The 288,358-nt window shown below is 38.6% G+C and overlaps 1 protein-coding gene across 8 annotated transcripts; it reads left to right on the forward strand.

Moving 5' to 3' along the window:
- Positions 1–10,720: 10,720 nt before the first annotated feature.
- On the forward strand, positions 10,721–207,108 carry CCSER2 (coiled-coil serine rich protein 2). 8 transcript variants are annotated; one of them, XM_047825698.1, is made up of 11 exons: positions 10,721–10,954; positions 66,549–67,998; positions 69,149–69,345; positions 106,839–106,929; positions 114,794–114,956; positions 131,083–131,278; positions 153,173–153,256; positions 164,680–164,766; positions 176,942–177,031; positions 193,355–193,439; positions 206,152–206,392. In XM_047825698.1, exons 2-11 carry the CDS (start codon positions 66,588–66,590, stop codon positions 206,244–206,246), a joined length of 2,499 nt encoding a protein of 832 aa, XP_047681654.1. In that variant the 5' UTR covers positions 10,721–10,954; positions 66,549–66,587; the 3' UTR covers positions 206,247–206,392. The 8 variants fall into 8 exon arrangements, with proteins under 8 accessions (XP_047681654.1, XP_047681650.1, XP_047681652.1 ...); XM_047825694.1 differs by lacking the exon at positions 193,355–193,439 and having other exon boundaries at positions 10,726–10,954; positions 206,152–207,108; XM_047825696.1 differs by lacking the exon at positions 193,355–193,439 and having other exon boundaries at positions 10,813–10,827; positions 206,152–207,108.
- Positions 207,109–288,358: the final 81,250 nt, after the last annotated feature.

Below are 288,358 nucleotides of genomic sequence, written 5' to 3' on the forward strand. Positions count from 1 at the left end.
CTACTCCTTGATCATGCATGTTTTTTGCATCGTCACTTCCTAAAAAGTGAGCCTTTCCCTCCCTAATTCAACTAATATTTCTGAATGCTTACTGCATTCATTACAAGCTGTATTCTAGGCACCAAGAATAAAATTATACAGGAAAGCGTGGTCCCGGTCCTCAGTCTAGCTTATGGTTTTACCTTCTCTAATCTTTCTTCCTATATGCTCTAAAACCTGCCTTGTATAATGTTTCCATTGGAGAGAAACTTGATCGTTAAGATGGGAAAGTGTTCAATTTTCCTGCTTGCTTTTGGTTCCTGTTCCTTCCACTAGTGATTTCCATAGAGCAGGGGGAAACAGAGTCTCCCCTGACTTTGTGCCCTCGTGCTCAAGATAATGCAAAGGAGGAAAATGAGGGGGAAAGGAACCAGACACTGGACTGAAGTCATCTGTAGCAGAAACTGTCCCCAGTACACATTCCTTTCCTTCAGTAGCTGTAGATTTTGTATCTGAGCACAGAGCTGCAGAGAAGAAAGAACACGTTTGCCAGCCTCCCTATAACTAGTTGTGATTATGATCTAAAGTTTGGCTGAGGAAAAAGGAAGTGTCCCTTGGCCACCTTCAGGAACCCTCCTTAAGAGCCTGCTGGACTATGCTTTGTGCCCTTTCTTCATTTCTTTCTTCATCCTGCTCTCCAGAACAGAGGTGCTGACTTAGATCTTGGCGATGAAGGCCATACCCTAGGGATGTAGGGATGGTAGAGAGACTTCTAAGAGACCTGATGGAGCCACACACCCACCCCATCCCCATATACCTGCAACTACATACACCTGGGACTTTTCCATGAGGAAGGAATATGTTTTAGTCTACTTGTAACCTCTGTCAGGTTGGATTTTGCGGACATCTATTTTTTTCATCTCTACCCTCACTAATAAACTACCATCCTCTCAGCATCGTCAAGAGGGGGCACTGGGAGGCTCAGTTGTTTAAGCATCTGACTCTTGATTTCAGCTCAGGTCGTGATCTCACGGTTTGTGAGTTAGAGCCCTGCATCTGGCTCTGTGCTGAGGCTGACAGCCAGAGACTGCTTGGGATTCTCCCTCTCCCTCTCTTTCTACCCCTCCCTTACTTGTGCTCGCTCACTCTCTCTCAAAAAAATTAAAAAAAAAAAGAATTTTCAAGAAATAGATTTCAATGTTTGTTTTTAAATTTTTGCTGCTCATAATGGCAATGGTTAATTTGTGGATGTTGATTTAAAAGCTATCAGCCATTCTTAGCCCCTGACTTTCCTGCCTATATAGTAAATCCTAGCTTGAAATCTCAGCCGTAGTCGGTGGGTAAGCCAACTACGCTCATGTAGTGTGTATGTGGAGCAGGGCAGAGGGTTACAGAGCAGCTTCAAATTATTCTTTGGGAGGTTGGATTCCAACATGCCTGCTTTTACTGAGGTGACACCCTGGACACCTACCTACCCATGGACCATCAGCTCAACACCTGCCTGACCCATAGTGTCAGAAACAGACTTCTTGCCTCTCTGACATGAGTGGGTCACTTTCTTCTCAAGGGCACACATCCTTTGTCAGAAGAACTGGCTACTGGTCAATGGTCTGGGATGGATATCCTCTCCCTAACTGATCTCGAGAGCCAGGGAAACTGGAAGCAAAGATTTGGCATGGGAGCCAGTTGGGAAGAAGTGAGAAAAGCATCCTGTGGGTCATTAAGCAGGTGGTTTCCTATCACTGACACCACCGTTGGCTGGTGGTGCATGGACATATTTATCCAGCTTAGAAGTCTAGGGCAACGTGCGTAGTTTCTGAGAGAAGCCTCTCTGGGTTGCTGATGCCTGGCTGCCTGCACCTCACCCATCTCTCAATTGGATGGGTCACTTGGAAGTGCTCAGCTGCTGCCAACTGACTTGGAGTGTCCATATTGCCTGGAGAAGCTGCTCCTGGGCTCCATCCACCACACCAGACTAAAGTGCAAGCCTACTCATTATGTAACTCATATTTGCTATGTGCTCTGTATGCTAATTTAGAATCCTTGCCTCTTCTATTAGAAGTCCTCTCTACAATGTCTTCAGTGACACGAATCACCCACCATCCTTTTTTTCCCTGGCCCATTGTTTAACCAACTGCCCAGGATCACAGACAGACTTCAGAGGGTCTATTGTGTTTGCAGGAGCTAAAGTGAGGCTAAGTCATTCAGAGAGAACTAGGGAGCCCTATATAAGTCAAGAGAACATTCTATCCTGCTACCTCCCCTAGAGTCTTCTGTGGGGAAGAATAGACAGGGGGCAGAATAGGCAGGAGACATGTTTGAGGACTCCAACTCTCCCCTACCACCAAGAAGTCTTGAAAGCTATAGCCCTCTCCCTGCTCCCCATACCTTCTAAGGTATCTTCTTAGAGAGACAAGCAAGGAATGGAGAAAGCGATTGAGAGATATTAGGACTTTTTACCCAGAAATTATCAGACTTCTTCAAAGGTATTGTTTAAGAGATCAGCCTTGTCTATGTTTTAAACAGATTGATATTTTAGCACTCCACCCCCCCCCCCCCCCACAATCATCAGGTAAGGACTCAGGAAAAAAAGACAGTGTAGTTATAGTCAAATAAAGGAATTTAAATTTCTCTTCTATTATGGGCCAAATTGTGTCCCCTTAAAATTCATATGTCGAATTCCTAACCCTCAAGACCTCAGAACGTGACTGTATTTGGAGACGGGGTATTTCAAGTGGTGATTAAGTTAACATGGAACCATTACTGTGGGCCCTAATCCAATATAATGTGTGTGCTTATAAAAAGAGGAAATTAGGACACAGACACAGAGGATGACCATGTGGAGACACAGGGAGAAGACCGCCCTGTACAAGCCAAGGAGAGAGGTTTCGGAAGAAACCAACACTGCCGACACCTTGATGTTGGGCTTTCGGCCCCCAGAACTGGGAAAACACATTCTGTTGTATAAGCTACACAGTCTGTGGTGCTTATGGCAGCCATAGCAAACTAATATATCTGCATACCTGAATAATGGTTTAAATAAATTTACAACTTCATTACTCCTTCTTGTTTTTCTTCTTGTTCTTCTTGTCCTTCTTCCTCTCCTCTTCTTCCTCTCCCTTTCCTCTTCTCTTTCATCTTCATTTCCATCTTCTTCTACATACATTGGAGCATGTTATTATTATAACATCTAGATATTATTATAGTATCTAGTTATTTAACACTTCCTATATGCCAGGCATTGTTCTTAGGGCTTACATGTGTCAACTCATTTTATTTTTATAACAACCTCATTTAATCCCCACTTACCGGTATGAACACTGAGGGACAGAGAAAGTAACTCGCCCAAAGCCTCACAAAGCATAAATGACAAGTGACAAAGTCAGAATTCAGAGCCAGGTGTTCAGGCTCTGGAGACACACACTCCATCAGCACAGGGAAACTTGGTTTTTCACTTAAACTTATTTCCCAGTAGTTTTCCGTATCAGTACATATATACTTACCTCATTTGTTTTCAGAGCCCTGTGGATTTCTGTGTTTTATTCCAGTGTATAAAAATTAAACCTGTATTGTGATCTTTGGTACTTAAGCATAGGTAGCTTTGTACCCACTGTCTGGAACAATGATTCATCCAGAAAGAATTAAGTCATTTCCTCTCCCCACTGCAGGAGCAGAGGGACCATTGTGTTTCTAAGGCTTGATAGGCTTTCCTTAATTTAGCAGACACTTCTGCATTGCTAACAGAACTCCTTTTTGAGAAGCTTTGCCTGAAAGGACTTTAAGCCATGTTGTGACAGAAGAAGCAAAATGAGTGTTTTTTAGGAGAGATGGATTTGGAGCCAGCACCCTAAGAAATGGCTGAGGGTAGGACACAGGAAGAAGGCCTTTGGGTCCTGGGGTCCAGTGCCTGGCGCATCTGTGAATGATCCCACCTGTGGTGTATAGACTGGAAAGGGTCTATAGTGTGAATGGGGGGCAGAGGTCCATAGGGGGTTCTGTTGGAGTGCCCAGGAAGGATACCAGACCAGAGAAGTGCTGTCCTGATCCCAGAGGCAAATAGCCAGGGCAAGCTGTACAGTGGGGAAAGGAACTACAGGCAGGCACTTGCCCTGTCTGCCCAGCCTCAGAGAGAGCCTATCAAGCCCTTATCCCACAGTGAACCATCTGCAGTGAGGAGCTTCCTCTTAGTATCTGAGGACATTGGAAAATTTTCAGGAGATCTAATTAAACCATTTTATGTCTTATTCTCAATATATTTTTCTGTTTGTGTCAGTTTCTGGGAGATTTTTTCAATTTTATTTTCAATCCCTTGAGTTTTCATTGCTGCTGTATCTTTTTCATTTTCAAGAGCTCTTTTGTGTTTTCAGAACATTTCTTTTTTATAACACCTATTGTTGCGTCATGGATGTAATATGGACTTCTTATTTCTCTGAACATATTATTTATAGTTTTTGGGAGGGGAGAGTATGGAGGCAGTTTCTTCTTCCTGCAGTGTTTCTGGTTCCTTTTAGGTCTATTTGTTTGGGTCTCTGGCTTCTATGTTAAAGGTTGTCCTCCAATGTCTTACAATTTTTGTTTTCTGTCTATTGTTAAGTGAGAAAGGGGAACTAATATATCCTATAAAACTATACTGTATTCTGTACCTATAAAAAGAAAATATATTTTATTTTTGAAAGTGCATGTGGAACATTCATGAAAATTGAGCAAATATTAGGCCACCAAGAAAATCTCAAGAAATTCCAAAGAACAGGAATATATGAATAACATTCTCTGATCATAATGTAAGAAAACTTTTAGAAATTAATGACAGAATTTCTTAAAATGTTTTAATTTTCCTTTTCCTGTTAAGTTAAAACACTTTCTTAAACAACTACTGGGATAAAGGGAAAAATAAAAAATAAAATAGCAGAATTTCTCAAAGATAGTAATGAAAACATGACACAGAATCTCTGTGATACTGCTAAAGCAGTTATCACAGGAAAACTTATAGCTTTAAATACCAGGGCAATTAAGATGAAAAAATAAATATAAATGAATTTAATATCCAAAATGGAAAGCTAGAATAAAATAAAGTAAATTGAAAGAAAGAAGAAAGGAATTAATAAAGATAAACTTACCAATAATAATTTGGAAAACAGAAAAGAGTAGAATAAATGCAAAACTTGGTTATTTGAAAAACACAATAAAATACAGAAACCACTAGCTAATATAAGCTTTAAAAAAGGGAGAGAGCACAAATATACAAAAATAGAAGTGAGAATGGGGAAACAGCATAAAAACAGAAATAACAATTTTTAAGAAGAAAATATTTCATATAACTCTGTGCAGATAAATTTAAAAACTTGGGAGAAATAGGTATACTTTTAGGCAAACACAACTTACCAAAATTTATCCTAATAGAGAGATAGAAAGTCTAAAAAACTAGTTAGTGTAAAAGAAATCAAAAGGCTTATGGGTTATTCTACAGAAAGAAATACACAAAGAATCATAAAGAATATACAAAGGAATTTCACAAAGGAATTCTATATAATCTTTAAGGATCAGATAATGCCATTGTTACTTAAATTATTTTAGAGTATTTCATTTTAGGAAGCACATATAATATTAATCACAAACCTGACAAAGATTGCCAGATTTTTATTCCAATAAACTTCAAATTTATTTGGAATAAGTTCCAAAGGTTTTTATTCTACTAAAAGGAAACCATAGACCATTTAAAAATGTCAATGCAAAAAACTTAATATAGACTCTAACAGCAAATTTAAAAGATACATTGTGATCCAGTGTGGTTTATTTCAAGAATGCAAAAGAAAGCAATATTAGAAAATCTACTAATATGTAAGCATTTCTAGAGATATAGTAAAGGCATTTGACAGGATCCCACATCCATTTGTATTTTTTTTTAAGTCAAAACACTCAGTAAACTAAAAATTGATCTATATATCATATATATACACATATATATGCCATACCTCAAAAGTTAGCACCTTACTAGCTTTTCTGCTAAAGTAATGAACAAAATAATAATGTCATTATGTCCTCTATTATATAGAATTGGAGGCATTAACCAGGGTTATTTACAGAGAACAAATTATATATGAGGAAAGTCCCAAAGAATTAATGAGAAAAGTAGTACAAACAAGATAATTTAGTAAAGTAACAAAGTCATCAAATTAACATATGAAACCCAAAGACCCTCATACATGCAAACAAGAAATGGAAGACATAATAGAAAAGAAATCCTCATTTATTACAGTACATAAAATACCAAGGCATAAATATAACACATAATACCCAAAGAAGGAAAGCTATGAAATAATTAAGAAATTATAAAATTGAATGCAAAAAAATGGAAAGACATTAAGTTACTGGATAGGAAGATACAATCTCATAAAAATGTCAATTCTCCCTTATTTGTAAATGCAGACAAATTCCAATAAAAATATTATGGTTTTTTTTTTCCTGAAACCACATAAGTGGATTGTAAAATTTGAGGAACAGAGGAGCAAAATTAGTCAGAAAACCTCTGAAAACAAGGGAGCAGTGGAAAGAGTTGGAGCTAGGTTTTATATTTAAAACATTTTGGTAATGGTCCATTAGTATGAAGAAAGATCAATAAAACAGAATTTAAAAATCCAGAAATAGACTCAATTGCATTTGAAAAGGTAATATGTGACAAAGGCAGCATTTTAAATTGAGAAGATAACAAAAGGTAAGCTGAGTGCAAAAGGCAGACTGACACTCCAATACCTACCCTCCCCCAAGGTGAGAGTGGGATATGTGTGACATTCCCCAGGCACTTATGACTGCCCGAGAACAAAGAAAGGAAAAGCAAATGGTCAACTGATAAAGATCACAGTCATGCAGGACACGAAACTCCATCAGTCTGTTACTGTCTTAATGATTTACAAGAAAAACACAGTAATAGTCAGACCTCCAGGAATCTACAGACTCAATTTCCAGGAGCCCTAATGTCACCTTCCCCCTCCATAAGATAAAACACCCCATATAATTAGTCACTCCTCACCTTTATAATGCAGCTTTTTCTGCATGGGTCCAGTCCCAGTGTTTTCATAAAACAAACATTTTGCACCAAAAACATTTCAAGAATTCCTTTTTGACCTTTTGCTCTCGTACCCAAACATCAAATCGCATCATTTTGCTTTCCAACGTGGGGCTCAAGTCTACTCATCTGGACTCTGAGCCTCGGTGCAAACTTGGTGAGTACTTCTCTTCCTTTACTTTCATTTCAGGGGCTTTTCAAGGAGTACGGTGTTATTGGAACACTTTCATGTTGATTGCTCAGGTTCAATCTGCCACCTGTGCCTTTTGGCTGGAAGTTAGTACCCTGGCTAGAAGTTAGTTACCTTACTCAACTGGGGACCGTTTCCTAAGGAAGTCAGTGATAAGAACTACATGTATTAGAAGGTTACTTAGATTATGGTAGATTTCTGTCTTTACTGTTTTTTCTTCAATGTCCCCTACTAACTACTTAAATTACAAAATTGGGTAATTGTCCCTTGTAATACTTTTTTTGTGCATTTACCATGAGTTAAACATGAGTTCTTCATGGCACGGCGTGGCATTTTGGCCCATTCACTGGCACCCATTTGTAGCCTAGGATGCAATGGGGAAGTGGGGAATGATGCCTTTCTACAAGGCAGGGTGTTGATCATAGTGATTTCGTTGGAGAGATCACTTGGGTCTCTTTGAAACCAGGAACCTCTGACATATCCTGCATGGGACACCACTGGGAGTCAGGGAGGATTATTTCTTGGTAATGGAGCTTCTTTGCTTTTTTAGGACCATGGAATTACCAAGAAGATAGACAGGGAAGGGAAAAGATGAGACCATAAGATAACATGTTTAATAGAAAGAATGAAAAAAAGATTCGCTAAACCTGTAAACTTTGATAAAATTCATGAACTTACTCAAGGAGCTGATGAGAGAATCCAGCTCTATTTCAAAGTCGTTTGAGAGAAGCCATCTGTAAATATACAAATCTGGACCCAATCTCACCTGAGGGAACAACTATACTAAACATACATTTTATAAGTCAGTTGGCACCTGACATCTTTAAAAACTAAAATGGTTTTAGGTCCTCAACCCCCCACCCAGTGCCTACTAGAGGTAGCTACTGGAGTCTATCAATAGATATGGCCTTTAGGTAGGAAAAGGACTGGAGAGTTAAATTGCAGGGTAAAGTATAGGCTCAAACATTGACTGCTGCTATTACAGATTCCCCACAATACCAGACTAACCAGGGGCCAAAGAAAAAGCCAGTATCAGACAAAAGAACATGGTATGGTGTGGCCAAATCAGACATTGAAGCAAAGAATGTCCAAACATATGCTCTTCACCAGGGCCATGTCCTGTCTGTAAGAAAAAAGGACATTGGAATAGAGACTATCCTCATCTCCAGAGAGAGAGAGAGGAAGACAGGAACTCACTTTCCTGCCAGAGTGCAGGAACCAGAGCAGAGGATCTGGCATGACGGGCCTGGTCTGGCTTCCTTTGACATCAAGATAAGGGAGCCCTGGGTTACCCTGGATGTGGAAGTTTCATTTATCAATTTTGTTATTGGTACAGGAGCCACTTACTCTGTTCTTATTCAGCCCTCTGGCCCTACTTGTCTAACCATAAAATTGTTGGCATAGAAGGAGAAATTAAAACAAGCCACCAGACAATGCCTTTAACTTGTAAACATAGAAGTCAGTTACTCATGTTTTTCTAGTCCTTCCATCTTGTCCCACTTCATTACTTGGACAAGACTTGATGTATAAACTTACTTCTTACTAAAAAAGAGGATGGCCTGTTCTCTTTAACACATGGAGAATTAAAAAAATTAGAGAATTAAGTCCTCACTTTTGTAATGCAGCTTTTTCTGCCCCCAGTTCCTGTCCCAGTGCTTTAATAAAGCCACCCTTTTGCACTGAAAACGTCTCAGGATTACTTTCTTATCCAATTACTCTCAGACCCAAACATCAAATCACATCAAAATCAGCAAGGAAACGATGGAATTTAAAAATTACCCCCCCCTTTCCGCCAGAAATGATAGACTTCAATTTATAGTTTCAGGAAGCACATTAAACACTGCACAATATAAATAATAAATGTTTTTTTTTTTTACTTTCATTTATTTATTTTTGAGAGAGAGAGAGCACGAGTGGGGAAGAGAAGAGAGAGGGAGAGAGAATCTCAAGCAGGCTCTGCACTGTCAGCACAGGGCCTGATGTGAGGCTCGATCTCACCAAGTGTGAGATCATGACCTGAGCTGAAATCAAGAGTTGGATGCTTAACTGACTGAGCCACTCAGGCGACCCTGCACAATATAGATAAAATGAAATCCATTGTAAGCCACATAATAATACAACTACAGAATGTTAAAATCAAAGTTATCTTAAAACATCCAGAGTGTATACTTTACCCAAAATAACAAGAAATCAATACAAAAATTATCAGCAGCAACAGCAAAAGCTAGAATACAGAACATCAAACATTTAAGGGAGAAGGGGATTCTCATACTAAATTTTACCCCTAGCTTCATGTTAATTCAAGAATAAAATGCAATGTTTCATACTAAAAAAATTAATAGAATTTACCATTAGCAGACTTCACTAAAATAGCTTCTAAAGGATGTACCTCCAGAAAATGGAGTATAATCCCCAAGCAAATATGAAATGCAATAAATAATAAGAAAGAAAAATGGTAAACATGTAATTATAAAAAAATGTTTACTGTATAAAACTAATGATAATGTCTAAGTCTGGAGGAAAAAAAATCCAGAGCTAATTAAAATGTTGGACAGTTCTGACCATGAGAAAAAGTAGAGATGAAAGGAGTTACAGAACTTTAAGATACTTAAGGGATATATATTTATAGTTTTTCCCTAACTATGTATATTGTATTTTAAAAGCAATCAATAAACATTAGAATTCTCCTTAAATGTTATTTATTGCAGTCGAGCTGTTGGTAAGTGTTGGCCCACAAGGATTTCAGTGAGCTGCTAGTCTATTTGTCACATATGTGCAGCTTGCAGGACTTTAACACTTAGCCAGACCTCGGAGACCTCCAGGATATTCAAGGCAGGCCCAGCTGCTGAGAAAGAAAGGAAAGGAACAGGCCTGTGGGTGATGGGAATTCTAAGGCGGTTCCTGGCAAAAGGAACCCAGATTGCGCCATGGAGGTGCCGCAAATCTCAGCACTTGGGGGTTGCCCCTTCCTTCCGCTCAGCCTCAGCAAGATCCCCTGTTTTGGTGTGGTAGGTTGGGTGTATGGTTCAGGCATGCGCCAGAGCATGGGAGGGCAGGGAATCGGGATGGACACAAATGCTGGAAGCGTCCACACCGCTGAAAGGTGGGAGCGGAGCCCATGTCAGCCCCAAAGCTCAGACTACTAACTTCTCATGGTCAGGAGGTGGAGTTGACAGGTCTGACCGCGGTCAAGCAGCAAATGTTAGTCCGAGGCCCCGGCTAAAGCGGTCAGCTGCAGGGCTGGCATCACGGGTTCAGTCTAGCGGACACCTGAGTCAGGGTGCAGAGAAGCAAGGTCAGTGGAGAGGGGCGGTCCCGAAGTGAAGGCGGAGCCTGGGGATTTCTGGCGCGGGGTGGAGGCGGGGCTAGGGGTGGGCTGAGGCCGGAGTCGGGCGGCGGGGGCGGATCTGAAGGCGGGGCCTGGCCCCGTGAGGCTCGCGCCTGCGCACGCGGGTCCCGGGGGGCGGGGCTGCGCGCGCGCGGTGCGCGGGCCCTGGAGGGCGGAGTCCAGGCGGGTGCCGGCCAAGGGAGGGGGCGCGGTGTCTCTCGAGTCAGGCGCTACCTCAGGCCGCGGACGCGATGCTGGCTGCTGCAGGTTTGGCTGCGGGGCCGGCGGGGATGTGACGGGCGGTCCCTCGCCTCACCTGCGGTCCTTGGGCCCGTAGGTCACTGGGCGACCCGCAGCCGGGCCGCGGCCGGGGAGGCAGCGTGACCTCCGCACGGTGAGAGTCGGGGTCGGGCGGGAGCCGGGACCGGAGTCGGGGCGGGGCGGGCGTCCGCGACAGCCCTGGGCGGGGGGCGCGGCGAGTCTCGGGCCCAGGCACCTAGGGTGAGGCTGTGACACTCTCAGGCCTCCCGCCCTCCCGGCATCGTCTCGAGTTCCCCGCAAGCCGCCTGAGGAGGGGCGAGCGTGGAGGGTAGAGGCCGGACGCTCCCCACCCCGCGGGCTGTGACAGGCGGGCACGGGGCCTCAGGCGCTGGGGGTGCGCCTTTCTCTTAGGAGAAATCAGGGCGAGGCCAAGTTACCCAGTGATTTCAGAGCCAGGATGCTCGCGAGGGTTGACAGGGGGAAAGTACCCGGGTGCCCCGAATGACTGTTGGGGTTTTTTTTGTTGTTGTTGTTTGTTTTTTTAATTGCTGGGCCAAAACAAAGACACACCTTAAAACACATCCTTAGATCAAACTTTGATGGACCACACCATTGCCATGGGTTCAGATGCTGCTTCTCTCTCCTTTTGACATCTGCTGTTTTTATACATACATACGTACATATACATATATATATGTATATGTTTTTTATGTACCTATTTTTTTTTTTATCAAAGTAAAAGGAAGAATGACTCCTTTGAGGTAGTCGTTAGTGGCTAAGCTTGAGTTTGAATTTCAATAATTGCAAATTCATCTTTGTAGGCTACCCAGCCAATTAGGCTTGCTGTTCCAACACTAGGCCTTAGCCGTGTGGCAATTACTGATGCAGGGACTCTTCGTGGTCACAGATTGAAATGTGGATATTTCACTCTCATTGGTGAGCTGAATTGAGCTTCAGACCTTTCAGAATAGCCATTTGAAAAAGCATTCCTTTTTTCTTTTTCTCCTGAGAATTAAAATATAATGGAACTAATTTTGCCAGTCACACACACAAAAAAATCCTCTTGTAGACTAAAGATTTTGGTGGGGACAGCTCTTTAACCAAAAGGAATTTAAGATACCCTCCTCCTGCACAAAACTTGGTTTTATCTGCAATCAGTATAAGGTAAAGATTTAAACATTCTTGAATGTTTTGCCTGTACTTAGTCTTCTCAGACATTATTACGGTTTGCCTCTTGAGATTTATTAAAGCTCTTTAGTGTTATTTGGTTATTTTCTTTAGTATTCTCTTTAGGCAAAACACACACACTTTCTTAAGAACCTTTTAGCCACAATTCATATTCTTTTACTTCCGTGTAAAGAAACTTCATGGTAAGAAACTGCTAGAAGCCATCCTGAGAGCAGGCACTCTTCATTTAAAACAACAGCCATTTATTCTATATTTCCATATCGAGACCTGCATTTTTTTGTTTGTTGCCAACTCAACTCCTTTGTATGCTAAATAGAAGGGGACTTTGATTCCCTGTGTAAAAGTCCGTCAGTGACTGTACATAATCTGTATTTGATAAAAGTCAAAGTCCTTTGAGATTTCTGATAACTTGTGAACGTTTCTAATTTCATTTCTGCCATTTTGCTCTCCTCTGCATACAGACACTACTTAAGAGTTCTCTGAAGATGACATCTTCCTTTGTGGTTTTACACTGTTCTCTCTATTGAGACTTCTTCTCTGCTTAGTAAACAATTTGCTCTTCAAGATCTACCGAAAACATCACCTCTGAAAATGGTCCAGAAATCTTATCCCCCTGTCTTGACCGATCCAGTACTACATCATGCATTCTTCGTTTCGCATCTGTCAGTTAGTAATAATTTGTTTTTATGTCTGTCTCCGTCAGACCTTTGGGTTCCTTCAATGCTAACATTTACTGTTATGTGGCACAGGTACTCAAAAACTATTTATTGATTACATTTTTGAGGAATGCTCTTGATCTTAAATGTAAGTTTAAGATAGGCAGACTTTGTGAACGATCTCTTTCAATATCGGAAAACATGGAAAAGATGAATGCATAAGATACCTTTAAATTTCCATGAAGACAGTCAAAATTGTTGCTGATTGGGAATGAAATCCTAGTGATGACAGCAAAAAACCAATACATTTTATAATGCAAGACTAAAAAAGGCATGGCCAGTAAGGATTCCTGCTTCTTTGATTTTAAGAGTTTATTTTGAGGCAAAGTGATTTGCCCCAGGTCTTGCAGGTAGAAAAGGACAGAGCTGGGATACAATTCGAGCCTTTTGACTATTTGTGTATTTTACCTTTGCTCTCAGTTTCCTAATTATAAGTCTTAATAATTGTTCTACAATTTTGAGTGGAAGGTTTTGAGAGGCATAGACATGTATTAGTAAAGGGGGTCTATTAATAGAATGTTGAACTTGAAAGAATTAAAGAATTATTCGCTTCAGCTTAAAAAATTTTACCCATTAAACAACTGATGCTCGAAAGGGCAAGTGTCTTATTTAGGTTGTTTAGAGTCACTGGGACCCCACATCCTCAGACCTCATGCTTGTGTATTTTTCATTCCTTCATGGTGCTTTAGGGGGAAAATGAGGAAGCTGCCAATTTTTCAGAAGGAGAACAAATCGGCTTATATTTTCTCCCTCCTTGAATGCTTAGCTGCCACTCTTAGAAACTTAGAGCCCTTGAGTGGTGAGAAACATGATAATTCATTTGGGGATAGAGGAGAAACCTAACCTTCACTACTCTGCTTGGCTGGATAGTTTTTAACCTCAGTGCTTGGGGCTCTCTCTCCAGATGCCCCATAACAAGCGGCTTCTGCTCACCATATGGAGATTCCTCATACAGTTACGTTTTGATGGTAAAATGAGATTTTAATATAATAAGGTTACAGATGGCTAATAGCATGGCTAAAATTACATGTGTGGCTAGTCTGTATGTGAGAAGAGCCTATCTGATTACTCGTCTATGTGATAGGTTTTTTGGGAAAAAAATTGATGCTTGTGGTTTTAGGCTTCTGAAATGTGTACTTACTGTAGTGGGCCTGATCAATTCCAATAGGATTTTTATTTTACAAACAACTTAATGATGAAAGAAATAAAAAAAATAAACGTTTATTTTTTATTTTTCACCATATATATGTGATTTTATACTATAATCAAAGCGTAATGTTTAATATTGCTTTCATATTTAATGTTTTATTTTTGCTATAATTTTTGCACATTTAAATTTTACAATGTTGCAGTGAATTGAGTTACTTATTTATACTAGTTGCACATCCAAGTTATTTCTTGCTTTGCAAGTAAAACAGTTATCATATAGCTGTGCTATGTTTTGCTTCTTTCCTTTAGGCTAAAGACCCAGGAGGGTGAATTACAAGGTCAGAGGGTCTGAAAGTTTTTGTCACTTTTGGAAAATATTGCCGAATTTATTTCTGAAAGATTTATTTATTTATTATTTTTACTTTTTAAAAGTTTATTTATTTTGAGAGAGAAAGAAAGAAAGAGAGAAGATGGGGGAGAGGCAGAGAGAGAGGGAGAGAGAGAATCCCAAGCAGGCCCTACACTGTCAGCATGAAGCACTATCAGCATGGAGCCCAACATGGGACTCGAACTCACAAACCCTGAGATAATGACCTGAGCTGAAGTCAGATGCTTAAGAGACTGAGCCACCCAAGTGCCATGAAAGGTTTTTTTTTTTTTTTTAATTGATTTACATTGCCTCTTGCTGTTTAGTTGACCAGTTTTGTCATACTTTTATAGGTTTTTGTTTTAAAAGTTTTTTTTTTTTTTAAATAGGTGTAAGACTACCTACTGCTTAACATCTGTCTACTGCCTAACATAACTATTCACAATAGAAAAGCAAATGCAGTATTTTTCTGGTTTTACTTTCTCCTTTGTATGAATTGTTTGAATTGCTTCTCGGCCTTTTGGCTAAGATCAAGTGTATGAATTGTTTGTCCTTTGCCCATAAGTTTATTGGAATCTTTTTACCGATTTTCATTACCACTTAACATCATAAATATGAGTCTCCTAAAATGTTTCTGATCTGTTTTGTTATTATTGTGAATTTGGCAGTTTTTAAAATTATTATTATTTAAAAAAATTTTTTTTAACATTTATTTATTATAGAGAGACAGAGCAAGAGCATGGGAGGGGCAGAGAGAGGGAGAGACACAGAATCCAAAGCAGGCTCCAGGCTCTGAGCTGTCAGCACAGAGCCCGATGTGGGGCTCAAACTCACAAATCGCGAGATCATGACCTGAGCCGAAATCGTATGCCCAACTGACTGAGCCACCCAGGCGTCCCAGCAGTTTTGAAAATTATTAAAAATCACTGACTTACAAAAAATTTTCGTGATTTCATCTTTTGATTGTGAAGTCTGAGAATGAATGTCACTCCATCATCTGATGCACACTTGTATTTTCTTAAGCTTCTTGAGTTTGTTTTGTTACATGTGTATATCTTTAGAAAATTATACATGCAGTTGAGATTGAATTTAGTTTATGTGGTTTAATACTATAGAGAATCACATTCTTAAAAATCTCTAAGTGAGTTTCTATTGGTAAGTTGCAGCTTTTTTTTTCTTCCTGAACTTGAATAGGAAACAAAACAAAGCTAGTTTTTTATTTTGTTTTGTTTTTTGTAAATGGGTACTTGTTTCTAAATAAGTTATAGTAAATTTTGACAAAGCAAAAATTTTAGGAAAGTGTATTTTGGTTAAATGAAGTTTCTGTTAGGTCATGGTTAACCAGAAGGTCATTTCTGATTTAACTCTTACTGTTTGTTAATCATTGTAAAATATATGAGAGTAAAACTTTGGTTATCTGCATCCTTTGGGGAGTGAGACATGCTAGATAGATGAGATATCCCAGGGTAATAGTTAACATTGGTTGAATGCTGGCTACTGTTGTGGTACTTGGCTTGGAGTTGCTTTCTTGATTCCGGTAACAACTGTAAGAGGTAGGTTCTTCATATCCTCACTTTGCAAATGAGGAAGCTTAGAGAGGTAAAGTGACCTGCCAAAGGTAACACAGCTAGTAAGCAGTGGAACTGGAGCTTAGTCTGTCTACCTTTAAAAGGGTGTGTTTGAGAAGTGTATTATCTTATTTTTTGTGCTAAGGATTCGAACTTTATCTCATAGGCATTGGAATGATATTAGATGTTTCAAAGTAAGGGGATGATAGGGTTTGTCTTTTAGGGAGTTGGCTGATGTGGCGGTGTGGAAATATATTGAATTGTGTTTCTGATAGGAAGTGGTTGCAATAGGTCATAGGAGAAATAAAGCCTGAACTGCAAAGTGGATTTGGAGATCAGGAGATTTTATGGAAAGATTCAGGACTTAGTAACTGATTTACAAGAGAGTAGGAAGCTGGAGTGTTGATTTGGAAGATATGCAGTAGGGTAATGACAGATGAATATGTGCTTCAAACACTTTGTCATATTTCTTTTATGGCATTGACTGTGATGTATTTGCATCTAATCTAGTGACGCATCTACCTCCGCCACTGGATTGTGTACTTTTCAAGGACAGGGACTGAGTAGAAGGCATGAACTAATACAGGATGAACTAATACAGGAAGAGGGCAGGAGACTGAAGTGGGGGTGGGAAACACCAAATCACCTAAATCAAAGAATGGATGGAGGAAGAGGAGCTCTAGAAAGTGACAACTGCCAGGGAGGAGCAGGGAGACCCATCAGTGCCAGATGGGGGAGGAGTGTTACGGAGAGGGAAGTATTAGCACAAAAGTAAATACAAAGTGCCACTTCAGGCTACAAACAATTCTGGTTGTTGTGTCCCACTGTGATATGCTGATGACCAGCGGTTATATAGAGCTAAGTTGTCTTTACTTTGCTACCCACTTTTTCCTTCCACACTTTCTCAGAGTATCCTATGGTCTCCTGCTTCTTTTAGCTTCTAACATCTGCCTGCTACTGGTGCTGATGCTGGGACATGACTCAGCCTATTGAGAGCAACCAATCCGAACCCTCCTTTCTTTTTAAGTCGATTGACAAATCAGTATGTTAGGTATAATACGTGACATTTCATTTCTTCTCTGCTGAGTTGATTGCTTTTTTTGCATGCCCCCAGAGTTACTCCTCTGACTTTCAAGACTTCTGATTGGTTGTTTTGAGATTTGAAACCATTGAGAAGCCAGAGGATTTTCTTTTCTTTTCTTTTCTTTTCTTTTCTTTTCTTTTCTTTTCTTTTCTTTTCTTTTCTTTTCTCTTCTTTCTTTCTTTCTTTCCTTCTTTCTTGATAAATTGGTTTCCATACAACACCCAGTGCTCACCCTAACAAGTGCCCTCCTCAATACCCATTGCCTACTTTCCCCTCGAGAAGCCAGAGGATTATTACTATTTTTATTTTTATTAAAACATTTTTTTTAACATTTGTATGTTATTGATAGACACAGAGCATGAGCAGGGGTAGAGAGAGGGGGAGACACAGAATCTGAAGTAGGCTCCAGGCTCTGAGCTGTCAGCACAGAGCTGACACGGGGCTCAACTCACTGCGAGATCATGACCTGAGCCAAAGTCGATCGCCCAACCAACTGAGCCACCCAGGTGCCCCAGAGAAGCCAGAGGATTCTTAAAGACTGGATTCATGAAAGCTGAAGTTTTTCACCTGTTTACTTTTCCATGTTGATCAGTTTGATTGTTGGACCATCTTTGAGGATTGTTGATCTTAAAAATGCTCCAGGATCATCATTCCAAATAATTAATAATCTTTGTTCTCTTTGTACTGTTTTATAGTTATCTAAGGTGTGGGGGCTTGTTTTAAATTTCCTTGGTCATTTCCTAACATTTCATATGATTGGTTTTCAAAGAGCCACTTAGGAAAGGAATTTGTACTTGATTTCTTCTGCTATTATTTGCTTCAAAGCATCCTTATTCTTAACTTGCTGCTTTTTTCTTCCCAGTTTTCATCTGGCTGGTTTTTATACTTGGTAAGTATGATGGGAAGGGGAAAAGAGAAAAAAAAAATGGCTAATTACTTTTCTCTTCCCTGCCTTACTTTAGTTGTTACTGCCCTCCTCTCCACAATCACTGTTCCCAACTGTCCAATTTGGCATGGCCTCCTGCCCTATATCTTCAGTTCTGTGTGTGGGGATGGGAAATGCAAGACAGCTCTTTAGCTAAGGAATGCTGGATGTCTCAGGGTTTTGGTCCTTCTGTAATGGTGATACCTTTGTAGCTTAGTAGATGCTTTTTATTCCCTGGCAATCTACATCTCTGTAAAATACAAAAAATAAATGTAGGTCATGTTTCTTTGAATTAATTCTCATTCATTCCCTCTCTCTCTCTCCCTCTCCTCCTTTTCTCTCTGTTTCTTTCTCTCCCTTCCCCCCTTCCTTCCTCCCCCATACCCTTCTCCCCACCATATCAAGATAACACAGTCTTTGATGACTGACCCCCTAGTGAATACACTAGGGACAACTAAGATAGGCAGACACCAGAAGGTACTTTGAATTGTTGTTGTCATCATATTAATGATATTTGGTTGCAGCCTGAGTGCTTTGGGGAAATTTGAGAGCTTTCGCTGACCATTATGTCTTGGCAGACAGTGTTATGGTTGGCAGTTACACTTTTCTCTGACAACCATAGTTTAGAAAAGCAGGAACTATTCGTAACAGCTGTTTAAGTGTAGGATGGGTCTGGTGATACTTTGATCTGAGTTGATAGGCCAGGTTATAGGAAACATAGCCTGGTAATATTTCTTTACAGAGAGTGGGGAGGCAGAGATGGCCATTTTTTTTTTCCTTACTCTTCCTTTTATTCTTATTTTACATTTTTTTCTAGGGTTTATTTTCTTCATTTCATAGTCACTTTTGCAGTCAACATTTTTCCAAGACTTGAGAAGTTCCACAGTGTAAATTTGCTCAACCCAATCTTTGAGACCAGTCTAGATTTTCCTGATTCATGCCATCCATCCATTCAAGAAATACCCACTGAGCACTTGCTAATAATAGTGCAGTGAAGAAAATGCCTTTTCTGCCCTTGTGCAACTTTCATTCTAATGACAAGATACAGAAAATAAACAAGTGTATATGTAATATGTCAGCTATTATACTACTGTGGAGAAAAGCAAAGCAGAATAAGGCAGAGAGACCGTGTAAGGAGGATGCTGCTGTTTTTTTTTTTATTAAAATTTTTTTTAATGTTTATTTATTTATTTGAGGGGGAGGTGAGCAGGGGAGATGGGGAGAGAGAATCCCAAGCAAGCTCCATACTGTTAGCACAGAGCCTGACATGGGGCTCGATCTCACAAACTGAGATCATGACCTAAGCTGAAATCAAGAGTGGGAGGCTTAACCGACTGAGCCATCAAGGCGCCCCAGGATGCTGCTATTTTATGTAAGATGGTTAGAGAAGGCTGCGGTGATGAATGGTATTTGAGCAGAAACATGGAAGAAGTGAGATTGTGATGATCTAACTGTGCAGCTATTAGGGGAGAGAGTAGTTGAGGAAGATGAAGCAAGTGCAGATGTCTCGTGTCTGAAGCATGCTTGTCTTGTTTGAGGAGTGGCAAGTAGATCAGCGGAGGCATTGGGGGGGAATGATTGGTGAAAGATGAGGTGGGGGGCCATAGAGGGTGCTGGGAGAGGTGTGCATGGTAGATGATATATGGCCTTGTAGGCCAGTAGGACTTTGGCTTTTACTCTGAAGGTGGGAAGCATTTAAAGAGTTTTGACTTGTTTTAAATAGACCTCTCAACAGTTATGTAGAGAATGTCTGAGGGTGGGTATAATGAGATCATTCAGCACGCTCCAGCAGCAATCCAGAGTGGGAGATGATAGCGATTTTAGACAGGAATTGAGAGAAGTGCTTACAGTCTGTATACATTTTGAAATCAAAGCCAACAGAATTTGATGGTGGATTGGATGTGTCTGTTCATTGTTTTTTTCCTGACTAACTGGAAAAAATGGAGCTGCCATTTGCCAAGATGGTGAAGACTTCAGGAGAAGCAAATGGGAAATAGTTTAACTTTGGTTATGTTAAGTTAGCAATCCAAGTGGAGATACTGTCCAGACAAGGTATACATGAGTCTGCAGTTCAGGGCAGAGGTCTGGGCTGGAGATAAAAAATATTTATTTATTTATTTATTTATTTATTTATTTATTTATTTAGAGAGGGAGGGAGGGAGGGAGGGAGGGAGGGAAGAAGGGAAGAAGGGTGGGAGGCAGAGAGGGGCAGAGAGAGAGGGAGAAAGAGAATCCCAAGCAGGCCCCACACTGTCAATGCAGAGCCCGATGTGGGGCTTGAACCTGTGAACCACGAGACCATGACCTGAGCCAAAATCAAGAGTCGGACTCTTAACCGACTGAGCCACCCAGGAGCCCCTGGAGATAAAAATTTTAAGTCATGGACATGGAGATAGTATTTAATACCCTGAGAACTGATTAAGATAATCTAGGGAGAGAGTGTGGCTGTAGAAGAAACCCAAAGATTTTGCTTTAGGGTCCTGTAAAGTTGACTCGGAAAGAGAGAGAGAGAGGGAAGGACAGCCAGAGCTAGCAAAGGAAAGTAAGAAGCATTCCATGAGGAAGGAGGGGAATTAAGAGTGAATGGTATTCCTGAAGCCAAGTAAATGTTTTAAGGAGGGAGTAAGTGAACAGCTATGGTAGATCTTATTAGATTCAGGACAAGGATGTCACTGTTAGATTTAGCAATATGAAAATCATTGGTGACTGTAACAAGTTCTTGGTGGTCATGAAAACTTTATTGGAGTGAGTTTAAGAGAGAACTGTAGGAAGGGAGTTGGTTTCAAGGAGTTTGCTGTAAATTGAAGATGAGGAAAAAACAGGGTGATAACTACAGGGGATGTGGAGTCAAGGAATTGTTATTTCCTTAAAAGATGAGTGCTTTTCTAGTATATTTGTATAAATACAAAAATATTTATAGCTTATGGAATGACCTAATAGAGAAGAATTAAAGGAGCGATTTCTTTGAAAAATAAATTAATTCAATCCTAATCTGTGAACCCAGAGTCTATCATTATCATATATATGTCCTTATGTATTAACCTATTTCTTTCAAATTAAGACAGTGGCTAGTGGGGAGAGGTGTTAAAGAACATCCCCATACCTCCAATTTGTTGAATTTTTTATCAGTTCAAAACTGTAGTTTTTATATGTAACAAAATTTTTAATGGATTATTAGGAAATGGGTTAAATGGTCTTTTTTTATTTTTTATTATTTTTTTTTGCTAACCTTCTTTTGTTTGGTAACTTCTTCCTGTTTATTGTCCTCAGCAGTTTTGCACAGTGCTTGCCCTGTGGTTCTAAATCTCTGTTATAGTAGTTTTACTGTGAAATACCTTTTTAAAAAAGGGAAAAAATTAATTAAAAAAAATTTCTTAAGTACTTTTAAGGGAAAGATTTGATGGCCATTCTTTTTCCTTTTTTTCTAATGTACCTGACTGCACTTTTACTGTAATTGCTTCTGATTATTGAGTTGATGTTTGAGATGAGTTTAGAAACTTAGGTTGGAAGCCCATATTACAGTTACATTATTTTATGTGCCTCTTTTTGTGGTTCATTTATGTTTGAGTAAGTAGTTGTCAATATTTAGTGCTGAAGCATTACTGCAGTTGCTTTTAAATCTTCTTCATTGGTCTTCCTCCAGATTTTCTTCCATTAGCCGCTTATCTATACTACTGACTTTTGAGTTTCTGAAACACAGATCTGATCATGTTTTATTGTTGCTTTAAAAATCTTCTGTGGCTTTCTGTTGTCTATGTAAGTTAGACACCTTTTTTTTTTTTTTTTTTTTTTCTTCTTCTTTTGCTTCTTGCCCACCTCCTGCCTGTACCTGCATTCTGCTTTAGGGGATTTGGAGTGCTCCTTGCTAGGTTCTAATGCACATCTGATGTTTCTTACCACAGGATAATGGTCAAATTTGCTGTCAGTGTACAGAAGAAAGTCCTCCATGTGTTGTGGTCTTCATCTTTTATCATGGTTCCATGAATATGAGAAACTCTTTGACATCTCTGTGCTTTTGCACATAATATTCCTCCCCCCCTCCCCCCCACCCCCCGAATGCCATGTAACTACTTAGCTACCTTGTTAAATCACTTCATCTTTTTAGAAACCCAAATAAAAGTCTCCTCTTCTAGGAAAACGTCTAGGCATATTTTCATCATGTCTCTTCTAACCCACCTTCATTATATTCTCTGTTACCTGTGTTCCTGTAACATTTTGCAGTTATTTTGTTTTAGTATTTGCTGTATTTTCCTCTATTTGCTTTCATGGCTGGTCTCCCTTGCCTCACCATTAAACTTACAGTCACTCAAGAAATTTTTGTTGAATGAATGTTTGAGTAAAGCAAACGATTATTCAACATTGACCCACCTTTTTTTTTAAGTTTATTTATGTATTTTTGAGAGAGAGGGCATGTGCGTGCACAAGTGGGGGAGGGGCAGAGAGAGGGAGAGAGAGAGAGACTCCAAAGCAGGGTCTGCACTGCTAGCACAGAGCCCAATGTGGGGCTTGAACCCACAAACTGTGAGATCATGACCTGAGGCAAAGTTGGGCACTTAACTAACTCAGCCACACAGGCATACACTTTTTAAACCATTGACCTACTTTTAAAAAAAAATTTTAACTAAAAATTTTAATATTTATTTATTTTGAGAGAGAGAGAGAGAGAAAGAACAAGTAGAGGAGGGGCAGAGAGAAGGAGAGACCCAATCCCAAGCAGGCTCCGCACGATCAGTGCAGAGCCCAATGAGGGGTGAACCCATAAACTGAGATCATGACCTGAGCTGAAATCAAGAGGTGGATGCTTAGCTAACTGAACCACCCAGGTGCCCCTACCCTAAATGTATCTTAAACTCATTCTCTAGCCAGATTTTGACTTCTATGTTAGTATTTTCTGTAGCACCATCTTTGGTTTCTCTATAGTATCCTTAAGTCTCACTTTTGTATCTTATCATTACTGAGTTTTATTATAATTCAACAAACATTTTTTTGGTCACTTCCCATGTACCTGATTTGTTAGTACTAGTGATGAGAGGCTGAATAAGGTAAGGCCTCAGTCCACGAATTATTGTGATATATGATGAGTATAGTAATAGTGGAATATCTAGGACACCTTGGGAGTTCTGTCTTTCATGTACTCCTTAATTCTTACTTTGGCTACTACTAACCTCTTTCAGGCCCTAGATAATTTTAGACTATTTAGTAGCTGTCTTGCCTTAACTGTCTTGTCATTCCAGTTCATCATGAATACTGCCAGCAGATTCGATTCGTTGTCTTTGAAAGAAGAAAAAAAGTACCAGTCTTTCTTTTTCCTGTTCATGGAATAAAATCCAAAATAGAATGCAATCTGGAATGCCAAGCGTTTGGACCAGACTTCCTTTCTTCTCTTGTGCTACATGAACTGTTCATTATAGCAAAACTCTCTACATTCTGTTCCAAACACAGTTCATACTTTTCCTTTTTTGCCTTGCTTGTTTGAGCCATTCCACCACTGTAAAAACAGTGTTTTTACTCTTGGTTCCTCTACTTACTGAGATTGTATCTGTTCTTGGATGTGGTTCCCACTTGTTAAGTCTAGTGTGAACCTTTTTGATGATCATGCCCATATTTATAACACCCTCTCATCCTTTGCCTTCATGACACCACTCTTTTCTGTTTTTCTTAACCTATTCTTTCTCAGCTGTCTCTCCTGACTCCTATCCCTAAATGTTCATTTCCCAGGGTTTCAATCTGACCTCTTTTTTCTTTATTCTGTTGTGCTTTCTTGGAACACGTGTCATTTTTCATTATCTCTTTTGTGTTCATTCCCCCAGCCCTGTTTTTCTCTTGAACACTCCAGTCCTTAGGTTTGCTACTGAAAATGTCCACCTGATTGTCTACAGAAAACCTGAAAGTTACAACATCAAAAATTAAGTACATGTTTTTCTCCAGAACCTGTGTTCACCTCATTTTCCTATCTTGGTTAATGATGCTGTCAGTCACTCAGTTACTCATATTATAAACCTGCGAATCATCCTGACTTTTGTTCTTCCATCCCTTATTTTCCATTAGCTGGCAAGTCCTGCTGTTGGAGCTTTTCCCTCTCCATTCCCTTTACTGTTTCCTTGGGCCAGGTTCTGATATCCTTGGTAACCACCGTAAAAGCCCCTTTAAAGTAAGTCTTCTGCTCAATCCTGAACATTGTATAGGAAATTCATGTTGGTTGTATCCTGTAGGAATGCCAATGGCAAAATAGTTTTAGGTCTGCCACTCTAGAATAGCACCCGAACCATGGACTAATCTTTGTGTATCCATTAAAGGTCAATTTCCTAAGTATTTCTATAAGATGATATTGTTAAGATATAATTTATGCTTTGTAAAATAAATTTTCTTAAGGATTAAGAATGTTATTTCTAAAGATAAAAGGGAAAGCAAGAAAAGATAGAGGGAAGCAGAGGTCTTGCTGCTGGGATAAGTGCCAGAAATGATCTTTTAGGATATTTTCTTAATGAACTAGAAGAGATTATAAATTTGAAAGTAACACTAGGTGCTTTGTGTCCAAATGCCAGTTAAAGAGCAGATAACTACAGAAGGAGCTTCAGACTATGAGTAGACAAAACTGAGAGCTTTAGTGTGGGAATTGTAAGCTAATAGATTTGAATAGTACTTTGAAGAGATGTTTTTAACCATCAGTTCATAATCAGGTGAGACTCCTGATAGCATTATTGCATGTTCTGGCAGATACTGGCCTAATGTATTGATGCTACAGAGGTGGTACCATGGTCACCACCTCTGTATCATCTAATATGTTTCATAAGCACAAGTCCTTTTGTATTGAAGCATTATTTTCTGAATTCAGGTATAGTCAAAGAAGAGCTCTTCAGTTTTTTGATTTTTTCTTGGTTTTCTTTCTTTGATTTTAGATACAATTTGTCTTGCTTGTAACATTTTAAAAAGTCAAATTAACAGAAGAAATTACTTTAAAACTTGAGTGGCTTATATACTGAATTAGTTAGCATATATTTCAGAATAATTGAATATGTACATATTGTGAATATTTTGCAAGATTATTGTGTACATTTTTTTGGCTTTTGCTGTTGCTCTATTGTTGATTTTTGTTAATTTTCCATAAATTTAAGGTTTATGAGGCTGGTACTAGATTCTCACTTGGAAATTACCTTGGAAAATGTATTTGAGCATTCTGTATTGTAGCGTTTTGAAGTTGAACATGGGGTGTGTATCATTTTGGCTTATAATGTTCTGCCTAGGAGTTCCTCTCTGGAGGAAAAAAGGAAAAAGACTTCATAGAGAGTCCCCAAAGTAGACCAGAGTGGTATTTTGAGCTGAGGGAGTAGTGTGTACTCTGGTAAGGAGTCCTGAAAGATCATAGTATGGGAATGGATCCTTGGGTGGTTTGGTGTGAGTGGAAGGCAGGGTTTGTTGGGTAGTGGTAGGAGAGAGCAGCTGCAAAGAAACACTTGCTTACTATCTGTGTATCTATGGACAGATTATGTGATTTCTCCAAGTTGGTTTTTGTTGTTGTTGTTTGTTTTTTAATGCTGGTTGTGGAGTCCAACACAAGGTTCAATCCCAAGACCGTGATGATTACCGGAGCCGAAATGAAGAGTCGGATGCTTCACCAGCTGAGCCACCCAGGTGCCCCTCTCCAAGTTTCAATCTCCTTAAATATGCATAATGAGAATAATAAAGATATCTGGGGCACCTCGGTGGCTCAGTCGGTTGAGTGTCCAACTTTGGCTCAGGTCATGATCTCCCAGTTTGTGAGTTCGTGCCCCACGTCAGGCTCTGTGCTGGCAGCTCGGAGCCTGGAGCCTGCTTCAGAGTCTGTGTCTTCCTCTCTTTCTGCCCCTCCCACCCGTGTTCTGTCTTTCTTAAAAAATAAACAAATAAATAAACATTAGAAAAAGAATAAAAGATATCTAATTTAGGATTGTTGTAGGATTTAAATGAGGTAATGCAAATAAATACCTGGTACACAAGTTCTCAGTAGGTACCAGCTACTGTTGTTAGTACTGTTTTATGGCATTTGTTCTTTGGAGAGCCATTGAAAGATTTTATTTTTTTAAATTCTTTTAAGTTTATTTAAGTAAACTCTATACCCAACATGGGGCTTGAACCCATGACTCTCCAAGATCAGGAGTCACATTCTCCTTTGACTGAGGCAGGCAGGTGCCCTTGAAGGATTTTAAACTGAAGAGTGACATAATCAGATTTATAATTTTGAATATTAAGTCTGGGAAAAGTATAAAGGATGCATTAAAGGGAAAAAGCTGAAGGTAGGGAATTAAGGAAACTTATGCTAGTAGAATACTGACTAGCGATGGTAAGAATCTAGATTAAGAAATGTGGTGTTGGAGAAGACAGGATGGATTTGAGAATTATCAAAAATTGATGTGCATTATATTCTATGAGTTGGGAAAATCTAAAGGGAACTAGGAAAATAGCAAGGATGTAGACAGAGTACTCAGCTGAGTAGGATATATTGTATTCTCTCATTCGTTAATGGGAGAGGGCAGAAGAGGATGGTTAGAGGCACATATTCACCATTGCCAAGGGTCTAATGGCTGAGCTGGGCTGCTACCATTCTTCACATTGGACTGGAGCATTTGGGCATCTCTAGGTGAGTCCAGAGCAGTGACTTTGGGCAGCACATAGGGATAATGTGCCAAGTATCAGGAAGCTCTCATGAGTGCAGGAGAGACATGACACAACCACAAGTAGACCTAAACGGTACCAGGCTTGAAACAGAGGAAGAGCTAATTCCTAAGGGACTAGAAAGACAAACTGACAGTTTTATTTTTTTTATTTTTTATTTTTCCAATATATGTTTATTGTCAAATTGGTTTCCATACAACACCCAGTGTTCATCCCAAAAGGTGCCTTCCTCAATACCCATTACCCACCCTCCCCTCCCTCCCACCCCTCCCCCCCAAACTGACAGTTTAAATTGTATTTGGATTTGAATCTCTGAGTTCTTCTCTAAGTGCTAAAAGATCAAGCCCTCCAGGACTCACCTAAGTTTTGTTGATTTTACAAGCTCAGAAGTATTTTTTTTTTTAATGTTTGTTTATTTTTGAGAGGGAGCACAAGCAAGGGAGGGGCAGAGAGAAAGGAGCTATCAGCGCAGAGCCTGACATGGGGCTTGAACTCAAAAGCTGAGTTCATAATGGTATTTTAGCATTTGATAATTGGGACATTTTGAAATGTTAACATACAGTCTGGGTGCCTGGGTGGCTCAGTGGGTTAAGCGTCCAATTTCAGCTCAGGTCATGATCTCACAGTTTGTGAGTTTGAGCCCCACATTGGGCTGTCTGCTGTCAACATGGAACCTGATTCGGATCCTCTGTCCCTCTGTCTCTCTGCCCCTCCTCTGCTGGTTCTCCTTTCTGTGTCTCTCAAAAAAGTAAACTGGAAAGAAAAAAAAGAGAAATGTTAACATACAGTCATTTTGCTAAAAGATGCATATCTGCTCTACGATTTTGTTTTTGGAACACTTTATGTATATTATCATTTAATCATATATTCTTTGGCAAGTTTAATTGTAGCATGTGAAAAACTGCCTTTTACAGTAAAATGATTAGTTTTCAATTTGTTTATTAAGTTGAATATTCTTACCTTACATAATTTTACTTAAAGATTATGATAATAGAGAACAAAGTTCTGTCTAGAATATTATGACGTGTATTTAGTTGTCAGTGAAGTGTTCCTGCATCAATTGACCAGTAGCGAGTATAGCTAAAATATAAATGTACTTTGATTTTAAGGTGTGGTTGATACTTAGGCCTCAGCCTACAATACTTTTTTCCTTTTGTTAATCATATTTTATGAAATTATAATTGTGTTATTGAAGTAGACAAGATTTGGGGATTGTGTGTACTGTTATTGGCATTTTCAGTTCTTTTTTTTTTTAAGTGTGATGCTAATTTTATTTTTTTATTTTTATTTCTTTTATAAATTTATTTTTTTTTAATTCAAGTTAGTTAACATACAGTGTAGTATTGGTTTCAGGAGTAGGCATTTTCAGTTTTTTATCAGCAATACCCAGATATTATGTCTCCTTTGCTGTGGAATTAGAGTAAGACTCTCTCTACATGCTGCTGTGTCCAAGGCAAAGAAAGAAAATACCTTCTAGTAAAACTGCAGTTATACATATTTAGATTTTTCAGTAACTTTCATTTCTTCACTTAGTAGCTTTCATTGAGTGTTTTTTCTGCACATTAAAGTAGAATACGTGGATATGGTGTTAAAAATGATGTGATAATTGCTATACCCAGAGATGTATGGGAGCATACAGGAGGAGCACTTAACCAAGGCAGGTGTCACATGAACATGCTGATTCTATGGTGAGCTTTATTGCTATATATTACATGAGAATAGAAATACAAAACTAAAGAGTTGTCATCTAGCAGCCTGATACAGATCAGGTCATAGGAACTAGTACATTCCAGAGAGATATAGACATTGTAGGTCATGGGAGATGGCAAATTGCAGTAAGCCTGTTGTTATAGCCCTCACTGTTGTTATAGCCCTCACTTCTTGTCATACTCTCTCCTTGTGGAGCTGTTGTGTATGCTTCTTGTCTCCCTGATGGGGACACTATTCTTGGTAATGGAAAAGTCTAGATGGCTGGTTTTGGGGGAAATATATATAAAATAGGTTGAAAAGAACTAGAATTCTTTAGCATGAAAAAGCATAGTATTGAGTGCTTACATTTTTTTAAATTTGGAAATACTTTCATACTCACAGGAAGTTTGCAAGAATGAGAATAGTACAAAGAATATCCAAATAATCTTTATCCAGATTCACCTATTATCAAAATTTTGTGCTATTTATTATTTCTTCTCTTGCATATATACATATGTACATATACCTCTGTGTACATATATATGGTCTCTTGTACACACACACACTGCACACACCAAGCATTTGAGAATAAGTTGCATATGTCATGACACTTTCCCCTGAGTACATCCACATGTATTTCCTAAGAATAGGGCTTAAAAAACAAAACAAAACAAAACAAAACAAAACAAAACAACTAACCACTGTACAATTATGGACTTCACTAAATTTAACATTGATAAATAATCTTCCATTTGTATTCCAATTTTTTTTTCATTGGCCAAGTCTCCTTTATAGTATTTCTCCCCTTACACAAACTGCTTTTTAAAGAGCAGAGAATGGAGAATGAGTGATTTTTGGTAGAAATTTTTTTCTTTAAGGATCTAAAGAAAATCATAGAAACTTAAAGTTTAATTTCCCTTTTACTCCAAATCCGTCTCTCCCCCAGGTTTTCCATTTCAGAAAATGGTGGCACCATTTGATTAGTTGTTCAGGCTAGAAAACTGAGAGTCATCCTTGATTTCTCTCTTTCCCTTTTTCCTCATTCCTTGCATTTAATCTGTCACCCAAGTGCTATAGCTCCTGTTTCCCCCTGCCTACATCTTGAACTCTTCTCCTTCTTTCTATCCATCTACTTCACCCTGCCCAGTGTGTCATCATTTCTCAACGGGGCTCCTTCCTACCTACCGTCTTAACTAATTTCCCTGGTTTTGTGTTTTCTCCCTTCCAATTCATTCTCCACAAAGCAGCCAGAATGATTTTTTAGGAATGAAAATCAGATCATGTCATTTTCCTCATAACCTTCCGTGGCTTTCCATTGTGCCAGAGCACTTTTTGTCTAAATAGCTCTTCTTTCTTTAGGTTATAACTTAAATATTCTTCCTCTGAGATGCTTACCTTGATGCCCAGTCTTCTGTTTTTGTTGTTTTCCTTCACAGGACTTTGATTTGTAGTTACTTGTTTGCCTGTTTTGTTGTTTGTTGTTACTAGACTGTAATTGCAGAAACCATAGGGGCCATGTCTGTTTTGTCAACTTTTGTATACTTAGCACCTAGTGCATTTCTGGGAACATGGCAAGAGATTAAATATTTAAACGTGCTTAGTGAAAGGAAACAAAGAGGTTATGTACTCCTATTGCTCATCCAGTGTAAGAGTCTGCACTCTCTGGCAAGTATTATTCAACTTGTTTTTGAATGATTTCAGATGCACTGCTTAGTGTTTTATGTGGTAGTCCATTACCTTGTTCAGTAATTCTGATAGTTTGAAAGATGTTCTTCACTTTGAGCTGAAAACTGTCTTTCTGTTATTTTTGCCCTTTGATCCTCGTTCTGCCCCTCTCTGACACCTTAAACTATTTGACAGTAATAATCATATATTCTGCTGGTTAGGCTAAAACATTTGTAAATGCTTTACTTTTCATTATGTAATATGGTTCTTCACCCTTACCCTCTCTGTAAAAATCTATTTTGTCAGGGTAACTCTTAAAGTGGTATATTGAAGAATAAAGATGTTCATGATCTTTGGTCTCGTAATTTGTGGTTAAATGATTTAAGCGTATTAACTCAATGTAATATATTGTAGCCATCAAAATAATAAATGTAACATTTCTATAGAAATGTGGGAAATGCTTGTAAAATAATTAACAAAGTAGAATGTTAAATTGTATCTAGTTATTATAGCCAACTGAGTAGCTTATAGCTAGTTTGATAAGGGGTAAATGTAATGCTTACGACTGTTATCATTCCAGTGAGAGGTAAGGGAGACTTTAATAGTCTGCATTAATTCTTCTTGACTTAGATACTGTCTTTCTTTTATTGTAGTCTAGAATTACTTGTTTTGTGGCCTTACCTCACTGTTAACCCATTTGAACTCATCAACTAAAATTGCTCAAGCTAAATCATGGAGCAAAATTTGTTTCCTTGAGATGTAAACACATTTGAATTTTTCACGATGACATATCAAATTGGGTTAGAGACTGAGATGTACTGAATGACTGAGGGATTGTTCAGGGCGTTCTTTGCTATCTAAATTATTTCTTGAAGGTACTGTGGACTGCTGGTATATTTGAATATTCTGTCCCAATACTATAATGTTATTGTCCTGAAATAGGCTAATATTTTAATAGTATTTTTAATCAAAACTAATAATTAAGTTGTAATTATAACTACCACTTAGACAGTTAGTTTTGAGAAAAAGCTTACTTAATATGTGATGGTAGCATATTTAAAAGCAAACTTAAAAATTCATACTTTATTTTTACAGAAAAATGTCTTTAGAACTGAATTATTTAATAATGTCCGAATTTACAGATGTTTATTTAGTATTTGGAAGGCTTTTTTTTCTTGTAAAAACATCATTTTTTGTTAACCTAAAAGAATTGAAAACAACACCATTGGATATTAGTAAGTAAATCTAGAAAAAAATTGATGAAAATTATTGTTCTAATTGATATGTGAAGAAAATCAGGTTTTATTAGATGAACATTAAGGAGATAGGAGGACACTTAGAATGAGAGTAGGTTTCTTTCTTGTTGTTTGTGTCTAGTTATTTGTTGTAAGTGGTTGTTGAGTGAATTCTGAAAGAATTGCTGGGCCCATCCTGTGACAGAAGAGTTGGCTTTGTAGCCAGCAAACTCTGTGAATGGCAATTGTCTTAACTTCTCTGGACTCAGTTTCCTATATGAGCTGTGATTTCCCAATTCTAAAACTCTGGTTTATTGAAGTATACTGTATGGCAGAGTGGCATTTTCAAGGGTATAGAAGTTATTAGCACTTTTATTTATTCCACCTAATTTCACTTCAAAGTATTTTTTTGCTAAGAAGTTATTTTTATCTCATTTTTTTTATGTCCCTTTTGTATTTTCCATGTGGAGAGAGTATCTAATAAGTTTGTGTGGAAAGGTTTCAGTTTTTTAAAAGGTGTAAGAGGAGACTCTGTTTGTTGTTCTAATGAGCTGGGTCATTTTTAGCCAACACTCCTAATAATAAATAACCATGACAGGCAAAATTTATTTATTTGTTTATTTATTATCTTTTTTTTTTACGTTTTTATTTTTTTAACTTTATAAGGTTTTTATTTTAATTCCAGTTAACATACAGTGTTATATTAATTTCAGGTGTACAGTGTAGTGATTCACCACTTACATACATCACCACCTACTCATCAGGACAAGGGCACTCTTTAATCTCCATCACCTATTTAACCCATCCCCCCCACCTACCTCCCCTCTGGTAACCATCAGTTCTCTATAATTAAGAGTCAGTTTCTCTCTTTTTTTCTTTTTAATTTAAATTTTAATTAGTTAATATGTCGTGCAATATGGGTTTCAGAAGTAGAATTCAGTGAGTCAGCACTTACATGCACGTGTGCTCATCGCAAGTATCCTCTTTAATACCCATCACCCATCTAGCCCATCTCCCACCCACAGGCCTCCATCAACTCTTAGTTTGTTCTCTATTAAGTGTCTCTTGTGGTTTGTTTCCCTTTCTCCTCTTCCCCCATGCCTTCCCTTATGCTCATCTGTTTTGTTTCTCAAATTCCACATATGAGTGAAATCATATGATATTTGTCTTTCTCTAATTGACTTATTTTGCTTAGCATAATACATTCTGGCAGAATGTTGTTGCAAATGGCAGAATTTCACTCTTTTTGATGGCTGAGTAATATTCCATTGTATATGTCTTCTTTATCCATTCATCAGTTGATGGACATTTGGGCTCTCTCCATAGTTTGGCTATTGTTGATAATGCTGCTATAAACATTGAGGTGCATGTGCCCCTTTGAATCTGTATTTTTGTATTCTTTGGGTAAATACCTAGTAGTGCAATTGGTGGGTTGTAGGGTAGTTCTATTTTTAGTTTTTTGAGGAACCTCCGTATTATTCCTCCAGAGTGGCCGTACCACTTTGCATTCCCACCACCAGTGCTTGCCGAAGGGATTCACCTTTCTTCATATCCTCACCAACACCTGTTGTTTCTTGTGTTGTTAATTGTAGCCATTTCAGTTGGTGTAAGGTGGTATTTCATCATGTTTTTTTCTTTAATGTATTTTATTTTATTTTTAAATATTTATTTTTGAGAGAGAGAGTGAGGAGGGGATGTGCAGAGAGAGAGGGGGACAGAGGATCTGAAGTGGGCTATGCAGCTGACAGCAGAGAGCGTGATGCAGGGCTCAAACTCATGAACCGTGAGATCATGACCTGAGCTGAAGTCAGACACTCAACTAACTGAGCCACCCAGGCACCCCTCATCATGGTTTTGATTTGTATTTCCCTGATGATGAGTTGTTGAGCATCTTTTCATGTGTCTGTTAGCCATCTGGATGTCTTTGGATGTCTATTCATGTCTTTTGCCCATTTCTTAATTGGGTTGTTTGCATTTTTTTTGAGTGTTGAATTTGTAAGTTCTTTACGGATTTTGGATACTAACCCTTTATCAGATTTGTCATTTGCAAATATCTTCTCCCATTCTGTAGGCTACCCTTTAATTTTTTTGATTGTTTCCTTTTCTGTGCAGAAGCTTTTTATCTTGATGAAGTCCCAATAGTTCACGTTTGCTTTCATTTTCCCTTGCCTTCAGCAATGTGTTTAGTAAGAAGTTGCTCTGGCCGAGGTCAAAGAGGTTGCTGCTTGTGTTCTCTACTAGGATTTTGATGGTTTCCTGTTTCATGTTTAGGTCTTCAATCCATTTTGAATTGATTTTTGTATATGGTATTCGAAAGTGGTCTAGTCATTTTTCTGCATGTCAGTGTCCAGTTTTCCCAACACCATTTGTTGAAGAGACTTTTTTCTATTGGATATTCTTTCCTGTATGTTGAAGATGAGTTGCCCATATAGTTGTGGGTCTATTTCTGAGTTTTCTGTTCTGTTTCATTGATCTATATGTCTGTTTTTGTGCCAGTACCATACTGTCTTAATGACTACAGCTTTGTAATATAGCTTGAAATCTGGAATTGTGAGGCCTCCAGTTTTGTTTTTCTCTTTTGGTATTGCTTTGGCGATTGGGGTCTTTTGTGGTTCCGTACAAATTTTAGGATTGTTTGAGGTAGCTCTGTAAAAAATGCTGGTGGTATTTTCATGGGAATTGCATTAAATCTGTAGATTACTTTGGGTAGTATAGACATTTTAACAATGTTTGTTCTTCCAATCCATGGGTGTAGAATGCTTTTCCATTTCTTTGTGTCCTCTTCAGTTTCTTTTATAACTCTTCTATAGTTTTCAGAGTACACATCTTTTACCTCATTAGTTAGCTTTATTCCTAGGTATCTTAATTGTGTTGGGTGCAATTGTACATGGGATTGATTCCTTGATTTCTTTTTCTGCTTCTTTGTTATCAGTGTATAGAAATGCAACAGATTTCTTTGCATTTATTTTATATGCTCCAACTTTGCTGAATTCACGTATTAATTATGAATTTTTTGGTAGAAACTTTTGGGTTTTCTACATATAGTATCAGGTCATTTGCAAATGATGAAAGTTTGACTTCTTCCTTGCTGATTTGTATGCCCTTTATTTATTTTTTAATGTTTATTTTTGAAAGAGAGAGAGCATGAGTGTGGGAGGGGCAGATAGAGAGGGAGACACAGAATTGGAAGCAGGCTCCAGCCTCCGAGCTATCAGCATAGAGCCTGATGTGGGGCTTGAACCCATGAACTGCAAGATCATTACCTGAGCCGAAGTCGGATGTTTAACCCACTGAGCCTACCCTTTATTTCTTTTTCTTGTCTGATTGCTGAGCCTAAAATTTCCAGTACTATGTTAAATAGTAATGGTGAGAGTGGGCATCCTTTGTCTTGTTCCTGACCATAGGGAAAGGCTCTCAGTTTTTCCCCATTGAAGATGATATTAGCTGTGGGTCTTTTGTATATGGCCTTTATGATGTTGATGTATTTTCCATCTGACCCTACTTTATTGAGGGTTTTAATCAAGAACGGATGCTATATTTTGTCAAGTGCTTTTTCTGCATCTATTGACAGGATCATATGGTTCTTACCATTCTGTTAATGTGGTGAATCATATTTTTGATTTCCAAATATTGCAGTCAAATGCTCTACCACTGAGCTATACCCCCTTGATTTGCAAGTATTGAACCAGCCCTGTGGTCCAGGAATAAATCCCACTTGATCATGGTGAATAATTCTTTTAATGTACTGTTGAGAGACAGAGTGAGAGCGGGGGAGGGGCAGAGAGAGACACACAGAATCAGAAGCAGGATCCAGGCTCTGGGCTGTCAGCTCAGAGCCTGACATAGGGCTCAAACCCACAAACTGTCAGATCATGACCTGAGCCGAAGTCGGACGCTTAACCGACTGAGCCACCCAGGTGCCCCGGTATTAACTCTTCTTTAAATGTCTTGTAGAATTCCCCTGGGAAGCCAGTCATCTGGCCTAAGATTCTTGTTTGTTGAGAGATTTTTGATGACTGATTCAGTTTCTTTGCTGGTTATGGGTCTGTTCAAATTTTCTTTCTTCCTGTTTCAGTTTTGGTAGTTTGTGAGTTTCTAGGAATTTGTCCATTTCTTCCAGGTTACCCAGTTTGTTGGCATATAATTTTTCATAGTATCTTTTAACAGTGTTTGTATTTCTATGATATTGATTGTGATCTCTCCTCTTTTATTCCTGATTTTATCTACTTGGGTCCTTTCTTTTTTCTTTTTGATAACTCTGGCTAGGAGTTTATCAATTTTGTTTATTCTTGCAAAGAACCAGCTCTTAGTTTCATTGATCTGCTCTACTCTGTTTTGTTTGTTTTTGTTTGTTTCTATAAAGTTAATTTCTGTTTTAATCTTTATTATTTCTCTTCTTCTGCTGGCTTTAGGCTTTATTTGATGTTCCTTTTCTAGCTCCTTTAGGTGTAAGGTTAGACTGTGTATTTGGGACCTTTCTTTCTTCTTGAGATAGGCCTGAATTGCAATATACTTTTCTCTTAGGACTGTCTTTGCTGCACCCCAAAGAGTTTGGACTGTCGTGTTTTCATTTTCATTTGCTTCCATGTATTTTTTTATTTCTTTAATTTCCTGGTTAACCCATTCTTTAGTAGGATGTTTTTTAACCTCCATGTATTTGAGGGCTTTACAATTTTTTTCTTTTGCTTGACCTCAAGTTTAATAGTGTGTTGATCTCAAAATATGCATGGTATGATCTTGATCTTTTTGTACCTGTTGAGGGCTGAATTGTGGACCAGTATGTGATCTGTTCTGGAGAATGTTCCATGTGCACTCGGAAAGAATGTGTATTCTGCTGTGTTAGGATAGAATGTTCTGAATATATCTGTTAAGTCCATTTGGTCCAGTGTGTCATTCAAAGCCATTGTTTCCTTGTGAATTTTCTGTTTAGATGATCTGTCCATTGTTGTAAATGGGGTATTAAAGTCTCCTACTATTAATGTATTATTATCAATGAGTTTATGTTTGTTATTAATTGATTTATATATTTGGATGCTTCCAAGGTGGGGGCATAAATATTTACAATTGGTATATCTTCTGGGTGGATAACCCCGTAATTATGATGTAGTGCCCTTCTTCATCTCTCGTTATAGTCTTTGTTTTAAAGTCTAGTTTGTCTGACAAATATGGCTACTCTGGCTTTCTTTTGATGTCTATTAGTATGATAGATGGTTCTCCATCCCTTCATTTTCAATTTGCAGGTGTCTTTAGGTCTAAAGTGACTCTCTTGTAGGCAGCATACAGATGGATCTTGTTTTTCAATCCATTCTGATACCCTATGCCTTTTAATTGGAGCATTTAGTCCATTTACATTCAGAGTGTTTATTGAAAGATATGAATTTAGTGCCATTGTGTTACCTGTAGAGTTGGTGTTTCTGATGATGTTCTCTGGTCCTTTATAGTCTTTGTTACTTTTTTTTTCTCCACTCATGGAGCCCCCTTCCCCCCCCCCCCATTTCTAACAGGGCTGGTTTATTAGTGGTCATGAACTCCTTTATTTTTTGTTTTCAGGGAAATTCTTTGTCTCTCCTATTCCTTTTTTTTTTTTTTTTTAATTTTTTTTTCAACGTTTTTTATTTATTTTTGGGACAGAGAGAGACAGAGCATGAACGGGGGAGGGTCAGAGAGAGAGGGAAACACAGAATCAGAAACAGGCTCCAGGCTCCAAGCCATCAGCCCAGAGCCCGACGCGGGGCTCGAACTCACGGACCGCGAGATCGTGACCTGGCTGAAGTCGGACGCTTAACCGACTGCGCCACCCAGGCACCCCTGTCTCTCCTATTCTTTATGACAGCCTTGCTGGATAAAGAATTCTTGGCTGTGTATTTTTCCCATTCACGGTGTTGAGTATTTCCTGCCACTCCCTCTGGCCTGCCAAGTTTCAGTGAATAGGTCTGCTGCTAATCTTATGTGTCTATCCTTGTGGGGTAAGGACCTTTTGACCCTGGCTACTTTCAGAATTCTCTCTTTATCTTTTTGTATTTTTCAAGTTTCACTGTGTGTCATGGTGTTGACCTGTTTTTGTTGATTTTGAGGGGAGGTCTCTGTGCCTCTTGGACTTGATGCCTGTTTCCTTCCCCAGATTAGGGAAGTTCTCAGCTATAATTTGTTGAAATAAACCTTTTATACCCTTTCCCTGCTCTTCTTCTGGGACTCTTATGATGCAGACATGTTTTGGTTTATGGAATCACTAGGTTCCCTAAATTTTCCCTCCTGATCTCATAGTTTTCTTTCCCTCTTCTTTTCAGCTTCATTATTTTCCATAATTTTATCTTCTGCATCACCTATTCTCTCCTCTGCTGCTTTGGTCCTCATTGTGATTGTTTCCAGTCAGTTTTGCATCTTGGTTATAGCATTTTTTTTTCAACATTTATTTATTTTTGGGACAGAGAGAGACAGAGCATGAACGAGGGAGGGGCAGAGAGAGAGGGAGACACAGAATTGGAAACAGGCTCCAGGCTCTGAGCCATCAGCCCAGAGCCTGACGCGGGGCTCGAACTCACGGACCGCGAGATTGTGACCTGAGCTGAAGTCAGACGCTTAACCGACTGCGCCACCCAGGCGCCCCGGTTATAGCATTTTTAATTTCATCCTGACTAGTTTTTTGGTCTTTAATCTCTGCAGCAAGAGTTTCTCTGGTGTCTTCTGTGCTTTTTTCAAGCCCAGCTGGTAGTCTTATAACTAACTTGTTCTAAATTCTTATTCCAGTATACTGTTTGTATCTGTTTTGAGCAAGTCCCTGGCTGTGATTTCTTCTTGACCCTTTTTTGGGGGGAGAATTACCCCATCTTGTAATTTTGGCTAAGTTTCCATCATTTGTATGTTTTGAAAGTTTGTTATGTTTCCTGCCCCCAAGAATACTGCTATATTAAAAAGGAGTCATACACTGTCCAAGGCCTGGCACTAAAGAAAGTGTTTCTGGTATTTGCTGTGTGCACTCTGCTGTTGCATTTTGGCTGCTCTTTCCCAATGGTCAGTCCTCTGCAGAGCTTCTTGGCTGCAGTGTGGAGTCTTTGGACCTTTAACTAGGTGTGCATTGATTTGTTTGTTAAAATAAGTCTGGAAAAAAAAGGGTGGGGGTGAAAAGCCTGATTTGAAAGAAAGAGAAAATGAAAGGGAACAATAAAAACCAAGCAATCAAAAAACTGTAAGACTTATTCCAAAGAAAAAGAAAGGAAAAAAAGAAAAAAAAAAGAAAATAAATAAAGAAGCCTCATACAATTAAAAAGAGAAAAGGAAATGAAACAAACAAACAAAATACTATGCACCTGGTTCCAAAAGAAAAAAAAAAAAAAAAGTAAGCCTGCTCCTCTTTCCACCAGAACTGCAGGTGTCATTTTGAAGCACTCTGTAATCAGTACATTTGGTGCATGTGGGATCCTGGCTGTGCTGGTCCTTTGGAGAAGAAGCCTGCTCTGCTGGCTCAGAGTCAGTCTTGCCCTGGTAAATAAGCAGTTGCCAGTCTCAACCTGGCAGGGTTTGGTGTATGCGAGTCCCTCTTCCACTGGGGGCCTCTGTGTTGCTCTCTGAAGTCCCACGTGGTGGTTTTGGGGGTAAATAGCGCCATCCCACTCTCTTGTCCCAAACAGGGGATCTCACTCCCCCGCCCGCCCCCCCCCCCCCCCCCCGCTGTTCATGCAGCCCTTACAGAATAGTGAGAGCGGTCAGCTCGCCCGCCACAGCTTTACTACATTTTCTCTTTGGCATGCAGCTTGGATTCACATCTCGAAGTCTTAGAGGATACAGCACCCTGCAGACCTGGCCTCCTCCTCTGGAGCAGAGCCCCTCCATGCTGTGTCTGATGTCCTTTGTCCCAGAAAAACAGTCCCACACCTGTGCAGTGCATGGAATCTATGGTGTAGCACTGCTAAAAGCAGCAATAAGGTTATATACCCTCTGGGCATGCCTCTGTCCCCTGCTGGTGAAAGGCCTTTTGCTGGCACCTACAGGGTCTTTTGTCCTTGGAGAGGCAATATACCCTCTTCCAGAAGTACTCCAGGAAGGGGAATGTTCTCTCCCAGTGCACCCTGGAGATCCCTACACCACACTATGTACTCTGGGGCCAGCTCCATGCTTTTCCCCAGAGGAGCATGCCATAGCTCTCCTCTGGAGAAAGTTGTGCACTTCCAAAACCTCTGAGTTTGAGCTCCACATGCTGTCTGCAAAAAACCTGTGACACTCAGTACTTCTCACTACCCAATCTGTGGTCCAGAGATGTTTTCCTCTTGTGGGAACCCAATGCCACCCTCTTTCAACCCCTTTTTCTCTACCTGTTGTCTCTCAGCAGAAAGTGTACCCTCCCTTCCACGGCACTGCCATTTTTCTCTTCCCCAGTTCACTTCCATATACCTTCCACTTGCCACGCTGTCTCGCTCCAACCATGGAGATCCAACCATGGAGATTGATTTTCTGGGTATTCCAAGTGTTCTGACCTCAATACAGCCATGTTTGAGGGATGCAGAAAGACCAGGGTTTCTCTGCTTCTCCGCCATCTTAACTCTTCCTAAGAGTCTGTTTCTTGATTTGTTTCTCTGTCTCTTATTTTTTCCTTTTGTTTGTTTTGTTTGTTCCTTTTCCTTTTCTTCCTTCCTTCCTTCCTTCCTTCCTTCCTTCCTTCCTTCCTTCCTCTTTTTGTTTAGAGAGAGAAAGCCTAAGCAGGAGAGAGGGTCAGAGGGAGGGAGAGAAAATCCCTCTTCACCGTCTCACAGCAGGCTTCACTGTCAGTGCAGAGCCTGACACAGGACTCCATCCTACAACCCCAGGACCATGACCTTAGTCAAAATTGAGAGTTGGGTGCTCAACCAGCTGAGCCACCCAGGCATCCTATTGTTTGTTTTGTTTCTTTAATTTTACATGAGTGAAATCATATGGTAATTGTCTTTCTCAGACCGATCTATTTTGCTTAGCATTATATTCTAGCTTCATTTATGTTTTTGCAAATGGCAAGATGTTATTTTTTTATGGCTGAATAATACTCCATTGTATATGTATGCTACATCCTCTTTATCCATTCATGTATCAGTGGACACTTAGGCTGCTTCCATATTTTCGCTATTGGAAATAATGCTGTTCTAAACATAGGGGTGACTGTATCCCTTTGAATTAGTGTTCCTATATTCTTTGCGTAAATAACCCAGTAGTGCATTTGCTGGATCATAAGGTAGTTCTATTTTTAACTTTTTGAGGAACTTCCATACTGTTTTCCACAGTGGCTGCACCCAATTTGCACCCCAATATAAGAGGGTCTCTTTTTCTCCACATCCTCAATAACACCTGTTGTTTCTTGTGTTGTTGATTTTAGCCATTTTGACAGGTGTGATTTATCTATTTTTCAAGCTTTGTCTCCCACACGTACATTTTGTGATTCATAAGTGGAATAAAAATAAATAAGAGGTTTTTTCTTCTGACATGATAACTGGGCAAGAATTTGAAATGACAGTAGAGAAGGATAAATAATACTTGTTTTTATGTTTGTGTATAATACTAGGCTTTACATTATGGTAGCCACTAGTCACATATAGCTATTTAAGGTTAAATGAGGTAAAATTAAATAAAAATAAAAATTCATTTCCTTAGTCATTGTAGCCACACTCCAAGTGCTCAGTAGCCACATGTGGCTAGTGTCTACATTATTGGACAGGGCAGATACGGAATATTTCCATTATCACAGAAAGTTCTATAGACAGTGCCAGAATAAGAAATCTTATGGGATAGGATTACTTATAAGAGTAAAGACAGACAAAATGATGACTTATCTTCACAATCCTTTAAAGGCAAAGAAGTCTTAATCTTGAAGGTACAATGTGGGAAAGGAGGGATATGAGCAAGGCCCCAAGACATACATTTCTTTGCACTGGCCATCAGATGGCAGTGTCCACTCAGGTCAGCTGATTATAGGAGAAGCACTGGGGAAGGAGGAAGAGGAAGGAAGCAGTCTTCTGGATGAATAGTGGCCAATGTGCAAGATTTCTGTATATGTAAAAGTTTGTTGATAGGGTCTTTATATTTTAAGGAATACCAATGCAGAAAAAATTTCTTATACATTACATAAAATACATCGTATTTTACATTGTGTGATGTTTGGAACATTTTATGTGCTATACACACATATGCACACATAACAAACTGAAGTGCCATGGAACACTATGCATGATGGCTTTTGATATTTTTTATTGCTCTGTTCTTGTATGTATAGCAGGAATATTGATTCATTACAAATAGGAAAAGTCTGCTTTAAGATATTACTACAATAAATCTAATTTCCAGTATATAAAATTACTCTGTGAAATGTTGCAAAATTAATTTTGAAAATATAACTGATCATTATAGAAACTGCCAAAGCTATAACCATTTTAGGTTCTGTATTGGTTTTCCTTATAAGAGACACTTACAAAAAAGCAAAGGTGTTTACATAAAATAATTTTATAGTACTTTTTCAGGTTTTAAGGAACACTGCAGGCAAGTTTCTTACTCTAAGTCCACTGAATGTGACATACCTTGGTTTTTTGATCTGACAATAAGAACAGTACTACACACAAATAGAATCACTCCATGTAAAGAAACTGAGTCTGTCACCACTTTTATCTACTTTAATCTTTCATTGACAGTTTGATTATAGAATTCAGATAAAGCCTTTTAAGGCAATCCAGAACTTCTGTTCTCCTTTGCTAGTATTTTCCCTCATGGTGGCTCATTCCAGTATTATTTTGTAATTCACCTCAAATAAGATAATGAATTATTTTTTATCTTCAGACAGTTTTGATTTTGATTTTTCAGTTATATCAATCAGAGTTTCCATTTAAGGTTTTTCTCTTTCAAACAATCAATGCCTACATCTATTTGTATACTCTTCTTACATCTCTTTGCCTTCTTTTTGTTCTTTAATCAGAAGTTTTAGATTACTCTGAACTTCACCTGTTTTCTCTTTTCAAAAATAAGTCTTCCTTCCTCTGTCTTGTCTTACTGAAAATTTTCCAGTTGTCATTTTATAGCTACATTTTCCCTTATTTGTTCCTTAACTTCCTTAAAATGATGAAGCTGACTAGCTTCCAGTTCAGTATTGCTCCTTTTACTTAAGATTTCTTTCTCAAACTGCTTTTCAAAACTTCTCTCTGGATCATCTGGATCACCCAGTTCTGCTTCCAGTGCTCTTTTTGTCATCTTCCTATTTATTATTTTTTAATATTATTTTTATTTTAATGCCAGTATAATTAACATACAGTGTTATGTTAGTTTCAGGTGTACAATATAGTGATTCAACAATATATCACTCTATATATTACTCCGTGCTCATCAAGATCCCCTCTTAATCCCCTTCACCTATTTCATCCATCTTCTCCCCCCGCCCCCTTCTGGTAGCCATCAGTTTGTTCTCCATAGTTAAAAGTCTGTTTTTGGTTTCTCTCTCTCTCTTTTCCCTTTGTTCATTTGTTTTGTTTCTTAAATTCCACATATGAGTGAAATTATACAGTATTTGTATTTCTCTGGTTGACTTATTTTTCTTAGCATTTATACTCTTTACCTCCATTTGTGTTGTTGGAAATGGCAAGATTTTATTCTTTTTTATGGCTGAATAATATGCCATTGTGTATATATACCACATCTTCTTTATCCATTCATCTAATGATGGACACTTGGGCTGCTTCCATAATTTGGTTATGTTGCTGCAGTAAACATAGGGGTGCATATGTCCTTTCGAATTAGTGTTTTTGTATTCTTTTGGGGTCATCTTCCTATTTAGAATATTGCTTTTCATTTTCCTCTGCTGACTTCTTAGCCATCTCTAATTTCTTTAGGTGATGAGAGTATCTTCTTTGGCTTAATGTAGAAGAAACTTTAATTCTTTTTTTGTTTGTAGTATTTGTCTGACTTATAATTCACATTTCATTTTTTTAGCTGTAGCTATATGGAGTTATTTTAAGATACATAGAGTGCCTGGCTGGCTCAGTTGGAAGAGCATATGACTCGATCTCAGAGTTGTGAATTTGAGCTCCACATTGGGTATAGAGATTACTAAAAAAACAAGTAAGTAAACTTGAAAAAAAAGTTATTATAAGATACAGTTCTTACTCATGTTACAATTCATTGTTAAAAAATGATTTTTTTCATACTCTGATATTCTTGAAAAAAATTGCAGTTTGTGTATTGTTTTCAGTTCTTCAGGAGACTTTGGTAACTGGTTCTTTTTTTTCTTTCTTTTCTTTCTTTCTTTCTTTTTTTTTTCTTTCTTTACATACTTGTGTTCAGTGGCTACTTTTTTTTTTCTTATTAGAGTTAAATTGAACATCTTTAACTTTATGTTTTCAGTTCCGCACCCTTTTGCTCATATTCTTCTAGAAGTTTCCCTGAAGTGTTGATATTTTAGAAAGAGGTTATTTTTTGTATTTTTTACAGTTACTTTGAATAATCCTTCAATATTTTCTCTTACCTATTCTACAAGGCTTTTACACTTACAGAAGAAGAAACAGATTTTCCGATTTCTGCTCCATGAATAAATTCTTGAATGCTTTTTGACTGTTAAAACTTCCTTCCCCAGCTGTTATGGAACTAAACACATCAATTACTTATGCTTTTCCTGTAGTTTGCCACCTCCAGGATCTCAGCCACCTTGTCTGGCACTAGAGAACGCACTGGGAAAAGAATGGGGGAGTCCATTCTATTGTAGTCCTTTCATTTACAACAAAACTTGCTTGTCATAAACCAATAAATTTATGTCATGATCAGCAGTTTGGAAAACGCAGGTATATTGAGTGTTAGGTTAAGAAAATGAATTGGAGAGAAGCTATATAGGGTAATTAAATTTGAATCCTAGCCCCACTACTAACTAGCTTTGTGACCTTGAGAAGACTGCTTAACCCCTCTCCGTTTAATTTCCTTGTTGTAAAGTAGAGATCATATTTACTTTGTAAAGTGGAGATTAAATAGGTTAATATATGTGAAATCCTTAGAACATTGCCTAACACATAGTAAGAGCTATAAAAGTGTTAGAGATGCTATTACTGTTGCTACTCCTCCTACCACTACACTCCATATTGAGTGCCACTGACTTGGGTTCAGTGGTCTTTGTATCTTATCTGTATGAACTTGGACAAGTTATTTAATGTCTGCAAACTTCAGTTTCTCCAGCTCTCAGATGAGAATAAATGTACTTCTGTTTTATTACAGTGTGGTTAAGATACAGTAGTTCTTATAAACTGCTTAAAACAGTGCCATGCATATACCATTCTTGATAACAATTAGCTATAATCATTAAGGCCCCTCACAGTCATGTTGTCCTCTCTTGTCTTCAGCAGGGACAGTTAGGTCTTTCCACCCTCTTGGTCCCATAGAAAGAAGAGTTTTTTGTTCCAAGTTATAGAGACACTGCAGAGTCTACCTTCTACAGAATTTCCTGTCTCTTGGGAAAGACAGATACCATATGTTTTCACTCTTATGTGGATCCTGAGAAAGTTAACAGAACCCCATGGGGGAGGGGAAGGAAGAAAAAAAAAAAAAGAGGTTAGAGTGGGAGAGAGCCAAAGCATAAGAGACTCTTAAAAACTGAGAACAAACTGAGGGTTGATGGGGGGTGGGAGGGTGGGGAGGGTTGGTGATGGGTATTGAAGAGGGCATCTTTTGGGATGAGCACTGGGTGTTGTATGGAAACCAGTTTGACAATAAATTTCATATAAAAAAAATTTAGACCAGATATCAGCAAACTATTGCACAACCAAATCCAACAATGATGCTCTTAGGTCAACTGGTGCAAATAAAGTTAAACATTTGTAACTAAAGGAAAAAAAAAAAAAAGAATTTCCTGTCTCTTGGGATTTAGGCCTGAGTTAGCCCCAGAACATCATTCATTTGTATGCACTGGTATCTTTTATGTGTCTGACTCTGCTGAATGCTGAGAATCTTATTTTTATTTTTATTTTAAATATTTATTTATTTTTGAGAGGGAGAGAGAGAGCATGAGCAGGGGAGCAACAGAGAGAGAGGGAGACACAGAATCCAAAGCAGGCTCCAGGCTCTGAGCTGTCAGCACAGAGCCTGATGCAGGGCTCAAACTCACGAACTGTGTGATCATGACCTGAGCTGAAGTCAGATGCTTAACTAACTGAGCCACCCAGGCGCCCCTGGATGCTGAGAATTTTAAAAATGAGTCTTTTCTTTCTTTCTTCTTTGTTTTTGTTGTTTTTTTTTAATTTTTTTTTTTAACGTTTATTTATTTTTTTGAGACAGAGAGAGACAGAGCATGAATGAGGGAGGAGCAGAGAGAGAGGGAGGCACAGAATCGGAAGCAGGCTCCAGGCTCTGGGCCATCAGCCCAGATCCCGACGCGGGGCTCGAACTCACAGACCGTGAGATCGTGACCTGAGCTGAAGTCGGACACTCAACGACTGAGCCACCCAGGTGCCCCTGTTTTTTTGTTTTTGAGAGACAGTGAACAGGGGAAGGGCAGAGAGAGAGGAAGATAGAGAATCCCAAGTAGGCTCTGTGCTGTCAGCGCAGACCCGATGTGGGGCTCAAACTCACAAACTGTGAAATCATGACCTGAGCAGAAATCAAGACTTGGCCGCCTGACCAACTGAGCCACCTAGGTGCTCCTAAAAAGGAGTCTTTTAATTAAATTACTAAGTATATGTTGTATGCACTTTCATTATGCTTTTTAAAAAATTTTTTTTAATTAAAAAATTTTAGAGAGAGAGAGTATGCAAGCAGGGGTGGGGGCAAAGAGAGAATGAGAGAGAGAGAGCAAGCAAGAACCAGCAGGGAAGGGGCAGAGAGAGAGAGAGAGAGAGAGAGAGAGAGAGCAAGAACCAGCAGGGAAGGGGCAGAGAGAGAGAGAGAGAGAGAGAGAGAGAGAGAGAGAGCAAGAACCAGCAGGGAAGGGGCAGAGAGAGAGAGAGAGAGAGAGAGAGCGAGTGAGCAAGAACCAGCAGGGAAGGGGCAGAGAGAGAGAGAGAGAGAGAGAGCGAGTGAGCAAGAACCAGCAGGGAAGGGGCAGAGAGAGAGAGAGAGAGAGCAAGAACCAGCAGGAAAGGGGCAGAGAGAGAGAGAGAGAGAGAGAGAGCAAGAACCAGCAGGGAAGGGGCAGAGAGAGAGAGAGAGAGCAAGAACCAGCAGGGAAGGGGCAGAGAGAGAGAGAGAGAGAGAGAGAGAGCAAGAACCAGCAGGGAAGGGGCAGAGAGAGAGAGAGAGAGAGAGAGCAAGAACCAGCAGGGAAGGGGCAGAGAGAGAGAGAGAGAGAGAGAGAGCGAGTGAGCAAGAACCAGCAGGGAAGGGGCAGAGAGAGAGAGAGAGAGAGAGAGAGAGAGAGAGAGCAAGAACCAGAGAGAGAGAGAGAGAGAGAGAGAGAGAGAGAGAGAGAACCAGCAGGGAAGGGGCAGAGAGAGAGAGAGAGAGAGAGAGAGAGAGAGCGAGCAAGAACCAGCAGGGAAGGGGCAGAGAGAGAGAGAGAGAGAGAGAGCAAGAACCAGCAGGGAAGGGGCAGAGAGAGAGAGAGAGAGAGAGAGAGAGAGAGAGCAAGAACCAGCAGGGAAGGGGCAGAGAGAGAGAGAGAGAGAGAGAGAGCAAGAACCAGCAGGGAAGGGGCAGAGAGAGAGAGAGAGAGAGAGAGAGAGAGAGAGAGCAAGAACCAGCAGGGAAGGGGCAGAGAGAGAGAGAGAGAGAGAGAGAGAGCAAGAACCAGCAGGGAAGGGGCAGAGAGAGAGAGAGAGAGAGAGAGAGCAAGAACCAGCAGGGAAGGGGCAGAGAGAGAGAGAGAGAGAGAGAGAGAGAGAGAGAGCAAGAACCAGCAGGGAAGGGGCAGAGAGAGAGAGAGAGAGAGAGAGAGAGAGAGAGAGAGAGAGAGCAAGAACCAGCAGGGAAGGGGCAGAGAGAAAGGGTGACAGAGGATCTGAAACGGGCTCTGTGCTGATAGCAGAGAGCCCGATGCAGGGCTCAAACTCACAAACTGTGAGATTGTGACCTGAGCTGAAGTCAGATGCTTAACTGACTGAGCCACCCAGGTGCCCTGAGAGAGAGAGAGAGAGAGAGAGAGAGAGAGAGAGAGAGAGAGAGAATCTTAAGCAGGCTCCACACTCAGTGCAGAGCCCCATGTGGGGCTCCATCCCATGAATTTGGGATCATGATCTGAGCTGAAATCAAGAGTCAGACCCAGGTGCCCCTTGAAATTATTTGTATTGTACAATTTTCCTATGTGCTCACAACCATTTAGTAAGACCTAGTCCCTACCTTTTGTAGCCCCATTCAGCTGCAAGCCCAATTCCCATACTCTGCAGGTTGAGCCACTCCTGACTAAGGTGGACTAATGGGGCCCACAATTAGTGTGGCTACTATAGTTGCAGTGTTCAGTGTTCCTGGGGCTAGAGCCCTGGACAAGCTGCCACCTTTTTCACAACTTAGCTATAAATTAGAACCTCTGCCTTATTTTCTTGTCTAATCTCATAATGGGAGTAGAAGCCCATCTTGAACTTGTATCCTATGGGTGCTTGCTCTAGGTACTGTTCCCAGTGTTTTAAAATTTTAACTTTCTCTTTTAGCTCTTTCCCTGCATCTTAGAGCCACCCAGGTGCCCAGAAAAGAGGGCACAAAATTAGAAAAAAATGAAACCATTGCATTTATATTGTCTTAAGTTACTGGCTTTTTCTTTCTTGTCTTTAAAAGACTGTTTCCTGACTCCATTTCTTTATTTTTTTACTCTTGAACTCACCAGAGTAATTTTTCTGTGCCTCATCTTGTCTCCTGAAACTGCTTTGGCAAAAGTGACCAAATTTGTAAACTACTAAGTCAAATCATTCTTTTTAGTTTTCTTTCCTTATCTGTGGAATTTGACACTACTATTACCATTTAAAAATTCTCTTCCAGTTCTTTTCTTCCCTCTTGTATCATACATTCTTGGCCTTCTTTGTTACTTTTTTTTTTCTTTTGATTATCCCTTAAATGTTGGTGATCCCCTGGACAGTGCCCATCGCCTTTTCCTCCTTGTTCTACATCTTCTCTAGGTGGCCTCTCCTGATTTTGGTGGAATATTTGACCATTATCTCTATCTAATGATTCCCAAATCATCATCTCCATTCAGATGTTGTCCTTGCATTTCAGACTCTCTTACATGACAGTAAACACCCCCACCTGTACCTCCTATAAGTACTTCAAAGTCAGGTTGACATGCTAAGTTCATGATCTCTTTCTCTAGACATAATGTTTGCCCTTAGTTAAAGATACTATCCTCTGTCAGGTCAGACAGCCTGAAATCTGGAAGTTCATTTTTTCTTTCATCTCTTACATTTAATCAGTCAATTACTGATCTATTTACTTATTAAATATTGTGTTCTCATTTTGTGTTTACTATTGTGATAAAATTCTTTTTTTAAAAAAAATTTTAATGTTTATTTCTGAGAGAGAGAGAGAGAGAGGGAGAGGAGGAGGGGCAGAGAGATAGAGACACACACAGAATTATAAGCAGGCTTCAGGCTGAGCTGTCAGCACAGAACCCAATGTGGGCCTTGAACCCATAAACTGAGATCATGACCTGAACTGAAGTTGGACACTTAACCAACTGAACCACTCAGGCACCCCAAAATTCTTTTTTTTTTTTTTAATTTTAAATTTATTTATTTTGAGAGAGGGAGGGAGAGAGAGAGAGAGAGAGAGCAAGCACAAACAGGGGAGGGGCAGAGAGAGAGAGAAAATCCAAGCAGTCTCCACACTGCCAGCACAGAGCTCAATGGGGGGCTCAAACTCATGAACTCATGAGATCATGACCCTAACCGAAATCAAGAGTTAGACACTCATACCTGACTGAGCCACCTAGGCGCCCTGTGATAAAATTCCTAAGATTCAATATTGCTAATACCTTTTGTATTTGAACCTTTTCTCTAACTTTTTTGTACAATTCTTGCCATCTTTCTCTAGTTATAATCCAGTCTATCTCCCATTCTTCCTCTAGTCCATCCTCCATACTGAAATCATGTCAAAATTTCAAAATTTCAGACATTTCAGCATTGAGGTCGGATTATTGTTTTTTCTGGCTTAAAACCCTTGACTTCCTTACTGCCCATAGTAAAGTCCACAATTCTTAGTATGGCACGTGAGGCCTTCCACAGGCTGTGTTTTCTTTCCAGTGTTCTCTTTTCCTGTTCCATTTGTTTGAACCCTATTATCTGCTCTTGTTTAATAACAGTTAATAACTGTTTGCTGAATATGCCATGCTGGTTCTGTGCTTCTGTTTAGGCTCTTAGGCTGTGTTGCTCCTCACATGCAGTGTCTTTATTATTGTTTGCTATTTATCATTTGAGACCCAGCTTGAACATTGCCTCCTTTATGAAGCTTTTTATGATATCCTCTTCTCCCAATTAAGGACTCTTCGAGTGTGTGTCCCCATGTACTACTTTATACACTTCTCCTGTAGCCATTATAGCACTTCATTGCCCTTTTCTTGTCTATATGTCTTTTTCTGTGTGTGGAATATCTTATTGTATCCACACCCTCAGGCACAGAGCCTGACCTGTAGTAGGCTTGCAGTAAATATTGGATGACTGAATGAATGTAAGTTGTTACTGTAATGAGATATTCCTTCCTTAGGTAGGAGTTCCTTTGCCAGATCTTAAGCTTCTCCTAAAAGGTATTATATCTTACCTTGTTTATTTTTCAGGATCTTGTCTCATAGGTGCTTAATAAAAAAGTGTTGCAGTAATCTGAGGTAGAGAGGTATGCAGTGGCTTAAACTGGGCTTCCCTACAGAGGAGGAAGTTGAATTGTGTTGGTCTTAAGCACAGTAAGAATGTTCTTATATTTAATGGTCCTTATGTTTTATCCATACTTCACAATTAATTTGTAGATGGAAACATTGTTCCTAACTTTTGATACTTGCCAAGTCAAGAAGATTCTCAGTGTCAGAACTCTGGAGATTGATTAAATGCTGTTAACTAGTTTGAGAAGTTTTACTTTTTAAAAATGTTAAAGTGTGGGTGTCCTTGTTGCTGTTAAACGTTGTGGGGTAATTACCTAAAATAGTTTGTAATTCAATGACACAAGGAGTCAGCATATAAAGAGCACAGACTGAGACTGAGTGGGTCATGTCCCATTTCTTTTGTAATTTCTTTTTTTTTTAATGATGTTTTATGCCAGAAGTTTTAATTTCTTCTTCAAAAAGACTAAAGAGTTTGATATCATGGATATGCATAGGGATTGAGATTCTAAATTAGAATAAATTATTAAGTAAGAAGGAAGCTGTCAGGGAAGAGATTTATTTGCTTGTTGGGTTTCATAACCCAGTATAGTTTGTGGAGGGGTGAGAAAAAACCAATATCATGAATTTGAGTACTTGTTTTGCCTAGGAAAAGAGATTATACAGAACTTTATAAACTAGTTTTGTAGGACCTCAGGTATTAGTTGAAATATACTGCCTATTTTGTGTCAAGCTGTGTTACGATTTTTATACAGAAATGTTGATACTGTGGATTTGAGGCAATACTGACAGTTCTCAGCAAGACACTGTTAAGGGATATGCTCTTCATTTATAAATCACCTACGTTTATGAAACACCAGTTTTGTGCCAGGCTATGTCTGAGGACCAGAGTGAGGAAACAGATGAGTGAAAGGATAGTCTGGGTTCTCAAAGAACTTGGCCTCCAGTGGGGAGAACATAAACCTGAAGTGGTCTGAGGAGCACTTCTTGGTTTGTTGACAAAAAATAGGAGCCCACAACTTACCCTGGTATGCTGGGGTCTGTAAAGGTTGCTTGATATTATATAGAACACGTGAAGGATGAGGGATTGTGCCTGCCAGGCAGAAGAAACTCTATGTGCAAACATATGTTAGTGGTAGACCATGGTATGTTGTGCGAGCTGTGAATCCTGAAACACCTTAATAAATCAACCATGAGCCTTTATAAGTAATTAGTGGAATAATCCTGGGCTGATGACTACGTATACTATCATAGAAACCTTGGAAATAGAACTTGGTCCCCAGTGTATGTCCTGATACCATCTTTTATAAGACTGATTATATTTTTGTGCATGTTTTACTGTTTTTACACGCATGTCCAGTGTTTGCTGTGTGAATGCAAGGTTTGATATCTGTTTTAGTCACAACTAAATCCCTGGGAACTTGTCCAGTGACTGGCTTATAATGAATGCTCAGTAAATATTTAGTCAACAAATAAATGGTATTAAAGATGACATTGTAGACCTCAGTGACCTAAGGTCAACCTAGTTCTTTCTTGCAGATTTGCCTGAGCATTAGTTCAGGTAGTTGGCTTATGCAAGAAAAATCTACCTTCAGATAGATACTTCAGATAGTATCACATTCTTGGTAACATGCTCATGCTGATAGGCATGTACAAACTGAGACCTATTGAGGAAAAAAGAGATTCCTATCTTCTCTCATATGTTTACTTGCTTCCTTTACAAGTACAAAAGCTTATGAGTTGGAAGTGAGTAGAGGAACCTTTGTATGTAGGATATATGAACCTCCAGCATTTATTTTTTCCTCATGGTCCCAGGACCCTGATTGGTTTTGTGAAGTTTGCTCCTCAAAAGGACTCCTGCAATCTTCTCCTACTATTATTGACTCAAGTGATGGAAACTTCTAACTCTCAGCTATAGGTAGACCTTTTTTTTTTTTTTTTAACAGCCGTATTCCCAAAGGTTTAGTTGATTCGGTTATTACTAATAATATTGTATATAATTCAAGAACTGACTGGAAACTTGGTTTGTCTGCTTTATGGGCACTTGCACCTTGAAGGAACTAGATAGAAAACATTGAATGTCCATTCTTTGAAATTCTGTAAGAATGGAGGGCTGCAATCCAGCTATTCTTTCAGCTAGAAATCTCTAATCCATGAAATCTCTATTTTAATGAAATAACTGAGTTGTTATGATAACTCTGGGACAGATCCTGTGGTCTTGAGGTGCCTCTTGAATTATCAGAGAAAGCTTATATTAGGTGTCCCAATCGGTCTTGCACCAAGTGTATACTATTGAATTCTGTGTATTACTCAGTATTTGGTTGTCAGAATGATTTGTTACCTAATTTTATCAGGTTGGTTTATTATTTAAATATTAGTTGTTCGGTTGTATTTGAGATATATTAAAATGAGTTTTGTGATTTAATATAGTCTCTTGTATTAAATACTGTGTTTTTAAAGTTTAAATATGGGAAGGGAGCTGGGAGTATTAGAGAGGTCTGTGCCATGCTGATAATGAAATTTGATTCCTATGCTGATAATGAAAAAATATGTGTATATTAATAAATTGAAAATGGATGTATTTGCATTGTGACTTGTTTGGGTACAATGCATTGTGACTTGGACATTTTGGTGGAAACATTTTGTTTTACTTAAAAAGTAAATTATTAAGTATCTCACTTAGGTAAACCATAAAGTAATGTGGGACATAGCGATTTTTGCATCATTTCTGAGCTTTGTATTATGGTAGCATTCTGGTGTGGTAGGGGTCAAGGATGCCTGTTGTTCTTATTACTTGATAGTGTTTTCATGAAAAATCCCTTTGCAAATGTTAAAACAGGTCCAGATTAGCTTCATCAGATTAGATTGTCATAGTAATCTGCAAACAGCATGGCCTATAAGATCAAAGCCATGATTAGGTACTATTACTTATCCATTATTTACATATGAAAAACTGTTTTAATGAGAGACCTAGGAAGTGGTGAGTATAACATTCTAATCTGGGCAGCTTTACAACCCTCTTAACCATTAATTACCCTTTACCATTTTCCAAGGTAGTTTTTCTCTTGAAACTTCTCAAGCCTTGATTAGAGCAGTTTATGCCTTATGGTACTGTTAAATCAAGAGACTTCTGTGGGAGGAGTTAAATGTAGAGATCTAGACATTGGGAGTTCTCTGAATGGAAGTATAAGCTGAGACCTATTGAGGGCAAAAGAGAAGTACTCCTGAAGGGACTGGGGAGGAAGGGAGGAAGAAAGAGGGGGAGAGAGAGAAGGAGAGAAAGAGAATGAATGCTAAGAGGAAGGGGGGAGCATGTCAAATGTGCTGTACTTTATTACACCTCTCTTCCTCTTATGGAAATGTCCTTATTTGAGGTTTACTTTTTTAAGGGAAAAAGTATATAGAGATCTTAAACATACTTCTCTACAGTATGGTGAGTTATCACCCCCACCCTGCCTGTGAGTTATCACTCAGCTTTTAGCAGTTATAAGTATTGTTTTATGTAGAACACTTATTTTAAAAGTATGAGCATTATACTCTTAACACTCCCAACAACAAAAAAATAACATCTGTTATATGATTCGGTACCCATTTCATGATCAATTTTCCTGAATTGTCTCAAAAACAATTTTTATTACTGGGGGTTGATTACATTAGAATCCATGTGAAGGATTAATTAATTAACATATCTCTTAAACTTGTAGCATTCTCTTTCTATTTGCTGAGGAAAGAAACTGAATCCTTCCTCTTGTAGCCTTTTCACACTCCAGATTTGGCTGATTATGTCTTTATGTTTTTAACATTTATCTGTTCCTTGTCTTGTAAATTTGTAGATCTAGAGGCTTGAATAGATTCAAATTGAGTTTGTTTGGGCAAGAATATTTCATGGATGGTCCTGTGTATGTATGTCCTCTTGTTTCATAATAGGACATTAAGATTGATTCAGATTCAGGTGTCTTTTTCAATTAATGGATTTAACAGTTATTAATGATTGCTACCTGGATATATTAATTCATTAGGGGCTGCTTGCTAACCAACACCAAGTATATCTGATTTTCTTATTTTGTGATTCCATGTTCGTTTTCTGCATTCATTAGTTATGATTCTACTATGAAGAAAATTTTCATCAGCAGTTATTTGATTGCCTTGAAATATAGGAAGTATTAGTGTGAAGACTTTTAAATCTTAGAGAAACTTTTTTTACATTGAGTTATAACATACAAACAAGTGCATAAATCTTAAATGATGTACCTCTTGGTGAATTTTTACATAATTGTTCACCTGAGAAACACCATCCAGATTAAGTTATAGACTGTTACCAACACCTCAGTCAGTCTCTTCTCATAGAGGTAATCTTTGTTCCAAGATGTAACATGTAGAAATACATGTTTTAAGGCCTATTTTAGACATGTTGACTTGGAAATTCTGGGGTGGCAGTGGGGCAGTAATCTTGTTTTAATAAGCCCTTCCAGGTGATTCTGATGCATACCAACATTGGTGAACCACTGCTTTGTTCTCATCTTTTTTACCATCATTGGTTTGGCTTGTTGGTTAACTGAGCATTTTTTATGTTCCATTCTATTTCCCCAGGTGCAATGGATCTTTCTCTGTGTCCTAGAGGTGAGAGGGTTTGCTGCCCCTTCCCCAGCTATTTAAGGTTTTGCTTCATAAGATAGAAGGATGCATAGAAGCCAGTGGGGCTTTGTCCTTATTCAAGCTTAGCCTCTTATCTCCTGTATGCTTGTGCCATTGAGAGGAGGCTCTCTAATGCCTTGAACAGTAGGTTGAAGCCCTTGAAAGAGAGCTTGCTATTCCAAACTGACATTTTACTCCACATTTGGCTTTTAAGTATCCATGAAAATGTTAGCTTATTACTCCTTATGGTGATCACCTCCTTCTCATATGCTCTGCTAAAAGTGAAACTGTTAAAATGTCTTGTCTCTTCTTGGAGGATCTTAGCCCCCTTTGGAATTTGGGATTATTCCAAATTATTTGGTTGCCTTCTGATGTTGGCTCTCTGATTGGCTCAAGAAAAGTTAGGATTTTGAAGATTATCTGGCTGTTCCAGGTTGTTAGGTAGTAGTGACATTCGTTGCAGCTTTCTACAGCCCAAGTGGAAGTGACATTCTGATCTTTCTATAAATGGAACCACACTATATGTACTCTTAAGTATCTGGATTCTTTTGTTTAAAGAATCTTCCTAGATTCATCTGTATTGTTGCATGTAACCAATAGTTAGCTCTTTTAAAAAATTACCATGTTATATTCTATTAGGTCAAAGTTACTACTAAAATTTATTTTTCTACAATATTATTCTTTCAGTACAGCTAAATCTTAACAAAATATTTCATTTTGGGATTTCATTTATTGTCTGCTGTATACTGAACAAGCTTAGGGTTGGGTAATGTGTTCAGGTGTATCAAATTTAGTCTGTACCATATATGAATTTATAGCCTAGCAATCTGTGTTCATGTTACACCTGTCACTCTTCTCCCTGATACTTGATCGTCTATAGCCCTGTCCTCATTGCCTATTTAATTTAGGAAATTTGCTTGAGCAGGTCCAAAATACTGAAGGATTGCATGCCATGATTTTTCTATACCCAGTGTTTTATAAAATGTCTATGGTTAATTGTTATGCCTACATACTATTTTAAAAGGCAGTGCAACCACTCAGGTGTTAGGCTTGGCCATTATTCAAGCAGCTTGACATCTGTCATCTTAGCCCTCAGCACCTTAATGTCATTTGCATGCCCCACACAGTTGAGTTTTACCGGAACTAAATGATAAAATTTGGAGGGAGAGTTTTGTGGTTTGGCCAAGGGCAACTTCTGGTTTCTCTTTATCTGCCAGTATTCTCCTTGTTCCTTAAATTAAAATTTCACAAAGTGATATGCCTTGAATCTACATTTAATAACATTATTTAATGTTCCTAAGCCACAGACTAATTTAAAGCCTCTCTTTCACAAATTGTTTTGATACCTATCTGCCTGAGTAAAAAGTTGTAACCGGAGGACAGAAAGGTCAGCTTGATACAATAATGGGGCTTTGTGTTGAGCTTGATGTGCTCTTTTTAAAACTATGAACACTCTGGAATAAAGTACTGTTTTAAACCTTTACTTTTGGCTGAAGATGTCAATTTTGTTTATTTAATTGTTGTAATCAAGCCTTGAATCAGTTTATGCCACAGGTGAAAGCTAAGAGAAACAGGGTGGAAGGGATTTGGGGGAAGTGGTTGAGTAACAAAAGGTAAAAAAAGAAATTAAGATATAGTTATTTGAATGTGAAAGCACATATTAAGAAGTGACTGGTGGGGCACCTGGGTGCTCAGTCGGTAAAGCATCTGACTCTTGATTTTGACTGAGGTCATGATCTCACAGTTTTTGAGTTGGAGCCCTGAATTTGGCTTTGTGCTGAGAGTGTGGAGCATGGTTGGGATTCTGTCTCCCTCTCTCTCTCTGCCCCTCCCCCACTCATGCTGTCTCTGTCTCTCTCAAAATAAATAAATGAACGTAAAAATTAAAAAAAAAGTGGTTATTGGTATGCAGTCATCAGTATTGCTGTTCAGTTCATTGCTCTTGGTCTCGTTGGTGAATTTATGCCTATGTACATCCCCCAAATGCAGGCAGTTCATACCTTCTAACAAGCTATTTGAAAAACTAAAAAAAGAATGTGAGGGGGTGTTTCCTCAGATGATAAGGTAATGGATATGAAAGGAATTTGAAAAAGTGAAAGCTTCTAGTGCTCTGCAAAACTTCTCATTTAATTATACAAAGGTTCTTTGTAGTATTTATGCTTCCCTAACCTTAGTATCCAGTCCTTTCCTTCACTCGTGTCCCTAACTCTCAGTAAGCCTCTCAGAATATTTCATTCCTTTCCCAGGAAGGCAGTGTATGTGGACTCTGTAATCAGGTGGACTTGAACCTGATCCTTTTTAGTAGTTTATGAATTTTTAGACAAGTATTTTATTTTAGCTTTTCTGAATCTTGGTTTATCTATTTAAAATGGGAGGAAATCCACAAGTAATGTGAATATTAAATAAGGATAGAGTGGTAAGCAGGACACATACATACATACATACATACATACATACATAATCATATGTAAAAATAAAGTTTGCTTTTTGTCTTCCCTTCCCATCCAATTGTGGATTCCTTTTATTTTATTTATTTATTTTTGTTAAGTTTATTTATTTTGACAGAGAAAGAGTGTGTAGGCAGGGCAGAGAGAAAAGGAGAGAGACCAAATCCCAAGCAGGCTCCACGCTGTCAGCATGGAGGCAAATGAGGGGCTGTAACTCAAGAACCCCAAGATCGTGACCTGAGATGACATCGAGTCACCTGACAAGTAACCGACTGAGCCACCCAGACGCCCCTTGTTGTGGATTCCTTTTAAAAGCAACAAACAAACCAAAACCAACCCCCCCCCAAAAAACTTTGATTTATTAGAAATTTATATGTAGTATAGTCAAATTATGGAAGGAGTTTAAATGTCCATCAACTGATGAATGGATAAAGAAGATGTGGTTTATATATACAATAGAATACTACTTGGCAATGAGAAAGGATGAAATCATGCCATTTGCAGCAATGTGGATGGAACTGAAAGGTATTATGCTAAGTGAAATAAGTTAGAGAAAGACATATGTTTTCACTCATATGTAGAACTTGAGAAACTTAATAGAAGACCATGGGGGAAGGGAAGGAGAAAAAATAATTTCAAACAGAAAAGGAGGGAAGCAAACCATAAGAGACTCTTAAATACAGAGAACAAACTGAGAGTGGATGGGAGGGCAGGGGAGAGGGGAAAAGGGGTAATGGGCATTGAGGAGGGCACTTGTTGGGATGAGCACTGGGGGTTGTCTGTAAGCAATGAACCACGGGAATCTACCCCCAAAACCTAGAACACACACTGTATGTTAGCCCATTTGACAATAAATTATATATATATATATGTATATATATATATATATATATAGAGAGAGAGAGAGAGAGAGAGAGAAATTTATATGTAGTTTTGAAAATTCAAATGTGAAATACTAATAGTGTAAATGTGCTGTACTTAAAAAAAATCATTTTACAGAAATTAAATCAGAAAATCTCAGACATTCCCAGGCCCTATGCCAGGTATTATTTTTAGTTCAGCATTAAATTAAAGCTCACAGACAATATTGAAGTGTTTCAGAGAAGATGATATCATTAGATTTTATAGCCAACATGTACTTTTTCAAATTGTTATGACTGCATCTTTTAATCACTTAACAGACTGCATATCAGGGAAAGTACAGCAGAGGTAGCATAGCTACTAAAATGAGGCAGACTCACAATGTATGTTTTATTTTATTTCATAGTTATACAAGCAAATGTGGGAGAAAATTTCATGAATATTTAAAGATGATAGGTAGCTCATTAACTAATAAAGTGACAATATTCATAATATAGGCAGATATGGAAGCTTTACAGTTGAACTATCAGATTAGTTTATACTGAAACCACAGCCCATGATGATTAATTTTATTTATGTTATAAGCATTTGTGCATTTAGAAATCAAAAATATTTTTGATAGGAATAGTACATTTTTCTGAGTGGTGACACCCCAAACACTTTGTAGTAATAGTGCATCTTTCTTGTGGGCTTAACTTATGCCTCTAAGTTATTAATATTCTGGTGTTCTTGGGAGATAATATGCATTACTCTCATTTTAGGCAGTAAAATAGAGGAATAGAGAAGTGAAGGAATAGAATGTGCTGTCCTTAGTCTACTTGTGATAGACAAGGAAATATTAAAGCCTTTCTGATTCACAGACTGACTTACCAGAGGGCAGAATCTTTAATGTGTGTTACTTAGTGATTTGCAAAATTACCCTTATATAGAATATCATTACTAGTTTTCTTAGGGTTATCCTGAAAGTGATTGTAGGTGTGGGAGTATGTTTTGTGGTATAGACTGTTATAAAAAATAATGGCATGGAGGTCGTCTGGAATGGATATTGCCCCTGTCCTTTTAATGGTCATGTCAGCTACTGTTGTTTTATCATGATAATTTATCATAGAGTCTGAGTTTGACTTCTGAATCTTTTTCAACATATTGCTTGAGGTAGCTCCTACCAGTTAATTACAGGCCCCTAAAACCAAGTTATTTTTCAGTCTTGACTTATCATTTATCAAATTAGCTTGCACTAAGAGATTATGAATGTACTTAAAAAGTTGAGGATCTTTTGGGGGCCCCTGGATGGCTCAGTCAGTTGAGCATCCTACTTCGGCTTGGGTCATGATCTCGCGGTTGGCAGGTTCGAGCCCCGCGTTGGGCTCTGTGCTGACAGCTCAGAGCCTGTAACCTGCTTTGGATTCTGTGTTTCCCTCTCACTGTCTGCCTCTCCCCTGCTTGGGCTCTGTCTGTCTCTCTCTCTCTTAAAAATAAATAAAATGTTAAAAAAAAAAAGTTGAGGATCTTTCAAATTTGTTGTTCCCAAAGTATATAACTCTTAACAGGTTTTTTTTCTTATGGGTTAAATAGACATGCACCACACAATTAGACAGACTAATTGGACAGACTCAACTATATTATCGGTGCAAAGGGAATAGAGAAGGATGTAAAATCAGTTTTAACTGGAAAGGTTTCTGGGTGTTAGGATTTTGAACTTTGAGTGTGGGGCCTTCAAGGTGATCTTTACAATAGCAAAGGCAAAGAAGGTAGAAAATAAGGGATAGATTTTGGGGAATGACCAACAATGCATCTTTGGCTAAAATGTACAGTACTGCAAAGATAGTGTAGAACCAAGTAGGGAAGCTTTATCTCTATAGTGGATTTTGGGTTTTATTTTGTTGTTCCTGTGCCATGCATAATTTTTAATCGGAATGATATCAGATCTGTGCTTTAAGAAAGTAACTGTTGATAGTTTGGATGTGAAGTGAGATGGGAGACTTAATAATATAGAAGCCTTTGTAGCAATATGGAAAGAGATAATGAGGTTAAGAACTGGGAATTGTGAGTTTAGAATAGATTTTTAAAGATAAAGTTGACAAGTGAAATATTAAATTGAGGTTGAGGTCTGGTGAAATTGAAATGTTATTTATGAAGAAGTTACATTTGTTGAATAAAAAAAATCCGTTATTTTTATCCAAACATCTTTTATTTTTATGTTTTTAAGTATATTTTATAGAATATTAAACTTAATTTTGAACACATTTTTAGTTAGAACTATTAATCTGTTTTGATATTGAATAAATTGTTTTTATTTATTTATTTTAATTTTTTTTAACGTTTATTTATTTTTGAGACAGAGAGAGCATGAACGGGGAAGGATCAGAGAGAGGGAGACACAGAATCTGAAACAGGCTCCAGGCTCTGAGCTGTCAACACAGAGCCTGACGCGGGGCTCGAACTCACGGACCGCGAGATCATGACCTGAGCCCAAGTCCGCCGCTTAAACGACTGAGCCACCCAGGCGCCCCAATTGTTTTTATTTTTAAGATGCAGTTTTTTAGTTAAAACTTCTTAAATTACAAAAATATGGGCATGTTTAAAATATTTAAATAACAATTTAAAGGTAAAAAGAAATCTTCATGTTACCTAATTCTCTCTTCCCTAATGGTAACCACTATTAATAGGTTGTTGTATTTAAATATGTATATGTGTAGGGGCGCCTGGGTGGCACGGTCGGTTGGGCATCCGACTTCGGCTCAGGTCATGATCTCACGGTCCGTGAGTTCGAGCCCCGTGTCGGGCTCTGTGCTGACTGCTCAGAGCCTGGAGCCTATTTGAGATTCTGTGTCTCCCTCTCTCTCTGCCCCTCCCTGTTCAGGCTCTGTCTCTCTCTGTCTCAAAAATAAATAAACATTAAAAAAAAAAAATAAATATATATGTGCACATACATCTTTATGTGATTTCTATCATGTTATTTTTATAAAAGTGGGATCCAGTATACAGTTTCTTAACGTAGCAAAAATTAGTGTGTTCATTTACATGTCCCAAGCTGTCATCTATCTGCAGCATACAATAACAAGAGCAAAAGCATATAAACTTGAAATTATGCTTAGTAATCAATGTTTTAGCATTCTGTCTTCCTTAGAAATGATCTAGGGAGCCAATGATTATTCATTAGTTAATTTAATTTAGTATTAGTCTAAGGTTTTAAGTTATCTTTAAAGTTCTTGAAAATTATCTGTAATCTAACACTATATAACATAATTACTGTTGCTATAAAAAGATTTGTCAGAATCATTCAATTTAAACACAGATTTGTATTTTCATAAACTTAAATGTTGTATGAGTAAGAATGGTTTATTTGATCACTAACTTTATGTGTTTCATTAAAGTTACTTTACTTGAATAAAAATATATGCTTATGTTACCTTTAATACTGATAAAAAAAAATCAGAAAATAGACTTGTTTTATTAAAACAAGTTTTGTTTTGCCAGATACTTACCTTAGTTATGTGAACTTGGTTCTTAAAACCTTTCTGAATTTCTGTACAAATAATTTTTAAAAGTATAACATATTTAAAATATTTGAAGATCAATTTTCATATTTTTTGAGAGTTTTGGTCTTGTTCAATTTATATAAATGCATATTTATCTCTATAAGCTAATCAGAACAATGCCGCTTATAATCTAATTTATTAATACCCTGTAGGGGTAGGAAAGTAATATGTACTTGGAATGAGAGGTAAATAACCTACCTGAGTTATAGTAGATACACAGACAGAGAGTTTTTATCGTTTCCAATTCTATAGTTTTAGCTGTGGCTACAGAGTTAACACAAACATAAAACCTGACTGTCCATGTACCATAGAGTGATTGTCCTTTCTGGTCAGCATGAAATTCTTAATTGATTTGAGCTCAGAAGAGTAAGCAGAAGAGATAAATGAATAAATGACTAATGAATCGAATTCTCCTTTTTCTTTCACCCAACACAGAATAGGTCTATGTCAACCATCAGGGATCAGTAAATGGCAGTCCATGACATCAAACTCTCAATTGTTACAAAGTGATTTTATTTTCTGCCTGCATTCCTGGAGAATTATTTCTTTATCCTCGATGCTTTATTAACTTAATCTAGATATGTACTTAGATCTATGGTTGATTTTATTTTTCCTTCTGTTCTGTGGATTTTTTTTCTCCTTTATTTTAGGGATATTTTCTGTTATGTCTACTTGCTTTTTCTCTTCTATTTAGTTATTCTACTTCAGGGATACTAATTATCTTTCTGTTCAATCTCTGCCCTACATCTTCTATCTAAGTGCTTTGATACTTCTGTCTTTTTTTCTCCTGACTACTCAGGTTATTTTAAGATTTTTCTCTTTGCCAATTAGTTTGATTTTCAGTCTTTGGTTCTTTACTTCTTAATTGATTTCCTTAGCTCTATAGCTTCTTTTCAACTTACCTATTTTGCCTTTTTATCTTTGAATTCTTGTTTTATTAAATGTGTGTTCTTATTAAGTTGTTCTCTGTTACAAAGAACTCACTGGGGATTTTCTTATTTCCTTGTTACATTTTTCTTCTTTCTGGATTCTTCCTTTGTCTGCTTGCTATAGCTGTTGTTTCTCTCCTTCCTTCTACTCCCTTGTTTATGTAGTTGTGTGGCCACTTCTTTTTGTCTCTCTAGGTAAAGACTTGACTAGCTAGATCAAGACTTTGTATTTGCTCTGATATAACATAGGTGAATTCCCATTGATGCCTTTGTCACTTGAACTGTGACTTTGTCTCCTTTTTTTACCGCACCCCTTCAGTACACTTTTGGAGCAGTTGTATGTTGTTCTCTGTCTGCTTCTCTGTGGTTGAAGGGCATAAGGTGGTGTTGTGGAGAGAACTTTTCTGGTGCCCCAGCCTCTTCTGTCTCCTTAAGTGTTCTGTACTGGTCTCATTCCATCCTGCTGAGGGTGTAATATAATTTTAGGGGCTTCAGATCCTTCCTTCAAATCAGATTAGTGCCTTGGAAGTTGATGGGTTCTGGTGCCACTGGGCCTCAGCTGGAGTTTCAGAGCTTCTGTGCTGAAGATGTTTTCCTGGACTTTTCTAGGGTCTGTCAAACCAGATATTTCTATCCAAACTGGAGGATGTTTATTAAAACTTTGAAGTTTTAGCATCTCGCCTATTTTTCCCATTGATGCTTTCAGGCAGTGTCATCAGGCTAGGAACCAGACCACATTGTGCAGAAATCTTTTTCTGGCTAGCACTTTTTAAAGTTTAGAGGCACTTAGTTTTAAATAATTTTTGTTTGACTGCAGCTAGCTGGTGGGTTTTTGGGTAAAAATTATACATACATACACGTATATATATTCTTTCTCTTTTATTAGTTATGGGAGATGAGAAGTTCTATAATTCTGCTTTACCCTACCATCTTTACTTGAAAGTCTGTATGATTTCCTTAATATTTGCTTTTGACATGATTAATAATACAGATGTACTTTAGAAACTCTTAATTTTTAAGGTATAGGGATGGGTTGGAATAAACTTTTTTAATTAAAAAATAAAACAAACAAATTAAAGACAGTGTTGTAAGATAATTTTAAAAACCATCAGAGACCCTAGGCATGTGTTTTTCTTTTATTCACATTCTATGCTTGTGTATGCTTTTACAGATTTTTATATAATCACAGAGTATCTAGTGAGCAGTAAGCATATAGCATATTATATTTCTGCTAATGTTAGGGTAAACACTTTAATTTTTATCTCATCTTTGTAATCTCATCATGTAGCAATGATATGTCATACCTTATTAAACAGTTCCTCAAATAAAGGACACTAGTTGTTTTTAGTTATATGCCCTTTTATGTACATTGAACCTTTGGGAGTTTGTTTTGTGTTACCTTTAAAATAAATTTGGGAGGTTGAGATTAGTGGACTAATTAACTTTATTAAATCATACTTTTCACCGTGGCACTAACTGTGCAGACCGTTTATATTACTAGTTGAGATAGTTGCTTAAAATTATAGCTGATAGCTCCACCCTTAATGTCAGACTTTTTTGTGTGCTATTGTATTCTTTTCCTACATCCTACCATGATCTTATTTAAAAAAAAATTTTTTTTTATGTTTTTATTTATTTTTGAGACAGAGAGAGACAGAGCATGAGCAGGAGAAGGGCAGAGAGAGAGGGAGACACAGAATCTGAAGAAGGCTCCAGGCTCTGAGCTGTCAGCACAGAGCTCGATGCAGGGCTCAAGCTCACGGACTGTGAGATCATGACCTGAGCTGAAGTCGGATGCTCAACCAACTGAGCCACCCAGGCGCCCCTAAATTTTTTTTTTTAATTTTTTTTAACGTTTATTTATTTTTGAGACAGAGAGAGACAGAGCATGAATGGGGGAGGGTCAGAGAGAGGGAGACACAGAATCCGAAACAGGCTCCAGGCTCTGAGCTGTCCGCACAGAGCCTGACGCGGGGCTCGACCTCACGGACCGCGAGATCATGACCTGAGCCGAAGTCGGACGCTCAACCGACTGAGCCACCCAGGCACCCCACTAAATTTTTTTTTAGTATTTATTTTTGAGAGAGAGAGAGACAGAGTGTGAGTGGGGGAGGGGTACAGAGAGAGGGAGACACAGAATCCGAAACAGGATCCAGGCTCTGAGCTGTCAACACAGAGCCCGGCGGGGGGCTTGAACTCACGGACTATGAGATCATAACCTGAACTGAAGTCTGATGCCAATTGACTGTGCCACCCAGGCGCCCCATCCTACCATGATTTTAGTAATGAATTTTAAAAATGAATTTTAAAAATTATTCCAGTTTTTATAAGATCACATATGCTTTAAAAATTAACAAAATCATGGGGCTCCTGAAGGCTCAGTTGGTTAAGTGTCTGACTCTTGATTTCAGCTCAGGTCATGATCTCACAGTTGGTGAGCCTGCTCCCTGCATCGGGCTCTGCACTGAGAGTGCAGAGCCTGTTTGGGATTCTCTCTCTCCTCTCTCTGCCCTTCCTCTGCTCTCTCTGTCTCTTAATCTCTCTCTCTCTCTCTCTCTCTCTCTCTCTCTCTCTCTCAAGATAAATTAAAAAAAAATGAACAAAATCACATTTTCTTATTTTTGTAATAATTCCATTTTTATTCATGATTTTATCTATTTGGGTCATCTCCCTTTTCTTTTTGAGAAGCCTGGCTAGAGGTTTATCAATTTTGTTTAGTTTTTCAAAAAACCAACTCTTGGTTTCATTGATCTGCTCTACAGTTTTTTTAGATTCTATATTGTTTATTTTTGCTCTGATCTTTATTATTTCTCTTCTTCTGCTGGGTTTGGGGTGTCTTTGCTATTCTGATTCTAGTTCCTTTAGGTATGCTGTTAGATTTTGTATTTGGGACTTTTCTTGTTTCTTGAGATAGGCCTGGATTGCAATGTATTTTCCTCTCAGGACTGCCTTCGCTGCATCCCAAAGCATTTGGATTGTTGTATTTTCATTTTCATTTGTTTCCATATATTTTTTAATTTCTTCTCTAATTGCCTGGTTGACCCATTCATTCTTTGGTAGGGTGTTCTTTAAGGCTTTTGGAGGTTTTCCAGACTTTTTCCTGTGGTTGATTTCAAGTTTCATAGCATTGTGGTCTGAAAGTGTGCATGGTATGATCTCAGTTCTTTTATACTTATTAAGGGCTTTTTTGTGACCCAGTATGTGATCTATCTTGGAAAATGTTCCATGTGCACTCGAGATGAAAGTGTATTCTGTTGCTTTGGGATTCAGAGTTCTAAATATATCTGTCAAGTCCATCTGATCCAATGTATCATTCAGGGCCCTTGTTTCTTTTAAAATTTTTTTTTTCAATGTTTTTTATTTATTTTTGGGACAGAGAGAGACAGAGCATGAACGGGGGAGGGGCAGAGAGAGAGGGAGACACAGAATCGGAAACAGTCTCCAGGCTCTGAGCCATCAGCCCAGAGCCTGACGCAGGGCTCGAACTCACGGACCGCGAGATCGTGACCTGGCTGAAGTCGGACGCTTAACCGACTGAGCCACCCAGGCGCCCCTAGGGCCCTTGTTTCTTTATTGATCCTGTGTCTAGATGATCTATCCGTTGTTGTAGTGGAGTATTAAAGTCCCCTGCAATTACCACATTCTTATCAATAGGGTTGCTTATGTGATTAATGTTTGTGATTAATTGTTTTATATATTTGGGCGCTCCCGTATTCAGTGCATAGACATTTATAATTGTTAGCTCTTCCTGATGGATAGACCCTGTAATTATTATATAATGCCCTTCTTCATCTCTTGTTACAGCCTTTAATTTAAAGTCTAGTTTGTCTGATATAAGTATGGCTACCCCAGCTTTCTTTTGACTTCCAGTAGCATGATAGATAGTTCTCCATCCCCTCACTTTCAATCTGAAAGTGTCCTCAGGTCTAAAACGAGTCTCTTGTAGACAGCAAATAGATGGGTCTTGTTTTTTATCCATTCTGACATTTTCTCATTTTTAAAGGCGATAATATTGTCCAAAGTGAAAAAATAATTTGGATTGAAATTGGAAGGTGTGCTATAGAAGTATTTCTTTTTTTAAAAACACAGTCAACATCGGTAGTCTAATTTTATTACTTCTGGATTATGCTATCACTGTGCATAGCCCAAGTTTATAAAAGTGTTTATAAAAATGTTCTTTGCTTTCTTCTAACATTAATTTATTAATTTAGTTAGTGCATTCAATATTTATAAAGAATTTTTTAGGAATCATAAGTAGCTTTTGTGCTTTGATCATTTAATTGTCTAAGAATATATATTCTTATTATGTAATACCCCATGTAATTGTGCTTATTTAGGAATGTTTAATCTACTTTTTTTGTCTCCTCAGATTCTGTCAAATTTTAAGAACAAATGCACCTTATAGCTCATGGAAGAAAAAACACAAATCAAGTCATTTTTGGGTTCCAAGTTGCCAAAGTATGGAACAAAATCTGTGAGAAGTACACTACAGCCAATGCCCAATGGGACACCTGTTAATTTATTGGGAACTTCCAAGAGTGGCAATGTCAAAAGTTACATCAAAAATAATGGCTCTGATTGCCCATCATCCCATTCATTTAATTGGAGAACGACAACTAAATACCAGCTTAGTGCACAAAGTGCTGAAGAGCGTAATAGTACTCAAACTTCACATGATAAAGTGATTGATCCTGAAAAACATGTACCTACTCAAGGAATGTTTGATAAAAATGGGATAAAGGGAGGCTTGAAAAGTATTTCTTTACTTACATCAAAGTTAGCAAAGCCATCCACTATGTTTGTGTCATCTACAGAGGAGTTAAACCAAAAGTCTTTGTCTGGACCATCTAGTTTGGGTAAATTCACCAAAGGCACATTATTAGGAAGGACTTCATATTCTTCAGTCAATGCTCCAAAATCGCAGTTGAATGGATTGTATGGAAACCGTTCATCTGGTAGCATACAAAGGCCTAGAGCAAACTCCTGTGCCACCAGAAGCACTTCTGGAGAAGGCTTAGCACAATCCCTAGACAATATTAAATCTCTTACTTGTGAAAAAATGGTAAGGTCACAAAGTTTTTCACATTCCATTCAAAACTCATTCCTTCCACCTTCATCTATAACCAGATCACATTCCTTCAATAGAGCTGCAGATCTTACAAAGCCTTATCAGAACCAACAGCTACCCATTAGAGTGCCTCTGAGGTCCAGTATGCTAACAAGAAATTCCCGGCAGTCAGAAGTACTCAATGGGAATGATCATTTAGGGTATGGATTTAATAGGCCTTATGCTGCTGGTGGGAAGAAGCTGGCTTTACCAAATGGCCCAGGTGTAACATCCACGTTGGGTTATAGGATGGTTCATCCCTCTCTGCTGAAATCTAGCCGACCTCCATTTTCTGGGACTATCACAGTTGATGGTAATAAAAATTCACCTGCTGATACATGTGTAGAGGAAAGTGCTGCACTTATGGCTAAGGACAGAGCTACTAGTAAAGACCAAGAACTAATTGAAAATGATAGTTACAGAACAGAAAATGACCAGACCATGAAGCATGATACTAAAATTAGATACCTGAGTGATGATGTGGATGATATTTCTTTGTCTTCTTTGTCGTCTTCTGATAAAAATGATTTAAGTGAAGACTTTAGTGATGATTTTATAGATATAGAAGACTCCAACAGAACTAGAATAACTCCAGAGGAAATTTCTCTCAAAGAAGAAAAGCATGAAAACGTACCACCGAAGGATATATTTGATTCCCCAAAGGAAAATGAAAAAAGTAAAACTGATGAGTGGATAGATATAAGTGTCTCTGGTAAATATTAATATCCTTAAATTTGTTTGGTTTCTCCTAGATAATATAACTGAACTTAGGATTAGCTTTTGAATAATTCCAAGGTACTGTCAGTTTCATGGAGGGATGGATCTAGATAAAATTGGGGCAGGGCAACATTTATCTTCCTTGTGACTTTTGCTTCTGGTCCTATTTTTCACTATTTAAAACAATGTCAATAAAAACACTCTTACCCTAATGTATCTTACCTTTTTCTTCATTGACTGTCATGCATCGACATGTCATGCAACTTTTCTTGCTTCAAAGTTTTTTTCTTTTTCCCCACTTCCCTCAACAGTGGCATGCTATTTTAAACCATCTCTTCCTTTACAGTAATAGATCCTATTTGTTTAGAGTAAACCTATACCAAAGGGTAAATGAGCTAATGTTTTAATATAGGTTATGTCCAATGTAATACATATTTTTATCCTCGGAAATTTTCATTTTTTTAAAGGAGGACTTAGATTTCTTGTTTAGCAAAATATTATTGTTATAATAATTATATTGTTATATAATAATAATAATAAGTGAGATTAACACCTGTTAAACATTTCTGCTTGTACTTGGTTATACTGGCACTGAAAGTCTGGAGAAAATGTATCTCTGCCCATATAACCTGAATAAAGAGCAAACTGAAGGAATTGGGGATAGACTTGTGATCTGGTCAAGGGCCTGGGCCATGCCTAAAGATAGGCATAAACCCTTGCCTATTTAAGGGTCTTCTAGTTAGAAGTCATTGCCAGAACAAGTATTTCCCTTACAAGGAGGCAACCCTGAACTTGAATGATATATACTTAGTAAGGAGTTTCCTGGCCAGTGTGTAAAAGTAAATATCTTAGGAAATATTAAAAGAAATGAGGCTTTATTTATAATTCTAGAAATGTTGGAGAAGTGAAAGATGGCTCAATGAATTTTCTTCATGTGTATTGGGAAACATTTCAGTAAGTTATTTAAGATTTTGCCTCCTGATTTTTTTGTTTTTTAGAACTTAGAAAATTCTATAGTTACTGATACCTTTTTGCCAACTTTTTTGTTATAACGAATTATTAGAGCTTGTATTTTTAGAACCTGAGAAATATATTTTTGTGAATTAATAACTTTTTTTCTTTCTCTTTTAAAAAATCAATTGAAGACAGGAGTGAATGTACAAAACATACTTCTGGGAATAACTTGATTTCACCAGATACAGATTACAGAGCTGGTTCTTCATTTGAGCTCTCTCCATCTGATAGCTCTGATGGAACATACATGTGGGATGAAGAGGGCTTGGAGCCCATTGGAAATGTACATCCAGTTGGGAGCTATGAGTCCTCGGAAATGAACAGCATAGTATGTATGGATTTATATATCCTTTTGAAAGATTTTCTTTACCTTACTATGTAAAGACTTGTAATACTGACTAGATTTTCTTAAGTTTATGAATTAGCTCTCCTAGTTTAAGAAAACGAAATTTGTATCTGTTAAGGGCCTATAAAACATCTGACCTTAATACATAATAAAGCATATATTTGTGTCACATGACACTTAAGTTAAATATACTCTCATACATATTTGTAATATATACACATATAGATAGATAGATAGATAGATAGATAGATAGATATAGGTAGATAGATATACTGTATTCAGGTTAAGCTAAGCTACTGGTTCTCAAAGTCAGGGAGGAAGGCAGTGTCTGGTCTGGAGCTAATTTTGGTGGTTATATTGAGGGGTGCTACTGACAAATAGTGGGTAGATGCCAGGAATGCTGCTTAATGTCCTAAAGTGGCATAAGACAACACCCACAGCAAAGGGTTATTCATCCCAAGATGTCAGTAGTGCCTCTGTTGAGAAATCCTGGACTAGGCTATGCTGAGGTAACATTTAAGTGCCAACTCAGTGGCTTAACATAATAAAAGCTTATTTTTTTTACTATTTCAGAGTCTGTCGTAGGTCTGGAAAACTCTATAGGGTAACTTTCTTCAGTGTTTTAAGCTGCTTTCATCTTCATCATCACCAAAAGAAGGTGGCTTCACCATCTCCTTTTGAGGCCACATCTTTCACTGGTATAGAGGAAGAGTGCTGCTGGTCTGATAAATGCAATTACTTGCCTTGGCCTGCAGATGGCACATGGTACTTTCACACACAACCTGTTGATCCTAACTAATTTTAGGTACTAACTCTGCAGAAGTGTAATTTTCCTGTGTGCCTGGAAGGCAAGGGAACCAGATTTGAGGGAGCACTAGAAGACCTACCATATATTTTTATGTGTGTATTTTAAGAGACATTGCAAGTAATGTGGCTCATATGCCGTAGGAGTAAAGTGTGGTTTGTGTGGTTGCAGTGATTCACTGTAATTATTCATTATATAAAATATGATTTTACAGTAGTTGTATGGGAAACTTGGTAGTCTTTTGGACATATTAAGTTCCAAGTGGATTTCAGGCAGTGTAATTTTCAACACTGTCGTAAACCTGTGACTTCAGAAAAACAAAAATTGTTATCAGAGGCTTGTTAAATTGCACATAGGGAGGACACACATTTTAATTTAGAGAGAGTATCTCTATCTCACTAGATAAAGGAAACTTAGAAAAGATTACAGGGGCACCTGGGTGGCTCAGTCAGTTAAGCATTTGACTCTTGGTTTGGGCTAAGGTCATGATCTCACAGTTTGTGGGATCAAGACCCATGTCCAGCTCTGTGCTGACTACATAGAGCCTGCTTGGGATTCTGTCTTTCCTCTCTCCCTTGATCATTCCCCGCATGTGCGCACGCTCTGGCATGTGCTGTCTCTCTCTCTCTCTCTCTCTCTCTCTCTCTCTCAAAATAAATAAATGAACATTAAAAGAAAAGAAAAGATTACAGTTTGGGGCCGCATGTGCTTTCTTACAAGGACTTTTTAAAGCGAATATGATCGAAATGGGGATAAAAATTGTTTCCAGCAGATGGCAGCAATAATCCACTTTAGTACCGGACATTTTCAGAGATTTTCACTATTTTCAGTTAACTGTCCCTGTAACTTAATGATGAAATAGCCTCTAAAAGAGTTCAGAATGCACTTGAATTGACCATTCGTCTTTAAGTTCATAAATCTTCTGACCTAAGAGGAAAAAAGTCTGAGATAGTTTGGAGGATTGATGGCAAATGTTGAAACAGTTTTAAGATCTCGTTGTGACAGTGGATTTACCATTTTTGTTCCAAAATTCTATCAATTTTTTGCTTTTTATATTTTTAATGTATTTTGTTAGGTGTATACTTTCAGAATTGTTTTCTTTGTGAAATAGGACTTAAAGTCATAATTTAGTGAACTTCTCTATTACTCATGCCTTTTGTCTTAAAGTGTTTCCCCCCCAGATATTGTATATCAGTTTTATTTATGTATTTTTCATCCTTTTACCATGAACCTTTTTGATACATAGCAAATAAGTTATAATTTTTTTTAAAAATTACAATATCTCTTTTTCTTTTAACCAGTGAATTTAGTCTTTATGTTTGTAGTTATTGATATACTTGGACTTCATTCTGCCTTTTGAAACTTTTTGTTTCTTTTTCTCCTTTTTTCCCCTAAAATAGTTCAAATAAATATTTATAACTTAATCCACAAGGAGCTTAACATATTCTCATTTTTCTTGGTCTCCCCATCCCTCTCATATAAGCCCATGTCCTTCTTTCCCCCCGATTCCCCAACCACCATCATGGTTGTACCTTACAAGTGTTCATTCCAGTCTAGGTCGAGACAAGGAACTCTATACATATTGGCTTTTTAAAAAGTATTTTATTTCATTGTTAGAAATGGCACCACTTTTAAAATTTTATTTTCTAAGTTTTTGTTGTATGTGCAAATATACTTAATTTTTGTATTTTGAACTGTTTTTCCAGTGATCTTGGTGAATTCACTTATTAGTTTTAATAATTTGCCTATGGATGTTTTTGAAATTTCTACATATACTATGCAGTCATAACCATTTGCACAGTCTCCATCTCCCATCCTCCCTTTTATTGCACTTGTTAGGACCTCCAACATAATGTCGAGTTGAAATGGTGATAGAATTTCAGCCAAGGTTTAATAGTCCACCATTAAAATTTCTGTGTGTGTGGGTGTATATGTGTATGGGGGGATGATTATAGATATCTTTAATCAGATTAAGGAAGTTCCCTTCTATTTCATTTACTGATTTTTTTTGTGAGTAGATGCTAATTTTTCTCTTCATCTATTAAAATGATAAAAATATTTTCCTGTTATATGTTATATGTTTTCTGTTGGTGTAAATAGATTACATTTCTTGATTTTCAAATATTACATTTCTTGATTTTGAATATTGATATTCAAATATTTTCTTTCCATTCCAGGAATAAATTCACTTGGTTATGATGTGTTATTATTTTAAATGTTGTTGGACTTGACATTCTAATAGTTTATTTATATTTTTTTGCATTTATATTTATGAGCAAGATGGCTTTATTTTTCTTTTCACATGTGGTATCTGGGTTGTGCTAGCTTCATGAATGAGTTGAGAAGTCTTTCCTGGTTTTTTGCCCTTTCAAGGAATTTATGTATAATTGATGTTACCTCTTTCTTAAATGTCTACAATTCACCAAATGAAGCCTTTTGGACCTGGAGTTTTCTTTGTGAGGGTTTTTTAATGACAGATATAATGTTTTTGGTTTTTTGTTTTTTTTTTTTTTAAGTAGGCTTCATTCCTAGCACCAAGCCCAGTGCAGGGCTTGAACTCACCATCCCGAGATCAAGGCCTGAGCTGAGATCAACAGTCCGATGCTTAACTTACTGAGCCACCCAGGTGTCCCAGAAATGTACATATAAATCTTAATGAGCATATCTACTTAAAATATTTTATCTGCTGAGGCGTCTGGGTGGCTCAGTAGGTTAAGTGTCTGACTCTTGGTCTCAGCTCAGGTCTTGATCTCAGGGTGGTGAGTTCAAGCCCTGCGTTGGGCTCCAGGCTGGGCACGAAGCCTACTTAAAGGAAAGAAAAAAAAAAGGATTTGTATGTATATTTCTTCTTGTGTTGCTTTTTGAGAATTTGTCTATTTTGTCTAAGTTGTCATTTATTGGTGAAAGTTACTCAAGATTATCTTATCTTTTAACATCTTTACAGTCTTATAGTGATGTCTACTCTTTCATTCCTGATATTGATAATTGGTGTTTCCTGTCTTTTTGTTCATTTCAAAGAGCAAAATTTGGGTTTTCCTGATTTCTCTCTTTTGTTTACTTTTTTTCCTGTTTTATTGATTTTTAGGTCATATCTTTCTTTCCTTCCTTCCATGTTTTTTAAAAATTTTTTTTTATGTTGTATTTATTTTTGAGAGCAAGAGAGAGCATGAGTGGGGGAGGGGCATAGAGAGAGGGAGACACAGGATCCAAAACAGGCTCCAGGTTCTGAGCCATCAGCACAGAGTCTGATGTGGGGCTCAAACTCACCGTGAGATCATGACCTGAGCCAAAGTTGGACACTTAACCAACTGAGCCACCCAGGCACCCCAATTTTATTTCTTTTTTTCACCCAAAATTCTTAACATGGAAATTAGAGCATTGATTTTCAGCCTTTGTTTTACTATTATTATATACATTGATTTTCTTAAAAAAATTTTTTTTTTAACGTTTGTTTATTATTGAGAGACAGAGAGAGACAGAGCATGAGCATGGGAGGAGCAGAGAGAGGGGAGAGAGCCTGAAGCAGGCTCCTGACTCTGAGCTGGCAGCAACAGAGCCCGAATGTGGGGCTCAAACTCACAAATCGTGAGATTATGACCTGAGCCAAAGTCGGACGCCCAACTGACTGAGCCACCCAGGCACCCCTATGCATTGGTTTTTATAAAGAGAAGGCTTTATTATATAGTAAATAATGCATTGAATAGCACCTTAATAGTAAATATAATAGCAAGTTTCTTCTAATGTGCCTTGCTTTAAAACAGTGAATTCTGAAGCACCTGGGTGGCTCAATTGGTTGAGCATCTGCCTGGATTTCAGCTCAGGTCATGATCTCATGGTTTGTGAGTTCAAGCCCCACATCAGGTTCTGCACTGATAGTGCAGAGCATGCTTGGGATTCTCTCTCTTCTCTCCCTTTCTCTCTGCCCCTCCCCCACTGTGTGCACATGTGCTTTCTCAAATAAATATTAAAAAAAAAAAATGAATTCTAAGTCATGTTATATAGGCCATCTTATTTTTTCTTTCCTTTTTTTTAATCTTTAGTACATTTGTATATTTGTGAACAATAAATAATATTGTTTTTTATGTGTTTTTACAACTTATGTAAGTGATACATGATGGTCTGCAACTTTTTTTCCCCTTAGTTTTATGTTTTTGTGATACATGTGTATTATAAGTGTAAGTTAATTCATTCTTACTGCCATATAATATGTATAATATGCTGTATAATATCTCTTAAATATACTAATTTTTTCTCTCTGTTCCCTTGCTATTGAACATTTGAGCTATTCCTCACTAAATAATAATAATAATAATAATAATAATATTTAAATAGTGCAGCAGCAAACATTCTTACTCACATCTCTGATCATATATGTTAGGGTTTCTTTAGGATATAAACCTTAAGAATAACATTACTGGATCAGAACATATATGGATCTTCAACTTTATTAGATGCTGCCAAATATCTTCCTAAAATGCTTTTGTCAATTTATCCTTCCCATCAATGAAGAAAGATTTCTATTGTTCCTCATATTCACCGCACTTGCTATTATCTGACTAAAATTTTAGCCAGTCTGGTGAGTATGGAAGTGTATGTCATGTAATTTGCATTTATATTATTATTTATCATTTTTCCCATATATTTCCTGGCTGTTTGGTTTCATTTTATGTGAATTACTTAGTTACTTTGCTGATTTTTCTGTTGTGTTCCTTTGCCTTGTTCTTACTGATAAAGGAAATTTTATGTTGTCTGACTTTAATTCTTGTTAAATGTATCACAGTGTCTCAGCCAGTGGCTTTTAACTTTGTTTTTTGTGCCTTTTACTATTTCTAGTTTTAAATTTTCATGAAATTGAATTTAGCAGTTCTTTCTTTATGGTTTTTACCGTGCCTCTGTGTGTGTGTGTGTGTGTGTGTGTGTGTGTGTGTGTGTGTCTGTGTGTCTGTGTAAGACATTCTTTCCCATCCTAGGACCATACGGGTATTTTGCATATTGAGAGGCACTATAGCACAGTGAATAAGAGCCAGGGCTCTGGAACAAGCTAAATTAAAAATCTCATTTCTGTCATGTATTAGCTGTGGATCCTTGGATTCTCTATGTTCACTCCTTTTTTTATAAAATGGAGATAATAATAGTACCTACCTCTCAGGCTGATTTTAGGAACGACATGCCTAAATAGTGTGGTAGCCATGTGATACTGGTAGTTGAGTATTTTGAGTATCATCTCTGACTGTCTCATGTGGTTGCTGTAAACATTAAATAAGGTCATACATATACTTAGTGCCAGGAATATAGCAAGAGCTCAGTACATGTTAGCTATTTATTATTTTATTATCTTCTAGTTATTTTAATTGTTCCACATTTAAGACTTTGCTCCATTTGAAGTTGGTATGAGGCATAATAATTTATCCTTATTAATACATCTTCATAATATACTTGGGGTACTGTGGAGAAAAAGGTTGATGGGGCTCCTGGGTGGCTCAGTCAGTTAAGCAGCCAACTCTTGGTTTTGACTCAGGTCATGATCTCAGGGTTCTTGAGTTCAAGCCTCACCTTGGGCTCTGCACTTACAGCATGGAGCCTGCTTCAGATCTTTTGTTTCCCTTGCTCTACCCCTCCCCAACTCATTCCCCCCCCTCTCTCTGTTTCCCTCTCCCTCTCTCTCAAATAAATGTTAAAAAAAAAAAGTTGGGGGGGTTAACATTGTAGCCCTAATACTGCCTATCCTTAGAAAGGCAGGCTGTTTCCTTAAACAGTTTCCTACAGTGATAAAAATCTTTCCCTAAATAAAAGTGGCTCATTGTACCTGAAGTGTTTGTACAAATAATGTAGTTTATACTGGACACTTGCTTTTGTTCAGAGATTCTGGAGTTGTATACATGCTGGGCAGAGGATGCCCATGTGACCAACTCCCAATTTTAATCACCTCATTTCTTAGGAACACTCATAATAGACAACACATACATACATTTATTTATTTATTTATTTATTTATTTATTTATTTATTTAAGTTTATTTATTTTGAAAGAAAGACAAGCAGGGGAGGGACAAGATGGGGAGGGGGAGAGGGAGAGAATCCCAAGCAAGCTCTACGCTGCCACACAGAGCTGAACTCTCGTGAGTTCTCAAACTCATGAACCAAGAGATCATGACCTGAGTCAAAACCAAGAGTTGGATGCTTAACCAACTGAGCCACCCAGACACCCCTAGACAACTCTTTTAATTTGTTGTCACAACTTTTGGACATTGAGAAATTAAGCACATCCTGTGTGACTGCACTGGGAGAGGACTTTTTCCTTCAACTTTGCCCCATGTTTGCTTCTTTTGTATTGCATCCTTTTTCTAGAACACATCTTAGCTGTGAATATGACTATATGCTATGTCCTGTGGATCCTCATGAATCATCTAACCTGGGGGTGGTATTGAGGACTCCGACACAGCTACTGATTCAAAGTTATTTTTGTTGACTGAATGACCGTATATATGTGTATATATATATATTTTTTTGAAGTATAATTAGTATAGTGTTATAGTAGTTTCAGGTGTGCAATATGATGGTTCAGCAATTCCATACATTACTCAGTGCTCATCAAGGTAACTGTACTCTTAATTCCCTTCATCTGTTTTACCCATTCCCCTACCCATCTGGCAACCACCAATTTGTTCTTGTATTGAAGAGTCTGTTTTTTTAATTTGTCTCTTTCTTTCTTTGTTCATTCATTTATTTTGTTTCTTAAATATCACATGAGTGAAACCATATGGTATTTGTCTTTCTCTGACTTATTTCACTTAGCACTGTACCCACTAGTTCCATCCATGTTGTTGCAAATGGCAAGTCTTCATTCTTTTTTATGGCTAATATATATTATATCTTAATCCATTCATCTATGGATGGATACTAGGGTTGCTTCCATATCTTGACTGTTGTAAATAGATAAGTTTGTATTGTTTTAAGCTATTAAACTTTGTGGTAATTTGTTACAACAAGAACAAACTAATACACCTATATATTTATAAATGTGTTTTTCATTAAAGTCAATCTGATTACAAAACAACAATAAAAGTCAGAATGCCTAACATCCTTAATGAGACTCTTTTAAAGAATAATAATTATGTAGTTCTTCTTGCTATAAATGCACAACAAAGATGGTATTATATGTGCTATATTTTTTCCAAATAAATAATATTTTCCCTCTTTCAAACAATTTTCCAGTAGATGCCTCTTGAATCTTTAGGATTGAACTGATCTCACATTCTTATAAATCCTTCCAACATAAGACGCTGCACTTTCCTCATTGATTATAATTAATTTCACTGACCATTGTGATAATATAATTCACATTTCCTAAAAATCGGACTAGTTCACATCAAACTTTGAAATTAGCCACTGTTTGAAAAATGAAGCTTTTAGCTCTTTGGATACTTCTAGACCCAAGCATCCATATTAATCATATAAAATAATACATATCCCATAAAATTTACTACAAAAAGAAGGATTTTGGGGGGCACCTGGGTGACTCAAGTCGACTAAGCGTCCAGCTTCAACTCAGGTCATGATCTCAAAGTTCAGGAGTTCAAGCCCTACGTTGCCCTCTGCACTGACACTGTGGAGCCTGCTTTGGATTCTTCATCTCCCTCTCTCTCTGCCCCTCCCCCACTTGTTCTCTCTCTTTCTTTCTCTCTCTGTCTCAAAAATTTAAAAAGAAGCATTTGTCATGATTTTTATGAATTTTTTGTCATTCGCTTTGATAATACAGCAGATACATGTACAGGTCTGGGGATGTTTATACCACACCTTTATTATTAAGATTAAGATGTCCAAGAAAGCATCTTCCTTCAAATTGGCAGGTAGAATTGGGGGTGGAGGAGTGAGGCATGAGGAGTCAGAGACTGAGCAAAGTAACAAAGGCACACATAAGGAGGGACAGTGAACATGGGGAATTAGAACCCAAGTAATATGAAAAGAGCATCCATGCACAGGTTGGCCTAGCATACCAGTCTTACTGAAGAATGCCTTTTTTGAAAATCAAAACATTCAGATTAATTGCTTCTCCTCTTGTCTCTGCATAGACTAGAAGAATGAAAGGGGAAAGGCTAATATATGGTTGGATCGTTAATTTGTTCAGCATGTGTTTTAAATTTCCATTCTGTGCTTCTGTACTCTAATTACTGAGAAATATATATGAGTAAAGAGACAGTTGCTGCCTGAGTAAAAACTCATGATCCAGATTAAGAGAGGAGATATACTTAATTCTGACTGTTAAAGGAGTATTCCATGTTTGCTTTCAACTAATACATGCTAACCCATTTTGAGTTCAGAGTTTGGGGACATTGGTGTGGCATTTCAACAAAAGCTTCTTTATGAGTTTAAAATGAAAAGAGAACAGTTTTATTTTTTTGCATTTGTTTAATTTCTGCCTCCTGTTTCTTTGGGATATAGTATTAGGGGCCAGCAAGCTGTAGCCTGCAGGCTGCCAGTGTGTTTTTGTCAATAAAGCTTTATTGGAACACAACCATGCCCTTTATGTATAGTCTTTGGCTGCTTTCATGCTGCTGTGGCAGGAATGAATAGTTGCAACAGAGACTGTATTTGCCCACAAATTAAAATATTTACTATTTCGTCGTTAAAAAAAGTTTGCTGACTCTTGCATTAGAATACTACAAATAATTTTAAAGGTTCAGAAATTAATTTTTCAAGCTAAATGTAAGTCTGTGTAAACTCTTTTAGGCATTCACTTTTCTTTTTGTTCTCATTCGTAGTACCATTTTTTTCTCTGGCCACCAGTCATCTATCAATCCATTCAGTATATTTGACTGACTGTTATGTGCAAGATATTGAGGATACATTGATCAAGGCAGCTACAGCTTTTGTTTTAGTGGTGTTTGTGTTTTAATGAGGCAGATGTCATTGAAATATTTAGTGAGCTCATTAACTATCTTCAGGTAATAAGAGGGGAAAGTGCTGCAGAGGAGAATTACTAAGTATGAAAGTATGTTATTGGAAAACCTGGTCTAGTGTGGGTGTTAGGTAAGGCATTTTTTGGAAATGATATTTGAGCTAAGTTGTCCTAGGGTAAAAAGGGTATAATAGTTGCAAGAATGTTATGTGTTTTAGTAAACAGCATATGGGAAGGCCTTAAGGCAGGAAGGGATTATGGAATATTTGAGGAACCAAGAGAAGGCTAGTATAGCTTGAGCAGTGACACAGAAGGGTGGAGTGGCAGGAGAGGATGCTGTGAGTATAGAGCTTTTATAGAGTTCAGAGGATTTGGATGTTTGTCCTAAAAATTGAAAGGGAATTGTTGGAGGATTTTAAGCCTGAAAGGGACATTACTCAATTTACATTTACATTAAAAAAGTGCTCTGTATGGGGGTGCCTTGGTGGCTCAGTTGGTTGAGCGATTTCAGCTTAGGTCATGAACTCACAGTTCATGGGTTTGAGCCCAGAGTCAGGTTCTGGGCTAACAGCTCAGAGCCTGGAGCCTGCTTCGGATTCTGTGTCTCCCTCTCTCTCTCTGCCCCTCCCCAGCTTGCGCATGTGTGCGCACGCTCTCTCTCTCAATAATAAAAAAAAGTTGCAAAAAATTAAAAAAGAAGGCTCTGTATAAAGATTGAATTAGAAAGGAACAAGGCAAGATGCTGGAAGCTACTACTGTTTCCTGAAGGATGCTAGTGGCTTGGGCTAAAGTGGTGGCAGAGTGAAGATTAGAGGTGTGGGTGATTTTGAAAACAGGTTTAGAGGGTACACTTGACAAAATTCCATTACTTGCTGACTGTAGAGAAGTCAGGTGTCACCTTCTTACTATTAGAAGCTATGACTGAGGAGTGCCTGGGTGGCTCAGTCAGTTAAGCTTCTGACATTGGCTCAGGTCATGATCTGATATGGGTTGAGCCCTGCATTGGTCTCTGTGCTGACAGCTGAGTCTGGAGCCTGCTTCGGATTCTGTGTCTCCCTCGCTCTCTTCCCCTCCCCCACTCACTCTCTGTCTCTCTGTCTCTCTGTCTCTCTCTCTCTCTCTCCCAAAAATAAGCATTAAAAAAAAAAAAACTAAAAAAATTGCGTTAAAAAAAGTTATGACTGATACTGTTGGTTCTATTCATTCTGCCAAAATCATCCTAAATTGCTGGTTTAATTTGGTATTTGTTGTTTTTCTCATTCCTTGTAGTGTCAAGTCTAAACTCCTTTGTGGAGTGTTGTCATCTTATACTGGTCTGTCTGGTTGCCTTTTTTTTCCCCCTTAATGTTTATTTGTTTATTTAATTTGAGAGAGCGCACATGTGCATGTGGGGGAGGGGCAGATAGGGAGAGAGAGAGAATCCCACGCAGGCTCCACACTGAGCACAGACCCAGTGTGGGGCTTGATCTCATGACCGTGAGATCATGACCTGAGCCCAAATAAAGAGTTGGACACTTAACCGACTGAGCCACCCAGACACCTTGCCTGATTGCTTTTAATCTACTACTACTTATTTTAAATATACGTGATATTTCATTATCTCTCTTATCACCTCTTTTAGGTTTCTGTCACTAAGTAAGGGTTTAATATATACTTGTTGAAATGTGTGTTATGATTTAATTTGAGATAAACAGAAAACTTAGTTACCGTTTAATACTATTCAGTACTTTTCCTTTTACATTGTGACATAACCTATTTACAAAGTAAGTTTCTAAGGTACCACGTGTCATAATAGCAAGGTGCAAGGAACTAAAAAGGTGACATTAGCATGGATGTCATAGTGGAGGGACAGCTTTCAGAAAGTTGAGACCGTCTTAATATAGGTAATTGAAAACCTCAAACTGATATTGATACATTCAGCTATGCTGTGGTACAGAATACAGAACTTGAACACATAGAAGGATCTAATCCAACTCAGTTATTTTTTTGTTTTGTTTTGTTTTGTTTTTTACAGATAAGGGGACAAAATAAGATGAAACTAAATTTTGTTTAATTAATTTTTTTCCCCAAACTAGTGAATCTTCTACATGCATTTGATTATTATTATAAGTTCTTTTGGCCTGTTAATGTAACTTTTATGTATGAAAAAAAGTTTAAATTTATCAAATATAACTGGTAACCCTTTAAACATAATATTTTTCTCCACTCTATATATTTTATTATAGACTATTATAATAGGAAGTTTAATTTAGTAATTATTTACTTAGCTTCTACTATGTTCCAGGCATACTGTTAAGTGCTGAAGATACTGATATGGATAAGGTTGTCTTTGTTCTTGATGAATACAAAGACTAGTATGGTTGGCAGATATACTATAAATAAATTATCATAGTGTAATTTTATGCATGATATGATTAGTATGCATGTGGTCTCAAAATAATGCAGAAGGGAGGTTTAACTGTGTGTGTGTGTGTGTGTGTGTGTGTGTGTGTGTTCAGAAGGTTTCGAAGAGGAAGTGACATCTGAGTTGTTTCAAAAAATGAATACAAAGTTAACCAATTGGCCAAGGAAGAGAGAGGATGAGCATTCATTTTAGGCATAGGAAACAGCATAATAAACTCCATTTTATGTAATATGCAGTAAGTCTAATACTCAGCCATTATTGGCACTCACTGATGCACTGGAAATGGACTGGTTTAAAGAAAGAAAATTGAATCTCAAAGAAGGAAATTCAGACCACTGAAGGATTTGGGATCATTAAATACATTCATTTTTCCATCATTCAACAAGAGCACTACACTAAATCACCAATGCATTTTGGCATTTCAATTTATTAAACATTGTTATGATTTTGTTAAATCAACATTTGTTAAGTAGAGCCCCAGGATGCTGGATAGTGAGCAGAGATAGAGAAGTTTACTACTCACAGGCCTTGGAAGAAGTATATCCCCTTCCCAAGGGGCCACACAGGAAGGTTAAAGGCAGGATACAAACAGAAAGAGTGATGATCTAGGTATGCCTTTTTAGGGTATGTGGGTGGAGTGTTTTGGGGTTCCTAGGCCAAGGTGGATTGTCCAGTCAGACTATAAAAGCAAGGGTTTTGGTAAGCTTCACAGCGATTTTACCCGAGGGCCCCCAGGGGAAGGTGTTGAAGGCAAGGTACTTACATTTACTTGTAACTGTGGGCTCTCATCTAGGGCTTACATTTGCGCAAGGGATTAGTGTCAATTTAAGACCCTCTCAGGCACCTTGGCCAAAAAATGTATGCTGAGGCAGCAATGTGATGGAGTAGCTCAGCTAAACTTTCAACAAACATACATGTTAACTGAAATCTGCCACCCACCATTATAACCAATGTGGCTAAAATTATTCATCTAAAACCTGTAAAAGCTAAAGTAAATTTAAGAAGGTTTAAGTCAAGTCAAGCAGAACTTGACTTGGACTTTTTGCTGAAGTCCACAACGTATTACAAGGCTGGCAGGGCAGAGAGAGTTTACCTACATTGACTGGAAGTTCCATACAAGATCACACACTGACTCTTCTCTCCTTCCTTTTCAGCTGCTATTGTGCTTATGTGTTGGGCTTTCTCTGTTTCAGCCCACTGGGAAGTACTGCAGAAAGGAGGGAACAGATACTTACACAATAAACTTTGCAGGCAATAGGAATAGAGTTGGGTTTAAAACAGAAGAAGCAAATAAGTCTAATTACAAAATTTAGGGGCGCCTGGGTGGCGCAGTCGGGTAAGCGTCCGACTTCAGCCAGGTCACGATCTCGCGGTCTGTGAGTTCGAGCCCCGCGTCAGGCTCTGGGCTGATGGCTCGGAGCCTGGAGCCTGTTTCCGATTCTGTGTCTCCCTCTCTCTCTCTGCCCCTACCCCGTTCATGCTCTGTCTCTCTCTGTCCCAAAAATAAAGAAACGTTGAAAAAAAATTAAAAAAAAACAAACAAACAAAATTTAAAGAGACAATGTACTGTATTTGCTTTCTCTTGCTGTTGTAACAAATTAGCACAAACCTACTGTCTTAAAACAACACTCGTTTATTATAGTTCTGTAGGTTAGAAGTCAGACACAGGTCTCAGTGGGATGAAATCAAGGTGTCAGCAGGGCTGTATTCATTTTGGAGGCTCTAGGGAAGAATCCATTTCTTTACCTTTTCCAGTTTTAAGCAGCTGCCCTTGAATCATGCCCTCCTCCCTTCCTCCATCTTTAAAGCCAGCAACGCTGCATCTCTTTGACCATTCTTCCTCTGCCTCTCTCCTGCCTCTCTCTTGTACTCTAAGGAGTGATTACACTGGACCCACCTCGATAATCCAGGATAAAATCCCTATTTTAAGGTCAGCTGATTGGCAGTCATAATTCCCCCGGCAACCTTAATTCCTCTTTTGCCGTGTAACCTAACCTATTCACAGGTATTATTCCAGGCATTATTTTCTTTATCAAGAAGATACTTCATTTCTCTGGAATTTCTATTTTTATTGCAGTAGAATTCTTCAAGTATGTTGTGACAATCATAATCTCAGCATGGAGATCTCAAAATGAAACAGTGAGTAGTCCTTTCTTCCTCTGGAGCTCTTAGATTTGGAAATTTATATACTGTGTTTATTTTTTTTAAGGTATTCCTGGGTATTAAAATGTGTTTATGTTTGTTCCTGGGAAGAATGGAGGAAAATCTAAGATCATCATTTCATGAGACCAAAAGAGAAATAGCGAGCTATAGTTGAAGTCTTCTCTTTTTATTTACATAATTCACAGAGAATACAATGATGAACAGTTATTTATTTATTTAAGCATAGGGTATTCTTTGTAAAGAATTTATGTAGACATGTTAATAGAGTTCTGTTCTCTTGGTCTGGGAACCATCTCTATAGTAAGGGAATTTCTTCTGTAAAATGCATGCATTGTAGGGATATTTTATAAGCTTATTTAAACTTGGTCACTCTCATCACATCTGGCCATTTATTTGAGTTTTCTTTACAGTTAGACTAACTGCCTTAGCCTTTATTTCAGGAAGAGTCTTGTAGCAAAACTACATCTGAAATTTCTCTGAGCAGGGATTTTTCAATGTCATGATGGAAGTGAGAGACAAGGAAGAACACTGATTAGAAGTTACTGGGGCACCTGGATGGTTCAGTGTGTTGAGTGTTCAACTTCAGCTCAGGTTGCATCTGACTCTGTGCTGACATCTTAGAGCCTGGAGCCAGCTTTGGATTCTGTTATCTCCCTCTCTCTGCCCCTCCCCTGCTCGCACTCTGTTTCTCTGTCTCTCTCTCTCTCTCAAAAATAAACATTAAAAAAAAAAGTTAATGGAGCAGAATGTTAGTCTGGATTTATTTATTTTCACTCACTAAATATGTTTGGGTCTCTGCAAGATAATAATTATAAACAAGAATTTTTGAAGCATTCTTAAATGGGGAGTTTGATCCATTATCCTTTTCAAATCTGAATTTTTTTTTTTATCACCTCCATTGTTTCTGTGCCCTTTTCCTAGAGTTCGAATGATTGGTTATTATTTGTCACATGAGTTTATGCGCTTTTCTCTATTTTCCTATTTCTGTTCATTTTTTAATTTTTTTAACCTTTTTTTTTTCCTGGAGTCTGTTTTCTGGCCCCCTTTTTTTCTTATGTTTATTTATTTATTTTGAGAGAGAGAGAGGGATAAGAAGAGAGAGGGAGAAAGAGAATTCCAAGCAGCCTCTGCGCTGTCAACTCAGAGCCAACACAAGGCTCAAACTCATAAACCGTGAGATCATGACCTGAGCTGAAATTAAGAATCAGATGTTTAACTGACTGAGCCACCCAGGCACCCCTGGCCCTTACCGTTTCTAGATCAGGCAATTACTTAATTTTTTATAAAAAATTTCAGACATACTCAAACCTGATGAGAAGAGTAAGGGGGCTCACTATATCAGTTATTCAACTTAAAGAATGTTCAAAATCATGGCCTTTTCCCATTTATAACCCTATTCATCCACTCCTCTCCTCCAAATGGGCTTAATTTAAGTGAGTCTTAGACATCATCATGATTTGTGTGATTTATGTGATATAATATAAAATTATATTAATATAATTTTTAGAATGGTATTAACATATATGTAAGTGTATACTTGTACATTTATGTGTAGATATTTCTGTATTCTTACTAATTAGTTATTTCTGAATGTTTTACTAAGATAAGTATTCTTGTTCAGACATAGCTAAATTTCACTATTGTTCCTCTAAAAAAATGAACAATCACTTCTTATGATTAAAATCCCAGTAAATGTTCAGTCTTTGGTAAACTTGAGTTGTAGATTTAAAAATTATTGCAAAGATAATAGAGTTCCTGTGTATCCTACATCCAGTTTCCTCTATTATTAGCAAATCACTATATTATTAGTATATTTGTCATATTAATGAACCAATATTTCTATCTTATTATTTAGAGTCCATATTATTTAGATATTCTCAGTTTTCCCCTTCTTTTTCTGTTATAGAATTCTGTCCAGGATACTGTCTTACAATTAGTAGTCCTGTCTCCTTAGACTCCTCTAGGTTGTGACAGTGTCTCAGACTTTCCTTGTTTTTGATGGCCTGGACAGTTTTGAGGAATACTACTAGGCGAATGTTTTGTAGAATGTTTCCCAAATGGGATTTGTCTCATGTTTTCCTTATGATTAGACTGGGGAAATACGTTTTTGGACAAAAGGCCACAGAGTTAAAAAATGCATTCTTATCATATCATTGCAAAGATGCATACTGTCAATATGACTTAACCATTGTTGCTGTTGACCATGGTTACCTGACTTGAGATAGTGTTTTTCAGGTTTATCCACAGTAAAGTTGTTCTTTTCTTCTCTCTTTCCATAGTGTAGTCTTTGGGAAACATCACTTTGGGCAGTCTACACTTATGGAGTAGCTAGTTATGCTCTACCTCCATAAGGGTGGAGTTTGTCTGTGTAAATTATTTGGATTTCTACTGCAGGATGGAAAGGGATTTGTCTTTTCTTCCTCATGTATTTATTTATTTATTTAGTCATTTCTTTATATCAGTGTGGACTTATATATTTTATACTTTTGGTTCTAATTCATACCCCTATCATTGTATTTTTTGTTATTTTGTTTTGAGTACCTTTTTTTGTTTGTTTTAAGCTTTCTAGCACTACAAGATGCCCCAACCTCATCTTGTATATTTCCTGCCTCAGTCTTAGAATCAGCCCTTTTCTCCAAAGAACCTTCGTTTCTAATTGGAGAATTGTATTAGAAACCAAAATTTGCATGTGAGGTGTGTGGCAACCAGGGTTTTGGTTCTGGATTTTGTCAGCTGAAAGCAGAGATGTGTGTGTGTGTACTAACCTGTGTATATACACCTATCTATAAATATTTCTGTATGTTAACATTCGTATTTTGAGCTAAATATGAGTTCACAAATTGATATGTCCAATTCTAACCCATTACCTTGTGCATAGTTCTTGCTTCTACCCCTTGTTTGTTTGTAACCCCCACTCCAACAGGGAGAAAGGTGCTTACCCTCAGCCATCCATGTATGTAATTGTTCAGTTCCAGTACACATGTATAGTCCTATCAGAATTGTTACTTTGTACTCCGACAGGAAACACCTTTATTAACTAGTGCTTATAGAATTTCTTAGCCTTTAGTCTTAAGACTCCTTTCATTTCTGAAGTTACTTAGGTCAGCACCTTGTACCACTCATCCCTTTCAGTGAGGTGGTTTCATATATTTTTAATACATTTAGACTTCTGTCACATTCTGCACTCCCTCCAGGGACCCTTATTTCCTAAAATATTTTTTAAATTTGCATACATTAAGGTTTACTCCTTGTGCTGTAAAGTTCAGTGGATTTTGACATGCTTATGTTTTGTGTTCACCATTACAGTATCATAAAGAATACTTTCACCATCCTAAAAATATTCCCTACACTTCATCTATTTATCCCTCTCCCCAGTGAACCACTGGCAAACACTGATGTATCTCTATAGTTTTGCCTTTTTAAGAATGTCATGTAATTGAAATCATACAGTGTATATAGCTTTTTCATACTGGCTTCTTTCATTTAGCAATATGCATTAGAGATTCATCCATGTCTTTTTTGAGACTTGATACCTCATTTTTAATTTATTTTTTATTAAAAAAATTATTTTTTAATGTTGACTTCTTTTTGAGAGAGGGAGACAGAGCATGAGAGGGGGAGGGGCAGAGAGAGAGGAAGACACAATCTGAAGCAGGCTCCAGGCTGAGCTGTCAGCACAGAGCCCAGTGTGGGACTTGAACTCATGGACTGTGAGATCTTGACCTGAGCCGAAGTTGGACGCTTAATCGACTGAGCCACCCAGGCGCCCCAGATACCTCATTTTTTAAATTGATAAATAGTATTACATTGCATGGATTTACCACAGTTTGTTTATCCATCCATTTATCAAAGGAAATCTTGGTTGCTTCCAATTTTGGGTTATTATCAATAAGGCTGCCATAAATATCCACATGCAGGTGTTTCTGTGGACAGATGTCATTGTTGTTATTGTTGTTGTTTTTAATTATTTTGGGAAATACCAAAGAGTGCAGTTGCTTGATCATATGATAAGGTTATGTTTAGCCTTGTAGGAAACTGCCAAACTGTTTTGTAAAGTAACTACAATTTTGCATCCCCACTAGCAGTGAGTGAGAGTTCCAGTTGCTCTTCATTCTCACCAGCAGTTGATATTGTCAGTGTTTTGGATTTTAGGCATTTTAATAGGTGTACAGTGGTATCTCATTGTTGTTTTAAATTTGCGATTCCCTAATGACAAATAATGCTGAACATCTTTTCATATGCTTATTTGTCATCTGTATATCTTGGGTGAAATGTCAGTTTAGATCTGTTGCCCATTTTTTTTAATTGATTTGTTTTCTTGTTGAGTTTTAAGTGTTCTCTGTATATACTGGATATAAATCTTTTATTAGATATGTTTTACAAATATTTTCTCCTAGTCTATGCCTTGTCTTTTCATTCTCTTAAAAGCATCTTTCACAGAGCAGAAGTTTTAATAAATTCCAAATTATCAATGTTTTCTTTCACAGATAATGCTATTCATAGTATAGTTAAAAAAATCATTAAACCCACGGTCATGTAGGTTTTCTACTTTGTTTACTTCAAAAAGTTTTATAGTCTTGTATTTTACATTTTGGTCTATGATCCATTTTGAGTTAATTTTTGTATATACTTGTATTTGTGTTAATTTTTTGCATATAATTTTGTCTAAGAGTTGCAGCACTATTTATTTGTTGAAAAGACTATCCTTTCTATATTGAATTGCCTTTTCTCCTTTGTCAGAATCAGTGGAGTATATTTGTGTTGATCTGCTTCTGAGCTTTGTTCTGTTCTATTGATCTATGTGTCTATTTAGCCAATAATATGCTGTGTTGTTGTTTTCTTGTTTTGTCTTATAGTAAGTCCTGTGTTGTATAACAAAGAATTCAGCTGGCTTTTGTATCTAGTGTGTGCATGAGAACGTCTCCATCTCTGGAATTTCTGAAGTGATGGGAGTGTTTTTGCTCACAGTGACCTTAATAGTTAATGAGATGACTCAGGATGGGGAGAAAGAACAACCAAACCTGTGATTTATAGAGTTGGGGCATTGAGCCATATGATAATAGTCTGACCTCTGGGGAACAGAGGAAGTGGGATGGAGATTGAGTTCAGTATATAGCCAATGATTTGATCAATTGCCTATGTAAGGATACTCCAATAAAATCTCTAGACACTGAATCACAGATGAGCATCCCTGGTTAACAGTACTCTGTGCATATTGCTACTCATCACTATACCAAGGAAGTGACCTATTTTGATTCCACAGAGAGAGAATACAGAAGCTTTGCATTTGGGGTAATCCCAGACCTTGCCCTCTGTATCTGTTCTTTTAGCCGGTCATGATTAATATACTTTTTGCCATAACAAAATTGTAATTGTAAACTATATTGCCCTCCTGAGTTTTGTGAGTTGTTCTAATGAATTATTGAACCCAAGGGAGGGAGTAGCAGGAACCTCTGGATTTGTTTAGGGCCTAGGAGACCCTGAATTTTAGCTGGTGGTATCTGAATTAAGGTCAGTTTTTGGAAGGCTCTACTTTTAACCTTTGGAGTTTGTTTTAACTCTGGATAGTTAGCATGAAAGGTCACTGCAGTTTGTGTCATAAAAAGTGAAATTTGCTATATCAACCCTGACTGACTGCAACAGGTGGTTTGAGAAGAGAAGGGATGAGGGGGCAAAGGGGTAATGAATTTTTAATTTTGGGATTGCTGTATATTCACTCATGATATGAAAGTGCACCTATACTGTGATCCATAAGTAAAAGTATGGAATGGAATTTAGAAGTGTTGGTGGATTCAACTCCCAATGAGATGGCTCACAGGATATATACATGAGAAACCAACTAAATATACAATTCCTTGATTATTGTTATGTGTATAGCTAAAATGAAAGTAATATAGAGTTCTGGAGTGGATTTTGATACTGAGCCAAGCTTAGATTTCAGTCAGTCTGAACTACAACCCAATAGTCTTAAAGCCACCAGCAATGGGAAAGATTATTCTGGGACAACAGAGAGTATTATTATGACCTTTGGTTACCAGGAAGATAGTCCATTTGGAGGGAAGGCAAAACCAAGAAACTTCTGACACCAGGGGTTATAGTGCCAAGGAGTTGTCTCATATTATGAATGTGTACATCATTAGTTTCTTGAAGAACTTTTACTGAAATGGATTGTAAGAGTGACTAATTTAGGGTCAATATCTTTGGTTTTGAATGCTGCAGACTGGAAGAGAGTGTTTGGTTGACACAGAATGCACAGCTCACTATGTAACAGTCACAAATGGCTATATGCAGTGGGAACAGGTAGCCTGGTGGACTGGATAAAAGCTGCTGTAAAGTTTGTTTCCTGAGAGGAGAAAGTATCTTTCTTCTATAAACGTGTAGTGGAAAGCCCCAGATAAAGTGGCTGTATACCTTTTAGCAAGCCATACTGGAGAGGCTTTATGGTCATTGGGATAGTCTCTATGGAATATGCCCCTTAACCAGATCATGATAACTGCTGTGATTAAGGAGGCCCCTTTTATTTTTTTATTTTTCATTTCTTTTTATTTGAGAGAGAGAGAGAGAGAGAGAGAGAGAGAGCGCCAGAGAGAGAAGCAGAGGGAAAGAGAAACAGAATCTGTTTTGTTTTTTTTTTTAATAAAATTTATTGTCAAGTTAGCTAACATACAGTGTATACAGTGTGCTCTTCGCTTTGGGAGTAGATTCCCATGATTCATCGCTTACATGCAACATCCAGTGCTCCTCCCAAGAAGTGCCCTCCTCAGTGCCCATCACCCATTTCCCCCTCCCTCCCACCGCCCTCTCCCCATCTACCCTCAGTTTGTTCTCTGTATTTAAGAGTCTCTTATGGTTTGCCTCTCTCTGTGTTTGAAACTACTTTTCTCCTTTTCTTTCCCCCATGGTCTTCTGTTAAGTTTCTCAGATTTCACATATGAGTGAGAACATATGATATCTCTTTCTCTGACTGACTTATTTCACTTAGCATAATACCCTCCAGTTCCATCCATGTTGTTGTAAATGGCAAGATTTCATTCTTCCTCATTGCCAAGGAGTATTCCATTGTATATATATATACCACATCTTTATCCATTCATCAGTTGATGAACATTTGGGCTCTTTCCATAATTTGGCTATTGTTGATAGCGCTGCTATAAATATTGGGGTACATGTGCCCCTATGCATCAGCACTCCTGTACCCTTTGGATAAATTTCTAGTAGTGCAATTACTAGGTAACAGGGTAATTCTGTTTTTAATTTTTTGAAGAACCTCCACACTGGAGAAAGAGAATCTTTTTTTAATTTTTTTTTAATGTTTATTTATTTTTGTGACAGAGTCAGAGGATGAGCAGGGTAGGGGCAGAGAGAGAGGGAGATGCAGAATCCAAAGCAGGCTCCAGGCTCCGAGTTGTCAGCACAGAGCCTGATGCAGAACTTGAACCTACAAACTGTGAGATCATGACCGGAGCTAAAGTCGGTTGCCTAACCGACTGAGCCACCCAGGTGTCTCTGGAGAAAGAATCTTAAGTTTCATGCTCAGTGTGGAGCCCAGTGCAAGGCTCAGTCCTACCCCCCTGGGATCACAACCTGACCTGAAATCAAGAGTCAGCACACTGAACCAGCTGAGCCACCTAGGTGCCCACGGGGGCCCTTTTAAATGGGTACCCCATGTAACCATGCTGTAAAACCAAGCAACTGTTCAAAAAACTTTGTCATATTTGCTGTTTCAGTTTCCCTTAGAGGTATTAAAGATGTTTAAGAAAAAATAGAATCATTAACAAGATAAAGGAGAAAGAAGGGGAGTGCCTAGGGACTTGTTCTTTCAGGGCTCAATGTTTATTAGAAATGGGATGAATGTATTGAACATTAATGAGGTTGAAGCAGAGGTGTTAATATAGGGCTATTGAAGATTGAGTGTACCAATGGGAGCTAGTGCTGGCTCCACAACCTTACAGGGCCCCTATGACTCCACCCTATTTATCCCAGTTTGGAGGAATTTAAAAGGTGAAAGGCAAAGATGGAAATGAGAAACCTGACCTGGAATCACCTGACACTGTGATCTGGTAGATAAGTCAAAATGAAGATTGAAGAAGGATCAAGGTCTCTTGGCTCTTACTTCTTCCCCTCTGAGGACCTAAGGCATACCTTAACGTATCCCAGTGGTAAAATGGTGACTGGGTGTAAACGAGACCTTTCTGAGACTCCTTACTGCAGGAACCCCCAGGTTTTGGTATCAAAACCTGTTGATGATGTCCTAACTAGGGCTACTTTTAGACTGAGAGAATATAGTTATGTTTATGGATTGATGGGATTAAAATAAAAATTCAGATGAAAACTGGAATGTTTAAATAGGCTTTATGTGAAATGATTGGTTTCCTTTACCTGAATGTTTTATGGAGAATAATATTATGCCTTACCTAGTATTGTAAAACCAGAACTGCTTGGTGATGTCTTAATGTAGGGAATGCAATGGTTGATGGGATTATCTTGTTCTATGAAGGTTTCTGAATAATAATACTACCATAGAAAATATAATTACTAAAAACAGCTTGAGGGTTTTTGTTTCTTTTTTTTTTCTACTTGAAATAGTTTCTCCCTGAATGGTTATTCCATGAACTTGATATATAGTTGGTTTTGTGTGTATCGTTTTACTTTTGATTTTTAGGGATTCATTTAAACATTGTTTGTAATAATAAGATTGGAAACCACCCAAATATCCAAGCAATATCTATATTTCATAAGAATATAATATTACTGAGGCTAAGCAGGGAAAGAAATATGAATATATCTATTATAGTTTAAAAAATTTTTATGTATTTTTTGTTACTCAAATGCTTTTAGAAAAAGTAAGCAAATATGGATATATTCACCTTATGGCTGAATCATTTTACAAACCACTAGCAATGTATGTCTTTAGGTTTTCTATATCCTTGATAACAGTTTTGGTTTTTTCATTTAATTTTCTTTAACCTTAATTTTTTTTTTTTTAAATACAGACATCCTACTAGGTGTTAAGTGATATTTTATTTGGCTTTGATTTACATTTCCCAAATGAATAGTGATGCTGTTCATTTTTCTTGTGCTTCCTGGCTATTTGTATATCTTTTTCAGAGAAATGTCTATTCAGTCCTTTATCCCTTTTTAAAAAATTTTGGTTTGTATTTTCATACATTTTGGATACTAGACACTTATCAGACACATGATTTGCAAACATTTTCTCCTATTCTGTAGGTTGTCTTTCTACTTTGTTGATAATATCCTATGATCCACAATTTTGATGAAGTGCAAATTTAATTTTGATGAAGTCCAATTTATATTTTCTTTCATTATGCTCTTGATGTAGTATCTTGTTTTTAATGTTTATTTTGAGAGAAAGAGAGAGAAAGCACGAGTGGAGAAGGGGCAGAGAGCGAGAGGGAGAGAGAATCCCAAGCAGGCTCCATGCCATCAGCACAGAGCCTGACTTGGAGCTAAGTCTAATGAACCATGAGATCATGATCTGAGCCAAGATCAAGAGTTGGACGTTTAACTGATTGAACCACTCAGGCACCCCTCTTCATGTCATATCTTAAGAATTCATTGCAACATCTAAAGTTATGGAGATTTAACTCTGTGTTTTCCTCTGAAGTTTTATGGTTTTAGTTCTTATGTTTAGATTGTTGATCCATTTAGTTTTTCTCTGCAGTTCTATGGTGTGAAGAAATGGTCCAACTTCATTCTTTTGCATGTGGATATTCAACTCTCTCAGCACCATTTGTTGAAGAGATGATTCTCTCCTTATTGAGTGCATATTGTCACCCTTGTCAAAAATTAGTTGGCCAGAGGTGTATACATTTATTTCTGTTCTCTCAGTTCTGTTCTTTTGATCTGTATCTCTGTCATTTTGTCAGTAACACACTGTTTTGAATACTGTAGTAATCTGTAATTACATGTTTTGAATACTCTATCATAATGATAAGTTTTTTTTTTTTCAAAAAAAAAATTTTTTTTAACGTTTATTTTTGAGAGAGAGAGAGACAGCATGAATGGGGGAGGGGCAGAGAGAGAGGGAGACACAGAATCTGAAGCAGGCTCCAGGCTCCGGGCCATCAGCCCAGAGGCTGATGCGGGGCTCGAACTCACGGACCGTGAGATCGTGACCCGAGCTGAAGTCGGACGCTTAACCAACTGAGCCACCCAGGCGCCCTATGATAAGTTTTGAAATCAGGAAGTATGAGTCTTCCAAACTTGTACTTTTTTAATACTGTTCTGGTATTTGGGACCCTTCACATTTTCATTTGAATTTTAGAATCAGTTTTTCCATTTCTTCAACAAAGACCATTAGAATTTTGAAAGAGATGTCATTGAAAATATAGATTGCTTTGGGTAGTAGCCATCATAACAACATAATTCTTATAATTTATGAGCACAAAATGTCTTTTCATTTATCTAGGTCTTTTTCAGCATGTAAGTCTTTTACCTCCTTGGTTAAATTTATTCTAGGCTTTTTGTTTTTGGATGCCATGCTTAATATTGTTTTCTTAATTTTTTTTTTGGATTGTTCCTTTTGGTGTATAGGAAAAGAAATAACTGATTTTTCAGTGTTGACTTTGTACTCTGCAACTTTGTGAATTTATTATTAGCTCTAGTAATTCGTGGATTCTTTGGGATGATATATGTATCTATGTATCTATGTATATATATGATCATATATGTATATATGTATATACATATATGTATATATATATGATCATGTATAAATAAAATCGTTATCCTTGAAAAGAGATAGTTTTACTTCTCTTCCAATTCAGATGCCTTTTTATTTAATTTTCTTGGATAATTGTTGACTAGCATTGGTGAAAGCATGCATCCTTGTATTGCTTCTGATTTTAGGGAAAAAACTTTTCAGTCTTTCACTATTGAGTATGTTAAGTATGTGTTTTTTCCTTTTTTTTTTTATATATGCCTTTTATAATGTTGAGAAAGTTCCATTACATTTCCATATTTCTGAATGTTTTTGTTATGAAAGAATGATCAGTTTTGTTGAATATTATTTCTGTATTAATTGAAGTGATGTGTTTTTTTTCTTCTATTAATGTGGTGTATTACATTGATTTTCATATGTGGAACTGTGCTTATATTCCTAGGGTAAATCCCAGTTATATAATCCTTTTGATATGCTGATTGGTTGAATTTATTAGTATATATTCTAGTACATGTGGATATTTTTATATCCATAGTGCAAGGATATTTGAATTTTTTTTTCTTGTAGTGTTTTTGTCTGGCATTTATATCAGGGTATTATATATATATAAATATTATTATATTATTAAATATTATATATTATATAAAATATATTATAAATATATTAAATTATAAATATATAATTATTTTATTATATATTAAATTATAAATAAGTAATATTAAATATAAAGAATAAATATATATTATATGCAATATAATATATAATATAAATATATAATATATATATATTAATGTTTATTTTTGAGAGAGAGAGACAGAGCACAAACAGGGGAGGGGCAGAGGGAGAGGGAGACACAGAATCCAAAGCAGGGTCTAGGCTCTGAGCTGTCAGCACAGACCCCAACGAGGTGCTTGAACTTGTGAACTGCAAGATCATGACCTGAGTGGAAGTCGACCCTCAACTGACCAAGCCACCCAGGCACTCCTACTTTTTGAAATTAATTGATTTTTTTTGAAGTATACATTTTTGATTCTCTTCTAATTTTTAAAATGTGTGTATCTGGGAAAGGACCCAAGTAAATAAGATCATGAATGAAAGAGGAGAGATCACAATGAACACCACAGAAATACAAACAATAAGAGAATTATGAGCAATTATATGCCAACAGATTGGGCAATCTGGAAGAAATGGATAAATTCCTAGAAACATATTGAACTACCAAAACTGAAACAGGATGAAATAGAAAATTTGGACAGACCCATAACCAGTAAAGAAATTGAATCAATATTTAAAAATCACCCAACAAACGAGTCCAGGGCTGGATGGCTTCCCAGGGGAATTCTACCAAACATTTAAAGAAGAGTTAATACTTAGTCTTTTGAAGCTGTTCCAAAAAATAGAAATGGAAGGAAGACTTCCAAACTCATTCTACAAGTCCAGCATTACCTTGATTCCAAAACCAGACAAAGACCCCACTAAAAAGAATTACAGACCAACTTCCCTGATGCACATGGATGCAGAAATGTGTATATCTAAAATATTTCTTTGGTTACCTAGGAATTATAATGAAAATCCTAAGTTTATAACAATCTAGTTTGAATTGATACAAATTTAGCTTCAATAGTATATAAAAACTCAGCTCCTATATAATTTTGTTCCCTTTTTATTTATGTTATTGTCACAGGTTATATCTTAATACAGAAAACATATCTGAAAAAATAATGGCCAAAAACTTCTCAAATTTAAAAAAAGACAAGAATTTACACTCTGAGGAAGCAAATTGAATTACAAAAAGAATAAAAGCAGATAGCACACCAAGGCACATTATATTCAATTTGTCAAAAGACAAAGACAAAGTTAAAATCTGTAAAGCACCTTGCATTATATGCAAGAAATCCACAGTAAAATTAAGTGTCAAGTTATCACCACAAAGCATGGAGGGCAGAAGCCAATGGGATAACATTTTGAAAGTGCTGAAAGAAAACTCAAACAAGAATTCTCATCCAAGAAACTATCTTCTTTTTAAAGAAGAATAATATTCCATTATATTATGTATATACCACATTTATTCACTCATTTTTTGATGGACATTTGGATTCTTCCATCTCATGACTGTCGGAAATAATACAGCAGTTGATGTGGATGTATACATATCTCTTTGAGATCCTGCTTTTACTTATTGTAGATATATACCCAGGAGTTTTAGTGAATTTTTCATTTAAGTTACACTTTAACTTCAGAATTGTTGTCTTTTGTCTCTTCACTGATGTTCTCTTGGTTACATATACTTTGCCTATGGTTTTTTTGAGTTCTTTGATCATATTGAAGACTTTGTTTTTAAGTCTGTCAATAGACAAAGTTCAGTCAGTCCTTGGTCTTCTTCAGGGATCATTTCTGTTCATTTTTTTTCTATGAATGGATGATACTTTTTTGCATGACTCCAAGTTTTCGTTGAAAACTGGGCATTTTGAATATTTTAATGTGACAACACTGGAAATCATATTCTTCACCTTCTTTAGGGTTGTTTTGCTACTCGCTTTGTTTGCTTTTTAAGTAACTTTTCTAAACTATTTTTGTAAAATCTCTCTTGTCATGCTTGATCTAAGAAGTTTGTGTTACTTTAATCTGTGTTTATTTAGTGTTTTATGCAGACATTTCCTTGAATGCCAGAAACAAAAAAAGGAAAGAAAGACAAAAGGAGGAGAGAAGGAGAGTAAGACAGAACAGGAGGAGGAAGGGAGGCAGAAAAAAAATAACTCAAAGCAGGAAAATAAAAATCTCAAAGTCAAGGGGCACCTGGGTGGCTCAGTCGGTTAAGCATCCGACTTCAGCTCAGGTCACGATCTTGCGGTCCGTGAGTTCGAGCCCCACGTCGGGCTCTGTGCTGGCAGCTCCGAGCCTGGAGCCTGCTTCCGATTCTGTGTCTCCCTCTCTCTCTGCCCCTCCCCCATTCATGCTCTGTCTCTCTCTGTCTCAAAAATAAATAAAAACATTAAAAAAAAATTTAAAAAAACTCAAAGTCAAAATTAAAAAAAAAAACCCTCCTTTTCTTTCATCTTTGCCCTCTGGTTCTTTGTTGGGGTACTTCTTCAGTGCTTAGGCTGACCTTTTATAACTCTGCCTTAACCTTCACTTACTACTTTTTCAAGCCTAGAGATCAGCTGGAGTTGAAAGCTTTGGGTCCTCTTAGGTCTTTACTGAGAATGTATCCTGCCCTGGGCTATTTTGGAGCTTTCTAAATTCCCCATTATTCTTGGCACCTTTGGATTGTCTAATTTCCCAAGGATACACTCTCCCCAGTCTTCCTCTCAGTCTTTCAGTATTCAATTATATGTATCAACAATAATATTTTGCTCCAGGGTGATTATGGATTGTTTGCCTTACAGTAGTTTTGAGAAATGCCCATTGTTTTTCTACCCTGTGTGAATTCCAAGTTAAGCAAAACAAAGACAAGCACTTTGTGTCAGACATTCAGGTAACCCCAGACAGGTTAGAACAAAGAAACACAATTTTTTGTGAATAAGGTCTCCACTAAGCTCCTTGGAAACAGGGACCAAGGTCCTAAAATGGGAAAAAGGTCTGCTGTCTTAAGATATGAAGTCAAGCTGGGGAGGGGCATATTGGAAAGGCCAGTCTCATTGATAACTGGAATGCAGAACCTTAGAGCAACTCTGGGACATGGTTTAGAAGTTTCTTAAGAAGTCAATCATGTACTTACTATGTCCACCCAGCAATCCTACTCTTGCCTATTTACCCTAGAGAGAGGAAAGTTTATATTCATACTAAAACCTATACATGAATGTTCATAATAGTTTTTTTCATAATAGCTAAAAACTGGAAAAAAAATGTCCTTCAATGAGTAAATGGATACACAAACTGGTACATCCATGCAATGGATAACTACTCAGCCATAAAAAGTAATGAATTACTGATATATTCATAGCTTAGGTGAATCTTGAAGGCATTTTGTTGAGTAAAAGAAGCCGGTCTGAAAGGGTTGCATATGGAGGCGCCTGGGTGGCTCTGTTGGTTAAGCGTCCAGGTTCAGCTCAGGTCATGATGTCATAGATCGTGGGTTCAAGCTTCGCGTCAGGCTCTGTGCTGACAGCTCGGAGCCTGGGGCTTGCTTCAGATTCTGTGTCTCCCTCTCTCTCTCTGCTCCTCCCCTGCTTGTGCTCTGTCTCTCTCTCAAAAATAAATAAACTTTGAAAAGGTTACATACGGTGTGATTCCATTTATATGACATTCTTGAAAGACAAATCTGTAGTGTTGGAGAACAGATCATTGTTTGTCAGGTGTTATGGGTAGGAGGAGGGTGTAACTGTGATCGGACGGGAGATTTTCATGTGAAGACACTGTTCTGTGTCCTGGTTGTATTGGTGTTTATATGTGTTTTAAAATTCATAAACTATATACAATAAGAAAAAATTAATTTTACTGCATTATATTTACAATAGACAGTAATGGTGCTATTCATTTGTCAAAAACTTGGAGGCTTTCTTTAATTTCTTAGTGAAGGAGGAACTCATGGAAAGAAGAACTGGCCCACTGTCTCATAGCTTGCTCTATTTGAATGGAAAAGTATTCTCAGAGTCAAGGAAATTGTATGATGATTTTGCTAATATGTACTCAGAGTTTTAATTCCAATGAGGCTTGTGGGAAGCCTCTAGGAGCCAGAGTATACAGATTCAGGTTCTCATTGTCATACTCCCAGCTTATAGTTGTACTAGATGATCTCCCAAGTAAAATAGGTATATGTGGATGTTGGCTCTAAAGAAGTACGCGCTTGCCAGTTAGAGGAGCCTGGCATAACAAACATGGGAACAAAAACTCTTTCCCACATTAACTAGTCTCCATGTTACATGGTTTTCTTTCTTTGTATAATAATGTAGTTCCTAACCTGTGCAGATGACAGATATCTAAGCTGGTGAAGAAAATTGCAATAGATTTAAGTTTTTTTCTTCCTCTCTTTGCTGAGATCCTTACTGAAAAGTCTTAATAATATCTTCGATATAATTCTGAGAAACATAGTCCTCTTATAAAGATGAATAGGGGAAAATTGTCTGAGTTTGCTGTTAGAATCCAATCTTTGACTCTGTACTATCTCTTTTGTCAAACTCCTTATTCAACATCCTTCATTTGTCATCTGTGTGGTGGTGACTCCTTCACCTCAAATCTCTTTACCCCACTTCACCTCAAATCTCTTTACCCCACTCCACACTCATATATTGTCATTTACTGAACAATGTCTTCTTAGTGCCCTTTACCCATTTAGCCCATCCCCCCTCCAGCAACTCTCTGTTTGTTCTCTGTATTTAAGAGTCTCTTACGTTTTGTCCCCGTCCTTGTTTTTATATTATTTTTGCTTCCCTTCCCTTGTGTTCATCTGTTTTGTATCTTAAATTTCTCATATGAGTGTAGTCATATGATATTTGTCTTTCTCTGACTAATTTTGCTTAGCATAATACCCTCCAGTTTCATCCACATAGTTGCAAATGGCAAGATTTCATTCTTTTGATTGCTGAGTAATTCTCCATTGTATATATACATATCACATTTTCTTTATCCATTCATCTGTCAATGGACATTTGGGCTCTTTCCATACTTTGGCTATTGTTGATAGTGCTGCTGTAAACATTGGAGTGTATGTGCCCCTTCAAAACAGTACACCTATATCCCTTGGATAGATACTTAGTAGTGCAATTGCTGGGTCATAGGGTAGTTCTATTTTTAATTTTTTGAGGAACCTCCATACTGTTTTCCAGAGTGACTGCACCAGTTTGCATTCCCACCAGCAGTGCAAAAGTGAACCTCTTTCTCTGCATCCTTGCCAACATCTGTTGTTGCCTAAGTTGTTAATGTTAGCCACTCTGACAGATGTGAGGTGGTATCTCATTGCGGTTTTGATTTGTATTTCCTTGATGATGAGTGATGTGGAGCATTTTTTCATGTGCCAGTTGGCCATCTCGATGTCTTCTTTGGAGAAGTGTCTATTCATGTCTTTTGCCCATTTCTTTACTGGATTATTTGGTTTTTTGGGTGTTGAGTTTGATAAATTCTTTATAGATTTTGGATACTAACCCTTTGGTAAGTCATTTGCACATATCTTCTCCCATTCCGTTGGTTGCCTTTTAGTTTTGCTGATTGTTTCCTTGCTGTGCTGAAGCTTTTTATTTTGATGAGGTCCCAATAGTTCTTTTTTGCTTTTGTTTCCCTTGCCTCCAGAGACATGTTGAGTAAGAAGTTGCTGCAGCCAAGATCAAAGAGGTTTTTGTCTGCTTTCTCCTCCAAGGATTTTGATGGCTTCCTGTCTTACATTTAGGTCTTTGATCCATTTGGAGTTTATTTTTGTGTATGGTGTAAAAAAGTGGTCCAGGTTCATTCTTCTGCATGTCACTGTCCAGTTTTCCCAGCACCGTTTGCTGAAGAGACTGTCTTTATTCCATTGGATATTTTTTCTTGCTTTATCAAAGATTAGTTGACCATACATTTGTGGGTCCATTTCTGGGTTCTCTATTCTGTTACATTGATCTGAGTGTCTGGTTTTGTGCCAAAAACTGGTTTTTCTTTCCTACTTAAGTCCATTTTGTACACAGCAGCCAGAATAATATTTCTTTAGTGCAGATCTCAATTTACCACTTGAGAAAACTTATCAGTCATTGACATAAAGTCCAAGCTCCTTAATATAGCCTAAATAGTGGTTCATGATATAGATCTTCTCTGTATTTTCCCTTTATACTCTGTGTTTGCATGTTGTCTTAGTCACCTAAGACTACTATAACAAAATACAGTAGACTGAATGGCTTAAATAAATTTCACATTTTTGGAGGCTAGAAGTTCAAGATCATGGTGTTAGGAAATTCATTCCCTGGTGAAGACCCTCATCCTGGCATGCAGACAACCACCTTACTATATCCTCAACATGGCAGGGAGAGAGAGTGTGTATGCTCTGGTCTCTTTCTCTTCTTATAATGACACTTATCCCATTGTGGGAGTTCCTACCATCCTGACTCTGTCTAAACCTAATTACCTCCTGAAGGCCCTACCTCCAAATACCTTCATATTGTGAGTTAGGGCTTCAACATAAGAATTTTGGGAAAGTACAAACATTCAGTCCATAACAAGTATTAGCAAACTACTTGCAGTTATTTACATTGAGCATGTCAGTAAACTGTGTCATGTTAGCCACATTTGACCAACTACCTTGTTTTTCAGAGCCTGCAAAATAAGAATGTTTTTTACATTTCAGGTGGTCACACTTTAGTTATCTAAGTACCTACATAATATACCAATTTTGTCTGTGGGCCTGCAAAATCTAAGGTGTTTACTTTTTGTCTTTTTTTTTTTTTAATGTTTATTTGTTTTTGAGAAAGAGAGAGAGACAGACAGATGGAGACAGAGCATAAGTTGGGAGGGGCAAAGAGAAATGGAGACACAGAATCCAAAGCAGGCTCCAGGCTCTGAGCTATCAGCATAGAGCCCAATGTGGGGTTTGAACCCATGAGCTGTGAGATCATGACCTGAGCCAAAGTTGACTGCTCAACTGACTGAGCCACTCAGGCGCCCCTACTTTTTGTCTTTTAAAAACAAATTTGCTAACACCTAGAATAGATTATGCTTTTTTGCTTCTGTGCTCTTAGCATACTGTTTATACAGAAGATATTCTCTTTCATGTTCTAGAGGCCATATTTGTTTGTTCTTTGGATTTTTGTGACTTGACTTTGTTTTAGGTTGTCTCTGACATGCCAAGTCTTAGATATCCATCCATTGTGCTTTCAAGGTACTTGAGCCATTACCATGTGTAAAGGAACTGTCTGTTTGAGGGAAAACAAGTAGCCTTGGAGGGCTGTTGTGACTTTGTTAAATTGACATTTTATATGTAGAGCCCTGGGGTGTTGGATGGTGAACCCCAGTTCAATTAAAGACCACAAGGGAAATTGAAATAGAGAAGTTTATTATTAACAAGTTCTGGAGAAGTACTCGGCATGTCTGAAAGGGCCATACAAATGCAGACCGGGAGAGTCACAGGACCTGGGGTGTGTGACTTTATTAAGTTCAATGGCTAGAATGCTTTGGGATTCTTAAGCTAAGGCAGGATTGGTCAATTCAAACCAGAATTTTGGTAAGCCCTGCGATGGGCTATCTAAGAGGTGCCCAAAGAAAAGGCCCTGGGAGGTGGGGTGATTGTTGCTCATGAGGGCTATTGGGGAAGTCATATCAAGAACTTATATTTGCTTTTGACACTGGGGCTGTTTTCTAGGGCATGCACTCATGGGAGGGTTAGTTTCAATTCAAGGCCCCTGCTGGTCCCTTGGCTATACAAAATAGATACTGAGCAGTGATATCATAGTGTAGTTTAGCATGGGTATATCATGTGCCTGGAGTTGTGCCTTGCATATATTGTTTTTATATGTATTATTGAGAGTGTGTCTTGTATTTGCTATGTGGAGGGCAGGGTCAATTTACCTCCTCCAACATTTGTTTAGATGTCAAGACTGATGAGGCCACAGGTGCACTAAGAGGGTGTGAAAAGATTTATTACTCACATAATGAGACTTTCTGGGGAGAGCAGGGCCCGCACCCAAAGTGGTCTGGAATAGTTTGAGTGAAGGTAAGAGGGGCAGGCAGCCCTGGTTTTTATTATGGTTAGGGAATGGGCCAGATTAATGGGTTCCCACACTCAGGCTAGGTTTCTGTGGTTTGAACTTCTCTGCTAATGCCGAGAGGTAGACATTTTCCAACATGAAGTTATGCATATTATATAAAAGCTTACTACAGAAAAATAAAAAACATAAAGCATAAGTAACTACATATTATCTCACATAATGGAAAAGGATAACAGTACTTTGGCTTATTACCATCCTGAAGTTTAAATGTATTTTTTAGCATTATAGATGGAGTCACATTACACATATGTAATCTTCTTCCCCCCACCCCATTCACATAGGAATAGATACTCACATGTGAATAGATAAATTTGTGAAACATTATATGCAGTTTTTTATTGGTGAGTGTTGACTTTGGGGCATAAATATGGATGGTTTTTCCTCCCTCTCTTCCTCCCTGTAACTATTGATAACTGATTCTGCTTCCTTTCCATTGGGTTTTCTTAGTACCTTCTCAGAGTGATATCATAATTGTTCCATCACTTTTATATTCATTAGAGCAGGCTCATTCTTACTCTTTAAGACTAATTTTTTTAAACCTTTCATTGTAAAATGAAACCTACAGAGAACCCCACAAAACAAATGTAGGGTTTAGTTAAAACGTTGAACATCTTTTGGGCAGCGGTCAGTAGTGGCAGTGCTGCTTTTGCTGATTGATATGTCTCAGCAAGGGCTGCTCTGGACTTAGAAAATGAGGTTCTATTGCCTTTGAATCGCTGCTGTGTCCTTCATTACCAGATCTGGCTGAAGGCACCCCACCTCATTTTGTTTCACATGTACTCGTACATATACAAACAGCCAAATGTTTTTTTATAGAGGATGTGATTTTTTTTTAGTAAAATTACATAAGTCAATACTTATTGCAGAAAATGAGAAATTACAGGTACTCTAACAAAGAGAAACAGAAAGAAAAGAAAAACTCCATAACCAATGTTTTGGTTTCCTTTCAACTTTTTTCTTTGCATACTATACAGTGGGTTTTTCCCCATAAAATGGATAATTCTGTACATGCTGTTGTAGAGACCTAGTTTTTTTTTTTTAGTTAACATCTAGGCCTTTTCAGTGGAAAAAATGTATTTTTTCATTTAAGATGAAAAACATTTTGTGTTTACACCAATCCTTTGCACTTACATTTAGGAACATAGAGTTTTTATTAAATTTCCATGTTTTTTTTTATCTTTTTAAGTTTATTTATATATCTTGAGAGAGAGAGAGAGAGAGAGCAAGCAAGGGTGGGGCAAAAAGAGAGGGAGGGAGAATCCCAAGCACTGACATTGCAGTGCCCAGTGTGGGACTCCCAACTCACAAACCAAGAGATCATGACCTGAGCTGAAATCAAGAGTTGGATGCTTAACCGACTGAGAATCCACTTTTCAACAAACACCAATATAGCTATTTTCATTTATATCCATGTATTCATAATCATCTCAGAATAATAACACCACTACTACCAACCATAATATAATTACTGAAAATAGTTGGAGAATTTTTCCTCACTTGAAATAGTTTCTCTCTGAATGTAATACTATCAACTTGATACACCGATAGACTCATTCATTTTAATTTACTTTTGTTTTATAAGGATTCATTGAAATATTATTTGTAAGAGCAAAAGATTGGAAACAACACAGTCTGTTTTTTCCCCAATTGACATCTTTTCATGTCTATAAATACATTTACATTATTATTATTTTTTTTTAATGTTTATTTTTGACAGAAAGAGAGAGAGAGACTGAGCGTGAGTGGGGGGAGGGCAGAGAGAGAGGGAGATACAGAATCCAAAGCAGCTCCTGACACTGAGCTGTCAGCACGGAGCATGACGCTGGGCTCGAACCCATGGACCATGAGATCATGACCTGAGCTGAAGTCAGATGCTTAACCGACTGAGCCACCCAGACTCCCCTTTTCATTATTCTTTTGGAAGAAAACATAATATTCTGTTGTATAACTGTATCATACTTTGTGTTTAGCTATTTTTCCATTCTTGGACGTTTCTCTTTTTTTTGCCTTTCTGAATAATGCTGCAATAGCCATACTTACACATACATTTTCTGCATTTGTCTATTGCTGGGTGATAAATTCTTAAAAAGGAAAAATTTGCCTTTTTAAAAAAGGTTTTAGCTAGGGACACCTGGGTGGCCCAGTCAGTGAACCGTCTGACTTCGGCTCAGGTTATGATCTCACAGTTCGTAGGTTAGAGGTCCCACATCGATCTCTCTGCTGTCAGCATAGAGCCTGTTTTAGATCTTCTCTCTCCCTCTCTCTCCACCCTACCCCCTTTCACACAATCTCTCTCAAAATAAATAAATAAACATTTTTTAAAAAAAGGTTTTAGCTAAATTTTGACAAATTGCTTCCAGAAAGTTTATGAATCGAATCCCATCTGGAGTATTAATGAGTACTAGATTCTTTTCAATTGTGGTAAATCACCATTGGTATTAGCATTCTTTCCTACATTATATTTATTGGCTGTTTATTTTCTATTTTGTGAATTGACTATTATGGCCTTTGTCAGTTTCTTTCCATGTCCAACATTTTAATTTTTTTTTATTTATTTATTTGTTTATTTATTTATTTTTAGTTTTTATTTTTTGACTTTTAAGAAGACTTAAATACTAAGGACAGCAGTTAGTTCGTGATGGAAATAGGTTCTGTGAAATATCCCTTTTTCTGTCAAGGTTAAATAATTATCCAGAGGTGGTTTTGTTTGTTTGTTTGTTTGTTTGTTTCTACTTTTTTAGTAACAATTATTCCATTTGCTTTTAGTTCTCAGTATATCTTGGAAGAAAGGCCAACAACACAAAATTGGAAAGATTTGGATGGAATACGTGACATAGGGAACAAATGCTAATTTTGTTTATACCATCTGTAATAAAATATACATCCCCATTCTATAAGAACTTTTCAAGTCCATAATCTCTAAGTTTTTTAAAATTCTGTAGATTTTTAATCTTTTTATTTATTTATACTAACAAAAGTTCTTACAGTATTGAATCAATTCTTGGATTGGAAGGATCTGCTACTGGGTTACAGGTCAAACTGAGTTCCTAACTTTAAACTTTATTTCCTAAACTAGACTTCAGAATAAGAGTCCTTGAAAGCAAAACATTACTTTTTTCAGGATAGGTGATAGCTAGCAAGGTTGCACATAGAACCCAGGAGTGGTTGCTTATACCAATTTGACTGGTCCAGTCCTATTAGTCTTTTATAGAAAAAGAACAAATTAAGGCAAACTGAGGAGATAGTGGTGCCAAAGGTAGTAGTAGGTGGGTTTGGCACAAGAAAGGAAACGGAATGATCATGTTGTTAAAGGCTTTCATTATTTTACATCAGTGGTCCAATTCCTAGATATAATAAAACATAACCTTGCACACCAAATATGAATAACATTTGGAAGATTCTTTACCATCTTTGATTATTCATGTTATCAGGGAAATTGGTAAAAGCACGGACTCAGGAAATAGACCTTCTGTGTTTGCATCCTGTTTTGGCTTTGTGCATTTATTTCCTGTAATTGTACTAGTCACTAAATCATAAGGTTATTTTGAAGATTAAATAAATGAATTAATATTTGTAAAGTACTTAGAACAATATCTTGCAGATAGTGAGCATTGTGTAAGTGTTAAAAAATAAATTAAAAAAATTATTGGTGGGAGGAAGAGTAAGAGAAGGATATTACAAATAGCTTCACAAGTAAACCAATTAAATCTTTTTTATTAGATTTTATTTAAAAAATTTATTTTTACAACACAAACACTGAGTAAATTCAGACTATCAGAGAGTGTTGTTTCCCAAACTGATGATGACATACTATTTTTTGAGCTAGGTTATAGCATTTTTTTATTGCTTTTATTCACAGGATATTCTGAATAATCTTGAATCATGTGACCTTGAGGATGATGACCTTATGCTTGATGTGGATCTGCCTGAGGATGCACCTCTTGAAAATGGTAAGTAGGAACAATATTCAACTTCCAGAGGCATATGTAGTTGAGCTGCTTCACTTTGGCCAATTTAATATTTGTTATATATGGACTTCCTAATCCCAATGTAGGAAGACTTTTCAGACTGAGAATCATTCTTAAGTGATGTTAAATAGATTAATTTGCAAACTTATTTTATTCTTTGAAACCTGATTTTGTACATCTTAGATACAATTCTGTATGATCCAATAAAATTGTATGTATATACCATGAACTAAGTGGTAGATAGGATTTGTCCTTTTTTTCCTTGTGTACATATCTAGCTTTTTTCCCTTTAATTTCATTTTAATTTTAAGAAGAAATACATTTAGAGAAACAGATATCATTTGCCTTGTGAAATAGCGGTAAAACTCATTAAGTTGGTAAATATTTTTAAAACATCAATTCTGAAAATTTTAGAAAGATTAATTGTGGGCAAATGGTGACCTTCCAGATGAATCATTCCACCTTTTTTACTCTCAAATCTACACTCTTCCTCTCTGGATCCCAACTGCTAATGTGGGGATTTAGACAATCCATATGCAAGAGAGGCCTGGGTACTCTTGCTCCCACTGACTTAATATCTTAGGATTTTCTATCTTAAGGTCTGATCTAGAATCAGAGATGAGCCTAAGAAAGCTCCTGGGGCAAGGGTTGAAATGGGAATACTCCTTCTGGATGGAGGAATGGCTCCAGAAGATCTGTGGATTCCCTGTCAGTCAACATTTGCACAGTCTCTCAGGCCTCCCAGAGGCCAGAGATGAACCAAACATGGTGGTGAAGTCCTTTTTATATGTGATGCTAGAAAAGTACAGGGATATGGTGCTATTGAGGGCACTAGGAGCTCACAGTTGTCACATTGTTCAGACTCCACCCCCCCCCCCAAGGTTCCCAGGATGTTGTGTAACAATCTCAGAATTTTGGTGACTTTCAAAATAAACATTTGTTTTCCTTATTCATGGATTAGCTGGGACAGCTCAGACTGTGGGACTGAGTTCGTGTCTACTCCTTGTTTCTTCAAGACCGGGATTACCTGGAGCAGGTTGCTCTCGTGGCACATGGCAGAAGGACAACAGGCCGAGCAGAAATGTGCATGTAATATCTCTTAGGGTCTTGACAAACCATTGAAAATTATGGGGGAGAACCGAGACAATGATCCAGGAGATTTCATGTGAAGTTTTAAAGGCTTGTTGTGAGGAGTGAGTGATATACTTCCTTGGAATAAATCACATCCTAGATAATGCATTTTTTGACAGAATTTTAACAACTTTTCTTTGAAAACTTTATATCCTCTCTGAGCTAAAGGAATCAGTCTTAGAGCCTCCTTAATCTTTAGAGGACAACAAAGTTATCTTCATATTAGGTAAAATTAGAATCACAGGGAAATTTAAAGTCTTTGAGATCTTGGGTTGGGGACTTGTGAAAAGTAGGAGGGAACTTCTGAGGTATAACATCTCATATTGTAGATTTTCTAGGAGATGGCAAACAGGTATTGACTGTTTTGAGCTAACGGAACACTGAAGAAACAGAATATAGGTCTAAAATATGTAGCCTTCAAAGGCACTAAACATAAAATAGTATTCCATTTGGTACTCCTAGGTATTAAGGAATGACTGTTCTCTTTATAGTTCTGAGTTCCTGGATGACTATACCCACCCACCTGAGTTTTTTTGATTGGGAAGAGGATAGGAATGTTATATAAGGACTGGTATAAGGTATAAAGGAGTCTTCTAATATACTTTTGACTATTGATTTTTATTCCCTTTAGCTTCTGGGTTTTGTGGCTGTTATGCAGATTTAGGTGTATGAATTTGCATGTATGAATGGGTAACTGAAGCCTGGTGAGTTCAGCATCGCTAATTCTGCCAGTATCAGTGGAATTTTTACCAACAAAAAGACTGAGACCTTGTTGAGATCTTTACTTTGGGTTTGATTTTGGACACAAGCTTGCTATTACTGTATTATGAATAAGGGATCTTCTGGGATTTCAAGGAAGAGGCCATGAGGAGAATATTTATCTGGCAATTACACTTGTGTAGTAAATCATGACCTATTAGGTGTCATATGTGATAACACAGAGGAGGAAGAATGCTTGTTGGTCCAGTGTTTCTTGGATAGTTATGGGCTAGGATTTGGGACCTGAGAGGTATTGGAAATATCCACACCTGAGTTTTTTGGTGACATTGAGGGAGAGATGATATAACAATAGTAGGGTTTAAGGTTGATATTGTAGTGCCTGTAGCAATAAAACATCTGCAAGATTTTCTTTTAATATTTAGAGAAAATTATCTTTTGAGTTCAAGGGTAAAACTGGAAATTGGGTACTTGATTTTCCCTTCAGAACACTTTGATTAATCACCCATTTTATTTTTCCTCTTTTATTTCTTAGGTGATGCAGGATACTTGTTTTTCCAATGCCCTGCTGTTAATAGTATCTATAAGTGGACTAAGAGACTTCTTCCTCTAGTGTTTAGTTGGCTGTGGTGGAAGCATCTAGTTGTTATATATGAAGGACATAATTTTATTCTGAGTCTTATTCTGCTTTTTTCCAGGGCTCTTTCTAAGCATTAGACGCCTGGCAATGAGGCTATACTTATCCTATCTCTGCCTTTTTTTCACAGAAAGTAAGAAGAGAGACTGGGTTATATCTCTTTCAGAAACTATCTCCAAATGCTATCTAAAGGTGTTAGTCTGTTCTTGAAGTCGGCAGTGGATTTATCCTTTATTTCCTTACAGAATTGAATCAGAGCCCAATCTGTGTTCACAGAGAAGACTTTGTTGACAGCCTCTGCAAGGCCTCTTGTAACCTCTTCTGGTTTTCTGTGTACTTGATGGAGTTCAGTTACACAGTACCCCAAAATATGGCACCTTGGCATACTGAACATTTTAAGCCCAATGAGTTTGAGTAAATGGCAGAGGCAAGGAAGTCCCTCTCCCCATTTCTGCCCCTCATCCTCCTTCCCTGAAACAGGTCATAAAACCTTCATGTGAGAGGTGCTCCCCTGTACCAGAGAAAAGGCACCATTCTTAATTCTAGGGATGCCAAGAAGAATCCTAACAAATAGGACTTGCCCAAGTTTCCCCCAGTTTACTACAGTTACCTCATACTCTTTAACTGTCATATTCCTCCATGACTGTCCACTCTACATCAACACAGACCTGTTTCTTTGGGTCTGTCTTTCCTTCTGAAGCCTGCCGTGTCACATATTATATTAAATACATTTGTATGCTTTCCTTCCATTAATCTGTCTTGTCAGTTTAACTTTCAGATCCTAAGAGAGTCAATGAAAACTGTTTTCTACACAGTCATGGGTTCTTAAATCACGTGACTTTCAGATTTTTCACGCTGTGCCTTTTCCATTCTATTTTTGCAACTGGGGTTCCCTTTAATGTATGAACTAATGGGTAATAGATCTAGGAACCCTAGATTATCAATTCTAAAACTTTTCTAAATTCCTCTGCAAATTTCTCCCAATTTTGTTTAGACCTTAGAAAACATCCAGCCATGACTTTCAGCTTAGAGACCTGACCTGGTTTAAAATTAGCCTTATGGGATTTTCCCTCTTCTGAAGGAGATTTAACTTTAAGAGGTGTTGAGCCTTTGAGGTTTCTGGCCAGCTTTAGGGTAGGGAAACAGGTCAAGGGAGAGATGGGTCAGAGGAGGAGCATAGAATGAGAGAAGAGGAATAAAATGAGAAAGGACTTTAGGTTTCAGTTGCAGTTAGGAAGGATCTAAAAGAATTGTTTTAATTGCTTTGCATTTTTATTTTACTTTCATCAAGGAATCTCTTAAGGAAACAATTTGGATCTGACTTTCTTTTGGCAGACCACTGAGTATTTGAGACGTGCTTTTTTTTTGTTCAAAAGTGTTTCTTTTTTTTTTTTTTAATTTTTTAACATTTATTTATTATTGAGAGACAGACATAGAGTGTGAGCAGGGGAGGGGGCAGAGAGAGGGGGAGACACAGAATCCGAAGCAGGCTCCAGGCTCTGAGCTGTCAGCACAGAGCCTGACACGGGGCTCGAACTCACAAACTGTGAGATCATGACCTGAGCCGAAGTTGGATGCCCAACTGACCGAGCCACCCAGGCGCCCCCTAAAGTGTTTCTTAAATTAACCGTTCAGGTTGTATCAAAAACACAATCGTGTTGCTTTATTATTTCGCTCTGGAACATCTGATGGTCACACATTGTCTATAGATTAAAGCCTAGCATTTGGCACAGTTTTGGTGTAAACCCTCAGGTTTGTGACATTCCCATAGTGTATATCTTGTTCCGTGTGCTTCTGTTTTTAAACTTTTCTCTGTTGAAAAAGATGCCTTTCTAATTACTTCCTGAACCCCACTCCACCGAGTTATGGTGCCTATTAAATTGCACTTATTCCGTGTTATATTTCCTGAAAGATATAGTCATATGAGTTCTAGAGTATTGTCCTTGATCACTTTCCAATTACCATATTTTCTTCTGGAGATTGATCTTTCTTTTTCAGTAGTAATTGTGTTTAGCAATAACAAGGTTCATGATTTTTTTTTTTTTTTACATGAGCTTTTCTTCTTTCAGATTCAGAGCTTTTCTGATCAGATTGTAAAACCTCCTGCAAAGCACATTCTTTCTAGCCTTTGTAATGTGTAATTTCTTCCTGCCATCTTCATAGCCAGTTGTTACTCACAGGTACAAATACTATTTGTGTCATCCATTATGACTTTAAGTAATCAGAGAAATAATCTAGGTTGCTTTTGGTGTTATATTTTGTTCCTTTTATAAAATCAGAAGAAATGAGTATGATGAGTAGTTGAGCTAGGCATCCCCACGTCCCATATGTTTCATTTAGCTATCTATATTAGATCCTCTTTCCCTCTCCAAAGGGTAAAGGTCCTGATGTTACCTGTCTCCTACTCACAGTAAAAGAACTAAAATCTTCTGCCTTTTACTTCTGGAGCTGGAAACCCCCTTTCACAAGGCCTTTTTTTATTTTCTAGACTTCAGTTCAGAGTTACGGTGAAATCTGGTGTGTAGGATAGTTGTGATTGCCACACTGGATTAAAATTTTTCAAAGTTGGATACCTTTCGGTTTACCTTATCATACCCTGTGGTATTTCATGTTCAGAGAGATTTATTTTCTTTCTTTGGGTCCTGTTCCCTCATTGGCTATGGAAGTGGTTTTGATTTATCTCCATCTTATAATTTTGTTTGCTTTCCATTTCCTTTGCTATATTATTTCTTTCATTCTGTCAGAGTCTCTAATCTTCTCTAAGAAACCATCACTAATATTATTCCACATTATCTTCTTAGTAACATTTTAAAGTATATAAACGTATGTTTGATGAGTGCCTCAGATGGGAGTACAGTTGACCCTTGAACAACACAGGTTTGAAATGCACAGGCTCATTTATATGTGGTTTTTTTCAATAAAAATAGTACAGTACTACAAATGTGTTTATCTTCCTTATGATTTTCTTAATAACTTTCTTTTTCTGATACAGTGCAGTACTGTAAATGTATTTTTTCTAAGATTTTCTTATTTACATTTTATTTTTTCTAGCTTACTGTATTGTAAGAATACAGTATATAATACGTATAATGTACAAAATACGTGTTAATTGACTGTGCTATTGGTAAGGCTTCTGATGCACCGTAGGCTATTAGTAGTTTAGTTTTGGGGGAATCAAAAGTTATGCATGGATTTTTGACTGTGCAGGGGGTCCTGCACCTCTAACACATTGTTCAGGGGGCAGCTGTATAAGCAGGATCTTAGAGTCTTGGAGCAGTCATTTATCTGAGAATTTAGGCCCTTCTCAGTTTCTACCAATACTCTTTTATGGTTGTGGCAAATATATGTTTCCAGTGTTTATTTGCCATTGTGCCTGTGTTGAGTTCTTGTTTCAAAAAGGTTCTTTCATTTGTAGTCTGTGTGTTGAACCAAGAACCTCTTTAGTAGACACAAAAGCGGCATATCAATTTTATGCATTTTAATTTCCCACAGTATTTAACACCATCTCCTCACCTGTTTGCTTCGTTCCTTTGCTTCTTGTTACTCTGTGTGCACACTGTTGATGATATCCTAATTACATATCAGGTTCTTATTATGACAGAATTTCTTGTTTGGGGAGTAAGTAGAATTTTATCTGCCTGAATTAAGTATGAATTCAGGGCATTTAAAAATAGATACAGATTATCCCTCAGCTATATAGAATTGCTGCAACTAAAGTAACATTTTAATGCCATGTAGAAATTCTTGATGAGCTTAACTGAGTCTCAGAGTATAATACAAATGTGAACTAAAATCAGTTTTGAGCCTTTTTAGGATTATTTTTAAATTAATTTTTCCTTTCTGATCTCATTTTCTACTCCTGATTTTTTAATTATAATGGTCGCCAATGCCTTTATTTATCTAATTGTCAGGTTTTCTATAATTGAACTTAAAAAAGTAGATTGTAATTTATATCAATAAAATGACAAGAAATTGAAATAATTTCAAATGTAAGGCTTCTTTCACAAATTTTTTCTTAAAATTTTTTTAAACTATAAAATATGTAGTTTTTCCCCCAAATTGATTTTTCTAACCATTATAAACAAAATTTCAAAGTCTTTTAAAAAGTTGTACAAAATTATTATGCATTTAGAAGAAATATGTTAAAGTAAATTTAGTATGTATGAGAATTGAACATCTATACTTTATTTTAACTACTTATTTTGGAGTGGGAAAGTTTGTTTTTATCTGGTATACTGTAATGAAACACTTTCCATATTTCAAATTCAAGTTTGAGTTAAGTGAAAATAATCATTTAAAGAATGAGTTTTTTAAAAATGAGGATTCCATTGATTTCTACAGCTTCTTTATGAAGTAATTCTGAGCATTCAGGATTTGAACTTTCTCACGTAATAATTTGCAGACTAGAGAAACCTTTCCAGCGCCTGGCTTGGGTTAGTGTTCAGTTGTATTTTTAGTAACAGTCCTAACTCAGTAGCTATGTAACCACTGAGCGAAGATGGAGTCACAGGGCAAACTGGGCTTGCTTCCCACAGGGAGGGCTGGGAGTTGAGCAGGAAGGAAGGCCTGTTTGTCAGTGCCTTGTATGCAACTATGTCTGAGTAGGCAGCCGGCGACACAATGTCTCCCTTGTACAAAGTAACTCTTCTAGTGAGTGCTCAGATATGTGAGGAAAAAGTGTTTTGGGTAAGTGAAGGAGAAGCTTGGGGTATTTCAAGGAGATTCTTTTCGTGGTTTTTGGCATTTGGATTTCAGGGAGTGTGCTATTTGTGGCTGCAAAGTACTGGCTTTGTTTTCAGTGGCATTTTAGACTTTTTGAACAATCTCTACTGTAGGCAGATTGAAGTGTCTTACTTTCTAAAATTGTGAGCTAATTTAAAAAAATACTATTCATTTGTGATAAAAACTTAATTTGTGCTTCTTGAAACCAGTGAAAGTTAATTGTGGCATTCATTTTGGAGAACGAATTCTCTACTAGAAATTTACTTTGACCATTTTCATTCTGAAGTCAGAACTAGCTAGTGATAATGATGAAAAACCTCTTAAAACTGATTACTGGTGTTTAAAATGTATAATGTTGATAACAAGGATAATATGCTTGTTTGAAAACACTGTTACTTAACTGCCTGTGATACGAAAGTTTTACAATGTACTTCAATTTGAATACTATAAAGTTTTCATCAAAAGAACTGGTTATTTTTCTTCTGGAAATCTTGATTTTGTGATTAGATAATATAAATGGCTGGTATTTTTAGAATATCATTTTTATATTCTCAGCAGCATTTAATTATCAAGTCATAAGTAGTTAACTTTTACAGAATGTGTACATGTTTATAGTGTTTTGCTTTTGAATCTATCTAGTGGAGTGTGACAATATGAACCGTTTTGACCGGTCAGACAGAAATGTTCGGCAGTCTCAGGAAGGATTTTGGAAAAGGCCACCCCAGAGGTGGAGTGGACAGGAGCATTATCATCTCAGCCATCCTGACCACTATCATCACCATGGAAAAAGTGACTTGAGCAGGTGAGTCTAATTTAGATTACATTTCCTATCTTTTGATTAATTTTGAATCATAATTTCCCCCTGCCCCAAAAACTATTTTTTAATCTGGTTTTTAGAGGCACCAAAAAATATTTCAAGTTATATGTGGTACTAATTGGAATAGTATGTCTTAATTCTTTCATTAGCTTTACTGTATATAAAAATATTTTACTTAATGTCTGCTATTTGGACTTTGTTTGATGTTATTTTCTATTTCTCATTTGGGAATGATTAAATGTTGAAAATTTTAAGTTAATTATTTTAAAAATAATGTTTAAAGTTAGTGCCAAGTGATTTGTTACTTTTGCTTATATAATAAATTAAAACTTAAAAATTCCTCAAGTACTATTAGAAGCAGAGGAAGATACTGTACAATGCTAAAATTCTTTTTCTTTTTGAAGCATAGTATAATCTTTAATTTGATCAGAGTTTATATATAATACGGCTTTTGTAGTCAGTCAAACCTGGGATCAAACTCTGGCCTGACACAAATTAGCTTTGTGAGTTTAGGTAATTTATTTAAACCTTCTCCACTCCAGTTTATCATCTGTAAAACAGTTAATAATACCTTTCTCTCAGTGTTCAAGGATTAGGCACAAAAGTGCTTTGAGCAGTATATGGTTTACGGTAGACACCCAGTGATGGTAGTTATTATTTTTTCTCTTTTCACTTTCCCATCTCATTCCACTAGGGATTTGAGATCATTTTGGGGTGCATTTACAATACAGATAATAAAATTGGGTGAAGAAACTATGGAAGGAAAATGTATGGCCCCATATAGTTCTTGAACGAAAAAAATTTGGCTTTAAGAAGCAGTAAAAGCTGGGACACCTGGGTGGCTCAGTCAGTTGAGCATCCGACTTCAGCTCAGGTCATGATCTCCCTCGTTGGTTTGAGCACTACGTTGGGCTCTGTGCTGATGGCTCAGAGCCTGGGGCCTGCTTCTGATTCTGTGTCTCCCTGTCTCTCTGCCCCTCCCCTGCTCACGCTCTTGTCTCTCTCTCTCAAAATAAATAAACATTAAAAAATTTAAAAAAAGAAGGCAGCAAAAGCAAAGAACATAACTTTATCCATTGCAAGATTTACAGTATACATAAGATAAAGGATGTATTTCTCCTGAATTGACTTGCTTTCATGAGACACAAACCTGAAAGAAGTTGCTTTGCATGAGTTCTTATAAGGGAAGTACCTTGTGATATAGAGGACAGGTCTCAGACAGCTTCCCAAAGTAAAAGTAATGACAAATTCCTTAAGTCCCTTTCTTACTTATGTTCTTCATCGTAAGCTACAAATAAGTCTAGACCAAGTGAGAAAAGGGAGTTCTTCAGTGGGTCATGAAATAATGAAGTTTAACCAAAGATTCTTCTGTTGGTATGATTAAATGCAAGGATAAAATTTAGAAGATCTAGAAGAATGCATGGAGTATGTATCTTTCCAGGCATTATTTTGGCTGTTGTTTCTTATAGCTAGGCTTTTGATAAGGAATGGACATTGGAGAGTTATTATTGTCAGGCAAGAATATGATGTAAAGACAGTCATGGTTGGTAAGATTATGCTTCCCTCATCTTTGATGGTTCGTTTATAAGAAGGTAAAGTTAAGGCCAACTTATGAAAATTTAGAAGCCTAACTAAAATGTGAACCATTGCTTATACTTCTGATAAGATTTATTCATCCCTTTAAAAAATATTCATCGAGAACCTATGTTGAATTCTGTGCTAAATTCTCAAGCTGGAGGATGAATTTGGAGAGAGTGTGAGAGGTGATAGCTGTGGATTGGTAATGGCTTCTTGGAACATTGTTTTGGGGATGGTAAAAACCATTATGCAGTACATGAGCTTAGTTGGAGTCATTGCAGTTAGTTATTGGTTAGGTAGAAGGTTCACGTGCCTCCTCCATCCCATACAAAGTTTAGTTAGTAAAAACTTCTTAGATGTTGAGTCTGTGGGAGAGACAGGTATGTAGGCAGTTATAATATTTGTCTTTGTTATAATATAATAGTATTTGTGCAGTACAACGATGATGGTTGTTTTAAGAAAGTGATTTATATAGGATTCCAGAAGCATGTAGCAACTGGTTTTTGTCTAGGGTAGTTGTGTGTAAAAGGAAGTTACTATTGAACTGGTAATATTGATTATAGAGATTGCAGAGGAGTGTTTCTATAGGAGAAAGATGAGTGTTCAGATGGAAAAAATAGCATGTGTAAAACCATGTGTGAGTAATGTGGCATTTTCAGAGAACTACTATGAGTTTGTTTCTAGGTCATTTGTAGGAATGGATAGATGTGATCTCTAACTCTAAAGGCAAAATTCTTTATTTTAAGGTAAAAGATGGCAGATTTTATCTTGAAATGGGATTATTAATCAGACTGTCCCAAATGGAATGAATTACCTGGATGGAAGTAGTAATCTGTGTCCCTGGAAATGATCAAACTGAGGCTGATTAGTCATCTTTCAGAAAAGATATCATTTTCCAAAAACAATATTCCTGGATATTAATAGGCATAGAAAAGCGATTCTCTGATCAAATGAGTAGGAAATGAATAAATTAAAGTTTTTTAAAAAATAGTTTGCTCCACAGCGCCTTAAATACATAAATACAGTACTATGATTTTGCAAAATGTGGTAAAAGAATATGTAGCCATTTCCCAAAACATATGACCACAGATTCCTTTTATACAGTGTATTTAGAGGGAGTAGTGATTTGTGGATCATCCACACTGGTGATTCTCAGGGAGGAGAGAGAAATGCACCATATTCTTGGGGGTTGCTAATTTGACTCATTTAGCACAGAACTTCCCAAGAAGTGGGCACCCTAGTTTGTCATAAATAGTTATAGTTTATTGATCCCTCCAGGTTTTAGAGTGGCTGTGTGGGTTTGGGACATCTAGATCCCCTAGAGCTCATTAGGAGATAGGTGGTAAAGAGAGAAACCTCACTCAAGACAAGCCTGACTCTCCAGCATATCTTAAAACTATTATTTTCTCTCTATGCCTTGATTTGAAAAAGTTTGGATGTACCTAACCCCAGGGCCTTTTTAACATTACATGTGTAAAAGTGTCTCTACCATTCCATAACTTCTTGAGGATTCCTTTTCCTGTCTGTCCTTTAATTCTCCTCATTGTCTTTTTTTTTTAATTATGCCTTAATCTGTTTTACAGGGGACTGTAATTATAGGAATTGTCTTATCTGCAATTCAGTGGTTCAGAACCACTGACCAGTTTCCTTTATGTTTTTTTGTTTTTTTTTTTTCATAATACTATGCTCTCCTCTCCTTATCTGGCCTAAGCTTTCACTACTGTTTCTCCCCAACCTCCTTCTTTGCCTACACCTTCCACTATGCTATATGGAATTCTTTCACATCCTAACCAACTCACATTCTTGACCTCTTTGCTCACATTCTGATTGTAACTTAAATCTAACTCTTTCCTAAATGTACTAATTCCCTAGTAGTGTTTTTATATGAAGGATTCTTATTTTCCAGTCACTCTAATACTTTACTGTTTAGAAGTGGGGTCTTTGTCTTCACTCCTCATTTGTTTCTAAATAAAGTATTCTTCACTGTTATTACTTTGAGACTTAGAGCATTTGGCTGTATCAACCCCTCCTTATTGGTCCCTACCCCTGCCTCACAAAATCTTGGCCATTGGCTCATTTTCCCTCTTCATTGTAAACTTTGCTACAATCCTGACTGTCTCCAGTGTTCATGTATATGGTTCATATAACCCCCTGAACCCTTAGTTCCTTAGGATTCTCTCTGTATAAGATCATGTCATCAGAGATAGATATTTTTCTTTCCATCTAGGTACTTTTTTTTTTCCTCCTGCATAATTTCTATGGCTAGAACCTACAATGCAGTGTTGAATAGGACTGGTGAGAGCAAACATTTGTGCCTTTCTAATATTAAGGATAAAGCATTCAGCCTTTCACTGTTATGTATGATGTTAGCTCTGCTTTTTCACAGTCTTTATCAGGTTGAGGAACTTCTAATCATATTTTGTTGAGTGTTTTTATCATGAAAGGGTGTTAGATTTTGTCAAATACTATTTCTGTGAGTATTGAGATAATTTTTTGGCCCTCATTCTCTTATGTGGTGTATGACATTGACTGATTTACATATGTTGAACCAACTTTACCTTTCTTGGATAAATCCTACTTGGTCATGGTATGTAATCATTTTATGTGTTGCTAGATTCAGTTTGCTAGTATTGCGTTGAAGATTTTTGTGTGTATATTCATAATAAATATCAGTCTATAGTTTCTTTCTTTCTTTTTTTTAAATGTCTTTGTCTGGTTTTGGTATTATGGTCACATAGATTGAAAAGGGAAGTGTTTCTTTAATTTCTATTTTTGGAAGAACTTGTAGGATTCACCAGTGCAGTTATTTGGGCTTGGGCTCTTCTCTTCTCTTCTTTCTTTTTTATTATTTATTTTTAAATTTACATCTAAATTAGTTAACATATACTGCAATAATGATTTCAGGCATAGAATCCAGTGATTCATCCCCTACATATGACACCCAGTGCTCATCCCAAAAAGTGTCCTCCTTAATGCCCCTTGCTTATTTAGCCCATGCCCCCACCTGCAACCCCTCCAGCAGCCCTCAGTTTGTTTTCTATATTGAAGAGTCTTTTATGTTTTGTCCCCCTCCCTGTTTTTATATTATTTTTGTTTCCCTTCCCCTATGTTCATCTGTTTTTTATCTTAAATTCCACATATTAGTGAAATCATATGATATTTGTCTTTCTCTGACAAATTTTGCTTAGCATAACATACTCAGGTTCCATCCATGTTGTTGCAAATGCCAAGATTTCATTCTTTTGATCTCCAAGTAATATTTCATTGTGTGTGTGTGTGTGTATATGTGTGTGTGTGTGTGTGTGTGTGTGTGTGTGTGTGCGCATGCATGTGTGTGTGTGTATACGACATCTTTATTCATTCATCTGTTGATGGACATTTGGGCTCTTTCCATACTTTGGTTGTTGTCAATAGCACTGCTGTAAATATTGAGGTGCATGTGTGCCTTTGAAACAACACACCTGTATCCTTTGGATATGTACCTAGTAGGGCAATTGCTGGGTTGTAGGGTAATTCTATTTTTAATTTTTTGAAGAACCTCCATACTGTTTTCCAGAGTGGCTGCACCAGTATTTATTCCCACAAGCAGTGCAAAAGGGTTCCTCTTTCTCTGAGTCCTCGCCAACATTTTGTTGCCTGAGTTGTTAATTTTAGCCATTTGACTGGTGTGAGGTGGTATTTCATTGTGGTTTTGATTTGTATTTTGGGCTTGGGATTTTCTTTGTGGAAGGTTTTTGACTACTAATTTAATTTCTATAGATGTTCTGTAGACATCTATTGAATTTTGTTAGTATGTAGTATTCAAGTCTTCTATTTCTTTGCTGACTTTTTCTTCTGTCCATTAATAAGGAGGAAGTAATTAAAGTCCAACTTGAATTTATCTTGTAGGGAAGGTCTAATAGCAACACATTTTCTCAGTTTTTGTTTATATGATGATGTTTTAATTTCTCCTGAATTTTGAAGGCTAATTTTGCTGGATATAGAATTCTTGGTTGATAATCTTTTAACATTTTGACTCTCATGCTTTCTGATCAAAAATCAGCTGTTAATCTTACTGAGCTTGTCTTCTACATGATGAATCCTATTTTTATTTTTCTTGCTTTGTTTAGGATTCTCACTTTTTTTCTTTTTTTTTTCTAGTTTTTGACAGTTTATGATGTGTCTCTTTATTATATTTTGGAGTTTGTCAAGCTAATGATTAGAAGCATTTTTTTTAATGCCCTGAACCATTAAGTATCCCAGCCTTTTACAACAGTGTGTGTGTGTGTGTGTGTGTGTGTGTGTGTGTGTGTGGATGCTTTCAACAACCTGGTAAGCAGTTTGTAGCTCTGCTTTAACCTTCATTTCCTTCTTTTTGCTCAGAGACTCAAGGAGAGCCAAAGATGAGAGGTTAAGTTCTTCTCAGGTATTTCCTTGGCATGCACAGAGCCCTACACAGGTGTATGGCCTTCTCTATGTCCAAGAATATGTTGGGGGTATTTCAGAGCCTCCTGTGGACATCTCATTCCTCAGGTTTTTCTTTAAAGTTTTTTTGATCATTGCCATTTCAGGCAGGTTGAAATTTTAAGCAGTGGCATGGATTTTTTTCAACAAATGTATTAGAGATAAGGCTGTTCCCACTGAGAGTCTCCAAATTAGTTCAAATGAAACAACAGCTGAGAATGAGCCTTTTCTAGGAGGGTGTTAGGTCAAATAGTAACTATTTTCTGGAAATGGTGCTTTTGAAAGAATTCCAAACCCAGTTTACCACCCACTTCTTCCTCCCAGTGATTGCTGAATTTCACTGCTATTATGCTTGTAAGGCTCTTATTTTCCAAGCTACCACAGAACTGGGCAGATAGGCATAATAATACAATAAATTAAAATGCCACAGGCTTGTTCTTACCAAGATTCAACTGGGTTTTTTTTTCTTTTCTTTTTTAAATAAGTGCTCCTTGGTTGTGGCAAGCATTTCTATATTACTGGAAAAGTTGATTTTAACCAATTTGCCAGTGTTCTCAGTGCTTTTATGGAGGAGTGGAGTTTTTGGAGATATTTATTCTGCCATTCTGCACATATTTCCTTCTGTCTTTTAATTAATAGACTTCATTTTTTAGAGAAGTATTAGGTTTAGAAATATTGAGCAGAAAGCACAGAGAGTTTTCATTTACTCCCTCACCTTCTGTTATACAATTTGCTCTATTATTAACATCTTGCATTAATTGTTAAAGTTTATGAATCGATATTGATATACTAACTAAAATCCATAGTTTACATTAGGGTTCACTCTTTGTGTATACATTCTATGACCTTTGACAAGTGCATAATGATATGTATCTACCATTACCTTATCATACAGAATAATTCACTTTACTTAAATTCTCATGTTCTCTGTGTATTATCCCTTTCTTCTCCACCCACCCCCACCAAGGCAAACACTGATCTTTTTACTGTCTCCATAGCTTTGCCTTTTCCAGAATGCCATATAGTTGTATGTAGTGTTTTCAGATTGGTTTCTTTCACTCAGCAATATCCATTTACATTTCCTCCATGCCTTTTCATGGCTTGATAGCTCATTTCTTTTTGTCACTAAATAATAGTCCATTGTTTGGATGTACTACAGTTGTTTATCCATTCATTTCCTGAAAGATATCTTGATTGCTTCCAAAATTTGGCAACTACGAATAAAGCTGCTCTAACCATTTACATGTGTAAGTTTTGAACTCATTTTGGTAAATATCAAGCATGTTTGCTGAATTATATAGTAAGATATTTAGGTTAGTAAGAAACTGCCAAATTGGCTGTACATTTGGCGTTTTCTCCAGCGGTGAGTGAAAGCTCCTGTTGTTACACATCCTCACCAGCATTTGGTGTTGTTTTGGATTTTAACCATTCTAATAACCATTTGCAGTTGCCAAATGATATATAATGTTGAACATTTGTTCACAAGTTATTTGCCATTTGTATATATTCAGTGAGATGTCTGTTTAGAACTTTACTCATTAAAAACATTTTTTTTTAACATTTAATAATTTTTAAGAGAGAGAGAGAGAGAGAGAGCCAGCATGAGTGGGGGAGGGGCAGAAAGAGAGGGAGACACAAAATCTGAAGCAGGCTCTAGGCTCTGAGCTGTCAGCACAGAGCCTGATGCAGGGTTCGAACTCATGAACTCACATCGATCATGATGTGAGCCAAAGTCCGACACTCAACCGAGTAAGCCACCCCAGGTACTCCACTTTTGCTCATTTTTAAATTTGGTTGTTTGTTTTCTTGTTGAATTTTAAGAGTTCTTTGCATATTTTAGATATCAGTTCTTTGCCAGATATTTTACAAATATTTTGTCCCAGTCTGTGACTTGCCTTTTCAGTCTCCTAATGGTGAGTTTCAAAGAACAGGTGTTTTAAATTTTATGCAGTCCGGTTTATAATTGTTCTTTCATGATTGTATTTTTTGTGTTGTTTCTAAGAAGGTAGAAACTCAACATCACCTGAAGTTTCTTCCTTATTATCTTGTGGTTTTACATTTCATATTTAGGTCTTTGGTACATGTTGAATTAATTTTTGTGAACAGTGTGAAAGGTCATTTTTTTTGCATATGGGTATCTAGTTTTTCTAGTATCTCTTGTTGAAAAGACTATCTAGTATCCTTTGTTTTTGTTTTTTGGGGGGTTTTTCGCTAGGTTTTCTTTCTTTTCTTTTTTCTTTTCTTTTTTTTTTTAGTATAATTAGCAATGTTATTATTAGTTTCAGGTATAAAACATATTGATACAACATTTTTTAATTTTTATTATTATTTTTTCAATATATGAAGTTTATTGTCAAATTGGTTTCCATACAACACCCAGTGCTCATCCCAAAAGGTGCCCTCCTCAATACCCATCACCCAGCCTCTCCTCCCTCCCACCCCCCATCAACCCTCAGTTTGTTCTCAGTTTGTTTTTTTTTTAATTTTTTTTTCAACGTTTATTTATTTTTTTTGGGACAGAGAGAGACAGAGCATGAACGGGGGAGGGGCAGAGAGAGAGGGAGACACAGAATCGGAAACAGGCTCCAGGCTCTGAGCCATCAGCCTAGAGCCTGACTCGGGGCTCGAAATCACGGACCGCGAGATCGTGACCTGGCTGAAGTCGGACGCTTAACCGACTGCGCCACCCAGGCGCCCCTTGTTCTCAGTTTTTAAGAGTCTCTTATGCTTTGGCTCTCTTCCACTCTAACCTCTTTTTTTTTTTTTTTTCTTCCCCTCCCCCATGGGTTTCTGTTAAGTTTCTCAGGATCCACATAAGAGTGAAACCATATGGTATCTGTCTTTCTCTGTATGGCTTATTTCACTTAGCATCACACTCTCCAGTTCCATCCACGTTGCTACAAAGGGCCATATTTCATTCTTTCTCATTGCCACGTAGTACTCCATTGTGTATATAAACCACAATTTCTTTATCCATCAGTCAGTTGATGGACATTTAGGCTCTTTCCATAATTTGGCTATTGTTGAGAGTGCTGCTATAAACATTGGGGTACAGGTGCCCCTATGCATCAGTACTCCTGTATCCCTTGGGTAAATTCCTAGCAGTGCTATTGCTGGGTCATAGGGTAGGTCTATTTTTAATTTTCTGAGGAACCTCCACACTGCTTTCCAGAGCGGCTGCACCAATTTGCATTCCCACCAACAGTGCAAGAGGGTTCCCATTTCTCCACATCCTCTCCAGCATCTATAGTCTCCTGATCTGTTCATTTTGGCCACTCTGACTGGCATGAGGTGATATCTGAGTGTGGTTTTGATTTGTATTTCCCTGATGAGGAGCGACGTTGAGCATCTTTTCATGTGCCTGTTGGCCATCCGGATGTGTTCTTTAGAGAAGTGTCTGTTCATGTTTTCTGCCCATTTCTTCACTGGATTATTTGTTTTTTGGGTGTGGAGTTTGGTGAGCTCTTTATAGATTTTGGATACTAGCCCTTTGTCTGATATGTCATTTGCAAATATCTTTTCCCATTCCGTTGGTTGCCTTTTAGTTTTGTCGGTTGTTTCCTTTGCTGTGCAGAAGCTTTTTATCTTCATAAGGTCCCAATAGTTCATTTTTGCTTTTAATTCCCTTGCCTTTGGGGATGTGTCAAGTAATAAATTTCTACGGCTGAGGTCAGAGAGGTCTTTTCCTGCTTTCTCCTCTAGGGTTTTGATGGTTTCCTGTCTCACATTCAGGTCCTTTATCCATTTTGAGTTTATTTTTGTGAATGGTGTGAGAAAGTGGTCTAGTTTCAACCTTCTGCATGTTGCTGTCCAGTTCTCCCAGCACCATTTGTTAAAGAGACTGTCTTTTTTCCATTGGATATTCTTTCCTGCTTTGTCAAAGATGAGTTGGCCATACGTTTGTGGGTCTAGTTCTGGGCTTTCTATTCTATTCCATTGGTCTATGTGTCTGTTTTTGTGCCAATACCATGCTGTCTTGATGATTACAGCTTTGTAGTAGAGGCTAAAGTCTGGTATTTTGATGCCTCCTGCTTTGGTCTTCTTCTTCAAAATTACTTTGGCTATTTGGGGTCTTTTGTGGTTCCATATGAATTTTAGGATTGCTTGATAGAACATTTATATACATTACTCAGTACTCATCATTGTGAATAGAGTCCCCATCTGTCACCAAAACTTCATTACAGTATTATTGACTATATTCCTTGTGCTATACTTTTCATCTCTGTGACCTACTTATTTTATAACTGGAAGTTTGTACCTGTTAATACTCTTTATTCATTTCACCCATCCCCCAACCTGGATCCCCCTGGCAACCATTCATTTGTTCTCTGTATTTAAGAGTCTTTTTGTTTCTTTGTTTGTTTCTTTATTTGTTCATTTCTTTTTTAAATTCCACCTATCGGGCGCCTGGGTGGCTCAGTCAGTTGGGTGTCCTACTGTGGCTCAGGTCATGTTCTCACGGTTTGTGGTTCGAGCCCCGTGTCGGGCTCTGTGCTGCCAGCTCAGAGCCTGGAGTCTGCTTCTGATTCTGTGTCTCCCTCTCTCTGGCCCTCCCTCACTCATGCTCTGTCTCACTCTCTCTCTCAAAAATAAATAAACATTAAAGAAATTTTTTTTAATTCCACATATAAGTGAAATCATGGTATTTATCTTTTCTCTCTGATTTATTTCACCTAGGATAATACCTTCTAGGTCCATTGATGTTATTGCAGATGGCAAGATCTTTTTTTTTTTTTTAACGACTGAGTAATATTCAATATTCGTGTACATGTGTGTATATATACACACATACCACATCTTTTTTACCTATTTGTCTATCAGTGGACACTCGGGTTGCTTCCATATCTTGGCTATTATAAATAATGCTGGAATAAACATAAGGGTACAAATATCTTTTTGAATTAGTGGTTTTGTTCTCATTGGGTAAATATTCAGTAGTGGAATTACTAGATTGTATGGTATTTCTGTTATTCTGTCTTCTTTGAAATACCTTTGCTTCTTTGTCAAAGATCAGTTGACTGTATTTGTGGATTATTTTTGGATTCTCTGTTTTGTTCCACTGATCTGTTTATTCTTTAATCAGTACCGCAGTCTTGATTACTGTCGCTTTATGTGGTAAGTCTGGAAATCACTGTCAGTATTCTGACTTTCTTCCTCTGAAGTATTGGTTATTCTGGCTCTTTTTCCTGTTCATATAAACTTTAGAATCACTTTGTTGATATTCACAAAATAATTTGGTGGGATTTTGATTGAGACTGTGTTGAATCTACCATTAAAAAACTATAATAACCGTGAACATAAAAATACATATATTTAACTTTTTCTTAATGATGAAAAAAAGAAACATTAAAGGTTTTGTGAAGTCAAAGTGCAACTGAAATTAGAAAATAAACTAAGAAGAAAAATTCTGTCTCTCCTTGCCTCTTACACATGCATTTCTACTGGCTAGTCTAATGCGTGAATCACAGACTTTAGTACAGAATCACACATATTAGTAATCAAAAAGCTTGGGTAGAAGTGGAGAAGAACATAAATATATAGGTACTGCCACATAGTTTAGGGAGATTCCTTTAAAACGGCAATAATAATTATGCAGTGATGTGATTATTAGGTGTTTGGATTGACTATCAGGTACTATTGTATGGATTCAATTTAAATGGGTTAAAAAAAGCTTATTTCTTAAAGATTAATTTTTGTATTTATCCTGATCTTATTTTGGGGGAGATGATTTTATTTGCTATATTTATAGAACAGTGTTAAATAATACTGGTGATGGTGGACATTTCTTTCTTGTGCTTCTGTAACTACTGAACTCATTTTTGCCCTCCCCCAATACCCATATTGGTTCAGTTCTTCATATTCAGTCAACTACCTGGCCTGTGGTCAGCTACATAGATTCTGGCTTTGCTAACACACTGCCAGCCTTACAGTGTATTCCCCAAAACAGCATGCAGTCTTCTGTTGCTTCCACCATCTAATTTCTCTACCAGAAATCCACAGTTGTTAAAATCTGTATACAAATACAGATTTATGCCTGTCAATTTAATATGAGGTGGTGTTTTCAGTAATTCTTCTATTATCTCATGTTTATTTTTCTTTACCTTTTTTACGTCTTCATCCCTGGGTTTGTGCTTGCACTCTTGGAAAGTGATTTTACCTCTCATTTTCAAAAGTTTCAAAGGTTCAGATTCCCATATGTGAACTTCATTGTCTTCTCAGAATGTGAAATCTCAGAATCTTCATTATCTCTCAGTCATTTTTTTTCCTTTCCTGTCTTTAATTGTGTCCTTCTATTTTCTGAAATAACCCTTGTTATGTATTTGTTTTCTGTTCCATCTTTGTCTTCTTTTGCATCTCAGTTATCTTCATTTTTTTTCCCAGCAAACTGCAGTAAGGTGTTATATTATTTCCAATGGTTTGTCAGATAGTCTAGTACCAAATACGTAAGTTTAAACAAATTGTGTTAAAATTTACCATTTGAGGAATATAAGTGAAAGGTTATATGGCATTCTAGTATTCTTTTGACATTTATGTTAGAAAATTTTCTCAACATAAACAAGTTGGAAATTATTTATAATAAATAATATAATAGCAATTAGTTTTTATTTAACATTTACTGTATATCAGGAACTGTTCTAAGCACTTTAACATCTATTACTTCGTATGAGGCTTACAGCAACCTAATGAAGTAAGTACTCTTATTATCCTTATAGATCAAGAAAATGAAGGATAGATAAAGTAACTTGTCCTGTTACTAGCTAATAAGTGACAGAGATGAGATTTGAACTCAGGTAATCTAGGCAGGTAATATAAAAATGAATAAGATATGGCCCTATTTTCAAAGGGCTTGCAATGTAATTAGAGGCGATAGCTATATAGATTTCTTTAATTTATGCTCAATAAATTAAGGATCCTAAAGTGCTAGTTTTATCTAGTTGAGGGCATCAGGAAGGGCTTTTGGAGGAAGTAGCATTTTAGTACTAGGAGAAGATATGTTTCATTTGGGATCTCATGGTGGAGGTATTTGAAATGCAAGCTAAGGTATATGAACTTCATTTGGTGTGCACTGGCAAACATTGAGAATTAAAGAAACTGTGGCCCAAAGATATTAAGTATTTTCAGTAGCTAGTTACTATCAGCCAGGATTTAAACCTTAATCCTAGGCAAGAGGCAGTTCTTTTATACCATTGTGGTTTTCTGGATACCATTATCTTTTACCCTGTATTGTTAGTGGTAAAGACTTGTTGTGACTCTTCCTTTGAAATGCTTTTAATTCATTAGTTCCTTCCATGTGGTTCATATTTAGTCAACCTAAAATAAGCCTTATTCTCAGTATCTTCCCTCTCTAATTTTTATTATATTCATTTGGTAAAATAGGAAGTAAAGTTTAATTTGATTATTAACTGGTACTTTTTAATGTGACTGCTTCCAGATTACAATTTTAAAGTAGTGCTTTGTTTTAATGTCACAACCAAAGAACTTTAGAATCTCAGAGATGGAAGCTTGAAAAGAAACAATCTAGTAGTTAAAATCCATGTTCCTTGGGGCGCCTGGGTGGCGCAGTCGGTTAAGCGTCCGACTTCAGCCAGGTCACGATCTCGCGGTCCGTGAGTTCAAGCCCTGCGTCGGGCTCTGGGCTGATGGCTCAGAGCCTGGAGCCTGTTTCCGATTCTGTGTCTCCCTCTCTCTGCCCCTCCCCCGTTCATGCTCTGTCTCTCTCTGTCCCAAAAATAAATAAAAACATTGAAAAAAAAATTAAAAAAAAATCCATGTTCCTTAATCATAAAGTGAAAGCAGCAACAACAACAAAAATAAATTAAAAGCTAACTGTTTTTGATATAGAGGAAAAGAATACACAATCTTTGTCTTCATGGAGTTCATGATTTGGCACAGATTGCACATGAACACAATATACTGTGTTAAGTATCATAGTGGGGCACACTAGAGGACTCTCTAAGGCCACCTGTGGAAGTACCAAGCCCCGCTTTAGGAAGGCATTAAGGAAGCTTTCCCTGAGGAAATGCCAACTAATTTAAGATGAAGAGGAGTTATCTTTCTTCAGATCAAGTGGGCAGTGGAGGGCAGGGTAAATAGCCTAGCCACGAGTATGGAGAGGTTGACATAGGTTTGGAGATGAGGGAGATTATAGTGTGCTTTGGCAATCTCAGGTAATTGGCTATGGGTTAAGATGTGTTGAGGGATGAAGTTGAAGAATAAATTGGATTTAGGCTATCTGTGGCCTCATAAGCCATATTTGGGTCTCCTTGTCCCTGAAAAACATGCCTTGCGTTTTGTGCTGTTGTTTTTTATTTTCTTGTTCCAGAAAGCCTTCTCTTTCATTTCAGTCATACTTAAACCTCATACTTTATAGTTCATCCCAGGTTCTTTCTTGCCCAAGAAAACCTTCCAAAGTATGTCAGCTTTTTTCTCTGAAAACATAGCTCTTATCTCTACTCTTCATATGCTAGATGAGTCTATGTTTTTGTTTTACTACTTTGCTAACTTTTTATTATTATATATTTTTCATCATTCCATGTATACATTGTCCATCTATTCAGTAATGGATGGTGAAATCATATTAATTCATCAGTAGTTGAAATTTAATCATTAAACTGTATTTTGAACCAACAAGTATAAGGCAGAAGTATATGTAAACATATTAGAGTCTTAACTATAGATCAAAAATTTTTAAGTTCTTAAAATTTTTTTTCTTGGGTTAAAACAAAAATCAGGCCTGAAATAAAATACGAAAAAATAGTTTCAGAGAAAAATAATTTTGTGAAAACCAAGCCCATGTTGAATATTTAAGAGTTTAGAAATTGGGGAATATTTGTCATAAATTAGAAAATCTAGTGTTTCAGGGCGTCTGGGTGGCTCAGTTGGTTGAGTGTCCAACTTCAGCTCAGGTCATGATCTTGCAGCTTGTTAGTTTGAGCCCCGCGTTGGGCTCTGTGCTGACAGCTCGGAGCCTGGAGCCTGCTTCTGATTCTGTCTCCCTTTCTCTCTGCTCTTCCCCTGTTCACTCTCTCTCTCTCTCTCTCAAAAATTAATAAACATTAAAAAAAATTTACTGTTTCTACTTCTTCTGTGTGGTTAAAATTTAATGTGTTGTGACTTTGGCAAATTTAATGGGTCATGAGTTTAGCTTGAATTCTGCTATGTTAATATGGCCATTATATTGGAGCGAGTACTCGTTCATTGTGTTATGTAATATATTGAGGTCTCACATATGTAACAAGTTCATGTCTTAAGAACCAGCTGGAATCATGTATTACATGAGTGTAGTAATTTAAAATTGCTTTAGCTAATGACTTCTGATCAAAGCATTGTGTTCTTCACAATCTATGAAACACATCAGCCCCAGTTTTTGTGGCTTTTTGTTTTTTGGTTTTTGGTTTTTTTGGTGTGCTTTTTCAAGCACGTATATTGTATGAAACTAAAGGGAAGTTTAAATTTTCTTAGAGTAGACTTTTTAAAATATATTTTAAGATTGGGAAATATGTGGTGTATATAAGACTTTTATAAAATCAAGTTTAATCTTTATTAGAAAAGAAGACTTACCAATAATGTAAAAACAAAGTAGTAACAGTTTGTCTATCTTAACTGTTTGCTGGGACTTACAAGAAATAGGAATCCAGGCGTGTGTGACCAAACTGGGAATGAAGATAGATAGCGTAGTTATGGGGCTAAAAAAAGATGTGACATTCAAGAGACCAGTTAAAATCAAGAGCTAAAAAGCAAACAATCCATTCAGGCAAAGAAAATAAGTGTAATTTGGGGGGGGGGGGCAAGGCCTTTCCCTAGAGTTTTTTCTTTCTCTTCCATTTACTAAGAAATAAGGTTTATTCAACCAATGTGTAAAATACATAAAAAGGGGAGGGAGTGCAGAAGATAATTGTATTAATGAGAACTAGAACTGATTGGAACTTTTGGTGGAAACAAATTCAGTGTCCGAGGTAAGCAAAAGTCAAAGGCTTTGTGATAATGATAACTGATATGTAATAATCACTGGAATAATTTCATTACCTTGTTTTTTTCTGAAATTATATTGTATATCTTTTCCCTCCAACTTCTTCCCCTGCCCTTCCAGAGGCTCTCCCTATAGAGAATCTCCTTTGGGTCATTTTGAAAGCTATGGAGGGACCCCCTTTTTCCAGGCTCAGAAGATATTTGTAGATGTACCCGAAAATACAGTGATACTGGATGAGATGACGCTCCGGCACATGGTCCAAGATTGCACTGCTGTAAAAACTCAGTTACTTAAACTGAAGCGTCTGCTGCATCAGGTGAGTTCGTATGAACATTTTTAGCTCTGATATTGTGAATTGCAAAATGAATTGACTTTTTAAAGTTAATTGGGTTTCTAATGTCTATTTAGATTTCTGTAGAAATAATGCTTATAAATAGTACATAACAAACTTCTGTGGGAGAAAAAAAACATGGGATTTTGTGTGATGTTCTCAGTATGGTCCCCAACATTTATGAGCTGTGTGATATTTGGTAAGCCAGTTTTTCTCCTAGTTCCTCATTTTTATTTTATAAGGTTGTTGACACAATTAGAAATAGTAGTTGTAAATTTAGAGATCTAATACCTGATGTATGGTATTCAGGCATTTAGTCATCAGTAGCTGTTATTATAATTTCAGCTAACTAGGAAATCAACAGCAGTTTTTACTTACATAGTCACGTAATTTAACTTTTGTTTGAAACCTTCAAGTTTAATCTTCCTCAGTCCTTGCATTTCTTTATTCTAGAAAATCTAGACTCAACAGTGATGTGACTTGTCCAAAGACACAGGATGAGCTGATGGTAGAACCTGGCTTCTTGTTCAATAGTACTTTTTTTTTTTTTTTTTTGCTTGAATTTACAGACAAGGTCAGATGCATAGCAGAAAACTAAGGAATAAAATACTGATTTTATTTTACTTTATTTTTTTAAAGTTTATATTTGAGAGAGGTACCGAGCATGAGCAGGGGAGGGGCAGAGAAAGAGACACAGAGAATCTGGAGCAGGCTCCAGGCTCTGAGCTGTCAGCACAGAGCGGGATGCAGAGCTCAGACTCACAAACCCGTGAGATCATGACCTAAGCCGAAGTTGGACACTCAACCTACTGAGCCACCCAGCTGCCCCTAACAATATTAATTTTAAATCATGAATGTCTTTTGGTTAATTTTAAAGCTTTGTTTATTTGTTTGTTTTTGTAGGCTAGCCAATTTTTGCTTAAAATTATGGTTGAGGAAGAATTGTCTCGCTTCTCTCCTGAATTTATTTTCTGGATTACTTTCCTCAGCGTTATATGTTGTAACTTACTATGAGCAGGGACCATTTCTTAGAATTCCTGGTGTTTATCAAAACCAGGCTCATGATATATGCTCAGTAAAAGTTAGTTGAAGTGAAATATGGCTCCTGTGTTAATAATGATGATTAGTGTAAATACCCAGTTAAAGTCATGTAAATTGTTTTATAAATATTTGATTATGGATTCTCCAGACTGCTCTTCTCTATTCTTGTGGATTTTGGACTACCCTTTGAAAGAAGCTTTTCCATGCTACAACTAGGAACAAGAAAGTAGAGAATCTTTTTCAGATCTGAGATCCTTGGACTTGTCTCAAGGCAGAGATTCCATGATTGAACTCTCCAGACATAGATAGAGCTTACGTTTTTAACTCTAACTAGAAGATAGACTCTGGTTTATAGTGTTTCTCTGTTTACTACTCCGGGGAGATTTTCCAATCAGGAGCTTCAGGGTCAAAGGAAAGAGGAGGTAGAAGGGGTGGGGAATAGCCAAAATATGTTAGATATCTACTTTGAATCAGTTATTGTACTAGCTATACTGTGTACCCTCTTTTGTTTCTGGGTTTATTGGCCTGAAATATGAAGCTATCAGCTAATCAGACCAGGCCATGTCTAATAATGACAGAAGTAACATACTTCAGGAGAGAATACGTGATTGATAAGACACTTAAAAGAAAAACTGTGACTCTCTTAATGGTTCTTTTCTGTCGTTACGACCTTGGAAATTTTTAAATGAACACTGATCAAATTAACTTTACCTTTTTATTTATGCATTGAAGACAAAATTATGAGAAGAAAAATTGCAGAATCTTTTTAGTGCATCTTTGAAATTTCACAAAATGCTAATAGAAGTTAAAAGCTGAATGAGTCTAAAATTTCATATAACTGCCTCTTAATTTCTTCCCCATGTAATACTACTACTCACTTTAAAGAAGTTCAGTGTGATACATACACATAGTTTGAAAAATTCACATAGTATCCAGGCTCACTGAAAATGCAGAATTTCTGTCCTTCACTCCACCTCAGTCAGCCTTTTTGTTGTTGTTGTTGTTGTTGTTGTTTGTTTATTTATTTTGAGAGAGACAGCATGCGCGAGTTGGAGAAAGGGAGAGAGAGAGGATCCCAGGCAAGGTCTGCACTGTCAGTGCAGAGCCTGATGTGTGGCTCAAATTCATGAACTGTGGGATCATGACTTAAACTGAAATCAAGAGTCAGACACTTAACTGACTGAGCCACCCAGGCATCAACCTTTTCTAATCTGAACAGATTACCGTCTGAAGATTTCTCTAGAGCTATCATGCAGGGACTTCCTTTTGTCATATTCTGGGATTGGGTCCACTATTTCCTGTATATCTTATTTAAAAAAAATTTTTTTTAATAAGTTTACTCCCTCATTTTGCTAGAGTATATCTTTCATTTACTTTCTAAGAGGGGGTAAATGGATGGTAAATTTTTTTTAGTTAGTACATTACTGAAAATTTCTTTCATCTACTCTACTATAGCATATTAATGATTTGCCTGGGGTGGAAGTGAGTTTTTCCTTAGAAATCTGAATGCATTGCTTTTCTAGGATTCAGGTTAGCCACTGGGAAAAGTCTACATTCTGATCCCCTTTACATTTTATGTTTCCTGTTTTTATTTCTCTGAGAGATTTGCAATCTTTTTTTTTTTTTTTTTTACCCTGGCACTCTAATCTTTTATTTCAGGCATTCTGCAGTTTCACAGTGATGTCCTGGGATTTGAGTTTTGTTGTAGTTGTTTGTATGTTTCCCACTTAATGTCTGGGTAGAGTCTTTGGAGATTCATGTAGTGTGAAATTTTCTTAAGCTATTTCCATGATTTTATTTTTGCCTCATTGTCTCTATCTTTCTGGAATTCTTGGTAATTACAAACTAGAAATTCTGAATTGATTCTCAATCTTTTATCTTTTTATTTCGTATTTTCCTTTGGATTTGATTATCTTTTCTGGTATATTTCCTCAACATCATTTCCCAGCTCTCCTTTTCTGTTGAATTATTTATCTTGGCAATTGTATTCTTAGTTTTCAAGAACTCTTTATAATATACCATTCCTTATTCATATCATTCAATTTTTGTTTTGTCAGTATATTAAATAGTGTTTTTATTAGGTTTTGTTAAGGTTTCTCAGGTTCCTTGCATTATCTCTCTTTCCAAAGAGTCATTTTGTTTATGTTTACTTTGGTTTCTCTTTCTATTGGAATATTTCTTCAAATATCTGATGATTATTTATTGTTCATTAATATTTAGGAGTGAGGAACTAAAAAGTTGATTCAGGACTCTTTGTACATTAGCTAGGCTGGTCAGCTGGCTGGCTTGATTTTCCAGGACTGCATAGATATCGGAGGACCTGCAATATCTACTAAGTGGAGGATTTTTCCTTCTTAGGTTGTTGTATTTTCTCCTGAGAAGAAACCACTAATTTTTGTTTTGTTTTGGTTTTGCTTGGAATAGAGCTAGAAGACTGGGAGTCTGTTCTTGCCTTATACAGACTTACAATTAATTTCTAGCATCTTTAACCCTGATGGGTCATATTCTTTTTCTGTATCTAGCATTTGGCCCTCATTGGGGTTTTGCAGGGCAAATTGGTTCTTTTTTGTTGTACATATTGATGTACATACATATTGGTGGAATTGCTGTTAGAGAGGTGGAGTTTTGCACTCATTTGCAAACATAAGAACTTAAATTTAAAAGCACTAGTAACCGGTATCTACTTGGGGCTACTCATATGAGATTGATTATTATAGGGAGGAGTCACCGGAGTTCTCATATTTTGACCGAGCCCTGCAAGATTTGACTGAGTACTAGCTCATGAAGAAGAATGTCCACAAAGAAAGAGGTAGTTGCATCATCTCTTTGGTTCTCTTACTTTGGTGTTCTCTCCTCCAGATGGCTTACCCCAAGGCAATGTTCCTTAAATTCAGAAAGAAATATTTTCCTTGATTGTTTTCAGCAGTTTAAACTATTTCCCTTATAAGATTAAATTAAATTCACAAAAGGAAACTAAAGAGAAATGATTAATGAAAATATAAATAGCATAAAAATCATTTCTATAGCCTACTTCTTAAACAATAGAATTTTATAGAGCTCCAGGGGACTTTACATATAAATATGTAAAACTTCTATTACCTAGTACTCAGTAAATGTGTGTTAGATTGATTTTAATCAGACAGTTTTATAAATGCCTTACCTGCCTTAGTTCCTGGTGATTCCTTAATCTAGTGGCCCTTCATTGCTGTCTTTATTTTCTTAGTTTTCAGGACCTGATTAAGAGGCCCTACTTGATAAGGACAAATGACAAACAACATTTGTATTGTCTAGATTCCCTTAGTGTCTATTACCATTTTGAAGGAATTGCCTTTAAAATTGGTCTTAGTTATACAAAGGAAAAGAACTGAGAGAGAGAGAGAGAACAAAAATGTTTATTATAAGGTATTGGCTCATGTCGTTATGGAAGTTGAGAAATCCCAAGATCAGCAGTTGGCAAGCTTGTTCTAGTCTGAATCTGAGTTCTAGTCTGAGTCTAAAGTCTGAGTCTGAGTCTGAAGGCCTGGGAGCTAGGAGAGCCAACAGTGTAAGTTTCAGCATGAGTCTGGGTTCAAAGGCAGCAAAATACCAATGTCCCTGGTTTGAAGACAGTCAGACTAAAAGAGAGTGAATTTTCCCTTACTCCACCTTTTCCTCTATTCAGGCCTTCAGGAGATTGGATGAGACCAGCTTACATTGGGGAGGCATTCTGTAAGTCCATGGAAGGTAGTTTTGGTAGAAGCATTGTGAGCAGAGAAGCAAATCCATATACAGAGTAAGCGTCTATTACAGTAAGGACAAAACATCATCTTTTCCGTGATGAAAGTGGTCTAGTATAATCAACCAGCATTGGTAGCTGGCTGATCATCCAGGGAGTGGTGACATATCAGGGACTCTGTTGATCTCTGCTGCTGGCAAGTTAGGCACTAAAAAATGACCATAGCCAATGTGGCCATGTTGCTGAGTCTGTGCATAATTTGTATCCCTGCCACCATTGCCATTTTGTTCATGAGCCATTTTGGATGACAGAGGTAGCTAGGGAAAGACGCTGACTGGTATCTGTGGAATGGATCAGACTATCCACTTAAATTTTTAAATCCTCTTCTGCTGAGATCACCTTTTGGTGAGCATTCACATGATACAAATATCTTCATATTTTTTGCCCATTCACAGAGGGTCTATCCATACACCTCTTCCCCAAATTTCTTTTTCACCAGTTTTTCAATCATGTTTCTTCTAAGTCCCTGACCATTGGTCCATGAATTGGTATATAATCATATGTCTGGACATTTTTTCTTCTAAGCAAAGTGAATAGCCACATGCATTACTTGAAGTTCTGCCACTGGGAGGATTTCTTTCCTCTGCTACCCTTCCAGGATGTACCAGAAAGGAACCGTAGTGCTGCAGCTGTCCACTGGCAGGTGTTGTCTGCATATTATATGAAACCATCTGGAAACCAAACCTGCATCTTCTCTTCCTCTTTCAACTAATTTTGGGAACTCCCCATGAGACCATAGTATAGTTTCAGAGAGAGAAGGCAGTATAGCAGGAAGGTAGGGGGACCATGGCATTTGAGCCACTTCTTCATGTACCTTACTTTTATCTTTGGCCTCTTCAGGCCCGATCACAACTATTACCACTTCTATTTGATGATAGAATGTTTCTGGGTACCCCCAACTTTATGACTTTCTGTGTTAGATAATATCCTATTCATGATGGGCAGCTCAGGTAGCATGGTAACTCGGTGGCCCAAGATTAAGCATTCAGTCACTACTAAGACCCAGTAGCAGACCAAAAGCTGTATCTCAAAAGAACAGTAGTTATCTGCAGAGGATGGCAAGGCTTTGCTCCAAAATCGTAAGGGCCTGCATGTACAAGGGTCTACAAAGGCCTCCAGACAGTATCCCTGTTTGTCACTGACACTTCCACCCCATGGAATCTGTTGGATCATATCACCCAAGGGGCAGAACAGCTTGCACAACAGCCTGGACTTATTGCAGAACCTTCTGGACTCTACTCAAATCTAGCAGCTATTTGGGTCACTTGGTAAATGGGCCAGAATAACACACCCAGATGAGAAATATGTTGCCTCCAAAACTCAAAGGTGCCCACTAGGTGCTGTACATCTTTTTGGTTGTAGGAAGATCCAGATGCAGTGACTTACTCTTCATGTTAGAAGGGGTATTTTGACATGCCCATGGTCCTCACTCCTGCACACTGTCTTTTTCTGCAAACAGTTGTTTTCATATTCCGTTTTTTGTTCCTGGCAGTGAGGGTAAATTGATGATTGGACAGTGCTATTCAAAGTAGCTTGTAAAAGTGTTTGTTACTAATCCTTGGAGAGTTAAAGTAGCTCTTTCCATAATAGAAATCAACACATTTCATCCTTTCAGAAATATTTGCTATCAAAAAAAAAGACTGAGCCAAAACCAAACTGTGTTTAATGACCAGTTGATTTATAGTCTGGTGCAAGCTTTTTATTTTATTGTGTTGCAGACAGAAAATAGTCTGTGCCAAAACAAATCTGTGAATCAAACTGTAAATAACACTTGTGAAAGATACTATTCTTACTTGTGAAAGACAAGTCAGGGAAGGGAAAAGATATGCAACCAAATATTACATTAGAAGTATCCTTATGTAGTATGTGAAATAGAACAATTGCTCTGGGAATGGAGATGAAGAAATTCACTCTCTGCCATCATAGAGAAGATGTGAAACTGTGAGTTGAGTTTATCAGGTGAAGAATTTGTGGAGGAAATCAGTGGATTCAACATGAACAAAGGTATAGGTTCTTGAGAGTATGAGCTCATTTGTCATAATGACTGTAGGAAAACCCATGAGTACCTAAGATACTCAATAAAGAGAAAGCCAGAGAAACCAGTGCTCACTTGGTACACTTTGAAGTAACTATTAATACAACTTCTTACTTTAAAAATGTTTATTAACAAGAAAAATTAAGCATTTATGCTGCATTTACGGTGGGACTATATTTCAGTAACTAAAGCGACATCTATATTTCAATAACTAAATCCTTAACGAAATATGATTGAATTTTGCTGAAGAGTACCATCAAATAAATGTAGAAAGTGTGATAAAATTAGGGAAACGTTATTGTACAAACAACAAAGAAATTTCTAATGAATTTTTCTTTAAAATTTTTTTAATGTTTATTTTTGAAGGAGAGAGAGAATGAGAGAGAGCGCATGAGCAGCAGAGGGGCAGAGAGAGGGAGACACAGAATCCAAAGCAGGCTGCAGGCTCTGAGCTATCAGCACAGAGCCTGACGTGAGGCTCGAACCCATTAGCCGTGGGATCATGACCTAAGCCGAAGTCGGATGCTTAATTGACTGAGCCACTCAGGCGCCCCTCTAAAGAAATTTTCTGAAGAAATTTCTGCCTTATGCCAGGATTATTAATTATTGTTATAACTGTGAGGTGAATAGTCCGTTCACATAGTGCCAAAGTAGCACCATAATTACTTATAGTGGCAAGAGAAAACCATACTTGTTCATTGGGGAGACCAAACTGTCCTCACCCTAATCCAGAGATAGTTTTCTCATTAGTAATGAGTTGAGTTAGCTAGATAATGTGTATCTGCTCATGTGATACACATAATTGTGCATAATATATTCTAGCCCAAAACATTTAATCTTAATTCCTCAAGTTACTGCTCACAGATTTCTTTTTACAGAATAAACAGATGATAGAAGAATAAGAGAGGAAGGACAAATTCATATGGTTGGAAGTTCTGTAGAAAAAATTGTAATATCCCTTTAGCTTGTTAGTGTCCTAAAAAGTTGATGAAGGGAGGTGAAAGTGCTACATTAAAAGAAATTTAAGGGACAACTAGATGTAATGTGAAATTCTGACCTGGATATTGGTTGACAGATCAACTATAGAGGATATATTTGGCCAGTTGGGGGGAAATTTGAATATGACTTCTATATTAGATAAAAATTTGCCAAAATGGAAAGATAGATATTGTTTGCTGGTTATAGAATACTATTTACATTATAATCATATATCTTTACATATATCTATACATGTGTATCTCCAGAAGGAAATGCACTAAGGTGTTAATAGTGGATTCTCACTGGATGGTGAGAATGTGATGTCTTTTTTTCTTTAATCTACATTAAAGAAAATGTAGATTTCCTTTTTTTTTTTTAAGTTTTTTAAATTTATTTTGAGACAGAGACAGCATGAATGGGGGAGGGGCAGAAAGAGAGGGAGAGAGAGAATCCCAAGCAGGCTCCACACTGCCAATGCAAAGTCTGTTGCAGGACTTGCACTCTTGAAATGTGAGATCATGACCTGAGCTGAAACCAAGAGTCAGTTGGATGCTTAACCAACTGAGGCACCCAGGCTCCCTTAATCTACATATTCTGATTTCTCATTTTCTATAATATGTATTTACTATTTTGGGAAAAATTAAAAGGTTATTGAAAAAGTACATGTCTTATTCAAACATCAGGTCATAATGGGCTATAGTGAAAATGTAGGATGTTAGAGAAGAGGCAGCAGTGATAGGCTTAGGGCAGATTGTAAAGGCCCTTTGTGCCACAAAAGGAGCTTGAGTGTTACTCTTTAGGCACTAGTAAGCCAGATGAGTGACATGGCCAAATTGGTATTTTAAAAATACTATTTGAAGGGATTTGTGGCAATGCAAGATGTCCCATCCTTATTATTTAGTGTTTTCCTTATTCCTGTTAACTTCTAGTGGAGAATGGTATTTAGAAGCCAAGATCTGGGGGCTAGATGTGCTTATTGCGATTGGGTTGTCAGTGCCCTTAAGCCCTCCCAAGGCATGTAAGTGTGCATGCGTGTATTTGTGGGATTTTGTATGCATACTAGTGATTGTATTTCTATATCTCTGTATATTGAAAACTGTGGGTTTATGCTTATAATTTTAATTCCACTCTAAATACAGCGTTTCTCCTTTTCTGTATTTATAATTCTCTCCTCCAACAGTGAGAAAATTGGTTTCTGTTTTCCTTAATATATTTATTCATTTCATCAGTCCTCTTCAGTGCAACCTGTTTCCTGCCACTGCTGTTACTACCTGCCCTGTGTAGTTGCTCTCCTCACGCCATTAAGGTTCTGCATCTTAGTGAGGTTCCCCATGCATAGCTTCTTTTCATCCTCTGTGTACATCTTCCTCACCCAACTTGGGCTCTGACTTCTTGTCAGCCAGTCCCCTGGGCTCTGACACCCCACACCAGTCTCCCTCTCTGTACGATGCCTCCTTACTGTGCTTGGGCTTGATACTACATGTCAGTTAATGCCTACACATGGATACCATCCTTGCCATAATTGATTCTTTCATCTGGCACTAGTTATTTTCTTGTATAGATGCTCTCTTTATGCTGCTTGAGCTCTGGTAGCCCTCTCCAGGCCATCCATGTGTGGATACCCACCTCAATCTGCTTAGACTCTGATAGCCCACACCAGGCTGCCTGTTGTGCATGTGCCCTTCATGTTCTACTCAGGTTTGACTCTGCTGTCACATTGTTTCCCTACTCCCTCCATGGATATCTTTTTCACTGTTGTGGGCTCTGACATGCCTAGTAAGCTGCTTCCCTGCAGGGACATGTTCTCTACTTTGGCGTTTTTTGGGTAGAGACTTATGTTGTTCTGTCTCACTTAATGGCTTGTTTAGGAAGGGAAAGGATAATGAAGAGGAAGAAGAAGCAAATGAGAAAAAGAAAAAGTATCAACTTTATTAAGGTAGAATTTACATTCAAATAAAATGCACCCATTTTACATATTTTGTTTGCATTTTGATGAATATGTGTACAGTTGTATAACCACCACTACCACAATCAAGATAAAGAACATTTCTACAATTGCTAAAATCCCCTCATGTCCCTTTGCCATCAGTTGTCTCTTGAACCTGTTCCAGACAACCATTACTCTTTCTGTTACTGAGTTTTGCCTTTTCTAGAATTTCATCTAAATGAGATCATCCAGTGTATACCCTTTTAGTTTCTGGATTCTTTCACTCGGCGTAATGGTTTTGATATTCATCTATTTTGAGAGTATCAATGGTTCTTTACTTTTTATTGATGAATAGCATGTTATTGTGTGTATGTATGTGTGTATATATTTTTATTCATTTACCTGTTGATATTTGAGTTGTTTTTAGTTGTGGGAAATTGGGATGATGCTGAATTTCTATATATTAATGATGAAAGTTAATAAGAATGAATGTAATTTAAAAAATTAGAATTTGAATTTAGACCACTTCTTCCAGGGTCTTGGGTAAGTTCCCCATAAAAGATGCAGAGATTATAATAGCTCCTATCTGAGGACTGTTATAAAGAATGTATGAGGAAATTCAGATCAAGTGCTAAGCATAATGTCTGACGCCTAGAAAGCAATTAATAAATGTGAGGTATTACAATAATGGCAATAACAACAATAAAAATATGAAGGTCAGGGGTTTTTAATTGCTTGCATTGCTCAAAATTTTATGTGGCTGCTCAAAAAGCTAATTCCATTTACTTTAATACTCATTAAATTAGTCTTATTTCATCATTCAGTATATTTTATTAAATACTTGTTGAGTACTAAGATTGTGATAATAATGAAGATAAAAAGAAAGAAGACACAATTCTTGTATGTAGTGCATTTTTCTTAAAACTATACATTACAACTGGCTAGTGGGATTTGAAATAAATTTTGACCATTTTAACTAGAAGTTTTTCCTAATAAAGTAGAATAGTATAGGAACTATCGGGGCATTACATGTAAAAAAGACAAATACTGATTTGTGGAACATTTTTGATATGTTATCTGTATCTGAATATCCATCATCTATTCATCCATGCTTATTTAGATATATGCACACACATACACATACACATATATGCACACATATTCATAAATATATATACTTGGTTGTGATATAAATGTATTTCTTATTGTGGGCCGTGGTTCCCCCCAAAATAAACCTTTTCTAGTATATAAACAGTGCTATGCTCAGAATTCCAAGATAATAAATCATAGATTTAAATTGGAAATAATGAAATGATCACTGCATTAATAAAGCATTAAATCATCAGTAAATGTGCTGAATGATGTTTGTGATGTTTTATAAAGAAACCTGAAAATTTTTATATAAAAGATCTGAAGAAAATACTTATGTTCTATAGGAAGTCTAAATGTTATAAAAATTAATTTACTCCAGGGATGTTAATGTAGTAACCAAGCCAACTACTTTATAGTCTAGGAGAACATATAAGCATTAAATAATTATAAAAATGATGTGTTACAAAGGGCAAAGATGCAAACTGAATGTATGATTGGAACCTGTAGTTCTTCCCAGTACTGTTTATAGATGTAATACATTTCACCCAAAATCAAAACACCTTTATTTGTGGTATTCATCAAAATGACTCCAAAATTATTAACACCAAAGAATAAGAAAGACAAAGAAAGGGTGGGAGGAAACTCTTTAGAGCAAGATATAATACTGACACAAATAGAAACATAAAGCAGTGGAAAAGAATAGAAAACCCAGACATATGTGCTGAAGTATCTACTAAACAATTGGACACAGAAGGATTTTAAAGTAAATGACTGAGGAAAAACTCAGTAGTATAGAGGCAATTATTTAGTTTATACTATAGTAAACAGATGGTTTGAAGAATTAAATATTTTTTAATTAAAATTTTAGAAGAAATTTACAACTAATATTTTCAAGTGACAGAAGAAACCTATAAAAAAGGATATCCTGACTCAGATATATACAATTAGGTTCAATAAAAAAATTTAAACAGAAAAAATTTGTAAATGACAGTTGCTTAATATATTACAGAATCTGTCCTTATATAACAATGTTCTAGTCAATTTGAATACTAGATTTTTCTATTTAAAAACTATATTTATCTCAACCATTTGTTAGGATCACCTCTCTGAAGCACTTATTTAATATCAGGCTTTATAAGTTTGTATTTCAGAAATCCTCTCAAATATAGCTTGAATCATTAGATGTTAAACCCAATAGGTGAATTACAGCATTACTCAAAAATTATTTTCAGTGTACGTTATAGAGTCTATGTGAGGTGATGCGATTGTTCATATGCTTTTTTTTTTTAATGACTTTTTAAAAAGAAAATGAAAAAAATCCACGTCTCCTCTTCCTCTACTCCCTTTCCTAGGATGCCTCTTGTGATTGTGTTGTAGCATATCTGAAACACAAGGCAGCTTTGTTGACATCACTGATGATGTTTGTCAGCAGAGATTGGTCAATGCTGCCAAACTTTTTTGTTAGTCATTTCAAGTGTCTGTGTCCATTGCAGCTGCTCTGGAACTCATAGGAAGATCCCAGTTTTTGCAAACTCATGGAAGAACCACCTGGGTAAGATGGAGTTTGTTACAGGGTTTTCCAATAAGTTCATATGTGAACAAGAGTTTACCTTGATGCTAGGTCAAAAGAGAAAAGTGGAAGATGGCTTGATGACAGTAGTCTCCTAGTGCTCTTAGGATAAAGGAAAGTCTCTGTCTCTTTTTGAATCTTTAATAAAATGCTACTGGCATAAGAGTTAAGTAAGGATAATTGTATTTAGAGTTCAGAAATCCTAATTAGAAATCATAGAGACTGTTGAGACACTTCATTCAGTAAAGCAGCCCACCATAGTTGGGATAATCAGTTAACTATGAATTGCTTATTTTTTGTGCAGCAGGGTGTTGTAGTTTTTATGTATTTCTGCATCTATGCATTTATTAAATAGGTTTATGCAAAATCCTTAGAACAGTGCCAGCATTATTCAGTAAATGTTAGCTTCTTAATATATGTGATATGAAATATGAACATTGCATGCGCGATTGTTTTTCAGTTTTTTTTTTTTTTAAGAGAAAAGCTTTTCTGTCCATTTTATGTTTTTCTTCTTCCTGTAATGCTTAAAGAAGCTTTTCTAATTTTGGTTTGGGACACTTTTCATTTGAGTTGAAGTTTACTTACTATTGGTTAGTGTCAGAGTTATTTGGAGAGGAGATGATTTATTAATTGATTCAGTTGGAGAGTTTATTCATGATCTTTAAGCTCCTGTGCTTTGATGGAAATAATAGGTTTTTCCCTCTTTGATTGGCTAAGTCTAGACTGCTAGGCTGTCAAAAAAAATTGGAAAGTGTTTTTTTTTTGAGGCATACCAATAGCTTAAACATTAGTAACTCTTGAATTGTCTTGGGCTATACTATAAATTTGTTTTATTTAGAATAATATTATTTCAATTTTCAAAAATATTTGTTTGAGGATGGGCTTTCATCCTTTATTGATTTCTAATCTAGATTAATAATAAAGAATATCTATGTGATATAAATTCTTTGGAATGTGTTGATATTTGCTTTGTGTCTTAAAGCAGGGGTGGAAAACTTTTCCTTAGAAGGCTACATAGTAAATATTTTAGCTTTTCTGGGCAAGAAGCAAAATCGTAGTTCTTATGTAGATATTTATAAAATCATTTAAAATGCAATCATTTAAAAATGTAAAAGCCATTCTTAGCTCATGGACTATGATAAAAATAGACATCTGGCTGGATTTGTCCTGTGGACCATGGTTTATAATTTCCTGGCTTAGAATATGCTTGATTTTTGTGATTTTTCTATGTTTGTTTGAAAGCATATATTGTCTATATTTTAGGTAGCAGTATGTCTATTATATTGACCTTTTTATTGTTATTTATATTTATCCTTACTAAATTTTTCTCTTTGCTCTATGAGTTTCTGAGAGTAGTATTAATTTCCTCCTATAATTATAGATTTTTCCATTTCTTCTTTTAATGCTCTATTATTATTAGGTATATAAATGTTTATGATTGGCACATCATCTTGGTGGAGTGTTTCTTTGATCACTAAAGCTTTGTTTATCCTCATTAGTGCTTTTTATCTTTAATTTTACCTTGCCGCTTGTGTTATAGTCATATTAATATATCAATTTTACTTTTCTTGTGATTATTGAGATTTATCTGGTGTTCCTCTCTCCTTTTGTTTGCTTTTAGTGTTTTTTTTTTTTTTTTGAATTAATTTTCTGAGGCTGCCACAATATAAAATACAAACTGGGTGGCATATAACAACAGAAATTTATTCTTCCACAGTTCTGGAGGCTTGAAATCTCAAATCAAGGTGTTGTCAGGGCCATGTGCTCTCTGAAGGCTCTAGGAGAGGAATCTTCCCTGCCTCTTTAGCTTCTGGTGGTCCTGGCAATCCTAGGCATTCTTTGCCTTGTAGATGCATCACTCCCGTCTCTGCCTCTATTTTCACATGACCTTCATATGACCTGTGTGTTTGTGTGTCCAAATTTCTCTCTTCTTATTTATAAAGATACTGGTCATATTGGATTTTAGGCTCGGCCCTATTCCATTATGACCTCAATTTGATTACATTTGTAAAAACCCTATTTCCAGATGAAGTTCTATTCACAAGTTTTGAATTGGCATGAATTTCTAGGGGAGACATAATTCAATCTAATACAGCTTTTTTGAGGTATAATTTTCATGCTCTAAAATTCAGCCCTTTTTGTTGTAAACTTCTGTGAGCTTGACAAATCCATACAGTTGTGCAGCTAGCTATTACAATCACCCCCAAAATTCCTTTTTTTTTTTTTAACTTTTATAATCAATCCCTACCCCCCTGCTAGCTCCTGGCAACCACTGATTTTTTAACCACTGATCTTTTTTATGTCTCTGTAGTTTTGCCTTTTCAAGACTGTCACATAAATGGAATCATATATGGTTTTCTGAGTCTGGCTTTTTTCCCTTACCATAAGTCATTTCAAATTCATTCATGCTGTCCTTGTTATCACTAATTTGTCCCTGCTTATTGCTGAGTAGTATTCCATTGTATGCATGCATGTTTGTTTATCCGTTTACCAGTTGAAGGTTATTTGTTTCACTTTCCAGTTTCTGGCAATTGTGAATAAAGCTACTATAAATATAAACATTTGTGCATAGATTTTCATGTGCATATGTTTTCATTTCTCTTGGGTTAGTACCTTGGGTTAAGATTGCGGAGTTGTATGGTGAGTATATATTTAACTTAAGAAACTGCCAAGCTGTTTTCCAAAGTGTCTGTATGATTTTGTATTCCCATCAGCAATTAATGAAAGCTTCAGTTATTTTGCATCTTTGCATCTGCCTGGTATTGTGTTTTTCAGAAGCTTTTCAAGTAGATGTGCAGTGGTATCTTACTGTGGTTTTAATTTGCATTTTCCTAATGACTAATCATTTTGAGCATATTTCCATGTACTTATTTACTATTTGTATATCTTCTTTGGTTTTTATTATTTTTCCCATGAACAAAAATGTCTGTTTTATTGATTTTTGAAAGTTCTTTATACTTATAATAGTACTTTAGCAGGCAGGTAAATGAAACAAATGAATATTGAAAAAAATGAAAGTTGCTTTTTAGGCAGCTATGTACAATTGTGAGTTAATGAACTGTTAAAAACCCTGAAGCACATTATCATTTTTTTTTATTGTCAATATTGTTTAAAAATAGCTAACAATTTATAAGTGCTCTCTATGAGTTAGATACTATGCTCAGTATGTTACCTGGATTATTGCAAATATTTTCTCCCAGTCCATAGCTTCTCTTCTTAATCTGTTAATAGTATTTTAAAGAGCAGAAGTCCTTCTCTTGAAGTCAAATTTATCACTATTTTTTATTGTCATGTTTGTGGTATCATATTTAAGAAATCTTGGTCCAACCCAAAGTTACAGAGATTTTCTGTTTATTTGGAGAGTTTTTATAGTTTTAAGTTTGGCATATAGGTCTGCAGTCTGTTTTGAGAATTTTTGTATATGGCATGAGGTATGAGTGAAATTAATTTTCTTGCATATGGATGTTCTGGTACCATTTGTTGAAAAGACTATCCTTTCTTTATTGAATTGCCTTGGTACTTGTGTCAAAAATGCCTTTGAACATAAATGTGTTTCTGGACTCTTTCATTCCTTTGATCAATGTCCTTTTGCCAATATCAGATTCTCTAGATTACGATAGCTTTTATAGTAAGTCTCAAAGTAGTATTATATCTTCCAACTTTATCTTTTCAAAATTATTTGACTGTTTTAGTTCTCTTGCCTTACTATATAAATTTTAGAACCAGCTTTTCTATTTCTGCGAAAATTCTGCTGGAAATTTGGTTGAGTGGGCACTGATACGTAGTTGAATTTGGAAGAGAGTTGATATTTCAACAATATTGAGTCTTTAAATTCATTAAAGAATGATTTCTTTTTTTTTTTTTTTTTTTTTTTGGTTTTTAAATTTTTTTTTAACGTTTATTCAGTTTTCAGAGACAGAGACAGAGTGCAAATGGGGGAGGGGCAGAGAGGTAGGGAGACACAGAATCTGAAGCAGGCACCAGGCTCTGAGCTGTCCGCCCAGAGCCAGATGCGGGGCTCAAACTCGCAGACCGCAATATCATTACCTGAGCAGAAGTCACTCAACTGACTGAGCCACCCAGGTGCCCCGATTTTTTTTGTTTGTTTGTTTTTGAAGTTTGTCTATATTTTGTTAGATTTGTACCTAAATATTTCTATTTGGGGATTTTGATTTTTTTTCTTGGTTTTGTTGGATTTTGGTTTAATGTAAATTTTTTTAAATGTCAATTTTCAGTTCTTTGCCATAGAAATAGTAGATTTTTATATATCAACCTTGTATTTTGTGACTTTCCTAAATTCATGTGTTAGTTCTAGTAGTAGTATTGCAGATACTTTGGGAAATGATACAGCTAAAATTATATTACTTGAATGGAGATGGTTTTATTCCTTTTTTAGTTTCTACTTGTCCTTTAAAATTTCATTTTTGGGGCTCCTGGGTGGCGCAGTCGGTTAAGCGTCCGACTTCAGCCAGGTCATGATCTCGCGGTCCGTGAGTTCGAGCCCCGCGTCGGGCTCTGGGCTGATGGCTCAGAGCCTGGAGCTGTTTCCGATTCTGTGTCTCCCTCTCTCTCTACCCCTCCCCTGTTCATGCTCTGTCTCTCTCTGTCCCAAAAATAAATAAAACGTTGGGAAAAAAAATTAAAAAAAAAAATTTCATTTTACTTGCTTTATTGCACTGGGTAGGAACTCCAGTATAATAGAGTACCTTGTTCCTGGCTTTGGGGGTAAAGCATTCAGTCTTTCACTGTTAAATATGATGTTAATTTTGAGGCTTTTTTTAGATGGATTTTATCAGGTTGAACAAGTTCCCTTCTCTTGCTAGTTTGCTGTGTTTTTGTCATGAATGGATGTTGAATTTTGGAAGAAACTTTTTCTGTGTCTGTTGCGATAATCATAGATATTTCTTGATATGCTGAATCACATTGCTTTTTAACTATTGAGCCAGCTTTACATTCCAGGGATCAACTCCACTTGTTCATAATCTTTTTTCCTTTTTATATATTATTGAATTTGATTTAGAGATATTTTTTCAAGGACTTTTGTGTATTCACAAAGGATCTTGATCTTTAAGTCTTCTTATACTGTCTTTGGTTCAGGTAAGTGCTAGCCTTATTTAACTGATTTAATTTTCTAACTTAATTTGATTTATGTTTTCTCTAAGAGATTATATAGAACTGATACTATTCCTTTAAATTTTGGAAGAATTTTGGAGACAGACATCTAGCCTTTAATATTTCTTTTATGGAAGGTTTAAATTATGAAATAATTTTATTAATAATCACATCTACTCAAGTTGTCTGTTTCATTTGGGGTGAGTTTTGATAATTTGTGGTTTTTGAGTAATTTCTCCATTTCATGTAAGTTGTCAAATTTGTGTGAATAGAGTCACTCATAGTATTATTGCCTTATGTACTTTTAATGCCTGAAACATCTTAATGATATCCCTGCTTTCATTCCTGATACCTGTTTTCTCTGTCCTGATATGTATCTGATTTGTGCCTTCTATCTTTGTTCTTTGGCAGTTTTGCTAGATGTTTTATAGTTGCCGAATAACCTGTTTTTGGTTTCATTGCTTTCTTTCTATTTCTTGATTTTCAATTTCATTAATTTCTGCTCTTTATTATTTTCTTCTTTCTGCTTGCTCTTGGTTTATTTTGCTCCAGTTGTAGATTTGACACCTTTGTTTTAATATGAGTCTCTCTTATAATAATTTTCCCACTAAGCACTGCTTTAGTTGAATTCCACAGATTTTGATAATGTGGTATCTTCACTTTTCTTCAAATCAAAATATTTTCTTATTTGCCTTCAGGTTTCTTCTTTGACCCATGGATGATTTAAAGTTCCTTGTTTATTTTCTAACAGTTTGAACATTATCCTTCTGTTACTGATTTCTAGTTTAATTCCCTTATGTTCAGAGACCACACTTTGTCTATTTTCTATTCTTTTTAAATTGAGCTTCCCAAATCTGCAGGTTTATGTTTTTCACCAAGTTTGGGGTGTATTTGTCTGTTATTTCTTCAAATACTTTTTTCAGCCCTCTACCCTTCCTTCTGTGACTCTAATGCTATGAATATTATATTAGATCCTTCGTTCTTGTCCCATACTTCCCTCAGCAGATTCTATTCTTTTTCCACGCCACCCCCCACCCCCCATCTCTTTTCTCTTCATGGTTCAAATTACATGATTTTTGTTGATGCGTCTTCAAGTTCACTCTGTTATCTCAAATGCTGGTATTCAGTCCAGCTAGTGCATTTTGAAATTTAATTATTAAATCTTTTCAGTTCTAGAATTTGCACATTTCCACTTTGTTCTATTTCTTTGCTAAGATTTTCTCTTTCCATTCCCTTTAAGAGTTCTCTTTTACTTTTGGAGAATTTTATAATGGCCCTATTAAAATCTCTTTCAATTAATTCCAACTTCTGTCTTGTTTTGGCACTGGTGTTTGTTGATTGTCTTTTCCTGTGTGAGTTGAGATGTTCCTTGTTGTTTGTGTGTTGAGTAATTTTGGATTGTATATCTTGTATCTTTGTGTGTTTTGTTAGGAGACACTTAATTTTGTTTAAATGTTATGGAGAATATTGTGGGGTTTCTTGGGGTTTTTTGCTGTTTTGGTTTTTGTTTTAATTTTCTTAAAATAATTTTTTTTTTTTGGTAATGTTTATTTTTGAGAGAGTGAGAGAGCATGCGAGTGGGGAAAGGGCATAGAGAGAGAGAGGGAGACACAGAATCTGAAGCGGGCTCCAGGCTCTGATCTGACAGCACAGAGCCCAACATGGGGCTCAAACTCATAAACCGCAAGATCATTCATGACCTGAGCAGAAGTCGGACGCTTAACCGACTGAGCCACCCAGGCACTCCTGTTTTAATTTTAAAGCAGACAAATGCTCTGGTTAGATTCAGGCTAGAAGTTCAAACTAGCCAGCCACCTTTGGATTGTGGCTGTAATGTCATTTCTATTTCAAAGCCTTTGCCATGCTCATCATCTGTCCTTAGTATACACCTTTCAGTGGCTAGATTGGGCCTGGACAATGGTCTTAGTTTATTTCTCAAAGTCTTTGATATTAGGATCAGATTCAAGCAAGTGCTATTCAGGGTTGAACCTAGAAATTTACATACAGCTTCCTGGAGTCCTGAGCTGGTCTCACTGGTATTTTCTCTTTACCTGGGGCTCCCCTTTTTGTCTCTTCTCCCTGAAAGCTGATGTTTTATTTTTCTCATTCTGCTGCTTACTTTCCACAGCTATACCCACATCTAAGGCAAAAGCAGTGTATACTTGTGTTGTCTCCTATTCTTTGGAGTTCCTGCTTGCAATTTGCAGGAAGAAGATAGAGATGTTTGAAAATAAGTCAGATTATACAGTTTCTCTTTTCTCAAATATATACTTATATGTAGTACTGTTTTTTTTACATCAAGGCATTTACAGCAGAGATGAACTTTTAACTGAGATGAGTCTTGTAAAATTTCTTTTTTTATTTTAAACATTTAACATGGTGTTCTGAAGGCATTCATTAGGACATTGCCTCCCCTCTCAGGTCAAATTCTGTATCTCCATTTGATTTCACCAATGAAGATATAATTTATGTTAGAAATTTGACAAATGCTTATTTTTTGCTATGAATCTAAATACACATTCATAGGCCCTATACCCAGAGATTCTGATTCAGTAAAGAAGAAAATGGCCTACATGCTTATGTCTTCTACTTTAACATTCTTGTTTTAATACAGGACATTTCTGCAGTCTAAGAGATTTCCTCAGGACAGATAGGTCTGAGGAAGATGATGATAGTAGCACTCCTTGAACGTTGTTGATTCAGTGGGTGTCTCAAGGCATCTGAACAAACCAGGTGTCAGACCACCCTTGGTAGGGGCCCAGTCCTTCACCATCACTCCAGGCATATTCTATACTTATTCATCTTTCTTGAGGTTGTCTGTGAATCATTTAATATGCCATTTCTTGGTTATTCCTAACCAATTCAGCAAGGGGTAGGACGTAATTTTTGTCATTTTCTTTATTGGATTTAAGGACAAAAAGTTTAACTTTTTCAACTTCAATTGAGATATAGCATACATCCAGTAGGTGTTTAAGGTATACCAATCTTAAGTGTATAACTTAAACTTTTCATATGTGTGTACCACCATACATCCTGTATGTACCATCCATACATACAGTCAAGACATAGAACATTTCCAACATCCCCTTTCCCTTAAGTCAACCCCTGTTCTGATCTCTAGCACAATAAATTAGTTTTTCCTTCTCTTAGGCTTCACATAAATCCAGTCATGCGGGGGTACCTGGGTGGCTCAGTTAGTTAAGTGTCTGACTCTTGATGTCGGTTCAGGTCATGATGTCAACGGTTCATGAGTTTGAACCCCACATTGGGTTATGTGCTGGCAGTGTAGAGCCTGCTTGGAATTCTCTCTCTCTCCCCCTCTCTTTCTACCCTTTGCTTGCTCGTGCTGTCTCTCTCAAAATAAATAAATAAACTTAAAAAAAATAGTCATGCAATATGTATACTCTGGTCTAGTATTTTTAATCAAATGATTCTTATGGCTATGCCTTCTTGAATTATTTAATATTATTGTTTCTGACTCAGAAACAAAAACAAAAAATACATACTCAAGGGTGTCTCAGTGGCTCAGTCGGTTAAGCGTCTGACTTCGGCTCAGGTCATGATCTCATGGTTGTGGTTCGAGCCGCATCAAGCTCTGTGCTGACAGAGCCTGGAGCCTGCTTCGGATTGTGTGTCTCCCTCTCTCTCTGCCCCTCCCCTGCTCATGCTCTGTCTCTTTCTCTCTCAAAAATATGTAAACATTGAAAAAATTTTCTTTATTTAAAAAAAAGAATTTTTTTTAACGTTTATTTATTTTTGAGACAGACAGGGAGAGACAGAGCATGAACAGGGGAGGGGCAGAGAGAGAGGTGAGACACAGAATCTGAAACAGGCTCCAGGCTCTGAGCTGTCAGCACAGAGCCCGACACGGGGCTCAAACTCAGACCGTGAGATCATGACCTGAGCCAAAGTCAGACACTTAACTGACCAAGCCACCCAGGCGCCCCCCCAAAAAAATTTTTTAAATCATACTCTAAAAGCCATGTCTAAACCAAAGCAGATATAATTTGGCTTTTATTTTGCATTTTTTTGTGGGTGAGATAATCTTTAAATTCTTTAGGAAATTTTCCATATTCCTTTTCCCACTGTAAAACTTTCAGTGGCTTTGTGCTTCATCCATTCATGTACTATCTGTTGTTTAGTTCCACAAATTATTCTTGCCCTCACTTTATTTTTACCCGTTCCACATTTTCTTCTACAAATGTGTACAATGAAAAGGAGATTTCTAAAATTTTATATCCTGTTTGTCCTTTGCCATGCTAGCAATTTGGTCTGGGTGAATTCAGGTTAAAAGGAGTGTTTGCAGTTATTGTATTAATCTCATGTTTTCCTTCTGTTCTCTCTGACAGCATGATGGAAGTGGTTCATTGCATGATATTCAGCTATCATTGCCGTCCAGTCCAGAACCAGAAGATGGTGATCAAATATATAAGGTATGACTAGGTAGTCATGCTAAATTTTTAGAAATTCTTTATTACTAAAATTATAAAGCAGTAACAATCAAAACATTTAATAATAAATGTATTAAAACCTGCAGCTTTGCTGTGTTAAGTTTGAATCGGGTCTGCTTTTAACTTTTGCTACCTTAATAAGTTAAAATGATATCACTCTGGTGTTTTAATTTGAATTTATTTTATTAGTTGGATAATTATTTGTCCCTGTATTACTACTGGTACAGGATTGTTTTTCTTAAATCAATAAATTATGAAATTTTTAATTTCTTTTTTATAATTATGAAAACAGTTTTAAAAATATACCAGTTATGGTGATTAACAGGTACTTCTATATAATAACAACATTGAAGAAATATACTGAAAATGAGATTAATTTATCTTTTTCTCATGTTTAAAAATATAATTATAGAATACAGATGTACTTTAGTGTTTGAAAGTATATTTTTATAATGGTAATTTTTAGTTCTCTTTTTATTGAGAAAAGCTTTTTTCTTTTACAGTTATTTCTGAAGTTCATATTTCTTAAGCACACAAATGTTTTCTTGATTTAATGTTTCCAAGTAAAATTATTGTTTTATTTCACATTCTATCTTAGGGCATGCTAGTCAGTGTTTTCTAGTCAACAAACAATCTTGAAATATTGGTGTCTTGCGGTGACAAAAATGTATTTCTCGACTTGTTATTTTTCAATATGTTACATATTGGCTGTAGATCAGCTGGGACTCTGCTTTCTGCTGCTTCTTCATCCTGAGAGCCAGTCTGGAGGATCAGCCCCTGTCCTAGGACATGTTTTTGAACTTAAGGGAAAAAAGCATTGGCAGAACCACATGTGGATTCTGCTTGGATGTTGCAAATATTACCTTCTCCAAATAAAGTCAAGTAGTCAACCCTGGAATTAGAGGTCAAAGCAGCATAATTTTCTCATAGAATGTGGGGTGACTTACTGGAACAAGATTGCATCTAAAACCACCAAAACCAAAAGAATATAGGATTAGTAGTTATTTTGTTATCTAGTCTTGGTTTTTTGATGTGTTACCTTACCTATTATTGCACAAATTTCTTCCCATCTCTGGGCTTCCATCCTATTAAGAGTACAGTACTCTAAATCAGCAGGTCTGCAGTAGGATATCTTTTTTAAAAATACTTTTACATACACAATAATTGAGAACCATTGACTTAGAGGGTTTCTAATCATCTCTCAGTTTTAAGTTTTGTGACCGACATTTTTAAAGTGAAGGTGCGTTTTTCCTGCATTTTTTTTGTGAAAAGTTTTTACATATGAAGAAATAATTTTCAAAGAAAAAAATTTTAATTCCAACTTTTACACAACTGATATTTTTAATTTTTCTTTGTTCCTTTCTAGTGTGTCTATATATTTAATGTTACATGATAGACATATTGCTACACAGTATTTATTTCTTGTCCCTACTCCATTTCCTTCCAAGTAGATCATTCTTAGTCTTCCTTCTTATCCAAGGTGAGATGCTGTGGCTGATACTGTTTCCAGTACACTGGACTCCTTTGCACTTTCATTGTCAGATCCCCAGTTATGTCCCCTTCTCATCCGGTTGAGCAGTACAGCTTCAAATGATATAACTGACTTGTGTCATTGCAAATTCAGGGTCTGCAATCTGCACTGGACCTGCCATGTCCCTAATCTGTCTTTTGTATCAGTCAGAACAGCTCCCTCTCCCATTCCCTTGATGAGCTAGTCTCAACATTGCCTCCGCCCTCAAGCCTCATTCTCAGCCATTCTTCTCAGTTTCTGCAAGTGGCCTTGTGTTCATCAAGCAAGATCTGCTACCTGCCCTCCTGCCTTCTGACTTACCTGTATCTGTTATCATTCTCATTCACCTTGTTTCAGTTACAGGGCAAAAATGGCCACTGTGCTGTGGAAGACCACCCTTTCTTAGGTTCTGGACTCTTATCTTCTGCTGCTGTTAGGGACCTAACTACATCCTCCTCTCTTATCTCTCTTAAGTGTGTCTTCACTACTTTTTCTTCATCCTCAGTTTATAAATTTCTGTATCTTACCTATCATAAATTCAGTAAACCAGATAAACCTTTCCTTGACTCTCCTTAAACCTCTTTCTAGTTAACATGGAAACCTGGACAAATGAAAGCAGCTACTGGTTTTAATGCTATAGACATCTGGCATGACAGTTATCTTAAAAGCTTTGTCCTTGATTTTTATGTCACTTCTCTCTGAAATCCCTTACACTCTTCAGCATTTTCCCATTTCCTTTGTAGGTTCCTCCTCTTATTCAGAATATAGATTTATATCTTTAGTCCAGTTCTCTTTGAACTTTTTACTGTCATGGTGTCATATAGACCATATGTGTTGATAACATGAAATTTCTCTTTTTTTTGAGAGAGTGAGCAAGAGAGAGAGCACAAGTGAGGAGGGGAGTTGGTGGGGGGAGAGAGAGGGAGAATTTTAAGCAGGCTCCACACCCAGTGAAGCCCAATGGAGGGCTCAGTCCCACAACCGTTGAGATCATGATCTCAGCCAAAATCAAGAGTCAGACACTTAACTGACTGAGCCACCCAGGTGCCCCAGAAATTGCTCTTTCATACCGGGTCATCCAGTTGCCCTCTGGACATTTCCACTGTGTCCCAGCCCCAGGCACCTCTAATAATATATCTGAGACGCACCATTTTTCCTCTTTGGACATATTTCTCCTCATTTAGTCTTCATTTCTTTTGGAGGCACAACCATTATCACTCACACTAGAAAAATAGGTATCACTCTTGACTGTCCCTTTGTGCTCTTTCACATGGAGACATAATTGCCAAAATCTCCTTTTTTTTTTTTTTTCCTTTAGAGCATTTAAAAAGTTTATTTATTTATTTTTTTTCTGAAATTTATTGACAAATTGGTTTCCATACAACACCCAGTGCTCATCCCAAAAGGTGCCCTCCTCAATACCCATCACCCACCCTCTCCTCCCTCCCACCCCCCATCAACCCTCAGTTTGTTCTCAGTTTTTAACAGTCTCTTATGCTTTGGCTCTCTCCCACTCTAACCTCTTTTTTTTTTTTTTTCCTTCCCCTCCCCCATGGGTTCCTGTTAAGTTTCTCAGGATCCACATAAGAGTGAAACCATATGGTATCTGTCTTTCTCTGTATGGCTTATTTCACTTAGCATCACACTCTCCAGTTCCATCCACGTTGCTACAAAAGGCCATATTTCATTTTTTCTCATTGCCATGTAATATTCCATTGTGTATATAAACCACAATTTCTTTATCCATTCATCAGTTGATGGACATTTAGGCTCTTTCCATAATTTGGCTATTGTTGAGAGTGCTGCTATGAACATTGGGGTACAAGTGGCCCTATGCATCAGTGCTCCTGTATCCCTTGGATAAATTCCTAGCAGTGCTATTGCTGGGTCATAGGGTAGGTCTATTTTTAATTTTCTGAGGAACCTCCACACTGCTTTCCAGAGCGGCTGCACCAATTTGCATTCCCACCAACAGTGCAAGAGGGTTCCCGTTTCTCCACATCCTCTCCAGCATCTATAGTCTCCGGATTTGTTCATTTTGGCCACTCTGACTGGCGTGAGGTGATACCTGAGTGTGGTTTTGATTTGTATTTCCCTGATAAGGAGCGACGCTGAACATCTTTTCATGTGCCTGTTGGCCATCTGGATGTCTTCTTTAGAGAAGTGTCTATTCATGTTTTCTGCCCATTTCTTCACTGGGTTATTTGTTTTTTGGGTGTGGAGTTTGGTGAGCTCTTTATAGATTTTGGATACTAGCCCTTTGTCCGATATGTCATTTGCGAATATCTTTTCCCATTCCGTTGGTTGCCTTTGAGTTTTGTTGGTTGTTTCCTTTGCTGTGCAGAAGCTTTTTATCTTCATAAGGTCCCAGTAATTCACTTTTGCTTTTAATTCCCTTGCCTTTGGGGATGTGTCGAGTAAGAGATTGCTACGGCTGAGGTCAGAGAGGTCTTTTCCTGCTTTCTCCTCTAAGGTTTTGATGGTTTCCTGTCTCACATTTAGGTCCTTTATCCATTTTGAGTTTATTTTTGTGAATGGTGTGAGAAAGTGGTCTAGTTTCAACCTTCTGCATGTTGCTGTCCAGTTCTCCCAGCACCATTTGTTAAAGAGGCTGTCTTTTTTCCATTGGATGTTCTTTCCTGCTTTGTCAAAGATGAGTTGGCCATACGTTTGTGGGTCTAGTTCTGGGGTTTCTATTCTATTCCATTGGTCTATGTGTCTGTTTTGGTGCCAATACCATGCTGTCTTGATGATGACAGCTTTGTAGTAGAGGCTAAAGTCTGGGATTGTGATGCCTCCTGCTTTGGTCTTCTTCTTCAAAATTCCTTTGGCTATTCGGGGCCTTTTGTGGTTCCCTATGAATTTTAGGATGGCTTGTTCTAGTTTCGAGAAGAATGCTGGTGCAATTTTGATTGGGATTGCATTGAATGTGTAGATAGCTTTGGGTAGTATTGACATTTTGACAATATTTATTTTTCCAATCCATGAGCAGGGAATGTCTTTCCATTTCTTTAAATCTTCTTCAATTTCCTTCATAAGCTTTCTATAGTTTTCAGCATACAGATCCTTTACATCTTTGGTTAGATTTATTCCTAGGTATTTTATGCTTCTTGGTGCAATTGTGAATGGGATCAGTTTCTTTATTTGTCTTTCTGTTGCTTCATTGTTAGTGTATAAGAATGCAACTGATTTCTGTACATTGATTTTGTATCCTGCAACTTTGCTGAATTCCTGTATCAGTTCTAGCAGACTTTTGGTGGAGTCTATCGGATTTTCCATGTATAATATCATGTCATCTGCAAAAAGCGAAAGCTTGACTTCATCTTTGCCAATTTGGATGCCTTTGATTTCCTTTTGTTGTCTGATTGCTGATGCTAGAACTTCCAGCACTATGTTAAACAGCAGCGGTGAGAGTGGGCATCCTTGTCGTGTTCCTGATCTCAGGGAAAAAGCTTTCAGTTTTTCCCCGTTGAGGATGATGTTAGCTGTGGGCTTTTCATAAATGGCTTTTATGATCTTTAAGTATGTTCCTTCTATCCCGACTTTCTCAAGGGTTTTTATTAAGAAAGGGTGCTGGATTTTGTCGAAGGCCTTTTCCGCATCGATTGACAGGATCATATGGTTCTTCTCTCTTTTTTTGTTAATGTGATGTATCACGTTGATTGATTTGCGAATGTTGAACCAGCCCTGCATCCCAGGAATGAATCCCACTTGATCATGGTGAATAATTCTTTTTATATGCCGTTGAATTCGATTTGCTAGTATCTTATTGAGAATTTTTGCATCCATATTCATCAGGGATATTGGCCTGTAGTTCTCTTTTTTTACTGGGTCTCTATCTGGTTTAGGAATCAAAGTAATACTGGCTTCATAGAATGAGTCTGGAAGTTTTCCTTCCCTTTCTATTTCTTGGAATAGCTTGAGAAGGATAGGTATTATCTCTGCTTTAAACGTCTGGTAGAACTCCCCTGGGAAGCCATCTGGTCCTGGACTCTTATTTGTTGGGAGATTTTTGATAACCGATTCAATTTCTTCGCTGGTTATGGGTCTGTTCAAGCTTTCTATTTCCTCCTGATTGAGTTTTGGAAGAGTGTGGGTGTTCAGGAATTTGTCCATTTCTTCCAGGTTGTCCAATTTGTTGGCATATAAGTTTTCATAGTATTCCCTGATAATTGTTTGTATCTCTGAGGGATTGGTTGTAATAATTCCATTTTCATTCATGATTTTATTTGGGTCATCTCCCTTTTATTTTTGAGAAGCCTGGCTAGAGGTTTGTCAATTTTGTTTATTTTTTCAAAAAACCAACTCTTGGTTTCGTTGATCTGCTCTACAGTTTTTTTAGTTTCTATATTGTTTATTTCTGCTCTGATCTTTATTATTTCTCTTCTTCTGCTGGGCTTAGGCTGCCTTTGCTGTTCTGCTTCTAGTTCCTTTAGGTGTGCTGTTAGATTTTGTATTTGGGATTTTTCTTGTTTCTTGAGATAGGCCTGGATTGCAATGTATTTTCCTCTCAGGACTGCCTTTGCTGCGTCCCAAAGCATTTGGATTGTTGTATTTTCATTTTCGTTTGTTTCCATATATTTTTTAATTTCTTCTCTAATTGCCTGGTTGACCCACTCATTCGTTAGTAGGGTGTTCTTTAACTTCCATGCTTTTGGAGGTTTTCCAGACTTTTTTCTGTGGTTGATTTCAAGCTTCATAGCATTGTGGTCTGAAAGTAAGCATGGTATAATTTCAATTCTTGTAAACTTATGAAGGGCTGTTTTGTGACCCAGTATATGATCTATCTTGGAGAATGTTCCATGTGCACTCGAGAAGAAAGTATATTCTGTTGCTTTGGGATGCAGAGTTCTAAATATATCTGTCAAGTCCATCTGATCCAATGTCTCATTCAGGGCCCTTGTTTCTTTATTGACCGTGTGTCTAGATGATCTATCCATTTCTGTAAGTGGTGTATTAAAGTCCCCTGCAATGACCACATTCTTATCAATAAGGTTGCTTATGTTTATGAGTAAGTGTTTTATATATTTGGGGGCTCCGGTATTCGGCGCATAGACATTTATAATTGTTAGCTCTTCCTGATGGATAGACCCTGTAACTATTATATAATGTCCTTCTTCATCTCTTGTTACAGCCTTTAATTTAAAGTCTAGTTTGTCTGATATAAGTATGGCTACTCCAGCTTTCTTTTGGCTTCCAGTCGCATGATAAATAGTTCTCCATCCCCTCACTCTCAATCTAAAGGTGTCCTCAGGTCTAAAATGAGTCTCTTGTAGACAGCAAATAGATGGATCTTGTTTTTTTAACCATTCTGATACCCTATGTCTTTTGGTGGGCGCATTTAATCCATTTACATTCAGTGTGATTATAGAAAGATACGGGTTTAGAGTCACTGTGATGTCTGTATGTGTTATGCTTGTAGTGATGTCTCTGGGACTTTGTCTCACAGGGTCCCCCTTAGGATCTCTTGTAGGGCTGGTTTAGTGGTGACAAATTCCTTCAGTTTTTGTTTGTTTGGGAAGACCTTTATCTCTCCTTCTATTCTAAATGACAGACTTGCTGGATAAAGGATTCTTGGCTGCATATTTTTTCTGTCTAGCACCCTGAAAATCTCGTGCCAATTCTTTCTGGCCTGCCAAGTTTCAAAAGAGAGATCAGTCACGAGTCTTATAGGTCTCCCTTTATATGTGAGGGCACGTTTACCCCTTGCTGCTTTCAGGGTTTTCTCTTTATCCTTGTATTTTGCCAGTTTCACTATGATATGTCGTGCAGAAGATCGATTCAAGTTACGTCTGAAGGGAGTTCTCTGTGCCTCTTGGATTTCAATGCCTTTTTCTTTCCCCAGTTCAGGGAAGTTCTCAGCTATTATTTCTTCAAGTACCCCTTCAGCACCTTTCCCTCTCTCTTCCTCCTCTGGGATACCAATTATGCGTATATTATTTCTTTTTAGTGTATCACTTAATTCTCTAATTTTCCCCTCATACTCCTGGATTTTTTTATCTCTCTTTTTCTCAGCTTCCTCTTTTTCCATAACTTTATCTTCTAGTTCACCTATTCTCTCCTCTGCCTCTTCAAGCCGAGCTGTGGTGGTTTCCATTTTGTTATGCATTTCGTTTAAAGCGTTTTTCAGCTCCTCGTGACTGTTCCTTAGTCCCTTGATCTCTGTAGCAAGAGATTCTCTGCTGTCCTGTATACTGTTTTCAAGCCCAGCGATTAATTTTATGACTATTATTCTAAATTCACTTTCTGTTATATTATTTAAATCCTTTTTGATCAGCTCATTAGCTGTTGTTATTTCCTGGAGATTCTTCTGAGGGGAGTTCTTCCGCTTGGTCATTTTGGATAGTCCCTGGCGTGGTGAGGACCTGCAGGGCACTTCCCCTGTGCTGTGGTGTATAACTGGAGTTGGTGGGCGGGGCCGCAGTCAGACCTGATGTCTGCCCCCAGCCCACCGCTGGGGCCACAGTCAGACTGGTGTGTGCCTTCTCTTCCCCTCTCCTAGGGGTGGGATTCACTGTGGGGTGGTGTGGCTCGTCTGGGCTACTTGCACCCTGCCAGGCTTGTGATGCTGGGGATCTGGCGTATTAGCTGGGGTGGGTAGGCAAGGTGCTCGGGGGCAGGGGGGGCAGGCTTAGATCACTTCTCCTTAGGTGATCCACTTCAGGAGGGGCCCTGTGGCAGCGGGAGGGAGTCAGATCCGCTGCCGGAGGTTTGGCTCCCCCGAAGCGCAGAGTTGGGTGTTTGCGCAGAGCGAGCAAGTTCCCTGGCAGGAACCGGTTCCCTTTGGGATTTCGGCTGGGGGATGGGCGGGGGAGATGGCCCTGGCGAGCGCCTTTGTTCCCCACCAAACTGAGCTCTGTTGTCAGGGGGCTCAGCAGCTCTCCCTCCCTTTGTCCTCCAGCCTTCCCGCTTTCCGAGCAGAGCTGATAATTTATGACCTCCCAGACGCTAAGTCGCGCTTGCTGTCGGAACACAGTCCGCCCGGCCCCTCCGCTTTTGCAAGCCAGACTCTGGGGCTCTGCTTGGCCGGCGAGCCGCCCCTCCGCCCCGGCTCCCTCCCGCCAGTCTGTGGAGCGCGCACTGCCTCGCCGCCCTTCCTGCCCTCTTCCGTGGGCCTCTCTTCTGCGTTTGGCTCCGGCGACTCTGTTCTGCTAATCCTCTGGCGGTTTTCTGGGTTATTTAGGCAGGTGTAGATGGAATCTAAGTGATCAGCAGGACGTGCGGTGAGCCCAGCGTCCTCCTAAGCCGCCATCTTCCAAAATCTCCTAATTTTGATTCCTGCTCTTCTTACTTCTCCCTTCACTCTCTTGGGTCAGGCTCCTACTGTCATCTGGAGTATTATAACATTTTGGTAACAAATTCCCTAGCCTAATTTGTTGTTGTCATTGTCATATTTGTCCTGTAAATAGCCATCTCAAATGCACTGTCACTCCCCTCGCTTAGGCCATGCTTGATATTCATGACTCTCTATGATTTGGCTCTTGCCTGGTTTACTAACCACGTTGGTTTCCACTGTTCACTACAGCCTTTGTGTGATAGAGTCACTGCTTCTAATTCTCCACATATGCTATGCTTATCTTCATCTCTGTATTGTACAATACTAGAATCTCTTCCTCAAATCCAAAGCCTGACAGGTTTCTGTATCTTCAGAGCTTTTTACTCATCCTTTAAGACTTCACTGGAATTACCTGTTTACTGATATGTGTTCCCCTTTGCCCATCTTTATGTGTAAAATCCTTACAGCAGTGACTGTCATAAAGTTAAATACTGTATACATGTTGGCTATTAATGTTATCACATTGTATTTGGATTTTTTTTCAGGTCCATTTCCTCTAACACTGGCAGAACCTAGCAGTGACCAAATGATAACATATAGTATAGTATATATAGTATTCCATTAGATTGCGACATTGTATTTCAGTTGTCTCCTTTTAGGGCAGTTATAAATTTGTAAACTTTTAGATAATACCTTTTTGTAGGTTTTTTTCATACTTATGATTATTTCTTTGGCATAGTTTCTTAGGAGTGGGATGACTGAATTAGAGTGCAAGCATTTTTATGACTCTTCTATGTATAGCCATGTGTTTCTACAGAAAGGCCAGTTTTGATGTCTGATGATGTACCTTTTTTTTCTGCAATTTTGTTCATCACATTATTTCTTCCCCCAATTTAATGTCTATAAAACAATTACCTTTAATACTTGAATTTATATTTCTCCAAGAAGTCAGATAGAACATTTTGCCAGATATATATATATATATATATATATATATATATATATATATATATTTGTGGGAATTGGTTTATTTGTCTTTTGGGGCCTAGAAAATTATCCTGTGTGTTTGAACAGGCTCTTAATATACTTGAATATAAGTCCTCTGTCATATTTGCATAGGTTTTCACCAGCTTTTAATGTTAGTGTTAATTGTATAGGTGCTTTAAATTATAAGTAATCAAATATACTTATTATTTCTTAATAATTTCATTTGCCACATAGCTTAAAAAATGTATCCTTCATGATCTGCAATCTATCTTCGTCTTTTTATTTTATTTATTTTATTAAAAATTTTTTTAATGTTTATATCTGAGAAAGAGAGACAGACAGACAGTGTGTGAGCAGGAAAGGGGCAGAGAGAGACAGAGATGGAATCTGAAGCAGACTCCAGGCTCTGAGCTGTCAGTACAGAGCCCAACGTGGAACTCGAACTCACAAGCCATGAGATCATGACCTGAGCCGAAGTCAGATGCTTAAGCGACTGAGCCACCCAGGCGCCCCTCTTTTGCCCTGACTTATGATTTAAAAAAAATAATAAACTCTTTAAGTTCAACTAGAAATCATTTTTTATATACAAGAAAAAGTCTTGCCCAATTGCAGTGTATATAACATCATTAACAAAGATCTTTTCTTTCCCATTGTTTGTGATGTTTATATGATATTTTAAAGCCTTTGCAAAATGTCTATTTCTGATCTCTTGTTAAAGAGACTGCACTATTTTGTGTTCATTCCCAATGTATCTGCAAGGGATGGCATACTTTGCTCAGTAATAGCATTTTATAATTATAATTGCTTACATAGTTTTCTCCTTTACAAGATATGTCATTCACGTATATATTCTAATTTCCTTGCTTGTACTGTTTTCTCAGTATATATTTCTGATTAATTGAATAGTAGTAAACACAATGGACTAACAAAAGGTAATGATACTTTACGCTTCGAAATGTAGCTGGATTTCTGCTTAACTTGATGATAGGTTTCCTTTTAATACTGTTAGGAATTTCTTAAAGACTAAATTGACAGGGTATTTTGTCTTTGAGTCAGGCAGTTCTCAGGAAGGTGGCTCATGAAAAAAGAATCTCCCTGTTATCCTTCTAGGCATATTTATCTTTCTGCTGATTTCTGAACCAGCTGTGAAATGACTCTCTGCCTTTAATTATGTTGTTCCTTCTGTTTGTTGGGCCCTTCATTTTTTCTGAAAGGCAACTCTCATGCATCCCTTGAAATCTAGCTGAAATTACTGTTTTATATGTAATTTAATTTAGTGTATGGCCCATGTCCCAGTTTCCTTATCTGTAAAAAGGGGATAATAGTATCAGCCTCAGGGTTGTACTCAGGATCAAATGCTTAGATATCTAAAAGTACTTAGCTCTTAGCACTTGTACTTAATGAATGTTAGCTGCTGTTGCTGTTATTCATTTTTTACATGTTAGACTCTGTTACACTATGAACGTTTGGAGGAACCAAAATGGGTTTATTCATAGGTTAATACCTGGCATCTTTAAGAAGAGTTTTCCCCTTAAATGAATAAACCATTCATTATTCAGTCTTCACTGTTGATTTAATGCTTCTCATCAAGGTGTTTTAAATACTTCATGTTAATTTTTTAAAATATTTCAGAATGAAGATTTATTAAATGAAATAAAACAACTTAAAGAGGAAATAAAGAAAAAAGATGAAAAAATTCAACTATTAGAACATCAGCTTGTAAGTATTATAGTGTAGACATAAAGTAGAGGCTTTTCAAACTAAGCAGTATTGGTTTTTTTATAAAAGTTTTTTAAATAAAAGACTTTATTTTTGGCTTGCAAAGTTGCACTATTGTATTACATTTAGATTGTATGCATTCTGAAAGTATGTGATTTACCTCATTCTAAATATTTAAGAAATTTTAATCTAAATATTAAGTATTCAAGGTGAAAAGAATGTCTTTGTGAGTACATTTTCAGTGGTCTTCTCTTGGGGGTTTTGAAATCACTAGTTTACATTCATTTTATCGATGAAGGGTAAATGACTTCCTTTGTGTATTTAAAGAAACGAGTACTGGTGAGTTGAGAATAGGACATATTTTTTTTCTCAGAACAGAAATTAAACTGGATGTTAGGCTTAGGTTTCTGTAGGTAAGACTGTTAGAGTGAACAGTATTCTAAGAAAATGCTTCTTCCCCCATCGATGATGTTGAGTGATCCCTCAGAGCCATGTTTGGATCTTTGTGATTTTATAATTGTTAGAATTTCAAATGTTAGTCTCATATGAAAATATGTGCAGTGTCTTGAACTTAATTATAATTTAATTCATAAAAAGTCCAGTATAACAACATAATGGCATAAAAATGACAATAGGCCAAGGAAAATCTGTTGGAATTCAAAAGCATATTTTGGTATAGCAAAGCAACTCAGCAATTTAAATTATTAACCTCATTTAGAATGTAAAGGATATAATATATACTGAACTCTGAGCCACTGGGTTCAGATCACAGAGATCCAACTCATGAATAAATAGTAAGGACTGATGGATCAGATATTCTGATTTAAGAGCACAAAGAAAACTTACAAGTCTGAAAAATGAATGAATGAATATTACAAATTGAGGGCCTATCAAATATAAAATTTAAAAAATAATAAGATCTAATGTTTGTATTTCAAGACTAAGAACCTAGCCAACCCAACTAATTTTCAGGAAGAAGAAAAACAGCATTAGGAAATTAAGCTTCAGATTTTGCAAAAATATATTACAGAGAACAAAAATTGTGTCTAGTGCACTTCAAAAAAAAAAGTTATGACCCCATATTTTATATTTAAACACATTTTTATTTCTATACCAAGGTAAATTTTCAGACCTTTAATGTCTTGAAAAATGTGCCACCCAGTTATCTTTGTTAAATGTCCTAATAATGCATTCCAGATACCTGGGGGAGACATTAAAAAATAACTCAGGAATAAGGAAGTAAAGATTAAAATGAGTGAGTGATGAAATGAAAACTATTTTTAGGGAGACTAGATGAGATAAACCTCCCAATAAGTAATGGGAGAAAACTTACTGCTGATTATTTTATCTCCTAGATCATTTGAATGTTAGATTTTTTGAATTTATACATTTTTATTTTCTTGAAATGAAGTTTTTAGTTTGTAAAATTTTAAATTGCTATTAAATTCTTGAAAATGAATTTGGTTTTTTTTTAATGTTTATTTTTGAGAGAGAGAAACCGAGTGCAAGTGGGGAGGGGCAGAGAGCAAGAGAGACGCAGAATCCGAATCAGGCTCCAGGTTCTGAGCTGTCAGCACAGAGCCTGATGTGGAACTCGAACCCTTGAACCATGAGATCATGAGACAAGTTGAAATCAGATGCTTAACTGACTGAGCCACCCAAGCACCCCTTGAAAATGTTTACATTAAGTGAAATACAGGTTTGAGGAAGGAAATAAGAAATACACTGAAGAAGTGAGAAGTACTGAAGTTGAAGTTTTTATCTTATACAAATGGGTATCTAAAATTATTTTTTAAATTATGTTTATATATTACATAAATCATAAAACATTTATGAAATGCTTTCAGATAACTATTAGGTTAAAATAATGGATCTTGCAAAAAATAAAATCAAAAAAAGACATAGAAAGTAGAAAAATACCCAAGGATATCTAAAAACAGCAGAACTGAGGTGACAGAAATTAGATCAAATGTAATAAATATAATAGTAAATGAAAATAGCTTTATCTCACATAGTTTCATTGGGGATTTAATGCAAAATTCATTAATTTTCTTTGTACAAAGAAAATTTAGCTCATAAAATGGTACAGTAAAGCTGAACAAAATGGTTGGGTGAGACAGAATGAAATTATTCTCATCAAAAAAGCTGGGGTTACAATTATAAATTAGAAAAATTAAGACTGAAAGAATTGTGAAAAGAGGTCACTTTATGTTGATATATGATTATTAAGTAATGAAATGGTAAAGGTTTTTATGCTGAAAAGTTTTAATACTGTTCTATTAACCTCAATATGTTTCTTTTAAAAATAAGAACATTTCATAGCTGAAATATTACCATCTTTAACCAATTAATAGTAAATCCTTAATGTCTTCTAATATCCATCCATCTTCAGATTTTCCTAGTTCTAAAAATATCCTGTGTATTTGTACATTACATCTAGTTACATCTTTTAAGTCTCTTTTAATTTAGGACCATTCTTTTTTATTGTTGCTATACTAACTTGTTGAAGAGACTCGCCCAGTTGTCCAGAACAAAATCTCATCTTACAAATAATTTTTAGAAAGTTTTTAGAAATATCTAAGGGAAGGGCGCCTGGGTGGCTCAGTTGGTTAAATATCCGACTTTGGCTTAGGTCATGATCTCATGATCTATGAGATCAAGCCCTGCTTCAGACTCTGTGCTGGCAGCTCAGAGCCTGGCACCTGCTTCAGATTCTTCATCTCCTTTTCTCTCTGCCTCTCCCCCACTAGCATTCTGTCTGTCTCTCTCAAAAGCAAATAAACATTAAAAATATATATATATATCTAAGAGAATCCTAAAGAAAGAAAAAAGAAAAGTGAAAGCATGACTTTTCAGCAATAAGTGTTTTGAAGTTCTCTGTATTTGGTATATTAAACCTAGAAATCATATTTATTTTGGAAGAGATCATCGTCTATCTTTAGATTAGTAATGGAACTCTAGGAAGTCACTTGTTTAATTAAATCAAGAGAATTTAAAAAGATATGAACCATTGTAAGTAGAGATCAGTAAACATTTTCCATATTATGAAAATTAAAATTATCTTTCTATTTAAAATACTTTTTCTCTCCTTACATCTCTAACTACTTTTTTAAAATAGCAAAACATTATCATAAACTAGGTATTAGAGGACTTTTTTTTTTTTTGTCTTAAGTATTAACTAGCTGAATGACATTGACAATTTCCACCACTCTCTAGTGATTTCCTTATCAAAAATGTGAATGTTTTGGAGGCTGGGAAGATGGCGGAGTAAGAGAACCCTAAGCTCAGCACATCCCACAGATACAACTAGATAACACTCAAATCAGTGTTAACACAGAAAACAACCCAAAGACAGGCAGAACAAACTCCATAACTAAAGTTAGAAAAGAAGCCACACTGAAGTGGGTAGAAAGGGCAGAGACATGGTTGGGAGCAAAACTGCAGCCATCTGCAGAGGGGAGGGAGCCCTGGGTACAGAGAAGGGAGAGAAACAGACTATTACACTGGGAAGCCTTTGTGGGAAAGACAAATCCCCATTTAACATTTGACTTTGAAAGCAAGTGGGGATGAATTTTATGAGCTCTTACAACGGAGATTTAAAGTCTAGAATTTTAAAAATCAGCAAGCTTGGATCTGGGAGAGCCTGAAGGATGAGAGGAAGCTGAGTTCTTGCCCTTAAAGAGACAACATCACAAACGGCCCATGGAGATATAGCATAGAAGCAGCAGTTTGAAGAAACACCTGGGACATATGTAAGGGAGAATAGTTTACTCATTTTGAAACATGTGCTGGAGGGGCAGGGATCACTGAGGGACTTCTACAGGAACAAAGGGGATGGCAGGTGCCTCGGGCCAACTGGCAGCAGGCCCTGTGGAAGTCCAAGGTATTAAAATTGTGTGTTGCACCCCAGCCAGAGACTAAACACTGCCCACAACAGGCAGAGGGAACCTCTGAAGATAACCAGACTAAAAGAAAAAATGACCAGGACACAACAGCAGGGCATGCACAACATGCATAAGAACCCCTCCACGACCCCCCCGCCCCAACACACACCACCACCACCACCACCAAACACCTGGGGGACAGGGGAAACTGCAGAACACTACAGGACGTCTTCTTCATAAAGGCATTACTTTTCAAGGGTAGGAGACAAAGCTGACTTTCCTAACATACAGAAACAGACACAGGAAATGAGACAAAATAAGGAGACAGAGGAATATGCCCCAAACGAAAGCATAGGACAAAACCACACTAAGAGACCTAAGTGAAATGGATATAAGTAATATGCCTGATAGAGAATTTAAAGTAATGATGATAAAGATACTCACTGGACTTGAGAAAACAGTAGAAAACATCGGTGAGACCCTTAACAAAGAGATGAAAAAGAACCAATCAGAAATAAAGAACACAATAAATGAAATTAAAATTACAACTAGATGGAATAAATAGCAGTCTAGAGGAAGCAGAAGGATGAATTAGTGACCTGGAAGACAGAATAATAATGGAAGTTAATCAAGAGAGAAAAAAATTTATACAAAATGAGAATAGATTTAGGGAACTCAGAGACTCCATCAGGCATAATAACATTTACATTATAAGGATTCCAGAAGAAGAAAACGGAGTAAAGGGGACAGAAAATTTATTTGAAAAAATATTAGCTAAAAACTTCCCAAATCTGGGGAAGGAAACAGATATCCAGATCCAGAAGGCACAGAGATCCCCCAACAAAATTAACCCAGGAAGGTCCACACCAAGACACGTAGTAATTAGAATGGCAAAAAGTAGTGATAAAGAGAAAAATTTTAAAGCAGCAAGAGAAAAGAGGATAATTATATACAAGGGGAAACTCCCTAAGGCTATCAGCAGATTTTTCAGTAGAAACTTTGCAGGCCGGAATGGAGTGGCATGATATATTCAGGGTGCTGAAAGGAACAATCTGTAGCCAAGAATACTTTATCCAGCAAGGCTATCATTCAGAATAGAAAGAGAGATAAAGAGTTTTTCAGGCAAGCAAAATCTAAGAGTTATTTACCACTAAACAAGCCCTACAAGAAATATTAAAGGGAACTCTTTGAGCAGGAAGGAAAGACTAAGAGTAAGAAAAGTAGGACACACAAAAGCAGTAAAGATAAGTGTATCTGTAAAAATCAGTTAATGGATTCACAAAATAAAAGGATGTAAAATATGACACCATATACCTAAAACGAAGAGGAATAAAGAATGTGTTCAAACTTAAGCGACCATCAACATAATATATACAGAAGATGTTATATACAAACCTAATGGTAACCACAAATCAAAACCCAGTTACTAGATAAGCAAAAGATAAAGAGAAAGGAATCTAAGTTATATCACTAAAGAAAACCAACAAACCATGAAAGAGAGCAAGAGAAGAAAGGATCAGAGAAAAACTACAAAAACAACCACAAAACAAGTAAAAAGGCAAGTAACATATCTGTCAGTACTTACTTTGAATGTAAATGGACTAAATGCTCCAAGCAAAAGACATAGGGTGACAAAATGGATTAAAAAATAAAACAAAACAAGACACATGGGGCACCTGGGAGTCTCAGTCCGTTAATCTTCGGACTCTAGATTTTGGCTCAGGTCATGATCTCACAGTTCATGAGGTTGAACCCTGCATTGGGCTCCATGCTGACAGCATGGAGCCTGCTTGGAATTCTCTGTCTCCTCCTGTCTCTGTGCCTGTCCTGTTCATGCTTTCTCTTTCTCAAAATAAATTAAAAAAAAAAAAATTGTCTCTATCCTGCCTACAAGAGACTCATTTCAGACCAAAAGAAACCTGCAGATTGAAAGTGAGGGAATGCAGAAACATTTATCATGCAACTGAATGTGAAAAGAAAGCTGGGGTAGCAATGTACTTATGTCAGACAAAATAGATGTTAAAACAAAGACTATAACGAGACAAAGAAGGACACTATATAATCATTAAGGGGAGAATCCAATAAGAAAATGTAACAATTATAAATATGCATCCAACACGGGAGCACCCAAATACATAAAACAGTTAATAACAAATATAAAGGAACTAATGAATAGTAATACAATAATAGTAGGGGGCTTGAACACCTTACTTACATCAATGGACAGATCATCTAAACAAAATCAAAGAAACGGTGGCTTTGAATGACACACTGGACCAGATGGATTTAACAGATATAATCAGAACATTCTGTCTATCCTAAAACAGCCCAATATATATTCTTTTCAAATGTACATGGCACATCCTCAAGAATAGCACATATTAGGCCACAAAACAAGTCTCAAGTTCAAAAAGATCAAAGTCATACCATGCATCTTTTATGACCACAACACTGTGAAACTAGAAATAAACCACAAGAAAAAAATCTGGGAAGAGCACAAATGCATGGAGGTTAAATAACATACTACTAAACAATGAATTGGTCAACCAAGAAATCAAAGATGGAGGGAAATGAAAATTGCTCCCTCAAAAAGCAAGAAAAATCTCAAATAAATAACCTAACCTTACATCTAAAGGAGCTAGGAAAATAACAAACAAAACCCCAAACCAGCAGAAGGAAGGAAATAATAAAGATTAGAGCAGATATAAATAATATAGAAACTTAAAAAATAATATAACAGATCAGTTACACCAGGGGCTGGCTCTTTGAAAAGATCACCAAAATTGATAAACCTCTGATCCAGGCTCATTTAAAAAAAAATAAAAAGAGGACTCAAAGTCACAAGTGAAAGAGGAGAAATAACAACCAACAGTACAGAAACTCAATTTTAAGAGAATATTTTGAAAAACTATATGCCAACAAATTGGACAACCTAGAGAAATTAGTAAATTCCTAAAAACATATCACCTCCCAAAACTGAAGCAGGGAAGAGATAGGAAATTTGAACAAAGTGATTACCAGCAATGAAAATTGTATCAGTAATCAAAAAACTCCCAACAAACAAAATCAGATAAAGATATCACAAAAAGAACTATAGGCCAATATATCTCTGATGAAGATAGATGCAGAGATCCTCAACAAAATATTAGCAAATCAAATCCAACAGTACATTAAAACCATCATCATTATCAAGTGGGATTTATTGCTGGGATGCAAGGATGGTTCAGTATTTGCAAATCAATCAACATGATACATCACATCAATAAGAGAAAGGATAAGAATGATATGATCATTTCAATAAGTTCAGAAAAAGCATTCAATAAAGTACAACATCATTCATGATAAAAACCGCCAACAAGGCAGGTTTAGAGGGAACATACCTCAACATAATAAAGGCCACATATGAAAAACCCACAGCTAGCATCATACTCAGTGGGGAAAAACAGAGCTTTCCCTCTAAGGTCAGGAGTAAGACAAGGATGTCTACTCTCACCACTTTTATTCAACATAGTACTGGAAATCCTAGCAACAGCAATCAGACAAAAAGAAATAAAAGACATCCATATTGGTTAAGGAAGAAGTAAAACTTCCACTATTTGCAGATGACATGATACTCTATAGAGAAGCCAAAAAACTCCACCAAAAAAGTACTAAAGCTGATAAATGAATTCAGTAAAGTTGCAGGATATAAAAACAATGTACAGAAATCTGTTGCATTTCTATGTACTAATAATGAAGCAGCAGAATAAGAAATTAATAAAACAATCCAATTTGCCATTGCACCAAAAATAAAATAGCTAGGAATAAACTTATCCAAAGAGGTGAAATTCTTAATATTCTGAAAACCATAAAACAAGGATGAAAGAAATTGAATACGACGCAAAGAAATGAAAAGACATTCCATACTCACTGATTGAAAGAACAAATAATGTCAAGATATCTATACTACCCAAAGGAATCCAAAGATTTAATCCAATTGCTAACAACATACCAACAGCATTTTTCACAGAACTAGAACAAGCAATCCTAAAATTTGTGTGGAACCACAAAAGATCCCAAATAGCCAAAGCAATCTTAGAAACAAAACTGAAGGTATTTTAGACTTCAGGTTGTATTGCAAGCTGTAGTAATCAAAAACAGTATGGCCCTGGCACAAATAAACACACAGATCAATGGAATGGAATGAGAAGCCCAGAAATAAACCCACAATGATACGGTCAGTTGATCAACAAAGGAAGCAGGAATTCACAATGGGAAAAAGGTAGTCTCTTCATCAAATGGTGTTGGGAGAACTAAACTGCTACATGCAGAAGAAGGAAACTGGATGACTTTATCACTCTACACACAAAAATAAACTCAAGATGGATTAAAGACCTAGATGTGAGACCTGAAACTATAAAGATCCTAGAAGAGCACAGTCAGTAATGTCTCTGACTTTGGTCCTTGCAACATTTTTCTAGATATGTCTCCTGAGGCATGGGAAACAAAAGCAAAAATAAACTATTGGGACTACATAAAGATAAAAATCTTCTGCACAGCAAAGGAAACAACCAACAAAACTAAATGACAACCTGCTGAATTGGAGAAGATATTTGCACATGACATATTCAAGAAACAATATCCAAAATATATAAAGAACTTATACAGCCCAATACCAAAAGGATAATCCAATTAAATGGGCAGGAGACATGAACAGACATTTCTTCAAAGAAGATCTGCAGATGGCCAACAGACACATGATACAACACTCCCTATCATTTATCATCAGGGAAATGCAAATCACAACTTCACTGCTCTATTACCTCACACGTGTCAGAATAGCTAAAATCAAAAATTCAAGAAATAACCAGTGTTGGCAAGGATGTGTAGAAAAAGGAACCCTTGGGGCGCCTGGGTGGCGCAGTCGGTTAAGCATCCGACTTCAGCCAGGTCACGATCTCGAGGTCCGTGAGTTCGAGCCCCACGTCAGGCTCTGGGCTGATGGCTCAGAGCCTGGAGCCTGTTTCCGATTCTGTGTCTTCCTCTCTCTCTGCCCCTCCCCCGTTCATGCTCTGTCTCTCTCTGTCCCAAAAATAAATAAACGTTGAAAAAAAAATTTAAAAAAAAAAAAAAGAAAAAGGAACCCTTGTACACTGTTGGTGGGAATCCAAACTGGTGCAGCCACTGTGGAAGACAATATGTAGGTTCCTCAAAAAGTTAAAAATAGAAGCACCCTACAATCCATTAAATGCACTACTGGGTATTTACTCAAAGAGTACAAAACCACTACTTTGAAGGGATACATGCACCCCATGTTTATTTATGCATCGTTTATAATAGCCAAACTATGGAAGCAGCCCAAGTGTCCATTGATAGAAGAATGGATAAAGAAGATGTGATTCATATATATGAATGTGTGTGTATGTAATGGAATATTTTTCAACCATATAAAAAGAATGAAATCTTGCCATTTGCAACAACATTAATGGACATAGAGAATATAATGCTAAGTGAAATAAGCCAGTTAGAGAAAGACAAATACCAAAGGATTTCATTCATATGTGGAATTTAAGAAACAAAACAAATGAACCAATGGAGAAAAAAATAAACCAAAAGCAAACTCTTAACTAGAAAGAACAGATTACCAGAGGGGAGGTGGGTAGGGGAATGGGTGAAATAGGTGTAGAGGATTAGGAGTGCACTTGATGAACACAGTAATGTATGGAATTGGTGTATGGTCTGTGTTATACAGCTGAAACTAACATAGCATTGTATGTTAACAACACTGGAATTTAAGGGAAAAAATGTGAAGGGTTTTCTGGGCGATTTCAAAGTCCCTTTCTAGTTCGAACTTCAATGCATCTTATCTTTTAAAAAAAATATATGCAGTCACCCCTAACCTGTGTTTGTATTTAGAGTTTCAGAAAAGTAAAGTGACAGCATAAAACGTAGAATTCATATTTTGTGCGAAATGTCCAGTTGTAAAATCAAATTGCAATGCTTCAAGAATTTAACTGGAAAGTATAGATGCTCAACAATTTAAACCTTATTTAAAATGCTAAGAATGCCCTTTAATTTTCCCTCACTACACTAGTTAAGTAATAGTTAATTTAGATACATTTTCTCAGTGAACCCTCAGAATAATCGTGTGGAATTTTCTTTATAGAGTCATAGAAAGTAGAACTCAGCTTAAGCAGACTAACACTTATATATGACTAGATCATATATTTAAAAAACTATGATCAGCTGTGAAAAGCTGGATAGACCTGGGTTCAAATCCTTGTTCTGAAACTTAATGGCAATGTTCTCTTGGGGAAGTTACTTAATTTCTCCTAAGCCTCTTCTATACATGAGGATAATAAAAATAATGCCATATAAGATTATGATAATTTAAAGAACTATATTATGTAAACTACCTAATGCTATAACCTGGACCATGGATGCATGATAAATATTAACTCTTATTTAATGACTTGTCCCAGATCACCCAGCTTGTAAATCAGTGCATTTCTTATGATGTGATAAGTTCCAAGTAAAAATCCCTAAATTAAAAGTAACTTAAAGATTAGAACATTTGTAAAGTCAAGTAACAAAATAATACAGATCCCACCAATTTTCATGGTTACTTAAATGGTCATTTGGGTAACAGTGAAGTTCTCAGTTGGCTTTTCTGGAATCCTTTTAGCTGACCTTTGATGGTTACAAGATGTCTTCTTTAGTTCTATATGTCACATACTTGCATATTAGTTCCCAAAAGTAGGAAAAGGGCCTGGGGGTTTTTTTGTGGGGTTTTTTTTTTTTTTTTGCATGTCTATTTTAAAAATCAAGAGCACTTTCCCAGAAATAACGCAGACTTTTCTCACATTGTATTGGCTACATTTGGGTTCTTTGTCCCTCCTAAGCATAGTGGAATGGGATTAATCTGATTGGTTCAAACTAATCAAAATCTATCATTGGGTTGGGTCAAAAGATAGGATGTACTTTCCTGAAATATGGGACTACATAGAACATGAGCACATGGACAGGAAATGCTTTGGGTAGTTGTTTTAGATCTATTGAAGCGTCACAAATAATTCTGAATATTATTGGAAAATTCAAACATTTGCCAAATACTATTGTTAATATGATAGCACATAGACTACAAAAAGAAAATTACTTCTGGAATTGCACTAATCAGGATAGATTATACATAATGTGCTTGCATTAAAATAAATGCTTTATCTTTTCTTTACATGCCTCCCATATATATTAAAAGTTACATCCTATTACAGTGCATTCCACAAGACTCTTAAGTTGCCTGCTTATATATTGAATTTTATTTCTGTGACTATCCCATTTCTTAGGAATGGAAAAATGTCTTTACTATAGAGATTTTTGCTTGCAATTAGATCTTGTTTTATATATGAAAAATGGAATGATCTGACTACAATTAAGAAAAATTACAAAATATTTAAAATATTTTTAAAGTAGGCACATAATTTTAACTTGATGCAGTAATCAAGAATTTACTATGTAGATTTTCCTACAAGATAATATGTTTACCTCCAGTGGTGTTGTTTAATAAATAATATGGGCATAGTCCAACTTCACACTAGGGATAAACTCTTATTATCAGTTTTTTCATTCTTTTTAAAAATTCAGTATTTATTTATTTGAGAGACCAAAGTTTATACAATAGGTACATTGCTTTGTGTTGTATAAATGACTAAATGAGTATGCTGTGAGTAGAATCATATGTAGAGAATTCATTTGTGAACTGAAATGGTCAGATGGATCTTGACAAAAGGCAGAGATCCTTCAAATTGTTTAGTCCAATAAGGTTAACACATTATTAAGGAGGCTTAAAAAAGCACTACACATATGAATGTGTAACCTTACTTGTGGACTGGTGGTATTTAGTATCTAGCAGAGTTGTATCAAAAATGAATTTAAGAAACTGGTGGTGACTAATAGTACCATTGTAGTTTAGAGAAATAAATTAGATTTTGCAATTGTATTCTTTATGAACTGTATATTGCTGTATATTATACATTTATATACATAGTACTATGTTTATATACATAACATCATAGATAATGTGTTTATGGATAATGTAAGAGGTTCCCAAGGTTAATTTTTACTATTCAGAATTTTAGCTTTACTGACTAACTGTAGAACCCAGTCTCTGAATAAGTTGGGAAACTTCTGAATAGATGTGGATGTTTGCCCCTTTTTTTGTGGTACTGGTCTTTTACCCTTTAAGTGAGCCTATACTTTGTATGTATATGTATGTAGAGAGTTATACTAGTATAAAAATTTGTGGTTTTATTCAGGCAACTCGGTGTAACTGCCACCAAAAATTTAAAGAGGAAAAATGCACATATGCTGAAAAATATACTCAAACACCCTGGAGAAGAATTCCTGTAAGTAACATATGCCCTTAACCTCTTCTCATGTCATTTATTCTTTTGATGTTTGTTCCACTCTTTTTTACTCTAATCTAATAATTTTGAATCTGCCATGGCTGTATTTTTTTTTTTTTTTAGGTAAGTTGAGTTTTCTTGTCTCTTAGGTGTTTATGTGCTTTCTAAAGCTTCTCTGTGTGTCTTATATAATGAATGTGCATTTAATTGCTTTTCCATTCTTCACACTATAGCCCATTTTATTTGAGTGTCTAGTCTCCTTATTGCATGTATTTATGAGAGTAGTGTTTCCTCATGCCCTAAAAGAAATAGAAATCCAAAAAATGTAATCTTCCCTCTTTAGCAGCATATAGCTCTTTGAAAATATATGATGTAGCATTTTATTTTGTTGTTGAAACTTTTAAAATATATTCTATCATTATAATTACTTAAATGTTGAGGTTATTAAGAAGTATAAATTTATTAAGATGCAGATTTGTAGGCATAGTTAGGGAATGGTTTCTTCTGAACAGTAGAAAGTAACCACGTGTTCCGTGCTTCTTGTTTTTCAAAATATATTTAGTCTAAAATATACTGACCATAATTTAATCTGAGTTCTAAAACTCAGTTCAGGGTATGCCTGTGCCAGAGAATCATCACATGGCCATCTAGTCATCATGATCCTGTTGTAGGGTGCCAGCTAATAAATATTTTTTTGTTAAGGGAATGCCTTAGAAAGCCACCTTTGACGCTTCTTTTGCCTTACTTTAGCAGTGGAATCCTATTAACAAATGAACAAGGAACCATAGTGGTTAATATGATCAATAGTCCAATTTTTAAAGTTTAGCTATGGCTTTAAAGCTTACAAGATGCTTTTTTCCATTTCATCTAACGAGTAATTTTGTGTGTGTGCTGTATATAAGGTATGATGCTAATAATTAGTTTATTCAACAAAAATGTGAGCCTCTCTTATCTCAGTTATTAGGCTCTTGCAGTAGAAGTAGGGAATTGGGGAAAGAAATACACAGACAAATAAGGATTCCTTCCTCCATTAGCAAGTGCTTATTAAAGGAACTGGTGATATGATATAAAGTGTAGTGAGTTCTGTAAGGTTCCAAAGATTGGGAAAGACCAGTTGGAAGAATCAAGGAGCTTGGTGAAGAAGGCCAAGGTTGTAGTGGAAATCATAGAAAGTAAAAGATGCCAGTAGGCAGAGATGATATCATATTTCTTTAACGTCAAAGGGTGTGGAACCTTACCTGATGGAAGAAATTGGAAAATAAGATTATGCCTCTTGCTTCTAGATGGAGATTTGGGCTTTCCAGGTTTCTCCAGTTTCCTCACAGATATTTGTGCTTGCTGACACTGTTACTAAGAAGTTTGGTGATTTCAATAAGTGTAAGAAGTTCCATTTTCTCATCCTCATGGGAGTCTTTATACAACCTCTGTCTTTTTTGACCTTACTGTTCTGAAAACTGGCTATTAATCAGACAAAAGTAAATGGTGCAAAACAGTCCCAAGACATTGCTGAGTTAGTTATACTGTAATTTTGGGTGAAATGAAGGTCAGTTTTCTAGCATAGCACTCCTAACAAACTTAGGCTTCCTTGTCATCTGTTATTATAGGAATCACCTGGCTTAACACTTTTGTCTTATAGTTATCTAGTTAACAAAAATCAGGGAGATTAAATCACATATTAAAGTTTCCATAATTAAATGGTGGCTGAGATACTACTCTAACTTTAAGCTACCGACTGCTAGTTCAAGGTTCCTTCCCCCAAAGGCCTTGAAGGATTGAGAGAGGTTTTGCAGATTGAATGGGAGAAATATCCTTGACAAAAGGAACAGTACAAGTAAAGGTGATGAGGTAGGAAGATACATTTAGGCAGTAGTTAAGTACATGATTTTGGCTACAACACAGTTTTATTTATTTTAAGGAAATAGTTGAAGTTGGTGTTAAAGCCCATTTGAAAATAGAATTCAAAATTTTATCCAGGAATTACTGGAAAAGTAATTTTACTGAGTAGTATTTAGTTAAATACGTAGTTACATATATTTATTTACTTAGTTAAATAATAATTATTAGTTATTAACATTAAATATTGTATTTGTTCTCTGATTTTTCTTTTCCTTTTGGACTTAGGATTCATTTGAAATAAATTCTTTTAGAAACCATTTATTATAATAATAAAGATTTTCTTCTCTCTTCTAAAAGTTACACTTGATTCTACGTGTTCTTTTTTTAGAAGGAACCCAACATATTTAAACAAGATGTTGATGATGGGGAGGTACAATGGGATTCTTCTTTGGCAACAATGAGTTTGTTAGGTAGTGATTTGGGGGTATCAAAACATGTTATATTTAAAAATCTCCAAGGTAACATTTTTTTGATCTGGCTAAGCTTATGGAAGATTGCAAGTTATAGTCTGAGTCCTTGGTTCTTCACCATTCTGTGAATATCTTGGGAAATTTGAATATGCTTCTTGACACTGTCTGAGTTAGTTGAGGATCTGAAGCAGAATCTACTTCGGAGATTTGTGCGGGATATGTAAGCATGTCCTCTGAACATTTCCTGGTATCAGAGGAAGAAATCTGGTTGTAGTAGAAAGCAGAGAAGGATGGTAGAGAAGAGAGAGATACTGTGTATAATACAGCCATTTATGAAGTGGAAAGAAACATGAAAAGAAATAGACACTTTGGGAAGAAATGAAAGAAAATAAAGAAGATGGATTTTAGAAATAGGGAGGGGAAGAAAGAGGGAAAAAGAGATAAGAATGAGCTGTACCAGAAGATGGTACCTTCAAAGGAGAGCGGATAAGTCTGCTTTTGCTGAAATATTCTCATCTGAGGGACAAAATACCCAGATAAAGTGGTGAAACGGGTAATGTGGAAAGAACAACAATGTGGAAGGTATTTAATCACTTACACAAAAGTAGTTGAAGACTAGAAATACTAGTAAAATAGTGATTATGTTAGAAACCAAGATTAATTTTAAATCCCTAAACTTGACAAAAGTTTATTTTTAAAGATAGTAGGACATTATTGTATACAAGTATATTCTTATGAATAGCATTATCTTGGGTTGTTCCTATCATAACTATTTACAAAATAGAAAAGATAAAATTGGAGATCTTTATCACAGACCCATCACAAAAGTCGTGTCAACCGTTTATAATTTTCAAAGGAAAAGTAGTTTGTCTAGTTCCTAGCAGCGTGATATATGTAACTATTAGAGAACTCCACTCCCTCCCTTTTTTTTTCTTGCTTGGGAGAGAAGATGAAAAATTAAATGAAAGGAACATTACAACCTAAAGGTTTGTCTTAAGAGGACACTCTCCTAAGTCCTTTTTCTTTTACGCTATGCCTTCCTGATTTGGGAGTGGGCAGCATAATTATTAGTTAATTTTTACGTGAGAATAATGACCTGATTTTATACTTTGGTATGCCATTTTCTCCCAATTGGGTAAGTGTTATATTATTACTCCTATATATTTCTGAAGGGAATTAAAGGATTTGTTTCTTTGTAGAGTTCTTTTATTTATTTATATTCACTAATTGCTTATATATAACGTATGCCACTAGAAGTATTTTAAGTGAAATATACATATACTTTGGTGTTTAAACAAATAATTAGAGGCGCCTGGGTGGCTCATTCGGTTGAGCGTCTGACTTCGGCTCAGGTCATGATCTCGCGGTCCGTGAGTTCGAGCCCCGCGTCAGGCTCTGGGCTGACAGCTCAGAGCCTGGAGCCTGTTTCAGATTCTGTGTCTCCCTCTCTCTGACCCTCCCCCATTCATGCTGTCTCTCTCTCTGTCTCAAAAATAAATAAACATTAAAAAAATTTTTAAATAATTACAATGTGATCATATAACTATTTTTAAATTGTTAATGTGAGTCATTTTTAGATATTGACCGTTGAATATGGCCTGTGTTCCAGTGACCCAAATGCTAACAGGAGCCACCTGTATAGCTGAGACATCACATTCTAGCTGCATGTATTTATGGCAACACAATAAGAATTCTATTATGTGTATCTTTACACTGATTTTTAAACAGTTACACTATAACTTTCATGGACACATCTGAAACCATTAACTGAAAAATAGAATTGTTTTTCAAGGCTAAGAACAAATTAAATATGACTATCTTAGCAACTGAGTGACTTATCTAGTTGTAAATTTAAGGGTATCTAAATCTGTGCCCTCGAGTACCAAATGCCAGAATTATAAAAGGAAGTTTTAAAACTTTGTTTAAAGTATCCACTGATAGAAGCAAAGTTTACCTATACTATAGTTAAAAAAACAAATGATACCACCAAAGTTTTCTACTACTGGGATCCATTTCATTTGTGTGATACAGAATTTTAATTTACTGACTTGTACATCAAGGGTGTAGGCAGGACATAAAGAGACTTTGCTCTTAGAAATTTAATGATAACAATTAGTGAGAAATGGATGATCCTATTAGGTTTCTCGAAGCAAATGATCAGGGCATCTGGGTGGCTTAGTCAGCTTAGCATCTGATCCCAGCATCATGGGATCGAGCCCCACATTAGGCTCCACACTGAATGTGGAGCCTGCTGAAGATTCTCTCTCTTTGGTCTTCTCTGCCCCTTTCTCCTTCTGTCTCTCTGTCTCTCTGTCTCTCTCTCTCTGTCTCAAAAAACAAAAAAAAAAGCATCTTGATCAAATCAGTCTTTCAGATGAAATTAATCAGGAGAAATTAGCTAGAGATGTAGATTAAGAGCATAGGGGGGACTTGAGTGTATGGACACAAATCTTTACTGATAAAGCTTTATCTACTAGGAAAGCTCACTGTTGCAGTGCCAAGTGCTACAAATCCTTTGGGAGCCAGTAAGTTTCCTAAGGAAGTTTCCTAAGCTCTCCCAGAAGAGGGAGAAATAAGCAAACTAATCATATATCAGGAAAAGTTTTATCTCCTCATTGCTAAGATAAAAATCCCCCACACTCTTAACTTCAGGTGGAAAGTCTTGTGTGTTCTCACCTCTGCATTAAGAAAAAGCTGTTTGAAGGGAGAGCTACAAGTGTTCTGACAGAATTGGCTCACAGTTCCTTGCCTTATCCCACACAGAGTTCACACAAATGGTTCTGTTTTTTAAGTTTATCTATTTATTTGAGGAGAGAGAGAGAGAGCAAAGGAAGGGACGGAGGGTGAGGAGAGGATCCCAAGCAGGCTTCGTGCTGTCAGTGAGCTAGACATGGGGCTCAATCTCACCAACGGTGAGATCATGATCTGAGCCAAAATCAAGAGTCGGACGTCCAACCAACTGAGCCACTCATGCGGCCCTCACACAAATGTTTTTATGTGAAGACTTGGTCTCAGTAGGCTTTATCTTGAGAAAAATGAAGTTGCCTCTAAAACCCTGAGTTCAGACACTTCTGTTTTTCAGGGTTTTTTTTTCCTTATTTTGTTTTTGTTTCTGTTTTTTTTATGTCCCACCAATTTTAAAGTGTAATTAGAATATCATGCATATTATTAAACTATTTGTCAGATATCCCAGGCATGTTTTTCTATAAGTAGATTTTATTTTTCCCTTTGGATTGAATATATTCATATGCATACCTACTGCTCTTAGTTTTTATACACAACCATTGTGGTTTCTCTAGCAGAAAGCATCTCATATCTACCATTTCGTCTTAAAAGTCATCAGAAGATTTAAAGTAGATTTCGATGAGCAAAAGGTACTTTCTTGGTTAGAGCTTAGGGAACTTCATGACTTCATGGCATCAACTAAGACAGAATTAGGCACTTGCTGCCTTCTAGATTAGTGCCCCAGTAGAAATATACTGTGACCCACATTTGTAAATGTCCTAGTATCCAAATTAGAGTGAAAACGGAACAAGCAGATTTAATTTTTTTAAGTTTATTTATTTATTTTGAGAGAGAGAGAGAGCACACACATGAGAGGCGTGAGGGGAAGGGCAGAGAGAGGAGAGAGAGACAATCTCAAGCAGACTCCACACTGCCACAGGGACGCTATCAATGCGGGGTTCAATCTCACAAAACTGTGAGATCATGACCTGAGCTGATATCCAGAGTCATACACCTAACCAACTGAGCCACCCAGGCCCCCTGTGGAATTAATTTTAATAAAACATTTTATTAACCCAAGAGTACTATTTGAGCATGAAAGCAATATAAAGAAGATATTGAGATATTTTACATTCTGATTTTTTATTTTTTACTGGTACTAAGTCTTTGACATTTGGGGGGTATTTTGCATTTAGAGTACATTTCCTTTCAGACCAGCCATAATTCAGTTCTGTGTGGAGGTCATTGGATTAGGCTTTAAACCTGAACTAAGTAGCAGGAATTGACCAAATAAATAAATAAATAAATAAATAAATAGTACATTCCTTCAGCTTTTAAACCATAGAGCCATTTATTCATTCATTCAGTGAACTTTGATTAGTTTGTTCTATATTTCAGTCCCAGTGTGCTAAGGGTTTTGGATGCTAAATCAAAGACATTGCCTGATTCTTAGTTTATGATATTCATGAGCAGATAGCAAAGGACACCTGAGAGGACAGGAGAATGAGGCTCTTCTTCCTGGACCAGAGGATAGTGGACATGTGTTCCAGATTTGGGGACTAGACCTTCTGGCTTTCAACTCCATCATACAATTTCCATGACTAACGGCAGACTTCAGTTCAGGAGTGTAGTGTGTTCCAGCACTCACTGCTGGAACAGCTCCATGCATTTGGGAACTTGCTTTGCTTCTGCTGTCTTTTTGCTGAAGATCAGGTCTCTCACCCTTTCCTTACATCTTATAAATCCTAAATCTTCTAAGTTTCTAAGTTAGGTTCTTCTCTACAAGTTCTCTTTTGTTGTGGAAACACTACTAATAGATATAGAATCATGGGGAGCCAGTGCCTACTCTTAGTGCTGCTGCTTAGTGTTGCTCAGATATCTGTTGTTTCTGAAGTTGCCTGATCTCAAGGTTTAGTTAGTCGTGTATTTATTTTATAGCTAATTCAGTTGTTTACTGTTAAAAGGAGTACATAGTCTTTCTTATTTTCATACTCAGGGAAATTACCTTTATAGAGATGAGAATATCTTTAAACATGTTTTCTTTCTCTCCCTACCAATGTAATCAGCATTTTAAATAGTTTTCCTCTGTATTACTCTAAAGTGCATTATGGTTTCATTCTTCTCTTTTTTTTTACTTTTTATTTTAAATACTCACAGATTATAAAAAGTTACAAAAATAGTACAGAAAGATCCCTTGTATGGTTCACCCATTATCCCACAATGGTTACACTTTATGTAGTTACAATACAATATCAAACCCAGGAAACTGACATTAGTATTTTTGTAGTTCTATGCCATTTTATTACTGCTTAGATTCCAGCAACAACCACCATATTTAAGATACAGAATTATTGTGCCACTATGAAGTTTTGCCTTGTGTGCTACCTTTTAAGAGTCAGGACCATTCCCTTCCTCTACCATTCCTAACTCCTGGCAGCCACTATCTGTTTTTCCATACCTTTAATTTGGTGATTTCAAGAATTTTATGTAAGTGATATTATATAGTGTGTGACCTTTTGAGATTGGCTTTTTAAAAAATTTTCTAAAATATTATTTTATTTTTTGAGAGACAGAGCACGAGTAGGGGAGGGGCAGAGAAAGGGGGAAACACAGAATTCAAAGCAGACTTCAGGCTCTGAGCTGTCAGCACAGAGCCTGATGCGGGGCTTGAACCCATGAAGATCATGAATTCAGCCAAAGTCAGACGCTCAACCAGCTGAGCCACCCAGGCACCCTGAGATTGACTTTTTTCACTCAGCATAAGGAAATTCATCCAAGAAGTTGTGTCTATCAGTAATTTGCTCCTTTTTATTGCCAAGTAGTATTCCATGATATGGATGTTCTATAGTTTGTTTAACCACTTTATCTATTGAAAGACATCTTGATCATTTCCAGTTTTGGGCTATTACAAATAAAGCTGCTGCGAGTATTTGTGTAGAGGAAATTTTCATTTCTCTGGGATAAATGCCCAGAGTGTGCATTCTGGGTCATATGGTAATTCTGTATTAAGTTCTCAAAGAAACTCCCAAACTGCTTATCAGAACAACTGCTGGAACAGATTCTCATCAACATTGTATGAGAGATACAGTTTCTCTGCATATTTTTTTAAATTTATCTATTTTTGAGAGAGAGACAGTACGAGTGGGGGAGGGGCAGAGAAAGGAAGAGAGAGAATCCCAAGCAGGCTCTGCACTGTCTGTGCAGAGCCCAACATGGGGCTTGAACTCACGAAACTGTGGGATCATGACCTGAGCCAAAATCAAGAGTCAGACACTTAACTGTCAGCCTCCCAGGTGCCCCTGGTTTCTCTACATCTTTATTAGTATTTAGCAGTGTTATTTTTTTAATTTTAGCCATTCTGCTAAGTGTCTAGTGATATATCAGTGTGGTTTTAATTTCTGTTTCCATAATGGCTAATGGCGCTAATGTCTTTTGTGTATTTAACTTGCCATTTTCTTCTTGAAATACATCTTCATGTCTTCCCATCTTGTAACTCGATTTTTAATTTTTTTAATGTTGAATTTTGAGAGTTCTTGATATATTATCCATGTCCTTACATAAGAGTAAAGTATGTGGTTTGCAAGAATTTTCCCCTTATTGGGGAAATCTTCCTCACAGAGTAATTCAAGAGTAAAATATCTTAATTTTGATGAAGTCCAATTTATGAATATTTTTTGTCTTTCATGGATTGTGCTTTTTGTGTTATGCCTAAATGTTTCACCAAGGCCAAGACGTTGAAAAGTTTGTTTCCATCGAAGATGTTTATACTTCTACATTCTGCATTTGAATCTGTGATCCATCTTGACTTAATTTTTATGTAAGATATGAGGTTTAGGTCAAGGTTCATTATTTTCCTTCCAGTATCCAGTTGCTTTGCACCATTTATTAAAAAAGACTATACTTTCTATGGGGCACCTGGGTGGCTCAGTCAGTTAAGCATCCAACTCTTGATCTCAGCTCAAGTCTTGATCTTGGGGTCCTGAGTTTGAACTTGCATTGAGCTCTGCACTGGGTATGAAGCCTACCTAAAATAAATAAGTACATTCATACATACATACGTACATACATGCATACAACCCTTTCTCTGTTGAATTACTTTTGTGTTTTTGTCAAAAATCCGTCAACTATATACTTGTGGGGATCTGCTTCTGATTTCTCTGTTCCATTTATCTATGTATCTACCCCTCCACCAATACCTCACTGTTTTGATTGCTGTAACTATATAAAAAGTCTTGAGTGATTCCTCCTACTTTTTCTTTTTCATAATCATTTATATATTCTAATTTATTTGCTTTTCCACATAATTTTAGAATTAGCATGTGTTTATCTACAAAAATTCTTGCCAGGATTTTGACAGAAAATGTGTTATACTTAAATATAATTTTAGAGTTAACATCTTTAATATATGTTGATTCTTCCCATCCATGAATAAGGTATAGCTCTCCATTAATTTAAATCATTTTTTATTTCTTTAACCAACATTTTCTAGTTTTTAGAATACAAGTTCTTCATATGCTTAGATTTATTATGTATTTCATCAATTTGAGTTATTGTAAATGGCATTGTCTTTTAAATTTAAGTTTTATGTGTTCATTGCTGGTATTTAGAAATACAATTGATTTTTGTATATGGATCTTATATCCTATGAACTTATTAAACCCACAAGTTCTGGGAGTTTTTCCTGTAGATCTGGATTTTCTACATGGACTATCCTGTCATCTGCAAATATGAACAGTGTTTTTACTTTTTGATCTATATATCTTTTCTTTGCTTGCATTATGCCACTGGTTAGAACTTCCAGTAGTAAGTTGAATAAGAATTATGAAGGTGGGCATTCTTGCCATGTTCCTGATTTACGGGGAAAAGCATTCAGTCTTTCACCGTTAAATGAATGTTAGCTATAGATATTTGAAAGATGCTAGTTGAGGAACTTCCTTTCTATTCTTCGTTTGTTGAGAGTTTTCATCATGAATGTGTGTTGATTTTGCTAAATGCTTTTGCTATACTAATATATACGAACATATGTTTTGTTTTGTTTTGTTTTGTTTTTTTGCTTTAGCCTACTGATTGCATTCATTGTTTTTGAATCAGTCTTGTGGACCTAAACCCCATTTAGTCATGGTATATAATTCTTTTATGTATTTCTGAATTATTCACTGGTATTAAGGATTGTTTACGTTTGTATTTGTGAGGAGTAATTGTTGTTTTGGGGTGGGGGTGTACTATCTTTGTCTGGCTTTGTTTTAGGGTAATTCTAGCCTCATAAATGAGTGGGAAAGTATTTTTTCCTCTAGTTCTGTTTTCTGGAAGAGATTGTGTAGAATTGGTATTAATTGTTTAAACACTTGGTGGAATTCTCCAGTGAACCACCTAGGCCTGGAGATTTCTTTTGCGGGGGGCAGGGTTTAAGTTTATTTATTATTTATTTTGAGAGAGAGAGAGAGAAAGAGCATGAGCTGGGAAGGGGCAGAAAGAGAGGGAGAGAGAGAATCCCAAGCAGGCTCGATATCACAAGCTGTCAGATCATGACCTAAGGTGAGATCAAGAGTCGAACAAACGCTCAACTGACTGAGCCACCCAGGTGCCCCTGGGGGAGTTTTTTAATTGTTATAGACCTATTCAAGTGATTTCTTTCAACTCAGATGAGTTTTCATAGTTGGTGGTTTTGATGAATTCATCCATATCTTCTTTTGTCAAATTTATGACTATAAAGTTGTTTATAGTATTGTCTTGCCGTCTTTTTAATGGCTGGAGGATCTGTATTGATACCCTGTTTCATTCCTAATTTTGCTAATTTAAGTCTTCTCTTTGATATTCTTTATCATTTGCAGTGATCTGTCAATTTTGTTGAACTTTTCAAAGAACCAACTTTTTATCTCTTTGATTACCTCTGTTTTTCTGTGTTCAGTTTCAGTAGTTTCTGCTCTTCATTGTATCCTTCTTTCTACTCATTTTTTTCTTTTTTTTTTTTTAACGTGTATTTATTTTTGAGACAGAGAGAGACAGAGCATGAACGGGGGAGGGGCAGAAAGAGAGGGAAACACAGAATCTGAAGCAGGCTCCAGGCTCTGAGCCATTAGCCCAGAGCCCCACGCGGGGCTCGAACTCATGGACCGCGAGATCGTGACCTGAGCTGAAGTCGGATGCTTAACCGACTGAGCCACCCAGGCGCCCCCTTCTTTCTACTCATTTTTGGTTTATTTTGGGTTTTTTTCCCCCAAGTTTCTTAAGGTGCAGTTCAGCTTGTTGGTTTGTGGGTTTTTTTTTTTCTCTTTTCTGTCACTACTTTAGCTGTGTTCCACAACTTTCAGTATGTGTTTCTTTTGTATTCAGTGTGTGTGCATGTGCGCACGCATGTGTGTTTAATTTCCTTTGAGATTTATTTAATCCATGAATTGTTGAGTAACCAAGTGTTCGGAAATTTTTCTGTCATTTTTCTGTTTTGGATTTCTAATTTGATTCCATGGTGGTCAAAAACACATTCTGGAGGCGCCTGGGTGGCTCAATCAGTTAAGCATCTGACTCTTGATTTCAGCTCAGGTCACGATCCCAGGGTGGTGGGATTGAGCCCCACGTTGGGCTCCATGCTGAGCATGGAGCCTGCTTAGGATTCTCTCCTCCCTCTCTTTCTGCCCCTTCTCCATTTTTTTCTCTCTCAGTCTCTCTCTCTCTGTCTCTCTGAAAATGAGTATATAAACTTTAAAAAACAAAGAACTTCATTCCTTTAAAACACACACACATTCTGTGTGGGACACCTGGGTTGATCAGTCAGTTAAGCATCTGACTCTTGATTTCAGCTCAGGTCATGATCTCATGGTTCATGGGTTCGAGCTCCATGACATGTTCTGTGCTGGCACTGATAGCACGGAGCCTGCTTGAGATTCACTCTCTCTCTCTGCTCCTCCTCCACTCACTTTCATGCTCTTTCTCTCTAAATAAATATATTAGTAAACTTTTTTTTTAAATGTCCCCTTTATATTAAAACACCTTTTGTGCAGTTTTTCTTTTAGTTGTTGTGGTTTGTTTTATCGCCTAGACTGGTAAAGGTGGTAAGTGATCTATGGACTCTTAAAAAGAATGCATATTTTGCTGTTGCTGGATGGAGTATTCTATAAACATTGGTTAGATCCTGATTGTTGATGATGTCCTTGAGTCCTCGGTATCACTGTTGATTTTATTGTCTAGTTGTGTTATCAATTATTAAGAGAGGGGTGTTAGATTCTCCAGCTGTAATTGTGGATTTGGCCGTTCAGTTCTGTCAGTTTTTGTTTCGTGTGTTACACAGTTCTGTAGTTTGGCGCATATACATTTAGGATCACTATGTCTTTTTGGTAGATTGACCCTTTTATCATTTTATAAGGTAATTTTTTATGCCTGGAAGTTTTCTCTGAATCTTCCTTTATTTGATATTAATATAGCCACTCTTGCTTTTTCTGTGAACATCTCTTAATGAAGCTATGATTGACACCAAGGAAAGTAAGAAAGCTATTATTACTCTCAAGATGCTTATATTAAATAGAAGAATAATAAAAATATTCAAATCAATATAATGAAAAGCAGAGGAAAAATTCCCTGAGACAAGTACCACCAAATGATGTGGGTGTTTATAAATAAGAGTGATCATAGTTAATTTAGGTAGAATCCGGAAAAGCTTCTAGAGAATGGGTTTGAAATGGGCTTGGAAGGCTGGATAGGAATTGGGCAGATGGAGGTGGAAAACTAGAAAAGTGAAATAAGTAAAATGAGTAATATTTTTTGCCTTTCTAGTCATAAACTCAAATGACAGCTGTTCAAACAGTTTATTAAATGGGTGCCCCTTGGCAGTAGCAGGCAGAGCTATTTATGTGTTTATTTCACAAGGTTGTCTCTCTTTCCCTCTCATGCTCAAACCTGTCCCACAGATGATGGTTTGTTTCTCTTGGGTGAGTGAAGATGGGTGTCATCAGTTTTATTTCTAAGATTCTTAGGTGCTTGTAATATGCATTCAGGCCTAATATTATAGCTTCATCTCTAGGTAAATACAGTAACTTCATTTAATGCAGTTTAAATCCATAAACAGTTATTAAGAGCCTGCTGTGTGCCAGGTAAAGAAGGTAGGACATTTAACATCCTTTAAAACTCCTGCCAGGTTTGGGGTGCCGGGGTGGCTCAGTCAGTTAAGCTTCTGACTTGGGCTCTGTTCATGATCTCATGGTCCATGGATCAAGCCCCTCATGGGGCACTGTACTGTCATAACAGCTAAGAGCCTGGAGCTTACTTTGGATTCTGTATCTCCCTCTCTCTGTGCCTTTCCCTGGCTCATGCTGTGTCTGTCTGTCTCTCTCTCAAAAAATAAAGAAACATTAAAAAATTAAAAACAAAAAAACAAAAAACTCCTGTCAGATTTGTATGTATCATGACAGATACTTACACTGAAAGTATTTCAAAGAAATAATGAATTATCATGAGAGACCATTTGATACAAAGTTGTTTCAAATGCCATATATGTAGAATTATACAATTAAAGGATAAAAATGACTGGAGTAGGGATTAGGACAGGTATGTGAGTAACTGATAAGAACTAAAAGTGAGAAGTTTCTTAGAGATAAACTATTCTGTCTTAGTCTGCTTGGGAAGCTATAACAGAATACCATAGATTGGGTGGCTTATAAACAATAGAAATCCATCTCCCATGGATTTGGGGGCTGAGAGGCCGAGGATCAAAGACACTGGCAGATTCAGTTTCTGGTGAGGGCCTTCATAATAGACAGTCATCTCATCATGTCTTCTCATGGTAGATGGGATTAGGGAGCTTTCTGTGTTGTTGTTGCTGCTGCTGTTGTTTTTTTTAATAAGGGCACTAATTCCATTCATGAGGGTTCCACCCCCATGCCTTAATCACCTCCCAAAGTCGCTACCTCCAAATACCGTCACACTGGGAAAATACATCTCACCATCAAATTTTGGGGGAACACAAATAATTCATTCTATAGCACATTCCAGTCTTTCATCTTACAAATGATGAAACTGAGGCTCAGAAGAATCAGTGACTTTTTCAAGGTTGCAGGACTTATGGAAGATCCAAAGAAAAGCACAGTTCCCCTGGCTCTCAGTTAGTACTATATTCACAGAATTCCAGAGAGAATTTATTTCTTTGAAAAGGAATCCCTGACTGCTAGTTTAGCTTATGTACAAAATCCCTATCTGAAAGTGTCTTTACCCAGAGCAGTGGCTGGCCTTGGTGATACTCATAGGAAAAGTGCATGTCCCTTCTTGGTTGAGGACTTGTTTTGTGTAAAGGTTTTGAACCAAAACATTTCTGAAACAGCAAAATAGAATTGTATCAGGTAATATTTTTGGAGAGCACTGGGGATCATCACCCTATTAAATATTTTGTAAGCTATTTTTGCAAACATCTATGGCCAAGTTAGTGGAGAAAAGATAATTTCAAAAGGTAGGATCTTATTTAACTAGGATATTCTAAAGATCATTAATTCCATGTGGTTCCTTGGAGCTGTTTTTCCTCTTCATTAACATAGAAAGTGGATCATTTTGTTTTTGTTTTATATGAGCAGTGTAGCTACGATTACTCTTAAATTTAAAGGAATACCTGATTATATTGAACTGAGCCAAGAAATATTGATAAACAAGTGGGAAAAAAATTTATTTGGACTAGTGTTTATGAAAACTGTAAACACCAATAAACTATGTTAGTAATCTTCTAATAAATTATTTCTCTGTCCAATTAATTGGTCTAAAAATTATGCATACTTTCTTTTGCAAATTGAACTGGGTATAATGATTTACAGCTCATTTTCCTTGATGATTTGTTAGTGTTTTAATAATTTTATTTGTGGATGTATTTCAGTTGGTGAGGAGGCCAGGAACAGACCTGAGACCCAATTTTGTCCTATTTGTGGGACATTGAATAAATTTTTTCTTGCTTGATGACCCAAGTGAGGAGACTGAAGTAAATGCCATTGCAGGTGTATTCCAATTCTGATAATCTGTTATTAAGTAAATCTAAGAAGCCATAAATTATTCATTTTAAAAAGCATACCTGCACTCTAGAAAACAGTATGGAGGTTCCTGAAAAAATTAAAAATAGAACTACCCTACAACCCAGCAATTGCACTACTAGGTATTTATCCAAGGAATACAGGTATGCTATTTTGAAGGGACACATGCACCCCCATGTTTATAGCAGCACTATCAACAATAGCCAAAGTACGGAAAGAGCCCAAATGTCCATCGATGGATGAATGGATAAAGAAGATATGGTGTGTGTGTGTATATATATATATATATATATATATATATATATATATATACACACACACACACACACAATGGAGTATTACTAGGCAATCAAAAAGAATGAAATCTTGCCATTTGTAACTATGTGGATGGAACTAGAGGGTATTATGCTAAGCGAAATTAGTCAGAGAAAGACAAATATCATATGACTTCACTTATATGAGGACTTTAAGATGGAAAACAGATGAACATAAGGGAAGGGGAGCAAAAATAATATAAAAACAGGGAGGGGGACAAAACAGAAGAGACTCTTAAATATGGAGAACAAACAGAGGGTTGCTGGAGGGGTTGTGGGAGGGGGGGATGGGCTAAATGGGTAAGGGGCTTCAAGGAATCCTCTCCTGAAATCATTGTTGCACTATATGATAACTAACTGGAATGTAAATTAAAAAAAATAAATTAAAAAAAAAAAAGCATGCATGTTTAACCTGTGGCCTGTATGTCACATTCTTGACAGTACTCACTCTCAAAACATTCTCAGTCTTTTTAATGCTATGTTGGTTCTGCTATCTTCAACCAGTGTTCTTTATTTTACCTGTTAATCTTCTGAAAACCTATGATTTAAAAAGAAGTAAACATTTTTGGTATGATAGTTTTTTTTGCTGCCTGATTTATATAATTGATGCAATTTCTGTGTTTAATACTTAAAAGTGTATCTCCCCTTTTAAATGCTTTCAAATTTTGCAAAAGACTGGAATCTGCTGTTGTAAAAAAAGCTATAATGATAAATGTAATGTATACCAGGAAGAATATATATTTTTTATTTCTTATGTGTTAACTATAAATATTAGGGGAAAATAATTTTTTAATATATGAAAAATACCTAATTTTCTATTATGATGTATTTTAATCATTTGAACTACCTATATTTAAAAAAATGAAATCTGTCTTCTTATTAACACTATTGTTATTTTTTTTTTTAAAGTATGACTTTGGTTTCTCTATTTTTCGGTTCCCTTTTTTATTATACCTCCCCACCCCATCTCTCTCTGCACAGGGTGGGTATTCTGCTCCCTCCTTCTCTCCTTGGCAGGGCTCCTTCCAGGGGATCCCACGGACTGTTCCGCCGCACCGCAGACAGAGTGAGTCTGTGTCTCTCACTCCTATCCTGCTCTGGCTTCCCCTTCATGGTATTGCCCTTCTGCATGACCTATCCCTTCCCCAGCACCCTCTCTCCTGTCCAGAGTGACCTGCAGGCATGTGCTAAATCAGCACTCCCTGGGCTCTCTTCTCTTAATTAACTCTTCCTTTGACTGCATGTGAATAGACATCTACTTAGAGCCTTAGGAAAACTACCTGAAGTTAATTTCATTCTAATACTGTTTAAACCTATTGCCAGTGACCCAGACCTGCTGACATGCATCTGCCTTTAATGTATTTTCTTTTTTAGTGACCTTGAGATATATGAATAACAATTTTTTTAATCTAGTTATGTTAAAAAAAAAAGTACACAGTTCCTACAGTGATATGGCCAGATGCATACTATTGAGGGAGCAGGCTTTACTAGACCATTGCACATTTCTTTAAATATTTCCTAATCAAAAAACTTTGATTGCATTTCACTGTCACCTAAAAGAAGTCTTTTTAATCATTCTTCAAGGGTATTTTTTTAACAACTAATATGGTTTTATAATTCATCCAATTGCTTTACAGTACAGAAGAAAATGGCTTTTGAATATGCATGATTTACTAACATTTCTAATGATTTAGTAATTGACTTAAGAAAATTTTTGTTTACATTAAATCTGCTTTCCTAAACAGTGTTTATGTTATATTATGTACTTAAGTACACCTGGTAAGTTGGTTATATTTTATCTTTTTTGAAAAGTCACCCAAAAAAAGCTAATATTAATGAAAAAGAGATACTAATATTGTCAATCAGTCACTTTTATGCCTTCTCCATGGATTTGCCCTGATTTTTGATTCACATCAATTTTTTTATAAATTATCTTTATCCATGTGAAGTATGAAAGGTCCAAAAGGGAGAAATTTTAAGCAGTTAAAATTAGGAAATGTGATTTATTCAAATAAAAATTCATTTATGGGAATTTGGAAAATTATGAGCTATCAGCATGAATTTGAAGCAAGGTTTGAAGCTTATTTTTTGGCTATTAACATCGCCCTCCCTTCTGTGTTTTCTGTTTTATTTTACTTATTTCTTTTTAATTTTTTTTTACATTTATTTACTTTTGAGAGACAGAGCGTGAACAGGGGAAGGGCAGAGACAGAGGGAGACACATTATCTGAAGCAGGGTCCAGGATCTGAGCTGTCAGCACAGAGCCCGATGTGGGCTCGAACCCATGAACCATGAGATCATGACCTGAGCCGAAGTCGGAAGCTTAACTGACTGAACCACCCAGGCGCCCCTGTGCTTTCTGTTTTAAAGAAAAATAGGATTGGAACTTGTGGGTGGCTCAGTGGGTTGAGTGTGCAACTCTTGATCTCGTTCTTGGTCCCAGGGTTGTGAGTTCCAGCCCTCCCTTGGGCTCCGTGCTGGCGTGGAGCATACTTAAAAAAATAAATAAATATAAATTAAAATGAGCATAAAGAAAAATAGGGTAGAAAAATAGGCTTTTATATCAAATTATTTATTACCAAGTTAATTTGTTTAATTGAAGCACCAAGAAAAGGATTTTTCCTCCTCCTCATCTTCCTCCTTTTCCATCTCCCACCACCTCTGTAGCCCTCCTTTTTCTTCTCTTTAAGTACTTTCCTTTCCTCTCTCCTCTATTTTGATACCACTAGCACATAAGAAATTACATTAAAATGCTAGTAAACGAATCTGAATTTCAAAGGGCAACTATAACATGATAATATATTTTTAGGCCTGCAGCCAGTAAATTGCATGGTTTGACAGATTTATCTCAGATTAACATTTCTGCCTTGAATTTAACCCCTTGTAGCTCTTCTCCTTTCCTCCCACCATTTTTCTCCCTCATTCTCCTTCCCTTCAACTAGCTATAATACGGAATTGAAATTTAAGGTTAATTATTCTGTATTGCAAACAGAGGTTTACATTTGTTTTCAAAACATGTTTCTCAGAAACACTCATTTCACTAGTTTCTTACTTGTATAGCTTTAGAATTTTCTTGTCCCTCTGTTGAGTCATTTATTAGTCCTCCATTTTCAAATGCTTCTTCCTTTCCTCTTGGGTCAAAAGCTACCTTTTATTTTCCGACTATGAAGCAGCACTATCAACACTATCAAAATTCTGTCTTTCTGCCTTTTCTAGATCAAACCTTCTTTCTCTGCATCTTCAAATTAGTAAGAAGAAAGTTTTGGGTAGCCACCTAGAGGATAATACACCAATATTGGAGTTTTTTCTTGGGTAATAGTTAAGAGAACTGGCCCTGAAACTTGATCATTGAGACTTGTAAGACCCTATTTGTGGAAAGTAATAATTAGAGGACTTGTTCATGGCTTTTTGATATTTCTTACTGAGCTGGGAAGGTTCCTTTAGAGGAAAAATATGTCCTAAACTACTACACTGTTTTGGATTTCCTCTGAAAACTAAAGCAGCTTATTTTTTTTTTTTAATTTCTTTTTTCTTCAACGCTTTTATTTATTTTTGGGACAGAGAGAGACAGAGCATGAACGGGGGAGGGGCAGAGAGAGAGGGAGACACAGAATCAGAAACAGGCTCCAAGCCATCAGCCCAGAGCCTGACGTGGGGCTCGAACTCACGGACCGCGAGATCGTGACCTGGCTGAAGTCGGACGCTCAACCGACTGCGCCACCCAGGCGCCCCTAAAGCAGCTTATTAATAAAATATTACTAATTTAAAATTTTAAGAATATTTTAAATGTCTTTAAAGTATAGAATTTCTGTAGAATATGAAATTATAGAATTATGTAAATTATAAATGATAAAATACAGAATTTAAAAATTTTTTAGAAATTTTAGAATATTAAATTCTTTTTTTAATACAGAAAAGGAGAAGGGTATGGAATACAGTGGTTTTTATCAGGGTTTGGAATAGATCTCCCCCTTCCTTCACTAAACTTATATTTATTGAAATAATGTTTGTCTCTGTGTCAGTCAGTATATGATTCCTAGGGCTGATTTTTGAAGAGACTAATTCTGTAAGTGATGGTAGATAGTTGAGAGAGTTCTCCTTTATTATAATCTCTTTCATTAGTAAGTTCTTTCCAAGGCCCTCTTGAGCATCAATATAAGTAAACTGCCTTTTTTTCTAAACGCAGAAGCAAGGCAAGCTTGGCTGTTAGTCTCAGGAAGGACAATCTGGTTTTCTTTTTGTTTTTAATTAAGAATAGTAGACCTTCCAGCATAATGAGATAGCCTGTTCTGGATATGTGGAGAGTGAAATAATTAATGTTTACAGGGAATATTTAGCTCTGGTGACTCCAGAGAGCTGCATTGGCCAAGGATGTTCTTGCTGAATTTAAGGATAAGTCTAAGAAAATCCTGGTGTGTGTGTGTGTGTGTGTGTGTATATATATATATATATGTGTGTGTGTGTGTGTGTGTGTGTGTGTGTGTGTGTACATACACACACACATATATATATATTTTCTTTCTCAGGAAATTTTGACTTATATTTCTTTTCTTGAGTATATTACTAATCTCAACTGGATGATGCTTCTCTTCCAATTTCAAATTAAATTTTTCTCTGGGTTAGTAGAAGATATCTACACTTAGACATAGAAGGGGTCTTCTTATTGTCTTAACTTCATTCAGCTTTTGTCCAAATATTTTAACTAATACTGGTTTCGTCTTTTTAATTGCCAATTGTGTAAAATTAAAATGATAAATAACCCACCTCATAGTAGGAAAATTTAATTTAAAAAATTGCTTTTAGCGAGTAAAAAGCCTTAATGGTAATCTCAAGTAGCACTTCTTGCCAGAGCATATGCTTTTAGGAATACTTGACTTTTCAAGAAGTATGTTTTGAAATAATGTCTATTTATTGTCATGCCTAAAAAGACTGTTGAATTAGCTCTTTAATATCTTGGCTTGAAAGAATTTACAAATCTTATCGACCTAACCTTCCATGTGCAGTAACTTAGATGAGGCAAAATTTGATTTTAAATAACAAAAATAACATAAGTTTGTATACATGTGTCTTCATAGCTCAGCAGTTTCTTGATGTAGTGTTAGTATTGCCTGATTTCTAAATTTATAGTATAATAACTAACCATATTCTTCCCAGAATAACATTAATAATGATTACATTGTCTTATATCCTCCTCCTCTTCTTCCTTTTATAACCCTCAGAGGATATTTCACAAACCTTTTTGACAAATGACACTTACAAATTCATTTTATATCAACAACCCAGTATATATTTACTAAATGAAATTATGTATTTACAACCCAACACACGTGTGTGTATTTAAAATTCAGATAAAAGTTGTATGAAATAGTACTTTCTCTTAGAACATATAATATTCTCATTTTCCTCCCTATTTTTGGTTTTGCTTTTTTTCACATAGCATCATTACATGAACATTTTTCATATAGTAAATATTTCTTGAAAACATCATTTTAATGGATACATGATAATACATTATGTGGATATACTATAATTTTCATTAATATTAATTTAATTAATGACTAATCATTTTAATTAATATTATTGAGCATTGATGTTGTTTCCAATTTTCCCTATGAAATATATTCTTACAGTGCAGTTTATTCTTGTGTATAGATCAGTATCATCATCTCTCTTAGGTAGATTACTGGAAGGGTGTTACTTAAACAAAGGGTGTGTGCACTTTCTAGAAACACTTGATGTATATTGTTGAATGGCTAAACGTGTTCATAGGGTATACATTAACATGGCTCAATCTGGCTCTACCATGTGACTGTCATCAATTTTATATGTAAGTGCAGCGTTAGCTTCAGTGCTTTAATGAGAAATTAGCTCTGGGAGTGACTTTTCATAAAAATAAAATATTTTTCAGTGAATTGGTAACTAGAGTAACTCAGTAAAAACTGAACAAATAGAATATGGCACTCTGTCCTTTTTTGCAGCTAATTTCAAGTGCTGTTTATTTATTTTCAAGTGCTGTTTAGTCTTTGGTTAATTGACTAGAAATGTGCATCAAACTCATGGTCCAGGAGGCTGTCCCATAAACTAGTTTCTCTGGGAACTTTCCCATATGAAGAAACCCAGCAATCGCTGTTTTCTGTATAAGCTTTTTAAAACAACCTGCTCTGTAGATTGTGGGATTGTTTTGTTAGTCATATTTGTTGTATCATAATGCCTGCAGTATCTTACTCTGGATAAATATACCATGCTTACTGGTCACACCAATGGACTTGTACTATTATGATGTTTAGTTTTATTTTCTGAACTCTGAATCCCAGAGGTAAATGCTAATAGGTTCTGTGTCTTAGAGATAAAGACCCAGGAAAATTAAGCATCTGAAATTGATTGTGCCTGTGTAGTAAATGCTTACTTAAGTCAATAATCAGTTTAATAGTTTTTAAAGAAGTTCACTGATCAACTTACAAAAGCTATGGAACTCCTTATCTCAGAATTTGTTTATATATAATTTCTATTTATTAATCACTTATCTAAATTCTCTGAGATCTAGAGGCACCATTTTGAGATCTAGAGTTATGAATAAGAGCATTCCTGGTTCCCAATAAACTTTCGAAAGTTTCATGTGAATTATAGAACAGAATTCTTTGAATCTAGTTATGTTAGGCTAGGAATCCGTTCATGTCTTCCATCTTTATAGTGATGTGTGGAGACCTTGCTTATTAATTTAGAACATCACATTTAAGACATGAAGATCAGATTATACTTGAACTGGTCTTTAATGTAGCAACAGTAATAAAAGTAAAAAACATTAGTTTTTGAATTGTATTGAATTGTATTTAGTTTACAATGTGCAAGACTCTGAAACTATTAAAGAAATAATTTCTACTTGCTTTGTAAGGGATACATGTGGCTGAACCATTTTAGATCTACGGAGTATGAATATTAAGTTGTATCAAAATTCTATCTGTATTTTAACTGGTAAGATTCTTCAAATGATTCCTTTTAAGTGTGAGAAGCTTTACATAATATTGTTATGTGGTTATGAATATTTACATTAACTTGCAAACCTCTTTAGCAAGAAAGTATAAATTTATTAAAAATGTTTTTATTTTATACAAATATACTAAGTAAAATAATACTGCCTAGGAAAACACAACAAAAGCAAAGCAAATACTGTTGGCTGCTATACCCAGTCATGGCAATTCCTTGGTGTTATGTGTGGTCTCTGACACCATTGTCCTGTCTTTTTCTTGTCTCTGCTCTCCCATTATGCCATTGGCAAGGAGTTGAGAAGTTAGTCCATTACTTCTCTGACAAAGCGTGGTACAGTACAATTTCAGATTTTTTCCTACCACCTTCCTCATAGTCACTCTTTTGTTTTTGTTTTTTCCAGTTTGCATGATGCATGTCAGAGCCTGCATGAAAATACAGGCATGTTACAGATGGGTCCATTTCCATCTTCCTTTTATTCTTTAAAATGTATTTAGTAATAATAAACTTGTATGTAACAAGAAAATAATTTTAGGTAATTCCTGTGTCTGCTATGCATTGTTACACTTTAGAACACTTCCTGCTTTCTACCTTATAACACTTGGACATATTTTTCTCAGTCAGGACTTGATGTTTCTAGCTGCCATCTAGCCCAAAATGTTTACAGAAACTGATAGGAGTATTTTTTCTTATGCTAATGCTAGAAATCTTTGAAATGGTATGAAACAGTGAAGGTGAAGTTTTTCTCTGTGATGAATGCTAATTTGCCTTTCCTTTTATTCAGTTTATTTCCACCAGTAGGTCACTTGGAACCACTTTTTTTCCAAAAATACTGCTACATAGTGTGGCTTGAGTTTGGTGTCTGAGACATCTCCTGTGTAGGATAGATCAGTTAAGAAAGAAAGTAGGGCATTACCCAGGAAAGTTAGTATCTGAATGTCGGTATTGAATTTGCCTATAAAGTTTTTAAAATAAACTTCTGGCTACTTTTTAAATAATCTTCTGGCTATACCACATATTCTGAAAGTTTGTGAACTCATTGGAATTACACAAATAACAGAATAATACAGTTTTAGTGCTACATTTTAAATTTCCTCAGTTCAAATTCTGGCTTGGCCATTTGCTAAAATGTGTGAATTTCAGTGTTACTTAATTTCTTTTAACCTCAATTTACTCATCTACAAAAATAAGACTGTACTTTCCACTGATGGTCTTGTGATAAGTAGAGATCATGCATGCAAACTTAGTGTTTGATTATTTATCCCTGGAAAGAAGGGAAACTGTTCTCTCATAGCCCAGAATATAGCATTTCTCAGGTATTGGTAATGTGTCAACCACTATACTAAGCACTTTGTATGCTTAGTTATCATTTATTATTTACAATAATTCAATGAAGTGTAAAATCCATTATTATCCTCATTGTATAAATTATGAAATTCCATCTCAGAATAGTAAGATAATTTACCCAATATCTCACCGATAGTAAGTAATGGAGGCAGAAACTCAAACGTAGATCAGTCTGACTCCAAAAGCTAAATGACTCAGTATTGTGTTGTACTAGGTCCTCCGTATAGCTGTATATAAATTCTTTCTAGACTTTTTTTTTTTTAATTTTTAATGTTTATTTTTGAGAGAGAGAGACAAAGTGTGAACGGGGGAAGGGCAGAGAGCAAGGGAGACACAGAATCTGTAACAGTCTCCAGGCTCCGAGCTGTCACACAAAGCCCGACATGGGGCTCAAACTCACGAGCCATGAGATCATGACCTGAGCCAAAGTCAGCTGCCCAACCTACTGAGCCACCCAGGCGCCCCTATTCTTTCTATACTTTAAAGTGCCTTGTATCTCCTAGCTCTATTTTACCTTCAGGAAGGCACTTAAGGAACTTGACTTCTGTGTCATATCAGATATGCCTGCTATGGATTTAACACACTTAGATATAACTGACATTACCAAAATATTTATTTGAAGCCTAGAAACCTCTTATTCTATGGCAACTAGTTTATTATGCTGCTATAAAAACTTGCCTTTTTTCCCCCAAAACCCATTAACAAAAGATCCATAGCTTGAATTCATCATTCTCACACCTTTTAATAATCATAGGTGATATTTCTTTGAGCACTTTTGATGTGGTAGGCGGTCCTGTGCTAGGTGTTTTTATATGTATAATCATGTTTAATTATTAGGATTAGAAATGGAAGATAATGTAATGCTTGTTAAGACAGTTTTCCGTACTTACTTCATTCAGAAATATACAAGTAAAAAATACTTGTGGCTTAGCTGGTAGGTCATTATGGGACGTGCTGAGTTCCTATTAACTTGTTATTCTTCCTGCTGTCCTTCTAAACATTAGCCATTATGTTCATTTAGGGGAAACATTTTTTTTCTGTTCTATGATTTCTTTTTCATCAGTTTTTTTTTAACTTGTGTTTATTTGGTTATTAGTGCTGTATCATTGACCTAATAGGGAACTATTTTGATTATTTATTACCAAAGAAGCAATTCTGGAATATATCACTTCCTAATATTTATTTATTAATTTATCTAGAAAATATATAGTTAATCCATACTATGTGCCAAGTACTAGGGATACCAACTGCAACAACAACAAATAAAGCATGGTTACTTGCCTGTAAGGAGCTCATATCTCTGGTTATCTTTGTAAGCAGCCCAAGTTAAACATTTAAGATGATCATTGAAGATACTGTCAATCCCTTGTAGTTATCTAGTAGTGCTTCTGGCACTCTTGACCTTGATACCTGTAACCGTTGCTTCTGAGAATTCTCAGGATGGTATGCCAAGTTAGATGTATCTAACTAAAGTAAGACTTGAAGTTGCTGAGTCTAGTTAGAAGCACCTAGCCCTTTAAGTCTGGGGATGGTTCCACATTTTGAAGCTTCAGTAACCAACCATTCTGTAAGTTGCAAGAATGAAGTACTAAAAGCTCTACTTATTTGTGACTACAGGGAGTTTCGTGAAGGCTGCCCTCTGAGTTTTGGGTTGCTGAAGCTACGAAATGAATGGGCTGGTGGGCAACTTCCCCAGAGGCATTTTATTTATTTATTTGTTTTTATTTTTTGTATACAGATTAGTAGTACCTCATCATGTATCGCCAAAGCCAGAAACCTGGAACTCATCTTAATTTTTTTCCAAACAGCTGCTTACCTGACCACCTTTAAAATCTCTTTAAATCTTTTCCAGTTTTGCTTTCAGTATATTAATTTTAGACCCTTATAGTTTATCACCTGGGCTATTAGCAGTAGCATACTACCTGGCTGTTCTGCTTACAGTCAGTCCTTCTGTATGTTCCCCACTAATTCCACCAAAGTGACACTGTAAAATAAACATTGTATCTTACTATTTCTCTGTTTAAAATTTATCAGTGTTTCCCATCACCTGTTGCATAAAGTCGGAACCACAGCCTGACATGAGTTTCTTCATGAGCTGGCCCTTGCCTGTGGCTTTCCCACCAGCACTGTGCTTTCCAAATTCAGTCTAACAATTTTAAGTTACTAGAACATACCATGTTCTTTTTTTGCTTCTGTGCTTAGCATGTACTGGCGCTCCACCCTGAATGTTCTTCCCTTCTTGTCTACTTGGCAAACTCTTACTCTTTGTAAAATTCAGTGAGATGTTTGTGATTCTTGGATTCTATGACCCCTATAATCAGGCATATTTTTTTCTTTTGTTCTCCTATGTTGTTATGCTTGAGGCATGGTCTCATCATTTGTTTATTTATTTTTTAATGTTCATTTATTCTTGAGGGAGAGAGAGACAGAGTGTGAGTGAGGGAGGGGCAGAGAGAGAGGGAGACACAGAAACCGAAGCAGGCTCCAGGCTCCAAGCTATCAGCACAGAGCTCGACACGGGGCCCGAACCCACAAGCCTTGGGATAATGACCTGAGCTGAAGTTGGATGCTTAACCAACTGAGCCACCCAGGCGCCCCATCATTTGTTTACCTATCTCCCTCACCAGGTCTCTCAACAATAGGAACAGCATTGTATTCAGCTCCGTATTTTTCTATACCTAGTACAATGTATGATATATCACAGACATTAAAAAAAAGAATGGTCTTTGATGTTCCTATTTATTAAGTCTTATTATCCATTAGAATATGGGATTTTTTTTAATATTTAGAATTCATTCTAAAGATGTCTGAGGGCATAGAAGCAGTAATGAATGTGGGCAGGATGAATTGTTAACATCTTGCCTTTATGTTATACCACTGAGTGTTTAGAATTTGGGGGAAGTTGTGCTGCCGGCAATAAGTGTCAGAATACATCTCTGCTCTGTTTGCTTGAGGTTAAGAGGCAGCTTGTTTAACTCAGCAGTAGGTAATTAATGATAGTTTAGTGGGTAACCAGTTCTACACAATCTTCCACATTTAGGAGCAAGTCATTTCCTTGGTCCTCGCTGTAGTCACATCTTCGAGAGAGACTTTTTTATTATGGTAGTAGAATTGATTTCCAAGCTAGTTTTCAAATAAATAATAAAACAAGACATTTATTTGGGGATAGGGAAACTAGATCACACCACTAAAATGAACTTTGAATAAAAATACAAATCTGTTTATAAAACATTTGGAAACCACTAATTTATTCACTGTAAATTAAGTGATAGGTACCTTTTATGTAATTGTTCAATCTAATTCCTCTCAGAAGACTCAAAATTTTATTATTCTTAAAAGCCTGATTATTTCTAATTCTTTAATATTTTCTATGGAGCTTTATTGCATTTAATATAAGCAGCACATCTTCCTGCTCTACTTCCATTTAGTTCTCTGATAAGCAGTAGTCAGTTAGGTAATAAAAGTACAGTAGTCCCTTCTCATCCATGGTTTTGCTTCCTGTATGTTCAGTTACCTGCTGTTGGCTGCCATCTGGAAGCAGATGATTGTCCTTTTTGATGTATTGTTAGAGGATAGTAGCCTAATGCTATGTCACAATCCCAATATCATTCATCTCACTTCATTTCATTATGTAGGCATTTTATCTCACATCACAAGAAGAAGGGTGAACACAGTACAATAAGGTATTTTGAGAGAGAGACCACATCTACATAACTTTTCCCAAAGTAATTGTTATAATTGTTCTCTTTTATTATTGTTGTTAATCTCTTATTGTGTCTGACTTACAAATTAAACTTTATCATAGGTATGTACGTCTAGGGAAAATCATAGAAAATGTAAGGTTCGTTATTATCTGCAGTTTCAGGCGTCCACTGGGGGTCTTGGAATCTATTCCTGTGGATAAGGGAACCTACTATAATCAGAATAGAGCAAATGAGTAATTATCTACAGTTTACAGGGCCCCTTTTCAGGAGGTTTGGTTATCTTAAATACAAGTTTATGTTTAGGAAATCATACTTTTTTATGCTTTGAGCTGATCTCATATATTATATCTTTTTTTCTTACTAGCAAAAGGCATATTACAATAAAGTCATTTTAAAATTTTTAAATTTAAATTTAAATTTTCAAAGGTCTTAAGTTGCTTTAAGATTTTTAACTCAAGATGAAAATATCTTTTGATATTTTTGAAGGTCAAAAGAAGTGAAAAGGGAAGGCACATCCCATTTCCATCAACCATTTGATGCTGCACCTTTCTTTGGTTGCTTTTTTCCCCTTTTGGCAGATTTTTGTTTGCTTAATATGGTCCTCTATATTTTTACTAATCTTTTTAAAATGTATGATCACTTTGGCATGGTCATTTTTTCCTACGGAATCCCAAAGAGAGCCTGTTGAATTGATTATAATTACCTGGTGATTTTAGTACTTTCCTTCTAGAAGGACAGTTTTCATCTTTGTGGTCATTTATTGTGAAAATGCCCAGTGACCTTAAAGTCTAGGGCATTTAGCTTGAAGCAGAAACTGAGATGACTTATTGTTTTAAACATTCTAAAATAAGAGATTAATGTAACATGTTCTCTATGAATTTTGGGTAGTCGTCTTGGTTTTACTACTTTTTTAAGTAGAAAGTTGGCCATATACCATCCTGGCCAACTGTCCCTCTACTTGTCATTGAACTTTGTTCTCAGTCATCTGTAACCCTGCCATGATCTACCTGACTGCTGGCCCTGGCAGCCACCATCCAGTACTGGTCAGGGATGTGAAGAAAGTGACCAAACACAAATGATGCAGTATAAATAGATTTCCCTGCTCTGTCAGAGAAATTAGACATACTATGTAGATTTATTCGTGGATTAGTGCAGTTTAAAAAAAAGTTATTTTATTTGTAAAAACTGATCCTGTAAATATGTTTCATAGCCCTTTGGCAAACTTTTTTTCATTTTCAGCCTACGTCATTTAATAGAAAGTTATATGTGTATCATGTTTATACATTGATGATAACCTCCCCTGTAATAGGACATGACCAGTAGGCTCTTCCCAAAAGTAATAAAAGTTACATGTTTCCTCTGATTTGTATAGACTATAACCACAAAGTGCTATAGAAATCATTCTGTAGAGCTATCTTACATATAAAGTTTTAAATACTAGTGAATCAAGGCAGGAATATTTTTTCTATAATAAATACATACTTTAAGATTTTTCTTTACCCCTGTTTGACTTCAAATCTTGTTTAGTGTTGACTGCCTGTATCATTTTTTGTTTGCATTATCACTCTTGTATGTGTCTCATGAATTCACTTGAATATTGCAATTTATTTTTCAATTTAAAAAACCCACATACTTCTCATATTAAAACATAAGTATCAACACAGTCTAATTGGAACTTCTGTTAATTCTGGATGGCATTTGTAAATTGAATTGTTGCTTAATGTTGTTTTTACTTTTAATAGCCTCAAGTACTACAGCCTTCCAGCAGCCTTCCCAGACCCACAGACCACGCCCAGGGAAAACTAATAAAGCCGCAACATATCGAGGCCCACAGTGAATGCACAAGCCAGGGCATACATCAGGTTGTTGCACATCTGGATGAAAGCTTTACACATGGCTTACAACAAGAAAACAACTATAGTCTGGAAGACCGGCCTTTTTCGTCAAGCCCACAGTTCACTGAGGATGTGGCTAAGATTACACCTTCTGAAGCAGACTTGAACATGACCATGAATGCTCAAGAGCCTTATCATTCGACCAATAATCAAATTAGTGACATGCAATTTGTACCCACTTCTCTTCAGACACTTCCCCAGTCAAGTACAGTAGACCAGGCTACAAGAGTTGGAAGAAATCAGTCTTCACTGGAGGGCTACACATCCCAGCCCAAGTCCTTACCGCTTTTTAAGCCGTCCATCTCAAATTCTTTGGTACCTCCTCCAGTTTCTGAATCATCTTCAAGTAGAACTCCCACTTGTAAAAAGTCACCAATAATCACACCATGCAATTCATCAAAACTGCAGCCAACATCTAGTCAAACAAATCTTGCAAATAATTCAAATCCAAAAGCATCTAAGCTCCGCCCCCCTTCCGGCTCTTTTAGACAAAAACAAATAAGCAACTCCCAACCAGAGCCTCAAAACTTCCAGGCCAAGACAAGCATCCCAAGGCCACTAACAAGAAGAAAAGAAATCATGCAGAATCTGAATGGCAGTTTGAATTCTGGGGATTGTTTGGCCTCTAACCGATATTCCCGTCTTCCTAAACCAAAGATACATTAAGTGCATAGCCATCACCTGCCAATTTGTTTTTAAAAACAATCTGTTCTGTAATAGCTTTACATGTAATTTGCTACTATGATGGAGGTTCCATTGAAAGCTTGCAAATCTTAAAAAATTAAAACGTGGAAGTTTCTAATAGTTTGGCTCTTCCATTTTATGTCCTGGTTGAAGTACACAGCATTTGAGCATATTTGTCTCAGGTAAACACAAAAGTTTGCTTACCCATTTCAGAGGCCTACAGAAGGCTCTAATCATGTTATCTATCCCTCTGCACATCAGAAAGTTCATAATATTCCACTTAGCAGGCAAGAAATGTGCTTTGTTCATTTAGTCCTTCTAAGGTCTGTATTAATTGTGGTTCTCGGAGCCTCACCCTTTTTCATTTGTCCCTCTTGTGAATATGGTTACTGTTTTAACTAATGATACAGTGATAACTGAAGATGGTAGTCTGTAAGTAAAATTCTGGCCAGTGATTTGTATATTCTAAAGGTCTATGCAAAAGCTTTGTGATGAATAAAAGAGATCAGGCTTTTAATGGAAAGTCTATGTAAGTTTTATTTTTCCTTGCTAAGATCAGCCAGCTAGTCTCATTATTTATTTATTTACCAAATTCCCCTGGTTAAAAACGTTTCATATGCTGTAAAAATCAATTATATTTTGCATTAGCATCTTGTTTTACATATACACACATATACACATACACACCATTTGTGTTTGTTTTTGTTACTCGTAAATTTTGGAAAGCTTGGGTTACATCTTGAAGCCTATACCTAAAGACATTCATTTTGTAACATGTGTTGGTGCTAGAGAGTTTTGCTGGTAATTCAGTTTTGAATCCTATAGGGTTATGGATCCATGATAGCTGATTTAAGGTTCCACAGTCTATATTTTAAATTAAGTCTTTATTATAATAATTATATTTATTGACTTTCTGCTATTATCTGAAGACTGGAATAATGGACTTGAAATGTTTGCACAAACCTTTGATGAGATATAAATACACCACAGATAGGGATTGAAACTATTTTCTATAACAAAACAGTTAAAATATTTTGAGAGTAATTATAAACTTAAGTAAGACTATCTTGAGAAAGCTGGAATTCTTAATAGTTTTGTTGTTGTTGTTGTTGTTGTTGTTGTTGTTTTTCCTGAGCTTTCCAGGTTTCCCTTTTATGTTGGCATGTTTGAGTGGCAGTTTCTTGAAAAGTAGATTTGGGATGAAAAATGGAATTGGAGAGGGGACACTGTGTTTTACTAAAAGGTGTTAAAAGCTTTTTTAATGTTCTAGGAAGGTAGCTGTGGAACCGCCAAGGGACCATATGCACTAACTTAATCATGCTGCGGGCTACTTGTCAGATGGCTCAGTAAATTTGCCCTCTGTTCTCCCAAATCATGTCATTTTTAGGCTGTTCACCTATTGCTGCTTTAATTAGAATTAATGTCTTTCAGACAGACTTTTACAAAGTCAATTTTTGTTGTGATCAGCTGACCAAAAATGTATCTCAAGGCATTATGATCAAAAAGTCACTCAAAGTTCTGGGGACTTTGTTAAAAAAACATACACTGGTGAAATTGCCCTTTTTAAGAAAAACAACAGCAAGTGCTTTAGTGGAAATTTCACACGAGCTGTTAACTGTCATTTACCTATCAGAGGACCATTCAAGTGAATTTGCTGTTCACTGGATACAAAAACCATTCTTGAACTTGGTAACAGGTGAGCAGCCTTTGACAGCACTTCTGTCAGAGAAGCACTAAGGTTCAGGAAGGTTTTCACATAGTCCAGATATTGTTAGTGTAAAGTACTTAGAGGTATCAGCAAAGCTCTTTGTTCACAGAGACAAGAAGCAATGGCTGACAGCTGTAAGTAGGTACGTGTGGTGTTTTATCTCGAAGGAGAAAGAAAACTGATCTCGTATATTGCAAATAGGATGTTATTACACTATATTTTTCTAAAGTAAAACACTGAGGAATTGGTTTTGGTTTATTTAGAAGTTGGTGTAGACTCTTGTGAAACATTTACAAGTAGGCCTTTATCTTTAAGGGGAAAGTTTAAAACTTTCACTTTATTTTTAACCCCCTAGTCTGAGGGAAATATCTTTGTTACATAAAAGTGTTGACTCCTGCAATTTGTTAATTCCAGTCTTTTTCCTGCTCTATTTTTTCTCTCTGATGAATATACATAAAAATTAATCCATCCGTTTATCAGTTTCTCTGAACTTGTGTTGAGCCTCAGTCTTGGCTCATCAATATCATTATGAAGCATAATAGATTTAAGAGGAAAAAAATCTAGGATGCTTGTACAAAACAAGTTTTGCCTGCAGTTTTCTTTTAAAAACTGCATGAATATTTCTTTAAAAACTGCTCCTTATTGGTAAATGTTAAGTCAGAAATGAGGTGAGGATGTAACTCACCTGAATAATCAGGGATCATTCTCAGATTTGGCTTGATCTCTGTTTAGTGCTTCTCTAAGTCAGCTCTGTGCCAAATCCTCCTCCGTGGGAACTCAGATTACTTTTTCTCTGAGTTCTTACGATTTTGGTGAAGATGGCTGCAGTATATGAGTTGTAAATCCTAAAGAAAAAGTTTTATGGGGGTTGGTTAAGTTTCACATTTGTGAAAGAGAAAATAGAGCATGTAGAATTAGACATTTGGCTGTTGATGGGATGCATATCAAATTCTTTAGAGAAAGCTTAGCCTAAGGAGTTAATCAGTACAGGTGCAGATGATTTTAAGGCATTAAACAAAGGATTATATAGTTATATCATTTAGAATGTTTCTAATAACTGAGACCCTCTAGCATTTTTCTTTTGGAGTCTCATTTTAATTTGTGCAATATTTTCAGGCATATAGACTACTGTTCATTGTATTTATATAGATGTTAGGGAACTTACTAAGTATTTTAACAAGTAAAAATCTGAATAATGAGAGAAAGTATCAGATTTGCACTTTAAATGAGCTTAATTGCTTGGAGTTGTGCCTGAAATATCGAAATGCCTCCTATTGGGCGTGGCTTTCTTTGTTGAAATGAATTTCTCTATAATTGTTGCTGTTTGAAGTACAGCCTTTCACAGAATTATATCCTCAGCATGTCACTTTACTCATTAAAGCACTAAGTTCTTTGAATGTTTCATGGTACCCTTAAGTATTTTACTCAGTACATCAAAGAGAACACCCAACCCATAGCTGTCACTTCTGTGTCTTCCTGTAACACGGATGGTTGTTACAGACACAGAAGTGCACTTTTCAGTTCTGAGCAGAGTTGTCATGATGGTTTCCTGGTCTCTGGGGCACTGAAGATGTAATTTGGAGTCACCAACTAGGTCTACAATGAAATTCAGTAAGACTGCAGCATAGTTCAGTTTACTTTTCATCTTACACAATAGTTTTCGTGTTTATAAATTAGTTCGGGTGGTTATGTTTGCATGCTAATGCACACATTTGAAAATTAATTATAGCTGTAATACAAATACCTGATGTTTTTCCTTGAGGATGATGGCATTGCTATTTTTCTTAATTCTGATGCTTGAATTATTATATTTTCTAATTTTCCTTCCACACCTCCCTTCAATTTTTCTGCTGCAGCAGTTTGAAAGGATACGTTTGGATGAATGATTCTAATGGTGAGCGCCAATCTACAACTATGCTATTAATTAAAGATACGTCATATATTTTAACTGTCTTGGGGAAAAGCTATCCACTTTCTCCTTGTTAGAGCATCACCATAACAAGATAATACTGACCCTAAGATTTTAAAGTCTAAGTCATTGCTAACTAAAAACAAAAACATCACAGTCTTGAATATCTGCAGTATTGTTTTTCCCGTTGATTTTAAAAACAAAGTTCAGAGTAAATACTGTATATTAGAATTTGCTTGTAAAATGAATTATAAAAACTGGATGTAAAGTCTCTTTCCTGAAAATGTTGGCATAGTAAATAAAAATAAAGTTCATAATTATAAAATCTTTCTTGTCCTTCTCAACACTGCCTTTCATAGTGTACTTTGTCTCAGATATCTTTTTTTCCACAGAGATCCAAAATGCTGTTCTTTTGGTGGTTGTTTTTTTTTTTTTTTTCAAACTCTGTGTCATTTCACAATACTCCCCTCTACACTCACATCACACTCCGAGCCCTGGTTGAGTAGGAGTTGAACAATAAATAGTTGAGTGTTACCGCAGACTCTGTAAATGATCGGATATATCAGTTTCCATTTTAATCAAATGTCTGATTTATCTTAGGAAAATATTGCAATAATGGATAATTTTTACTTAAAAAATATTAGCACCCTGAGTGAGAATGCTGCCTACAAGAGGAAGACATTGTAATTTTAATTATTTTTTTAACACCTATACAAAATACCTTGAAGCAACAAAGCATTTCATGAAATTGTACATAGTTTTTAGGACAAAAAGGAACAGGGCATTTATAATTTATTTTCCAATTTGACAGTCTGTGATAGTCATTATATAATAGGATATAAAAAGTCGGCACAGTGATTATTAATCCAAAATGGTTATATAAATGCTGGAAAAAGAATGAAGGGAATTTCATTACTACTAAATTTGATAATGGCATTTACCACCTCTTAAGACTTATCTGTATCAGTTTTAAGGGCCTCGTTAATAGCAAGTTATTTTCTTAGACTTGACTCCAAATTTTTCTTTAGTCTGTAATCAAGTGTAGTCATTTCATTTGTCTCTCGTGTTCATTCTGTATTTTCTATTCTGAAAATCTTTTTTTGTTTCCCACAGAAAAGACAAGTATAGGTTGATACAGACTTCTGTTAATGGGGCTTAAGTAATTTTTGTGGATGTCTTATGGATGTGACTCACTGTGCTAGCTGCTGGGGGTACTGAGATGAAAAACACATGACATGGTCCCTGCCTCATGGAGTTTAAGGAGCCGCGAGTGGTTTCAACATCATGCCATCCTGTTAGGAATGCCCTTTTCATCATCATGTTTAGAACATAACAGTAAAACTCCTTTTCATCTCATTTCATTCCATTCTGGGCTTTAACTGCCTTTTACTATTCTCATCTTTGCTTCTGTATAAATTATTGGTTACATGCCTTCATTTCCCTTTTACAATCTGATACGATTCAAGAATTCTTTAGCCATGTCGGATATTCTTAAATTCTCTGCCTTTTCTTTCTTAGGTCATTAGTCAGGGTTTAATTTTGAGACTTCTCAACTGTCCTAAGTCACCTTCCCTTTTAGACCTTGACCCATAAGATCTCATTTTCTGAAGTCTCCCTTTAACATTCAGTTTATGTCTAGGCTTTGTTTTCTTTATCCCATTCTAGTATAGTATGGGCTACTTGATAATTTTGGTTACCTGCCATTTTTTGCTACGTAATCTGTGATGAGAAATTCAAGTCATCTGGAGGAGCCTTTTCCTCATTCATTAATCCCCTGCCCCCCCCAAAAGAACCCCTCAAATTAGCATCCACATTTTAAAAAGAGAGAAAGAAACAGTTACAGACATTTCTCTGATTTCCCAGCTGTAAAAACGGTATTGCTTGTTTTCCAGATTTTGGAACATAACCTGTTACCTGATCTAATCCATGTATAAATTTATTCAGGCATTCATTTTGAGTATGAATAATGCCTCTTTGGTAATACCTTAGGTGACCAATAATTTTCTGCAAAAGTACTTCTCAAATGTTCATCTGCTAAAATTAAAGATACCTGTTTTTCTTTCACTCCTCACAATAAATATTGTTAAAATGCATGTTGTATGCCAAACCCTGGATTTGATCTTGTGGTAGGGGATGATGAGACCATTTCTGCCATGGAACAGATAGAATTCCAGCAGGACAGACAGATCCCCAAACAATAAACTGTGAGAGGGTTACCTCCAAAACCATCCGCCCTTGGCAAATGTGCATTGGTGTTAGAATTTTTTTTTTATTTCAACTAAACAAAAATTAGATCGTTATCACATAATCTGTAGTAGGTAGTGATACATTCAACCAACCTGAGACATTTTTAAGCACGTGGTTAGTTCAAAATACTTTTGAGTTCTAGGGGATTTTCATGAGAAGTTTTAGTTGAAACGTTGCATTTATGTAATATAAACTAAAGGTAGTTTAAATGCAAATATGAATTATAATGAAAAAAACTAGGATCTTTGACAAATTATTAGTTCATGCTTTTTCTTAAGTTTTGTTCTAGACTAATGCTAAGATGCAAAGACATGCATTCCAAACACCTTTCTATCTCAGTCTCTGTCTCCTTCTCTCTCTCTCTCTCTTTCTCTCTCTCTCTCTCTCTCTCTCTCTGTCTCTCTCAAACTTTAAAAAATAAAATTTCTCTTATTAACTCACAACAGCAAGTTAAAACATTTGAAATGGAAGATATTTGGCTTTCTAGAAACATTATATAACAGGATGTGAAATGTCACCAGTAGGTCACAACAGGGTCGAATTGGCCTCAGGAAAATTTTATTCTTGTGCCCCACCAGACTTACCTGGAGCAAGGACGTATGCCTAGGGGCTATTTGACAGGAACTGGCAATGTTATTAAAATCCGTGGCACACAAAAATTGTTGCATTTTCTTTAATGGTTAGCTTTATTAACCATGTTGACCCATTCAACAAAACGTTAAAACCCCCAAAAAGAAGGCACTCAAAAGACAGATGAGGGGTCCCTGGGTGGCTCAGTTCGTTAAGCGTCCAACTTCGGCTCCGGTCATGATCTTGCGGTTTATGAGTTCAAGCCCACCCTGTGCTGACAGCGCAGAGCCTAGCGCCTGCTTTGGATTCTGTGTCTCCCTCTCCCTCTGCCCCGCCCTGCTCATGCTCTGTCTCTCTCTGTCTCTCAAAAATACATAAACATTAAAAAAAAAAAAAAAAGATGAGACAGGTAGCGATGATCCTAATATGTAGAGAGAGAAACAGAAGAAAATGACAGGAGCTTTGGAAGCCTCCCTTTCCCAGCCTCTGGGCCTGTTGTGCAGACATGACCATCAGTATCCTATCTGCACATCTATCAGTATCCATTAGAGCCAATTCCTTCTGACCAACCTGTTTACATCTACCTGCCTGCACCTGTATCCTTCCTATGATTGCTTGTTCCCTGTCTGCTGGGCTCTACTGTTCTTCTCTGGAGCAGGAATACATGTGTCCTGAGTCTCCCTCATCTCCCTGCAGGGTCCCAAGGCCCAGGAGTCTCTGGGTACAGGGGTACAGACACTGAGTAGTGACCGGTCTTTGTTCACAATATCCTGTTATAAGATGGCGTGTCAGTAAATTTTAAATCACTTCTGCAAAGATGCTGCTAATGGCAGATCTACCTGACACCAAATGTAGTCATTTATTATCAGCATCATTGTTTTACTCCATTTTGCATTCAGGTAATTGGGGTTGCATGAGAGATAGGGCCACCATCCGTGACAAAATGTATTTCTCCCATACACCCTTAGCATGTACTAACTGGGCCTGGAGATAGTCATCTTAAACTTACACCAACCCTTCTCCCTGGAGTATTTCCTTACTAGTTTTATTTACGACCTCTCAAATGGAAGTGCTATAAATGAAAATCTGTATGGATTGATTGATCCTTACCTGGGTCCTGCTGCATTATTAGGGCCATTTGCTGTGGAATGTCAACTCTTCATATATATCACTGGACATTCAGGTCTGGCATAATGCATCATGAAATTGTATAGATTTTTAAAGTATGGCTCAGTGACGCTAGAAACCAGAACAGACAATTCTCAGGGCTTTGTCTGGGCAACCTTTGGTTACAGACTTAAGAACTCATCCGGTTTGTTCAGCTCTGGCCCTGCTGTCTCCTGTCTTGGCCAAATTTGGGCGAGCTGAAGAACAGTCCACCCACTCCAATCATACAACTCAATGATTTTTATTTTTTAGTTAAATCCACCAGGTTGTGCAACCCTCAGCATATATCAATTTTAGAACATTTTCCTCTCCTCAGTGAGATCCCATATGCTCATTTAACATTACTTCCTGCCCCCTAATTGTCCCAGGCATCACTATTCTACTTTCTGTCTCTATAAATTTGCCTTTTCTGGACTGTTTCTATGAATGAAATCAAATAAGATGTAGTCTCTTGGGTATATTTTCTTCCATTTAGCATACATAATGTTCCAACGTTCATCCAAGTCCTAGCATGAATCAGTTCATTCCTTTTTATTGCTAAACAATACTCCATTGCATGGAAATACCACATTCAGCAGTTGACAGACATTTAGGTTGTTTCTACTTTGGGATTATTGTGAATAATGTTGCTAACAACAGTCATGGGTAAGTCATTGTGTGGACATATGTTTTCATCTCTCTTTGGTAGATACTTTTTTTTTAATGTCTATTTATTTATTTTAAGGGAGAGACAGAGTGTACATAGGGTAGGGGCAGAGAGAGAGAGAGAGAGAGAGAGAGAGAGAGAGAATCCCAAGTAGGCTCTGCATTGTCAGCGCAGAGCCCAACATGGGGCTCAATCCCACAAACTGTGAGATCATGACCTGAGCTGAAATCAAGAGACAGACACTTAACTGACTGAGCCACCCAGGAACCCCTCTCTTTGGTAGATATCTTTATTAAACAGTGGAATTGCTGGGTCAGAGGACAAATTTTTGTTTAAACTGCCAAGGTGTTTTCAAAGTTGCTGTAACATTTTATGTCCCTACCAACAACGGACAAGTTTCTTATTTCTCCACATCCTTGACAACATCTGTTGTTATGTGTCTTTTTTATAGCCATTCTACTAGGTGTGAACTGGTATCTCATTGTAGTTTTGCTTTGTGGTTTCCTAAAGACTGCCATGCTGAGAATCTTTTTGTGCGCTTATTCACCATTCACAGATCTTCTTTAGTAAAATGTCTTTAAAATTTAAATCTTTTGTCCATTTTATTTGGTGGGCTTCCTTGTCTTATTATTAAAATATAAGGAATCTATTTATATTCTAGACACAAGTCATTTACCAGAAACATGTTTTGCAGATATTTTCTCCCAATCTGCTACTTGTCTTCATTTCAGAGTAATGTTTTTTGAAGTGTGAAAGTTTTTAATTTTGATGAGATCAACGTTGTCATTTTAAAAAAATATACCGTACTTTTGGTATCATATCTAAGAAGTCTTGGCCTAATTTAAAGGCTTGAAGGTTTTCCCCTATGTCTTCTTCTAAAAGTTTTATTATTTTAGCTCTTGTATTTAATTCTGTGATTCATTTTGCATTAATTTTTGTGTGAGGTGTGAGTTAAGGGTTTAAGTTCATCTTTACATGTGGATATCCAATTGTCCCAGAACCATTTGTTTAAAAGCAGTAGATTTGTCTTGGCACTTTTGTTGAAAATAAATTGACTATAAATGTGAAGAGCTTTTTTTCTGGACAGTCAGCTCTGTTCTATGGATCCACGTGTCTGTCCTTTTATGAGAATCTTGTTTTCACTAATTACAGCTTTATAGCAAGTTTTGAAATTAGGAAGTTAAAGTGCTTCAAATTTGTTCTCCTTTTTTTAGGATTATTTTGACCATTCATGGTCTTTTATAATTCCATATATATTTTAGGATCATTTTGGCAAGTTCTGCATGTGGCATTTTGATAGGGGTTACATGCAATCTATTCAACTTGGGTAGAATCATCTTAACACCACCAAGTCTGCTAATCCACGAACACGAAATATCTCTTCATTTATTTAGATCTTTTTTAATTTCCCTCAGCAAGGTTTTATAATTAACAGTGTGTATGTCCTACACTTCTTTTATTAAATTTATTCATAAGTATTTTATTCTTTTTGATACTATTGTGAAAAGGATTATATTCTTAATTTATTCTTTAGATTATTCATTCATTGTTCATCTATAGAAATAGAATTGATTTTTGTATCTGGTACCCTGCAGCTTGCTGTTCTTATGTATTAGTTCTAATAGAGTTTTTGTGGGGTCCATGGGATTTTCTACATAGAGGGTCATGTCATCTGCAAGAAAAAGACAGTTTTACTTCTTTCCAATGTGGATTCCTTTTTCCTTCTTTTCCTTGTCTGATTGCATGGCCCTCTTGAAGCTGATGCTGCTGATGTGGGACACAGTTGAGAGATTCCTTGTGGCCACAAATTACTGCCGTGCTCTTTAGTGGCCTGGGGGATAGCAGCAGTGAATCAACACAGCCTTTAAACTTTAGGGGGCACAGAGGGTAAAGCCCATGTTCATTTTGTCAGAGGCCTGTCACATAGGCCTATGTAGCCAGGAAGCACATAAAGTGTGTGGGGCCTCTAGAGTCCCGAGTTTGGGATCTCCTGGTTCTGAGACCCTACTGAAGGTTTTAAGTATTTTATTTCTATATCATTCCTTCAAACACACATGGCAGCAGGTTCTGACTGCCTAGGCCCCAAATGGTGGTCCTAAATTGTTTTAATAAAATTCATTTTATATTTTCCCTTATTGAAACATCAGGAACCTTAGAAATAAGGTTATGCTTTGAATATGCTTATGCTTATGTTTAGAAATAAAGCATAGAGGAATTTGGGAAACAGAGCGTGCCAGACTGTAGGGCCTCTGGTTTTAGATATATTCTCCCCAAACTGAATGTAGAGCCTCAGGTCTGATATATATATATATATATATATATATATATATATATATATATGTATGTATTTTAGCACAGCAAAATGTATAGAGATGAGGAATTGGAGGTTAGTCCTCTCAAAGGAGACTACTTTTCATGGGAACCAAGAAGCTTCAGAGAAGATTAAGCTGCCTTCAGGGTGGTAAATTACAATGTCTGACAGGGGAACACTTTATTTTTTTAAATTATTTTTTTAATGTTTGTGTTTGAGAAAGAGACAGAGCATGAGCGGGGAGGGGCAGAGAGAGAGGAAGACACAGAATCTGAAGCAGGCTCCAGGCTGTGAGGGCTCGAACTCATGAACTGTGAGATCATGACCTGAGCCGAAGTCGGACACTGAACCAATGAATCACGCAGGTGCCCCAGGAGTACACTTTAAAGAAAGAATATTCAATTCTATAATTTGAATTTTGTTTTCTAAACGTGAATTTCTTTTGCTGCAATATAAACAAAGTAAATTCAGCAAAGTCATCTTTATTACTGAAAGTCATCTTTATTACTATAAACTGCAGAAGATACGCTGAGTCTCAAAGGAAACGTGGAATTTGGGGGCTTCTGCAGTTCAGCTGGTAGAGACAATCCTACAGCTTCACACACAGAAGGGCCTGTAGGTCAAATGGTGGCCCCATTTCAAACATCTTAGATATTCAGAGGCACAGTATTCTAAACCTTGGTGTCTAAATCTGCACTGTGCCAAGCACTTGCATGGGTGCTTTATGTGTTAATTACAATGATAATAGTTAATAACCCTGGTGTTTTGTGTGTGCCATTGTTCTCAGCACCTTGTACAGTGACATTTAATTCTCAGAACAAGCAGGCAATAGTATCTCCGTTTTACAGAGAAGAAGCTGAGGCTCAGAGAAGTTAAATAACCTACCTGAGACCTCACGGCTATTAAATGGCACAACAGAATTTGAAAGCAGGCCATCTGGTTCAGAGTTCATGCAACTAATCACGAGGCTATTGCCACTTCTCAAGCTTTATTTCATCTCAGCAGTTCATTTTCACAATAGCCCCTCCCTTCTCATGTGATAAACTGAGACTTGGGGTATTAAAAGTCACTTGCCAGAATTCAGTTACTAAATGGCAGAATAGGCCCTGATGGGGCCGAAACCAATTTCTTCTATTGCACAATGCTGCCACCTAGTGGTAAAAGATGGAAACTTCCTTACACATTCATACCCTACCCATTTCCAAAGGACTTCAAGGTTTCTTTAAAATTTCAGAAGACAGAAACCCTGCAAAATCCCCAAAGTATTAAAATAAGAGTGAAAACACAACTAGATAATAATGGAGGTATTACTGAAGCAGTATCTTTGCACTGAGAACAGACTGGACTTTGAGTTTCCTAGCAGCTAAGGCAAAGAAGGAAATTTACGTGTTTCATTGCTCTTGCTGCCCAAAAAAGTAGATCAATCACAAATTTATCTTGGACCTCATCAGTAATTCAGCAAAAACAGTACTAAAAACCACCCTCCACCCTGCATGTGGGGTGCCTGAGTGGCTCAGTCAGTTGAGTGTCCAACTTCAGCTCGGGTCATGATCTCACGGTTCATGGGTTCAAGCCCCACATCAGGGTCTGTGCTGACAGCCCAGAGCTTGGAGTCTGCTTTGGATTCTGTGTCTCCATCTCTCTCTGCCCCTCCTCTGCTCTCTCTCTCTCTCTCTCTCTCTCAAAAAAAAAAAAATCACTTGGAAAAGTTAACCTAGAGTCTCAGTGTAACAGGCATGCCTGATTTTTACATAGCAGCCCTGCCCTGGACAATGGCTCCCAGGATGGGGATGCCCTGAGAAGGCTTAGGCAAACTGTATCCACTGGGGCTTTCAGCTCCAGTCTCCCACATTTCAATACTTCAGGCTTAGTTATGTTCAAGCAGCACCGTGGACCTGACACCCTGGTTAGGACTTTGGAGGATGGCAGTGATGTTGCTCAGTTGTGCCCTGGGCTCTCGGAGTTGGACTCCCAAGATGCACAGTTCAGTAAGGTGGCCATGAGCCACATACAGCTGCTGAGCATTTGAAATGTGGTTAGACTGAACAGAGATGTCCTGTAAATATAAAATCCACACCAGATTTCACACTGAAAAAGATAAAATATTTCATTAATAATTTTATACCCATCACATTTTGAAATAAATTATTTCATATTGGGTTAAATAAAACATGCTGTTAAAGTTAATTTCACTTCTGTTTAAATTTTTAAATGTATCTTCTAAAAAGTTTTAAATTAACCTACGTGGCTGGCATTGTATTTCTGTGAAACAGAGCAGGTCCAGACCATTTACCCTCCTCTTCCTGGCTCCTACCAGAAGCCAGGCAGATGAGGCACTGGAGCTGTCCTGTGCAATGCCCAGGACCCCTAAGAATTTTCTGTGCCATCAAGGGGAGGAACTTTGTCCTTGTCCTCCAAACACAAGGTGGTTCCAGAAGGGGATTTTCAAGACCCTGATAGAAACCACAACAAAGCTGGGTTAGAGTTAGAGAATCTGGCTGAAATGTCCAGTTCTTCCACACACCTTTGCTCTGTCATTTGGGGCATCTGCTTCTCTGTATGTGCCTGCGCAGTCCTGGGGGTGGAGGGTGTTGCCAGCAATGAGAAAGGGGGAAAGGGAAAGCAGGTTTGTTTTTTCCAGAGTCCAGAATGAACAATCCTGTGTACCTTAAGTGGGTCTCTCTTTTGTAAAGACTGGTTCCCCAGTCTCCAGGTGTATATTGCTCAGTCCTCTGCAGGGTCTAGTTCGGGGGGCCAGGGTTTGCACAGTACCAGCTGAGGCAGGCTCTGATTTGCTATTACATCAGTTATAACTTTCAGAGGCCAATCTCTGCAAATTTCCTTTGGATTTTAAAAAGTCTGGAGGTGGGCAGATTCCAGCACACAACTTTTGTAAACTATCGAAGTCCCAAGTGCAGACATTTTCAACCATGCAGGAACTGCAAGTCCCCAGTCATGAGCTCATCATTGTTGTGATTCCAGCTTTTTCTGCATCATGTGTTACAATATTGAGAGTCAATTTCCCAGAAGTTTTAGTAGCTTTTCTCTGTCCCCGCCAATTATGTGAAAAGCAAACTCTCACATTCGCATCAAGTGAATGTCAACAGATTCCAGTGCACTATGTTTGTATAATTAGCAAAAGAAACAAAATTCTTTTAGAGACTTGTTGGAGCACAACAGATCACAGATGTGGGACTCTTTCGCAAATTCTAAAAGATGGATGGCACCAGGCTCTTCTGTGTATCCTGAGCACACCGGCCAACATGTGAAGGCAACTTGTCTGCAACGGCTTTTTCAAACTTTCTGGTTTACTTCTTGTGCATCTAAGGTTGCACATCAGCTCTTAAGGAAGATTTGCGTAGGAATGGGGCCCGTTCGAATATCAGAGGGCTGTGTGTACCGCCCACTTAATTCTTTCTTAAATATGAGTCACCACATCAGAGGTGCATGAGGCCTTCCCCTAGGGCTCAAAGCTGGGAAGGGAGCGATGAGAAGCCCCCCTCTGAGACACACAGGACTCACGGTGGGGCTTTGGCCCTCTGGTGAGTAGGAATTTCGGTGGGTAGATTTGAAAGCTTGTAGTATAAGTCTTTTTGACCAGGAGGAGGGTGCTCAGTACGTCCCGCGGATGGATGAAGGAAGCCCTCTGTCCTGTTGCCTGTTACTCTGGGCCATTTCTTTTGAGCTGCCCTTAACTTTTCAGGGAAGCCCTGGAGGGGGCTTGTACCTCGCCCAGGCTAAATCTGTCACGGGAAGGTCATGTCCTTGGGGCAAAGGAACCTTGGGACGCAGGGGTGGGAGCTGTGACACCCGGCAGCCCTGCCGTCAGGGGAACGCTCCTCACGGGGGCTATCTTAAGAGATCTTTCAAGTGCCTTCCACTTGGAGAGGGGCTCCAGGGGCCCTGAGCCAGGGGTGGCGGCTTTCCGGGACCTGCGTTCCCAGGTATGGCCACAAGGGGGCTCAAGGCTCCCTCTCAGGAGCAGCTGCATTTTAGGCCTGGATGGGGAGAGGAGGGAGAGAGGCGTAGCCGGATTGGAGGAGGCGGGGTGGGGAAGGGATGAGTTGGGTTTCAGGTTCACGGGAGCCCTGAGGGCGGGATCTTTCCTTAAGCATCTGAGGGGCCAGGCCACTGCGCCGGAGTTCTCTTCCGGCTTTGTTTCCAAGGATGGCAAACACACGCCGGTGGGGAGTGCTCTGCGGCCAGAGGGTGGAACATTCCTCCTTTACCCTTCAAGGTCTTCCAACTGGATTAAGAATTAAATTTACGTGAAACATTAACTGGAGAAAAAAAAAAACCCACCAGGTTTATATGTGTGCATGGAGGCCTGGTAATGAAACTGGGACCCAAAGAAATGAGCAAGGCAGGCAGTTTTTATGCTTTTTAGAACAATTGATAATAAATTTGTGAGGGATTGACAGGAGAAAGAAAACAGGTGTTTGAGAGCTTTAATTAGTAAGGAGTTTTAGGTGGAATTTGGGCTGAGGTAGTAAACAGATTAGTAAAAAGTGACAAGGTTTGTTTCTACAGCTTTCTTGGCTTTAAAGTTCCTACCTGGGAGCTCCTGGCTGGCTCGGTCAGAAGAGCATGTGATGCAACCTCAGGGTTGTGAGTTGGAGCCCCACACTGAGTGTCAGAGGTTGCTTAAAAATAAAGTCTCTTAAAAAAATAAAATCTTGAAAAAGTTTTTTTAAAGTTCCTGAGGATAAGGATATCTTTTTACTTCTTAGCATGGGGAGGGTACCTTTCATGTGGAAGATTTGCTTCCTGCTTTCAGGGGAACAGAGGAGGGATTCAGTGTCCTTGAATCTGCTGTTTCCCAAGTAGCTTCAGTTCAAAATAATCACTATGCCATTGGGGTACATTTTGGGCCGCCTGCCCTTGGCCTCTACAGGTACCGGATCCGCAGTGCAGCTCAGAGTTCTGGCCTGTAATCCAGAAACCATAATGGCAGCGCCCTCCCTGCCGGGCTGTTGAGATGAACGGTTGCGCTAGCTAATAAGACATGCTTAGTCCTTCTCTGGTGCAGGGAGGATGCAAGGGTGCAAGGGGTCTGCTTCAGAGCAGAAGTTGCCGGCTGGGGAGGGGGTCCTGCAGACGGCGGCGTGGGCTGGGCTCTGAAGAGGATCGAGAACCACAGCCAGGCACGGGGCTCCATCAGGGACCTTCTGCAGTCTTGGCTCTGCTGGCCACATCCCCCACGGCATGGGCCTGTCTGTGTGAAGTTAGCAGGTCCCAAGGCTGTGTAGCTAGGGATCCTCCACTGTGAGACAAATGGGCTGGCTGCGCAGTGGACACCTGAAACAGGGGTTTCTGAGCTTCAGTCCCGCCCCAAGTGATGTAGGGAATCTGCCCCCAGACTCTCACAGCAGAGGCTGGGGCCCACACAACGACAGCTCCGGCACCCAGTACTTCCTACAGGCTGGCACTCTATGCCTGCAGTGATACCTCACTTAACCCCACCATTGCCCAGGGACGTAGGCGCTCCTGGTCCCCGTTTCACAGTTGAGGAAGTAGAAGCACAGTGAGCTTTGAAAACGCTTGCCCACAGCTGCCCGACTGTAGCGGGTGCTGCAGGGACCTTAACCACTGCAGTGTGCCTCTCAGGACAGGGACTCACCCCAGGGTTGAATCCCTGTTCTCCCAGTAGCCAGCAGCCACTCAGGTTTCCTACCTGCGGTCAGCATCCTTGTCTAACACCGCCTACACCTTCCATCACTGTTGGGGTGAAATGAGTTTCTTGACAGTCAGATAGGGCAGGTCCAAGCCCAGAGTAGACCTTCAGGAAGTTGTTTTTCCAGTGAGCCCGCAGGCAGCTTGCCAAGAGCTCACGGACTCAGGGCACGGAGTTCCAGGGAAGTGTCTCTTAACTCCCAGAGGATTTTTCTGTGTTTTAGAAGTGAAAGTTCTGGAGTTCATTTATTCAACAAATATTTATAAGGTATTTATGTTAGATCCAGTTCTGGGTGTTAGGGGTGCACCAGCATGGCAGGGGGCAAAAACACAAATCCCTACCTTTATGAAACTTGCATTCTGGTGGGAAAGAGAGAAAACAAGTACAATAAATAGACCTTTCCATGGTGATGTGTGCTACAGAGGAGAAGCAGGACAGGAGAGGAACGTGTGTGATTGGGAGGTCAGGGAAGGCTCCAACTGAGAAGGTGCCATTTTACTTGATCCCCGAGGACTGTGCAGTGGTGAGCCAGTGACTGCATCCTCTGACCTGAGGCTGCAGGTGCTGGAGAAGCACCATTTATTAGCCCTGGTACAGGATACATAAGGAGGGGTCCCCAGGATCCTCAGCGCTGCATCTGTAGGAAAATGACGGGTCACGATCATGAAGGCCCCAGAGGCAGCGGTTCTTGCAAAAACAAGGCCAGGGATGTGGAGACAAGAAACTCTACAAAAAGTGAATGTCTTTGAGACCAGTAGCTGGCTATAATTGTTTTATTTGACTCTTTGATGCTCAGAATTTAAAACTTTGCATAGCAGGCAGAGATGCTTGAGTTTGACCTTCAAAAAGTGTTTCATTTAAAAGCATTAGAAGTTCTGCCAGCTATTGTGCTGAGGAGGCAGCTACGAGGCCCTCAGACAGGAGTGTGTGCCCCCAGGGTCCTGCTTCAGGAACTCCTTAGGTCTCTGGTGAATGCACCTGTAAGAGGTCAGCCTGTGGTGGCCCCAAAAGGGCTCCCTGCCAGCACTGTTCTCGCCATCTCCTTGAGAGGTAGCTACAGCAGCCCTATGTGTGACTGCAGTCTAAGCGTCCAGTCCTCCGTTGACCGCCCAGAGGTTGGTCATCTTGTCCTGATTTGGCCCAGCTCTAGGGCTGACAGTTTGACCACCAGTGAGGTCCCCTCAGTCCCAGGAAAACCTGGAAGGTTGGTCACCCTGCTGCCCAGTGACCTTGGGAGACCTGCCACCCTCCTGGGCCTCTGCCTGCCTCCCCATCTGTGACCCCTGGACAACCTCTGATGGCCTGTGGAATGAAGTTGCATTCCTACAAAGGCTGAGCGTTTGGCTGACAGCCTAACCTGGGCCCCAGGCTCAGAGGGCCCCCCAAGCCTCGCTCCAGACTGGAGTTGTGGGTATGTGATTTAGAGTGATGTGGTCTGAAAGACCAGTTCAAACCTATTGTGTGACCTTGAGCAAGTTACTTAACCTCTCTGGGCCTCTATAGTGCTGTAATAGTAACAAGAATAAAGTGAACAGAAAGGAGGGCTCAGGAAATGTCCTGGACCCCATCTGCCTCCCTTTCCCCTACTATCGGACAATGTCTCTGGGCCTTGCATTGCTGTGTCTCTGCAGGTAACTTTCACCCTTTACCCTTCCTCCAGAACCTCCTCCTCCCAGTTCTCATTCCAGGGCTCTGCTCGGGGAAGCCCCCCTCTCTGATGGGCACCCAGTGCTGGGGCCTGCCCCTGGCTTTCCCCTCCACCTCACTCTGCCACATGGCAGACCAGCTGCCAGGCTGTAGGCCAGTCCGTCAAGGTGGACTTTCCAGCGTCCATATTGTGAAGTTCCTGTGGCATTTTCCTCCAATTCTATAAGCTCCAGAAACTTCCTAGGTTTTCCTTTCCCAGGCTGACATCAAAGGCCTCCCCCACCTCACTGCCTGCAGCACTGGAATGAGTGCATAGCGCCTGGTTTTTCTAAGCAGGAATCAGCTTCACCCGTGTGGTATCAGCACGGGTGGCCTCTGAGCTGCCCAGAAGGCCCTTCCTCCAGGCTGACTGCCTGCTTCACCCACCTGGGGACTCACGCGCCCTGTGGGGTCCACGCATATTGTTAGATGTGAGCAGACCAAGGCTTCTGGACTGTGAAGATTAGGAGATGGAGCCTTGGGGGTGTATGTGGGAGTGTGTGCGTGTGTGTTTTTTTTCTGTGTGTGTTTACATGTTTTCTGTATGTGTTCTGTGCTAGTATTCATATGTGTTTCTGTGTATGAGTGTTTATGCATGTACATGTGTCATTTTGTGTGTATGCATATGTTTCTGTGTGTATATTTTTAAGTGTTATTGTGTTTGCACCTGTGTTCTCTCTGTGTATACATGATATACATGCATGTATGAGCCTAGGCCCTCAGCAGGGGCACGGTGTGTCAGGCTCTGTTCATCATTTTGCCTGAGGTCAGGAGCTTCTCAGCCTCAGGGTTCCCACCTGCCTGTCTTGGCCTGAGGACTAAACGGGGTGGAGGGTGCCCAGCCCCGGTGCCAATGCTGCTGGCTGCTTTGTCCTTTCCAGGACCTCAGTGTGAAGGGTGGGGGCAAGGGTGGGACACAGAGTCAGCACTCAGGCTAAGCTGACCCACTTTGGTGCCCATTCATGTGGCATCGGCACCCACTTGTCCACTGCTGGAAGCAAAAGGAGAGAAAAGAATCCTAAGCCCACCCCAGCCCTCCCTCCCTGTGCCAAGTAGGATAAAGGGGCAAGGATCTGGTCTGGCCCTTAAGCCTGGCACTGGGACATCTAGTCCCATGCAGCAACTTCTGGGCTTCTTCTCTGGCCCTTAGTCTGGGTGCCTTTCTGCCACTCAGCCCTTAGGCACACCCCCCCCCCCCCCAGTCAGGAATAGCCCTTGTCTTATTTTCTGTTGGCTTGAGGACAGGGGCAAAGCCTGTCTGGGCAGCCAGAGTGCCAGCTTGGAAGGGAGACAGTGCTAGGTTTTGAGTACCATACTGTCTTGATGATTGCAGCTTTGTAATACATCTTGAAGTCTGGGATTGTGACGCCTCCTGCTTTCGTTTTCTTTCGCAAGATCGCTTTGGCTGTTTGTGGTCTTTTCTGGTTCCATACAAATTTTAGGATTGTTTGTTCTAGTTCTGTGAAGAATGCTGGTGTTATTTTGATAGGGATTGCATTGAATATGTAGATTGCTTTGGGTAGTATCGACATTTTAATAATATTTGTTCTTCCTATCCAGGAGCATGGAACATTTTTCCATTTTTTTGTGTCTTCTTCAATTTCTTTCATAAGCTTTCTATAGTTTTCAGTGTATAGATTTTTCACCTCTTTGGTGAGATTTATTCCTAGGTATTTTATGGTTTTTGGTGCAATTGTAAACAGGATCGATTCCTTGATTTCTCTTTCTGTTGCTTCATTGTTGGTGTATAGGAATACAACCAATTTCTGTGTGTTGATTTTATATCCTGCAACTTTGCTGAATTCATGAATCAATTCTAGCAGTTTTTTGGTGGAAGCTTTTGGTTTTCCATATAGCGTATCATGTCATCTGCGAAGAGTGAAAGTTTGACCTCCTCCTGGCCAATTTGGATGCCTTTTATTTCTTTGTGTTGTCTGATAGCTGAGGCTAAGACTTACAATACTATGTTGAATAACAGTGGTAGAGTGGACAACCCTGTCTTGTTCCTAACCTTAGGGAGAAAACTCTCAGTTTTTCTCCATTGAGGATGATATTAGCATTGGTTTTTTCATATATGGCTTTTATGATCCTTCTATCCCTACTTTCTTGAGGGTTTTTATCAAGAAAGGATGCTGTATTTTGTCAAATGCTTTCTCTGCATCTATTGAGAGGATCATATGGTTCTTGTCCTTTCTTTTATTGATGTGATGAATCACATTGATTGTTGTACAGTTATTGAACCAGCCCTGCATCCCAGGTATAAATCCCACTGGTCGTGGTGAATAATTTTTTTAATGTATTGTTGGATCCGGTTGGCTAGTATCTTGTTGAGGATTTTTGCATCCATGTTCATCAAGGAAATTGGTCTATAGTTCTCCTTTTTAGTGGGGTCCCTGTCTGGTTTTGGAATCAAGGTAATACTGGCCTCATAGAAAGAGTTTGGAAGTTTTCCTTCCATTTCTATTTTTTGGAACAGTGTCAAGAGAATAGGTGTTAACTCTTCCTTAAATGTTTGGTAGAATTCCCCTGGAAAGCCATCTGGCCCTGGACATTGTTTACACTGTTTGTTTGTTTGTTTGTTTGTTTGTTTGTTTGTTTTGAGAGATTTTTGATTACTAATTCGATTTCTTTCATGGTTATGGGTCTGTTCAAATTTTCTATTTCTTCCTGTTTCAGTTTTGGTTGTGTATATGTTTCTAGGAATTTGGGCATATTTATTGGCATATAATTGCTCATAATATTCTGTTATTATTGTTTGTATTTCTGCTGTATTGGTTGTGATCTGTCCTCTTTCATTCTTGATTTTATTTATTTGGGTCCTTTCCTTTTTCTTTTTGATCAAACCGGCTAGGGGTTTTTCAATTTTGTTAATTCTTTCAAGAACCAGCTTCTGGTTTCATTGATCTGTTCTACTGGGTTTTGTTGTTGTTGTTGTTGTTGTTGTTGTTCTTCTTCTTCTTCTTTGGGTTTCAATAGCATTAATTTCTGTTCTAATCTTTATTATTTCCTCTCTTCTGCTGTTTTTGGGTTTTATTTGCTGTTGTTTTTCAAGCTCTTTAAGGTGTAAGGTTAGGTTGTGTACCTGAGACCTTTCTTCCTTCTTTAGGAAGGCCTGGATTGCTGTATACTTTCCTCTTACGACTGCCTTTGCTGTGTTCCAGGGGTTTTGGGTTGTGGTGTTATCATTTTCATTGGTTTCCATGTACTTTTTAATTTCCTCTTTAACTGCTTGGTTAGCCCGTTCATTCTTTAGTAGGATGTTCTTTAGTCTCCAAGTATTTGTCACTTTCCAAGTTTTTCTTGTGGTTGATTTCGAGTTTCATAGTGTTGTGGGATGAAAATATGCACAGTATGATCTACATCTTTTTGTACTTGTTGAGGGCTGATTTGTTCCCTAGTATGTGTTCTATTCTGGAGGACATTCCATGTACACTGGAGAAGAATGTATATTCCGCTGCTTTAGGATGAAATGTTCTGAATATATCTGTTAAGTCCATCTGGTCCAGTGTGTCATTCAAAGCCATTGTTTCCTTGCTGATTTTCTGATTAGATGATTTTTCCATTGTTGTAAGTGGGGTACTGAAGTCCCCTACTATTATGGTATTATTATCAATGAGTTTCTTTATGTTTGTGATTAATTGATTTATATATTTGAGTTCTTCCATATTTGGAGCATAAATGTGTACAATTGTTAGATCTTCTTGGTGGATAGACCCCTTATTTATGATATTATGCCCTTCTTCATCTCTTGATACAGTCTTTATTTTTTTAAAAAAATTTTTTTTCAACGTTTATTTATTTTTGGGACAGAGAGAGACAGAGCATGAACGGGGGAGGGGCAGAGAGAGAAGGAGACACAGAATTGGAAACAGGCTCCAGGCTCCGAGCCATCAGCCCAGAGCCTGACACGGGGCTTGAACTCACGGACCGCGAGATCGTGACCTGGCTGAAGTCGGACGCTTAACCCACTGCGCCACCCAGGCACCCCGCAGTCTTTATTTTGAAATCTAGATTGTCTGATATAATTATGGCTCCTGTGGCTTTCTTTTGTTGACCATTAGCATGATAGATGGTTCTCCATCCCCTTACTTTCAATCTGAAGGTGTCTTTAGATCTAAAGTGGGCCTCTTGTAAACAACATATAGATGGATCTTGTTTTCTTATCCATTCTGTTACCCAATGTTTTTTTATTGGAGCATTTAGTCCATTGATATTTAGAGTGAGTACTGAAAGGTAGGAATTTATTGCCATTATGTTGCTTGTAGAGTTGGAGTTTCTGGTGGCGTTCTCTGGTCCTTTCTACTCTTTGTTGCTTTTGGTATTTATTTATATATATACATATGTGTATACATTTATATATATATATACATATATATACATTTATACATTATATATATACATTTATATATACATATGTGTATACATACGTGTATATATATACATATGTGTATATATATATATATTTTTTTTTTTTTTCATCTTTTCTCCTCTCAGAGAGTTCCCCTTAAAATTTCTTTCAGGGCTGGTTTAGTGGTCACAAACTCCTTTAATTTTTGTTTGTCTGGGAAACTTTTAATCTCTCCTTATATTTTTAAAAAAAAATTTTTTTTTCAACATTTATTTATTTTTGGGACAGAGAGAGACAGAGCATGAACCGGGGAGGGGCAGAGAGAGAGGGAGACACAGAATCGGAAACAGGCTCCAGGCTCTGAGCCATCAGCCCAGAGCCTGACGCGGGGCTCGAACTCACGGACCACGAGATCGTGACCTGGCTGAAGTCGGACGCTTAACCGACTGCGCCACCCAGGCGGCCCTAATCTCTCCTTATATTTTGAATGACAGTCTTGCTGGATAAAGAATTCTTGGTTGCATATTTTTCTGATTGAGCACATTGAATATATCCTGCCACTCCTTCCTGGCCTGCCAAATTTCTGTGGATAGATCTGCTGTGAACCTGATCTGTCTTCCCTTTAGGCTAAGGACTTTTTTTTCCCTTGCTGTTTTCATGATTCTTTCCTTGCCTGAGTATTTTGTGAATTTGACTATTGATATGCCTTGTTGATGGTCTGTTTTTGTTGAATCTAATGGGAGTCCTCTGTGCTTCCTGGATTTTGATGTCTGTGTCTTTCCCAGGTTAGGAAAGTTTTCTGCTATGATTTGCTCACATAACACTTCTACCCCTATTTCTCTGTCTTCATCTTCTGGGACCCCTAGGATTCTGATGTTGTTCCTTTTTAATGAGTCACTGATTTCTCTAATTCTTAAATCGTGCTCTTTTGCCTTAGTCTCCCTCTTTTTTTCTGTTTCATTATTCTCCATAAGTTTGTCCTCTGTATCACTGATTCTCAGTTCTGCCTCATCCATCCCTGCTGCTGTGGCATTTTGAGATTGCAACTCAGTTATAACATTTTTTATTTGATCCTGACTAGCTTTTACTTCTTTTATCTCCACAGAAAGGGATTCTAATCTATTTTCGACTCCAGCTGGTATTCTTATTATCGTGATTCTAAATTCTGGTTCAGACATCTTGCTTGTGTCTGTGTTGGTTAAGTCCCTGGCTGTCGTTTCTTCCTGCTCTTTCTTTTGGGTGAATTCCTTCATTTCATCATTTTGAAGGGAGAAAAAATTAATGAGGTAAAAAATATTAAAATTTAAAAAATTAAAATTAAAAAAATTAAAATTAAAAACAACACACACACACACAAAATCAAATGATGCTAGATCCTTAGGTGTGTTTTGGTCTGGATGTTGAAAGGGGCTTGACAGATTAGAGGAAAAAGGGGAAATAAAGAAAAAAAAGGAAATAATTTGAAAATTTGAAAAAATGAATACACTCAAGTAGAATAAAATGAAATGATGGAAGTAAAATAGAATTTGAAAAAAAATTACACAAAAGTAAAAAATATAGTTGAAGAAAATTAAAGAAAATATTTTTAATAAAAATTGAAAATAAAAATAAATTTTTTCTTTTTGTATTCAAGAAAAACAAAGAAATGAAAAAGAGGAAAAAAAGAAAAAAAAAGAAAATTTAATAGATGGACTGGCGAACAGACTGAAATAGTATTGAAATTACTTTGTTTTCTCCTAGAAGTCTAACTATGAAGCACTTTATAGCCCATAAACTAAGCAGGCCAAGAGACTTGTGTTCCTGAAGAACAAGGTTAGCCCAATTGGGCGGAGCTTAGTGTAATGGCTCTGTTCTCCACTAGATGGCGCTGCTTAGCTTACTGGGGTGGATTGTTGTGGGGCTTGTAGGTGTGTATGCGCATGCGCCAGGAGCAGTGAAATGGTGTCACCCAGCTACCCAGTCTCTAGAATCAGAACTCTGTTTTCCCTGATCAGCAATTGAGCACTCCTCCTTTGTCTTCGGTGTCCGTACACTCCCTGCTTTTACACTGTCCGTGACCATGCCTCCCTCCTAAGCACCTCCCTCCTAAGTTTTATCTCAGATGTGGCTGTTTTCCCCAACCCCTTACTTCTGAGGGACTGCAGCTTTGTCCCGTTCCACCCTTTTGAGGGAGGGTCTCACCGAGCAATGGCCTGGTGCTGGCTGCACCCAGGAACATTCGGGAGACTGTGCTGCTGCCGATGCCCAGAGACTGCAGCTGGGTGCCAACCCGCCCCAGAAAAAGTTTGTGTGATCGTGTAGCAGCAGCATTTCAGGGATCATGGAAAATCACAACACACATCTGGTACCAGGCTTCACCTTTAATGACCTTGTTTCAGCACCAGCGAATGTGATTGTTCTCCTGGCTCCACTGGGGCCTTTGCCTATGGCAGCTTCTACCAGATGTCCTCCCAGCAGGGGAACTGCCCCTTCTGTGTGGCCTGAAGAACCCCAAACTTCACTCTGCTCCTGGGGATTCACCCTTCTCACCAGAGCACTGCCAGGTATCGAGCTGCGGCATTTCACACTCTACACTCCCCCTGTTTATAGAGTCTTAATGGAATTTGAACCCTCTCCTTTCTCCTTTATCCCTTTTTAGTTCAGTCCCTGCGGCTGTTTCCATGTATCCACTTTCTCTCCAGCTGCTTTTGGGGGGGTGCTTTTCCCATATTATCCCCCCCTTCCCATCTCCATCCTCTCTCCACCCACAAAAACAGCTCCCTGCTTTTCACAGCTTCTCCCTCGCCCAGTTCACCCCTCCGTGCTGCGTACCCATTGAGTTCTGTGGTTCAGGTTGTGCAGATTGTTGTGTTAATCCTCAGATCAGTTTTCTAGGTGTGCGGGATGGTTTAGTGTTGATCTGGTTGTATTTCATGGACATGAGACACAAAAAAAACTTCCCTGCTGTTTCACCATCTTGGCCCATGTTTTTCTTTTTGGGGGGTGGGGGGTTCACATGGGGTGACCTAGTTTTGGGCAACTATCACAGAATGCCACAGACTGCAGACTGGCTTGTAAACAACAGAAGGTTACTTCTCACCTCTCACCTTAAGTCTGGAGGCTGAAGTCTGAGATGAGGGCACCAGTCAGCACAGCTGTGCTCCTCACTGAATGCTAGTGGCTTCTCCCTATAACCTCACTTGGCCAGAGGGGCAAGGGCACTCTCTGAGGTCTCTTTTATGAGGCATGAATCCAATTCACAAGGGTTCTAGCCACACAGTGTAATCACCTCCCAAAGCCCCCCCCTCCAAATACCATCCCATCAGGGTTTGGGATTCAACATAAGTAATTTTAAGGGACACAAGCATTCAGTTACAGCAGCAACAGAGCTGGGATCCAGCCCTGTCCATCCCATTCATCCCATGTCCTTACCTCCCAACTAAGGTTCCTCACTGGGGGTTAAAGATGCAGTCCTGAGCAGTCTGTAGTCAGCTTGGATGGATCAGGCAAGTCCAGATTAACCCCTTCACTCCTTCCCTTGCCTCCACCTGACCCAGATCCCCATTTAGATAGGCCTGTCCACACCCCACCAAGGGTAGACCCTGCTCTGCCCCTCCCCCTTCCACACAGACACACAAGTCAACAACTGGAGCAGCTAGACTTGCTTGAGTCCCTCCTCCCCCTTTTAGGTTGACTGAGGGAGTGTGTATGTGTGCAGACTCCCAGGGCTGGTTGGAGCATCTCTATTGTCTCCCACATCTTCACTCACAACCTGTGCCGTCTATGCCCTCCATAGCCCTGTCATGACCCATTGTGGAAAAGGTTTCCTGGGTCTGAGTTCTTCAGCCCAAGTCCCCAGACAGGTACCCAACTAAAGAGTTGATTTTCTGCATTGTTCCTAGCTTTAAACTCCCGTGTTCTTGTGAAAGTACTTAGTTGCCAACTAAGTGCTTAGAAATCTGAAAATCTCACCCATAAAATCCCTGAGAAGTTACTCCATTGTACTTCCTGGCCTGAGACTTTGGCCTTGACCATATGAGTTTGGAATGTTAGCAGGAGTGAGGTTAGCAGAGTCTTTGTAATGTGCTAGGCAGAATGGCTTTGCCCTCTTGCACTCTGGGGATCACACATGAGATTAGCTTCCCCAAGTAGATGCTGGGCTCTAGAATGAGCACACGTAGTAGAACAGGCCTGAGCCTACCATGGGGAGAGACACCTGCAGTGGAGCTAACCCGCTGAGTCCAGTGTGGCCAGCGAGCCTGAGGGCCACATTCATAAGCATGAGGATAAATTCTGATTGCCAAACACCCTGGGTTGTCCAAGTGGTGGTTGTCCAAGTGAAGCCAAGTGACCAGTGTCCTTCTTTGGGTCAGACCTGAATGCTTTACAGTCCAATTTCATGATATAAAGGACATTGCAGGGACAATAATACTTTAAAGCTTATGCAAGCCACATTGCTGTTGTCCTACCTAGGAGAGGAGCCTTGTTTGTGCATCTTTGGTGTGTGTATGTGTGTGTATGTATAGCATGCATATGTGATGTGTGTATATATGTGTGGTGTGTGTATGTGATGTGGGTGTGGGAGGCATGTATGGTCTGAATGTGTGATGTGTGGCATATGTGGTATGTGGTGTGTGTGTGTTGGGGGGCAGTATGTCAGGTGTTTATGGTGTGTATGGTGTGAATGTATGATGTGTGTGTGTGTGTGTGTGTGTGTGTGTGTGTGTGTTTAGGTAGTTAGGGCTCAGGCAAATGGCCTATACACCAGTCCAAGGTGAGGAGCCAGGTTCCTACCCAACATCACCTGGCATGGGATCCCTCATGGACTTTACAGAGTCCTGCAGCACCATTAGTCCTCTCTCAGTCCTGTAGCCTTCAACTTATGGAATGATTGGCCCCATAGGGAGATTCTGATTTTGTTTTCTTTCCACTGTTGGGTGGAGGTGGGGCAGTAGTCCTGTCTCCATTCAGAGGTCACAGAAGTTACTGCTGCCAGTTAGATCAGTGTTTCCAAGTATTATGAACTTCTGGTACTCCTGTGATTTAAGTATAAACATTGTGTTCTAAAGATTCCAATTTACCTTGAGTTTACATACCAGGTAAGTGGTTTCCTTTCTGATAGCCATAAAGCACTGTGGACAGGGACCTGAGGGCCTAGTGCAAGTATTCCACGGCAATTAGCCACCAGCCAGGAAAAGCCATTACGTGAGCAGTGGGCCAAGGTGTGGTGGACAGGCCACATCCTGTGCAGATTTGCTGGTAGAATGCAGAAAAACAGGAGGCAAGGCGGTGCCTAAGATACCTCCCTCTGGGTTGATGGGTCGGTAGACCTCCATAGGCTTCATGTGGGCTGTTCACAGCTGGCCTTTGGCCATCACTGCGGGCTCCCCTTCCAACCTCACTGCTAACCTGGACACAGTGGGTGATTTGGGGAATTTCTGGGCATCTCTGGACCCCTCCCCAGGCCTCTCCTTACCCCTCTACCGTGTCTTCCTTGGGCATTGTTCTGTGCAAAGACAATAAATACCAGGGAGATGTCATCAGAAAATGTATCCTTATGCAGGGGCCCCATAAGATTCACTGCATGTGATGTCCAAGCTTTTACTTTGATATGTTGCTTCTAAAACTTAAAAACAGGAGCAGATTTTCACAACCACTCCAGCTTCTCTAGGTACAATGAGATAATGAGACAATTGCCCCATGACATCTGACACAGTACGTTTCTGTTTCCAGTTTACCCAGATAACAAGATAGTTTCATTTATAATGAGATAAATGGATAGTGATACTCAGTAAGCCTTGGTGTCATTATAGAGCTATTTCTATGTTAATGGCAATGAGAAGAGAATGCGGAAACGTCTGTCACAGATTGAAAGGGGTGATGTTAAATATGCCTGTTGCAAAGCAGCCATGGTGGAAAGCCCATTCAATAAGGTGAACAGGCAGCACATGACTTGTGTGTTTCCTGGAGAAGAGGGGCTTTGTGCCCTTTTGTGTCCCTTCCCCTGGAGTCTTTCAGGCAATCATTCTGGTTTTCTCTCAGCAGGCATCTGGCCATCTAGGCCTCTAGGGGCAAGGGTTTCTGGCGATGACCCAAGCAGGGTCCTAGAGAGACGCAAACTGCAGGTCACCAGTCTGGGCACCATCAGGCCAAGGAGGAGACGGCCTGGCCTTAGGGGCCTTAGGGACCAAGCCAGGGCCTGGACATTGAATACAGAGAAGCTGACTCTGGGCAGAGTAAGGGATGAAGTCATGGGATTCACTCAAATAGATGGCAGAAAACTAGATCCAGACTGACTTGAAAAGAAGGGTTTCAGGCATGGCTTGATTTAAGCCTACAGAAAGCCAGAGGGGGCCAGTTCTCATTTTTCCTTTTTTGCACTTCTTTTTGTTCCATGTTGACTCCCTGTCGTGGTCAGGCTCCTAACCCTGACAATGCACTCATATCCTGTCAGACTCTGGGGTCACAGAGAGCCTCCCTCTCTAAGCATCCAGTAGAAGTGTCATTGCCTATCTTTGACACTGATTGGGCTATGCGCTCATCCCTGAAACAACCCCTGTTCCAGTCAAAATACTTGCTATGCTTAGCCAGGCCGGGGCCTTGGACTCCCCCTGAATCACATGGTTCCCAAAGGGCCGTCCTCCATGAGTCACTGCTGGAAGTCTGGTGAATCGTACTTGCCGACAATGCTCAATGACAGGGAAGAAGGCTGAGTGAAGTAGGGTCAGGCCCAGAACCCACTGGAGTGTTTTAGGAAGGCAGCAGCATGGATCCCACAGATGTGGGATTCCCTTCCATATAGCCCTTAGGTTTGTCCTCTCTTCTGCTTGCTATTTTGGCTCCCCCCTTTTATTTCCCTCTGGAATCATTGTTGTCTGAGAAACCTTTGAGGAACACAAAATCTGAGCGTTCCACTCCCCTTTGGATACCCCAGTGGCTCCCACTCCATAAGATGAGGCCCAAGGACACTAGGCTGTCAACAGAGCCTTCTTAGTTAGGCCTCTGTTGCCATCTCCAGCCTCCCTGGACCAATCTTAGGTCCCCTAAACATCATGCTTTTCCCATGCTTGGGCTTTGCCCTTGTATCTGCCCGAAGTGTTCAGCTATCCCTTCCCCCCACCTCCCGCCAGCTAGAAAACTTCTCCGTATCCTTCAGGACCCAAATTGTCTTGCCCCTTCTGTGATGCCCCTTGCCTGTGATCCCAGGCAGTTGTCTTATCTGTGCTCTGGCTCTCTGTGCTGGCCCTTTATTTATCAGTTTTAATAGTTGCCTCCTTATCTCATGTCCCCAGGAGTCTGGAAACTTCTTAAGGACTGTGTTATAAAATATTCTTTTAAATGTTTTATTATGAAACATTTCAAACATTAGGAAACCACAGAAAATAACAAATATGTATTCTCAACCCAGATTTAATAGATAACAACAGCTTGCCACATTTGTTTTATCTTTCTCTTTGAAGAAATCAAAATTAGAAAATATAACTAAAACCCCAATCCCCTGCTCCTTTTCCCTCTGCTCCCAGGCTCCTAAAATTGGATGGAATCTCCATTCAACGTCACACTCTTGAGAATTATCCGTGTTGATTTATGTAAATGTTTTGTTCCTTTGTACAACAACAGAGTGCTTTTGATTTAAAATTTTTTTTAATTTTTTTTTTCAACGTTTTATTTATTTTTGGGACAGAGAGAGACAGAGCATGAACGGGGGAGGGGCAGAGAGAGAGGGAGACACAGACTCGGAAACAGGCTCCAGGCTCTGAGCCATCAGCCCAGAGCCCGATGCGGGGCTCGAACTCACAGACCGCGAGATCGTGACCTGGCTGAAGTCGGACGCTTAACCGACTGCGCCACCCAGGAGCCCCGATTTAAAATTTTTTTTAAATGTTTATTTATTTTTGAGACAGAGAGAGAGAGAGCATAAATATGGGAGGGTCAGAGAGAGAGGGAGACACAGAATCCGAAGCAGGCTCCAGGCTCTGAGCTGTCAGCACAGAGCCTGATGCGGGGCTCGAATGCAAGGACTGTGAGATCATGACCTAAGCCAAAGTCAGACACCCAACCGACTGAGCCACCCAGGTGCCCTCTGAGTGCTTTTGATTTTAAGGATAAACCTGAGTTTCCTTATCCTTTCTCCTCCCAAAGAATGGATTTGCCTTTGATATTTCAACATTACAAATCTGCTATAGTGAGTGTTCTTGCATGGTCTCCTGGGCTCATAGGCAAGAAGGCATCCCCAGATACAGGAGGGGTGGAATTGCTGGCTTGTACCTGCGTAGGGTCTGTGCATGCCCAACTTTAATAAACATTGCCTGAGTCCTTGCCAGGGTGTTCTACCTGTTTATATGCATCCCAAGGGATTTTAGTTCCTCGAACCTCACCAATACTTACTGTTGTGAGACTTAAATTTTTGTCATTCTGACTAGAAGACAATGATGTTTTGTTTCATTTGCACTTCCTCATGACTAACAAAGTTGAGCCTCTTTCTTATGTTTCTTGGTCACTCGAGTTGTCTTCTGTGAATTGCTGGTTTTCCTAATGGCTTATTTGTGGTTCCAAGAATCTCCTGAAGCTGACTCCTTTGTCTGTTACACACAACCGTATCTTATCCATCATTGCACCCCCTCCTCTCCCTCAGTGCCAGACACAGGGTCAGCCATTCGCTAATATCTGCTAGGAAAGGAATACTAACCTTTAAAATGGTTATTTTACCAGCAAAAATGTATTTATTTGGGAATAGGAGGTAATTTCAATTTGGAACATGCAGGCTGTGGCAAAACCATAAACAAGTCCAAGGAACAAAGGAGAAGAATGTTACTTTCTAAAGAAGGAGGAAGTTGGGAGGGGTGGTTTTGAATGGAAATCCATTGTAGAAAAGGGGTCTTGCGGGTGATGACAGTTTCTCATTGGCTGGGTTGCAAGGATTGTCGATTTCATGCAGCACATGCAATGGACATCCTTCCTTGCTGGGACCTAAAATTGATGGTTCTTTCCAGTTGAGGATTCTTCTGTTAGAGTCTAAAATTGACAGTGTTTCCTGTAATTGACATTGAGTGGTTTGGCTCCCCCTTCTAGCCTCTGGATTCTATTTTAATGAGGTTTTCTTTTATCAATTTTCACAGGAAGATGAAAGAGGTGAGACCCTGGGCCCAAAAAGCTAATAGCCTCACTGTGTGGGGGGAGGGGTAGCAGGCATGCACATAGGACCTGCTTAGGAGGTGGGTCTGCCTGCAAACCAGGGGAGGGACTAGAATCTGAGTAAATACTAGGAGGTAATAACCAGGCATGGCAGGAGGATGAAAGTGGATGCCCCAACAAGGCATTTGGGCCAAGGGTTAAAGGCTGTGCTTTAAAGAAAGCCTGGAGGAGCGGGTGGGGGAGAAGAGGCCTGAGGGAGTGAGCAGGGGCTGCTCTGGTGAGAAATGAGGCCGCAGCTCCCAGAGGCCAAGACAAGAGGTGGGGAGGCTGCTGAATCTAGTGGCCCTTCACAGTTTAACCCTCTAAGAAGAGTCTCTGGGTCTTGCTGACTGGGTTTGCAGGCTGTCCCAGAGGCCTCCCTATGTGCTTTGGGAGGTAGTAAGAAATGTGTCAGGACAAGCCGGGATCTCAGTCCCCTTCCCAAGGTGAACCCATTGGCAGTGGCCCTCAGGACTCAGATTTAGACATTTTATTTCCAATTTCTTCCTTTCTTCCTACTGTTCGGAGTCATTAAACAGGCTTCTGTGCTCTCTCCATTTGATCACACGCTCAAGGAAGGGGGCAACTCCAGGGTGCTCTTCAGGGACCGTAAGCTAACGGCCCTCTCTTCCCGTGTTCACCGTAGGAGAAGTGGGGAATGGAGTTGTGAGTCCTGATCATGTCCTTTATTAGCCCAGATCCACTTGTACTCACAGCCAGAATTCAACTCTTTCCTATGTGTGGCTAATTCTTTAAATGAATATAATGTTCAAAATAAGCTCTGAGGGGACAGGAATCATAGCTGACATTGCCCCGTGTCCCACCACCTACATTACACCTGGCTCGTAGGAGCCTCAGTAATGAATTTATTCAGTCAGTGAATGAAGGGACCAGAACACTCAACACTCTAAAGGTGGCAATTCTCCCAGAGTGGTCTATGGGTAGAATTCCAGTTCAATTAAAGTATTACTGGAGCCTTCTTTTATTTTTTAACATTTAATGGTGTTCATTTAAAATAACACAGACCAGCCAAGAAACTCCTGAGATGAAAATTTTTCAGATATTAAGCTTTCTCCAAATATTAAACCTATTATAAAGGGACAGTAATTGAAAGAATATGGTACTGGTAGAGAAATGGATATATTCGTGGGCAATATTAAAATGCAGAAATTTACTCAAGCAATATCAGAATTTACTTCATAATAAAAATGGCATTTCAATACAGTGGGAAAAACTATTATCTAACTGGTAATGTTGCAACCTCTGGCAAAATATTTTGAAAACAAAAACATTTAAATCTGGGCTTCATCCCATGCACAAAAATAAGCTACAAGTCCCAGGAGCGTCTTTTCTAGAGTGCATTTCCAATTCCAGTCAGGCTGGCTACATTGCTCCTCGCCTCCAGCCCTCTAGATAGAGCGGTGTTGGGCCGTCCCCCTCTTCCTCAGCCTGAAGGGATGGATGTCCCTCCAGGGGTCCACACCTCCCTTTCTGCTCAGGAGGCTGCAGTCTTGTCGAGGTGTGAGGGAACGGGGGACTCATCAAGGAAAAGGATACAGTAGCACACAGTGAGCTTTGTGGGTGACGCTTTGACAGGGTTGCATATCTGGAAAGAAGCCCATTGCGGCAGCAGGAATCTGCTAGAGGCTGTGGTGGCTCGGGGTCACTACTCAGAGGGGACTCTGCAGGCGAGAGAGAAAGTCCGAAAGGGGGCACTCGTGTCTGGTGAGGTGCTGAGGAGTTGACATGGCCGGGAGTCTGAACTGTGCAGGTCTCATGTAGCTGCTGAGCCGAATCTTATCAATAGGTAACAGCTGTTGGGTGAGGAGGGGTATGCAAAGCAAGCAATCTCTAAACGGCTAAAAATTGGCTTGTTTGGACTATTTTTAAGATAATTGGACGTGTACATATTTGAGTTTGGCACCTGCAGGCTTTCAAACTAAGAGGTCTCAGCCTACAGTGAAGAAACAACCTAGAAGCCAATACACAGGGTCCATCTTGGACCAATTTATGTAACAAGTCCCCCTCAGGACGTTCTGTGGCTGAGGCAGCTGGGGCCACCTCCTCCCTTGCCAGAGGAGCTGGGTATGAGCAGATCCTGTGAGGAGGGCCCAGAAGCTAGGATTTTTTTTGTTGTTTGTTTGTTTTTGAGGGTGGGGGCAGGGGCTGAGAGAGAGCGGAACAGAAGATCCAAAGTGGGCTTGGACAGCGCAGAGCCCGATGCAGGCTGCAACTCAGGAACCAACCATGAGATCGTGACCTGAGCTGAAGTCAGACGCTCAGCTGACCGAGCCACCCAGGCGCCCTGAAGCTAGGATTTTTGTAAAGCTCTCCAGGTGATTTTAATGTTTCAGCTTGCATTGGAAATCACAGCCCAGTGTCCATGGCCCCCAGACCTGGCTGAATATGCAACTATTTGGGGTGGAGGGGAGTGCTGACAGAGACGGAGCATTAAAGCCTGGACTCGGCCCCTAGAAATTCAAATTTAGTTTTGAGATCAGGCACGGCATAGATGGTTTTTTTCACTCCCAGGTGAGTGTAAGGTGCAGCCAAGGCTGAGAACCACCAAGCAGGCCCTGGAGGGAGGAGCAGGCTTTTCTCAGAAGGGTGGTGATGCCCAGAAGTTTAAGGAAGGAGAGCCGCCAGTTACTAACTGCTCACCCGTTATGCGTGCCAGGTGCTGTGCTGCTTATGTGAGCTCATGTGTCCCCACATGGTTTCATACAGGAAACCATCCACGACCACTCCCACTCCCTTCCCCGGGTCACTTAGGCTTTGTTTGCCAAGGGTTCCCCTTGACTGGAAGCCACACGGCCCAGAGCTGGGGTCCCCTGCAGGGGTCATGTCCACAGACCCCCTGCCCCCACCACTTGGTGGCCCCTTCCAAGGCGTTTGAAAGACTTGTCCTTGTCCTTTGCCCGGATATACTTCCAGGTTGGCCAGCCGAGTGGTCTCCTCGCCTCAGCTTCTTCGGGTGGGTGTTCAGGAGGTGTCTCTGCCCAAGGGCTCTGTTCCAAGTGGAAAGTGTGCTGGAGGAGCCTGAGGATGAGGAGGCGGGCCACAGACGCAGCCCTGCACCCCCAGGACAGGGAGTTCAGCTGGGCAGCGAGAGGGAGCCTCCCAGGTTGGGGGTGGGGGGCGTTAGGAGCACTTGCCAGGGCTATGCATGGACATGGCCCAGCATGCTCCCCTGCTAGCGGGCCTCAGGGTCAGGCAAGCTGAGAAGATCGCTTCCTCTCAATGCAAGAGCTGGCAGGTGCTGGCAGTGTGGTCTTGGGCAAGCTGTCGTACTATCCGCACGTCATTTTCCTCACTCCTTCCAACTGACTTGTGGTGAGGATCCTGAGGAGCATCATCACAATAACAGGCAGCGAGGACTGCACACCGCTATCCCAGGCGGTCTGCCAAAAGCTTTCACTCAATATATCATTAAATCTGCAAAGCAAATTTATGTGGCAGGGACTGCTGTTGCCTCTGTCCTACAGATGAGTAAACTGAGGCATAGAGAGCAACTTGTGCAAGGCCACACAGAGAACAGGAGGTGGAGCCGATTCAACCCCACAGGCAAAACCTCCCCACCACACCCGAGCAGGTGGGCTCCCTAACCCCCATCCCTCACCCTTCAAATGAGGTTCTTCTCCTCTTGGTACAGGTGTTTCTCGCAGGCCTCTGTGTAAGGCCTCCTGCTTCTGGTCCAATCCTTCTGTATCAGTCAGGAGCCTGTTGGGAGACAGAAACCACATCAGCCACTGGAGCAGAGAGCATTGGATACAAAGGATTCTCCCTGGGTAGAAAGTTGTTCACTGCATGACTTAAAGGGCCAGAGGACACTAAGGGATCCCAGAGGAAGTGACCAAAAGAAGCCACACCATTCCTAGGGCTGGAGCAATGAGGGAAGAGACTGGAGGGGAGCCTGCATGTTGAGCATCTGACTCTTGATTTCAGCTCAGGTCATGATCCCAGGATCATGCGGTTGAGCCCCACGTTGGGCTCTGCGCTGACAGCAGAAGGCTGCTTGGGATTCTCTCTCTCCCACTGCCCTCTCCCCTGATCGCGTGTGCTCTCTTTCTCAAATAAAATAAAAAAAAAAAAAAAAGTAAAACAGGAAGAGAATGGAATTACTAAGACTCAAAAATCTTGGAGCTGGAACTCAGATTGCGGAGGAGGGGCACAGCCGCGTCCCTGCATGGCTGGCGGGGCAGGTAGAGTTGGGGAGAAAACCCTGCAGACAAATTCAGCTCCTGGTACAGGAAGGAACTGCCTCTGCCAAGGTGAAGACACGATGCCCACGCCGGGGTGACCCTCACAGGAAAGGGAGGCAAACAGGATGGAGCAAGCCAGCCTCCCTCCTTCAGCCTCACGGTCTCCCCAGCGCCCTCTACTGGCAGAGTCTAACGGGGACGCAGTCAAAAGCCTGCCTGTGGCTTTTCAGGGTTCCTGCTTCAGCATCACACAGCTGAGATAGAAGGGTGGGCTTGGAGCTGAAAGACCATGTACTTAATAACTGCCACATTATCTCATGGCCAAGGCTAAGGCCTTGTCTCACACCTCAGGACATGCCCCTTACCCAGGTGGGCTCTGCTTGGCTGCAGTGCCCCGCAGTGAGCCCTGCAATGCCTCAGTTTCCACGTCGCCATTGTTACACTTCCATGGGATGCAGATGGCCAAGTGCCAAGATCTCTCTCCAAACCGAGAGCATGAAGGGGCTGAGACAGCCTGGTACACATGCCACTCCTGGGTGCCCCAGACCCTGTGTTCGGCTGTGAGTCCCTGCAGTTAGCAAGCCCCTTCCCGGAGACTTCCGGTCTGGGCAGGGAGGGAGGGAAGCCCAGTCCAGGCTTTTCTCCCTTCCCTCCCCAGCCTGTCTGGCTCCTTTCTGTCACATGTGTTCGCCCAAGCGTGGCACCAACACCTCCAGTGGAGTTTGACCTTTACAGAAAGGAATAATTTGATTTCTCAGGAAGGTAAGGAACGTAAGGTAGACTTTAGCGATATCAGAGCAGCATATCAATTAAATATCTGCCTAAGAGTTCTCTCTGGGTTTCCATATTCCAAAAGGCTCACAGTAAAATTAACTCCAAAGTTACTGAACTGAGAAATGTACAATTACTCTCTTGTTGGTGCAATAAAATAGAAAGGACTGTTTAGGCATTTAATTGGCATCCAACAACAGGCGACGGTATGTTAATTAGACATCAATTACCGCAAAGTACTAATTGACATTTGATAAGCATTCTAACTGATAACCAATGTTTGCTCTGCCAAATTAAATGGCTCGGTGGGCTGCATGTGACAGCTTGGAGGGAGTTTATAGAAGGACTGCAAGTGCCTGGTGGCCTCCAGGAGGCAGGGGCTGTCCTTAGAACATCTTTCCACTCCTTGGGAAACACTTCAAAGAGTCAAGTGATTACTTTATGGTCTTGGGTTTTCCTCGAATGTGGCCTCTACGAAAAGAGGTGGTCCTTCTGATGGGACCAGATTCTGCCTGCCTCAGACACAGGTAATGTTTCCATTTTCTGTCTTCTCTCCTCACCTCAGCCTGCTCAGACCCAAATTTGAGCCCAATTTCTGTGGGCTCTAGAGTCAGACCTATCTGAATGCTAAGCTTGACTCTACCACTTTGAGGCTGTGGGCCCTGAACAATTCTCTGGACTTGTGTTTCCTTCTCTCTGCAACAGGGACACAGCCTCAGGGCCAGGGCTATGGGGAGGAAAGTGCTGGCCACAATTCCTAGCACAGAGCTGCACCTCAGTGCCTTTCCATTCCTCTTATCTCTCTTCTCTCCCCCTTCTGGTCTCCTATTCCTACTCCTGGGTCATGTCTTTGTGCCACACTGTTGGATTGTGGCCTTGATGCCATCTTTCCCAAGACTCCATCTGAGCTGAGACAAAGCTTTGACCAGCACCAGAGAAACAGTGTGTTTTGAGCTCTGGGTTTAAATGCAGGTTCCACCACTCATTAGCTGTGTGACATTGAGCCAGTTTCTTCGCTTCTCTGTTCTTTGGTTTTCTCATCTGTGTTGGGGGATGACAAGAATACTTACCTTTCAGAATTCATGGAAGGACTAGGATGATGCCTGTGTTTATAATGTACTCAATATATGTTGGTTATTGTAATCATCAGACCCAGTCATCAAGGCGAAGCCACTGAACTTGACTCTCAACCAGGTAGTTTGTTTACTTTTTAGCAACCAACTCTTGAATATATCCATGCTCCCACAATCCCTTGTTTCTGGGTGGCAACATGCCAAGTGGCCTCATCCCATCCTCTTTACCTCCTTTCTCTTGAGGACTGCCAGATCCATTCAGATAGCCTCTGGTTGCTGTAATGTGGCAACTGCATCCATTGGTAAAAGAGCGTGTGTGTGTGTGTGTGTGTGTGTGTGTGTGTACATCCACATTTTGGCACACGCATTGATTAGGTTAGCGAGCCCTAGTTCTCTTAGAGTGTAAGAAAAATGTGATTCTTTCTTTGCTACCAGTTGACATTTTGTTCTAAAATACCACTGGGGAATTTAGATTGCCAGTGGAACTAGGTCAACTCAATGAAAGCTAATTTATTGAATGGCTAATTGCCAATTCACCAAAAGTTTCTTTGCTGAAAATAAATTTGCTGAATCATTAAATAACTTACTAACCAATTCACTGAATACCATCAACTGTGTTTTGGATGACTGGCTGCAGACGTTGTGCTATCAGAGCAAGAAGCACCTGGAGAGGAGACTCAAAAGTAAAGGTAAGGGTTAGGCAAAGATACTTAAAAATAAAGAAGATAGGAACTTAGGGGCAGCTGGGTGGCTCAGTCAGTGAAGTGTTGGACTTCAGCTCAGGGCATGATCTCACGGTTTGTGGGTTCAAGCCCCACATCGGGCTCTGTGCTCAGAGCCTGGAGCCTGTTTTGGATTCTGTGTCTCCTTCTCTCTCTGCCCCTTTCCTGCTCATGCTCTGTCTCTCTTTCTCAAAAATAAACATTAAACAACTTTAAAACAAAGAAGATAGGAACCTGAACCAAAGGGAAAGTCCAGCTGCTTCTAGTTAGATGCCCTTCATTTAAGTAGTGTTCTGCCTTTGAACTGTGAAACCTAAGAGGATTTCATATTCACTTGACCTGAGCACGCTGCCCTGTGGTTAAATGGCTGCAAGAAAGCTATGATGAAACTAAAACAATTCTTAACATGTTGGTGTCTCAATCACTTACAAATTGGCTTTGGCAAACTGATTAGTCTATCTTAGTCTATCTTCTTCCTGAATATGGCCTTAGCCTTCAGGTACACTGAGACTCAAGTGAGATGAGCCAACTGGGAGAGGCCAGCCATCCAGCCATCCAGCCATCCATCCATAGAGAACAAGGGGCTGAGGAAGCTTTCAGTGTAGCATCTATAGCTCAGCTAGGGTTGGGCAGGGAGTCCTGGGGGTGGGCATCAGGGCTCAACAGGCTGAGTTTCCGGGTGGTGGCAGGATTGATGATTAAGTCAGTAGTGGTTCTCTGTTCCTGGAGGCATCCTTAGAAGGATGCCAGACCCAGACACTGCCAAGACTGGGACTTGCAACAGCTTGGAGGAGGTGGCCTGAGCCCAAGAAAATAGGCAGGGCTCTGGGGAAGGATCCTCTTCAGCCCAAGATCTCCTATTAGAAGCAAAACATAATTGTCAGGGATCTGGGGATAGCCCTGGCACACCAGGCTGACCTATAGGGACCCCAGGCTCCCCGAATGTAGGTTCATGAGTTGAGTAAAAAAAATCTGTTGTGTGCCTCTATGGCAAAAAAATATATATTACCTTGAATATATTGAGTGTTCATTATGTCCCATAGCCATGCTAAGTATTTGTGTGCGTTATATCACTTAATCATTTTACAAAGAGTTGAGGCTCAGAGATTCTTTTGCACAAATTCACAAAGCTAACAAGACTCCCAGATTGTTTTCACATCTAGCTCTCGTCCTAGACCTATGCTTTGGACTCAAACTTCATCTGGCCCTCTCACTATGATTCCAACATTGAACTGGGTTCTGGGAACAGACCAAGCACACCTGTTTTCTGCTTCATAGATCTTGTATGCAGTCACATGTTGTCACCAGAACTCATCCTAGGCCAGTGGGGTCCTTCCAGGTATTTGTAGGCCTTAGACAGGAAGGACTGGGCCCTGAGAAGGCTGGTGCAAGCAGGAGGCAGAGATGATCTCCCTCATCTTACCTGCTCAGCCTCATACTTCCCCACAAGCTGACGACTTCTTTCCCAGAGAGCATTCTGTAAGCACTTGCTGAGTACTGCTGGACAGAGTTAGGCTGGGCTGGGAAATACCTAGGGAAAAAAACTATGATGAGCTAAAAGACTGGCTAAAAGTGAAGGGTGGATAGTGGAAGCAGAAAATGGTAATCACTACATATGGCCTCATATCTAGTTGTAGAACTGAGGATTGTAGTGTCCATACATATTCCTCTTTATGTTGGTATGTGTATATTTTCATATATTGATCAATTTTCCCTCTCTTCTCTCCATACTAGTATTATGTGTGTTAGTTGGAGTTAATCGTATAGTTTTGGGCTACCCAGAAGAGAAAAAAGGAATTGAGATGAAATGATATAATGAATAAATATAATCTGAATAGGGATTCAGTAATTTATGGGCTTTGGGTCATCCCTTTTTGGGGAGGTTAGCCTTGGGAGGACATTTAGTCCATGATTTACAGAATATCCATACATGATGATCACAGAACTAGAGGAGGAATGGGCATCATTCTGTAAGCCTAGATAAGGAGTCTGGTGAAGCATCTAGTAAGACTTTGTATTATCTCTGTTTTAGAGAAGAACATGAGTACATTTTTCTAGGGCAGATAGTTTTATTATTTTAGGTGGGACCATTGTTGATGTGATTTGGAAGATTAAGGAAGAAAGTCATATGTTGATGTTGGACAGTTGAAGAGTAGACTACAACAGACATTTCTCATTCTCTCTGGCTACCTAGGAGCACTGAACATATTTTCTGTCTTTGAGAAACTTCCCGCTTCATGCGTCTTGGTGGGAGGCAGACCATCTCCTATACGGAAATTTCCCTGCCTCCCTTGTAGCCAAGACTCAGGCATTTGACTCTGGCTTTGGCACTGAGTTCTACTTTTATAGACTTTGAGTCAGAAGCTCATGACATAGAAAGATGTACTGAAGAATTCTGGCATGGTTTAAAGCAGCTACACAAAGTTTGCAGAAGCATATTTTCTAGTTGTGACAGACTGTGCCTCGTATCCGTGAGGTTGATGATGCAAGCTGTAATGGTTTTTCTAGCAATGGTGACTCTACTGCTCCAGTTCTGTGAAGTAATTTGACTCTGACTAAATTCCAAGCTTGATTCTCTGCCCTCTAAGAGATTTCATATCTTTTAATACATTTCTTTTCTGTTTAAAGTAGCCCAAGTTGGTTGTGTACGTTTAAGAATTCTGACTGCTTCAGGGGAAAAAAAGCATAACAAAACAGTCTACTGATCTTTCTATAATTATCTTGTATTTAGTCACCATATCACACCCACCTGTTCATCATAATAGTATTTTAAAAATAAAGTTTTTTGATTATCAAATAATACTGTTACTTTGTATATACATTTAGATAATTTTGGAGTTTTCCCTAAGTAATGCAGTTAATGAAAGGACAGGTGGTAGAATTAGCCCAGTTACATTCCTGAGGTCTGCTGAACTGGCTGCAAATTCTACGCTTCTATATGCCTTTGCTCAAGGTTGTCCTGTGAGCAGAGTAGGGATGCTGTGGTCTAGGATACAGCTAGTTCTTGCCCAGACATAATCAGTACTAAAACTCCCTCGTGGTTTCTATGCAGACACAGCTTGGTGGTAGCCAAGGGCATCAGGACTGTAATTTGGGTCTTAAACAGTAGAGAATGATTACCCACCCAAGTCAGCTAAAAGTTGAAGCAACTAAAGTCTTTAGATATAATAAAGGGAAAACCAAAGAAACAGTTGTTGAAATAATAAAAGTTAGGTGAAAGTAGAGATAAAGCTAAGGAAGTGAACCCAGAGTGAGGAACCAGGAAGGACTGGGATAGATCATGAGTAAGGTTAAGATCAAAACAAGGGAGTAGTAGGTGATAGCAAATGATGGATCTGGAATTTTTCTGGATCACTTCTATTAACTATCAGTAGAATAGTGTACAAATTATTTGGACAAATCATAGGCATCCAGAAGCTTACTAAGCTGAACCCTCACTCCCTCTATAGGACCAGACTTCTGCTTTGACTCTCCACTGTGCAGTTACCTTGTTGACCTCTTGTGGCAGGACTATGCTTTTGAATGGATGAAATGTTTTATTGCCCTGAACTAAGCCTGTCCTCAGAGGCAGATTGGGCTATTATCTAATCATTGCCAGAATTAGAGCATTAGATTGATATTCTAAAACCCAAATCATTTCTTTAATAAAACATCTGCCAACATTTAAAAGTTTATAGTAACTTTTAAAAATGATTTAGATATTTAAGCAAAGAATGTTTGTATGAATATGTGTGTGTGTATGTGTGTATTGTGTATATGAGTATGTACATACACAAACACACATGAAGAAACATATGCATATGTTAAATTCATACACTGTGAATTATAAAAGCCTCCCTCTATCCTTAGTCCTATTTCTTAAGAGAAACTACTACTAACACTTTCTTGTGTATATTTACATAACAGTTTATAGGAGCACCTGGGTGGCTCAGTTGGTTAAGTGTCCAACTTTGGCTCAGGTCATGATCTCATGGTCCATGAGTTCGAGCCCCGCGTCAAGCTCTGTGCTGGCAGCTCAGAGCCTGGAGCCTGCTTCAGATTCTGTGTCTCCCTCTCTCGTTGCCCCGCCCCACTCTCACTCTGTCTCTCTCTCTCTCTCTTTCTCTCTCAAAAATAAACATTAAAAAATTTATAAAAATGTTTATATCATTTTAAGTATATTAATACATGTAAATATATATACATACTTGTATCCTTTCATTTTTTAAATACATATAAGATAATATGCTGTTGTTTCTTTCTGTCTTCTCTTTTAAAAATATGAATTAAAGTTCTTTCCATGTACGTACATATAACTACCTCATTCTTTTTAAAAAACTGAGTATTTCATTGTGTGGATCTATTGAACCATAATTTATTTGAATGTATATGAGGGTTCCATTTGCTACACCTGACAATGTTTGGTATTGCTAATCTTTTTAAGTTAGTCATTCTGGTGGGTGTCAAATCATATTTCATTGTGGTTTTAATGTATAATTTCTTGATAACTAATGAAGTTGAGTAAGTTTTCATTTGTTTATTGGGCATTTTTCTATACTTTTTAATAAAGTACCTTTTTATTGCATTGTCTTATTCCCACTTACTTGTAGATCTTTATATATTCTGGATTAAAGTCTTTTGTTACTTATGTATGTATATTGCAGAAGTTCTCTCATTCTATGGTCTATTTTTTATTTTATTTTTTTTTTGTTTTTGTTTTTGATTCTCATAATAGTATCTTTTAAAAAATTTTTTTTTACACTTATTTATTTATTTATTTTTTGAGAGACAGAGACGAAGTGTGAGTAGGGGAGGGGCAGAGAGAGAGGGAGACACAGAATCAGAAGCAGGCTTCAGGCTCCAAGCTGTCAGCACAGAGCCCGATGCGGGGCTCGAACCCACGAACCGTGAGATCATGACCTGAGCCGAAGCTGGATGCTTAACCATCTGAGTCACCCAGGCTCCTCCATAATAGTATCTTTTGGAAAATGAGTTCTCAATTTTAATCAGGTCCAACTTAGCAAGTACTTCCTTTATTATTTTTAGTTTTTAAAAATGTTTATTTATTTTTGAAAGAGAACACACGAGCAGAGGCGGGGCAGAGAGAGAGAGAGACAGAGGATCTGAAGCACAATCTGTGCTGTCAGCACAGAGCCCGACCCAGGGCTTGAACCCAGGAACCCTGAGCTCATGACCTGAAGTTAGAGGCTTAACTGACTGAGCCACCCAGGCGCCCCAGCAATTGCATCCTTTAAAGTTAGTGCCTTTAGGTCCTGTTTAAGAAATCTTTCTTTACTCCAAGATAGCGACAAAATTTCCCCATATTACTAAGTAGATGTTTTATTATTTTATATGTGTATTTAAATATACAACAAATACGTTGAATTTTTGTGGCTGGTATAAAGTAGAGGTCAAGATTCAATTTTTTCTAAGTGTTTTTCCAACTTACTCAGCACCACATTCATTGAAATGGCATCATTTTCCCCTCTGACATAGAAGGGAATGTTAAAACTTTGTTTTAAACCAGTAGTCACATTGAATGGGCCTGTTTCTGGACTCCATATTCTGTTCTGCTGGTTTAATTACTGCCTTAACTTGACTTTCTAAGTTTTATATTGTGTAGCTCATATTATCCCACATAGTTCTACTTTAAGAGGTTTTCACTCTCCTAGGACCTTTGCATTTCCATATAAATTTAAAAATCAGCTTAACAACTTCCAAACTGAATTGGAAGATCCTGCTGTAATTTTGATAGAAGTTGTATTGAATATATAGATTAATTTGAAGAGAAATTAACATCTATATAAGATTGTCTTGTGGTCCATATATATGGTGCGTCCTTCCATAAATTGAAGTCATCTTTATTTTCTCACAATATTTGGTAGTTTTCTGCATAGAGTTCTTATAACTTCTTTTTTAAATTTTATTGTTTTATTTTTATATTTTATTGTGTCTTTATAATACTGTAATTAGAATATTTTACACTTTCATTTTCTACTTGTTCATTGCAATATAAAGCTACAGCTACTTTTTTTTTTTAAGTTTATTTATTTATTTAGAGAGAGAGAGAGCGTAAGTGGGGGTGAGGCAGAGAGAAAGGGAGAGAATCCCAAACAGGCTCCACAATGTCAGCCTGGAGCCCAACGCCATGCGGGGCTTGATCTCACAAAACGTGAGATCATGACCTGAGTGGAAATCAAGAGTCAGACGCTTAACCGACTGAGCCATGCAGACGCTCTTACAGCTACTTTTGTTGTGTGTGTATCGTACATTGTGTATTGATATTGTACCCAGTGCTTTTGCTAAATTTATTTATTAATTTTACTGGTTTGTTTATAGATTTTTGTATATTCTATTATATACTGTGTAGTCTATGTAGTAGTTTGTTATGACTTTAACAGCTTTCTTTTCAATCCTTAAATCTTTGATTTATTGTTCTTGCTTAATTGCACTGTTAAGATGTCTCATATAATGTTGAATAGGAGTTGTGACAGCAAACATTCTTGCCTCATTTCCAACTTCGGAGGGAAAGCTTTTAGGATTCCACTAAGTGCAATGTTAGTTGTAGGGTTTTTTTTTGTTTTTTGTTTTTTTTTTTAAATTTTTTTCAACGTTTATTTATTTTTTGGGGGACAGAGAGAGACAGAGCATGAACGGGGCAGAGAGAGAGGGAGACACAGAATCGGAAACAGGCTCCAGGCTCTGAGCCATCAGCCCAGAGCCTGACGTGGGGTTCGAACTCACGGACCGCGAGATCGTGACCTGGCTGAAGTCGGACGCTTAACCGACTGCGCCACCCAGGCGCCCCAGTTGTAGGTTTTTTTTGTACCTATAATAGATGAAGAAGATCCCCTGTTAATTCCAGTTTGCTTAGAGTTTTTATTATTAGTAGGTATTGAATTTATCAACTGACTTATCTTTGTTTATTAAATTCTTACATGATTTTTCTCCCCTATTCCATTTATGTGGTAAATTATATTACTTGGTTTTCTAATGTTCAATTTCCTTCTATTCCTGGAATAAACACATCTTGGTTATGATGTATTATTATTTTTATATATTGCTAGATTTGTACAGTTTTTGATTCTGTGTATGTAAGAGAGATTAACTGGTGATTTTCTTGTAATGACCTTGTTACATTTTGGAATCAAAGACTGTACTTGCTACATAGAACAAGCAGGTTAGGGTGCTTGGGTGGCTTAGTCGGTTAAGTGTCCGACTTCGGCTCAGGTCATCATCTCATGGTTCCTGGGTTCGAGCCCTGTGTGGGGCTCTGGGCTGATGGCTCAGAGCCTGGAGCCTGCTTCGGATTCTGTGTCTCCCTCTCTCGTTGCCCCTCCTCCGCTCATGCTCTGTCTCTGTCTCTCTCAAAAATAAATAAACGTTAAAAAAAAAACAATAGGGAAGTGTTTCCTATCTGCTATTTGTTTTCTGGAAGACTTTTGGTGTGACAGACATTATTTCTTCTTTAAATGTGTAGAAGACCTTACCAGTGTAGCTCTCAGGGCCAAAAGTTTTCTTTGAGGAAAGGTTTTTCTTTATGGATTTAATTTCTTTAAAAAGGCATAGTCCAACTAAAATTTTCTATTTTGTTGTGTTTTTTAAACAAATGTATCCTTTGCATTTAATATTTAAATTAATTGGCTGAAGATTTTTTTCTCATTATTTCCACTTATTTTCTTTTTAATGCCGGGCAGATGTGTAGGCATACCCCCTCTTAATTCCTGATACCGATTTATTGTGCCTTCTCTTTCCCCTTCATGTTTAGTCTTCCAAGGGATTGATACATTTTATTAGTGCCTTCAAAGAGCAAAAGCCTTCAAAGCTTTGTGTTAAGCTTTGTTGATTTTTCTCTGTTCCTTCTTTCTTTCTTTTTTATTAATTTCTGCTCTGTTATTTTCTTCCACATTCTTTGAGTTTAATTTGCTGTTCCTCTTTTTAGCTTCTTAAGATGGATGTTTAGATCCTTGTCTTTTGATATTTTATCTTGTCTCATGTGTACATTTAATGGTAAGCAATTCCTTCTATTGAGAGTTTCTACTGAATTGCAATACATTTTGATATGCCATGTTCTCACTGCCATTCAGTTCCAAATATTTTCTAATTTCCACTGTAACTTTTTCTTTCCCTTATGGACTATTTAGAAGTATACTGCTTAATTCCTAAATATTTGAGAAATTTCTTGTCATTTTTTCATTACTGAGTTTTAGTTTAACTTTCATTATATCCAATGAATATGCTCTGAGCCTTTAATCTCTTAAAATTTGTCAATACTGCTTTATGACAATATATGGTTGATCTTGGTAAATTTTCTATGTGCACTTGAAAATAATGACATAATAATATATAAATATATTTTTATATATTAATATATATTAATATTATACATTAATATATGTGAATGTATTAATAGATTATATTATATATATTTAAATGTTTATTGATATATTTGGAGAAAGCATGAACAGGGAGAGGGGCAGAGACAGAAGAGAGAGAATCCCAAGAAGGCTCTATGCTGTCAGTGCAGAGCCCAACTCAGAGCTTGATCCCATGGACAAAGGGATCATCACCTGAGCCGAAATCAAGAGTTGGGTGCTTACCTGACTGAGCTACCCAGGCGGCCCCTGAAAATAATCGTATATTTTGCAGTTTGTGATAGTGTTTAATATGTCAATTAGGCAAAGTGTGCTAAAGAAGGTTAAGTATTCTCTATTTCTGAATTTTTGTCTACTTATTCTTTCAGTTATGGAGAGAGGTGTATTAAAATTTTTCATACTGGGGCACCTAGATGGCTCAGTCGGTTAAGCATCTGACTCTTGGTTTCAGCTCAGGTCATGATCTTGCAGTTTTGTGGGATTGAGCCCCATGTCAGGCTCTGTGCTGGTAGTGCACAGCCTGCTTGGGATTCTCTCTCTCCCTCTCTGCCCCTTCCCCACTTACACTATCTCTGTCTCTCTCAAAATAAATAAATAAGCCTAAAAAAACTTTAAATAAAAAAATCTTTTTCACACTAAAATAGTGGATTCCTGTTTTTTTCCATTAGGTTTTTCAATTATTGAATTACATATTTCGATGCTACGTCAGTAGGTGCAGACAATTTTAGACTTTTTCCAATCTTACTGTTTATTCTTTTATCATTATGAAATATCCCACGTTATCATTTATAACGTGTTAGCCCTGAAGTTTATTTTTGCTGATATTACTATAGCTACACCAGCTTTCTTTCAGTTAGTGTTTGTACATTTTTTCCCTTTTACTTTAATCCTTTCTCTATGCATATTGTTTGAATATGTCTTGTAAGAAGCATAAAATGGTTGAATCTTAATTCATATGATTGTCTTTTAATCCGAGTATTTAATTAATTTATTTTAACATAATTGTAATATATTTGGATTTAAATCTCTTACCTTAGTGGCATTTTTCTATTGATTCTAGCAATTCTATGTTCCTTCCCTTTCTTCCTTTCTTATAGATTCATCACAGAGTTTTTATTTTTTCCTTCTTTTCTATTAGTTTGATGGCTTTATATATATTTTTAAATGTTTATTTATTTACTTATTTATTTAGAGAGTGTGAGCAGGGTAAGGGCAGAGAGAGGGAGAGAGAGAGAGAGAGAGAGAGAGAGAGAGAGAGAGAGAGAATCCCAAGCAGATTCTGCACTGTTAGTACAGAGCTGGATGTGGGGCTCAAACCCACAAACTAGGAGATCATGACCTGAGCCAAAATCAAGAGTTGGACACTCAACTGCTGGCCACCCAGGCACCCCATGATGTCTTTATATTCTTTCACAGTTTTTTATTTTTATTTTTTTTAATGTTTATTTATTTTGAGAGAGAGACAGAGAGGGAGGGGCACAGAGAGAGGGGGACAGAGGATCCAAAGCAGGCTCCATGCTGACAGAAGACAACCTGATGAGGGACTTAAACTCACGAACTGTGAGATTATGACCTGAGCTGAAGTCGGATGTTTAACTAACTGAGCCATCCAGGAACCCCTCTTTTATAGTTTTTTAAATTGTTACCAGAGACATTACAGTAGGCATCCTTAATTTATTAAAGTCTAAGAAATTGTCTTTCACGTTCTAATTAGTCAAGGGCTTTAGAGTATTTTACTTTAATATGCCTTTTGACTTTTGTACCATTTTCTTTATGTCTTAATTGCATGTGTTTTTTGCATATATATATTTTTTTAAAGGCTTTTTTTAGTGTTTTTAATTTTTCTTGCAAGAGAGGGGGAGTGTGGGTGGGGGAGGGGCAAAGACAGGGAGAGAGAATCCCAAGCAGGCTGGGGCTGTCAGCGCAGAGCCCAACATGACGCTCAATCTCACAAACTGTGAGATCATGACTGAGCCAAAATCAAGAGTGGGATGCCTCACTGGTGGAGCCACTCAGGTGCCCTGCATGTATATTTATAACCCCACATGGTATCATTATTATCGTCATTTTATACAGTCAGTATTCACTGAGATCTGTCTTTCTGTATGTGTGTAATTCTCTTCATTTATTTCTGGAAATCTGTGCTTCCATCTAGAATTATTTTTCTTCTTTTCTCAAAAGTGTATTTATTTGTTTTGAGAGTAGGGTGGGGCAGAGAAAGAGGGAGAGAGGGAATCCCAGGCAGGCTCCATACTGACAGCATGAGATGCAAGACTCAATATCATGAACCGTGAGATCATGACCTGAGCCAAAATAAAGAGTTGGATGCTTAACCGATTGAGCCACCCAGGCATCCCTAGAATTATGACTTCCTATAGTGTTTCCTCCAATGCAGCTTTGTTTAGTTTTTGATTATCTGAAAAAAATTATTTTGTCTTTATTTTGAAAGATAGAAAGGATTTTCATTCTGGTGCAAAATTCTTAGTTGTTAGCTTGCGTTAGCACTTTACATGTATCATTTCATTATTTTGGACATCCTCCTCTTGTTCCCACTGGGGAGCAGCAATCCTATTTCCCCTTGCTAATCAGAATCAGGTAGCCCAGTTTGTACAATTGGTTCTCCTTACTGCATGCTGCTTTAATGGCATGTGGAGCTCAAAAGTGCCATGTGGGAATCTCCACTTCCAGCTGTCTCTGGTAGAATAATGTCTCCCTTTGTAATTATGAGCTTGAAACCATTAGAACTCCACATTTTGTCATATTTAGACGCATACCCCTGGGTTATGCTGGGATCTGATCCTAGTAATGGGTATTCAGATGAGAAGGAGTGGTGGGGAATAGATATTAAGGAGAATGAGACTTGCAATTAGAATCCTCTTCATCCCAAGTAAGGTCAAGACTCTTTAAACAAGGCAGAGTCTGCATGGTCATTGAGGGGAGAAGGAAGCCTTCTCTTGGCAAAGGATGACTCAGAAGGATTTGGGAATTTCAGGTGTTCAGATGAATCCAAGTCTACCCAAATTATCCCAGTCTCAGGGTGCATCACTGTTTTTTTCTTTTCTTTTCTTTTTTTAATTTTTTAATATTTATTTATTTTTGGGAGCATGAGCTGGGGAGGGGTAGAGAGAGAAGGAGACACAGAATCTGAAGCAGGCTCCAGGCTCCTCACGGTCAGTACAAAGCCTGATGTGGGGCTCGAACCCGCAAACCACAAGATCATGACCTGGGCTGGAGTCGGATGCTTAACCGACTGAGCCACCAGGCACTCTAGTGCAACACTGTTAGTACCCTGACTTTCCCATAAGAGACCTAGTAAGGGTGTGAATTTAACTTACATTGTGATTCTAGCTCTTCAAGCTTCTGATGCTTTGAATCAGGAAACTGTGGGAGACTATTGCTTATCTCAGAACAATTACACAGCCTTAAAGTGGATGACATGGGAAGTTATTTGTAAGTCTGAGGCGAGCAGAGTCATAGACAATATCAAAAAACAAACAGTAGGCTAAAGAATGTGTGCAACATTTATTCTGAGAGTGGCTAACACCTTTTTATTTTTTTATTGTTTATTCATTTTGAGAGAGAGAGTACAAGCAGGGGAGGGGCAGACAGAAAGGGAGAGAGCGAGAATCCCAAGTAGGCACTGCACTGTCAGTATGGAGCCTGACGCTGGGTTTGAACCCAGGAACTGTGAGATTATGACCTGAACCGAAATCAAGAGTCAGATGCTCAACTGACTGAACCACCCAGGCACCCATGGCTAATACTTTTTTTTCAATTAAAAAATTTTTTATTTTAATTCCAGTATAATTAACATAGGGTATTATATCAATTTCAGGTGTACAATGTGATTCAACAATTCTATACATTATTCATTGCTTATCATGATGAGTGTATTTTTAATCCCTATCACCTATTTCACCCATTCCGCCTACTCACCTCCCCTCTGGTAGCCATCAATTTGTTCTCTATAGTTAAGTGCAGTACTTCCTTACATTGTTAAGTGTAGTAGGCACACTCATGGCTCCCCAAGATACCCATGCTGTAATCCCCTGAACCTGTGAATAGCTTTGCTTTTTACAATGACATACCATTCTTCATCCAATTGGCAAATGTTAAAACAATTGATGACACACCTTAATAGAAATAAATGCTTTTAAACATTGCTGGTGGGAGTGTGAATTTCTGTAACTTTAGGGAAAGTAATACGATAGGGCTTTGCAGATGTGATTAATGAACCTTGAGATGGAGAGTTATGCCTGGATCATCCAGATGGACTCGATCTAGTGAATCCTTAAAAGCAAAGAATCTTTCCTAGCTGCAGAGAACCAGGGAGATGGCAGTGTGAGAAGGACTTGGTTGTCATTGGAGGCTTTGAAGATGAAGGGCCACAAGCCAAGAAATGTGGATTACCTCTAGAAGTTGGAAAAGGCAAAGAAAAGATTCTCTTCTCGAACTTCCAGAGGAACGCAATGTGGTCACCATCTTGATTTTAGCTCAATGAGACCCATTTTTCACTCTTGACCTCCATAACTATAAGATAATGAGCTTGTGTTGTGTAATTACCAGTTTTGTGGTAATTTGTTATGGCAGCAATCGAAAACTATACAGTAAGAAAAAGACAAATAGTTCAACAGAAAAACAGGCAAAGGATATGAATAGACAGTTCATAGAATTATCCAATTAACATTTGAAGAGATGCTTAATCTTACTAATGAAGCAGGTAAAGGTAAATGAAAGCAACGACATACTATTCTTCATCCAATCGGCAAATGTTAAAACAACTGATGACATACCTTAATAGAAATAAATGCTTTTAAACGTTGCTGGTGGGAGTGTGAATTTCTGTAACTTCAGGGAAAGTAATATGATGATATCTAGTAATATAAATAACACAAATCCTTTGACTTAGTAAAACCAATTTTGGCTACCTTTCTTACAGAAATTGTAGGGTTGTTTATTTTTCTGTAAATGTTCAAGGAAATTTATTATGGTGTCAAAAAGCTGAAACTAATCTGAAGGTTCATCTTGGGGAATGGCTAAATAAATTTTGAAAAATCCATAATATGAATTATTATGCATAAGGTAAAATTAACTCCATCGCTATGCAGAGAGAGGTCTAGAAAGAAATCCATTGTATCCTATTGGCTAAAAAAGCAGGTTGCAAGATAATGTCCTTAGTATGAATCCATCGAGATTAAAAATAATACAACAAAGCATAAAATAATGTTTGCATGCATATTTTTACAGGCATTTTTTTTGGTGTAGATAAAGATGGAAACACACCATGCAGTTAACCTTGGTTATCTATAGATATGATACTGGAGGTGAAGGGGCATGGGGGAGAGCAAGAGAATTAATGTTTTCTTTATACAACTCTATTGTTTAACTTTTTACAATGATCATATAGCACTTCTACAAAATTAAGCATTTCGTTTTTTAATGTTTATTTATTTATTTTGTTTGAGAGAGAGAGAGCAGCAGGAGAAGCAGAGAGAGAAGAGAGAGAGAATCTCAAACAGGCTGTGCACTCTCAGTGCACAGCCTGACGCAGGGTTCGATCCCACAAACTGTGAGATCATGACCCGAGCTGAAATTGAGTCAGTTGCTTAACCGACTGAGCCATCTAGGTGCCCACCTCTGCCAATTAAACATTTCTATTATGATATTTAAGGAAGGGAAGAAACCTCACATTATTGAACTTACACATTTTCCCACTAGCTGATAAATGACCCTTTCAGCTGTACTTGTGGCCCACCTGCCAATGGTCTAGTTTTGACCACAGCACAACTTCTTTATGCAGTAGCAAATAGCTACTTTATTTGCAAATAGCTTTATGCAAGTACTTGAGTGTACCTTTACGCCTCTTATATAAAAATGAGGGGAAGAGGGGGAAAAATGCAAATGCAGATAAGAAGTGTAGGTTTCATACATTTAAGACAGTAGAATCAAGGACTGAAATCATTAGACATGCCAAAAGTAATACATCTCTTACCTGAATCAGATACTCAATGGACTTGAACCAGCTGACTGTGAGTTTGGCTGTGAAGGAGAAGAACGAATTTAAGGAACAGAGGCAGATACTGTGTCTTTGAGACAAGTCACTGGGGATTACCTAACATATTTATTTTTCCTCTCTAAGATGGAACTGCCCCAAGCCACACTTAAATACACATAGGTCTATTGAAGGTTTTTTTCATATGAATATTTTTCAGGTACCTGTTTTGTGTGTATAATAATAATTTGAAATATTATTCATATTGCTTTCCCCTGCCATTTCTTTGTTCACATTTCCTGGTCCCCATCTCTAGTCAATAAAGACACTCAAGTGGTCTTCAAGATGAATAAGATAAGTAGGAAGAAAACCAGCAAGAAACAGTCAAATTTCAACTATATAATTCCCCAAATAGGCTTTTAAGATTCAAAAGTGCAAACCCAAGTGAAGCAAGGTACAGACTTGACTAGAAAGAATATGCTATGCTAGACTATACTATGACTAGCATATGACTAGAAAGAATATGGAGGAAGGTGGAGGCCATTTTTCTCATGCCACTTGGTAGCTGAGAGAAGGGTGGAGAAGAAGGAACTATTCAGTGGACTTGTTCTCCACTGACAATGTCCAGCACATTGTCCCACTCCAGTTGGGGAAACACTTCATGGACTGTGTTTGCCCACGCAGGGGGGCTGGCATGTGGTTGGTCTTTGTCTTCAACAGTAATGAATATGCATGCATGCCCCCCCTTTTTTTAATGTTTATTTATTTTTGAGAGAGAGAGCGCAAGCTGGGGAAGGGCAGAGAGAGAGAGAGGAAGACAGAAGATCTGAAGCAGGCTTCACACTGTCAGTGCAGAACCTGATGAGGGGCTCAAACTCACAAACTGTGAGATCATGACCTGAGGTGAAGTCAGATGCTTAACCAACTGAGCCATCCAGGCATTCCTTGCACTCCCTTTTTTAAAATACAAATATCTTTACTTGTCAAGAGGCAAATCTGAGATGCTCAGTAAGATTATTTATTCTTTAATATTGTTTGTATTTTTTCACTTCACTCCACTATAAGCATTAGTGACCTGATGACTCCTTTGTCTGCTCATCACCTACCTTCTCACACTGCTGCTGGAGGGGGAGTGGCTAAGTCAGCCACACCCCTGGCTATCACCCTCATACATTGCTGGTAAGAGTGTAAGATGGTGCAATCACTTCGGAAAACAGTTCAAAAGTTCCTCAAAAAGTTAAGTATGGAGTTCCCATATGATCCACAAATTCCACTCATATGTACTCAAGAGAAATGAAAACATTTGCCCACACAAAACCTTGCACATGAGTGTTCATGGCAGCATTATTCATAATATCCAAAGAGCAAACGGCAATGAATTGATGAATGGGTAAACAAAACGTTGTATATCCACACAACAGAATATTATTAGCAAAAAAAGAAGTACTAATACACACTTTAAATGGATGAACCCTGAAAATATTATTCTAATTGACAGAAGGCAGTCACAAAAGACCACATATTGTATATTCCATTTATATGAAATACCAAGAAGAGGCAAATCCACTGAAACAAAATGATAGATTAATGTTTACTGGAGCTTGGGGGAAGGTTCACTGGGCAGTGACTGCTAATGGATACAGGGTTTCTTTTTTGGGGTGATGACAATATTCTAATATTGGATAGTGGTGATGGCTGTACAACTCTATGAATATACTAAACCCACTGAAACGTACACTTTGAAAGGATAAATTTTATGCTATGTGAACTGTATCTCATTTATACATATGCACTTATTTGGAGATATAATGTAGAGGTAGCCTATGTTTGAGTATGTCAGCAATAATTGAAACATTATTTATCACTTACTAAAAATCTCTTCTAATTTTGAAAAAAAATTAAAGGTGTACAAGTATTTATGCCAATGCTGTGTTTTGGAGAGTTTATTTTATCAAGTAATATTATGTATTTTTGAGAATGTATTTCCTCACTGAAGGTCTTAAATATTTTAAGAGGTGAAAAATTTCTTTTGCCACAAGAAAGAATTCTGAGACGCTATGGAAGAAACAAAAATGAAGTGTTGGAGATGAAGCAAAATGAACCCAGACGCTTGAATGAAATGCTAGGGTCATGAGGATAGACAGAGCACACTGAATAAAGAGAACAATACTTAGGGAAGAGAACAATGAGGAGTCCCTTAAGAACAATCAAATGACAGTGCCAGTCTCAAATTATCTGCAAGCTGGATTGAGCACAGAAGAGCAACGAGGAAAATGCATTCAGTCCAGAGATCAGCAACGCAAGGAACTGCAGATAGCAGTCCTGTTAGAACACCTGTAGAACTATCTATTAATAACTACTGGGATCTGAGGGAACTATTTAGGTTACAGTAGGTACAGCTGTCAAATAATGAAAGGCTTGAAGAGCAAGTATTCAATAAATGTTAAGTTATTTTTCTCCCTCCTCTCTGTTGCACACTTTTGTCGTTTGATTGGCTACAGTGGTTGTTTTGTGCCCTTCAAGTTGTCCATGCTCTGAGCCACTGGCACTGGGCTTGTTTTCCACCGACAACGTCCAGCGCACTGTCCCGCTTCAGTTGGGGAAACAATTCATGGAGAGCCAGGACTGATGCTGCAGTGTGGTGATCGGTGGCTTCCTGAAGACTCAGTGAACTGAACTTGTGTGCATTGTCATGTCTCCTTTCAGGCAAACACATAAGAGTTGTATTCCTTCAAGCTCTGGCAGCTACAAGGATCGCCCTTCTTTCTTGCCTTTCAGGACCACCCAAGTGGGCTGCGATGTTGCTGCAGCCTCCTTCTGCGATGGGCAGACCCTGGCCAGTCAGCTGTTGTTTCTCCTCCTCGCTCTTCTCTCTTCTCCTCCGGATCGCCTGTTCGCTATGGGAAGGAGTGCCCCTCACACGCACTCTGCGGCTCAGACACGCAGCACAGGGGCAGTGTGGAGAGACCATCTTGAGTGCAGCCAATAAGCATTAATCCTAACCAGTCCCTGAAAGGTCAGTGCCAAGTCCCTAAGTAGAGGTGTCAAATCGTCTAAAATGGAGCCAAATGAAAGAGCTATAAGAAAAAGTGCTCTCACTGGTCCACCTTGACCAAGGAAGAGAAAGTCCAAAGCTGGTGTGTTTAGAACATTTATCCTTGAGTGTAGTGATTAGAAATGAGGAATGAAAGAATCCCAGCTCTGCAGTAGGGTGGCACCAGAAGCTACTCAGTCAGTCAGGAAGGGTGAGGGCCACTAAAGGCCACCCTGGGGGACTGGGGTGGGTGGGGACAGTGAAGGCAGGAGGGTGACAGCTACCCAGGAGCACTACGGGATGCTTGGCACTGAGAGGCAGGATCTTGACTGACGGGCTTATGGGGATTTCACACCCAGAGTAAAGTCAGAGACCACATCTCATGGTTTTGGTTTTCCAGCCTGGCTTGTGGGAAGGAACACTATTTCTGGCCCTGTTGGGTGTTGCCCCTCTAATCCTTGAAGACGCCCCCCACCCATGCTTCAAGTGGTTCACACACCGCACACACACACACACACACACAAATGCACACACATTCATGTTGATCAGAAGTCTGCTGAATACCTGGGGGGACCATCTGCACATCTCCAGGACCTCTCCCTGCCCCTCTGTCCTTATCAGCCTTCTGTCCTGTGAACTCCAAGCATCTTGGTCTTCCTTGACTCTCACTACTGTCTCCTAAACTCTAAGAGCCTGATGGGCTCTGCCTGGGCTTTCCTTTGAAGCTCTCTTTAGTCAATAAGCTCACTGTGGTGGTTACCCATCAAGGTACCACTGTCCTTCAGGGACCACTGTCCTTCACAGTCAGATATCCAATGTCCTGAAAGCTTCTCTTTTGGTTATTTCAGGCAGGAAAGTAAATCTAGTCCATTATTCCACCTTTTTTTCAGCAGCAGGAGAAACCAAGTTTGAACCTGAACAAAGTTCAAAGAAATTCTCTCTGGGATACACAGTCTCAAGGCAGGTTGACCAAGTCTGGGGAGCTTCATGTGGAAAAAACAGGGGGACATTTTGTAGAGAAGACTTTGCCTTTTTTCCCAGCTGACATGTTTTCAAATGGCAAGACACCATCCAGTGAGGTCAGAGTTGTGGCTCATGAAAAAGACCTGCTTTCGTGGCCATCTTCTCCATGGGGGACAGAGAAGTGGGATCAGGCTCAAGGATGTTTGGCATGATTCCCAATGTCCAGGAAAATATTGGGAAATGCATTGCTGATGATGACAGAGCCAAGCTCTGGAGCGGTGAAGGTCGGGGGAAGAAGGCCTGTACGGAGTGGTGTGGACTGGGAGAAAAAAGGAGAGAAAGATGACAATTGTTTGTTTTTAGGCAGGGGCAGTGTAAATCTCATACTATTTATGACATAGAGGAAAGAGTGTGACTTGTGTGTCAGACATACTTGCGTGTAAAGTGAAGAACATTTGGGCTGATTGCTTCACCACTTGGAGGCTCAGTTTTGCTATATGTTGAATGGGTTGCCTGCATAAAGAAGATGATGATGGAAAACACCAAGCTCAACACCATGTGACTTCTCTTCCTCTTCCCACATCTCCCATCTCCCTTCCATTCACAGAAGATAGGGGGAAAAGGCACCGGATTTATATGGTTTAAGTTCCTTAAGGAAATGATGACATGAGAGGGTATTCTCTCTACCAACCCATCTGGAACCTTGGGGAATGGATGACTGAGCCAAGGTCTCCCTGTAACTGGCTGGTTTGAGGATGGTCAACCCAGAGGGGTATGAACATGAGCAGTTTTATTTTTCCCCAGTCACTTCTTTTGTCCATGGCCTGTTGAATCTCTTTCCCCTCCTTAACAGCATCTTTGTCAGATTCTGTAACTTTCAGGTCTCTTGCATATTAAAACTTAATCCAAATTTATACCTTCAATCTCAACCTTGATTTAAATCTCATCTCTTTGGAATATAGGAGATATTGTTAGCAGACACTCTAATCACTAATTCCTTGGCAACAGGAAGAATGTCACTCAACAGCATGTTTGGCCCTTTGTGGTGGAAGGGCAGGGATGGGCTCCTCTGGGGCCCTGAGAGTGACCGCACTTTTCTTGTCACCTTCAGCTGCTGGTGACTGCCCAGGAGGGAGGAGTGGAATCTGTCGGGTGTGGTGGAGAGAGTACTGTCTCTGGCTCTCATGCTTTCTCCCGAGGCCTGTGCTGTCTATCCGGGGATGGGGGAACATCACTTAAAGCTTTTTAAAGTCATCTCTACCCAGTTTTTTAACTAGATAGTTCAGTTGTCCTTTTTCCAGAGTCACACCTTCTGCAGAACCATCAAGAAATGTACTTACCAGGGCGCCTGGATGGCTCCATCAGTTAAACATCTGACTCTTGATTTTAGCTCATGTCATGATTTCATGGTTTGTGAGATTCAGCCCTGTGTTGGGCTCTGTGCTGACAGCATGGAGCCTGTTTGGGATTCTCTCTCTCTCTCTCTCTCTCTCTCTCTGTCTCTCAAAATAAATAAATAAAAGCTTAAAAAATAAAGATCCTCTCTCACTACCCCTCTTCCCCACTCACATGCTCGCTCTCTCTCTCTCTCTCTCACACACACACACACACACACACACACACACACACAAAAGAAAAGAAAAAACAAAAAGAAAAAATCAGAAAGAAAAAGAAAAGTACTTGCCAAGTGGAGAGGTGTCTGGTTCATAGACCCACGTCCCCTTTTTTTATCTGCTGGTAATTATAGGGGGTCCAGTGCTGGCTCCTAGGAGGCCTTTTGGTTCTCTTTTCTCTACTTCCAAGCACCCACACTCCTTCCTGAGCTTATGTCACCCATCCTGGCTCTACAGGGGCTCCTGTCATTGTTCATTGTAGTCTGATCCATTCATCACTCTTGAGATAGTGCCCACTTGTCTGACCACCTCTCACAGGATGGACCCACAGTGGTCAGGGCAGATGCCTGGTCCCTGGGTCCAAAGTGAGTACAGCAGGAGTGTGCTGCATGGATCTAAGGAGGGTGGCTCAAGGGCACAGTGCCACAGGCACCATCTTCCAAGGGCAGGGAAGAAAGTGTCATTCTGGGTAAGGCAGTAGGGAGACTCCAGGGGTATTGGAAAAGGCAAGAAAGCTCAAGAAAATAAAAAGGTACTCTTCTGGTTCTATGCTTCAAGCTGTCTCTGAGACAAGCTGGTGGGGCTGGCTCCCTATAGCTGCCAGCTGTTTTCCATTAGACATGTGTCAAGGATCTTTCTGCTCCCCTGGGAGTCCCAGGCCTTGGATAGGAGTAGGGGTCCCATGCCTGTGGGCTGGTCCCCAGCCTTGGCTGAGTTCCTATTTCCCTTTGGACCTACTCACAGATACCTGCGCTGCCCAGATATGCAATGACTTCTCTCTAGGTCAGTTCTTAGAGGCTCATTACACTTATTTTTATTCTCACTATCTACACCAGACATGAAACAATCTCATTTTTTGTAACTGGAAATGAACATGCTCAGAAGCCCCCATTTCCTTTGAATGCAGGACCACCCCCTTTCACCACCTGCCAACCAACTTTAATATTGGTAGTGCAGTTTCTTCTGGTTTAAGATATCGTAGATTTGGTTAAATATTCAGCCAGACTTGGAACTGACCCCTTCCCCTCCTCTTGTCTTCCTCTCTGGGGTTAAATAAGTTCTCAGTGTGTATTTCTGTGTTGTCCTGGCTTTGGAGGAAGGCTGCAGGTTGGGGCTCAGGCAACTACCAAAAAGGTGGGGTGACGTAAGACATCACACAGAGTTGTCTATTTGTGGATGATAGCTGAGGCCTTTTCAACTTGGCCATGGGCATTGCTGCCACCAGACCACTGGACTTCATTCTACCTCAAGCCACCATGGAGACCAGCTACCTGACCCTGAACTCTTGCCTCACTCAAGAACCAAGACCTTGTGGTAACACCTGATTGGCCACACTCGGGCCACGTGTCCATCCTAAGGGTCTGAAGGTGGGGAAAGGGAGTACCTTCCCTCTTCTCCACCCCATGGCTTCAGAGGTAGAGCTGCCTCTCTTCTGTCTTGGGATTCCCCCAAACAGGCAAGATGTCTAGATTTTGGGTAGCCAAAATGAGAAATATTTTCTGGATCCAGAAAGGGCCTGAGTTAGCCTTTGCCTTCCTGTCCCAGTATCTCTCAGCTCCCACAGAGCCTGGAGAAAATCCACAACAGTTTCTATGCCCCTTCGAGAGAGATGCAGATAGTGGCTGGGGTTTCTGAGACAGTGTGCCTGCCAAAGGTCACTGTGGAATGGCACATGGTCCTATCAGCAAATAAGGAATGGGTTGGGGACGAGGGTGGGCATGGCTGAGTCTCAGAGGGTTGGCACTACAAGAACGATGGCCTCATCTGCAGAAGAAAATGGGCTAACTTCATGAAGCCAGCATAGACCAGGCAGATACTCAGCCATGATATCTGCAAGGGCAGAGCCCAAAAGGCAGAGATCTTCCAGCTGACCTCTCAGATGAGGCTTGTGTGCTTTGTGTCCCTTCTGTCACTCTGTGGGCACTCTGATAGTCTTCTAATCAATGTCTTTTCTGGTTATTTAGCCAGAATTGACTTCTTCGTTTGAACCTGAGAATCCTAATAAATGTGTTGACTGAAATTGGCGTACCACCAGCATCTATTCTCCTGGGGTCCCATGTAGCTTCAGAGCATCTAGGTGATAATATTCTAGAATTTCAGGCAGAGAGTGGAGCAGCCTCCTGCCCTCTGTCTTCAGGTGCCCCCCACCCCTGCCGCCAACATTATTCAGTTCTCTCAGTCCCTTCAAAGGAGCACAAATAATGTCCCAGTCCTTTTTTTAAAATTAGTTAATTTATTTGTAATTGTTTAAGTATAGTTGGCATATGCTTTATTTTAGTTTCAGGTATACAACATAGTAATTTGACATTTATATACATTATGAAATGCTAACCACAATAAGCATAGTTACCATCTGTCACCATACAAAGTTATTACAATATTATTGACTATATTCTCTATCTATACTTTACATCCCTGTGACTTACTTATTTCATAACTGGAAGTTTATACCTCTTAATCCCCTTCACCATTTTTTGCCCTTCCTCCCATCCCTTTCCCCTCTGACAACAACCTCTGGCAAACCTATTTGTTTTGATTTTTAGATTTCACATATAAGTGAAATCATGTGATGTTTGTCTTTCTCTGTCTGACTTATTTCACTTAGTGTAATACCTTCTAGGTCCATCCATATTGTTGCAAATTGCAAGATCTCATTCTTGCACATCTTCTTTAGCCATTGTGTGTGTGTGTGTGTGTGTGTGTATCTTTATCCATTCATCTACTGATGGATACTTAGGTTGCTTCCATATCTCGGCTACTGTAAATAAATACTATTCCATAAATGTAGGGTGTGTGTATATTTCCAAATTAGGTTTTCATTTTCTTTGGGTAAATACCCAGTGGTGGAATTACTGGATCGTATGGTGGTTCTATCTATGTTTAATTTTTTGAGGAACCTCCATACTGTTTTTGACAGTGGGCTGCACCAATTTACATTCCTGCCAACATGCATGAGGCTTCCCTTTTCTCCACATTCTCATCAACACCTGTTATTTCTTGTGTTTTTGATTCAACTTTATGCTGCCTTCTCAGAGCTCTGGTTCCTGATTATCCAAGTCAAATGTATCCTTTGAAATTCAAAGGAAAACTGTTCCCTTTTAAGCACTCAGCTCTCAGAATTGGGCTCCAAGGTAAGAATTTAACTCTGTTCTGGTCTAAATTTTACCTCCCTCCCCCACGGCAGTGCTGGGAAAAGCCAAGGTTCCCAGAAAGGGGGGAGAAGGGTCGTTGAACATGACACCTGGGAAAAGTAGCCTTTTTAAATATCTAAAGATGTTATACTATCACATTTTACTTTTTGTTAGGTCACATTTTTATCAATTATCTCTGGAGGGCTTATTAAATTTTGAAGATTATGGTATGAAATTATTAAAGATGACTTTGTAAATGGTAATGCATTTTCTAGTCCAGATATTAAACTCAATCAAAGACACTCAATCCCAGATGAAGATGTGTTTGTGGGAACGTCAGCTGGACACTCTACTTGCCTCTGGGGAGCAAACTGCTGGAGCCCAGTATTCCCACCCCTCCCCCGCTCCCCTGCAGCCCCCAAACCGGTGAGCTCATGGCTGCTGTTGTACATTGATAGCGCGCTAGTTGCTCGGTATCCCTCCTCTCCCCTCCCCGAGAACCAGCCTCTGGGATTTGCAGAAGTGGATTCAACCTACCCAGCCACAGTGAAGCCACAGTGAGGAAGAGCAGAGCCCCTATCGGGGAGATGGAGGATGGGGCTTGGGCAGCCAGAGCCCATGGACCTGAGGACCCTTATAGGAAGTTTCTAAGTCTGCATCCTGTGCCCTCAAGCCACAAGTAGCTGAGGCCAGAATGACTCTCTGGGGGGAAGTAAGAAACTTTTGGCAGTGTCCTTCCAGGTCTCCCGTTGAGGAATATGACTTACAGGGATCTAACAGTATGCAAGAGCTGGCATCCTAAACAACATGAGCTGGCTGAGCCCTTGGTGACCTGGGATGGTATGGCTGTGAAAGGCCTGGAACTGGGGTTGAGGTGGGCAGGGCAGAACTGGGCAGAGAGCTGGGGCTGACAGCAGGAGAGACACCTGATCCAGGAAGCAGAAGGGGCGAGTTTTCTAGTGACTGTGTCCAAACAGCTGGTACTCCCTGTGGGTAGTGATCCCGATCCTGCTTTCCTCCCCACCCTGGCTGGAGGCACAAGAGGTAGGTGCCCAGGTGTGTGATCTCCATGGAGTCTGTGGCAATAGAGCAGATAAGAGGCACTGTGGTGGCTGACCTGACTCACAAGGAACAAGGTCAGAACTGGACAGGGAAAACTGGGCAGACCCTGTCCAGCACCCAGGATTTGGGATAGGACCCTCTGCAGGGTACAGGGCATGGGAAATGGGAAGAGGCGCATGTATTAGGGTCTGGCCAACCTTCTGCTCCCCTGAGAAGGAGCATGTGCAGCAGGCCAGCCCAGGGCCCCCCCATCTTCGCACAGAGGAAGAGGCAGTCACTGGACAGGTGGAATCAAAGGTCGAACCCCTCTCTCCATTCCCCCATCCCTGGTGCCTTCAGAAGGTGGAAGCCCTCAAGAACTGTCCTTGGAAAGACCCAAGCAGGAGCTTCTTGTCTAGTCTTGTATTCATTAAGAATTGTTACAAGTAATAGAGAGCCACTTGTGCCCATTTAAATGACAAGGGGGAGATATTTAAGAAAAACCTCTCCTAAGGGCCACCACGTCTGTTAACCCAGATGACCTTAGCTAGGAAAAAGGGAGGAGGTATTCTGTAAGACTAAACACTCACTCCTAGGATCTAATCTGAAAAAAGGCTGTTTTCTCTCAAAAGAGATAGACTCACCGTGGGCTGGCAAGCATTACACCCCCTCCCAACTCACCCCTGTGCCAGTGTGGAGACTCAGGGGGAGCTGCGTCACTAGTGGGGAGGGAGAGTTCAAGGAAGAAGATGATGGAGATGAAAAATCAGAAGGCCATTTGGTTTTCAAATCTGAGTGGTGGGGCATAATTGTTTACCCTGATACATAAGCAAAGGGAAATTGTTGTTTTTACATAAGGCTGGGCTTAGGAAGGGATGGGGACCATGAGCTGAAAAGCACATGAGAAGAGCCTCCCCCCTGTGCCTCCTTCTACCTGTCAGCTTTATTTTTCTTTTGTAGTTGGTCTTTATTTGCTTCTTGGCCCATAGGATGTAAAATATTGGTCAACCACAGTTCTCATTTACTTCTTCTCCATTAAAAGGCCAGACTCTCTTTTTCCTAATTCTGAATTTTCAGAGATAGAATCTCATCAGCTCATCTGACCTTCAGTGTCCATACCAGATGCCACGGGCCGTGGACCAGTACGGGCGGCGGTGTTCAGCTGATGAGGGGACTAGCGAGGTGGGTCCTGACTTTCATGGCCATCGTCTATTCTGATTGGCTGGAACCATGTCATACCAGTGGTTAAATGTTTCAGCTGTCACTTTGGGGTGTGACCCTGAGCACACATGTGTGTGTGTGTCTATGTGTCACTGTTACTCTGCACACACTTGGGTCGCCAGAGTTTACCTCTGTGGGGGAGGGCAACTCATGGGATTACAGTGGGTTTTCTGAATTGTTGAAGCCTTGAGAGCCCGGTAGACACATAGGCCAATCCCAGTGTTGGGAAACTGACGGACTAGGGAGGGAGAATGTAGCGTGGATGCAGGACGACTCAGCCGCATTCCCCATTGGCCCACTGCGTGTGGGTCCCTGCCTCCTGGTGCTGTCTCATAAATCCCTCACCCAGGTGACCCCGTGTCTGACAATAACACAGCACTTGCGGGTGGCTTTGGGAGGCCTGCTGTGGTTGTCCTCACTGTGCCCGGGGCATCCTCCCCACACCCATCCTAGTCTCCAGACAGACAGGCTGGGCCGGTGGAAGGAGCAAAGGCTGGGGCTCCAGAGGCCTGGGTTTTAACTGAGACTCTAGACCTTAAAGGTGTGTGGTCTGGAGATAGTCACCAAGACATGTGAAGCCTCAGTTTTTCAATCTGCACAAAAGGTCCAACGCTATTCTCATGCCATGATTATGAGACGCAAATGTGATGGCAGTTTAAGTGCTTCTATTACCACATCTGTCACTGCCTGAAAGCCTTTGAACAAGTGCTAGTTTCCTCTCCCCTTGCTGGGAGCAGACACCTTTGTCACTTAGAATAAGAAATGGAAGAATACCATTGTGTGCTCACCTGCTCACAGTTGAGGGAGAAGAATGTATTTTTTTTTTCCTGAATGTCTCACAATGCCGACCTCTTATGGATAATAACGAGGCTTGCTCGTGGCGTTTCAGATTTGTGATTCAAAATGAGCCCCGTGGATCTTGGCCTTGGGGGGCACCCCACTTTCCACTGCTCTGCTCTTGAACTCAGGTTGGCATCACCAGGGCCCCGTGGGTCAGCTGCTATTGGTGTAACTGCAGTACAGCTGAGCAGAGGGCATTCCTGAAGGGAAATCTGACATTCAGGACCAGAGGGCTAGAAGCGGATTGTTTTGAAAGCACCCAGGTTTAAGGGGGAATTGAAATGCTTGAAAGGAAGCCCAAAGAATCAGACAAGGACCCGCTTCGTTCTCCCCAGAGCTACCCCTAGATGAAAGAGGCTTTTTGTTCTGCGTTACCGGCTGCCTGGAACACCAACGCCCCAGAAACCAGTTTCGCTGCATCAGAAAATGATTTATTCTCTGAAGTTAATGATCTGGAACAATAGATTGGCCTTGGTCAAAAATCAATTCTTATTATTTGGAGAAGGGGCTGGATAAAGTCTCCTTTTCATTATCGGACCCGCAGATGACAATCCTAAATTACGATTGTTCAAGGACAAAGCTTCATTTGGATTGTGGTTTGGGCACATTCGCAATTTCTTCCTTTCATTAATTCTTAAAGCTTAAATCCATAGCTGGTGATGACTTGTGTAACTCTCGCTTAAAATAAATCACTTCGATTTGGTTTCCACCTAGAGAAGAGTGGCCGGGCACTCTTGGATACAGTCCTGACTGGATGGTTATTAAGCGCGTTGTTTGTTTGCTCGTGGCTGGCCAGAACAAATCAGTCTGGCTCGGGGAGCTCGCAGCAATGAGCTACTCTAGCACTTGGAAGGCACTTAAAAGTAGTCCCGGGACTCATGCAAACCACAATTCACTGGGTCCTTATACCTGGGGTGAGGAGGAGGAGGGGCAGGGTGGTTCCTGCCTACCAGAGGAAGAGATGGGAGCCCAGGAGAAGGTCACACACTGGCCAAAGCCCACAAACACAGAGCCTTTCATTCCCGAGGCTCTGTGTTCCCAGCACTTCTTCTCACCGAAGAAACTTTTCCCCAGAGCCAGGAGTCCCAAAGGCATTCCTGATACTTTCTGCTTCATCAGGGCTCAAAGGTGCCCCTCACCTTTTCTCCCTAGCCCGGCCCCCTAACCCCAAAAATCTTTCATGGACAGACCATCACAACTGGGGGTTTCTGTTGTTTGTGTGCCCTCTGCTTGAACAGTCCCTGCTCCTTTGCTTTACGCTTGGAACAACTGTCACCTTCTGAAGGCTCCGTGCCTCCCTCCCAACTCAGTGCCATGAATGGCCCTGTGCTCCCACAGCCTCCTTTGGGACCTAAATCAGAGAGATTGTCATAAGTCCACAGTCAGTTCTCCCTATAAGGCTCCGAGCCTCCTGAGGGCAGCTCTGACTTTTCTCTGTTTCCCCAGAGCTCGTAAAAATGCCTGGCACACTCCTGGGAGGTGCTCCACTGTCAATGATCAGAGAAAGAAAAAACAAACAACGTTTTTCCTAAAATGCTTCTTGGAATCCTGAGCACACATTACCCTTACACTTTTCTGAATTTCAAATTTCTTGCTGTCTGTGCTGTTTATTTGGCCTTAGACTATGAGCTGTTATGTGTGATTGTAGTTGGTCTCCTTGGCCAAATAAAAACTCTGTCTTTCCTGCAAGCAGCTGTGGCTTTGGAACCACAGCTCAGTGCTTAAGATGGTGCCTCTTTTCTTCGAATCTCCTCGAAGAGGCGCTCACCCTGTATGTGTCTGCAATCTGCACAGCCCCCAGGGCCCTCAGTAAGCAATTATAAGGAGAGAACTTTGACATTAACAACCAGAAAGCTGGTGGCTGATTACTCCCATGGCAAAGGTGGGTCTCAGCCTCCTAATTGTGCTGGGAAAGCCCGCAGTCCCTGGGGAGCATCAGGTGTGCTCTCAACCCAGCCACTCACTTTCTTCTTCTCCGGTATCCTGGTTGGGTCGTTTTTGGCTGTCACTTTACAGAGGTCCTTTGCCACTGTCTCCCCTCCCTGCCCTTTGTCAGAGCCCAAGTTTTGCTCTGACTCCTGCCTCCCAGGGCTCTCCAAAATGGTCTCTACAGTGTTGCATGTGTTTTATTCTTCCTGAATCAAAGTGGGCCCTGTGCCAGGATGAACTGGAGGCCACACTTGGTGCTGCCTTCCCACCTCAGCCCAGCCTGTCTGGAGCCTCACAGGTGCTCATGAAAGCCACTGTCGGCTTTTACTTGTGGTCACTTTGTCCCTGCAGGGTAAGTTAGAAAAAGACATCAATTTAGCCTTCATTCTTTCATCTCTACTTTTCTCTTTTGCCTAGAAAGCTGTGTGCCAATTTATGCAAATAGGTCCTAGGGCAGAGAAGAGGGAGGAGGGAGCTGGCTTGACCAGGAATATTGGCCTGTGTGTGGTGAGGACCTTGGCTCTGTGTGGATAGTAATCTTCTGAAGCTGATTCCGTGGATCCCTTGGATTTGTTTATCTAAGCATTTTTTCCCTATTGCTTGAGACCCATGGATAAAATCATCAGGCACAAAGGAGGTTGTGCCAGGAAAAAAATGCCAGTTGGAGTCTGCAAGTGACATAGGGAGGAAGGCCACAGGATGGGTCGCACTGGAGAGGTGGAGCTGTCCAGGAGCTCAACAGCATGGGGTCAGTGCCAGGGTGGCTGGATATGAAGTGAAGGACAGGTGTGTTGTCAGAGCAGGGGGGGGGGCACCGCATCTCCTGGGGCCTGGTGACCTACCTTATGGGTCCACTAAGATTTCCTGTGCTCCCTATCTTACCCTGAGTAGCTTTCATTTTGCTGTCACCTAAGATCTCTTTTCCATCACCACTGGAATTCCCATTGTCTCTGTTTTGTCCTCCATTTCCAGGGGAAGGGAATCTTGCCTACCTTGGGCATTTTCCCTATGTCTGGATCTCTTTTCAATATTTATGTACATCATCTCATTCCTCATGAAATTGCTATGAAAGATAAGACAGTCGGAATAACCTGCCCAAGGAACACAGCTGGCAAAAGGCAGAGTGAAGACATAGGGGTCGGCCTGATGGCAAAGGTCGCATGCCATTACCTCCTCCTATTCCTGAGCAGTGATTATCTAAACTTTTATTCAGTGAGGCATAGACCGGCTTCCAGCTATAGTGCTCCTAGACTGGGGATATTAGGAGAAGAGTTGGGGTGCACACAGCAGTTGGCTCCTTTTACAGGATTTGGAAAGACATCTGTAACAGGTATGGGGAAGGAGGTGATAGGAGACACTAATCAAAAAAAGAAATTTAAATACATAGAAATTTTTAGGTTAAGTAATATGAATGGGAACTTTGTCTTGTTGGACATTTGTGTTCAGAAATATTTTGTGTATTATGCTTTTTATTAAGGGGTAGAATTAAGAATGTATTGATTTGCCTGAATCAAATATATCTAGGTCAACAAAACCTTAAGAGAGGTGGACATAAAAAAGTGGAAGCAACTATCTTTTATTTTAAAAAGTTTCTGTTATGAAAAATTTAATACCTGCATAAAGCAGAGAGGAGGAACACATCTCCTCTATGTATCTATCACTTAGTTTCTGTAATTATCAACCATGGCCAAACTTGTTTATTCTATTTATGGATTAAAAAAAGTTTTTAATGTTTATTTATTTTTGAGAGAGAGAGTGAGAGAGGAAGAGAGAGTGGGGGAGGGGCAGAGAGAGACAGAGACACAGAAGCAGGCTCCAGGCTCTGAGCCGTGAGCCCAGAGCCTGACATGGGGCTCAAACTCATGAGATGTGAGATGGTGACCTGAGCCAAAGTTGGACACTTAACTGACTGGGCCACCCAGGCACCCCTATTTCTGGATTCTTTTGAAGCAAATCTCTGACAAATGATACAGACTTTTAAGAAATATATAATTATTACATCTAATAATTTAATAATTCCTTCAACATAAAAATCCAATTAACATTTAAACTTCTCTTAATGTTTAATAAGTGTGATTTTTTTTAAATAGTTCATTTGAATCAGGATCCAAATAAGGTTCATATTTTGAGATTAGCTGCAGTCTTTTAAGCCCTTCATTTTTATTCATTGCTTTTTGTTATTGTCTCTTCTGTACAGTTTCCCCTCAGTCAGTTTGGGTAATGGCATCCTCATGGAATTGATTACTTTTTCCTTTTCCCCTTGCATTGTCTGTAAATAGAGACAGAGGCTTGACCAGATTCACGGGAGATTTGATGGCAAGGCTGCTTCCTAGGTGGCATTGTGACTGCTGTTAGAAGGCGTGGAGTGACTGGTTGTTTCTTTTTCATGATTAGCAGCCATGATGATTGTAGCCTAGGCCCATTAATTCATTAGGGTTTGCAATGTCATGTCATTATAACTTCATCATTTTCTCCATTTATAAGCTGGAAAACATCTACAAAGAAAAACTTCAATTCATTGGCCTTTGGATTACCCAGAAATCAAGTTTGTATAGGAAAGATAATTATGCTTAAGTCTTCCCCTTTACTTATAAGCTTTCAAAACAGTGATTCTGTAACATCCTTCAAAGGTAACCAATGTAGTTTTTTCCCTTCTATTGAGCATCATCATGGACTCAATGGATTGAAACATATTTTGTTGTAGCTATTATCCTTATTGATGCTCAAATTGTCTCATCTTTGCCTGTGAAAATCTATTCAAATTGGCTTGAGTCCAGTTAATGTGACCCTACAAGTCACTGATAGCTTCCTTACTTTCTGATTGGATAAGATATAATAGAATCATCTTGTTCATGTTCTCATTAGGAGCCTGCCATTTCTCCTTGGGACTCGGACTCCATTCATGGGAAATGCTATTTAGAGACCACCACCTGAGTGCTAGAGACGCTCATTACTATTGGATCAGTTGTTGTTTTTAGACGTTTTCAGTAAACATAGCTGAGTAATGTGTATTTGTTTTTAAATAAAAGACATTGTGAATTCATAGTGCTACCTCCAATTCTAATTCAGGATTATTGAGTTTTTACTTAACCATATCAATCTGATATCTGTATCTCCTTTCTCTTATGCTGAGAATTCCAGGTCTCCTTGAACCAACATAATCTTTTAGCATTTTCCCACAAAATGTGCAACAGAGGCTGAGTTTTTAATTTTCTGGCAATTACAGGAGATATAGAAACTGGTAAAGAGTTTGAGAGGAGTCTATGCAAATATGTATAATGATTCCATATGTATGTAGACAAGTTTGATTTGAGGGTAAAGGAAAAGGAGCACATTGGGCCTGAGATATTGAAAACTTTTGAGCACTTCCTGTCTATGGTTTATCCCACTGAGTGTTTCTGAATCCACCTGTTCTACCCATCAGCTCCACTTCATGAGGAAACTCTGGCTTGAGAGCAGTAGAGCTCATGTTGGTGGTGACTCTAGTTAGCATGGGTTGCTCATCATGGTGGTAGGTTGGCTGCCTCAATTAATCTTTTTCTCCTTGTTTCCGCCAAAGGGAGTTGAATGTATTCATCCCTCAGGGGTAGGATTAATAGGATGAACCTCCTTCAGCCACCATACAGACACACTGCCTGTTTCACACTGCCAACTTTTTCCTAGTGAAGCCATACCCTTGTTGCCTCGCTGGGGTCCATTCCTGTTTTTACATGTGCCATATGTATTTGGGTCTCTTTTTATTCTATTAAAATAGCTGAATATTAAAGTGGGGTTGGGGGAACACACAGTTACCTTGCCATGTGCCAAGGCTTTTCTCTGCTCTTCTTCTTAGGTTTTCTTTGAGGAAGGAGAAGCAAAGGTATTGATTTTGCCTGGTTTACTAGGGGGCAGGGTCATCATTCACTAATGGTTATGCGTGGAATTGGAAAATTACCTTTGGCGCTTTCAGATTACACTCCATAAAATCGCCCAGTATCACTGGAATATCCTAATCATAGCTCCACATGATGGGCAGACAATGATAAGATAGTAAGTTTTGCTTTGTGGCATAGGAAAGAATTGAAGGACTAGCCTGTGCTCAACCTTAGTCAAATATTGGAGCCAGATTTATCAGAGCTCTACTCTCTGGGTTCTGGACACTGTCTCTGCCAATAAGAGTGTGATATTTTGGTTGCTGTCTTCTATTGTCATTATCTGGGTCTTCAGGATCCTTGGAGTTGGGCAAGACTTTCACAACTCCTACATCCCAAACATGATATTATTTATCAGTTTTAAAACACTATCTTTATTTTAAAAATAAGAATATGTAGAGTTTGAATCTTAAAGGAATTGTCTAGTACACATCAAATCTACTTTATGGGTTAGGACATGATGAGCTATGGAGGTGACACCAGTTTGTCAGTGGAGTGGTTTGAAGTAGGATAGAACGGAGATGGATTCTGACACTGCCACTTACTAGCTGGAAGACCTTGGATAAATCAGCTGACTTCTTCAAGTCCCAGTTCCTTATATATACACAGAAATGTTAGTATCTACTTTATAATGTCCTGAAAGTTCGAAGAGTCAATGGCGTAGTACAATTGCATGCTCAGCAGATGTGGGTTTCCTTTCCCATCTGTATTGCCACCTGAATTATCAAACAAAAATAATAAAATATTGAACAAAATAGTTTCCACTTGTGAGACCACCCAAAGCACACCAACTTTGCCCTGGAAGAATCCAATGAAGGCACTATCAGTCTTGCCTCTTTATCCCTAAAAGTGCCAGGTACCATCAATGTAGCCCCTTTATCCCTAAGAGTGCCGGGCAGGTCTGGGAGAGGAGTTCTTCCACCCACTTCCCTTGCTTTGAAGCAGCCATCTTCCCCTCTATCCCTTCCCTCCTCTCATCTTCCCTGGCTCCTTCTCTTTGACTCAGTTATTTCCCTGGTCCCTCCCTTTCCCTGCCTCTGCCTCCACTGAAGTTGAAACAGAACCATATTACACACCATGATATGGCTCTTGATTAAAGCAATAGTGCTACAAGCTGTGGAAGTGCCCAGCTCCAGGAGTTTTCTGGAACTTCCAAGATGAAATATGATCAGTTTTCATCTGCTGTCTTTCTTTCTTAGAGATTTGATGAATTTTGCAGCATCACAATGCAGGATGTGCAGAAAGACCGTATTCTACAACAAATCTACTTAGTTTGTGGCTTGTGTTCCAGACTCCCTTAGCTCTCTGTACAGGGATGGTGGCTGGAGGCCTGGAAAGGTTGCTGCCGAGGTTCTCCTGCCTTATTTTTCCCCCTTCTAGGAAGACAATTTTTTCCTCACCCAGCTTTCTAGGGCAAAAACTCAGAGGCTTATACACAAACAAACTGGGTGAAAACTAAGAAATGAACTCAAATTCATGTCTTCCCAGATTCAAGGAGCAGAAATTTCTTTTTAGTTTCCCACTTTGCCTACATAAGGTGTCTCGAGTCCTGGGCTTCACACTTACATAGGGATGTCTTTTCAAACACTAATTTGGGGCCATGCAAAGCTAAGCTCCATTCTTATTTATTGGACTGAAAGACCACCACATCCATCCATCCATCCATCCACCCACCTACCCAAGTATCTATTTGTCTGTGTACTCACTGAACCATTCATTGATATATTTAATGAATATTTACAATGAATCTGTGTTGTGCAGGACACTTTCCTAGGCACTGAAAGTTAGTATAGAATAAAATTCACACTAAGCCTTTCCTCAAGGAATTTTTAATCCCGTAGGGAAGTGGGGACAAATGTACAGTTCTTTATGAGACAGGACCATGATAAATGTCACAGTGGTATGGACAAACGTAGGTAGAAGTACAGGGAAGGGAGAGATCCCTTCTGTCTGGAGTTAGGATCCAGTTGTGTGTCATAAAATAGGTACCCCTTGAGTTTGAAAAGCTGAGTGGAATTTCAATCGGTGGCAAAGGAATGAAGAGCATTACATACAGGGGAAATGAACTCGCGAAGGTAAAAGTGAGAAAGCACAGTGTATTTTTCAACGTGGTAGATGGTAGATGTTGGTGCAGGGGTGGATTAGACTAGAGACTCAGGTCAGAACTCGCGAAGGTAAAAGTGAGAAAGCACAGTGTATTTTTCAACGTGGTAGATGGTAGATGTTAGTGCAGGGGTGGATTAGACTAGAGACTCAGGTCAGGATCTGACCCTGGAGAGTTGCAAGCGTTCAGCCAGGGATTTTTGACCTGCGGTGAGAAGCAGTCCACAGCAACGCATTCCTTTATTTCTCTTAATCAGGTTTAATTTGCCCTGAGGCCCCACCTGGCAGCAAGGCAGGAGGCCCAGCAGCAATTATAATGTGACTTTGTCCCCCCTCCCATGGTTTATCAAAGATTCTCCAGCTTATCTGGTATCAGAGCATTTGGGAGAGGATCTGGGTCTGTCTTCCCTCTGGTGATCTTGTTCTCCAGCTGCCTAATGCAGCTGTAGAGTTCTTATCCCTGTCTGTGGCTGGAAGTACCTCCTCTCTGCTGGCTTCTGCCTCTTTTTGCAAAGTTTTCGCTTCATCCGCTCCGCTTCCTGGACACACTCAAGACTAATTCTCTTTAATGCACCTACAGTGTGTGTGCGTGTATGCACACGTGCGTGCACACAAACACACACACATACTTACTTGCTCATGTGCATATGCACACACTCGCACATTCACACAGAACTCTTACAGTGTCCCAAGAGTAGAAAAAGGTAAGGGTAAAGACAGTTTAGACTTTCAGAAACAAGGCTGGGCTCTCTTTCCTGGGGTGGGGATTGGGAAAGGAGATACAGATACTAGTTAGCTTTTTTCTAAATAACTCCCTTAGATACAGAACTACTGCATGAGATAAAGGAAACTGTCTAGAAATTTTGAGTAGGAAAGTAACAGGTTAGCACTGATCTTTGGTAAGAGCACCCTGGTTTGAGTGGCAGGAGAAGTACCTATCCTCAGGGCCTAGTTCACATGGCTGCAGTCACAGCTCAATGCGTGCTTATTCAGTGAATGGGTACATAAAGGAATAGCAAACTAGAGCGACAGTTCAGAAGGAGAGCCAATTCCCAAATCATGGATGTGACTGTGAAAATGGAGACAAGTTGCCCAACAAGGAATTTCAGGAAAGTGAAGGGACTCTGACTGGAAGTGAGGAGTGATGTCCCAAATCTCTGGGTGGTCCTGCTGTGAAATGGGTCCATAGAGACACCCTGTGGCTACCTACCAAAGACTCCTCCTACCTTGGTTTTCTCTCAACATGGAGTCTGTTCTGGGCTTTGAATGATTCAGATGGGAAATTGGGGAGCTGGGAGGAACCAGAGGGAATGGAAGAATATGGAAAGGAAGATTGAGGCATCTTTGCAGGGAGAGGCATACTTGACCTTGCTATCTAAGCTTCAGGCCAGAAGGGTGGGACCGAGGCAGCGTTGAGGCTGGTAGACTAAGTGACAAGGGTCAGCTCTGTCTCAGCAATCCCTGTTCCTGAAATCCTGATTCGTAGGGAGCTTAGGGTCAGGGAGGGATGGGCTCCGCAGGCAGTGGCATTGATGGCCACATCTTGGAAGAGCTGAGAATATAAAGGAAATGAGATGGGCTGACCCCTCTCAGAGGTAATGGAGGATTCCAGGATCCAGAGAATCCTGACTTTGCCATCTCAGAGGGAATTTTTACTCTCTGCTTCCATTGAGTGCCCCCTTTAAGGTGGCTCCTGGGTTGGGTCTTCGACCAAGAATAGGAAACTTATTACCAGTTTAGAGGGGAGTCGGACTGTTGGCAGAAGCTGTGGCCAAGGCAGTCTGGTCCTCATGTTTATTCACCGGTTTTTAGTTGGAGATTACTGCAGGAGTACACTTTCCTCTCCTTTAAAGGAGCCCTTTCAAGCACTCCTGACCAGATCAGGTATCACAGGTGATTTGAGACTACTTTCCTTTGATCCCTACTCAGTTTTGCCATGTTGGGTGTAGGACCAACACTTTCCCATGCAGGGAAGGAGTAGGGTATCAGATGGCAAGAAATACACTGTCTTCATTTCATGCTTGACCAGCTGTCCCCACCCCTCCCCTTGGGCCTTCACATCTTCCTGAAGCATAGGGTACTTTCCCGTAGTCATCTGGAGGCCAGGCTGTCATCTACTTGACATGTGGATCTCAGACCTGGGCATGCACTCAGCTTCTGAATGGGCAAGGACCACAGGTAGGTCATTCTGAAAGAGGATGTGTGACCCATCATAGAGATAGAAACCTATGTTGAGGCTTATGAAAAATAACAAGAGAGATTAGCAATCAACAAAGTTGGTAGTGAAGCTAAGGGGGGGAGGCATTTTTTAATCTGCCCCTGGTCTGATTATCTGGCCTTCATAGAAGTTTCCGGTAATCATGGTTGTACTCAAGAGCTTTTCTCTCCTCCCTCCCCCCTTTCTTCTGCCTCCTCCTCCTTTCTTTCTTCTTCCTTCCTTCCTCTTCCTTCTTCTTCTCTGTCTCTCTCTTTATCTATCTCTCTGCCTCTGTCTCCATCTCTCCCTCTCTCTAGGTCTTTCTTAATTGCTTTAGAAGTCCTTTATTAATTCCAAGACTTCTTGGCTAAGTACCCAGCCCCAGAGATAAATAACATTTATGTAACTTTGGATTCCAGAAACACAAAGGTAAGCTTATTTGTGGGGTTGAATATTAAGAATATCCTAGGGGCGCCTGGGTGGCGCAGTCGGTTAAGCGTCCGACTTCAGCCAGGTCACGATCTTGCGGTCTGTGAGTTCGAGCCCCGCGTCGGGCTCTGGGCTGATGGCTCAGAGCCTGGAGCCTGTTTCTGATTCTGTGTCTCCCTCTCTCTCTGCCCTTCCCCCGTTCATGCTCTGTCTCTCTCTGTCCCAAAAATAAATAAATGTCGAAAAAAAAATTAAAAAAAAAAAAAGAATATCCTAGAAGATGATAAATCTCCTGGACAGGATTTCATCAACACCCTCTTCCACTGCCCATCTTGGGGTGGGGGAAGAACAAGGGTCCTGAGTATATGGTGACTGACTGCCCTTCCGTACTTTATTCCAGATAAGAATTTCTATGATATATTGTTTTACTTAATCTGCCCAACAAATCAGCAAATAAGGTGTTTTTAAAGCCTTCCCCCTTTTTATTATGCCAACCTTTAAAGTATAGAGAATTTAAGAGACTAGTATAGTGAATACCTATATATCTCTCACCTACATTCAACAATTGTTAGCATTTTGCTGAATCTGCTTCTTGCTCTATCCTTTTTGTTCTGCCCTGAACCATCTCACAGGAAATTGCAAGCCTCATAAAACTTCACCTCTAAATACTTCAGCATGCATCTCCTAAAAATAAAGATTTTCTCCCACAAAACCACTATGCTGTTTTCACACCTCAGAAAATTAATAATACCCCAATATCATTTAAAACCCAGTTCATACTCAAATGTCCCCAATTGTTCCTCAAATGTCTTTTCTGGCCTTTTGTTTTATTTTGTTTTTTAATCAAGATTCAATTAAGTTTCATGCTTCAAAACATTCAAATTTTTTTTTTTTTTTTTTTTTAAGGATGTGAAACTAATGCTTCCCCAGCCCTCCCCTGGATGCAAATAAGCTTGCCTAAGATCGAGCAAACCCCTGGGCATTTAGCCTGCAGTTCCCCGCCATGGCTGTAGAAATCCAAGTCTGCACATTCCCTATATCAGGAGTCCTCAGATCTGGTTTTCACAGGCTAGTCCCATTTCCAAAAAGAATTTCAACCCGAGATTGTCAACCTTTAATTATGCCAAATGTAATCATTAAAAAACCCTGTCATCTATTACTGCCGTCACTTAACATAAATAATAACACTTAAACGCCCAAATCAAAGACACGGTTTCAGAATAGAGGATGGTCTTTCAGGAGTCCAGTTATCATGGTGGCTGTGGAATCATGGGGCCAGGATGGAGTAGGCTCTACGCTTGCCAGATGGCTGAGCTTGTAGGGGCCTCTGAGGGCGGGAGCTCACTAGTTGGTGGTGGGGACCATGGAGCAGGGGCTGAGGACCTTAGGAGTTGTCACATGAAATGTTGATGCCTTGTTCTCTGCAGATGCAGATGTCCCCCTGCCCTACCAACATTTTAGTGTGACACTTTTTGAATATCTTCCACCACTGCCATTTTATCCAATGTTTTTAGCTGGAGCCTTCTCTGTGTTTCCGCTCAGTTCCTTGTAATCAGCTCTTCAGTTATGGGGAGGCTTTTGAATCCTGATTGTCCTGGTGGTAGGGTGGCCTGCCCTCCTGTTTTCATCCCCCGTGTTTGGGAGGGGCGGTATGGGAACCTGATCGCCAGCTCCTACGTCATTCACACACTCCTGGGTGTGCTGGGTGAAGGCTTATTTATTTGCCGGACAGATCAGGATGAAGCCTGGCCAGCCCCCTCCCCCAGGGCAGGTCCTCCCCCCTGGGTTCTCCCCCGCCAGGACACGAATGGTGGCCTGCATCCTGCTGTGGGAACTCAGTCCTCAGTTCCATCTCACCACAGGCCTCGCTCGGGTCAGACCCCTGTAGCACCTGGTAGTCAGTCCTTGAATTCTGTTGTCCATGATGGAAGATATTTGGGAGAGGGAAAGATTTTGGATAGAGTAGAGGCCATGATTATCTGCCCTGCCAGTGCGTCCTAACTGGGTTTGGGGCAAGTGATCCCCCCAGAGAGGCAGGCCGGCCCCGCCCCTCCTTGCCTTCCACACAAGACTGCTTACCCTTCCATCAAGCCCGCAGGGAAGGCGCCGCCTGGAAAGACAGTCCTGCGCTAGGGCAGGCCATCCTTTGCCTGGGGGTCCGGGAAATCTCCGGGGCTTCTGCTTGTTTCCGTCTTGCCACAAGTGCTGAGAGCAGGCTGGACGTGCTGAACCCCAACTCTATTTGTGCACGTGGGTTCATCTCACAGCCACTGCCTCCCAGGAGCGGGTCAAAGGAGTGCGTGCGGAGGAAACATGAGGACCAGCAGGCATCAGCATCCAGGGGTGGAATAGCACAGACTAGTCTGGGAACCCACCCGGAGGGTACATGGGACGGAACCACAAAATGCAATACAGACTTCCTGCCGGAAGCCGCTCCTAACAGGAACCCAGGAGACTGAAACCACAGCTGTCTGTGGGCAGCAGGCTTCCCCTCCCAATGCAGAGGGAGTGGCCTTGCCGCTGGGAGACTCCTCAGTCCCCCTGAGGCATGAGGACACCCCCATCACCAGGTTCTATGTGGAAGCTTGATCCAAGAGAACAGGGACTTTTCTTCGAGGGCACCACACCCTCCATGAGCTCTGGGAGGGCCTGGTGGGTGCTTCAGCTCCCAGGCTGTCCCAGTTATCCTGTGTGTCCAGCCTCAGCATTGAAGCCTCTGCCCAGGACGTGGTGCCCACCAGACAGTGAGACACACAACGGCTGGCCTGCCTGCCGGGCAGCTTCCAGGACGCCTGCTTCAAGGTGAGCTAATCAGAATACGGTGCCAGACAACAGCTTTCCACATGCAGCATGAAGGTTATTAGCTCTGTTTCTTCCAGAGTAGAGAGTACGTGTCAGATAACTTACACACACACACACACACACACACACACACAGCCACCCCCACATACATTACACACATGTACACACCACACACTATACACAGACCACACACAGGCCACAGATACATAGACCACACTCTACACACAGCCTGGCTCTCCGTGGCCACTGCCCCTCCCAGGTTGTGTTCCTGGATGGATGGTGCTCGCTCCACGGGTTCCCCTGTGCCGATGTGGCAGAGAGAGGCCCTGGTGCCTCCTTAGTGTCTAGTGGAGGAAGGCAGGGAAACAGAGAGGACCCCATGGAGGTATTGAGGGATCTCAGTGCCTTGGCCTCCCTCTCCCTTGGCAGGCCCGGCCTGCCCTTCAGGTGCATGGGTGTTGGAGTGGGACCTGCCATGGGGCAGAGGAGAGGTGTAGCACCTGGAGAGCGTGAGGAGCCTCCATACGTCTTCTTGGGGAAGAAGCTTCTAGCAGGAGTTGTTGTGGGGACAGCCCTGGGGCTGGAAGGAAGGCTGGTTCCTGCTGGGAACAGGTTCCTGCTGGGAAAGGCGCTTGGAGCCAGTGTCAAGGTCTGGCCACATTCCTCAGTGTCTCTTTCCTAGCTGGTTGTGGCTTGACCCCACAAAGCTGACCATTTGGCTGCCTCTGGACCAAAACCAGACACGATATTCATCACGTGTACCTGTTCTGGTGTGGCATTCTTCAGTGCAGGTGTTTGAAGGGCAGAGAATTTGAGTCCTGAAAATGCTTGACTGCTTTGAAGTGGAAGAGGAATCAACGTCATAAAAGTTGGAACGAAGAGGGTATCTGGAACGTACTAAGTGCTCAGCAAACATTCGGTGAAGGCCCGGTGGAGAGTGCTTCATCGGAAGAGACGCAAAGGATGTTGCCCTGTTTGCAGCATACAACCACCCCGAGAGGCTCTGCACACGCCCACGGACGACACGAGGTGGACAGTTTCACAAGTGGAAGAGGCCATCTTCATGGAGCTGACAGAGCCTCCTCTACCCCTGCAGTCTTGGCAGCTGTGTGGACCCCTCCAGGGCCTTCACTTCCGCTCTGAACATGGAGGCTGCTTCTGTAGAAAGGTTTGGGGACATTAATTAGAAAAGGATTTGGAGGTCCAGGCAGGGAAGGAATTCCTGCACAAACCAGGAGAACTGGCCTCATAGATTAACCCACCTGAAACCAGAGAGGAAAGAAAACAAGTTTTCTCTTCCATGCTACAAGAACAGAAGGGAGACTTTTCAGCTCCTTTCAGTGGAAGGACATTTATGTTGAAATATTTTCGGAAGCTCTGGGATGTGTCTAAAGGAGAAAATCTGCTGCGAACCCATCATCTGATTTTGTGAGTGGAGGTAGGTCTTTGTCTTGGCTGAAATAGAGACACTTCAGTTTGAAGTCCAGAGGATGGAGGGGTTTGGGGCTACAGCAAGCTGTTGCAGAGAACAAATGGGCCTCTTCCAATGCACACATCTTCCTGTTCATCCAGCATACCTGGGCTGCAGATTTGGATCAGAATTGGCAGAACTCCATCCACCTGGGAAAGGCTACACCTTTTCTTGGGTTTGGAGCCTGTTTCTAGAAGGTGCCGATGCCAAACTGTGTCAGGCTGAAGCTTGGCTAAGCCCTTTTCCTGTTCTCTTAAATGGGACCAACCAATATGCTGTGGTACTGAAGTCTGAAAATCTGGAACAGGTGAAAAATCTGGGCGAGATTTTTTTCTTTTTAAGATCGAACACTTCCCAAAATCAAACTGCTGAACTTGGTAGATAAAATGTGAATACAGAGGTTTCTAACTGAAGGAATAAATGACTTCCGAGTGGCATTTAGAAACATAGGAAGAGAGGGAGGAGACTGGATGTCTTTAGATCAGCCATGGATCTCCTGCCCTGGAGCAGCTGCCATAATTCCTTCCATCCCTGGCAGCAGTGGTACCCGAGTTCTCATTAGCTTGCTGCAGGCAACTTGTTACCCCACTAGGGCTGTAATGGCATCTTATCCCCAGGTCTTGGAGAGCTCAGTCTGGAGTGGTTCTACGGTGCCAGTTACCCTCTTAGTGGGTGCAGGGGTCAAGGTGATCATTAAATGACGAGGACCCCCTGCCCTTTCTGATGCAGAGGATTCTCTGCTTGTCTTTCCTGATTGGTACTTGCTTGTGGTTTCTACGTAGTTAGAGCCAATGCATTCCCTTTTTGAAGTTTATACAAGCCTTGGGAGGATATGCAAGGGGGACCATCTGTAAGTGACTGAGCTTGGCTACTTGACAAAACAGCCAGTCTTCTGTCTGTTGACTTCATAATCTAAATAGCTTTCAAATAATCCCAGTTCTCTTCAGCCCCACTACACTGCCTTAGTTCATGCTCAAACTTTTAAATAAAGCTTTATTATGACTTTTTTTGGTTACAAGTAACAGAAATGAAACCTCGGACTTAACAAACAAAATAAGACTTTCCTTCCAACCTGGTGGAATGCAGAGGAAGCTGGGCTTCAGAAATGGGTCAGAGCCTGGACAGCCTGCAATCATGATCTCTTTTGTTTCTCCTGCATTGTTTGCCTCATTTCTTTTTCTTTTTCTTTTTTTTTTAATGTTTATTCTTTTTTTTTTTTGAGAGAGAGAGAGAGAGAGCACAAGGTGGGCGGGGGGGGCAGCGAGAGAGGGGACACAGAATATGAAGCGGACTCCAACCTCATTTGTTTTTCCAACTTTAATTTAAGTATAGTTAACATACAGTGTAATATTAGTTTTTGGTGTACAATATAATAATTCAATACTTCCATATGGCATCCAGTGCTCATCACAACGAGTGCACTCTTTAATCCACCCCCCTGCCCCGCCCCCAATTACCATTAGTGTGTTCTCTTTAGTTAAGAGTCTGTTTCTTGGCCTATCTCTCTCCCTCTCTTTTTTCCCCTTGCTCATTTGTTTTGTTTCTTAAATTTCAGTGAGTAAAATAATATGGTATTTGTCTTTCTCTGGCTGATTTATTTCACCTAGCATTATAATCTCTAGCTCCATCCATGTCATTGCAATTGGCAAGATTTCATTAATTTTTGTGGCTGAATAATATTCCATTGTATGTATTTGTTCTTTATCTGTTTGCCAGTCAATGGACACTTGGGCTGCTTCCATACTTTGGCTATTATAAATAATGCTACTATAAACATAGGGGTGCATGTATCCCTTTGAATTAGTGATTGTGTATCTTTTGGGTAAATACTCAGTAGTATGATTACTGGATTATAGGGTAGTTCTATTTTTAACTTTTTGAGGAACTGCCATACTATTTTCCACAGTGGCTACAACCAGTTTTCACTCCCACCAACTGTGCAAGAGGGCTCCCCTTTCTCCACATCCTCATCAACACCTGTTACTTTCTGTGTTTTTGATTTTAGCCATGCTGACAGGTGCAAGGTGGCATCTCACTGTAGTTTTGATTTGCATTTCCCTGATGATGAGGGATGTTGAGCATCTTTTCATGTATGTTGGCCAGTCATGAATGTCTGATGTCATCTTTGGGAAAATGTCTATCCATATCTTCT

The sequence above is a fragment of the Prionailurus viverrinus genome, chromosome D2 (assembly GCF_022837055.1).
Source record: "Prionailurus viverrinus isolate Anna chromosome D2, UM_Priviv_1.0, whole genome shotgun sequence".
NCBI classification, from domain to species: domain Eukaryota; kingdom Metazoa; phylum Chordata; class Mammalia; order Carnivora; family Felidae; genus Prionailurus; species Prionailurus viverrinus.

Excerpts from the sequence above, each read along its gene's own strand:
- CCSER2 (XM_047825694.1), top strand. The coding sequence starts at position 66,588 with ATGGAAGAAAAAACACAAATCAAGTCATTTTTGGGTTCCAAGTTGCCA. Across the intron at positions 69,346-106,838 it reads CCTCGGAAATGAACAGCATA|GATATTCTGAATAATCTTGA; the intron begins GTATGTATGGAT and ends TTTTATTCACAG. Across the intron at positions 114,957-131,082 it reads GGAAAAAGTGACTTGAGCAG|AGGCTCTCCCTATAGAGAAT; the intron begins GTGAGTCTAATT and ends CTGCCCTTCCAG.